At 51.6% G+C, this 283527-nt stretch overlaps 1 protein-coding gene across 1 annotated transcript; it reads right to left on the bottom strand.

Moving 5' to 3' along the window:
* Window positions 1-85720: 85720 nt before the first annotated feature.
* PLXNA2 (plexin A2) lies at window positions 85721-268810 on the bottom strand. Its single transcript, XM_008146016.3, has 31 exons — window positions 267543-268810; window positions 263266-263448; window positions 198679-198813; window positions 162098-162198; window positions 158529-158652; window positions 156610-156763; window positions 155901-155997; window positions 152723-152837; window positions 143267-143467; window positions 141168-141264; window positions 136798-136988; window positions 120948-121099; window positions 114721-114838; window positions 112483-112619; window positions 111187-111354; window positions 110973-111066; window positions 106467-106706; window positions 105557-105700; window positions 105007-105241; window positions 102856-102998; window positions 101968-102236; window positions 99878-99944; window positions 99559-99705; window positions 98805-98964; window positions 98382-98485; window positions 93860-93959; window positions 92743-92933; window positions 91254-91423; window positions 88052-88264; window positions 87223-87373; window positions 85721-86263 (listed from the first exon to the last, which is right to left on the bottom strand). Exons 1-31 carry the CDS (start codon window positions 268728-268730, stop codon window positions 86168-86170), a joined length of 5685 nt encoding a protein of 1894 aa, XP_008144238.2. The 5' UTR covers window positions 268731-268810; the 3' UTR covers window positions 85721-86167.
* Between the last annotated feature and the right edge of the window lie 14717 nt (window positions 268811-283527).

Genomic DNA, 283527 nt, shown 5'->3' with positions numbered 1-283527 from the left:
TTCCCAACTAGCTTTGGGAGCAAAGGGCAGAGAGAACGATCCTACTGAGCGGAACTTCTCGGAGCATGGCAGGCACAGAATCAAGGGGACGTTCCAGAATTTGCACTTTTAATAGGCACGCTCTGTGATTCCTAGGCACACTGACATTTCAGAAGTCCCGGCCCAGAAAGAAGACATGCTAGGTACAAAGTGGAGATCAGACTTCAGTGAGGGAAAATAGCAGTGGGGGATGGAAGGCTGACAGATTCCTTCCTCTAAGAACTAGAGCTGTTCTTCTCTGGCCTTCCAGGCTATGGGTGACACCAGAACGATGACCCTGGGTGATAGCTGGCTACTCTGCCTACTTTCTAGGGTCCCTGCGACTCCTCACTCTCAGCACATACAACCTATCAGCAGCTGAGTCAGGATAGTAAGAAGCCAGGAAAATTCCTTGGCCAGTGGAATGGGGAAACTGAGATAGATGGCTGATTCAAACTGACCTTATCCAGCACCCTCACTCACCTGCCTCCTTCTCCCTTGCACAGCCACTCCCCTAAGTATTAAGCCCTCAGGACAATGAGGTTCTGATCAGCATCAGATAATCTGAGGAACAAAGCCTTGATTCTGTTGACCACCATCAAGAGACAGAGTTTTGGTCAAATTAGAGATAACATCTAGTCCTCAGTTGTGTTTCAGCTCCAGGCCCAGAAAAGCAGCGAAATCAGACAAAATGATGCCATGGCTGACATCAGGACCAGATACAATGACCAATGACCCCCTATCATAGCACCGACCAATTAGTAGAGACCAAAACCCTAAAAGGACATATCTGGAAAGCTGATGAATATTCTATTGAGAACCACCCCCCTCCCCAGACCTCCTAAAATTCCTGCCTTTAGAAAACAGGTTAAAAACTCTTTAGTGGGTACTCTCTCTCTAGAGCATGCCCACACCTTCCTTCCTCAGTTGTGTATCTTTGCTTTCTTTCTTCTCATCTCTAATGGTCCTTCTTTTGACTCTGTAAAGTTGTTTCCTGGGTCCACGCAGCCCAGCTGGCTCACTTCTTCTGCCTCTATGACTCTCTCTAAAAGGCCAAGGCAGCTCTCTGAGCAGCCCACTCGACTCTTCTCTTTTGAGTGTACTTTTGTTTTGCATGCTAAATAAACTTCCTCTAGTGCTAGAATTCCTGGCTCTGAATTCTTTCCTTACTGAACTCAAGAACTGAGAGCCAACATTGCTGGTAACACAACCACCCACGAACTCAGGTTTTGGCCACTGGACATAAGTCCACCCTGGGACTCCAGCCTTATGTTTCCTCATAGGCCATATAGAGTTGAATTAGCAAGTCTCTTCAAAGCTCTAGCCTTTCTTGGCTGATCCTCAAAGTCTCTGCTTTCCTACTTCATTACATAAGCTGTTGCCAGAATAAGATGTTAACTACACTGCACATAGTGGATGGTACAACGGGAATATATAGAGTAAGAGGCTCTTTTGGGCTCCTTGGAGACCTCCAGGTCATGACCACCCTTACCATTGAACATCCCTGCACCCCAACTTCAACATACACACACGTCATATGTATCAATTTCAAATGGACCCCACCCCATGTGAAATATAACTTCTTTGATGTAAAACACATTAAGGGAAAGGATTTTAAATTTTTTTGAGCTTTAAAATATATTTTTTCATTTTGTTCTTATAATTCAGACTTTATTGCATTTATATAAAACTGTTTAAGAGTTGAATTGCAGTTTACAAGTTGGCTAAGTTTACCTTTTGTAAGCATTTAATAAAACTTTTGTTCATTCTGGTTTTTCAAGTTCACGTTTTGGGACCAACACCTTTTTCCCAGGTTGCAAACTTGTTTTGGGTCTTTGAACGCTCTCAGGACTTGGATCCCAGTTTGGCAGGGAGGGGTCTTTGGCGGCAGAGATGTTCAGATGATGGAGGGAGTCAAGGAGATCTTGAAGTTAGAAGTGAGTCCCTCCTTTCCTCTTCCTGCCTTCCAATTTCTCTCCAGTGCCTCCTCTTGCCAGAACCAGCTGACAAAAGAGTCTGGGAAATACGGCATGCAGGTTCGCAGGACCAGTGTCCTGTGGGAAATTAGCTCCATGCAGGGGTAGTCTCCAAGTACACTTTAGGCAGGCTATAGAGGCCACAGACCAAGAAGGCCCAGACAAAAACACTCTGATCAGGTCACAAAGGTTATTGCTTCTTTTTATTTTTTTTTAAATATATTTTTATTGATTTCAGAGAGGAAGGGAGTGGGAAAGAGAGAGAGAAACATCAGTGATGAGAGAGAATCATTGATTGGCTGCTTCCTGCACACCTGGCCCTAGGGGATTAAGCTTACAACCTGGGCACGTGCCCCCACCGGGAAATGAAGTATGACCTCCTGGTTCATAGGTCCCCGCTCAACCACTGAGCCACGCCAGCTGGGCTATTGCGTCTTTGTAAAACACACAGTCAGAACCAAGAGCAAAGAGTTGCAGTAGGTTAACCTACTTGGGAAAGGTGCAAGCAAGGTGAAAGGACCACACTATCTGAATCATGCTATGCTCCGACAGTGTAGTCATGAGGACAGAACTGAGGTTAAATAAGGATCAGTAGATGGAAGATGCTTGGAACCAACATATACTTGCTCTATTGCAGTGGTCACCAACCTGGTGGTCCGAGAACCACTGGTGGTCCCTGAGGTCCGAAAGATGGCAACTGCTGGTTTAAGGAAACCTTTGGAGCAGCCATTGCCAACCTTTCTGTTTGGCGACTGCTGCTCTATTGGGAGGCATGAGGGCAAGCGGCCTGGCCACAGGTCAGCTCATACAGCTCATCAGTGTTCTGGGCAGCCATCCCTTTTGATCAGCATTGCTGGGACAGAGCATACAAAGGCCAGAACGGCGTTACCACAACATAGAAAACTTAGAAATGATCTGGCTGTCAGCCCTGAGGTGGCATGCACTGTTCCTTATGACTTGATTTTCCCATTCTTTTCTACCTGTAAGGAATACTCTTGTTTGCTCCATTCTTTTTATAATACTATATACTAGAGGCCCAATGCACGAAATTCTGCAAGAGTAGGCCTTCCTTTCCCCCAGCTGCTGGCACCAGCTTCCCTCCAGCTACCGGCACCCGGGACCAGGCATCCCTCACAGAGGGAGGCCCCGTCATCTGCCGCAGCCTGCTGGCCAGTGGCCTGGGCCTCCCACAGCAGGGCCATCATGGGGCGATGGCCAACTCCCGACCAATCGCATCACACCCACCTTGGCTGGCCTGGCACCAGTGGGTGTCATAGTGTGGTCCCGGATGGTCGTTCAACTGTTTGGCGTTTGGTCGATTTGCATATTACACTTTTATTATATAAGGATTCCACTTACTCTATTCTGACATGTCTCACAGATTACAAACTTACTGCTTATTTTCAGCACATCTGAATTCTGCCTGTGTCTCACAAACGACTTGCTTACTTACTATTTACAGTTAGTTCACCTGATGAATTTCACCCATCCTGTTTGCTTTTCTTGTCCCCTGTAGCAGAATTAAATATTCTCACACAACAGAGCAGACATACGTTATAATCGGCATTTAGTGAAGAGTGTACAAGTGTGGGGCAGGAACTGAGAGATGCTCGTTACTTATAACTAGACCTGATCCAGTTTCATATCTTTTTCATACAGATATAACCACTTCCCCAGCTCTGTTTACTCAGTAGTCTCTCTTCCCTGCTGACCTGAAATGCTATTTTTGTCATATGCCAACCTTTCGTACCTATGTGTGACCATTTCTGGGCTCTCTATCCATTGCTCACCATGTGTACCCCATTGTCTTTGGCATTGCCTTATTTACTGCAGCTTCAAATAATCCTGATGTGGGTAGGGCACATGAGGACTCTCACTTCCTTCAGGAAAGTGGCTTGGCTATTCTTGGCTCTACTCATCCACATGTTAGAATCTGCTTATCAGGTTCTTCCCAAAAATATCCTTTTAGATTTTGATAAAATTTCCTCTGTAGATTAATTTGGAGATAACTGGCTCTTTCATTCAGTCAACTTAGCACAAGTCTCCACTATTTGGGTCTCATGATTTTCCCTGCAAGTGGTTTTAATTCATTTTTTGTTAGCTTCATTTCTAGGTAATTGATGTCCTCTAATGCTGTTGTAAATAATACCTTCTTTATAATGATTTTTGTTGCTGGTGTATGAAAATGCAGTTTATTGATTTACTTAATCGTATTGAACTATCTTGTTAAATTCTATTATTTTTAAGTATTTATAGATTCTTTGGGGTTTTCTATGAAAATGATCATAGCAACTGCAAATAGTGATAATTTTAGTTTTTCTTTCCAATCCTTCTCCCTCTGAATTTTTTTTTTAAGTTAATGTACTGGCAAGAACATCCACTACAAGGATAAAAGTGTGATGACCCTATATGTCCTTGCCTCATTCCAGATTGTAAAAGTTAATATTCTAATGTTTGTTTACTTAGGACTACATTTGCTTAATTTTTATATGTGCTTTTTATCATCCTAAAGAAATTCACCTCTACTCCTAATTTACTGAAATATTTCTTTCCTTAGTAATAAACATGATTTTAAGGGTCTTTTTATATCTGTTAAAATGACATACAGCTTTTCTCTTTTAATATGGTAGTGTGGTGAATTGCATTTATAGTTTTGCTAACATTAAAGCAAGTTTGCATTAAACCCAACTCTGTCATGATTTATTATCATTTTTATACACTGTAGAATTTAATTTGCTAATATAATCGTCTACCTATGATCATTGCTTTTATATTCATAAAAGAAATGGGTCTGTATTTTTCCCTTCATCATTGTGCCATTGCCTGATTTGGTTATGTAAAAAGTCTTGTAAAATGACTTGGAGAGTATTTCCTTTTTGTTTGTATTCTTAGGAAGAGTTTTTATAAGATTGAGATGATCACTTCCTTAAAGTTCTTTTGTGTGTGTGTGTGTGTGTGTGTGTGTGTGTGTGTGTTTTAATCCTCACCCAATGATATTTTCTGATTGATTTTTAGAGAGAGTGGAAGGGAGACTGAGAGAGAGCAATAGCATTGATTGGTTGCTCCTGCACACACCCTGACCAGGGCCAGGGATAGTACCTGCAACCAAGGTACATTCCCTTGACTGGGATCGAACCCTGGACCCTTCAGTCCAAGGGCTGATGCTCTATCCACTGAGTCAAACCTACTAGGGCTAAGATATTTCAGTTTTAAAAACTTTCCTCTTGAGTAAATTTTGTTATTTTCCTAGGAAGTGATATGGTTATAAAATTGTTGTTGATAAAATTCCTTTGATCTCATTAATCTGTACTTTCTCTAATCTGTCCCCTTTTCCATCCATATCATTACTAGTTTGTGAAAAATTTGTCTTAATTTGTTACAAATATTTAAGTTACAAAAGTTTTCAAGTTACAGATGTACACATATGTATATGTTAAAATATGCATGTATATAACTTCCAGTGGGTTGAGATTATTTTGATGTTGGGGTAACATTCCTCCCTTGCCCTGGGGCAGGTGGGGCTATTTCTTAGAAGGGAGTGAGCTTGGGCTGATTATCAGGGCAGCATCTGAGGGAGTCTGCTGGCATGTTTCATAGGCCCCGTGGGATGTCATTAAAGACAAAAGCGTCATGATGTTCAGAAAGGAGGCAGAACACTCAATGCCTCATTTCCCCTCCCCTCAAGCATTGGCCCAGATCTACCATCCCGGTTTTGCCTCCTAAGGGACAGGCTTCTGAGTAGGAGAGAAAGATGTGGCATTCCAGCTCGTCTTACACATCATCCACAGCCTCTCTGTGCATTGCTACAGCTCTTTAGAACTGGTTGGCATATGAATGAGAAAAAGCGAATCGCAGTATGATGCTGTTTTGTTGTGGGAAGGGGGAAAAGGTGTGATGTGATAATAAAGCATCGAATACGCTCACAATGATCATCTCCGGGTGGTGGAGTTATGGGTAGATTTCCTTTCCTTCTTCACTTCTGTAATCGTCATGTCCTTCCTTCCTTCCTTCCTTCCTTCCTTCCTTCCTTCCTTCCTTCCTTCCTTCCTTCCTTCCTTCCTTTCTTTCTTTCTCTTTCTTTCTTTCTCTTTCTTTCTTTCTTTCTTTCTTTCTTTCTTTCTTTCTTTCTTCTTTCTTTCTTTCTTTTTACAATATCTACGTATTACTTTTACAAACAAAAAAAGTTAAAAATGCTATTTTCATTTTGAAAAGAGGTGTGGAGATGATTAAGTTATTGTAGTTCTTTAGATTTGTCAGGACCTGGGTTGTCTGTGGGAGCAGCGATAGCTGAAGCCACTTGGCTAACAGGTGAAGCAGTCAGCCCTGGGGGCCCCTTGGGTACAGAACCCTTAGGCCTCGGGAAGCAGCTCTGAGAATGGGTCAGCAGTTCATTGCTTGTGAACGTGAGGGTGTCTATACTTCTGGGTTTGTCCCTGCTTGTTTCCCTTGTGTCTGTTCTAGGCTTTCAGTGCGTCTTCCTGATGTGCAGGCCTTTCTCACCACTGCTCATGATGCCACCAGACAGCGTATCTATTGCACCACTGCTCATGATGCCACCAGACAGCGTATCTATTGCACCACTGCTCATGATGCCACCAGACAGCGTTTCTATTGCCATGAGAGCCAGAGTATCAAAGAGGGTCCAGGCTGCCCAGGGGAGGGAGGGAGGAATAATTAATTCCAGAAAATTCCAAGATGAAGGATTTCTTCGGAGAAGCAAAAGTGGATCTACTTGACAAACTGTCCTTCCTCACTTCAAAACTCTCTTTCTGGTGCTACCTGAAGGAAGGTAGGCGTAGGGAAGCAATTTCCCTCACTAGAGGGTCCAGGAATCCACCTCAAGGATCATCTTGTACCTGATCCTGCTTCTAACTCATGGGCCAAGAGGCTGTAAAATCCAGGGACCTATCAGTCTTTGTCTCTGGAAACCCAAGTGCGGAGCTTTGTGACATATATTTTATGGAAGTCAAAGCAAAGAGGGTGGCTATTTTTAACTTGGGGCAGGAAAACGTGTCTGGAAAGGAAACATCTGTCCCAAACTATTGACTCTTGTGCTTGATGGAGAGGTTTTCTCTGTCTTGAAACCATCAAAACTAAAATAAGGAGGCTGGTCCGGGCCTGGATCTGAAAGAAAAAGGCACAGTGTTCCTTGATTTTTTGTTTCTCCCATTTCTTATCTTCTGAGTTGGGCCTGCAGCCTGGGAGAGACCACCTAGGAGGCCCAGGGTGGGGAATGGCTCAAGGACAGCCAATTCCTGTGAAGTGGTTGAGCCCCTCCTAGTTTAGCGTCTTCATCCAAGATGGCACCACCCTTTAGGGTTTAAATTTTGCAGACTCTCCAGTTGCAGGTCACCAGAGGCCTCATGCGGGGACAAAAGGAACCTCCTCCAGATGCTTCCCTGAGCAGTTCTGGCTGCTGGTCTCTGAGCAGTCGCGCCTTCTTCAGAGGCAGAAGAAAGTGTCCTTTCCTCCAAGACATGCCAGCCTCCTGTGTGTGTGGCAGGGAGGAAGGGGGCACATGGGAGCCTGCAATGTTTCTGAGACATCTTTCGGCCTCAGCAGAAGCATTTCCCGTCATTTCTGAGGCACAGAGCAAGGCTCACGTTGCCCATTTGAGGCTCAGGATGGATTAGCTGAAGGAGGAGGCAGGGTTGCAGCAGACGGCGCTCAGGCTGTGCACTGCTCAGATCCAGCAGCAGATCACAGATCACACAGACCTTGGGCTTGTGAATGGCTCTCGCTCCAGTGGCTGGAGGTGGAGAAGAGGAGGAGGAGGAGCAGGATGGAGTGTGTAGTTGCTTGAGGGACTGCTGTCTTTGTCTTGGAAGACTGATCAGCATAGTTCTGTTCTTTCTTACTCCTCTCTCTCGCTCTCTCTCTCTCTTTCTCTCTCTCCCCCTCCCTCCCTCCCTCCCTCTCTCCCTCCCTGTTTTCAGTCAAAGACTGAGCCAGGAGAGAAATGATTTTTTTTTTTTTTTTTGGCCAGATTGAGTGAGAGTTGCCAGGAGAAATGACAAGGGAAGAGAAGAAGAAAAGAGCCCACGCGGACCCACTCCTTCCCCCTCCTGGTGCACTCCCAGCAAAGCAGTGTCGGAGCAGCAGGATTTGGAGGGTGTGAAACAGGGCTGCCAAATTGCATGAGTCTCTAAAAAGATCCATATGTCTGGGCTGCACCAAACTTCTGAGCTCAGGGAGGTGGCCGATAACATCATCTGTTGGATGGGAGCGCAGCTCTGTTCCTTTGGGGAAGATTAGATGTCAGCTTGACTAGATGCTGTCAGACTCTCGATGACCCAGGTTGGGAACTCAGGGTGCGAGTGTGTGGGGTGTGGAGGAAAGGAGAGGAGCAGGGAGCAGAGTAAATAGGAAAGAAGACGTTTCTAAGCTAGAGTCTGTGAGACATTTAGTAGGGAAGGACTTTGGAAGCTTCAGAATACTGAGTTTTCTTTGAAAATTCTTTCCATGCCAGGAGAGTTTTGGGGAGCCACTCACTGTGCAGATAGATGCCAGGCCATTGGCCTACTTCATGGGAAGTCTAGACTCCTTATACCCACACCTCGCCCTCCAGAGCCAAGGAAGAGTCTCCCTCTGCTCACTTCTTTAACCCCCAGACTGTAGCTTCCTCTGGGGTGGAGGGTAGCAGATGGCACACAGCTGTGGGCACATCTGCAGGGATCAGAAGAAGGCACAAAGGCCAGCTGAAATCCCAATGGCCACCCTGGAGGCATGTCTCCAAAGATTTGGGTGTTGCCCTGACACTCTACCCAGATCCCATCTTGGACAGGCTTCATGTTTCCCCTTAGTTTTCCACGCCTCCTCTCCATTCCAGCTTCGACTGGATTAGACGGGGATGATTTTGTGAGAGTGGCCAGGCAGCTGCTTCCCAGATGTGTGTTTTCTCCAGAGATGGTCCTATCCAAACTGAGGGACTTCGGTAGGACTGGCTGGGGCCAGTGGGGACAGGACCTGGGAGACTCTGCGGAGCATGTATTGACCTGGGGGAGCAGCTGAAGACCCCACAGGAGAGCCCGAGGGTTAGAACTGGAGAGGGAGTGGGAGGGTCCCGGAGTGTTCTCAGCTCTTCTCTCCAAAAATCTGTGTCCAAACATCTGACTTGACAACATTTTCCAGATAACCCGATTCATTCAGTGTGTGTGTGCATCTGTGTCTGGGTGTATATGTGTATGAACACACACATGCATGTACTGTGTACATGTATATGTGTGTACATGTGTGTGCATGTGTCTGTGTGTCTTGTGTGTATGTGTGTGTTTGCTTGACAAGTAGAACACCGTCTTCCTTGGGGAAGTCTTGAGTCTAACACTTCTCTATATCTCCATTGCTTCTGCATTTCTCACCTGTGAACATTCTTGTTTCTCTTTTGCATTCTTCATGCAGCAGGCAGAGATGATGATGTGTTCAAAATTAAAACTGGGCCATTTCATTCCCTTGCTGAAAACCCTTCAATCACTTCTCTTTGCTCTAAAGTAAAATCCAAACTCTTCACCATGGCCAATAAGACCTGAAGGCACTGGACTCCAACTTGACTCTCAACTCCCTCTTCTAGACTCACATCCTTACCCAGTCTTTCTGCTAGGCTGGCAGTTTTCGGTTCCGCAGACTTGCCCAAATCTTTGCCAATCTCAACTCTTCACCAAGCTGTCTGTCCCTTTGCATGACTCCCCCTCTTCCCTGTTCACTTTCTGTAAACTAGCATCCTCATCCTGTGGTCTTCCCTGACCCCTGATTGAAAATAAGTCCCCGGCCCAAGCTGGTTTGGCTCAGTGGACAGAGCATCGGCCTGCAGACAGAAGGGTCCCAGGTTCAATTCCAGTCAAGGGCACGTGCCCGGGTTGCGGTCTCGATCCCCAGTAAGGGGTATGCAGGAGGCAGCCAATCAATGATTCTCTCTTGTCATTGATATTTCTGTCTCTCCTTCTCCCTTCCTCTCTAAATTCAATAAAAATATATTAAAAAAAAAAAAAAGTCCCCGTACCAGTCCCCTGTCTCACAGGCCCCCTCTCCCCCTGGTAAAAGCTCACTCGCGGGGCCACTCACATTTCACAGTCATATGTTTACTTGTTTGTTACTTGTCATTCCCATGTGACTGTGAGCAACACCACAGCAGGAGTCATGCGTATTCTGTGCCCCGTGATGACAGACTCTGCATATTTACCGAATGACTGAATGAGCCATGTCTCCATTTCCTTTGGAGTATTCTCCACGCTAATGGTTCCATTTTTTTCACACATCAGTAGAGGCAAGTGGTTTAATGTTAGCGACTTACATAGGGTTATCACATTCCAGTTGAGTCATTTAATAAGAACCAGGTCATTTTTACTCCCTCAAGGGAAGAAGAGCAGAAACTCAAAAGAAAGTCCTTTCCACAAAAGCAAATTGGTGAACTTCTCCTAATTTTTCTCACTTTACTGAGGACTTACGAAAACGTTGTCACAGGGAGCCCATGTGCTCTGAGGCCAGTCTCGGGGCTCCTACAACCTTTATTCCCACGTGGCAGTGGCTAGAGTTCTGCATCTGACCATGAACGTCCAGGTGACCTCGCAAGTCCCTGCCCCTCTCCGGGGCCCAGTCCTGGCATCTGGAGAATGAGTTCTATGAAGGAACTGAGATGGTTGCTAAGGCGCCTCCCAGCCCCAACTGCACCCACAAACTGGACTCTAAGAGGGAGGCTGTGCCCTGGCTGCTGCTGAAGGGCTGGGAGGGGTGGTCTGAGCCCTTGTGTGAGTGGCAGCCGAGGGAGACAGGGGAAGCAGCCGGAGTGGGTGGCCAGTTCCTGTCTCTGACCCTTGGGGCAGCGCCTGTGGCTCCTGCCAGGCTCCCACACCTTGGCTAAGAATAGCTCAGCTCCTTCCTGCTGGCCTGCAGTCCCCCGGAGCCGGAGGAAAGCGAGCTGGACTGTAACCTCAGGCTGGGCTGTCCCTTCCGGCGATTCTCTCCTCCGCGGGGATCAAAGGGCCGCCGGGGACTGCTGTGCTAGTGTCTGATGCTGCCACCTAGGAACAGAGTGGGGTGTATGCTCCCGCCACCGCTGGAGGGTGGTGGGAAGCTGGGGGCCTTGAAACTGCAGACGACCCATTCTCAGTGCCAAGAGTTGGGAGGATGTGTGTTTGGGGGAAGAGAGGGTCATCAGGGGTCTTCCAGGTGAGCTAAGTAACAGCAGAGCGTGTCCAGCTAAGACCCCGAGGGGACAGGAGCTCCTGGTTCGGACAGAATGGACCAAGGTGGCGCCTGGACATGCAGGACACACAGCTCCACAGCCTGAGAAACTACCCACCATGCTGGCCACCAGTCCAGAAAGCGGATTGCTGTGTGAGGGCCTGGTTCCCGAGGTGACTTTAGGACCATTACTAGGCCCCAGTGACCAAGTGAGCATATAATTCAGCATCCCAGCAGGGACATTTGTGACAGCGAATGAGGACATTGTTAATAACTGCACCGGGGCAGCGAGCATAAACAGACTGTCCGGGAAAATCAGGATGTCTGCTTGCTCCAACTGCTTGGACTCCCATATTTCCCTCTCCCTAGATTTCTCCGCAGGAAGAGATGAGATGTAACAGATAAAAAAGGAGCTTTAGACATTGAGAGACCACAGAAATCAGGGGATCAAGCCTCCCGCTTTTCATAAACCGAGGGGAGGGTAATAACCTCCAAGGAGCTGGGCTCCAGAGCTGGGAGAGCAAGGCTGCCCTTGCTCAGGAGGTTCCATTGCTGGCTGGGTGGGGGCTGCCCTGGGTGCGGGCTACCCGGATGGAGAGGTAAACAGCACTGAAGAGCCAAGAGCAGCCTTGTTCGCTGGTTTTCTGCAGCTGAAACCCTGAGCTTGCAGCAAACCTTAGAAAGAATCCCTGCACCTTCTTCTATTCCAACATAAGGTCAGCTCCCAGAGAACTGTCCACTGCCCATCAGAACAGATAGGTCATTGTTGATTCATTAAGGAGCATGTCAGTGAAACAGGAATTTTTGGGGGTGAAAAAGACAGGTTTTAGGAAATTTCAGAAATTAAGGGGAACATGGAGGAAGCGCGGGGTTGCAGAGCAGCAGAAGGTACATTTCCATAAAATGGGGGAGCTGGGAACAACAAAAGGTCTATATTTACAAAATAAAGAGAAGGAAACCCTTCATCCAGGAAGAAAAGAAGAAGAAAGCCCAAAGGGAATAGGAAAACAATAAGGAAGCAGGGGAAACTTCACATGTCCCATGTGAGGTTCGACCTTTGGGCCCAGGAGTTACTGTAGTAACCAGTCTAGGGGAATAGTGACCAATCAGGGGGGATATCAAGGCACCAGGATCTGCAGCCTTTATGAGCCATAGGGAAAAGGAACTCAGTGGGACCCTTTCCCCCTCCCCACGTGGGAGTCCATTCTGTGGGACTCTTCCCCTCTCCCCATGTGGGAGTCTGTACTTGTTCTTCAATAAATCTCCACATTTGCTATACCACTTTCTGTCCATGGATTCATTCTTCGATTCCGGCGGACAAAGGATCCGGGTTCCAGTCCAAAAATTCCATTTCATCAGGAACAGATCCCATGTTATATGACAGCTTCTGTGTTAATTTTGGAGGGGCAAAAACACACAGGGCAATAGTCTCACCTCTTAAGGGACTCTCAGGGTGGCAGGGGAAACAGGGCTAAGAGATGGGCAGAGTGATGCCCAATGCTGCTGCACTAGAGAAACCTGTTCTGGAGCCTTTCTTTTTTTTTAATTATCTTTTTTGTTGAAAGTATTACAGATATTCCCTTCTCCCTCCTCGCCCCCCATTGACTCTCTCCACCCTGCACCAGCCTCAGGCCTTCACCACACTATTGTCTTATGTCCATGGGTTGTGCATATCTACACTAATAAAAGAGAAATATGTAAATTGACCATACCTCTGCGATGCCCCCACCAACCAATCAGGCATGAGTATGCAAATCAACCCAACATAGATGGTGGGTTAATTTGCATATGCAGGTGTGGAGCAGCTGGGTGGGGCGGGACGCCTGCTATGAGGGGGAGGGCAGGGGTTGGAGGGATCTACAGGAGCAGTGCTCCGGCTGGAGCGGAGAAGACTGAAGGCTCTGGCTGGAGCAAAGACGGAAGGTGGCGGCCAGATCGAAGGCCTGAGTCCTGGAGGAAAATCAGTGCCGGCAGCCAGGGGAAGGAAGGCCTATTGCAGGAATCTTCATGCAATGGGCCTCTAGTACACATATAAGTTCTTTGGTTAATCTCCCCCAACCCTTCCTCTGAGATTCATCTGTTCCATGCTTCTATTTCAGAATCACTGAAGACTTGCACAACCTCCCTTTAAGCAGACGACAGTTGTCCATATAGCAAAAGCCTTGCTAATATGATGATGAATTTACTAAGGCATTTTGGAGTCTTCATTAGGAGAGTAGGTTTTTGGAGTCAGTCAGGCCTGGATTCAGATCCTGGTTCTGCTAACACACAAACTGTGTACTCTCCAGCAAGTTTCTTTAGGCAGAGAGTAATAGTGCCGACTGCACATCACAGGATAGCTAAACTTTAATATGTGCACAAATTGTCTGGGGACCTTGTTAAAATGCAGATTCTGATTCAAGAGGTCTGGGCTGGGGCCCAAAGTTCTGCGTTTTTAGCAGGCTCCCAGGTGGTGTCAATGCTGCTGATCTGAGGACCACAGTCTGAGTAGCAAGGGCAGAGAAAGCCCAATGTAAGTGCTGAGCACAAGGCTGACAAATGTAAGTCAAGTGCTCAATAAAGGCACCGTTACTATTCAAAGGAAACGTGAAAATGTTCACTCATCCTCATTTAAATATCTCCCTGCAGATTGCTCATTACCATAACTTAACATTCCATCCCCTGGGGAGCCACTCACCCCCTGTTACATCTCTTGGCAACCCCCAGGGGCCACGGTGATGAGAGAAAGTCACATGACAATGCAAACGTGCAGAAATAGAAGGTTTAGAATCTGTGTCTAAAGAACCCCCAAATTCTCCTGAGGTGAGGGGTGATGGGGACTCTTGTTGAGATGTGACATCTCTCCTGCAGAATAGGGATACTGTGAAGGCGTTGCTCTGTGCTCTGTTTCTCTCTTTACAAGAGAAACAAGGGTGAAGACATCAAACATAATTCAAGTCTAGATGTTTTTTTGTTATCAACACAATTCAAGTCTAGATGGTTTTTGTTATCTTTGGTGGTTTTGGGTATGGCCCCAAATTCATTGACACCCCTATCGTTGGCTCCATGTCCCCTCCCTATAAATCTGAGCTGGCTTGTGACTGCCTTGACCAATCGGATATGATGGCAATGCCTTTGTGTGACCTCTGAGACCGGCTCTGAACATGCCCTGCAACATTTTCCTTTTTCTCTTGGGATGTCTGCTCTTCTGACTTGCTCTTCCCATGGACACAGCTGCCACATGGAGGCCCCATTTAGACTCTGTGGTGGACAGCCTCAGCTGAGCCCAGCTTTCTAGTCATTCCGACCAGGCACCAGGCCTACCAATGAAGGGGCCTCTAGCCATTCCCATCCCCAGCTGAGGCCCCAGACATGGTGGGTGGAGCAGAGATGAGGCCTTCCTGCTGTGCCCTGACCCACAGAGTTCACCAAAATCATAAAATGCTCGTCATTTTAAGCTAATTCGTTCTGGGCTGATTTGTTATTCAGCCATAAAGAACTCAAACATATGCCACATTTTTTAAATTTAGAATAAGAAAGTATAGATGTGGTATTTAAAAATTAAGGTTTAGCTCAAGTCCTTATTTACAGATGTTAAATGTTATTTGCTGTAAAGTTAAGAATCTATTAGATTTTTTAAAAGTAAACATCAACTCTCCAACACATTGCATTTAAATTCTGTGATTAAGTATTATGTCATTAGAAGAGGAGTGAATACTGAAAATATATCAGGTTTTGGAATCAGACAGACCTGAATTTGAATTCTAAACTTGAAACTTACCAGTTGTGTGAAAGGCACGTGGCTTACTTTGCTATATCTTAGTTGTCTAATCTATTAAATGGGATAATAAGATCTACTGATGAGGAGTTGTGGAAGATACCGAATAACAATAATTGTAGCACATAAATAATAGTTATTATCCCCAAAGAGACCTCTGGAGAAAAATGTGCCCTAGGAATTATAAGTGCATATAAAATGGGAACCTAAGCAACTTGCTTGTGGTGGGTTTCTGAACAAGCTGCACCCTCAGTTAACCCTTAAAATGAGTAGAATAACTAGGTTAGATTTTCTCAAATTTCTGAATTTCAAAAATTAAAATAAAAGCAATTTTCTAAAATGTATATGCAAGTTCAAAGAGTCAATAATAGGGAAGACAATCTTAAAGAAAAAGGGAGCTGGAGATCTTATTTTATATATTACCAGAGGCCCGGTGCACAAATTTGTGCACCAGTGGGATCCCTCAGCTTGGCCTGTGGGATTGGGCTGAAACTGGCTCTCTGATATCCCCTGAGAGGTCCTGGATTGGGAGAGGGTGCAGGCCAGGCCGAGGGGTCCTACCAGTGCATGATCAGGGCCTGAGAGGGACACAGGAGGTTGGTCAGCTGGGGAGGGATGCAGGAGGTTGGCCAGCTGGGGAGGGACCATGAGAGAGCTCCAGGGCGTGTCCGGCCCATCTCGCTCAGTCCCGATTGGCTGGACCCCAGCAGCAAGCTCATCTACCAGTCAGTGCATGTCATAGCGAGTGATTGAGTGGCCTTAGCATATCATTAACATATTACGCTTTGATTGGTTGAATGGCCGACTGGACGACTGGACACTTAGCATATTAGGCTTTTATTATATAGGATTTTATATCAAAATAAATTATAAAGAAAGAGTATTTAAGATCCCATGGGTTTTGAAACAAGGAGAGGCAAAGTAATGAATGAAACAGAAGAGAGAGTTCAGAAATGCACCCACACGCATTTGGTTACCCGATAATGTAACAAAAGTGACAACTTGGAGATTATGAAGAATACAGAGGCGAAATTGAGAGGTATGAGGAATACGGGAAAGGAGTATCACAGACCCAAGGGACGGGAAAGCTTCCGGGAGGAGGAGGAGATAGACAGTGTCAAGTACAGCAGATGTCCATTGAACTGAAAAGTGACTTTGAACTTGACTTTCAAGTGATTGTTGCAATTCAAGTGTGAGCTCTTCCAGCCATATGGACATGAACCAGATTGTAGTGGTTTACAGAACAAGTGGAAATGATGGATTAGAGATAGGAAGTACTAGGCTGCTCCTCTGAGAACTCTGGGTGGGAGGGAAGGCAAGAATTCACAGCAGGTATTCCCTATTTATTCATTAAGGATAGCAGAGACTCATGCATGTCTGAAAGCTGAGGACACTGTGAAAGTTGATAGGAAAAAGTACAACACACATGCCAGGAAGATATATTATATTGCAAGTGCAGAGGAAATTCATTGGATTCCAGGGGAGAAAGGAAGATTAAGTGTCAAGAATAACATGAGGTTAAACTGTATTTTATGAATCTTTAAATGTCTCCAGAAACTATTAACATTTCAGTTAAAATACCCCAATTATTAGATCTCCTCAGTTATATCTCAAAGGCCTTTTATCTGCTTAAAATACATTTTTTTTTTCGGGCCTAAATGGGCTATAAAGAGTAATGTAAGGGACGTGTGAGTCTTCTACTCACCTTAAGAAATAGAACACTATTGATATAATTGAAGACCCCTTTGGACCCCATTTCTGATCATAACTCCTCTTCTCCCCACTTCCTCCAAAGGAAATCACCACTCGGAGTTTGGTGTTTATAATTCCTGAGCATTTCTTTGTATTAATGCATTCGTATCGACAGATATTGTTTTACACATTTGTATATTTAATTTAATTTATTTTTTAAAAGATTTTTTCAATTACAATTGACATTTAATATTATTTTATATTAGTTTCAGGAGCATATCATAGTGGTTAGACAATTATATAATTTACAAGGTGATTTCCCCCAATAGTCCTGTACCAATCTGACACCATACATAGTTATTACTATATTTTTTTTCTTTTTTTTAATTTTATTTTATTGTTTAAAGTATTACATATAGTAGTATATATATCTCTTTTTTCCCCCATAGACCTTCAGTATATTTTTTACTATATTCCCTATGCTGTACTTTACATCCCCATGACTATTTTGTAACCACCAATCTGAACTTCTTAATCCCTTCATCTTTTTTTTTTAACACAGCAACACCCCCTGCCCCCTAATCTGGCAACCTTCAGTTTGTATATTTTAAATAAATGGCATTTTACTATATGTATTCTGTAACTTGATTTTATCCCTCAATATTTTTGTGACATTTATTTGTGTTGATACATGTAGCTCTAGTTTATTAAATTTATAGTATTCCATTGCATGGTTATATCCTAATTTATTTATCTTTTCTCCTACTGAATATTTCTAGTATTTTCCAATTACAAAGCCTGCATAATGAACATTCTTACATATTACCTTGTACACATGTGCAATAAATTATTTATGGTAAATATATACCTAGGGGTAAGATTGCTGGATTATTGAGAAATGAACATGCTCCACTTTAGTAAATATTAGCAAATTGTTCTCCAATGTAATTTGTTTTTCTTGTTTTCTTTTTTTTTTTTAATTTTAAAATATTTTTTTTTCCTTGCTCCAATGTTAGTGGGGCTTCAGAAATGGTAGAAGTAAATGATATAGTTTACCTCCACATATACCCAGGAGTAGGGTACATTTTTTCTGATCCTCCTTCACCAAGCAAATTGCTTTGTGTTTCCACTAATAGTGCTCTTCAGAGGTCTGGTTTCAAGTCCCACGTTGACTGGGCCTTTTCCTCTCCCTTTTATGTTCCTTTAAACCAAAACCTCTACTTGAGCAATTTTAAAAATCCCTGTAGACAGCTTGTCGTGAGCACAGGTTTATGACTCTGTTTTCTTGTTCCTTTGGGAATTTCTCCTACTTTCTTGTGAACTCAGCTTTGCATTAAAAAGGATGTCAAGCCCAGCAGGATGGCTCAGTGGTTGAGCGTTGACCTATGAACTAAGAGGTCACGGTTCGATTCCCAGTCAGGGCACATGCCCCGGTTGCAGGCTTGATCCCTGGTGGGGGGTGTGCAGGAAGTGGCTGATCAGTGGTTCTTGCTCATCACTGATGTTTCTGCCTCTCTCTCCCTCTCCCTTCCTCTCTGAAATAAAAATAAAAGTTAAAAAATAATGCTAATTACATTGTTTTACAGAAGGACATTTCAGGGTATGTCATTCACCCTATGATTAAAGCTGGAAGTCTCCTTTAGAGTCTTAGTCTCTCAGGGTTAGTTAGGCAGATAATGTCATATTCATGCATTCATGTAGTCATTCATTCAACAAACATGATCCTGTGCTAGAAGCTGCGTGGAGATGTGTCCCTGTTATGCATGTGCTCAAGAGGCCTAGAGAACTGAACAGAACAGAGCAGTTTTGAGCAGTGTCCTTAACTGAGCTCAAGAGGGTCTACCAACCTGGAGGTTTGAAAGAACCGCAAAGTAACATACATGAGAGGGCAACTAAATAGAGTGATGGTGATCATAAAAGGAGCCTTGCTAATAGGGTGGGACTTGGCTCATTGGAAAGAGATATTTCAATACGACACACAAAGAAACGGGAAGTTGATGCTTTCTCAGCCAGAAGCTATTACGATTCCTGTTTCACCAGAAATTTCTGAGGACTTTGTGCTGACCACTGGGACAGGGAAGGATCAGGATGACAGAGATAGAGAAACTGGCTGAGAACAACCACAACAGTCCAGTGACTTCCACGCAATATATTTTTCTTTTTTGGGGGGAAAGAGGAGTTTATAAAGATGTCAAAGTTTTCAAATGTATTTTTTTTAAATTGTGGTCTAGGATTCCAACTTTATTTCAACATCACAGGACTGCTTTGAAGTTCTGTTATTGAACATTATCTAGAGTCATTTCTCTGCCAAATATCTCTAGGTAACATAAAAATATTTAGTTCTTTGTAGTTTGAAGGGTTTTTCTAGATATGGCAATTCTAAAACAGATTTGTTCCTAACACCATCTAATTCTGCTTTCACTATGTGACTTCAGGTATCCTGTATTGTACACATCCAATATATTTCTAAAAATATTTTTTTATTTTAAAATTTCAAATAGCCTGAGCCCATATTTTGTTATTTTAAGTGAAAAAAATAAAAAAGTATTTCTTAAAATCCCAGCCAATCTCCCCATATAGTACTAAAACACTCTTAGAAACCTCTGTAATAAAAGGTATAAAGAATTTAAAATACCAGTTAATTTAATGAACTCAGTGAGTATAGATAAAAGCTCTGTGCAACCCTGTTATTCAACATCCAATACAAATTATATTGTCCTCTCTAACTCCTTATGCTTTAAAAAATATATATATATTTTATTGATTTTTTACAGAGAGGAAGGGAGAGGGATAGAGAGTTAGAAACATTGATGAGAGAGAAACATCGATCAGCTGCCTCCTGCACACCTCCTACTGGGGATGTGCCCGCAACCAAGGTACATGCCCTTGACCGGAATCGAACCTGGGACCCTTCAGTCCATAGGCCGACGCTCTATCCACTGAGCCAAACCGGTTAGGGCTCCTTATGCTTTTTATTCATTCTCCTCTCACAAAATGCTTTCCCCTCTTGACTCGCTTTTAAGTGACTGAGTTTTTCCAGGCCTCCTTGGTTCATGTAGTTTTTTTTCATAGACTTTTCCGCTTTCTTAGAAGGCATTTTCTCTGAACAATGTGGGGAAGATGACAGCGATAACGCACAAGTTTCAACAACGCAAGCAAGAGAGGAGCCATCTTGCAGGGGAAACAGCTAAGACAGACAGCGGGGGCCCCCCCACGTGTGCTTGCCCAGACTTGTGTTCAAGTGATGAGTTTCCACTGGCCCTGGCATGCAAATACTTTATACCAGGGTTTCAATTAGGGTGATGCATGTGGGGCAAACATGGTTTCAAGTCATTCCAGGGAATGTTTGGAGAGTGAGGTACAGGTAGTAAATTCAATGTCTGTAATGCGTCCTGTACCCACTGTCTTTTCTAAAACAAACAAAAACAAAAAACTAGGAAAGATTTTTATAATTAACAAAATAAATACAAATAAAATGCTAAAAATAAAACCAATTATCCTGTCTTCTGATTAGACAACAAAGTTTTGAGTGGGAATGACCTGATTTTACAACTCAATCCCACAAACGATGCCGGCTGCCTACATGGTGGCACGCACTGTGCTGGGCAAAGAGCTGCTTATGACACAGATAAGTTGGTACACTTGTTCCAGAAAGTCTTTGTTTTCTCCCAGTTTCCATGTCAGGATTCCATGTATTCCATGTAGGAAAATGGTTCTTTCCCCATAGCCCCGCCTCCTTAAACAAACCAAATCTTTCCCCAGCCAGGGCCAGCCCATGTAGAAAGCAATCTGATCATTTATACTGATATTCCTCTAAACTGTGATTATGAAAAAAAGAGCACCAATGATTAGGTCATGACTAATCATTCATCGTTGTGTGTGATTTATGTGTATTTTAGAGAAAAACAGCAAGATATGAAAAGTACACAGGGTGGATTACATATCCTTCTCCCGTTAAACTTCAACTTTCAGCCCGAATTACTTCTTCACTTAACCCTTCTTTTCTTTTCTTTTTTTTTTAAATATATATTTTATTGATTTCTTACAGAGAGGAAGGGAGAGGGACAGAGAGCCAGAAACATTGATGAGAGAGAAACATCGACCAGCTGCCTCCTGCACACCCCCTACCAGGGGATGTGCCCGCAACCAATGTACATGCCCCCGACCGGAATCGAACCTGGGACCTTTCAGTCTGCAGGCCGACACTCTATCCACTGAGCCAAACCGGTTTCGGCTTAACCCTTCTTTTCTTATTTTGCAAAAGCTACCTTTACTCTCTTAGATGAAGTTTCCAGGCCCTTCCCAGTCCCTTTCTCTGCCTCAGGGCTTCTGATAGTTCAGAGGTCACGAGCCTGTGACTGTTTACTTATGCTTACTAGAAAAAAGGTAATTATTCTATTTCATTCCTTGGTTCTCTGAATAGACTCTGACGTATTTCAACTGGCCAGCACACTTCCAGAGGAAGTCTGGCTTTACGCTTCCAGAAGTGACCTTCCCGTTCTTTTCTTCTTGTGCTCAGAAGAGGAAAGAGCAAGAAGACAATGGCAAGCCCTGACAAGCACTTGTGTACCCAACAGTCTCAGGGCACCTGTCACTCACCCAGGCTGACTTCCTCCCCTCCCCACCCCTCAGAGCACCCAAGGGCAGTATTTATTGGGGAGGCAGCTTGGACAGACTTCCCCAGGCCAGCACTATCTGATAGAAATATAGTGTAAGTCACATATGTTATGTGAAACCTTCTTTACGGAACTGTTGGACATTGAAATTGGGTCTCAAAAGAACTGTTGGCCCAGAAAGAAACTCACTACACACTGATTCATTTGCCTGTCACCATAACCATTATTGCTTGTCTCATTTTTGGTTCTTATAAGTGTATTTTTAATAGCACATGATCTCACTCATCTAGGGGAAATAATGAACAATGTGGACTGATGAACAAGAACAGACCCAGAAACAAGGAGGCATGGATCAGACTGTCGGGCCTCAGAGGGAGGGTAGGGAAGGGTGGGGGTAAAGGGAGAGATCAACCAAAGGACTTGTGTGCAAGCATATGAGCCTAACCAGCAGTTAAGGACAACAGGGGGGTGGGGGCATGTGTGGGGAGGGGTGTGGGATGGGAATGGGGGGACGAAGACAAATATGTGATACCTTAATCAATAAAGAAATTTAAAAAAAAACACAAAAAAAACCCTTCTTGTAGCCACATTAAAAAAGTAAAAATCAACAGGTAATTTTAATACTATCCTATATAATAAAAGGCTAATATGCAAATTGACCCTCACACCCTCGCACAAGATGGTCAAAGATGGCTGCCACAAGATGGCCTGCAGGGGAGGGCAGTTGGGGGCAACAAGGCCAGTAGGGGAGGGCAGTTGCAGGCGACCAGGTGGCAGGGGAGGGCAGTTGGGGGCGACTGGGCCTGCAGGGGATTGGAGAGGGTGCAGGCTGGGCTGAGGGATGCCCCCCCCCCCCCCCACCCCCCGCCCTCAGTGCATGAAGCACTGGGCTTCTAGTCTATATATATAAAAAGCCAGTGACCAGAACGTCATAATGACTGGAACGACCAGTTGCTATGACACCCACTGTGGCCAGTGAACCAGCTGATCAGGGGGTGGGGCCAGCCAGCCAACCGCCCCCTCCCATGGCACTTCCCTTGATTGGCTCCCACAACCCCAATTGGCCCACAGCCCCTCCCCCCAGCCAGCTCCATCCCCCATCAGCCCCCCAACTCCTATCAGGGTCAGGGCTGGCCAGCCAACCACCCATGGCCCCTTCCCCAGGCTGCTGGCCCCCGATAGGCCCCCACCACCCCATTTGGGGGTGGGGCCGGCCGGCCCATCACCCACAGCTCCTCCCCATGTCCGGCCCTGCCCCCAATCAGGGGTGGGGCCTGCTGGCCAATCGCCCGCAGCCCCTCCCCCCAGCCGGCCCAGCCCTGATTGGGCTCCAATTGGGGCAGTTCGGGTGGCCAACCTCCCACTGTCTCCTCCTCCTGATAGGCCTGGCCCCAATCCACCAATTGGGGTCGGGCCGGCTGTACCCCACCCCTGCACAAATTTGTGCACTGGGCCTCTAGTACTTTATAAGACACAATACACTCACAATATTATCTTTCAACATATAATCAATATAAAAATATTAATGAGCTACTTTAGATTCTTTTCTTCTTACTAAGTGTATTCTACATTTACAACACGTCAAATTTAGATTCTCGGTTTTAAGGGGAGTTGTTCAATTGTATGATTTTTATAGTTTCCCATTGGAACAGTATATGTACATACCTAAAGTGTTCCTTAAAAGTTCTCATCACTGAAAAATCATTCTCCTTTCATGTTTGCATCCACATTGATAAAACTGGTTCATATTTTGAAATAATTTCTTTGACTTTAAAGCAAAGATACCAGTTTCACCTCGATGTCTGTCTAGGTAAATTTATTAAGTCTTATGTTAGCTCAGTATTATGAGCATCAAACTCAAAGTGGTATTTCCCGGTTGAAAAGCAACTCTATCAGCATTGAGTTCTTCACATTTTTCTTGTCGTTTTGCAGCCAGTTTACATGATGCGGTCAATTACAATTAAAATCTTCTACAAATTGACTCATGTAAGAAACGTGTGAAAATCGTTATTACTGATTAAATTATGAGAAGTTTCCATTTCAATGTAACCATCTTGCCTCTGTAGCTACGTCACAGATACGTTTTTCCTTTCCTTGGACCTTCAAATTTAGCTTATTGATATGCAGGGTGATAGTGATGTAAAAAGGAAATCACACTGTGATTTTTTTCCTTTGATTACTGGATATTTGGCAAATATTCCTTTATTTTCAAGAAAATCTTGAAAACAGTATAGTTAACAGGATAGTAAATCTTTGTAAAACTCTTCCATGATTCAACTAAAGAGCTTTGGTGAAGAAGTCATGAAGCCATTATATTCAACTGCCTTCGATTTCTTTCAATACTTGTAATGATTCATTACATTTGCATGTATACACTGCGTGATTTCAACAACTGAATCCAGGACAAATTTCATGGAGTCTGCCTCAGGAAACTGAGCATAAATATTTGTAAGATGTATCACACAGTGAAACAAAGACGTAAAGGAAACATTAGTTTCTTTTTAAAAATTCCAATAAATCTGGATTTTTGAACTAGCATAGCTATGCTGTTAGAAATTCATTTTTAAAAATATCTAGCCAAAAATTTTCTTTGACAGATGTAAAATATTGAAAAATATCTATGCCATGAGTTTGGTGTTTTAGGGCATGAATGGATAATATTTCTTTGTAATTTAAAATGTCCTTGGAGACAAAACATACCCAAAGGACTAATTGGGCAGTGTCTTTTCTATCTTGTGACTCATTTAAAGCTAAAAAATAAAAATAAAAAAAAAACACCAAAAAACCTTGCAATTTTTTACAGTTTGAATCAATTAACATTTGGTATTGTTTAAAAGGTCTTGTGTTCTATAAGCAATTGTTTGGTGGCTTAATTGAATTTCTCTTTTTGTGAAGTATCTGTCTTTAGTATTTTCCTTATAATTTTACAACAACATTTTTGTAACTGAAATAATGCTCTACTTCAGCAAATTGCAATTGCCATTTATTGTGAAATTTATGACATATTCTTTCCAATGTCGCTTTTTCTCTCTTTTATTTATTTACTTATTTTTGGTATTTCCATCATAATACTAGTTTTTGCACCTGCCTGCAATACTGCCTCAGTAGACTGTGAAATTCATTTTGAATTTTAAAATTTGTTCATCCTTACTTTTTAAACTAGACAGATAATTTGTGTTACAGCTAAAATATATTTATTTAATTGTTAATTATGATTTATATAAGTATCACTGTGACTTGTGCTGTCTGCTTAAAATATTCAAATAAACACATGTTGCATTGTGTATAGGAAAAAGAAAAGAAAAAAGGGGGAACATCTCTAATACTCTCAACAATAAAGATTTAAAAAGAAACACAAACCAGCAAACCAAAAAAAAACCTATGCAAACTGAACCACTATGTGGGCATGAACTAGATCAGTGAGGTGTTCACACGTATCAGGTACAATGCATGCACTGGACATGCGCACCATAATATAATATCTTTTGTAAGAAACAGTGAAAATGAAATGTAGTCCTAGCTAAATGATCAGGTTGTTGGAAGGATTTTTTACATTGCTTCATTTTTAATATAAATTATTACAATTAAGTAAAATAAAAAATATAGTACCTCAGTAGCACTAGCCACATTTCCAGTGCTCAGTGGCCACATGTGGCTAGTGGCTCTCACACTGGACAGTGCAGCCTCCGATTGTGTAGTAACTAGACCGTGTAGACCAGGGGTCCTCAAACTTTTTAAACAGGGGGGCAGTTCACTGTCCCTCAGACCGTTGGAGGGCCGGACTATAGTTTAAAAAAAAACTATGAACAAATTCCTATGCACACTGCACATATCTTATTTTGAAGTAAAAAAACAAAACGGCAAAAACACCCACATGTGGCCCGTGGGCCGTAGTTTGAGGACGCCTGGTGTAGACTCCTAGCTAACTCCAAAAGCCCTCTGTAAGGGATTTTTATTCCATTTCCCTACATGAATGTTTTAAAAAGCACATTATCAGATATTTTAAAAATATGCTCATGCTATAATTCATTGTGACTCATCTAAATAAGGATAGAATAAAATAACAATATAAATTAAGAATAAAAAAAGTTCAACTTTCAGAAATCTAGATTTCACAAATTCTACATTTTCTTTATTACATATTATTGTAAATAGATATTGCATGCAAACCATTTAACACACGATGTCTGGAGTATAATAAGCCACACAATTGTTTGTTTCCCCCTCTGTCATTTAATTGCTGATAATTATGAGCTAAAAGAGTTTGGTGCTATAGTCCATTTGCTGCTGCTGCTGCTGGGAGGGGGGGGGGGGGGGGGGGGGACACAGCCAAGGGTGATGGTTGAGATCTGAGGCTGGACTTCTAAGGCAGCAGTTGTGCCCACTGCCATCCCTCCCCCCAACCCCTGACCCCTGACCCCATCCCTGACTGCCATGGGATGGAGCTTGCTCACCACATGAGGTCATTATCTCAAGCTAGCGTCTTCTTGCTAGCCCCAACCTCCCCACTAACCACAAGTACAGGGAAAGCTGGTGAGGACCTTACGAAAGGGCGAGATTGGAGGAAACAAATGACTATGCCTTCATTTAGCAATTGTTTTGAATGTGATCTACATTTTTCAGGTGCGGAAATGGAAGCTCAGAGAACTCAAAAGTCATATATAAGCGTGGCCTGCAGAGGCCCTGCTCTGACTAGAGTGAAAACTGATCCCAAAGACGTCAGAACCCGAGTCCGTACTGCTGGGGGAAAGAAGCCTTCAGCTTGACAAGTGATTGGGCTGGGCGTTGCCACCAGCCTGCACCTTGTCAAAGCAAACGTCTGTATGATTCGGTACTTTCTTCTGAAGAAGCTGTCTGTTGGGCGCCGCATATAAGCAACAGCGGGAAAAAGCAACTTAAACAGCAGCGTGATTCATGTTGACCAGCTGGAGAAGTCTGTATAAAAGTGCCCTTTTAAATGTTGATGAATGCTTCCTCAGGTCTATGATTTAATTGTGGTGTCATTAATATTAATTAATGTTCCTTCTGGCAATAGCTAAGCTGCAAATTCAATTGCTTCTTAAGACCTCTCCTAGGCAAAGACAATAAAACAATGCCGCTGGTTCCAAGGAGTAAGGCTAGCCTTCCTGTTGCATGGGCAGAGGGACATGCCCCTAATTTTCCTCGTATTATAAAGATTTCAAAAGGAGCAGTACTAGCTCACGGCCCATGGGACACCCTTTACAGCTGGTACTGTCTCTGCCATGAGAATCCAGGTGCTCCTCTGCGGCTGTCTTCCTGGGGCACTCCAGGAACAGAGGCGGGCCGAAGTGTGAGTTATGCACGAAGTGACTTCGAGTTGCCTGGGTGTCCTTAATGACGTCACAAGGCGGAGGAAAACTTGTTCTTTAACAGAGCTTTGTTCTTACGCAAAGCACTTTTAACCAGTAATACTAGAAATAGAAAAGTGGGTGTAAATGGGAAGCCAGCTCAGTGGACTGAGGGGCTGTAGAGATTTGCGGGATGAGTAAGAGATGACAGGGATGTTACATCTTCATGGCTCAGAAGTAGGAAAGTGAAGAATGAGATATGTTTTCATGGTAGAGGATCAGGGACCGTGTGTAGAAATCTATTTGAAGATGGATGGTTGGGGCCAGTGAACATTTAAAAAATGAATGGTTGCCCTAACCGGTTTGGCTCAATGGATAGAGCGTTGGCCTGCGAACTGAAGGGTCCCAGGTTCGATTCCGGTCAAGGGCATGTACCTTGGTTGTGGGCACATGCCCAATAGGGGGTGTGCAGGAGGCAGCTGATTGTTGTTTCTCTCTCATCAGTGTTTCTAACTCTCTATCCCTCTCCCTTCCTCTCTGTAAAAAAATCAATAAAATATATTTTTAAAAAAATTAATGGTCATCTTACCTCCCTTGTTTGGGACCTGTGCTATCACTTACTGAACCCCATTCATATTGGCACAATGCCAAGAGTTTGTTCCACAACAGGCTGATAAAGGTCTGAAAGAGGCGAAAGATTTATAGGAGCTGGTGTTGCCATCTTACGACCTGATGTGATTTATAAAACCAATGCCAGGCCATCTATTCTTCCAGCCACTCAAGTTCGTTCATCTAGTCAACTAGCATGTGTTTCTATGGGTCAGGCACGGCAGGCACTATGCAGGTCCTGGGAATGGAATGGTTCATAGCCCAAGGAGCTTTAGTCTTATTGGAGAGATGATAAGAAAACAGGCAGCAACATCAGAATGAGTATGCAATGGTAGGAGTGGAATTGCTGGGTTGTATGATGATTCTGTGTTCGGCTTTTTGAGGACCTGCCCAACTATTTTCCACAATGACCGCACCATTTTACACCCCACCAACAATGTACAAGGGTAGAACCAAAAGACTTTCAAGGCAGAAGGGACCCCGGAGTGCACTTAGCGCCCTTACGTTACAGCTGGGAGACCTCAGTAGTTTAAAAGCTCATTACCATTTTTTATCATTGCCTATATGCCAGCCATTGTATATACATTATTCCACTTGGTCCTCTCCTAAACCCTATAACGAGTTTATCATCTCAGTTTACAGGTCAAGAAACTGATGCGCAGAGAGGCTAATTAACATGCTGAGCATCTCCCAAAAGGTAAGTGTTAGAGCTGAGCTTTGAACCCAAGCCTGTTTCTAGTCTCTGGATTTACTTGTGTGTGTGTGTGTGTGTGTGTGTGTGTGTGTGTTAATATTACCTGGGTACAGTTTTTAAAATGCGGCTTCATTGTCAATGAACAATGAAACAGGCAGGAAACAAAACACGTTGTTGCTATTGTTGGGTAAATATAGCAACGTGCTGGGTTTTTTCTCTCCTGAATCTTCTCCAATGTATTTGTCTGTATAGCGACTGTAATCGGATCCTTAATAAACATTCTGCTCATGTGGATGCTGTTAGCAGTTGGAGAACTCGTCTGATTTTTCACGTCTGTCTTTCTGTCCTTCTTGGCTGCGCTTATCACCCATCTCTTGTGGGGCTTTCTTTGTTATTGATCGCATTTCCATATGCAGTGCCTGCAGCCTTTCTTTCCAAGCCCCTCTTTCCTGTCTAAGACCGTAGGTTCACACACCATTGTTAAACACAGGCGGGCTCTGTCTGTAGCCAATGATAACATTTCCTCCAAGAAATTTCCTTCTGCTTCTCTGCTTTAGAGGTGTTTGATTTCATTCATTGGTTCTGTTTAATATCCTCATTACACAATGTGGCTTCCTCTTTTTCTTTAGCCCTCTAAGCAATTTAGTTGGCCATTTTGGGGGGTCATGTTACCTTTTTTTTTTTTTTTCCACATAGGATTTCAAATGCTGTTTTTGGTGATACGGAGAATTCTTCTAGCATGTTCCCCAATCTGCTCTGTTGACAAGCAGAATGAAAGCACACTACAGAGAAGAAATAACTCTTGCTACTATTCCCCAATGCCTTATTCAAGGGGCTCTCTTTATTAATTTTCTCCTCTCTAGTCGCTTCCTAGATTTTCAGAGAGTTCCACTGCCTCTGGTTCAGCTGGCTGCCCCAGGCATCCTGCTGGTTGTTCTGCCTTCATAAAAATAGTAATTCACATTTGTGTACAGCTTTATGGTTTATAAAGCTCAGCGGAACACGTTGTGTGACTTGGGCCTGACTTAAATGCAGTAAGTAAGCAAGCACAGTAATCCCTAATTTACAGATGAGAAACTAGGATGTCAGGAGGTTAAGAAAATTTCCCAAAGCCACACTAATTAAATGGCAGAAGCAGAATGCAGGCATTATATTTTTCTTATATTTTATCGGCACTCAAGTACAGTCCAATTCTTTCTGGCTTCTAGTAATCAGATTGTGAATTTTCAAAGTAATTACCAAGAAGCTAATGGAAAACAAAGAGAAGCCTGGCCAGTGTGGTTCAGTGGTTTAGTGTTGATCTATGAACCAGGAGGTCACGGTTTGATTCCTAGTAAGGGCACATGACCGGGTTGTGGGCTCAATCGGCATTTAGGGAGGATTCTGTTTCTAAGCACATTCTTGTTGTTGTCAGAATTCAGTTCCTTGTGGGTGTAGGACTGAGATCTCTGTTTCTTTGCTGGTCATCAGTCTAGGCTGCTCTTGGCCCATCTAGACCACCCACATTTCTTGACAGGTGGCCCCCTTCATCTTTAATCCAGCAATGGTGCCTCAAATCCCTCTACTTCAGAGCATTGACTTCCTCTTCTGCCACCAGCTACAGGAAACTCTCTGCTTTCAAAGGGCTTGATTGGTTAGGTCTGGCTCATCTGGATAATCTTCCTATCTTAAGGCCAATTGTGCCATTTACCATAACCTAATGACAGGACTAAAATCTATCCTCTTCACAGTTCTAAGGATTTTGCAGAACCTGTAGACCAGGAGGATAAAAAACTTAGAATCCTGCCTTCTGGAGAAAATACTGTTTTTCAGGCATACAGGACCGGTTTCTCCCCACCACCTAAATAACACCAGAGTCCGTGGTGAGGCCTGTGAGGGATCCCTAAAACCTCTCCAGCACTGATCATTGATTTCCTCTCTGAGTGTGGCCTCAGGCAGCCATACTAGACTTCTGAGTGCTCTCAGATGTCTGATAGACCTTGCCTGAGTTTAGTCCCAAGAATTCCTAAATATCTTCACCACGCCACTAAAGGTCCTTTGGCTCCCAAATCCTCAACATCCCATTCTCATTCCTGACCCATCTCTAAGTGCCGGGACGGCTTGCCTCAGCTTCACTCACTGACTGATAACAGTGGCCTCTGCCCTGTGGTGAACCTGACCTTCCTCCCTGAAGGGCTAGCTGGTATCAGGCCTGGTCCTTCCACTCCCCATTTAACATCCAATGATGAATTACACCTGGGCTCAGCTCTGGACACTGCTTTTGCCTCCTCTCCGCTACCTGGTCAGATAAACATTAATGAATGTCTCCTTCCCAACATCCCACCTCCCACTTGGCACCTTCCAGTCATTTCTCATTTCTGATCTGATGACCACACTGAATTGCAAGCTCATTTGTTGAGCTGGTGACAGACCTCCCAGGACCCAATCAATACCACAGTCTGGAGCTTCAGACTAGGATTCTCTCAAAGTAATTTGATTCCCTTTTTGTCCCAAGAAAGGGGTATTTTAGAAGTACAGCTTTAAAGTGTTATAATATTACAACATTTTCCCAGGTGCCTCACTCTGTATAAGATAATGGCATTCCTACAAGAGAAGGATTTTACCAATGAAGACACATGTTACCAGTGGAGACAGGGAGGCTCAGAAAGTTCAAACAATTGGCCTAAAGGCGCGGAACTACTAAGCGACAGAAACACCTCGGATTGAGCGTCTTCCACCCCTGTGATTGCGGGTTCCTAAGGAAAGGATAAAACACACGCTGCCCTCCCAGAGCGCCGTGAGCCCTGGGAGCATGGCGGCTCCTGGCTGCTTGCATCCCATCTGCCTCCTCAGGCTTTGATTGAGGAAACATTCCGCAGCGTCGGTGCTGTCACTTCTGCTCCCAGTTCCATCTGCTGCAGCTCTCAGATCCCAACACCATGCGATGCCGCGAACGGTTTCACAACCACCAGAACAACAAGCAACTCCTAGCACAGTCGCCGCAAAGTGCCAGATGGATAAATCATGTGCAGAGCGTGCGGTGCGGACAGCAGCGGGGGGTCTGCCTCCTGCATGGGTGGCTGCGCGGGAGGGCGGGGGGCGGGCGGCGGGTAGTTCTGAGCAGCAGAGATGGTGTGTTTGGGGCAGGTCTAGGCGGCAGGCAAACCCTGTGGCCAGGCACCCCTGACTCCGGGCAGACAGGGGACGTGGTGAGAGTGGATTCCTTTGCTCTGACCCTGGCTGGCTCAGCACTGCCATTTCAGCGTTGCTCACCAAGGCCGTGCTGGCAAGGCAGGCCCGGAACCTGCCAAGAGCATTGTCTCGCAAGGGAACTTTCTCAGCTCAGATCCTGTGCCTCGGGCTGAGCGGGGCTGGCCATGCTCTGTACTCACGCTCTGTATCCACCCTCCATACTGCTCTGTACTCACTGCTCTGTATCCACCCTCTGTACCGCACCCCCAGGACCTCGGCTGATTAGACAGGAACGGGACTCTGGTTCAAGGACAGACAAGCTATAGGCTGACCAGCCTCCATGAGGTGGCCTGGCAGGAGGCGGTTCTTCCCTCTCAGATGTGGTCAATCAGGTTCTCACTCTTTTTAAAAATATACATATATTTTTATTGATTTCAGAGAAGAAGGGAGAGGGAGAGAGAGATAAAAACATCAATGATGAGAGAGAATCATTGATCCACTACCTCCTGCATGCCCCACTGGGCACTGCGGGTATGCGCCCTGACCGGGAATTGAACAGTGATCTCCTGGTTCATAGGTTGACACTCAACCACTGAGCCACGCGGGCTGGGCCAGATTCTTACTCTTGAAAATATGAACTGGAAATTATTGAGAAGGCCAGCCAGGTGACAGAAAGAGAAACAGTGGACACAAAAAAGGGGGCAAACAGCAAGAGTGACAGAGCCCATTCGTGGTGGAACTGGGAACTCCTGAGACAGAGTGGCCGTCAAATGAATCCAACGCTCAGAGTTTGCTCAGAGTTGCCGGGGGTCCCGAAGGTCCTCCTGATGACTCCCTCTGATTGGACTGTTTCTGCTGGGGTGTTTCAGAGAGATTCTAGTTGCAGTCATTATATTAGGAGAGTTTGGGATGCAATAGAAAACCCAACTTAAAGTGGTTGAAATAAGAAAAACAACCCATTTCATTTAATAAAACACCCGAGGCAGCTCCCCCCCCCCAGGTTGATGAATTTAATGGCTCAGTAACCCCATGGGTTTCCTGACTTCCTCCCCTGTCACCCTCGATATGCCGCTTGTCCTTTTAGCCCCGTTTCTTTCATTGTCCAGACAACTGGTGCAATTCCAGGAAACTACATCAGAGACAAAGAAGGGAAAATTCTTTTCCTGTGTCCCTTTTAAAGAGGGAGGCACAGTCTCCATCAACTCCCCAGATCTCATTGGTCAGAATCACACCTGATGCCCATTCCTAAATCAATCACTGGGGCCCACCCCCATGCACAGCCTGGCTCTATACTTGACCCCAGTCCGTGACAGCTTCCTGTTGGCCAGGGAGAAGCTCACAGTGGTACCTGTTCCCCGTATTACCCCAGACCTGACAGCTAAGTTCTATTTCATGAGATGACCTGGTTGCATTTGTTTCTTTAACTCCAAGAGGCAGCTACCATCCAGATCGTCCTTAGCAGGTGAAGGGACTGGCCCGTAGCAGGTACACGCGGAGGGAGTGTTTGAGAGTCAAGTGGGTAAGGAAACGCAGTATTCCATGGGGCCCTAAAAGCCTCCTTTACTTTCCAGTATTTCATGGGGTCCCACACCCACAGGCACCCACACTTAACAGAGGCTGAGAATGGCCCTATCACACTGCTGCTAACCACTGGGCTCTCGCCTTCTTGGGCCGCTTAAGGAGGGTGGCCGTCCGCCTTTTGGACGCAGGCCCGCCTCTGGCCCCCAGAGAGGCTGTTCTGTTGCGGTAGCTCTCAGAACGTCAGTGTGCTGCCCAGAACCAGCGGGAGGGCTCCTAGAGCAAAGCTGGCCGGGCTCCACTCCCAGAGGGGCTGACTCAGAAGGTCTGGGGCGAGTGGATCATGTGCGTTTCCCAGGTGATGTTCCTCCGTCCCCGACAAGACTGAGACTCACTGATCTGGGGCAACTGGAAGGGAAGCACTGGAGGCCATAGTTTCTCCTGCAATAAGGAGGACTTGCTTCCTGGTTGCTATTACTACCTCTCTAGGTAGCAGTGGCTGGATGGCCAAACTTGAAGAAAAAGAGAGGAAGGTTGGAGGGTGGAATCCGGCCTCCTGTGGAGAGAGAGAGAAAGCAGAAGGGACTTATTCCCGGGGAGGGGGCAGGGTTTAGCGAGGCAGAGGGGCGCAGAGCCTCAGGCCTTTGCTGCCCCTGTGCTCTCTCACCTGTAAAATGAGCAGGTACCAGCCCGTCCCCGGCCACGGGTTGCTGCGGGGATAGGAGGAGAGATGGGGTGAGAGCCTGTGAAATGCACAGCCTTGGGATTGGCAGTCTAACTGATCACTGTGAGGGCACTAAGTCCGGGCTGTGCAAAGGCCCCTTTGGGGGTTCTGCACAGGGAGTGTCCGGGTTCCCTGTGCTTGCTATCTTCTCCAAGCAGGCGCCCACTCTCCGGAAGCTCCGCTCCTCCATCCTGCGCCCCGCGTGTGGGTCGTTTTGGAGGACAGCGTTTTGTTCCACCGTCCACTCTGGATCGCGGAACCCGAGGTGTAAGTCGGAGAGGAAGCCCGTGATCCCCGCCCTCAAGCCCGCTCCGCGGTGGCCAGGCCCCCAGACCCTTTGCAGGCCGCTTGGCACAATGGCCCCGGGGGAGCCCCCTCGCCCCTCCGGCGCGTCTTCCCGGGACCCTGGGGGCCCCCCGCCGACTCGTCCCAACATGATTCAGCACCCCGCGTCAGCCTTGGCCCCGGCCCCTGGCACCGGCCTCCGGGTTTGGCTGCCTCGGCCCCGTCTGAACCCTGCGGGCCGCGGGCCAGAGCCGCGCGCCAGGCCCCGCTCCGAAGCCTCTGGGTCCGCACCGGCTCCTCGGCCCGGCCCTCGCGCCCGTCTTCAGCGCTGGCGAAGCGCGGGCTTTGCTGAAGGCTTTGCAGACGCGTGTGCGCCCGGGCCCCCCGCGCCCCGAGCTGCCCCCGCTGGAACTGCCTGCGCCCCACGTGGGTGCGCACAGGGAGCTCCCCGGCCACACGGTGCCTGGCGCCGCCAGGGGTGCGCCCTGACCGCCGCTGAGTGCCGCTCCGCGCCGGGCGGGTGCGAGCAGGGGCTGCAGGGAGGAGCCGCTCAGAGCCGCCGGGAAGTCCCCGTGCAGAGGTTTTGGGTCGGGGCGCGCCCCTCAGGGCTCCAGCCGGGCGGGTTCCAGATGCGGCTGCCAGCGGGTTCTGGGCGGGGGCCTCTGGATGAGACACGGAGGCCTTGGGTCGGGGATGGGGTCTTGGTCCCACCGGTGACCAGCTGTCCAGCCCTGGGAAGTCCACTCCAGCTGTGAGTGTGGATGTCCCATGCCGCTTACAGATACTGTTCTCATCTTCCCAGCGATTCGCTGGGTGCGTGTGATCCACACTCTGCAGATGAAGGGAGGTCTCGTCCCCGCAGCGGGACCTGCTAAGGGGACACCGCGTGGAAGGGGGGCCCTCTGACTTGAAACTGTCTCTGACTCCAAGACTGTGCTGCCTCGGTGAGAGTGTAAGTGGACAGACAGGATTTAAAAAATGTAAAACCCTGACAGATGCCGTTCTCTTCTGACCAGCCCTCAGGTCAGTCCAGGTGAGAGCATGGCCATCCTTCCCCCCTATCTCCATGGCAACGCTGTGTTCGGACAGTTGAGGTTCCAGAGGAAGGGGCTCAGGATTGGGCCCTTCTGGCCTCCCTCCCCCAGAACCAGCAGGGACTTTCATTCTTCCGGTGCATAGGGATCAATGGCCTTGAGAAGCAGAATGGGTTTCCCTGTTGTGGAGTTTTCCCTCTCCCACCAGTTGGGCTAAAGGATTTTCTCTCGTGCCCAGAGCGGGAGAAGCCGCCTGGGAGGGCCACGCAGTAACTCTGGACCACCGGAGCGGGTCTCAGGACCCTTGGGAGGCTGGCAGTGTCTCGAGGTCCTCATCTGTGGTCTGACACTCACTCCGCAGGTAAAATCGGTGGAATACGAGAGAGAGAAGAGAGAGGCTTGGGTGTCAGAGAACTTGGGGTGCTAGTCTTTGTGAAATGAAATATGTTCATACTGCGACTACTACTTGTCTTGCCTGACCCCACAAGCGTTGTGCCAAGGCTCAGAATGGATAATGGCTACACGGGGCTTGGGGAAGTATGGCATGCCCTAGAAATGCAAGGTGGTGCTATGCATACAGACCACTGGGAGGAACAGGGATATACAGATGAATGCCAGCGTGGGACCCGTCAGGGGAAATAAAATGACTATACAAATAGTTAAAGTACAAGACACAGTGCATGCAGGTGCTCCACAAATATATCCCCTCCGGTGCCAATTATACTCTTTGGAATATAACGAAGAACCTGGATAAAGCTATCTCTCTGGGCAGCCTCTAACATTCCTACGCCTACTGCAGGCGCTCCTTCTCTTCATAATAGCTCTAGCCTAATTGTCTCCCCTCTCCAGTGTATCCCCTTCTTTCCATTAACGTGCATCTGCAGCAGGAATTTTCCCCCCTGGGGTGGCAGCGGTGTATTCGTTTCCTAGTACTGCTGTAACAAATGACCACAAACGTGTGTGTGTGTGTGTGTTATGTGCTGTTGAGTCAGTTCCGACTCCTGGAGACCTCATGAATGAGTGACCTCCCCAATGTCCTGTCAGCAGGCCTGCACAGCTCCTGTGGACTCCTGCCTATGGCTTCTTTTGTGGAGTCGATCATCTCATAGCTGGTCTTCTGCTTTTCCTACGGCCTTCTGTTGTTCTCAGCATTCCTGTCTTTTTCAAAGAAGGCAGACATTCTCATGACGTGCCTGAAATAGGACACATCGGTTTTGTCATCTTTGCCTCCGGTGATGTTTCAGGCTTAATTTGCTCCAGGACCCACTTGTTGGTCTTTCCAGTGGTCCAGGGAATCCGGAGAGCACTCCTTCAGCACTGTTTTTCAAATGAATCAATCCCCTCGCCCCATCAGTCTTCTTCACAGTTCAACTTTTACATCTGTACATAGTAATTTTTGGAATACCACAAACTTAGTGTTTTAATATAACACCAATTTATTATCTTACAATTCTGGAGGCCAGGAGTCCAAAATGTGTCTCTTTGGCCTAATATCAAGGAATCAGCAGAATTGTATTCCTCCTGGAGGCTCCAGGGGTGAATGTGTCCTTCTACCTTTAAGAGGACATCTGCATTCCTTGGCTTGTGGCCCCTTCCATTTTCAAAGCTATCAGAGTTCTGCTGATTATTTCTCATACTGCATCATTCCAATCTGCTTCCATGGACACATCTCCTTCTCCGATTCTGACCCTTGTGCCTTCCACTTATAGGGATCTTTCTGGTTACATTGGGCCCACATGGATAATCCAGGATAATTTCTTCATTTTAGCCCTTTGCACTCGCTTGCTTTTTTCTCGATTCCTTTATTCTAATGCTAACCATGTCGAGTCACACTCGACATCCGAGTGCAAAAAGTTAGAATTCTTAACTGATCACATCTGTAAAGTTCCTCTTGCCAGGTAAGGTGACATATATATAGGTTCCAGGACATAGGAACCTAAACAGATCTGGAGGGTGGGCGGGGGGGGGGGGGGTCACTTAAGGAAAATAAAATCTAGAGCCTCAATCAAAAATAAATTTTTAAGGAGAAATATATAAGTCCAACTCTCCCTCTCCTTCAGTTAAGAAGTAACATTGCAACTTTTTCTAGAAATGTAACAAATTCTGCAAAGACCCTCTGAGTTTCTTACTATATCCATTCAACACCAAACTCCCTCCTCTCAGGGAAAAGGAAGCAACGGGTAACAACAGAATCACATAAAAGGAAGGGAGAAGGCTCAGTATGTTGGCAGGTTGCAATATGTGCTTCAGTGGGAACTCGCCTGTAGCCCTTTGAAATGATTAGCTGCTAACCATTGTTCACAGTTCTTCAGCTGCGCTGCTCTACAATCCTTTGGCGCTATAGACTTCAAAACATTCTTAAAGCATTAGTAGGACCTTGGCTCCTTTTCCACAAGAAATAACCTAAATAAAAAGAAAAACGGTGCTGCTCTGATATGAAGTGGGCATATGGAGCCCCTCGAGCTCTTCTGTTAAATTCTAGGGACATAATTTGAAACCTGTTTTTGTGAGGTTCTTTCTCTGAGTAAAAATAATAAGAATAACGTTAGAAATTAGCATTCAGAGTACAGAAATAGGGAGGATGCCATGTTGTAAGTTATCCTCCTGCTGCAGAAACAAGGATCATAATATTCTCCAAGAACTAGCTTTCCTTCTGAGACTTGATCTCCCCACCTCTGCCCAAATAGCTTAGGCTCGTCTCTGCCACAAATCTGCTTATTGTAATTATAAAAGGGGTAGTGGGCAATATGGTGAAAAGTACCAGAAATCGGAGCCTAGATGGATTAGCTCTGACTCATTCGTTCGTTCATTCATGCATCATTCATCATATATTTATGGAGTCCTCATGTGGGCCCAGGACCGGTTTAGATGCTGAGGACATAATATTAACCAGGACCCCGAATGCCCTTTCACAGTCTGGGGGAAGCGAGGGCCAGGCAGTGAACGAGCAGGGAGGTTCTGCCCGGACTACCTGGAACTCCGGGTTGGGTAGGGCCCTATGTCAGGGGCACGGGGAGGAGGGCCTGGCAAGCCTTCCAGAGGAAACGGTGTGTGAGCCAAGACCTAAAAGACTGCAGGAGTTACTGGCAGAGGTTGAGACTGGAGCTGGCTGGGATCATGGAGCCAAACGTGCAAAAGCCAAGAGATGGAGAAGAGCCAGCGCGGAGAGGTGGGCGCGCTGGACGGTCCGCAGGGGCAGGGGGTGCTGGCGGGCCGCTGGGCGCATCACGGATCTGACTTTCTCTCCGGGGCTGGGAAGGAAGCCCTGCGGGGTCCTGGGTAGACGTGACACGGCATGACGTGCTCCCGGCCGGCAAACTGTGACCTTGGACAACGTGCTTTCCTTGTTTTCTCCTGAGCGCCTGGCTGACCCCCCAAGTCGTTTCCTGCTGCGACCTTGACACCGCGTGGGCAGTGAGCGCCCGTGGCCCGGCCATGAGTGGGGCTCTGCAAACGGGACCTGCCAGGGCTGCCCAGGCCCCAGCCTCAGGTCCGTGCGATTTCTGAAAATAAGAGGTCGGGGCGACCCTGATCAAAGAGGCGCCACAAGGACGGGGGTGGCCCAGGATTCAAGGAGAGGGGCGCGCGGCCTCCCAGCGGCCCGGGAATCCTTCCCCAAACCCCGGCCAAACCGCAGCTCCTGCTTCTTATCGCGTCTTTGGGGCCTCAGAGGAAGGCCGCCTGGCCCGGGCGGCTGAAATCCGCCCATTGTTCCCTCCGGGGACGCTGCACCGCCGCTCGGAGGAGGCCCACAGCAGCCCCCGCCGCCCCGGCCACCGGAAGCGCGGGCCGGGCTCGGGGCCAGGGGGCCGCCTGGCGTCTGCGCAGGCGCAGGCCGAGCCGGCGGGGGGAAGCCGGGCGCGGCCGGGGATCTGCGTCCCGCTGCTGCCCTCTGGTGGAAGTTGGGCGCCATGGCACGGCTGCTTCCACCCAGCAGCCGGCGGGTACAGGGCGGGAGGGGACTGGCAACCCCAAGCCGGGAGCCCAGCCAAGCGCTGTGTTTTTCCAGGTCCGCGCAGGCCAGGGAAACCCTGCGTGTTTGCTCGATGGGAATGGATTCCTGGAAAACTAGACGGAAGGTACCCTGGACATCGGCATGTACTGTATTGTTTAGGAGTCAACAGACCGTTCAAGTAAATGTCAGGTGATAGCGGTGCCGGGAACCCCCGCCCCCTCCTCCTGGCCTTGGCTGTTCCCTGACCTTGAGCGAGGAAGGCACTGCAGGCCAAACAACTTAGCTGCTCGGGGTAGGGGAGGAGGCGGCGGGGGAGTCAAGACTTTGAAGTAAGAGCTGGCCTGCCCAGCCCACAAATCCCACCCCCAGGGTCTCTAAACGGGGCATCACCCCCCCTTGTGCCCACCCCACAGAGGCAGAATGCCTGCGGACTAGTATCCCTTCCAGAGAGGAGAGCTCTCTGCAAGGCAGGGATGAGGGTGGAAGGGTCGAGGGGGACCCACCCAGTCATAACCGTATCCGAAGGGCAACCCCAACAAGGAAAGATTTAGAGAAAAGAAGAGTGGACCCCACAGTGGAATTCAAAGTATGTGCCCTAGGCGGATTACGGAACCACACCAGGAACTGGTCTCTACGTTCCTCCTCACCAGCTGGGTGTGCCGAGTCCTCCCCAAGTCCTGGCTCTGAGGAGCTTTGGTCTCCTTGGGTTGGGTCCCACCCGGTTCTTATCTCAAGAAGTCAGTTTGGAATGTTTCCTCGCCTCTAATAGGCAGATGAGTCATGAAAGTCGTCATCTGCCTCTTCCCTGCGTAATTCCGCCCTGTTTCTAGGACTGCTGCTGGGGAATGGCTTCCATTATTATTATTATTATTATTATTATTATTATTATTATTATTGATTTCAGAGAGGAAGGGAGAGGGAGAGAGAGACAGAAACACCAGTGATGTTTCATGCTACCCCAGCTCCCACTCCAGCCCACGGATGGGCATCATCTGGTGCCACCAGAGTTGCTTTTCGAGCCTGTGCCTGGGTTTTTGGTGGGAAGAGAGCAACTTCAGGGATGCAGGGATGAACTGGTAAAGGTCTCCCCACTTTTGCAGCAGTCATACCTTCCATTCGGGGGCTATTTCCTTTCTCTGGCCTCTGACCCCTCTCCCTGGCTGCAGATCCTGGGCGTATAACCCCAGCACACGTGCACTGCACAGTTTATGGAAGCGCTTCATGGTGGAGGTTACCATAAGGCTTTCCTGTGGAGGAAGACGTCAGAACATGGGTCCCCACGGTTCACAGTGTGGACTTCGTTTGGTGACACTGATGTTCCATGTTCTTCAAGAAAGGTGCAGACTGGGTGACCTCGTTGGAGAACTGGCACAAAGCCCTCGCCACACAGAGGGCAATCTGAGACCCAGAGAGGGGAAGTGACGGGCCCAGGTAACTCAGCAAGCTGGTGGCCACGCTGGAATTGGATCCCAGATCTCCTGACGCCCAATTCATTCATTTGTTGCACACATCTGTTGAGGACCTACTAATGGTGAGGTGCAATGCTAGGTGCTGGGGACACAGCTGTGAATAAAATGAAGTGTCTGCCGGGAGCTTATATCATCTGGTGTTTTGGGGGAGATTGTGGGTAAGCAAATGAGCACAGGTATCCCACCATACCATGGAGCCAGATGTGCTATGAAGCTCTGGGCGCCGGTTCCTCTGTCCTTGGAGGGAAAGGTGTGAGGGGTTGGGAGGAGATGCTAACTCTCATTAAATAAATATCCCTGATGCCTCGGTGTGTGTTGGGTGCTAGAGGGGATACACACATACAAGAGCAGGTCCCGCCTTCCAAAGCTTGCCACTCAACCTGCTGGACAAGACCTGCTTCTTGGCATGATCTTTGCATGTTTACGTCTGTAATTTCTGTGCTCATTGTTTTCTTCCTCAAGGAGGCTTTAGAAATTCCGATTGGTGAGAGTCTGCTTGTGTCTCCTGCCCCTGGGAAGTGACTCTTTTTCTTGGGGTTCCATCAGGGACTATGTTCTAAAGCCTGGACTGAGCCCCTGCTTTGTGGGCCCTGGGCTGTGAGGTCCAAGCTAGACTCTGACCGAAAGGCCTCCTCCCCACCTGGGTCTGTTGGACCTGCTTGAAGAAGGGAGAGCAGAAGGGGGGCAACCTGGGCTCAGAGCTTTCATCACCTTCCTCCCCGATTCCTTGTGTTGATGGAGGAACTTGTCATTCATTGAGGAATAGTTTACCTACCATCATATGCACGCATCTGAAGTGTACAGTTTGATGAGATGTGACAAGTATATCTAGACGCAAACCATGACTCTACAAAACGACAATTTCTATCACACAGAAATCTCCCTATGCTCCTTTAGAGTCAACCCCCGCCCCCATCCCTACTCCAGGCGACCCTTGGTCCAATTTCTAGCACCATAGATTAATTTCGCCTGTTGTCTACCTTCATATGCATGGAAATATGTAACATGTACTTCTTTTAAACATATCTTGCTCCATTTACTCAGCATATGTCTTTGAGATTGATGCATGCAGTTGTACATGCCAATAGTTCACTCTTCTCTTTATCGTTGAGTAGCATTCATTGTATGCATGCACTACAGTTTGTTCATCCAGTCACCTGTTGATAGACATTTAAGTTGTTTACAGTTTGGGGCTATTACAAATAAAGCTGCTGTGAACATTTGTATATCAGTCTTGAGCATCGACCTATGAATATGAACCAAGAGGTCATGGTTTGATTCCCGGTCAGGGCACATGTCCGGATTGCAGCTTGATCCCCAGTGGGGGCCATGCAGGAGGCAGTGGATCGATGATTCTCTCTCATCTTTGATGTTTCTATCTCTTTCTCGTCCTTTCCTCTCTGAAATATATCTATAATAATAAAAGCGTAATATGCTAATTAGAACAGATGTCCTTCCGGACAAAGCCGTGGCTGCGAGGGCTGAGCCCCTGCATGAATTTCGTGCATCAGGCCTCTGGTGTATATATATACTTTATTTATTATTTTTTTCTTTTTAAATATATTTTATTGATTTTTACAGAGAAGAAGGGAGAGGGATAGAGAGTCAGAAACATCGATCAGCTGCCTTCTGCACACCCACTGGGGATGTGCCCGCAACCAAGGTTCATGCCCTTGACCGGAATCGAACGTGGGACCCTTCAGTCCGCAGGCTGAAGCTCTATCCACTGAGCCAAACCGGTTAGGGCTGGTATATATATACTTTAAAAAAGAATGTAGTCAGAGCTCTGGGGAGTGTGCGATTCAGCGGTCACCCACGCTACAGACGTTGTCTTAGTGGGAAACCACGGAAGAGTTACTCCACTCCCTGAGCCTCATTATCTTGGTAACCAACTGAGGTAGCAGAGAGCTGTCCTTCGAAAACAAAGGCCCAGAGATGGCCAGATAGAGCGGGCGAGAAGGACTGCAGTCGCACCCCTCCTTCCTCCCTGCGTGGGGCCCCAGGAACACAAGGACAGCATCCGTAGGTGGGCCTTGAGGACACACACAGTGTGGCCTTCCTTCCCCCACGCACTCCCACCCCAGCACAAGCTGCAAATAAGGTTGCAGCGGCCAGGGGAAGCAGCGTTCGGAAACGTGAGTGATAAACGTGCCTGGAGTAATTGAATAGCGTTCTGCTGAAAAACGAGCTCTCAGAGCTCATCATCAAGACGATGCTTCACCAGGGGGGCGCTACCTGCCTCCCTGTGCGAACCCCACAGCTTTAACCCTCGGAGGCTCTGCTAGGGGGATGCAGGCTTTGGCTTTCCACAAGGACTCTCCTTGGAAGCGTCCGATGCTGGAGTGAGCTGCCAGGTGGTAGGTAGCGAGCTCCTTGTCCCCGGCAGTGTTCAGCAGGGATGGAGGGGAGGGCGCATCCCGTGATTACTCAAGGGGCCTGTCAGCTCTCAGATTCTGATTCTAACATTCTGATTCTTCAGACTCAGCCATCAGGTATCTCTCGAGAGCGTTCTGTATCCTCAGCTCTGGGCTCAGTGCTTTGGGACAAAAACACACATACATGACAAAAAGGCAGCAAACTGCAGTTTAGATGGCACTTCGTATGCACCGAACAGTATTCTACGTGCTTTCAGGGATGTGTTGACGGGATCTGCCCGGCTGGTGTGGCTCAGGGGTTGAGTGTCAACCTATGAACCAGGAGGTCATGGCTCGATTCCCAGCCAGGGCACATGCCCAGGTTGCCCACTCGATCCTCAGTGTGGGGTGTGCAGGAGGCAGCCGATCAATGATTCTCTCTCATCATTGATGTTTCTCTCTCTCCCTCCCTCTCTGAAATCAATAAAAATATACTTTAAAAAATTATGGGAAGTAACTCGATTCTGGCAACAACCATAGGAGGCAAGTACTCTGCTGTCCACATTTACAGGGGAAGAGGCTGAGGCACAGAGAGTCCCAGTAACTTCCTCATGTTCACATGGCTCATAAGGAGAGGAAGGATTCAGACCCAGGTGACGGGAGAAAGAATACAACAGAATATACTCATGTGATTGGGAATTGGTAACACTGTCTCCAATCACATGAATTCTCCATCTGGAAGGCGGAGTCGAAGGTTTGCAAATGGGGGATGATGGACGAGACCCGGAGTTGAACACCTCTCCATCCTTTTTGTCACTCCTTCGCCTCTAAGGCCCAGCCTTGCTGCAGCCGCCCTTGGAGGGGGCTGAGGGTGGATGCTGTCCCCTGGAACAACTGCACTCCCCTCCCCCCACAAACCCACCTCCCCTGCTGCTTTTTGCCTCTTTCTCTGGTTATCGTAATTATTTGGGAATTTACAGAATAATCTGTCACCAAGTCCTCCTGAACAAATCGAATGTCAGGTTTATAAAACAACCTAATAAAGCAGATGGCATTACCCACTGGTAAATCTCTTCCCCGCTTCCTGCCCCCCCTACCCCCGCAACTCCGAGTCTCTGAAAGCTGACAGATTATCCATTTATAGGCAGATTAATCCTGAACAGTATAAACATGGGGAGAAAATTACACTTTCTTGTCTCCATAATTGATAAGAAGGAGGCATTAATCTAGAAAGCCGGAGGAAAGGCCCATCTGTCTGCCCGGGCAGACGTGGGGGTGTCTGAGAAGGAAGGAGACCCGTCCATCTTCCTGTCTGTCTGTCTGTCTGCGTTCTTATCAGAAACGTCTTTCCCAGGAGCTTCCCTTCGTCTCCCTGGCCCTGGGCGCTGGGCACCTGCAACCCGAGACAGCCCCTTCCCTGTCCATGAGGCAGGCGGGGTCAAGGTCCAACATTTCAGCATCCGAGGCCAGCGGCCCAGGCTCTGCCTTCTCTCCAGGGGCTCCCACGATTGAGATGTGATCCCGTGAGTTCCCCGCAGGTGCCCACTGACTTGCCCTGGAGGGGACCCCGAGAGAAATTTGTACAATCAGGTGTTGCTTCCGGGTCCTCCCGACTCGCCACTATTGCTTTAAAACTTTTTGCAAATGTGCACACTCCCCCTCCCTTCCTCCTCTGGAGGCACCTTCCTGAGGAGGCAGCTGGAGGCATTAATTGTCTCCTTGAGGCCTGTCAGAACCGTCAGGAGATGTCACGCTGGCCCAGTCCTCTCAGGAGGAGGCATGGCGGTGGAGGGGGGCTTTCTGAGGAGACTCTGCTTTGGAACAACCATCCCCCTCCCAACTCAGACACAATGGACAACGAACACCCTCCCCTCCTCCCCCCACACACTGCCACCCTCCCCCCATTCCATTTGAGGAATTTAGGGCTGGGCCCCTTCTGTCACTGAGCCTGCAATGGCTGGAGGTGGGGATGAGGGAGCGTGTGGGGGAATAGATTTATCAGAGTGGAGACAGGGTCCAGAGGAAATCCTGGCAGATCCCAGTTTGACCAGAAGGAACCTGTTGGCCAGCTGGACCACGAATGAGAGAAGGAGGAGATAAAAATGGGGATGGGGAGGGAGAGAGGCAGAGAAGACAACCAGAAAACACCAAGGGACCCGGAGAAAGGGAAGATGGAGATGGGATGAAGGAGAAATAGAGAAGTCCAGGGCAAGGGCTAGTCATTCCTGCCTTCAGGATCGTGGACATCCCTTAGGGCTTGGGAATCTCCGTTCCCACGCTGCCTCCCCCGAGGTTGCTGGCCACCAGACAAGTGGGCACGTTCCCAGTGACACCCCCTGACTCTGTGTGGAGATGCATGGGGTCCCCCGAGTCTGAATGAACACTTCACCGCCTCGCCCAGACGGTAGACTGGCTTTGACCAGGCTTCTCCAAAGAGTGGACTGTGGGAGCGAGTGCCGGTTGTGGTCGCCCAGGGCCACCTTTCTATGCAGGGGATTGGCGGACACAGAAGTGCTTCCAAAAAAAGTGTTCCAGTCTTCGCTTTGGACTCCAAGCTCTGCACCAATGGCACCTCTGCTCCTGGCTGGAATTTGAGGATGGCTGAAGCCAGGGTTTCCCAGACTGAGTCCCTGGGGCACTGATGGTGCTTGAGCTGCTCTTTGGGTCCCATGATGAAATACATTTGGAAGATGCTGGGTTAACCAAGTTCAACAATGTCGTTTCCTCTGTTTTACTTTGGAGATTTTTTGCTTTCCTCCTCTTCTCTACTCTGGCTGATAGTTTGTGCTCCTCTTTCTTTGTTTTCTTCTAGCCCTCTATATTTTAACGTATTACGGTGGGTTTGACACAATCCCAGTGAAATTGTACATGCTAACTCATTTGGGTTTCATGATTTCCCTTTTAAAAGATATCATTCAGTTCTGTTTTTTTTTAAATTGACAATTATAATTTTAAAGGAGAAAGAAATAGTGACTCTAACCCTATGGTCCTGAAAGCTTGGAGGTAATGCCATTCCATTTTCATTTACCAATTTTAATAATTGCAACATGAATTGTAAAGTAATGATATGTAAATGATCTAGAGAAGCCATCAGAGCAATTAATTTTAGCCCCTTAACTGTAGTAATTAATGCTGAATATCTAAGGGTTGAAGGGTTAGTTTTAATAAAGATAAGTTTGGGTGATAAAATAAATTTTTGTTCTTATTCTGTTTCTAACAGTCTCAAACTTCTCCAACCAATTAACTTGTTACTGTCTAAAGAGGCACCTTTTGTGCCTTTTTGATAAGGAAAACTGAGTTTCTTTGTATCTTCATAAAGTGACAAACCAGATTCAGTTCCCCACGTGCTGTTAAGAGGAGGGATTTTTTAAAAATATATTTGCAAAGCCCTGTGCTAGACATCCTCAGAGGATTCAGAGAAAGGCATAAATACTGTTTCTGCCCTTAAAAAGATAATACAGAGTGAGATTTTCTTTTTAAGCCACTCTGCCAATCTCTGCCTTTGAATTGAAGGGTTTAAACCATTAGCATTTAATGTAATTATTGATATTGTTGAACTTAGTTGTGTCCTTTTACTATTTGTTTTCTATCCCCCCCCCCCCCCCCCTTTTTTTTTTTGCACCTCTATTCCCCCGTTCCAGCCTTCTTTGGGATTATTTAAATTTAGTTTTTTAATTATCATTTAAATAATATTTATTTAAACAATTATTAACCTTTGAAAGCACCTAGAGAAAAAACTACATAATATAGGAGAAGAGAAGTTTTAATAACTGGAGATTTTTCATCCTCGCAGGCCATCAACAGGCAGAGCAGGGAGCCAAAGGCGTGGCCTCAGGCTCATTGATGTAGCAAGCACCCTCCACATAACCGCTCTGATTCTGTCCCATGTTGGCTGCCCGAGTGCTGGGCTTTTCTTAGACTGAGGTTCCCTAACAGGGAGGGGGTACTGCCGCCTTTCCATCTAGATGTTTCCCTCGACCAGAACTTAGAGAATTTCGTATAAACTTCTGTTGCAACTTCTTTCCCTTTGCATCATAAGAATTTATGTTTCTGTCTCCCCGGATGAAGCTGAGCTCCCCGAGGGCAGGCACGGTCTGATAGTTTTCCCTGCACTGCTCAGTGTCTGGCTCGGTTGTAGGGTGGCAGAAGATAAATACTGGATAAATGTGTGTGGAATCAAATGGAATAATACAAGTGAAAAGGAGCTAAGTGCTTTAAGAGAGGTGTTTGGGGGAGAAAGACAGTATTTATGGTTGGGGATGTGGAGAGTTTTCTTAAGAAGCCACCATCTGAGGGTTTTGAGTGATGGGAAGGGAAGAACACGCAGGTCCAGAGGCAACATCAGGACGAAGGCATAAAAGATGGGAAAGTGCAGGGTGTTTGTTTCTTCTCTGGAGCTTCTTTGCAAGCCCCTTGTGCTTTGGACATAAGGGGTGTTGAGACTAAACTGCATTGAGTGGGATATGGAAGCAACCCAAGTGCCCATAAATACATGAGCGAATAAAAAAACGTGGTAATATATATAATGAATATTACTTGGCCATAAAAAAAGAATGAAATCTTACCATTTGCCACAGCATGGATGGACCTAGAGGGTATTATGCTCAGTGAAATAAGCCAGTCAGAGAAAGACAAATACCATATGATTTCACTTACATGTGGAATCTAATGAACAAAACAAATGAACAAGCAAATGGAAACAGACAGAGAGAGGACTGGAGTTGCCAGAAAGGAGGAGGGTTGAGGGACCGAAACAGGGGAAGGGATTAAGAAGTACACATTGGGCCTGGCCAGAGTGGCTCAATGGTTGCGGGTTGACCTATGAACCAGGAGGTCACAGCTCGATTCCCTCTCAGGGCACATGCCCGGGTTGCGAGCTCGATCCCCAGTGTGGGGTGTGCAGGAGGCAGCTGATTAATGATTCTCTCTCATCATTGATATTTCTATCTCTCTCTCTCCCTGTCCGTTCCTCTCTGAAATCAATAAAAATATATTTTAACAAAAAGAAGTACATACTGGTAATTACAAAATAAGTCATGGGGATGTGAAGTATAGCGTAGGGAATATAGTCAATAATACTGCAGTAACTACCGGATGTATGGTGCTATTGGGTGCTGGAAATATGAGGGAGATGGTACTATGTAAAAGTATATGATTATCTGACCACTATGCTGTACATCTGAAACTAATACAAAATAATATTGAAAGTAAACTGTAATTTAAAAATTAAAACTAAACTTCTAAAATAACCCCTGTCTCCTCCTGCTTCTTGGGAAAAAGGGTCAGGATCTGGGGATGCCCAGTGGTCATAGAAGACTTTATTTATTATTATTATTATTATTCTCACCCAACATCTTCATTGATTTTGAGAGAGAGAGAGAGAGATCAATGTGAGAGAGAAACATCGATCGGCTGCCTCCCGCAGGAGGCCTGACCGGGGATGGAACCCACCACCTTTTTGATGTGTGAAAAGACATTCCAAGCAACTGAGCCACCTGGCATCTGGCCAGGTCGGTCACAGAAGACTTTAGATCTGAAAGGAAAAGATCTTTCTTTGTTCCCAACACGCCCACAGTGTTCCACACACTGCATCAATCAGTCGAGGTCCTTGTAGAAATAAATGCACGCCCAGACAACGGGACTGAGGGGAATGGGAGGGAGGAGCTGATCACAGAGGTGTTAAACGGTGTTCTGGTGTCTTGGGGCCAACAAAGTCCCATCCCGAGGTCTGAAGGACAAGGGATGACATGCCTTGTGTGTGGGGCTAACAGGAGCACTGGCAACTCTGGGTGTGTACACGCATGTGTCCATGTGTGTGTACATGCAGGAGGGAGACAAGCCCTCCATCCTCTTTCTCCTCCTACCCTCTGGAATCTCTCACCAGTGCCTCCCATTGGCCAAACCCAACTGGAAGCCTCCAGGGGCACAGAGCAGGGAGCGGGAAGGTGGAGAGTGGGCCTTCAGATGCAGAATCTCCACCAAACCCCCGTTGTCCCATTTATCCTCACAATAACCTGATGAGGATGGCTTTGACTATGAACATCTGTGTGTTACTTTTTTAAATGTTTTTATTGATTTCAGAGAGGAAGGGATAGGGAGAGAGAGCTAGAAACATCAATGATAAGAGAGAATCATTGATAGGCTGCCTTCTGCACACCCCACACTGGGGACTGAGCCCACAACCTGGGCATGTGCCCTGACCGGGACTCGAACCGTGTCATCCTGGTTCATAGGTCGACTGACGCTCAACCACTGAGCCACGTTGGCCGAGCTTTGTGTGTTACTGTGGAAGGAAATAAGGCCTGAGAGATTGATTTTTCCGGGATTAAAAGCTAACCCAAGAAAGACTTGGGTCTTTATTGTTTGTAGGAGCGATTGTCGTGTGTGTGTGTGTGTGTGTGAGCTGGGGTAGGTGGTGAGGACAGGAAACACATAGGAAGCTGGAACCCTCACAAGCCACTCTGAAATGGGATCCTGGAAGGGGCCAGGGGAGTCTGGGGCTGGCATTATGGGTTAGGAACTGGACCCGGGGGCTTGGATGCAGGAGGAACACTGGGGTCCCAGGCCCAAGAAGAGGAGACACTGGTGACAGGGAACAGCGAGCTATAGAAGGATTCAAAAAGGTTTCTGTTCAAGAGTCCTTTACATTCACAAAAATTTTGAGGACTCCAGCCCTGGCCGGTGTGGCTCAGTTGGTTGGGTGTTGTCCTGTATACCAAAAGGTTGCCAGTTTCTGGTTCCTGGTCAGGGCATGTGCCTGGTTTGTAGGGGGTGTGCAGGAGGACATTGATGTTTCTCTCTCTTCCACTCCCTCTCTCTAAAAATCAATCAACTATTCTTAAAAAATTTTTTTGAGGACTCTGAAGAGCATTGTTTATGTGGGTTGTATTTCTAATACAATATTTTCTGTATTAGAAATTAAAATGAGAATTTAAAAATATTTATTTTCAATTTACTTAAAAATAACAGCAATAGAGGTACTTCATGTTAATATAAATAACATATTTTTATAAAAAATGTTTTCCAAAACAAAAAGACTTCTGAGAAAAGTGGCATTCTTTTACATTTTTGCAAATCTCTTTAAGCCTGACTGGATCCCATCTGTTTCTGCAAACAATCTGTTGGGATATGTTGTTTTGGTTGAAATATGTGAAGAAAATTCGGCCTCATTCGAATATGTAGGTGGAAAAGGTGGGGATTTTTAATACTTTCTTCAGATAACTATGGATATTCATCTTTGATACTACATGAAAACTCAATAAATGGTAGTTTCTTTTTCTTTTCTGTTTTTTTCTAAAGATTTTTAATTGATTTTTAGAGGGAGGAAGAGAGAGGGAGAGAGTGAGAAAGAGAGAAACATCAATGTGAGAGCAAAACATTGATCAGCTGCCTCCTGCACACCCGCTACTATGGGGTGGAGCCAGAAATCCAGGCATGTGTCCTGACTGGGAATCAAACCCGTAACCTTTTAGTGCATGGGAGGACACCCAACCAACTGAGTCACTCCAGCCAGGGCTAAACAGTAGTTTCTTAAAGGTTATTTGCAATATGAAATTTAAAATCAATAAGCCTCTATTTCATACTCTATTGCATATGCGTATGAAAATACATGGGTGATTCTTCTACTTCTGATGGCTCTTTCATCCATGCATGATCTTGTCGAATCATGCATTGTACATGAAAAAACATGATTTCACTGAGTTATGTAGATCTTCCAAATGCTGACACATTTCATTACATAAGATTAAACTATCCCAGCTTTGTTACTGACCTCATCAGGAAAGATTTTAAGTACTGGGGAGCTATCAAGTTCATGGTGGTGAGTACAAATTTTCCATAATTCTAATTTCCAAAAAGAAAGTCAACTTTTATATTTGGCCACAACTCTGATCATTGTTTTCCTTAAAGTGACAGGCTCGCTTTGTTCATTTTTGAGAAAATTTGTACCCAAAACGTAAGTCTGAATGATCATAGCTGGTTAGTTGTTCTTTAAAATAATAGTGGTGTCCCCTGAAGGAGTAACTAGTTGAGCTCACAGCTCAGACTCACACGTGCTTCTACTTGAGAGGAGGATCGTGGTTCCACAGGCAGCAGAAATGCGTTGTGTGTGCTTCTCGGTCTCACAGAATATTAAAGAGACATGTGCTCAGGGTTGAGCTTTAATAAAGTCGATTATTTCTACTGCGTCATAAAGGATATTCAGAAGCAAGAGCGGTTTTAAAAACAACAACTGTGAGTGTGTGGTGAGGAAAAATAAAAATAGTTCAATCTGGTGCCATTACTTTGGTTCCTGTGGTGTCAGCAGTTTGTCCACCATGGTGAGAGCACATCTGTACAAATGACAACACAGTGAAAAAGACAAAAAGTGCCATAAGAGGATTACAAACATATTTTGACCTTGTGGACCCCAGAGAGTGTCTCGGGGAGCCTAGGGGTCTGTGGACACCCCTTGAGTAGTGCTGAGCTGGAGAATCAGGAATAGATGGTCATGAGGACTGGCCAGCGTGGCTCCATCTGCCCGAGGAACTGCCCAGCCCCTGTCCTACTCTCTTCAGAGGCTCTGGGCCTTTGCTGCCCACACAGACCATCTAGGGGACATGAAATGGTCTCTGCTCAATATTAACTTTTGAATGAATGAATGAATGGAAGGAATAAATAAATGAAGAAATGAGAGACATTTTTCAGATGACAATATCAAGGCTTATTAAATAACTAGAGTCCCGGTGCACGAATTTGTGCATGGGCGTGGTCCCTCGGCCTGGCCAGCGATGGGGGTTGGGGGGTGGGGTGGGGGCAGCTGGCAGGAGGTTGGCTGTGGGAGCGCACTGACCACCAGGGGGCAGCCTGTGATCTCATGGCCTCACCACCATGAGATGGCAGCCGTGTGTGTGTGTGTGTGTGTGTGTGTGTGTGTGTGTGTGTGTGTGTCACTCAAGCTTGTGCCTTCTCTATTCCCCCACCTGCCTTGGTCCAAACTCATTTTTCACTGGAGTCTGATATGCACTATCCATCTCACCTGCGTGCATTTTCAAACAGCCGACATTGACATTGACATTGATTGTAAAATCCCTGGGGAAGAGAATGAAGGCACATGTTCTCCCAGGTCCCTGTACCCTAGAATTGGCCTGACTTTGAGTTAGGAGACCCAGGTCCCTAAACAGGGCCTATCAGTATTAGTTCATCTTTAAACAAGTAACTCCACCCCATGGACTTCGTTTCCTAAATCAATATATTGGGGATGATAATGTACTTATGTATCACTCAGCGAAGCCACAGGAAGGCAGAGGACTATGCCTTGGGCCGGGGTGGCGGCAATGAACTTGGAGGGAAACGAGTGGAACCTAGATGTGTTCCAGGGGCAGAACCAACGAGGCTCTCCAGCATAAAGGACGGTGGTTCTCCTTTGCACCGAGGCCAGGAAGAAACGCCCCTTCCACCACTCACCTCCCTTCCCACACTCTGTCCCCTGTTTCAAGGTTGTGTGTCCCTGGATGCTGCCACTCACCTGCTGTTCCAGCAGCAAGGCCTTGAAGTCACCTTTGCCATCTTAATCGTTTTAAGTGCACAGTTCAGTAGCATTGGTACATTTGCATGGTTATGCAACCATCACCCCATCCTTCTCCAGAACTTTCCACTCATCTGAAACTCTGTCCTGATTACACACTAACTCCCCAATCCCCCCAGTCCTGGCAACCATTCCATTTTTTGTCTATGAATTTGCTCTAAGTCACTCATAGAAGAATCATATAGTATTTGTTCTTTTGTGACTGGTTTATGTCACTGAGTATAACATCCTCAAGGTTCATCTATATTGTAGCATGTGTCAGAATTTCTTTCCTTGTTAAGGCTAAATAATATATATATATATATATATATATATATATATATATATATATATTCCATTATGTTTATCCTTTCATCTGCACACTTGGGTTGTTACTACCTTTCAACTATTACAAATAGGCAACCTGAGTTTTGCATAAGACAGAAGAGTTTAAATCTCAGCTTTGTGAACTTTCTAACTTGGATCAGACGTTCAACTTCCAGGAGTCTCAGACGTCTTACATGAACAATGCAATGGTTTTGGGTGCCTTTTAGGGTTTGTACAGGCAATGAAGGAGAGCGGGGACGTGCAGCGGTTGGTGGTGAGCAGACCTGACAACTGGTGAGTGTGTAGCGCATGCTAGGAAGCTACTTGAATCCCACAGTGTCACTCCCCAGTGCTGCTCTGTAGTCATTGTCTTTGTTAGTCTGCAATAGCTCTATCCCCATATCTCATGCTAGAATCTCACGGGGCATGAACTTGAACATAATAAACAGTCACTGACTCTTCGTTGACTGTTTGACTTGGGGATGGGTGTGTGTGTGACTACATAAAAGCATGAGTGTGAGTGTGTATGTGGGCATATGTGTGTGTGCGAGCACATAGGCTCACTCCGGAGCACCGGAGCGGGTGAGGGTGTGTGTTTGTGGTAGGCAGGGTTGGCAAAGAAATATTGCCCCTGCTGACAGCATATACATCGTGGGCCTGGGGGGCAGTGCGGGGGAATGCTCTGTGCCCACGTATTCTGCACTTGCTTGCCCCCCCCCCTCCCGGCTCTCCACGCTTCTCTCTCGGGAGGGCGGGAGTGTGTGGCGCATAAGTGAGCTGGGAGCTGGGGAGCAGAGTGGCAGGGCGCCCACGGAGCACTTGCAATGGCAGATTCTTTGTTCTGTGGAACGATTCCCCTACCCCCGCCCCCCACACACCCTACAGAGTTGTTTTCTGTGCCAGCCTGGCCTCCCAGTCCCGCAGCCCAGCAGAAGGGCTGTCCCCGCGTGGCTTCTGCAGGCTCTGGCCTGGTGACAACGCAGTCGCCTTCCTGGCACCTCCCCCTCCCCTGGCCACTTTGCCTTGGCAGGTGTGAAATATTAATTGCCTCACTGGGGACTGGGCTCTTTCTGTCTGTCGTGTCTGACCAGAATACCATTCTCTCCTGCAAATATAATTACGTAGGGGGGGCGAGGGGGGGAAGGATGGATGGGAGAGAAGAGGGGGCTGCCTGGCGGGGAGGGGGAGTGTGTGTGGGAGGGGTGTGGAGTGGGGGCTGTGGCTTTTTTTCTTAATCGCCTCTCGCCTGTCTGTTAATTAGGAGCTGAGCTTTGCTACATGCGGAGATATTTTGGTTAATTAGGAAAGAGAAAAGGACAAATTTGTCACGTCTTTTGTTTTCGTTCCACCACGTCTCACGGTGACAGCGGTGGAAGGCTGATGGACTGCTCCGGAGGCAGCACCAGCTGCTCACACCTCCTCCCCGTCCTTGAGAGGCGGGGAGGGGTTCACAGGACCAGGGGGCCCGCGGGGGTGACAGGGCAGATGTGGGTATGGAGTCCGCCTGGGCTGGGCCCATGGAGGTCTCATGCAGACATTCACATCCTTAAACGTGAATGTGAAGCGGATGGCAGGGAGGAGCCCAAACCCCACTAGAAGGAAGGGGACGGGGAGACACTCCTGCGCTGTCCAGTCTGGGTTGTTGGCCTGCGGCTGATACCCAGGGGATGGAGGCTGAAGTTGCTGTGAGCCATCAGAGTGGACAGGTGGTGTGGGGGCCTCCTAAGGTCTTGAGGAGGGAGGGGGGCATGTTCATCTGGAGAAGGGGTGGTGAGCATATGCAGTGTAATACTCCACGAGCTCGTCATCGAATAGACCGCCCAGGGGCTGTGGAAGGTCGCCCGAGTTCTAACTCTGCTCACCTGGCTCAGGTCGCTCTCGGGTCTCGGCTGTACTTCATTCCCTTAGACCCAGAGAGGAGCCCCACCCCCCTGAGCTTCTACCACAGGATGATGAATTACGTGTCAATTCGGCTGGGCTACGGTGCCCAGTTGTTTGCTCAAACACCAGCCTCGATGTTGCTACAAACCTATTTTTAGGTGTGAGTAATATTTACAAGCAGAGACTCGGAGGGAGGCAGACTGCCCTCCCTAGTGTGAGGGAGCCTCAGGCAATCGCTGGAGGTCTTCCGAGCAAAGACCGAGGCTTCCTGAGCAAGCAGAGCTTCTGCCTCCAGGCTGCACCCCAGATCTTCCCTGAGCCTCTCGCCTTCCAGCGGCCCCACAGATTTCAGACCCAAGACTCTGTCAACTTTGCCCGGCCAGCGTGGCTCAGTGGTTGAGCGTTGACCTATGAACCAGGAGGATATGGCTCGATTCCCAGTCAGGGCACATGCTTGGGTTGCTGGCTCGATCCCCAGTGTGGGGCATACAGGAGGCAGCCGATCAGTGATTCTCTCTCATCACTGATGTTTCTATGGCTCCCTTCGTCTCCGAAATCAATAACAATATATTTTTTTAAAAAAAGAAAAAGACTGGGTCAACTTTTACGTTATTTTCCTGCTGGCCCACCTACAAATTTCAGATTCGACAGTTCCCCCAACTACATGAGCCAGCTCCTTAAAATAAATCTATCTATAGGTAGTATATAGATATGAATAGGTATCCGTCATTGGCTCTGTTTCTCTGGTGACTAATTCATACCATTTCAACCCTTACCTGCAACCTGGTTGTCTCCAGCCTTAGTCTGTGAGGGCAGAAGCAAAACTGGGTCCCGTAACGCCCCCTGGCTCCAGCAGAGGGTCTGACTGTAATAGGCCTTAATATGTATTTATTGCCCATTGAATGAGTTATTTGGGAAACAAGAAAGACCTACATCCCTGAAACCAATCAACTCACCATCCAAGGCAGCACAGGCCGTTCCTGCCTTACAAATGGATTGAGTTCCAAAAATTCATTTGAGTCAGTTGTCTAAAGCCTTTTCCCATAACAACAAGGATATCAGTGCTGGCAAGCGTCCCGGGCTGGCTGCCAAAAACCTATTTAACCCACAGTATAGATTAAGTACTGTGCATTTGCCATGAAAAATGGTAGAAAACAATACTCTTGCAAGGCTAGTAATTAAGAGAGAAATGTGATAGTATTGAGTAAAATGGGTAATTTTTTATTTTGAATATTCGAGTTTGAGGAACATGCATGAGCAGGTAGAGAGGACTCATGGAAAATCTGAATGGAATTTCTAAATCTTTTCAAGGGTTTTAGAAGTCAATGAGACCACGTCTTTATTTGATCTCATTTTTCTGCAAAGCTCAAGGTTGTCCCTCCCCCTCATTATAAGGCATTGTTAAAATTGTTTTATAATGAGGCCAGTTATTGGTCTAAATTAAGGTCATTATTTTGTTCACAAATGTAACAAAATGGGAGAAAAGGAATCCTCCGGTGCTTGGGCGAGAGTTAGAGAAAACAGCACAGAACTGATAACGGGGTATGGCTGTGTGGGCATGAGAGGGCCAGAGATGAAGTCCACGGCCAGGAGGCATGATGCACTGGAAGGGAGGCAGGCTGGAGCAGGTACCCAGACTCCCAGGGGCATGTAGGGGAAGTGGAGAGCTGCCTCCCATCAGTTCCCCCACCAATCACCAGGAGGCGCTGTTGTCCCGTCCTGGGGTGGGCAGCCTTTGAGGAGTTGTTGGGATAAAGGGGAGGGAGGGAGTGTGAAGGGCATTTCCAGGTTGGGAGTTACTCCTGCAAAGCCACTCTGAGGTTATAAAGATCCAAACAATGTGTTGCAGACTACAAATACCCTAGGAGCCAAAGGAAGGAGTGTGGACAGTGAGTGAACCACAGATAAGGCGAGCCTGGGACCCGCCTTTGAAGGCCGGCAGGAAGGCAGGGGACGGGCTTCATGACCAAAAGGGCCAGTGTGAGCAAAGTGCCTGCGGCCAGAGGAGCTTGGTGAGTTCAGGGAAAGGAGATAATTCCGAGGTATTGACACTGTGCAGTAAAGCAACATAAATGGGATGCTTGGATTGGGGAGTGTTTCTCAGGGTTGGGGTTGCGGGGAGCAAGACAATGAGTTCTTTTTAAAAGGAGTAAATAAAAGCGTTCTATTTGGAAATGATTTAAGATTTACAGGAAAGTGGCAGAGAGAGTCCAGGGTTTCAGGTACCCTTCACCCAGCTTCCCCTCATGTTAACACCCTACATAATCACGGTACATGGACTGATACGAAGACATTAACATCAGTACGATGCTAGTAAGTAAACTGTAGACTTGACTCTCGTTTCACCAGTTGTCCAATTGATGTGCATTTTTTCTGTTCTGGGATCCCACTCAGGATAGACGTGACACTTCGTCGGCCTTCATCCCCTCTAACCGGAGGCGGTTTCTCAGCCTTCCCTAGTTTTTCATGATCTCGACAGTTCTGAGTATTTTTGTCAGGCATTTGTAGGTTGTCCCTCAGTTGGGCTTGGTTGATATGTTCTCATGATTTGAGTGAGGTTTGGGGTTTTTAGGACACAGAGGTGAGGTACCCTGCTCACTGAATTATCTCAGGAATCACATGATCTCAACGTGACTCATTCCTGGGGAAGCAAACATTTCAAGGCCCTCTCTAAGGGCCGATTCAGCCAACTTTCCCCGAATAATCCAGCACTCCTGCCTACAGGCCCCTTACTGTCCAGACGAACTAGGGGAGGTGACCTGCTCTGGAGAAGTGGCTTGCTCATCAGGATTCCTCATTGAAAAGTCACTGTTTTGCCTGACCAGTGTGGCTCAGTGGTTGAGTGTCAACCTGTGAACCAGAGGTCACGGTTCCATTGGTTTGATTCCTGGTCAGGGCACATACCCAATTCCGGGCTTGATCCCCAGTGTGGAGCGTGCAGGAGGCAGCCAACCAGTGATTCTCTCTCATCATTGATGTTTCTGTCTCTTTCTCCCTCTCCCTTCCTCTCTGAAATCAATATATATATTTAAAAAAAGAAAAGTCACGACTTTTCCCTTTTCATACTCTGTTAGAGGCCAGTCACTAAGTCCCGCCCACACTCAAGGGGATGGAAATTAAGCTCCACCTTCTGGAGGAAAGAGTAGCAAACATTTAAGGAGATACGTTAAAACCACCAAGAAATAACACACATTTGGGTGGAAATGCTTTGAAGCTACACAAAAATCCCAGTTTGATGCGTTCATTGTTGGGTTAGTTGACTTTGCTATAACCTGGGGACAGAGGACACAGGCAGGAGATTGAGACACAGGGTGATGGCTCTGGGGTCCTCAGCACTAGAGAGTGGTAACAGCCGGAGAAGTTCATTCTTTGCCTGTGGTCAGTCACCCAGGGACTTGTACCAGGGCTGGGACTGACTGAGTGTTGAGAACCTGGCCAGGGCCTCTGCGGACGTGGTCGTGGTGGTGAGAGAAGTGGAGGAGGAGGAGGAACTGGAGGAGAAGCACAATTAGCATGGGTTCCCAGCTAGCAATTCGTGGCCATCTTTTCTAGTGGGGAGCTCAGGCAGTCAGGGCTGTAAGGATTCTGTCTTGTCCCCCGGCTTCCCTGCTTGGCCCTGGGATGGGCCCGAATGGGAAAGATGCTTCTTTGAAAGCCTTACTTCTGAGCTGTGGAAGGAGCCTGCTCCCCGAGCACTCGGGAGCTGCTGGCAGCCTCTTGTTCAGGGCTGCAACCTGACAGCGCAGATGCTGGTCCACTGATTGTGGTCTGTTCCTGGTCACCCTCCCCCCATCCCCAGATTTGGGGGATCGTGAACAGGGTGGTGGTGGGGGGACTCACTTGAGCTCTGCTGGTGTGCAAGTAGCAGCAATGCACCATTGCAGGAGCTCGTGTCCCAGTGTCCGGGCCCTGGAGGTTCTGCCCCTCCTAGTTTTTTCTTCCACGTCTCAGCTTTAAAGACAGGTGCCCGGAATCGGGAGTTGTTTGTGCAGAGCTGGGGTTTGGATCAGCTGCTGGGTGTCCCAAGGGCTAGTTAGGACTTCCTTTCTCCTTTACTCAGCCACCTCTGTCACTGTCCAGCCTCTGAGGCCGACTCAAAGGGCGTTATCCCAAAATATCTCCTAGGATTAACTAAGCCTGGCTCCTGATGTCTTGGTTTGAATCGCTTGTTGCTTTAGATGCCAGTTCTCACCTCGTGCACGTGTGTGTGTGTGTGTGTGTACGTGAGTGCACGCTCTCATACATTAAATGGACTGTGAATTGTCTCTCAGCATCTTCAGCCTTTCTTTGATTTATTTGATTCCATCTCACCTCCTCCAAAAAGCCTTCCTGGATTAGCGTTACATCAACCCAATTTTAGTGCAGCCAAGTTAGCATCAGTTCTATGCTGTCTGTATTACTGAGCAGTTTCAAATGTGAACATTCTGTCACCTCCTCTAGATAGAGACCCTTGAGGGTCTCTCTTACCTCCCTAAGTCTGTATATTGCCATGCGGACTAAAGCATAAACACTGAAGGTCTTGATCTTCTATGGTCCCCAGTGACTTGTGACTCTGGAATGGATGAAGATTGGATCAACCTTCCAGGAATCTGGGGTTCTCCTGTTTATTCTCCTACCATGTCTGCGGGTGCGGGAGTGGGGGTAGGGGGAAAGTGCCTCTTATTCTAAGCCCATGGCCAGGCCTCTGTTCTGTAGCTTCCCCATTTCCCCAAAGAAATGAGCAGGCAGCAGAATGAGACTTACGCCAAGAGATTCAAAGAATCTCTACCCTGAGGTCCCCCTGCCCCCTGGAGAAAGGGCCTGGTGCCTACGGTAGTGATTGATGCCATGGACAGAAGGGGGAAAGCCCACTGGTTCTACCCAGGCCTTGTTTTTTTCCCCTCCTTACCGCATTATTTGCATTCGGCGAGGAGGTGACACATTCTAGAACATAACCTCCCTTTTCCATTCCAGGAATCTAATTGTTACTTCTGTGTTTGTGAAAGATAAAGGATTAGCAAGAATGCTTTGCATTAAGGCATCATTTGTAAATGCTTTATAATTATTTATGAAATTATCCTGCATTTTATAGCATGGCGATAATAACTTAAATTGATGTATTAAACATGCGCAACCATTATTTCAACAATATTAAATGCACCTCTGAAGAAGAATCATTTCATAAATATGAAGGAAGCATTCAGAAGTGGCACCTTAATTTAAGACATTACAGGCTTCGTGACACCCGCAGCCACGACCCTTTCTCTCGAAGACAGATGCAGTTTCGTATCTGGCTGCAGCGCTGTTCCTCTTTCTTGAAGTGAAAATGAATTCTTAATTTAAAATATGTATTATCGAGGTAATTTTGGCAATGTGATGAAGCAATGGGAGAGGAGATAAGAAGCGGAATTTCCAGGGACCGGAACAAATTGGACAAACCTTATCTAGATTCCTGGTCTCCACCTTCCCATGCCCGGGATCCTGAGACTCAGCTGATTTGGGGGTATCCTGCAGGGCTGGAGGAGGGGTTCAGAACTTACGGAGGGTGGAGACGGTTATGCTTTTACCCTCTAAAGCCCTGGCTTGGGGGCTGCTTTGAGCAAAGGAAACGCCAAAATAAGAAGATCCATTTTGCACAGGTCTCTGCAATACAGGGGGAGAATCCAGGAGAAATGTGAAAGTTGGGAAACAAGGATGGGGAGGAAGAGGAGAAAGGAAAAACATAAATCCCAGTCTGTTGTTTGTGAGAAGCTGGTTAGTTTAGTTTCTTTTTTAGACAAGTTATTGGATCCAAGGCCAATCAGCCTTGTCTCCCTGGCAGTTCAGCTTCAGTCTTCTGCTGGTGGTGCCCTCTGCTGGTCACTGTCAGAATTTCAACATCACTCCTTCAAGAGTGTTAATGTCCACCAAGGAATGAAGTGCTTTCCCGGGTCTAGCCCCTGTGCTAAGTGTTTTATAAACGTGATCTTGTTCAATTCTCACAAAAGTTATTGGATGAGAAAACTGAGCCTCAGAGAGTTTGAAGTGCAGGTCTAACCTCTTAACTGTTGGACTATACTGAGTCAGCAGGCCAGAGAGCTGACCTTGGCTAGCCCTGTTATCTCGCCCCAGGCCCACGGATGAATGCAAACCTAGGCTGAAGTTCAAGGCCATAATCCAGTCTTAGTAATCCTATTTGGAAGTGCATCTTAGTGTCCACCTTAAATTCAGCAATATCTCAAGCGCATGTCCTTTGGGGTAGAATGGGTCTTTGAAATTAATATTCTTTATTCTAAGCTCTGGTACTGGCCCCTGTGTGTGCGAATACTGGAAGTCATGCTGATTCCTCTTGTACTCTCTCGCCTCATACCCAATCCCTACCAGGGAAATCTGTCAGCTGTACCTTCAGAATACCCAGAATCTGGCTTCTTTGTGCCATCTCCACCATGACCATCTTGGTCTGAGGAGCTGTCCTTGTGTATTTGAGGTATTGCTCTAGCCTCCTCCTGGCCTTCCTACTTCTTCACTCTCCTTCTGTCCCTGAGCTGTCTATTCTAAACACCGTGGTCAGAGAGAGTCTATTAGAACATAAATCGAGCCCTAGCCAGTTTGGCTCAGTGGATAGAGCGTCGGCCTGTGGACTGAAGGGTCCCAGGTTCAATTCCGGCCAAGAGCACATGCCTGGGTTGCAGGCTCGATCCCCAGTAGGGGGTGTGCATGAGGCAGCTGATCAATGATTCTCTCTCATCATTGATGTTTCTCTCTCTCTCTCTCCCTCTCCCTTCCTCTCTGAAATCAATAAAAATAATTTTTTAAAAAGAACATAAATCGAATTGTGTCTCTTCTTCCGTCCCATTCTGGGAAAAAGCCAAGTGGTCTTACACTGATCTATAGGACACTATAAAATTGGGCCTCTCTGCCTACATCTGTCACTTCTCTCTCATTTTCTCACTATGTGCTCACTCTGCTCCACCTGCTTGGACTTCTTTGAATAGGCAAGTCACGCTCTGCCTCTGAGCCTTTGCACTGGCTGATCCCTCTGTCTGGAACGCCCTTCCTCCAGATATCCTCAGAACGTACTCCCTCACCTCCTTGAAACTCCTAGAATGCCACCTTCTTAGTGAGGCCTACCCTGACCACCTATTTAAAATTACAACCCCCCTGCCCCTCATTGTCAATCTTCCTTCCCTGCTTTATTTTTCAACAAAGCATGTACCACTTCTTGGTATGTCATCCAACATACGTCTTTAATACGTTTATTGTTTGTCTCCCCTACTAGAATGTATGCCCGCCGAGGGCAAGTTTGCATCTGCTTTGTACACTGCCCTAACCCTAACCCTAACCCTAACCCTAACCCTAACCCTAACCCTAACCCTAACCCGGGGCATTCGAGGTACTTAGCTAATACTTGTTAAATACATAGTGCTGGTCCCTTGTCCCCAGTTGGTGACAGGTAGGGTGACGAATTGTCCTGGTTTGCTCAGAACCGACCTGGCTTTAGCACTGGAAGTCCAGCACTTGGGAAATCCCTGAGCTCCTGGCCAGTGGGGACTGCTGGTCATCTGAGTGACAGTCTTGAAGAGCATCAGGAAGGCACAGCGTCCTCAGGGGCGAGCTGAGCATCTGGAGGAGGTGCCCCTCTCCCTCCACGTCGTTAGGGGAATGGCTTCATCTCGGGTTAAGCCTTCTGAGTTATTGAAATTGCAGCTTATTATGAAGAAGAAAGTGAGTTTCTATTTCCTTGTAAGTGGCACAGGAGCAGACAAATGACCATGTAATGATGGTCCAGTGGAGCGATTATTTGCCCGAGATGGAGCGGCATAAAGCATCCCTTTGACTAACTCTGCCTCTGCCTTCCTACCCACACAGGGAGGCCAAGTTCAGTGGCCAGTAAATCTTCCTCGGGCCTCCCTGCCCTGGGACTGCCATCTCCATAGCAGCTCACTGGCTGGCCTGGTCCTCCCCTGCCCGGCTGACCCCTGGGTCTCCTGGCTGTGCTTTAGGGTGATCAATCCCGGGCAGAGCCCAGGGCAGGGGTGAAAGGAGACAGGCAGAGAGAGAGGGCAGCTCGAAGGCTCAGGGTGTGACCTTGAATCAAGGCCTATGATGGGCTGTGGCGAGCAATGGAGCAAGGAGCAGGGATCAGAACGAGGTGCAAAGGCGGTGTCTTCAGGGTTGCTTGGGCATGAAGGCCAAGGGGAAGGGTCAGACAGAAAGTGAGGAAGGGCTGGGAAGAGCAGGAAGCCCTCGATAGGGTCCGTAGCAGCTGAGGGGGATACCTGGAGACTGTTCTCTCTTTGAAAAAATCTCAGTATTTACTCAGGATGTTTGGTCCCCGAGTCTGCCTTCCATAGTCTCCTTGGGTTCCCATAACAAAGCACCACAGACTGGGTGGTGGCTTAGGCAGCTGACATTTAGTTCTCATAGTTCTAGAGGCTGGGAGTCCAAGGTCAAGGTGCTGGCTGATCTGGTTTCTGGGGAGAGCTCTCTTCTTGACTTTAGGATAGTCTTCTTGCTGTGCCCTCACAAGGGAGGGAAGGATGGAGAGAGAGAGAAAACTAAGAAGAACAAGAAGAAGAAGAAGAAAGGGGGTGGGAAGAAAGAGGGGTGAGAAGAAAGAGGGGAGAAACTCACTTTCTCCTTCATGCACACAGGCCCAAGCTCTGATGTCTCTTTCTCTTCTTTTTTTTAAATCTATTTTTATTGATTTCAGAGAGGAAGGAAGAGGGAGAGAGAGATAGAAATATCAATGATGAGAGAGAAACATTGATCAGCTAGCTACCTCCTGCATGCCCCTACTGGGGATTGAGCTCGCAACCCGGGCATGTGCCCTGACCAGGAATCTAATCCAGACTTCCTGGTTCATAGGTCGGCGCTCAACCACTGAGCCTCATTGGCCAGGCTCTTTCCCTTATTATAAGGGCACCAGCCCCATCAGAATGGGGCCCCACCCTTATGGCCTCATTTAACCTTTGTCATCTCCCCATAGACACTACCTTCAAATGCAGTCACAATGTGGGTTAGAGCTTCAACATAGGAATCGGGGGGCCCACAAACACCCAGTCCATTCCATTGCCTAATAGGACAGGTGCTTCCTCTTGGCCCCTGGCATGGCCCCCAGAGACGCAGCCTGAGAAAGGCTCACTTTCAGCCTGGGGATCATGCCTGTCCCCAGGTATTTAAATCGATGGTTCTCAAGGGGTGGTTCCCCGCGCCAGCAGCGTCAGCATCATGGAAACCAGTCAGAAGATGCACATTCTCGCCAAGCCAGTGTGGCTCAGTGGTTGAGTGTCGACCTATGAACCAGGAGGTCACGGTTTGATTCCCAGTCAGGGCACATGGCTGGGTTGCGGGCTCGATCCCCAGTGCAGGGCGTGCAAGTAGCAGCCATGCAATGATTCTCTCTCATCATTGATGTTTCTCTCTCTCTCTCTCTCCCCTCCTTTCCTCTCTGAAAGCAATAAAAATATAGTTTAAAGAAATGCACAGCCTCAGGCCCCACCCTAGACCTCCAGAACTAGGGGCTGCAGCTGTGGGTTTTTCACAGCCTCTCCAGGCATTTCTGATGCAGGGTGGAGTTGGAGAACAGTGACTGTGCATACAAGAGTGTCTCCCGTGAGAACTGTGGTTTTGAGATTCTCAAGCTTTAGTGTCAGGATCACCTGTGCGTGGAAAAACACAGTCTGGCCCCACGTGCAGAGTCTGGGGCCCGGGGTCCGGGGACGAGGCTGGAGAACCGCATTTCCCTCTAGTTCCCAGGTGCTTGCTGTGGGCTCCTCTGGGCCCTTTCTCAGGAAGCTGCTCTTCCGGCCGCGGGAGGACCTTCCCTGTGGCCCCAGTTCCAAGTGTTCTGTCTCCTTCACCCCGGACGTGGCTGAGCCCGACTCCCCCAGGTTACACTGCCTTGGGCTGTTGCTCAGCCCCCACTGGCAGCTGGTGCCTGCCGCTCCCAGGCCCGATCCCTGTCCGAGCACCTGCTGCCTCTCATTTCAGGCTCAAACTGGAGGTGGGGAAGAGGCCCAGTAGGCGAGGGTCACAGCTGGTCAGTCCCTGGCCAGGCCTCTGCCAGGGCGCCCGGCAGCTGCTCTCAGCCTGGTCCCTGCCTCTGGAGAGGCCTCTCTTCCCTGCGCCTTGCTCTCCCCCAGCTGCACGTCGGCTGTATGAGTGGATCCTTGTTTTCGTTTCTGCTCGGACCCTGGATGGTGTAGCCAGGGCTCTGCCACTAAGACCAGACTTTATTGCCCCCTTTCTCCCGCTTCCCTGGTTTTCTGACTGTGGCCTGCTCCAGGGGATGCCTACCCCCCCCCCCCCCCCCGAGCCGGGCACCTGGGAGTTCCATCCTCAGTGCATCCCGAGGGCCAGGCCACCCCTGCTGCCCTGCCTTCCACACCCTGTGTCTGCAGCAGCCCCAGTCCCAGTGCGCAAGGGGCTGGCCCACCCGGTGGCAGGCCTGGCCCCAAGTCCTCCCTCCAGGAGCCCACCAGCTGCAGCCTTCCCTGCAGGCTGGGCCAGGCAGCGGGATAGACAGGTCCCAGGTTGCTCCTGGGGCAAGGCTGGCACTTGGAGAGGGAGTGGTGCTCAACTGCATGTTGCCGTGGCCAGGGAGGGGTGGGCTGAGCTGTTGGCTGGGCGCCCGAGCCCTTAGGATTAGGGACAGGTGGTGGGGTTTTATTGCATTGTTATCAATTATAGGGGTCCTTCAGCAGTTGCTGGCTGGGAATAAGAGGAACGAGGAAGCCTGTGGTTTTTGTCCTAATTTGTTTGGTTTGGGGCTGGACCCCAAGCTCGGAAACCACAGTAATTAGCGCAGCTGCAGAATTGGGCACACGCAGCACACGCTGTCGCTGCTCCAAGGGCCTGGGCCAGCACCACTTCCCCTGGCTCTGACATGGGCCTTTGTCAGCTGGGGGGTGGGGGCAAGATTGTAGCAGCGGATGTGGAGGGACGGGGCTCTGAGCTCCCAGCCTTTCCTCCCACCTGTTTTGGTCTGTGGAGCGCTCCCCCATTTTCTGAGTCTGGGTGGGAGCTGGGAAGGGAGGGCGGCCGGGGATGAGGAGGGCAGAGAAGGGGTGGCACAGCCTCTGAGTGGCTTGGAGGCTCATTGGAGAGGCTGGGTGTGGGGCTCGCTGAGAAGGGCATTGCAGGCACGGGGCAATGGAGCTGTGCTAGGCCCGATCTGCTGCTGGCCAAGCCAACGAGAAATTCACAAAGGAACTGAGTGGGAAAAGGGGAGGCAAGAGTCAGAAAAGTGGGGGGCACTGGGCCTACTGAGAGGGGCTCTGTGTCAGCCACAGGCAGGATGGGGCTGGGGGCATATTGCCATGGGGAGCACAGCACTTTGATCGGAAGCACATTCCAGGCCTGTCACTGGTGCCACAGGCTGTGGGATCCGTGACGTACATGGTGGCCATCCCACAGCCTCCCCGGGGGCTCCGGGGCCACCCTGGCTCTCCCCTGTCCCTCTCAGGTCCTGCCTGAGATGCCCCTTCTCAGTGCCCCAGTGTGAATGCTGGGTGACCTCTGTGTGCTCAGGAGTGTCCAGAATCTGATGCTTGCTGACTTTAGTTCTTTGCCTTTAATCGCAGGAGGAATAATCGCAGGAAGGGTTTAGGGCAGACATCAGGAAGATACTCGTACTCATAAAAATAGGCGAGGAGCAGAAGGTCATGCCTGAGGGTTGTCTGGACAGTCTAGACCAGGCGTCCTCAAACTACGGCCCGCGGGCCACATGCGGGTGTTTTTGCCGTTTTGTTTTTTTACTTCAAAATAAGATATGTGCAGTGTGCATAGGAATTTGTTCATAGTTTTTTTTTAAACTATAGTCCGGCCCTCCAACGGTCTGAGGGACAGTGAACTGGCCCCATTTAAAAAGTTTGAGGACCCCTGGTCTAGACAGACGAAGGGGTCCGTCTGTCCCGCTGATAGCTGATCTCTCTGGGGGCTGGGGAGGAGCCCACGGACCAGAGACACGGAGGGTTCTGTGCGCAGACTTAAGGCCAGATGCACACCTGGGGACTAGGACGCACCGACTACCATTTTCTTCCGTGGCTGCGTGGTCTCCTTGTAGTGTGGCCAGAGGGTCAGCCCTCCTAGTGCCACAGGGAGCAGAGCCACTGAGAGACAAGGAGGTGGGAGCCGACACTGGCCTCAGCCTGCTTTAGGCAAATGACCCCGGCCTCTCCCATGTAGAGTTCCATGGGACACACTTCCTTCCTTCTCCTGAGCAAGCCCAGAGGATGTGCCATGGTAAATGGCAGCCCTTGGCTTCTTCTCCTTCCCTGGCCATTCCCGAAGGGTCTGGATGGACAGAGGAAGAGGCAGGGAAAGGAGAAAACACCCAGATCCTAAGAGATGGCCAATGCGGGGAGAGACCGGGAGAGAAGTGGCTTTAAGGGTCGAACACTAGGCCTTTGGGCTGTGGCTACATTTTGGGGTGAGGAAGATTTGGAGGGGCATTTCCCTCGGGCCGGGTCTCCTGTGGATGAGCTGAAAGCCAGAAGGACTGTGCCAGCCGGGGGACCTCAACATCGTTGTCCCCCACACTTCCATCTTAACGACCTGACACCCCCTGGGAGCCTCACTGCACTGGCTCCACTTCCGTTCCCCATCTGTAGGGAACGCTGATGGAACAGCGATGATGCCTATTTTGTTCGTTGTGGTAACCTCCAGGCCTAGAACTTAGTAGGAACTCAATGAGGTTGGATCAATGAATTTCCCCATGAGGGAGATATTGCTGCTGGGCCCGGAGCTGGGCATGGCGGCTTCCCACCATTTCTACTGGGGGCTCTTCCATCTGGTTTCTTTCTCTTCTCAGACCCCCTCCCTTCTTCATATTCTACTGCCTTCATGTTTCTTTTTTTCATTTTCTCGATTTCTTCTCCATAGGCCTACCCTGATCCCCGGATGTTCTTAAACACACAGGTTATGCATTTATAGCATGCATTCTCAATGGGACCTCTCCAAAGGCCCATCCCACTAAGAAAACATACAGACGCAGTCCCAGTCCCACGGGGCACTCTCCTTAGACCTTTCCAGGGTTCCTCTTAAGACAGTGGTCGGCAAACTCATTAGTCAACAGAGCCAAATATCAACAGTACAACGATTGAAATTTCTTTTGAGAGCCAAATTTTTTAAACTTAAACTTCATCTAACGCCACTTCTTCAAAATAGACTCGCCCAGGCCATGGTCTTTTGTGGAAGAGCCACACTCAAGGGGCCAAAGAGCCGCATGTGGCTTGCGAGCCACAGTTTGCCGACGACGGCTCTAAGACATTCTGAAAGGCCTGGGTCAGACTTTGCTCAGGCAGGCGGAGCAGGCCCAGCTTGCGACTTGATTGTGTCACTCTGACCACACCTCATACTCTATGTTCTCTTAACCTGACGATGTTGGACATTCTTTCAAAGGAATAGAAGCCTTTCACACTCCTCCCTGAGATATAAACTTTATTTTCCTGATGTGGCTGACTAAGTATTGGAGCTCGGCTCCCAGAAAATGTATCAACCAAAGTAGCATTCTGAGAAAGTACTGACAATGAGAGTTTCTATAAGAGACTGATTTGTAGCACAGAAAATAATTGTAGAGGGATTTTTGAGACGGAGGCATCAGTGGGATGGGGGTGGGGTGGGGGTGGGGGGGGAATGTAGGTTGCCATCAGTGATTTGGTCACAAAGTCAACTTCTAGAGAGTATCCAAAAATTAGTATATAGTTACCCTGGCTATCTATACCTTCTATCTCAACTTCTCTAGCCATGGCAAATAATCAAGGTGGGTAATATAAGAGCCAGAAATTCTGTAATAAAAATATTCTTCCATCAAAAAAGTTTACCTCACATACTGGTGTTGCGCCTGTAATGGCCCTTTAAGTGAACCTGGCTTGCCCACACTTGAAGTCCCACCTTTGGAACTAATAAAGCAAGCCCAGTGTGGTAGGTACCCTTTTAGATGGCCCCAGGGGTTCCAGTCTCTTGATGTTCACCTACCTGTATAACCCCTTCCCCTTCCATGAGGGATGGGCTTATTGATTTGCTTCCAATGAAAAAAATATGACAAAAGTGATGGCACGTGACCTCCAAGATTAGGTTATAAAAAGACTATGGTTTCCATCTCGGGAGCTTGCTCTCCCTCGCAATTTCTCCCTTTTTGTTGTTGTTGTTTCTCTCTTTTCAACCACAGCTACCAGGTTGTGAGAACATTTAGGCAGCCTATGGAGAGGCCCATGAGGTGAGAAATTGAGGTCTGCCAGCAACCACGGGAGTGAGCTTAGAAATGGACCCTCCATCCTGCCCCATCCCCGAGTTAAGCCTTTGAGAGGTGGCCACCTCTGGTCTTCAGCTTGACTTCAACCTCAGGAGAGACTTTGAACCAGAGGTATGCAGGGAAGACACGCTCAGATTCCTGATCTACAGAAACTGAAAGATAGTAAAAGTTTGTTGTTATCGGCCACTCAATTTCAAGGTGATGTGTTACACAGATAACTAATATACCCAGTTATTACTCGTTCTTGATCTCCGGGATTCTTTCAGACTCCCTGTGTTTGCCACTGTCCCTACTAACCCTTCTTTAGCTCCCTGACTCTCCCCCCGCTATTCCATCATATCCTTAGCTCCTTCGCTAGCTCCTTGGTTTGATGGTCATGTCTTGGATCTTAACATGTGGCTCTGACCTTGGTATCTCTCCAGACACAAATGTTAGGGTCTGCCTTCTGACTTCGCACGTCGTAATCTTATGGTAGAAGCAACTTCCTGAACCCAGGAGCAGAATCAGTAAAACAGCTGACTTACCCCAGCAGGAAAGCGCAACCAGAAGCTCTGGGAAGATTTTCAATGAAAGTTGAAACCACCTCCTTATCATGAGAAAATCCCTCGCATTGTAGCCCTTCACCCCATTCTTAGTGTTCCTATCAATCTGGACTTTCCTGCATTTGTTAGCTGATGGATGGCAACTGGTTGACTCACGACTTTGTAAAAACAAGATGTTGTTTTTGGATGTTTTTCTTTCCTCCTTCTCCCTCCCACCCTGCCTCATTTAAAAGCTTTCATTCTTTAAGTCTAGTCAGTATTTCATTCGTTATTATTATTATTTTTGGAATTTAGACATTGAAATGATCGGGTCTGGGTTCCGTTACATGGCCTGGTGACTTAGGGTAAATAATCTCTGAGACTGTGAGAATATATGGCTACTTTTTCTCAGTCATCCAGGTCTCATGATAGTTTGGGCCTCGGAGTAAAATCAGGGGCAAACCTAAGGGTGGTCATAGAACTGGAATTCGATTCTTGTTCACTGGATTTCCAGCAGATACTCTCACGTTCAATTCAAAGTTCCTGGGTGGGTTGGGGGCATCTAGACTAGGTTAGAAATAGGACACGATATTCCTCATCTCTGTCACCAGGGCATGATATACCAATAGATGGAAATGCTTGGTAAGAAGCCATGACTGTTTGCCTAGATGCATGGTAAATGTTTGCTGAAATGATGACCAAAGATTAAGGCCCAATGAGGACCTGTGTGGCCACGCCACCTGCTCTTCTTGCATGATTTCATCTGTGATCATACTGCAACCATCATCAGTGACCTGATAATTCCCAAAGCATTAGCTCCAGGCCGTTATCTCTCTTGAGTTTCAGACCCATGTCTCTAGCAGCTCACTAGATGACTGCCCTTGAGTGTCCCTCAAGACACCAAAGCTCCTCATGTTCAACATTGAACTTGCTTTCACCCAAAGCTGCTCCCATCCTGTCTTTCCCATCTTCTGGAATCCCTGCACTTTGCTCAAGGCAGACAACTGCGGTCAAATGTGGCTCCTTCTCCCTCACACTGTTCTTGTGGTCAGTCACTGAGTTCGGTTCATTCTATCTCTCGAGTGAGACCACATCTCTCCATCTCCACGGTCACCCCCATGTCTCCTCCCTGGCTCTTTGCTTCCTGGGTGGCCTGTGGCCAGTCCCTCTCCACATTCCTAGCAGAGATGAGCACAAAATACAGTTTGATTTATATCATTTCCTGTTTAAAACCATTCGGACTTCTTATTGCCCTTGGGTTACCTGCCCAAGCTGTGAGCACAGGTGGTAAGGCCCTACCTGATCTGATCTGGCCCCGCTTCCTTCTGCGGCCTTATCACTTTTTCATAGCACACCTCGAAGGCTAGGTTTCCGGCACGGGAAACACCTCTCATGCCTTTGCACATGGGCTTTCCTTGGGGAATAGCCTGGGAATCCCCTCCCCTGTGGCTCTCCACATGGCCTGGGTTTCTCCTCTTTGTCCTTCCAAACTCAGCTAGGCTCCATCTCCTCTGAGGAATCTTTCCTGCCCTCCAAGTCCCGGTGGCTATTTCCCGGGGTACTCCTGCAGCAGCCAGGGTTTGCTCTGCCATTGTAAATACCTGCTTGCCCCTTCGAGAGCAGGGACAGCGCCTGGTCCCCAGGAGCAGATGAGCAAGGAAGTCACTGGGCAACAGAGGAATGTGCCAAAGCTACGGCAGGAAGTTTCCACCTTCTAGGTACCAGGACATAGTAAAATCCTGCACCTGCCCCACCGATCCAGCAAGGAACATTGGCTGGTACTATAACGCGATGAGTGCTAGACCCAGGGTCCTGAGGTTGCAGGTCTGAATCCCAACTCTGCCTCTTATTAGGAGAAGTTACTGAACTTCTGCTGGCTCAGCTGCGCAGCAGGGACCATAGCACATACCAGCAGACAGGGCAGCCGCTGCTAAGGTGCCCATCTCAGGAAATCGCTGGCTGGGAGGGAGCCGTCCCCTCTGCGCCCACAGGAGCCTGTGCCCAGGACGATGAACTTGGGCTGTCAGGAGCAAGGTTGACAGAGCACACTCGATAAGGGCCAGGTTGTCGGATATGATAATAATAGTCTCATTTATTAATATAAAGGCCCTCTAATGGAGGCGGCACTTTTAATTAGCCCACACAGCCACGATATTAATTTTCATCCAGAGTTATTTAAGTCCGAGAGCCTTCCTCCCTTCTTCGGCTCGCACTTAGCTGGAGGGCGATGGGGAACGTTTGTAATTGGATTCTGTGCAGGACTTAATTATAAGGAGACAATAAAGCCCCTGAAATGCGGCAGGTCCTACCCCGCTGGCTCTTATTTTCCAGAGACACACTCAGGCTGATGAGGGCACAGATTTATCTAAATTGTAATTTTTAAACTTCCCAAAGCTCGCCTTCCCGCCCCCCAGGCCGAGAGGCTGCGGGGAGGACCGATTTGTGGGGAGGAAGCAGAGATGGGCTGCTCACTCCGTTGCTGTAATCAAGTCTTTCGCTCCATGGGCCACTGAGCGGCTTCCCCGGGCCCCTCGGGATCTCAGAAGTGTATTTCCTTCCCTCGGCCAAATGGCTTATTAATAGAATTGGCTTATTTATATCTCACCCAGAAAATCCCAAAGTGAGACGGCAACAGGGAGATATCGAGCCAATTAGTTGTTGGGCTCGTTGTCGTGGGGGGAAATCTAGTTATTAATTTACTGCCCTTCACCAGCGGCAGAATCGATTCGGAGGAAGCGAGAAGGAAAAGAAGAGGAAGAAGGAGAAAAAGCCCACGAGTTTCCGGCCACCTGGGAAAACTCAAAGAGACGAGGCTAAACCATTTATACCTTCCTCAAAGCTGTCCCACCGTGGGGAGCAAGGATTCGAAGGCCTTGTTCACGGTCAGCCAAGTGTTTCGAGCGTCTACGGACCATCTACTGTGGGCCTGACTCTTTGTGTACATTACTGCATTTGGTTCATACAACCTCTGTCAAATGGGCTTATTTCACCCAGCTCCCAGCAGAAACGTTACTCATTCATTCACTCATTCATTCATCCATTCATTCAATTTGTTGAATCCCCCTCGGAGAGACAATAGTGGACTAGAAAGAGACTACCCGCCTGGAGCAAACTTTCTGGCTCAGATGGAGACACTTGCCCAAGGTCATCAGCCAGCATTCATACTCGGCAAGACTAAGATACGAACACTGGGAGGTTCTGCCAAGGCCAACGTCTGGCGAATCGCTCTGCCTTCTCCATGTATTTGGCTGCAGAAACATTCAAACCATCTCTTTCAAAAACATCAAAGAGAGTACAAAGAAATAGCAAAATGTAGGGTGTCGGGTTCTGTGGGTGGCATAGCCCCCTACAAAGCATATCATGTGAGGGCCCATCTAGCTCCCCAACTGGGCCACCTCAGAGGAGGATGAGAGATCCCCAAGCAGCACGGTTTAGTTTAGGACCTGGAAGAGGAGGGTCTGCTGAGATGCGCTCAGGGGAGAGTCCTCTTGCTACACAAGCGTGATTGTGGAAGATGAGGGCCTCAGGGTTACAAGCTTAAAAAGAAAGTTACTTTCTTAAAAAGAAAAAAAAAACGCAATCATCATTACACTTGTAAGAAATTCGGGGTGAGGGAAGGTGGGAAACAGAATAAGTAGGAAGTAAAATAAAATTCACCCACGATCCCACTGCCCTGCTCAGATCACACTGTAACATATTGTGAACCATTTTCTCAAACATTAAAAATTCTTTCTGAGCATAATTTTAAATGATAATGTAACACTCCATCTTGTGGATACTATACTATAATTTATTTAACTTTCCAAAATGTGGGGGATACCCAACCCCATAGTGGAGATTTAATTGGTTTCTACTTACTACAGATAAGCGATACAAACATGTATGTTTGTCCTTATTTGTACTTGCTTAAAATTGAAGTGGAATTATTGCAACAGAAAGAATGAATATTTTAAAGACTCTTGAGATTTATTGCCATATTGCACTCTGGAAATATGGTACAGATTGCTGTGGTGTGAGCAGCGTGCGAGTGGGCTCATCAGTACACCGTACCTTCATCAATATTCTGCATTGACTTCGACAAGTATTTGCTAATTCGTTAGGGCAACAAATGTATTTCATTATTGTGTTTGTTTCACATATATTGATTGCTAGTGAGGCTCAACATTTCTTTGTATGTTTAAACCATTATTTGTATTTCTTCTGCTATTCTGTTATTGTTCCTTACACAATTTTCTTTTGGGTTTAGTGGGTTTTATGTATAAAGACTATTTTATATTTCAAGAACATTAATTTTTGATGTTTTTGTTGCAGACATTTTTCTCGGGTTGATTTTGCTGTTTATTCTTATTCCCTTTGATGTTTTTTATAGAGATGGTTTGAATTTTTATGCAGCCAAATATATGTATTTTTTTCTTTGTGATTTCCCCAATTGCTTTTATGCTTAGAAATTTTATCTCCACACTGAGATAGAAATAATAATCTATATTTTAGTCTAAGTATTTTATGATTTCATTTTTTACATTTAACTCTTTAATTCATCCGAGGTGTATTTTTGTTCTATGTTGAGGGATAAGCATTTAAATAGGCAATCATTTACCCCAGCATCATGTATTAGAGAATGTTTTGTTTCCTCACAGGCTCGGATGCCACCTTTATCACATGCTAACGTTTTTACAAATACAGTAGACTATTTGAGTTGTTATTCTGTTCAGTTGGTTCTATTATAATCACACTGTTATAATTACTGTATCTTTATAGATTCAGGCATTTTTGTATATGAAATGTAGCATTTTATTATCTGGTAGAACAAATCTTCTACAATTACTCGGTTTTAAAAAAAATGGCTACTTCTGCTCATTTTCCAGATGAATTTTAGAATCATGCTGTCTAGCTTCAGGGAAAAAAAAAATCTCATTTGGGACTTTGAAAGGGATTGGATTCAACATATATCTTAATTCATGAACCATTTGCATCTTTATCCTGTGCAGTCTTACCATTCAGGAAAATGCCACATTCTGCCTTTTCCTCCCTTTCCTTTGATTTTTTTCAGGTTTAACTCTAGTCTAAATGAAATCTTAGCGAATACTGTGAGACGAGGATCAAAATGGATTCCTTTTCAAATAGCCGATTTCCCCAGATCACCGTTTTTGCCTAACTCACGCCTTCCCCGGCGATTGAGGAAGTTTCTGTTACCATTTATTAAGTCCTTATGTATGTATTAGGGTCTGTTTCCAGGCTGTCTAATCCCACTGAGCTGCCTTTTCTTGTGCTAATGCCACGCTATTTTGGTTATTGTCTGGTCTTCCCCTTGGAAACGACACCCCCTCCAGATGGCTCTTGGAGTCCCTGCCCGCTTTTCCCAAACCAGGATTCATGTCCTGAATACAGAGCCAGCCCTTGACCAGAGCCTCTGGTAGGAAGCTTTCCAGTGGCCCAAGGGACAGACCAGTTTGATGCCAGTTTTGTTTGTTTTGTGTTTGTTTTTTAATATGAGAGGGGAAGGAAGAGGGACAGAGAGAAACCTCGATGACAGAGAGACATCCATCAGCTGCCTTCTGCACGTCCCCTTCTGGGGATCCAGCCTGCAACCCAGGCATGTGCCCTGACCATGGGCCCTGACTGGAATTGAACCGGTGACCTCCTGGTGCATGGAATGACACTCAACCAACTGAACCACACCAGCTGGGCAGGTTTTGGGTTTTAGTTGCACAAACACCAAGGCTGGTGGTGGAGACTGAAGACTGATCCCTACCTGTACCCCCCCTCCCCACCTTTCTTAGTTCAGATCCTGGCCCTAGGGCCTCCAATCTCCAGACTCCCCCAGGGAAGAAGGAGGGAGAACGAGTGGCCTGAACATTCCAGAGATGTGGTGCGAGGTAATAATGCCGCTGTACTGGAAACCTCCCCATTTCTCAAGGGCCTGCTCTGTGCCAGGCCTGTGCGAAGGCCATGGCATATATTAGTCTAATTTTCACCAAAGCCCTGAGCGCACACTACATTTTACACATTAGAAGACTGGCTCGGAGGGGGTGAGAAATACCTAATATCACCCAAATTCTATGATTCTCGCTACTGTGCGGTGGCTGACCCAGAGGCCCCTCTGCCAGGGACTCTTCTGACTGGGGAATTGATCATCCGGAGAAATGTTTGAGGTTCCTTGAGCTTTGAGGGGCCTCTAACTCCAGCTCTCCTGGCTAGCAGAATCTGGTGATATGAGGTCCAGGTGTTTGAAGCTGGTCACCTGAGGCAAGGCTCAGTGCTCACCTCCCCCCACCCCCTTCCAGGCTAGTGGGCGCACCTGAGCATCCTTGCCATGCTCAGCCCTGGGGAGGCTCTGGTTAGTCCGCTAGGTCAGTGGTCGGCAAACTCATTAGTCAACAGAGCCAAATATCAACAGTACAACGACTGAAATTTCTTTTGAGACCCCAATTTTTTAAACTTAAACTTCTTCTAACGCCACTTCTTCAAAATAGACTCGCCCAGGCCGTGGGTTTTTGTGGAAGAGCCACACTCAAGGGGGCCAAAGAGCCGCATGTGGCTCTCGAGCCGCAGTTTGCCGACCACGGCTCTAGGTGAAAAAACAAGTACCTCCGGAGTCCGTGACGTTTGTTGCATTTGCCGAGCTAAGAAACGCCCCAACAGGTAGAGAAACAGATGCTGGGTGGCAAGATCTGAAACGCTCCTGAAAATGACCGTTTGCAGCTTCTTTTAGGCAGTTGAAACGAAGGAGGGAATTTAAGGGAGATTACCTGCAGGTGGGACAAAGCAAGGTGGGGATAAGATTACGGGATGGCTAACAAGATTATGTGCTCTCTTAAGGGAGCCCAACCTTAGGGGCACTTGAGGTGACAGCCAGGAACTGGGGCGTGGAGCCACACGCCGATGGGAGGAGCCAGGGAAGATGAGAGTGGGAAGGCCTGAAGGAGTCTCGGAGATGAAACAACTAAAAATGGTTTTGCGCGTTTGTTTTACCAGCTTCTGGTGTGTGCTTCTCAGCTGGGACTCTTGTTGGTGGACTAGGACTATACAGGCATTCGTGAGTTCAGGGAAAAAGCAGAGGAGGAGGTCATTCCAGTTTTTCCCATTCCAGTTTATTCCTCTCTGACCTGGGCCCCTCCCTCCCCCACCCCCATTGCTGGCCTCCAGGGCACTTCATGCCTGGTTGATATCTGCCCCTTTTCTCCTTTGGTTACCTAGCAAAGGCTGGGATTCTATCAGGAAACTAAGAGTTTCCTCATGGTTGCCAGGGCCTGGGGTGAGCGGAGAATGGAGAATTGTTGTTAATGGGTAGAGTTTCAGTTTTGCAAGATGAAAAGAGTGATGAGGGTGGGTGGTGGTCATGGTTGCACAATAATATGAGTATAGTTAATGCCACTGACCTGTACACGGAAAATAGCTAAGAGGGGAAATTTTATGTTGTGTGTATTTTAGCAGAATAAAAGCATCACAGTGAACCGATCTGCGGATGACACGCCTGCGTTCAGCTTCAGTGTTTGAAAGCAGGTTGATGGGTCTTTTCTTCACTGTGATGGTTCAGTTTTTGTGGCAGCTTAGCTATGGTGCCCAGCTGTTTGGTCAAACATTAGTCTAGATGTTGCTGCAAAGCTAGCTTTTAGCTCTACATTGACATTCAGTAGACTTTGAACAAACAGGTTTCCTGCTGTAGTATGGGTGAGCCTCACCTAACAGTGAAAGGCCTGAAGATCAAACAGGGTTGCCAAAGAAGACATTCTGCGTCTGCATTCATGCTTGCCACAGTCACTGGCCTGCCAGTTTGCCCTGCAGATTGCAGACTTCCAGGTCCAGTTATGTGAGCCGATTCCATAAAGTCCCTAAAGTTTCTGTCTCTGTCTTTATCTACCACTACACTACATACACACACACACACACACGTGCCCTGTGCCTCCAGCCCACTTATCTGTGCCACGCCAGCACAGCCATGGGTGAATCTGAGGGTGGGGGTGGGGTGGGAAGGGTGGTAGGGTGGTGGTGAAGGATTTAGAAAAGACAGACAAGAGAATAAAGCTGGGTCTCGGTGGGACGCTGCCCTTTGACTAGAGAGACAGCGCCATGGCCTGCAAGCCGAGTCTTTATTTTATAGCCAGATTCCACGAGGCAAAGTAAGGGCGTGGTCAAGATGTTTACAATGTTCTCGTGGGTTTCGAATCTACTCAATTACATGCACCTGATCAAGCTTTGTTTACTTGCTGCACCTCCCGCAGCCCATATCACTCAGCCACCTGGGAGCCGCTCTCCACACTTATCCTTCTCTGTTTCACCTGCTCTGGGCCCGTGGGCCTGCCCTGCCTCATGACTGTCCGGGTAAAGGGGTATTTTACCTGCAAGGTCCCAAATAATTTTTGGATCCTGGTCCTGGTCAGGCTTTCCAGAAAGCCATCTACTGATGTGTGGCGAACTGGACTCTGTCTGTGGCTTGAGCACATGGAGATCTGGTTTGACCCACTTCTCTCTGCTACTTTCTATTTACCTGTAGCATTTTAAAAAAATGCTTTATTTTTATTGATTTCAGAGAGGAAGAGAGGAGAGAGAGAAACATTAATGATGAGAGAGATTCATTAATCAGCTGCCTCCTGCACCCCTCCTTCACTACCCCCACCCCACACATACACACAGGGGAGGGAGCCTGCAATCCAGGCATGTGCCCTCCCTGGGAATCTAACCATGACCTCCTGGTTCACAGGTTGACGCTCAACCACTAAGTCATGCCGGCTGGGCTACCTGTAGCATTCTTGACTGGCTGGTTCATAGCTGATTCTGTCTTTGGGTAAACCCTTCATTCATCTCCTGCTTTCTTTGCTCGGCATCCAGGCCTAGTCCTCTAAGTGCTTACCTCTCAGCACCAACTTGCACTTCTGAAACCTATGGGCATTGATTCAGCTTCATCCACAGCCAGATAGACCCCCATCTCCTCCTGCCTGTACGTCCTGCGGTAGTTTTTTAAAAAGAAGGATTTATGGTTAATTCTATCTCTCATTTACCTTTTGTAATATCTATGGACCCCAAGATGTATTTTACCCTATTTAACTCCTACAAAAACCCTATTTAATACATAGCATCCCCATTTTATAGATTTGAAAATTGATACATAGAGAGATGATGTCACTTGCCCCAGACCACTCAGCTTTGGGATGGAATTCAATGGTGGGCAATTGAATCCCAGGCCTGTGCTCTGAGGGGTACATGAACCCCAGCAATTATCAAGGGGTCAGGAGCGAGGAAGCAAGAAAAATGAGGCAGAGACATAAAGCAAAGCGGGGAATCAGATGGCTAGTATACTACTGTTATTAGTGTTTATATATTATATATATTATTAGTTAATATGTCTTATTACTTAATAACATATTATTACCACATAGCAGAAAGTCCTGCACATGTGCTACCGGTGAGCCCCAAATTTGGCTCCCAGCTTCTGTGTTTCAGCTCCCTTGCTGAGCAGAGAGGTTTGACAGCTCATGGTGTTACTATGATCAAACACACCTCACCAGCAACACCCACCTCCCCGAATTCTCTCCAGTGCCTTATCCTGCACGTTTTCCCTCAAATCGAGGAGCTCAGCACTCCCAGACTCCTGTTGCTGCAGATTGGAAACCTTACTTTGCACTTTGTAGGAAAAATGAAGAAAAGGGATAAATCTTTCTCTCTTTGAGTAATGATTCAGTATTGACATTAGATTGTAAATTCTGAGAAAGCGGCAACATTGAGACTTGTATATCTAATGGTGCCCAGTCTAGTGTGATGCTAACTTCAAGCAATGAATCAATAGCAATTGTGTGGAACAAATATGAATATTAATGAACGCTGAAGACGGCTCCCCTGGCACCTGCTCGTTGCAAGAGGGAGGATCCATTTCTGGAGAAGACTGCCGAGGATTCAGTGGTTCTAGAGGTTGTGCAGTAGGAGGAGCATGCGACCTGAACTCTGGAGTCAGACCTCAGTGGCTCTACCACTGAACAGCTGTGTGACCTTAAGGAAGTCCCTTAACCTCTCTGAGCCTCAGGCTAGAAAAATGGAACACTCCTATCATGTGAGATTAAGAGGCCTAAAAGAGGATGTTCCCATGCTTGGAGTATGATAACATTCATTCGTTCATTCCTAACATTCATTCATTCATTCATTCATAGCACTGTTACTGGGCGTGTGCTGTGTGCCTGGCACTCGCTGTGCTCTGCCCTGTAAACAGGACAGGCCGGCACCTGGTAGATTCCTCTCCCCGCCTCTTCCTTCCTGAGGACGGCAGTTCCTGCAGCGGCTATTTAATAATAGAGGCTCTCCAAGTCCAAGTTGCTAAGGGGAGATGGGGCCCGGCAGGGAACTCTGGGGTGCAAGGACCCTGTGTAAAGTAAAGGCCCCCTCCATCCGGTCTGTGTCCCAGCCGACCCCAGGGCCCATCAGACACAGTCAGAGGCCCTTCTCCTCTAACCACACTCTTGGCAGGAGCTCGCCAGGGCCACCGGGTCTCTGCTGAGAAACCATCACACCTTTTCACTGCGCCTCCAGTGCTTCGGGTCTGTTTTAAAAGAGAAGCAGAGGATGGTTTAATGTCAGTCACATTAGTCAAATGGCCCATGGCCCCTGTGCTCACAAACCAACCCTCCCTGCGACAGGAAACAATGCACTAATTACACACAGGCCACAGCAAGGTGGTGCCTGCTCTTCCTGGCTCTTCAGGCTGTTGTGTTTGCATTTTCCTCACCCTCAGGGCCAGCATTTGCATCTCTCCTGTCTCTCAGGAAACTGAATTTTCTCTTTGAATCTACGGTAATTCTACAACTCCAGCATGCACTGTATCTATGGACAGGCACTTGTTTCCATGCTTTTTGTCTTTGAGCCCCAGGCCCCATTCCTGCAGCGTCACAGTCCAACTAAGACTGGCCACCAGGCCAGCAGGGTCTGCGTCTCCCTGCCGGCTGGCTGGCGGCTCCGTGCAGGCGGCTGCTACCTCCGCCGTCAGATCAGAGGCTTTCTGAGGGTAAGGGCTGCTGCTCCTCCTTCAGGAGTTTTCATTCCCGGCGCCAGGTACCCAGCGGTGGGGCCAGACACCAGTTCTGACCTCGTTATCACGAAGGGAGTGACCGGCAGTTCTGGCCGCTCAGCTGAGATGTCAGAAGGGCAGGTTGTCCCGTTATCTTCATCCACGCCCTTCACCGGCCGAGGGTGGAAGTGTCACTCACACACTTTGGGAAATGAGCAAGAAATACAGAAAAACGGACGTCCTCAGGTCAGCCTAACTGCTTATCTTTTAAAAACATATATATTTTTATTGACATCAGAGAGGAAGGAAAAGGGAGAGAGATAGAAACATCAGTGATGAGAGAGAATCATTGATGGAGCCCAAAACCTGGGCATGTGCCCTCACTGGGAATCGGACCGTGACCTCCTGGTTCATAGGTTGACACTCAACCACTGAGCCATGCAGCCAGGGCCTAACTGCTTATCTTTCCTCTCTCCCTGTGCTGGATCTAAAGGCACCTATGGCCTGGCACCTTCTCCCCGACCCCTTTCATCTCTCAACTGAAAATAAAAGAAAAACAACAAAAATACCCCTCCTGTGGCATGGCTCAGACACTCCCTTTCCAGAGTCCTTATGATTTTCACCACACTGCAAGGCTAATGAGGGCGATCAGGTCTTTCTCACTTTTTTCCCCCCCAAAAATATGTTTTTATTGTTTTCAGAGAAGAAGGGAGAGGGGGGAGAGAGATAGAAACATCAATGATGAGAGAGAATCATCGATTGGCTGCCTCCTGCACTCGCCCTACTGGGGATCGAACCTGCAACCCCAGCATGTGCCTATGACCGGGATCAAACCCGGGACCCTTCAGTCCACAGGCCGACGCTCCATCTGCTGAGCCAAACCAGCTAGGGCATCTTTCTCATTTTTAATTTTATCCCAGGGCGCTTGCCACAATGCCAGGCCATGGTAGATGCTTACTAAGTGTTAAGTACTAATGAGTGAATATCATTTTCAGGAAGGGCTAGGGGTGGATCGCCTCATTCTTCGGAGGCCTTATTCACCCCTGGGAAACTGCCACAACCCACAGCGTCTGGCACTGTGCCTTTTGGGAAGAAAAGCTATATTCTGGGGCCTTGGGGCTAGAGGGCAGTGTTCACCTATTGGTACAAGCAGAGCAGCGTGTGTGTGTGTGTGTGTGTGTGTGTGTGTGTGTGTGAGAGATGACTGGACATTAATGAGCTCTGGCTCCAGAGAGAATTCTAGAAGTCCCTCAAAACAACTTAGCTCATCTTTCCGTGATATCCTGCTTCTTAAATATGCCGGGAAATGTTCGTCTGCGTCTATGCTGCTGAACAATCAAGTGGATTTGAAGAGTTAAGGTATTTTTTAATCCAGTAAATTTTATTTATATATAACAACAGTACAAATCGTGTCCTTGGCTTGCAAAATAGGAGTGTTTCATATTTACAATAGGTACACAATAATATATTAGAATAACAAAAAACCCTATTTTATTGGAACATTTTAAATACTTCATTTTCTTCCAGTTTTGTTTTTTTAATTCCGCAACACCTGTAAAAACAAGAAAACCAGACAACTATCGCTGCATTTTCTTAAAAATATAGATATCACACAGATTCCAGTGTGTCAGGAAGAGTGGGTTTGGGGAGGAGAAGTGGTGGGCAGAGGCGGGTGGGCTCAGGCCCCTAGAGTCGTGGTACAAGGAGCTGGTGCCTTCCTCCCAGACACACCTGAGGACATCTGCTCTGGATGGAGGGCACTATTTTCATTTTGCTCTCCACCTGCAATGCCAGGAAGGAGGGTAACCTGTCAGGGCCCTTGACTGAAGCCCGGAGGGCACCCATCTTCCTTGATGCTGGGACAGGGGGCGGGGCGAGCTGCAGAAAGGGTGGGACCGGCCTGAAGGTGGAGCTTCTTTCAGGTGAGGGCGACTGCGGAAGCCAAAGAGTCTCAGGTTGCCTTGCTGGGCTGCTGGCCTGTGTGACCAGCAGTGGGCTGATCTCTCCCAGGTCTTTCCTGAGTCCAAGACGTTTCCTAGGTGGCATCGCTGAGCCCAGTAGCTAAACCTTCACTCACGGGGAAACCAGGAGAAAGGAAGAGAGGAGGGAGGTTGGAGCTAGGGAGAGGATGCTGCCAGCGTCTCGGAGCTTGTTCCTGAGGCTCCCCAAGGCCCTGAACTCCATCCCGAGTCTTGTTGTGGGATCCACTCCGACACGGACCCTGTGTCTGTGCGGCTGCTCGCGTTTTCTCACCATTGGAGCCCCTCTGCCCCCATTTGCAGGTCTTTCCTGTCTGCAGCCAGGCCTCCCCCAGAGCAGCTGGCTCCGTATTTACCGGCTGCAGGTTCATGGGGGCAGGTGCGGCAGTAGGAAGCACCTGGAGATTTAGCGGACGAGGCTTTCAGGCATTCATTCTCTAGGTGTTCTGCCCGGGCCATGTTCAGTCGGTCACACCCATCCTTACTTCTGCATGCGCAGCGGGGCCAGGGGCCTCCATGGCTATCTTTTGTCCTTATTTGGTGGAAATGAAGGAAGTTCAGGGGCTCCAGGAGCAGGGAACTGTCGCCACAAGAGGCAGTGGTAATGGAAACCAGGGAGGCTCTATTGCCCAAGTGATGTCCCCAGAATAAGGTAAGGCAGCCGGGGAGGTGGGCTTTCTTCTTTCCGCAGGCCTCCTTGCTTAGAAAACTCCTGCCCCCTGCAGGTGAGAAAGGAGAACTGCGCCTGCTAAGTTGGTGGCAAGAACCAGTAGCCTGAAGAATGTAAACTTGCTAGAAGGTCCTTCTTGGTCTTGTTGGTTGTTGCCAGTTTCTCAGCACAGAGAGCGGTGCCTAGAAAATCGTTACAGGTCTGAAGGTTCCCTGAATGAATGAACGAATGAACGAATGAATGGAAAAAAGAAACAACAGGTCCCTCCCTGGAGTAAGGTTGACAGCTGATCCATGAGTTCAGTGACTGAGCTCTGCACAGAGGGGTGCTCTTAGCCAGTGGTGGATGGGAAATGGTCCTGAGGGATGTGCTGTGGGAGGGGGAGGGGTGATGGCACGGCAGCACGTGACACCAGGCTGAGGGTAGGAAGCAGCAGGCCTGCTGGAGTGACCTGCTCCACCAAGATGGACATCTTGTCCATCTCCGTGTCGCCAAACACATTTCTGGGGTCCTGTTCCTCCTTTTCCAGAGGAATGTCTCTTGTGCAGATCAATAAAACACAAGCTGCATTGCCTTTCAAGAGACACCTCCTTCCTCGCCTCCCTCCAAGGTGGATGGCTTCATGTGGGGGAGAGGCTGTGACTTTAATACTTAGTCTGCACTCAAGGTCAACATGTCTTCGAACTGGATAATAGTGAGGAGGGAGGCCAACGGACTGCCCCTCCTCCCTGTTCCACAGGGTGGACTCCACTGGTTCTTGGCGATCCAAGGTCAAGAGCTGGTGGAGGAGGAATAGGTGAGAAGCCAGAGAGGGGGCAAGGCTCTACCACCACTTACCCTCCTAGCCTGGCTTGAGTCCAACCGACGTTTCCTTTTCCTTAAGTCCTTTCTCAGGGCTGCCCCTCCGCCACTTCCCTTGCCAACCCAACTTCCCCAACTCTCCCGTGGAATCCCGAGAAATGGGGCCACGTCTCTTGCCAGCGTTGGCTCTTCTGTCTGTTCGGTTCCTTTCTTCAGTGTACCCCCCATCTCCCATCATTCTCTGCACTCTCCAAGAACCTTCAGGAAGCATCCCCGGGGGCAGCGAGTGGCCACCAGAAGTAGCTGCTGGGAGATGCCCAGGTGGAGGCACGGAGGAAGGTAAGGGATGGTTAAGATGCAATGGAGATGTCTAACTTGCTTTGCTTCTTGGTGGAGCCACGTGCTGGGTGCCAGTTAAGAGCAGTGGTGTGATTGGAAAACCTGCATTCAGCACTCAGAAGTAACAGGAGGCGAGCTGGCTTTGTGTGTGTGTAGGGGTAGCACAGAGTTCCTTCTCACATTCCTCTCGCCCATATCGCCTCTCTTTTCATCTCCATAAATCACGGGCTCTGAGCTGATAAGCTTTGGGTGCTGTGAAGAGTAAACACTTTGGCTGAGTGCGGAAGGCCGGTCATTAGTATTTCTTTCAGGCCGTTAATAGAGCCCAGAGAAACTTTAACAGAAGAGGATTATCAGAAGAAAGTGGCCTTGGCATGGCTGGTCGTGAATTATAATGAAAACAAGCAAGTTTCCTGAGTATGTCGCTGAATGCTTTTCTCTTCCCATTTGTCAGCTGCATTCAGGCAAGAAACTGGAGCTGAGAGCAGGCGATGTCGGCTGTGTGGTTAGCTCAGCAACCCAAAGCCACACGCCAGGGATGGGAGCCAGCCCTAGAGCCTCCCTCCCCCAGCCCTTCCCTGGGAATCCAATGTGGTCAGCAGAGCCTCTGGAAATTGGAATTGTTTGGAGGTAAATCAGGGCACAGAGAAGCTGGGGCCCAGAGTTAATTACAGAGGAAATGACTCTGGTCTGGTCTCTCTGGGGATGGCTGGTCCAGTTTCCCAGCATTGCAGCCCCTTGAAAAGTAGGTGGGAAGGGGAGGTCGGTCCGCTCCTGCCTCCCCCACTTCCCATCCCTTTGCCTCTCTCTTGTCCTCCTTCCCCCACACTTCGGTGCTGCTTGTAGAGAAGCCGGAGCCATCTGCTTGGATCCTTGCCAATGCGGGAGGCCTGGAAACTCGGGTGGCTGTCCTGGTCACCAAGGTCTTGTCCCCAACAGAGTGCCTTCCTCTGGGTGACTCCCACTGGCTCCCGAGAGTCCTCTGGACCAGGGCGTGGCGCTGTGGTCTCTCTGTTTGCAAACTGCACTCAGGAGAGTTGGTCATCGTGGTTTTAGGTGCCAGCAGGAGAGAGCAGGGAAGGAGCCCAGCGAGAAACCGCCCACGTGTCCCTCCAACTCATAAGGACAAGAGAGGCAGAAGTCATGGGACCCACCATTTCTTCTCCCCAGGAAGTGCGCAGTCAGGAGCGTCCACATGTGAGCGAAGGGTTGTCTCCCCTCTCCAGGCACAAGAGAATGAAAGAAACTAAGCAGAACAGGAAAGACCACGGCTTCTGTAACCGATGCTCTGCAGGTACTGCTTGCTGTAAACATGGTTTGATGTTTGATTTTTGTTTTCCCTTTAACTGTAAAAACCTCTAGCGGATTGGAATGGAATCCAAAGCCAAACACCCATGCCCCCACAAGGAACCTCCTGGAGGCCTGGCCCAGCGCCTCCAGGCCCTTTCCCCAGGGTGCCTGGCTCTGGACAGTGACTGATGTTAAGGCGGAGCTGCTCATGTCCTCAGGGAGGCCCGTCGTCTGGTCTGAGAGAGGCCCACCTCTCCCCCACTTCCGGTAGGAACTTTGGGGAAACCAAAGGGAAAGGTACCAAAGATCAGCTCCTCATTTGTGGAGGTTTGGGATTAAATAAAACACACACACGCGTGCGTGCACACACACACACACACACACACACATAAAACAAACAAACGAACAAACAAAACAGTAGCAAAAAGCATTGGTACTCTAGAGACACATCTCTGGAGAGATGAGAATATACAGGTGTGTGGTCTGTAAAGCTCAATTTCCCATCCGCCAGGCTGAGCCGCTCCACGGCTTTGCAATTGGCGCAAAGTTCTGCAGTTTCCATGCTCTCTGGCTGCCGGGGTAATTCCAGGTTTTACTGGCCTCTAGTTTTGCAAAGTGTTTGGTGCAGACTTGTGCTCATTCTTCTCCTCCTCATTTTTGAAAAGAAACAACAATTTCCCCTCCGATTTCTCTCAGCCTCTCTGTAGGTTTGTTTGTTTTTTTTTTTTTTTGTGGCATTTGGAGACAGGGGTTAGATAAGGAAGGAGGGCCGGGGACAAGAGAAGGCAGGCGGGGATCGAACCCAGAATTCAACAAAAGTTGGACGGGATTAACAGGGAAGCTTTTTGTTTTGTTTTATTTCTGGTTTTCCTTTTTTCTTAAAAAAAATTAAATAAAGTTCTCATTATTTCCCCGATATACATCAAATGAGTTTTCATGCAAAGCAGCAGTCCCAGAGGCAGAACCGTGTCCAGCTGGCGCCTCTCGGCTTGGAGAGCCGCCTCCTCCGCGGCCCTGCTCCTCTCCTGTGCGGCCTGGGGTGGAGGACGCCCATGGTCTCTCCCTGTAGGATCCGCCTGCGAGGAGACTTGGCTGGCGTGAGAGAGGGGCCCTCCCCTCTCCCCGGGATGGGGTCTCGAGGGATCAGCAAGCTCGGGGGTCCGATCCCCTTCACTCGTCCTTCCTTCCGAGATGCCCAGTGTCACAGCTTTCACGGGTCCCTCTTCCCAGGAACGGGAGGCTCCGTCTCTCAGCTCTCGATGGACATGGCATTTATGAGCTGTTCCACCTTGTAGGCCAGCCGCTGGCGCCGGGCCTGCTCGTCCTGCTCTAGCGCCCCAATGAGCTGAGGAACAAAGCAAAGGTGGGGAGACTTCAGGACTCAGGAGAGGAGACGCCATTTCCGAATCTTCCATCCTTCTATCTGCCTTTCCGTTCTCCCCTAATGAGCATAACCTTAAGTAACGCCTATGCTTAGCTGACTATGTCTGTATCTATGTGTTTATATATGTATGCACGTGTATATAATTAATGTTATGTGTGCATGTATGTATATAGTGACCCTGGAACAGCCCAGGGATGAGGGGTGCTGACCTCCCAGACAGTAGAAGATTCTCGTATAATTACAGTCAACCCTCTGCATGGGTGACTCCCAAAAGTATAGCTGATCTCCAAACAACATGGGAGTTCAACGTGGGGGGAGTTAGTTGAATCGTGGTCAAGTGAAAAGAACCCACGTGCAAGGGGATTGTACAATTCAAACCGTGTTGTTCAAGGGTCACCTGCAAAGCTAAGGTGTTTAAAACAACACCTGGCATTTAGAAAGTGCTATGCAAGCGTTCGTTATTGTTATTACCATCATCATTATCATTACTGACACCACTTTCAGGCACAATGCTAATGTGTGGCTGGTGAATTCCCTGAGGCTGCCCCGTTGAACTGCCACGCATGTGAAGGTCCTCCTGCGTCTCTGACAGGTAACCGACAGGCTGTGCCCACGTGCGCACTGATTCGGTGTTTAAGGAAGAATGAAATGAATCGCCCAACACGTCCCACTGCAGAACAACATTAACTAAAAGTGCTATTGATTGCGTGACGACGAGCGAAAGCCGAGGCGATGTGTGAGGAAGAGCTGGATGAGCCAGGGGCGGTTGGGGATGATGTCGGAGCGCAGGGGTTTTTGCCTCCATGAATGTGTTTTCTAAATGACCTTCGGACGCTGCCATTTACGGACGAGCACGGACATTGCGTCTAACCGCCTAGCCTGCTGCGTGTTGGCGTCTGTGGCCCGGGGCCCGGTCTTACCTCTTCGCTGTACTTGCTGACGTAGGAGTAGATCTCATTGAGGGCACTCAGCATGTGGAACTCCACCGCGTGCAGGCGGGACTGCTCGGCGAGGTAGGCGTTCATGTCCTGGTCGCTGATGGCGGGCAGCTTGGCGATGTCTGCATAGTATCTGCCGTGCAGAGGACAGGCTCCTTGAGGGGGGGCTCACCCTGACCCGGAGCCCCTTGTGAGCCCGAGGAGTCCCCCCATTCACTAGCGCCTTCTTCTTTCTCTTCTGATGTGGCTTCCTCTGGCCTCTTGCCTCAATCTGAGGTGGAGGCGCCCAGACAGGCGGGGGGGGGGGGGGGGGGGGGGGGGGCCCTAAGGCCAGGTTCCATCTAGCTGTGAGCTCCTGGCTGCAGTGCCCCCCAGCGGTGAAAAGCCCAGACTCTGAGCAGAATCCTTATATTCAAATCTCAGCTCTGCTACCTGCTAGCTGTTTGACCTTGGGCAAGTGACGCACCCTCTCTGTGCCTCAGTTTCCTTATCAGTAAAATGAGGAGGGTGATACTACCCACTTCACGACTCTGTCGGATATTTTAGTGGAACAGTACAGACAAAATCTTGATCACAGTGCTGGGTGCTTAGCATGTGCTCAATAATTGGCAATTAGGGTGATAATGACCTTGACCTGATTTCCAAGGCCACAAAGCTTCCCTTCCTCCCCGCAGCAGGCAGTGCAGACAAGGGAAAGGACGGAGCAGGTATAAAGGCACCAAACACAGTTGTGAGTGCTGGGCCAGTGAAAGCCACAGGGTGGGGACAGGAGCAGGCAGCGGGCAGGGGCCTGTCCTCAGGTGCCACTGACCTCTCCACCCAGCTCTTGTAGCTGGGGATGTCCTTGGCGTACAGCAGCTTGTTGGACGGGGAGTCCTTGCCCAGCCGGTGCTCTGACGTGGAGCAAGAGTCCATGAAGGTCTGGGCCACCACGGAGAGGCAGGCGTCCGTGATGCTGCCTTTGTGGATGTCAAACACGAACTGGGGGTTCTTGATCACGTTCACCCAGAAGCGCAGAGGGAGGCTGGGGGAAGAGGCGGAGCAGACCCTGAGGGCTGCACCTCGGCCGCACCCCTGATGGCTGGCCACGACTATTCCCACCCGCCCCCCAAATTCAAGTTCTCTCTCCCAAGGGCAAGGAATGGAATGACAGAAAACTGGTCCAGCCGGGCCTGCAAATTTAGCTCAAGCTGCTCCCGATCCTGAGAGAAAAGGAGAGACGCCACGGCACCCTGGTGGGGCTGACCCTGCTCTCTAAGAGCTGGGGGTGGGCGAGGGGCGTTCTGTTCCCTCCTGGCAGCCGTTTCCAAGGGCCTCTGTGCCCCAGGGCAGCCCAAGTACAGAGAACTGCACAATTTTCTCAGGGCTTCACACAAAGCCACCAGGCTCCCCGAGTCCCTCCACAGTGCCCGTGGCCATTGTCCGGAAGGCGGCCGCCGGCAGCCCCGGGCTCGGCCTCGGGAGGGCACAAAGGGCGCCACCTGTGCTCCCCGCCCAGCCCAGGCCGCTTCCCAGGGCAGCCCGGCTGCTTGGGCTGAGGAATGGGCTCCCCTGGGGCAGGTCTTTCAGGACTCGCCCCAGGGCCTCCCCCAGGGCTTTCGTGTGTCTGGGCAGGGGCCGAGGGAGCAGAGGAGGCCATTGTTGGCGCTGGGAATGACCCACTGTAGCTCCGTTTTTTCCCACCCCAAGAGGAACCGATCAGTCCTTAGGAGAGGTCCTTCAGCAAAGTGGGAATTCATAATGGGAGCAGAATGCATTTGCTCCGCTCCTCAGGCCAGGAGGAGGGTAAGCCCGTTTAGTCCCCTTCAAACCCAGAACAGCTGCTGTTTTTTCCTGCCTTTCCCAACTCTGCCTCCTCCTCCAGCTGCCTCCGGGCCTTAACTCTTTTGGCTCCTCTGTGGAGTGAGCTCTGTCCTCTGGCTTGTCCCTCGGGCTTGAGGTGCGGGTCCGGCAACCCAGCCTACCTCTCCTCTCCTGTTTCTCATCTTCTCTAGACTTCATCTAGACTCAGATGGACCCCAAACTTTCCCGAACATCTTAGTCCTGTCAAGTCTTGGGAAAGATCTGCTTTGCCCACTCCAAGCCCTTCCTTTAGGTTTTCTGCTTATCTTCCAAAATAAATGGTCATTAGCCTGGAGGGTGTGGCTCAGTGGTTGAGCATCGACCCATGAACGAGGAGGTCACGGTTCGATTCCGGGTCAGGGCACATGCCCGGGTTGCGGGCTCCATCCCCAGTGTGGGGTGTGCAGGAGGCAGCCGAGCAATGATTCTCTCTCATCATTGATGTCTCTCTCTCTCTCTCTCTCTCTCTCTCCCCGTCCTTTCCTCTCTCTGAAATCAATAAAAATCTATTTAAAATAAATAAATGGTCATTAGGATGATGATGACCTGGCTTCCCATAACCTGGGAGGAGCTGCCCCCACCGAGAGGTGACACATCTCCCCCCGCCCCCCCACTTCTACCAGCAGCCTTGGGGAGCTCCTGACCGTCTTTCTTTGGACATTGGCTATTTGAGTCTGGGTAAGGGGACTCTCCCCACCACCACAGCAGGGGAGGGGATTTCTATGACTCGGGCCTGGCCAGCAACAGGAGGCACAGAGATGGGAGAATCCAGACTTTTCTTTTGATTTCCCTGAATTTGCCTACTCCCAGCAACGCAAAGGAGACATCCATGGCCCTGCCGCTGGGGACACAGGCAGAGGGCCTGCCCCGGTGAAGTGCACCCATGAGCACGCGAGTCTCTCCACTTCACTCGCCTGCGATCGAAGCGGCAGGCTCCGAGGGGCTCGGCAGCCAGGACACACCAGAGAAGGAAGGAATATTCGAGATCGGGGTTGGGTCTTTCCAAAGTGTTTTGCTGGTTGCTAGGACCGTGGATTCCCAAATAGCAGCCTGGGCCCATCTGTGTCGGCTCTGTTTTCTGAAGAGATCGCTGACTCCAGACAGCTGTGCGGGCTGCGTGCCCAACCCCAATGGCTGGACCTCCTCTCTCCACTCTCTGTGCTCTTTCCCGAAGGAAGGGTTTTGACTCCGGCTCCTGGCCAGGCCCGATCGGACCTGAAAGCCAGCCCTTCGCTTGGCTTTTGGTCCAGGTTCAAACCCAGGGGAGAGAGGTCTCATGCCAGCGGCCTGTGGGAGCTGCCTCCCCACGCTGGGTCTGGCTGCAGAGGTTACTTTCAGGGAAGAGAGGCAAGCCTGCAGGACATCTGCCCGCTGCTTCCTGACAGCCACGGGGTAAAACCGTGGCCTTCGGGGATCAGGTGTGCAGGGACCTCCTCCTGATCCGTGGGCTCAACTGATGCAGTGCCCTACAGCAGGTGTGAGCTCTCTCCGGAGCGTGGGCCACCTTCCTCGGGGCTCTCGGCTTAACTCCGGGCTCCCAGGTCTCAGGAAGTGCCTTAGACTCTGTCCTACTCAGGGTGCCCGGCGCTGCCTGGGCTCTGCGGCTCAGCTGCTAGTTCTCAAATGAGGCGCTTTGTGTAGGTTCCCCCAGCTCCCTTTCCCTGAGAACAGAGACCTCAGAGTCAGGGAGGAGGTGCTTCCTGGGGAAAGGTCTCCACCTGACAGGGCCGAGCTCAAGTGTGCGTCCTGGCCCTAGCTGGTTTGGCTCAGTGGCTAGAGCATCAGCCTGCAGACTGAAGGGTCCCAGGTTCGATTCCAGTCAAGGGCACATGCCCGGGTTTCAGGCTCGATCCCCAGTAGGGGGCGTGCAGAAGGCAACCGATTAATGGTTCTCTCTCATCATTGGTATTTCTCTCTCTCTCTCCCTCTCCCTTCCTCTCTGAAATCAATAAAAATATTTTTTTAAAGTGTGTGTCTTGGCCCCAGGCCCTAAGCCAGGCAGGCCCCCCTCGGCGGCAGCTGGGGACCCTGGTGGCCCTGCAGAGCATATGTGTGCTACTTGCCCAAGGCGCCTGGGCTTACCAGCCACAGCGAACTGGTTCCTCCATCTCCCCGGACCCCGCTGGTCCCAGCCCCTCCCACACACAGCTGGCAGCCTCCCCAGGGGTTACCAGTTGCTTTTCCAGGTGTGCCGCACATCTGTGTCGTGGATGCTGTGTCTGTCCGCCTGCTCATCCAGGAAGTCAAACATATACTTGATGGCCAGCGGGAGAGCGCTGCCCCGGTGCACAGTGCTGAACAGGGTCTCGAACAGGTCGTCCACGAACTTCTGCAGGGTGCCCTGGGGGAGGGGCAGGGGGAGAAGATGAGGTGAAGGGGAGGGGAGAGAAGGGGGACAGCAGGCAGCAGGCGGGCAGACCAGATGGTGCCTTGGACCAATCCCGCCTTGGAAATTTGTCTGCGACTCCAGCCCGAGCAGACGGTGGCGGGGTGGGGGGGGCGGGGAGGTGACTATTGGGATGTCGGGGGGAGAGGGGGGCAGGAGGGACGAAATGGGCTGCAGATTCCTGGGAAGATCTGCTCCAATGTGCAGCCACATGCCACATTGATGCAGTGCCCATGCCAGGAGGGAAGACAGCGAGAGCTCCGCGTCCAGGCTTCCCATGGGGAAGGGGGGTGCAGGCTGACAGGAGAGGGTGTTTGAAGAACCAGCTGGCAGACTGGGAGCCTCCTGGCAGGGGCACGGCAGGGCCGCAGAGGGCCTGATAGGTGTGAAAAGGCTTATGATGTTAGGGGCCTGGGGTAAGTGGTGTCTGGAGTGGGGGCTGGAGTGAAGGGTCCAGATCTAACCCTCAGGCAGAGCCCTGACCCACAGGGCCTTGGAGGGCCTCCGTGGAGGGACAAGAATGGGCCTGGGGCCCACAGTTGGCAGGTTCCAGGAATACCTCTGCAGGCCAGGACAGTGTCTAACCCTGGTGCCTCTCTGTTGGTCTTTTAGGCAAAGCAGAATGAAAGACATGTGGCTGGCTGGTGTTTTTTTGTGCCATTTCTGGAAGCAGGTCTGAGAGCTGGAGCCTGGATGCCACTGTGCTGGAACTGCAGTGGCATTTTCGTGGGGCCAGTGGGGAGAGTATTTGAAACCTAGCCCTGCCTGGCCTACGTAGCCGTGTGGTGGCCACACGTACAGGCATATTAGTTCTCTGCGAGGGAAGCGGGGAGCAGCTTCACGTCACAGTTTCCAGCAATGCAGCCTCCCCCCACTCTGCCCATCTGGGACAGATGGGATTGGGGAGCGGGGAGGAGCTTTCTCTGTGATTATTGGCAGGACCAGGCCTTCCTTCATGCTTCCCCTCCCATTGTGGCCAGCAAGTGGGCAGAAACGGCAGCGATGGTGAAAGCCGGCATATCTGTCCAGTCAGCACCAATAAGAAAACCACAGTCTGTTCCTAAGGGGTTCGGGCAGATGTGGGAGAGTGATGGCGGGCCTAGGAGTGGGCCAGGAGCAGCAATCGGGCTATGAGTTTTTGCCAAAGGGAAGAAAACAGGGGTGGCGGGTCCCCTGGAAAGGCTGTCCGGAGGCCTGGGCCTGCTCGTCCTCCGGGTCCCCTTGAGGGACGGACTCCATGATGTCCTCCCTGGGCCGAGCAGAGCAGGAGTTACCTTGGTGGCCAGCAGCCGGGTCAGGTAGATCTCCGACACCATCTTGCTGCCCCGGTCACCCTCCTTCTGGTCTCCGTGGTCGTGGTTCTTCACCAGATGCCACACCTTGACCCCGCTCTCCAGGTCTGGGGTGATCATGGGGGCCCGGGACCGCAGACTGTCGGGGCTGCCTGTGTACCTGAAGGAGGAGTCTGAGGAGAAGGGGGCGGTGGAGGCCTGTGAGCAGCTGATGGCACCATCCTTGCCTGAAGAATCCTTCTAGCATCCCTGCCCGCCTGCCACGCCCACTCGGAAGACACCAGTTTCCATTGGAAGCGGACCCTGGGCTCCTCCTATGGGGGGAGTGGTTAGGGATTCTTGGTTGGCCTGAGGACAGCCTGAGAGCTTTGTGTGAAAAGAGGATTTAGAGATTCTGGGAGCTGGAGGGACCCTTGGGGACTTCGGAGTCCCCCGCCCCTGATGCTTCCAGCCAAGATGATCAATAGGTAAAATGTCAAACAAATATTTCCACGAGGGCCTTGAGGAAAGCCTGATACTCGGGAGCTGGGAGCTGTGATCCTCCCTCTTTGAAGTTCATGGGGCCCTTCTTGGGGCCTAGAATAGGGAATGGCCAAGGCCTTTTGGAGCTGCTGGCCTCCGTCCTGAGGTGTCCTTCAGCTGGAGAGCCCAAAGCCTCAGGGCACAGGTGGATCCAGAGAAGCACCGGAACCTCATCCCTGGAGGGCACGGGGTGGGGGTGGGGGGCGGCTAATGCTCCTCAGTGTGGACAGGCTAGGACTGCAAACCGATTGCCCAAACTGGGATGCTTTTGAGAGCAAACGGGGGCACTATTCATACTCTAGCCAGGACAACAGACGTAGACTGGGATATATGAACCTCCCCCATCCAGGTGCCCCTTCAACTCGTTCACCAGGCCTGGGCTATGGAAGGAGGGGCACAGGGTGCCACCTGCTCCCGCAGCTCTGAGGAGGTGGGCTGCTCTGGGAACCACTGGACTAGGGAGGGAGGGAAGCAAATGAGCAAAGGCCTCTGACTGGAGGCCAGCAGCAGCCGGGCCTCCCGCTGTCAGAAGGGACAGTGAGTGGTCCCTGGAAGGTCCCAGGAGACTGGTCCTCACCATATCTGCTGATGGACGTCCGGGAGATGCTGGCAGAGGCGGGGATGTTGTAGGAGGAGGTCTGTTTGGGGACGAGAGCCACCACCGATCTGTCTGACACCTAGAAAGGGTATGAAAGGTACAGTGCGGGTGACTGTTGGTGTCTTGCGAGACTGAGTAGTCAAGCGTTTCTACACGGTTATGGAGAAGATGTGGAGCAGAGTGCAAGCAGTTCAGGAATACCAGAAGAAGCAGTTCCTGCCATTTTCAACATGGCAGCGCTCCCATGTGGCTACTGAGCCCTGGGAGTTCGGTTAGCCCCGTGGTCGGCAAACTGCGGCTCGCGAACCACTTGCGGCTCTTTGGCCCCTTGAGTGTGGCTCTTCCACAAAATACTACGGCCTGGGCGAGTCTATTTTGAAGAAGTGGCGTTAGAAGAACTTTAAGTTTAAAAAATTTGGCTCTCAAAAGAAATTTCAATCGTTGTACTGTTGATATTTGGCTCTGTTGACTAAGTTTGCTGACCACTGGGCTAGTCCAAACCGAGATGCACTGTAGGTGCCTGAACTGAAATGTGCTACAAAGAAATGTTCAGGCCCTGGCTGGTGTGGCTAAGTGGTTAGTGTTGACCCATACACAGAAGGGTTGCAGGTTCGCTCCCTGCTCCGGGTCAGGGCACATGCATGAGGCAATTAGTCGATGTGTCTCTCTCACATCGATGTTTCTCTCTCCCCCTGCCTCCCTTCCACTCTCTCTCAGAAGCAATGGAAAAAAATATCCTCAGGTGAGAATTATAAATAAATAAATAGGTGTTCAGTATACACTGGGTTTCAATGACTTAGCATGAATAAAAAAAAATACAAACTATCTCACTGATAATTTTTATATTTATTGCATGCTGAAATGATAATTATTTCAGATCAGTTGGGTGAAATAAATATATTGTTGACATTAATTCCATGGGTGTATTTTTAGTAAAAATTTAAATGTGGCTTGCATCGTATTTCCATTGGGCAGTGCTGGGTTAGAACTGGCCCCCTTCAACCTTATGAGTTACGGACAATGATTCCCATTTTTCAGATGAGGGAATCGAAGCATCGAGGGGATAAGCAACATCTTACAAGGTCACACCCTGAGAGACACCGTCTGCAGCCAGGCCTGCCGGCCCCAGAGCACCGGTTCTCCTCATTACCCCCTCATTGGGAGTTTATTTCCAGTCACACTGGTCTGAAGTCCATTTTCCTTTCTGGCTCGGATTTCTTTCTGGCCCGGGTCCTACAAGGCCTGGGCCACCTTGAAGAGTTCCTCACACAGAATGGCTGCTCTTGGCGACTCAGAGAAAAAGACGGTGTCTTGTCCAGTTCTCTGTGAGGGTGCCCAGCGCAGCACCCAGCCTGGAGGGCAAGGGTGATAAATGAGGAGCCATATTGAAGACATTTGGGGCCATTGTGATTTAAGATCACCCTCCATCCAATAAAAACGGAGAATCCCCAGAATTGTGATGATCCAATTAAACCCCTAACGCAGAGGGAATAAAATAGCTATAATAATGTTATGGGCCATAAAACATTCCTATTAAACCATTTTTTATTTTAACAATTTTTATGAACTTTATAAGTTTGATTTATAGCTGCACCAGTCGTAAAACCATCTTTCTGGGTCTTAAATTGTCAGTCCTTCTCTCCCACCAAAAAAGAATTAGATGTTGGGAAGTCGAACTATAAATGAACATTAGCGCTAACGAGATTCCCTGATAGCTGGTTTTAGTGGTGGTGTTTAATTTTACCCTCCCCATAAATCTGCAGGAGCCCAGGAAGATGTTAACATCTCTCTGTTAATTAAGATTATGCAGATTTTCTACCCTAGGAGCTCCAAGGACCTTTGACTCCGGGGAGGGTAACTAGAGGGCAATCTTTGACCTGATGGCCTAAAGCTGCAGGGTCCTGCCAGGGCATGGGCCTGAGAGGTGCCAAGCTCCCTGATGTCCAGCCGGGCAGCCCTCAGGACCTCCAGCAGTTTGCAGCATCAGCACCAGGTCTGGAACCAGGGGGAACTCTCCACTCTGTCTTTCAGGAACTCTCCTTGCCCGATGGCCTAGAAATGATGCTTCCAAAGCCTGGGGGCAGGGGTTACACCCCCAAAAAGGACAGATTACCTATTGCTCACCACTTGTTGTCAGCTAAAGGAAGATTCACAAGATGCCCGAATGAGCACAGTCCGACTCAATTCCAGGTCTCGTCACCAAATCTCCCGTCCTCAGTCTTTCTCTTGACCAACAGGCAGTGCAAGTCCATGGTCAGGATGCCTGGCTAGGTCTGACCGTGGCTCTGCCACTTCCTGGCTACATTATTCCAGGAAAGCCACTACACCGCTCCGTGCCTCAGTTGTCTCTTTTGTCCAAGGGGATAATCATCTTGTCTAAGGTTTGCTGTGCAGATTAAAGGAGCTGGGCCAGGAAAGGCTGCGGGCCGGGCCTTGGTGCCCAGCGAGCACTCGGTGAGAGCCGGCATTAATGCTGTTATTATGAGCAGCAGCAGATGCATCACCGGCCCCCGAAGGGAGGGATAATTCCCGTGGTCCTCTGTCACTCAGGGCTAGCAGGTGGGAAGTGCTGCGCACTCCTTAAAGCTCGGTAAATATTTGAGGAATGAATGAATACATGAATGATAAACGGCATCAGGGAATTGGAAGTGCGTTGTGTGATGAGCAAATGTAAGAATAGAATATTCCATTCTTCTGATCGAGAGCCATCGGACGGACAGCCCAGGCGCAGCGTTAGGGCATCACAGGCAGAGAAGAGAGGCCCCGCGCCTGCCCTGGAGACACTAATAATTTCGGGGGCGCGATGCTATTCTGTTTGGCACTTCCTTCTCCAGCTCAAATTGGTTCATTACAACTGCTGTGCAGAATACATGAAGCACCGTGAGGCAGGGGTGGGTGGGATCAGCACGAATGTTTGTGGCTCCGTGGATGTGAGTCTGCATCCTGGGCACCTCACCTGTTGTTTCTAATCCTTCCAACCGCCTTCGCAAGTCGGGTTGTTATTTCCATCATATAGATGAGAAGCCCGAGTTTCGGAGAGATTAAAGTCACACCACCGGTGAGTGGGGAAGCAGGGATTTCAATAAATATAGGTTGCAAAGCCCTTTCTCCTCCCACCGCAGCACACTCCTCCTATCTGGGGCGGGGATGCAGGCCCGTAAGGGGGGTGCAGCCTGGAGAGGAGCGGCGCGGGGTTTCCCCAGTGCCCCTGAGGCACCCAGTCAGCTCCTGTGACTGTGAAGGTCCCCAATCTCCTGGTCATTGGCAACTCGGTGCGTCAGAGCCGAGCCTGCCAGCCCCCTGCACCCTCCCGTGAGAGGCTGGGGCATAGGAGGATGTTATTAGTCAGGCAGTCCCAGCGGGCCTTGCAGCCTCAGGCACTTCCTCTGGTTCGTTTAATTTCCCTTGGTGTCTCTCATTTTCAGCTTCTATTTTATAATTTTTCCTGAATCCCAACCCGCCTATCTGTGCTTACTCTTTCAGAGGCCCGAGCCTGGAGTGGTTACCATGGGAGGGAAAGGAGGAGGGGACACCTCCTGGATCTTTTGTTCTTTTGCTGGGATTTTTTTTTTTAAAGTTATATTTTCTTTCTTTAAAATGGTTTGTCGTTGTTGTTGTTGTTAATCCTCACCCAAGGATATTTTTCCATTGATTTTTTTTAGAGAGAGTGGAAGGGAGGAGAAGAGACAGAGAGAGAAACATCGATGTGAGAGACACATCAGTTGGTTGCCTCTCGCACTCGCCCTGACCAAGGCCAGGGATCGAGCCTGCAACCGAGGTACATGCCCTTGACTAGAATCGAACCCAGGACCCTTCAGTCCACAAGCTAACGCTCTATCCACTGAACCAAACCAGGGAGGGCTGGGATTTTGGGATTTTTTTTTTTTTTTAAATTGCTCTTTCAACAGGCTGTTGAGTTCTGCCAGTGTGCTAAACACTGTATTTAACCTATTCCACAGGACTTGGGGGCAGCGATCACCGTTAACCCTGTTTTACAGATAAGGAGGACGAGAGCTTCAATAATTTCCCCAAGGACGTCAGCGAGCAAGTGGCAGAATGTAAGACCTGAAGACAAGTCTATCCAATTTCCTGCTCTGCTGCGCGTGAGGAGCGTAAGCTGCCTCTGCCGCTGCCCACGATGAAAGCGCAGGCCCCGACAGTGGTTCCCTTCCAGGTGGACTTTGCCACATGCAACTTCCCTGCAGGTGCAGGGCCTCCAGGATAGCAATGCCTGGCCTTCCCCCAGGCCAGTCAGTCAGTTTCTCAGGTGGGCCTGGTGCTCATGCGTTTGCTAAGATCCCCCAGTAATTCTAAGGGGCAGCCGTGGCTGAGGATCACTGCTCTAGGAACCGGGAGAAGGGGAAAAGGAAAGATCAGAAAACCCCTTTTAGGCGTGTCAGGGCCTAGGAGCCAACCTTGGAGGGGAGGGGACATTTGGGACAAAGGACCTGAAGCGAAGCCCCCTCCCGCACCGAGACACCCCCCTCCCCCGCCCCCTCACCTGGTAATGCATCAGTGTGTTGAGCCGCTTCCAGTCGCCCTCGATCTTGGTGGTAATGTCCTCGTCTTGCAGCACGACCCTGGCGATGCGGCCTTGACGCCACTCTGGGTGGAGGGGCGGTGCAGGTGACGGTGAGGGGGTGGGGGCTGCCAGCCAGGATCACCCAGTCCTACCTTCTCTAGGGGCCTGCAACCCCAGCTCCCTCGAGCTGGTGCCATGGTAGCACCTAAGGCGTCTAGGCCTCCATGGGGCCCAGAACGCTGGGCAGAAGTGTGGGCCTCACCAAAGGCGGCCCCATCCGAGCAGTAGTTCAGGTTGCCCCTCACTGGGCAGGACCCAGTCACGCCATAGCCCAAATGCCCTCCTTGGAAGCGCCCCCCCGCCACCCTCCCCTTGCCCCCCACTCCAAGCCAGGCCTCCTACCCAAGTCCATGTCCACGGCCCTCGGCCGCTGAGAGTAGGGCACGTTCTTGTAGATGGCGTCGAGGATCTTCTCCTTGACCTGCGTGATGGTGTCACAGTTTAACACCTTCACTGGGATCTCCGGACTGTTCTCGTTGTCGGGGTTGACGCAGTTCAGGATCTGCAAGTGGCCAGAGATGGGGAGCAGGGGGGAGTTGAGGGAGGAGTCGAGGGATCTCTTTCCAAGGCCCCCTCCCTTCCTGGGGACGTGGGGTGCCTCTCTGTGCTTCACTTTCGTCCACCTCCCTGCCATCTGCCCACAACAACGTGAGCCGCTCTGCCCGCCTCCTCTTTCTCAGAGAACCGGGACTCGACTTTCTAGCTCCCGGATGGCTGGGGGTTGCTGTGACCCTGGACCCAGGCGTCCTGGCTTCTGAGATGGCTCCTTCCCAAAACCTCTCTGTTAGGAATCCACAGACTCACGCTTTTTCCCATAATGCCAATTTCCTTATACCTAAGGGCAGGTGATATTTTTTCTCCACCCTATATTATCTAGGGTAAACTGAGGCACCGAGAGCACTTGGGGCCCACTAACTGAGATGGCGAGAAGGCACCCAGGTGGTCTGCCTGCCCTTGGTGCACTTGGACTTGCTCCCAGGCCGGTCAGTCTCCTGGCCTCTTTATTGACCCCCTCAGACTGGCTGTGTGGTCAGAGGGTGAAGTAGAGATCCGGGCAGGAGGTGGGCGCTGCTCCCCGAGCTCCGGGCCTCCTCACCAGGGTCTTGTACTCGATCTGCTGGCGGATGAGCTTGTCCTCGCTCAGGGAGTAGCGGGCCTCGCCCGTGATGGCGTCAATGGGGCCCTTCTCCATCTGCTGCTTGATGGCGCAGTACAGCATGAAGAGCGGCTCCGCTGCGCACTCCTGCGGGCACAGGCGGGGCGGGCGTGTGGCAGCACCAGCCTCCTCCCTCCTCTCCCGACCACCAGGTGGGGCCCTGCTCCTGAGCGGTCCCCATGCAGGCCCGGGGGCAGGCCCAGAGGAGCGGGCCCCCCATCTTGCTCTCATCTGCGGCTCCTGTCTCACTCCCGCTCACCTTCAGGAACTTGTGCAGGAGGAAGGCAAACCAGTTGGTCAGCATCTTCTCAGCCACTGACTCTGTCCTGGGGAGGGAGAAGGGACAGGGACAGACCTTTAGGAGGGGTCTCAGGGCAGCGCCTGGTTTGCTGGGGGGCACGGAAGGACACAGGGCTGAGAGCCGGGACACCTGGGTCCCAGCAAACTCAGCCAATAACCACAGTGGGACCCCTCTTCTTTCTGGGCCTCAGTTCCCCGTGATGAGGGAGTGGTGCTGCCGTCTGCAGATAAAGGTGCCCAGTTCCCCAGCCCCCAGGGCTATAAAGAACCAGTTCTCCCTCCTCCCTCCTGGCCTCAGGTCATGAAGTTTCCCTGTCCCTCTGGGATGGCTTGCATGCCTGAAAACTGTACTCTGGTTCGCATGTCTAGAAGGTACCTGGTACCTGCCCTCCAACACTCAGAGTCAGACTGCCTGGGTTCAAATCCTGGCTCTGCCATGTACTGGCCGTGCGCCCTCGGGCCCGTGAGCTCACCTCTCTGAGTTCGGTTTCCCCATCTCTAAATCATCCTCATCATCTATCCCACAGGATCGCTGTCAGGGTTGAATGAGTTCAAGATGTAAAGTGCTAAGAATACCACCATCTTGCCAGGTGGGGTCACTGGGGTCAGGTGGGGTCTGGATCCCAGCCCCTCCGGTAGAGAGCAGTGTGTGTGTTTCACTGACAGGGGATCTGCTTCTGCAAGCAGCACCCGTCCCCACCCCCATCCTGGGCTGCAGGTCTGGGGGCTTGGGAAGGAACAAAGCAGCTGTGACAGGTCCTCAGCGATGGGGACGTGGAGGGGCATTTTAACTCCTTGCACGTGGTGCAAATTATACCCTCTGGTTGCAGTAAATCCCAGGCATTATGCCAGGCTGCTCAGCGATCGGGGCCTGGGAGCGAGTGCCGATGCGGGAGAAATTGCAGCTCTCTCCCTGGCCCCTCCCAGCACCCTCTCCTGCATTGTGCCTGAGATTAGCTCTAATTTAAAGACAACGGTTCTTAATGAGAGTTGCTAATGCTCAGATTGGCAGGATAGAGGCCCAGTCGTCATATAACAAAGCCGTTCTTTCTCCCTTCTCACCCCACGTGGGGCCCGGAAGCCTGCGCCCTTGCTCGGAGGAGGCTGAAGGGAAGGCAGCAACATAGGCCTGGTGCATTCCAAAGCTGTGCTCTGCTTCCCAGAGCTCAGAGGGTGAGCTCTAGGGATGGGCCCCAAGGTCTCCAACCCACTCCTCTGCCAGGAGAATTGGCAACCGGGGAGGGGGCATGTGGTGGATGCTGGTGATGCAGATCCCAGACGCTGGGCCCGGGAGGCACAGGCCACACCAAAGCTCTAGCCAGCTGCGGTGCAGTAGGGCCTTCTGCTGGATGGAAATGTTTTCCTTCTGCTCTGTCCAAGAGTGGCCGGTACGTGGTGACACTGGTGGAATGCGGCTAGCGCAGTGGTCTGCAAACTCATTAGTCAACAGAGCCAAATATCAACAGTACAACGATTGAAATTTTTTTGAGAGCCAAATTTTTTAAAGTTAAACTTCTTCTAACGCTACGTCGTCAAAATAGACTTGCCCAGGCCGTGGTAATTTGTGGAAGAGCCACACTCAAGGGGCCAAAGAGCCGCATGTGGCTCGTGAGCCGCAGTTTGCCGACCACAGGGTTAGCGTAACGGAAGGGCTGAATCATCCATTTTGTTTCATGGTAATGGATCGTCACATGTGGCTACCATGTTGGACAGCACAGGTCTAGACACACCGGGAGGGACAGAGATGGTGAAACAGGTGCTCTGAGTGTCATCTTATCCCGAGGAAACTAAACGGCAGAGGCCATGCCACTGGCCCACGTGTACACAGCCAGTAGGTGGTGGAGCTGGAGTTCAAGCCCAGATCCGAGCCAAGGCCTGTGCTTCTCCATCAGGTTTAGCAGCTGCAGACACCGCACAGTGCCTGGGAGATGGATTCTGTTCTGTGGGATGTGCGGACACAGGTCTACGGGACCTGCTCTCACGGGACCTGCTCTCACGGGCGGTGTCCCTGGTCATACCCGCTGCCCTCCCGGCCCGGCCTCAGCTCACCTCCGGAGCAGCAGCTTGGGGTGGTTCTTGTTCTCCAGGTTCTTATCGATGAGGTCGGAGAGCAGCTGCTTGAGCACGTCGGTGGCGTACTCCAGGCGGCCCTGCAGGCCGGTCATGATGAGCGAGGCCACGTTGCCGCGGTCGCGCATGGAGAAGCTGCGCTGCAGCTCCAGGGTGCGGATGAAGGTCAGCAGGAAGACCTTGTTGTTGATGAGCTGGGCGAAGAGCTTCAGGGCCTTCTCCACATGCTGCTGCCCGTTGCCCTGCACCTGGGTGGGCGGGGCGGGGACACCCTCAGAGGACAGCTCCTGGCCGCCTGGCCCGGCTCCCCCTGAGGGTCTTCACCCCACCCATGAGGATGCAGGCATGGCCAGTCTCTGAAGCCCACAGTCTGCTCGGACCTTCTCCTGGGTTGGGGGGGGTTGGGCTCCAGACAGGGCCCTGGGTGCAGATGCCATCCATCTGATTCTCCCAAGGATATGACAGGAGACACCCCGCAAAACCCGCTCCATTTACTGGTCTCCCCTTCATCTCTCTCCTAATTTATCATCTTCAGTAAGACAAACCAACAAATGAGCAAACAAACCTCACAAACCCTACGTCTTTCCCTAAGCCACCTTAAATCCATTGGAAAATGAGGCAGAATTGTAGTTAATTAATTCAGTTATTCATTTAAAAATGACAAACAACGAGCCTTGCCCTGAATCACCCCAGAGCCTGGATGCCCCCCTGGCTGTGATCTCCCTGATTGGAAATGTGCCTGTTGGGGTGATGCCAGCTGTTTCCGCTCCTCACTTTTCTCCGAGCTGCCGGCCCCCATCGGCCTGTCCTAGGACACCCAGGTGCTGCATCCCTACTGTGTGGCTGGGCCAGGGAGGCGGGTGTTACCTCCAGCTCCCGCAGGACAGGATGGTCCTCGATGCCAGGGAACAGGACGCGCATGGCATAGGTCCGATAGTCCAGGTAGGGGATTCCTGAGCGGTCCAGGTCGCTGGTCAGCTCAATGATGTCTGTCTGGAGTTCAGCAAAAGCTACGGAAGGGCAGCAAAAGACAGGGAGGCTCAGGACGGGAACCCCAGCAGAAAGGGGAAAGTGGGAGAAGAAGTTTGTGAAGAAGGAGGGGAGCTGGGGGTACAGACAGGGAGGGTTATAGGGGTACATCTCCAGAGGGGGTAGATTCTCTCCAGGCTGCCTGCCTTTCATAGGTGGTGGGAATATGGGTGATTTCTATGTTATTTCCTTTTCTGTGCTTATCTGTAATTGTGAATTTTCTTTGTACGTATGACAAGAAAACGGAAGAACGCCATGACCTGTCATGCAGGTGCTACAGGTGCTGAAAGCAGGTAAGTGGCCAAGCAATGACCAAAACAGGAAGCTTTGATCCCCTTTTCAAGCAAGAGAATAAATCAAGATGCAAAAGCACGGGGGACAGTTAAAATCAAAACCCCCATGAGATAGTGTGGCTATTACAAAAAAAAAAAAATGGCAAATAACAAATGTTGGCAAGGATGTGGAAATATTGGAACCATCACATATTGCTGGTGGGAATGCAAATAGGTGCTGTCACTTTCGCAAACAATTAGGCAGTTCCTTAAAAAATTAAACATAGAATTACCATGCGACCCAGCAATTCTGCTCCTAGGTATCTACCCAAAAGAACTGAAAGCAGGAATTGGAACAGATACTCGTACACTCATGTTCACAGCAGCATGATTCACAATATCGGGGTGGAAATAACCCAAAATGTGGAAGACGAATGGAGAAGCAAAATGTGGTCTATAGAGTCAGTGGAATATCATTCAGCCTTAAAGAGGAATGATAGTTTGACACATGCTACAACATGGACGGATCGTGAAGACATTAGGCTAAGTGAAATAAGCCAGGGACAAAAGGACAAGTACCATATGATTCCACTTATGTGAGGTCCCTAGAGTTGTCGATCTCAGGGGACAGAAAGCAGAATGGCAGCTGCCAAGGGCTGAGCAGAGGGGGTTATTGCTTAGTGAATACAGTGTTTCAGCTGGGATTGAGAGAGTTCTGGAGATGGATGGTGGTGATGGCTGCACAACGTGAATGTACTTAATGCCACGGAATGGGAGGCGGGGAGAGCCCTGGGGTGTAGAGACAGTGAGGGTTAAAATGGTCAAGTTTATGCTATGTGTATTTTCATACACACACACTCATATACATGAGAAACGGAGAACCAAACCAAACCCTCCCTGGGGGCACCCTGGCCATTAGGGCCTCAGCCGACAGGGGAGCACCCCCTTGGTGGCAGGCCTGTCTCCTGGTGCCCTCCTCTCCCCTCCTCCCCAGCCCTGGCACCGGGAGGGGCCCTTGACCACCTTTGCTCAGCCCGGCTCTCCCCTCTCATCCAGCAGAGGGCTTGTTTCTGATCCTGACGTTTGCAGCAGCAGAAGAAATGTTTTGATTCCTAATGGAAATGTTTACCCAGCGAGCTCACTGGGTCCTCAGCCCCCGGGGACGCCAGGTACATTCACCGCCTCGCGGCTGTGGTTGCGTGGGAGACCGGAGACGGGAAAACACACACTCTCCACTCCCACACACGTCCATGGCCAAGGACACCAGCAAGCGCGGCTTCAGAGCGCTCAGCCGGCTGCTCGGAGGAAAAACAAACCCTGGAGTGGGAGGCAGGTGAGATGCTCCTGGCATTCCTGCTGCTGCCCCTTCTACATGCCCAGGGCCTTCTGCAAAAGGGGCCAGGCGCTCCCACATGGGGGCTCTGGAGGCTGAGATTCTGATGGAGGGAGACCGAGGCCCGGAGAGGGAGATGAAGGCAGCCAGACTGAGGCCCGAGTCAGGGCACAGGGGACAGAACGATGCGACCAGGCCTGGGCCTCACTGTGGGCACTAACAGGACGTCTCTGGTCCCGAGGGCACAGGAAGCAGAGGTCAAAGTGGAGCACAATGGCTGGGGTGGGGAGGATGGAAGTGAAGATGAGCGCTGTGGGTAAGAGGGAGGTAGGAAGTTCGCTAAAGACAGAGGGGTCCAGGCTGCGCCGAAGTGCCTCCACACACCTTCCTTACACTCCAGGGCCACACGGGACTCCAGGTTGTCCATCTGCATCTGGAGCCTCTTCAGCGTGAGGTCGTTTTCTCGAGACTTCCGCTTGTAGGCGATGAGGACGATGATGACGATGATGAGGAGGAGGCTGCCGCCCGCCGCGATGCTGACGATGGCTGGCAGGGTCAGCAAGCTGTCTGAGACGACACTCACCGAGCCCGGAGAGAACACCATCCCGCCCACGTGAACCTGCGCATTGCACACACACACAGACGCTGTAGGGCCCTGGCATGCCGCCGGGTCCTCGTCGTTTCAGAAAGGACACGGGAGGCCACAACCGCATAGTGCAGTCCGTATTCAAAACAACATCCTGCTGATTGATTATCTAGCCCCCCACCCCGCCCCCAGTTCTTGTGTTCTCAACTGCTACCCATTTCCCGTTTGAATGCAGGATGTGGAGAGGGATACGGACTAGGAGGAAGAGAGAGCCTTTGTTATGACCGATCGATCACATATGCACGGTGAAGAGGGGAGGACATAATATGAAGAAGAGGGAGCACTCACCATGACCTTGTGCTGCCCCGTGAGGTTGGGGGGCTCGCAGAGGAGCTGTGTCTCGGACACGGTGACGGCGCACGGGGTCTCTCCAATCAGCACCGTGTAATTGAGTTTGGCGCCTCCAGAGGCAGGAGGGCAGAGGTTTTTGCCCTGTAGATAACAGTCAGCGTCATAGGGATAACTGACACAGGCGCTCAGAAGTTAATTGCCTTTTTTCAAAAAAAAAAGGTGAAGGGGCTAGATGAAGGAGGGAAGGGCGGCAGTGCAAAGACCAGTGGGTGACTCCATGGTAAGTTTTGGGAGAGGACTTCAAACAGCCGCAATTTAGAGACAAAGAGAGAAAGCGGACGGAGGAGAGGAAGGAGGAGGAAGAGAGTAGGAGAGAGAGGAAAGGGAGACAGAACACTACACAAGTGAAAAATTGGGGGAGGACACCTCGGGTATCAGTGGAAGTGGGGGACTAACAAAACACTTGTCCCAGGGACGTGACCTCCTGAAATATGTGCGCAGGTTACAGTGGCCACAACAGCGGCCAAGAAAGGCAATGGTTACTTTCAACTCACGGCAGCCCCTTCGGGCCCCAAAGCTCACGAGAAGGAGCCACAATATCTAAAGTGTTTCTCGGGAATCCCAGGTGCAAGATACAGGGTGGGGCAAAGGTGGGCTGACAGGTGTTGGTATGGAAAAGAATAGAATAATAATCAATAACACAGGAATAAATTCTGTGCTCCGCATACTCACCACTGTAAAGCTACATTGCCCCACCCTGTGTATCGCCCGCTAGGCCAATACCTACAAACAAGCTCCCTTTACAGGGAGAGGCCAGCTTTGTGAGTCCGTCCCATGTAGAAAAGAGAACATAAAAGGCAAGGAGAGAGGATGCTCTCTACCCTCCCCGCCCTCCCCACGTTCCTACCTTCAGAATGATGGGGGATCCCGGCTTCTGGTTCAAGACTCCAGTGGGGCTGAGTAGTTCGAAGGTTGGGTTGGGGTAGTAGATGAACTTGGTGTCATTGTAAACGAGCAAGGACTGGACATTGTTAAAGACAAAGCCAAACTCGTCTGGCCGTTCCACAGTGTCCAGGCCGGGCCGGTAGTCCGTGGTCAGGGAGGGTGCCAGGCAGGTGAGGGTGGTGTTGTTCACAACTTTACACACCTGCGAGGCCCAGAGAGCAGCATTCAAATGCCTAGCGAGCGACCGGGGGGCTGCGGGGCCCCTCCCACCCGCTGCTTGCTTTGGCCATTACTATTAGGCTACTGCTTGTCTTCATTAGATAGTGAACCCCTGGAGAAAAAGGGCTGTGAAACTAATTTTGGGGGGTTGCATTTTAACCTTATTCATTTATTCATTCATTCATTCATTCACCAACATCGCTTGAGCACCTCCTTTGTGGCAGGTGCTGGCTAGGAGTTGGGGCTACCCGGTGAAAAGTCACAGTCTACGGGGGGAGACGAACGATTCAAGCATGATATAGTCCTGGCAGAGGACTGGGAACACAGGAGGGGCACGAATGGATATGAGGAAGGTCCTGGCGGGGTGGTAGCAGGTACAGGCAACTGTCAGTGTGTGGCCATGAGCATGTGTGTGAGTGACAATGGCTCACGGAAGCTCCCCCTGGGAAGAAATGAATGAAATTTAATCTGAAGAATGAGTGGGACTTACCTAGACAAGGAGAAGGAGGGAGAGGGGAACAAATTGTAGCAAAAGCCCAGGATGAGAACATAGAAGTTTAAGGAAAATGTGGGATGCAGTGCTGGATGTGAGCGTGAGTATGGAGGGGCACTGGGGGGAGCAGGACATAGTGTGAGATAAGCACTTTGCCAGCACATAGTAGGTGTTCAGTTAATGTTTATTGACTATATTGATTCATGAAAAGGAGTATTCAGCTCTTTAAATGTTCTACGTAGAATCTCTTTCTTTTCCAACCGAGTCCTCTAACTTCGAGGGAATGTAACCTTGGTATTGATACCGAGTTCGCAATGTCCTTTCTTTATTGGTGGACTCTGGTCTCCCCAATAAGATCCTAGCTGGGCTGACCCCTGTGTCATGCTCTCCTCTGGGTTAGAACTGGGGCTGCCCGAGGCCACAGCTGGAATGAAGAAACCGCTACAGGACCCACGTGGGGCTTGGGAAGGAACCTGGACTCCTAGCTCCCAGCTCAGTTTTGGTTTTGGGAGCCACGGTGTCCCAGCAACAGCCAAGGGCATCCGTGAGAACTCGGCCTGCTCAAGTACACACTGTCCTGGCAGGTCCGCACATGTGTGTCTGGCCAACGTACACTTACACGGACTTCATGCTCAGAAAACAAGGCCGTGTGTGAAATTGCAAAAAGGCTGCCACTGGCACAGAGATGAGGTCAGAGCTCCAAGGCCAAGCCTTAACCCTCTGCTCCCAGAGGCCATTTGCGTTTCAATCAACAGCTCACCCGAGCGAGCGGGCGGGCTTCCTGCCATCTTGGAGGTCAGTCCCCATTCCCACCCTTTTCAGCTCACACTTCAGCAGCCCTTACAAGCCCAAAGTCCCTTTCACGTTCCAGCTGGGGACACTCTGGCGGGAGGAAAATGGGGGTGCAGTCAAAGGGCAGAGTTGAGCCAGGGAGACTGAAACCTCAGGCTTTGCGGGCAGACACGCAGCCAGAAGCCTCTCTTCCCTCCCCAACCCCACCCCACCCCACCTTCTTCCCTGCTCTTTCCAGTTCCCCAGACTGGGCTCCTCCAGGAACAAGCAGATCACTCCCAAACAAGCGGCCTCTGTTTGCTTCCTGCCCCGTGCTGCATCGGCATTTTGTTTGCCAAACATTCCTTGGGGTTTTGCGGCCTTGGCTTTGGCCCTTCTCACTCCTCACTGGGGGCTGCTTCATGGCCCAAAGGCAAGGAGAGGCCCCAGTCGGCTGAGGCTGCCAGGGGGCCCAGGCTGGGCTGAGGGGCCAAGCGCTTCTCTCCCACCAACCTGAGAAGAAGGCCCAGGGCAGAGTTCCCGGGCTTCCCACTGTGGAGCAGGCCCTCCCGCTCCACCTGCCGCCTGAGGGCCCTAGCCCAGGCTTCTCTTCAGCGGCTTCCCCGGGCCTGGGCGTCTGCCTTGGAGGCCGACCTTGTCAGGCACACCCTCCCTCTCCCAAATTCCCTCTGTGCCACGTGAGCCGGGCCTTTTACTGTCTGTGTCTGATGCTTTCACATCTGGGGCCTCGCTGGGCGCCAGACAGCTAGGGCCCCTCTGCCCCACAGCCCATTGAAATGATCCAAACTGGCCCTAAACCTGCCTGCCTTGCCTTGCTAGTTCCTTCCTGTGGAAACCAAAGTAAAGGCTCTCGCCCCAGTTTTCTTTTCTCCTTCTGCTTCCTAACCTGCTCTGCGGCTTCCTCTCCCCACCCCCCACACCCCATGGCATGCCCCCCTTTTCTTGGGATCTGTATTTTGTTGTTGTTTGTTAATCCTCACCTGCGGATATTTTTCCATTGATTTTCAGAGAGAGTGGAAGGGGAGGGGAGAGACAGAGAGAGAGAGAAACATTGATGTGAGGGAGACACATCGATTGGTTGCCTCCTGCACGCACCAAGACCAAGGCTGGGGATTGATTGAGCCTGCAACCGAGGTACATGTCCTTGACTGAATCGAACCCGGGACCCTTCAGTCCACGGGCTGACTCTCTATCCACTGAACCAAACCGGCCAGGGCGGGATCTGTGAGTATTAATAAACTATCCAATGGCAATCATCTCCTGATCTGTTGGCCTTGTCATACCTGAATAATAAAATCTAAAATTTAAAAATGCACCTAATTTGGGGGGAGTTTTATTTTTCCTGAGTGTGAACTCGCCATTCCATTCCCATTCCTACCCCTCACGCTCCTCCCTTCCACGTAGGCCCCGGAGTTGGACAGATGGAGGTGGTCTGTGAGCTCCTGGGGGCAGTGGTCTCAGTCTGGAAGTGGAGTTGGGGCACAGAGTCTTTACCCAGGGGCCACACTCTACACCTGCGATAAGGAAACATGCGCTCCTCTAGCCCCAAAAGCTGGGGTCCTGGTGTGTAAAAGGTTGCAAAAGGTGTCCCCACGCCTGGCATGATGGAATGCCAAGTACAGGAGCATCTCTTGTGATCTAGTTATAAAGGAGTTCAGTGGTTGAGCATCGACCTATGAACCAGAAGGTCAGGGTTCGATTCCTTGTCAGGGCACATGCCCCGATTGCCGGCTTCATCCCCAGTGGGGGGTGTGCAGGAGGTAGCTGATCAATGATTCTCTCTCATCATTGATGTTTCTATTGCTCTCTCCCTCTCCTTTCCTGTCTGAAATCAATAAAAATATATATTTTTTAAAAAAGAGTCCAGATATTTGGGATCTAGCTTGGTCCTGCCACCAGTCATCTGCATGGTTGGGGGCAAGTCATTATTCCTTTCTGGCCTCAGTTTCCTCAGCTGTACAATGAGGGGGTGGCCCCAGATGTCCCCCGAGAGCCTCCAGATCTAGCCTTCTAGCATCCTGTCATTTAGTGCATTTCTGTCTCCTAAGGGAGCCCCGAGCACTCCGGGAATGTGTCAGAGATGAAGGTAGACATAGAGCCATCCTCCCCATCTGCATCTCAGCCTCGTCAATCCCCCGAAGGTCGAAGCAGTAATGATAGCAATTCATTTGAAAAATCATGGCCATAATTCATAGTGCCGGCATCTCCTGGACTATAATTATAAATACAATAACGTTTCAGAAAATATTGGCCAGGAAGAGCCACTCGAACAAACTAAAATATTTATAACATATCAGACATGCTGCCCTTATGATAGAAAACTTCTTTAAAATCACAGAAATCCATAATGAAAGAAATTGAATTACGTGGCTCTGCTCAGAGGAGTAAAGTAAAATGTTCAACCTGATCATCTTAGCGACTGGGATGGGATTATTCGTATGCAGTGCCTAACATATGTCAAGTGCCAACCTCGTGAGGGCCAATGGCTGCAGGTGACCAATCTGCACGTGAGTCTTATCACCATATGAAGTGATGGGGGGGGGGGTGGAGGATCAGAGAGGTTACATGACTTGACCATGGTTGTTCAGCTAACCAATGGCAGGGCCCTGCTTCCGATCCAGAAGAACCTGAATCTGGAGTCAGAATTTCTTCCCCCTCTCACAACACTGCTGCTTATCAGGCCTCAGAGTGAGCATGTCATATAGCAGGAGCCCTTTTGTGCTGCATCTTAAGCTCAGAAGGCACTAGGTCGATACACTCATTATATCACCTTCTGACAAGAAATGACTATGCCGTAATTATAACAATCATTGTCAGGCTCAGGCGTTTGGGGACATGATCCCAGGCTCAGTCTTGAGCCACCTAAGTTCAGACGCTCCAGTGCCCAGCACAGAGCTCATCACATTACGAAACACTGATACACGTCCTGTTTGCTAAGGGCCAGGCGGACCAGTGGTTACTCACATTGACAGATTCTTTGCCGTTAAACTTGACTCGGATCCTTGGCTCCTGAATGACATCCAGGTTGGAGCCTGTGATGGTCAGGGGTGTGTGGCCACTGGGGACAAGCAGAGGCCAGGTTAGGTAAAAGTCCAAATTGCCACCACCTCACCCCTGGATCCATACGTGGGCTGAGGGGCTGATGCCACGTGGTGCATTCCTCCACGCCGGGCCTCACCTGGCGATGCTCCACTCCGGCTCGATGCTCTGCACCTGGGGGTCCCCTATGTACTCAAACTTCAGGCTGTTATTCACACGGGCTCGGTCAACACTCACGAAGACAGGAACACAGCTCTGTCCGTTGGACGATGGGGGTGAGACACACACGATCTCATTCATTGACCGCCTGATGGGGAGACAGCAGGAGGGTTGTGAAGAAAGGCAGGGGCAATAGGGGTGCCCTCTGCGGGAAAAGGGGCTTGCCTCAGTCCGAGGGTGTGGCCAGGACATGTCCTTGGTCGAATGTACTGTATACTACGGAACACCCCTCCCTTGTCAGTATCCTCTTTCCCTGAGATCCAACTCTGGTTCAATTAGGAGGGAGCAGCTGGAGAAGGGGATTAGAGAATGTGAGGCAGGGGCTGGGTTTCACGGGCTGCACTTTCTTTTCTGGATTTTTCTAGAAAATGACTATTTAACTGATGCTTAGAATCTAGTCAGTCAGTTCATAAATATTCATTGAGCCCAGCCGGCATGGCTCAGTGGTTGAGTGTCGACCTATAAACCAGGAGGTCACGGTTCGATTCCTGGTCAGGGCACATGCCCGGGTTGCAGGCTCGATCCCCAGTGTGGGGCGTGCAGGAGGCAGCCGATCAATGATTCTCATCTCATCATTGATGTTGCTATCTCTCTCTCCCTTCCTTCCTCTCTGAAATAAATACAAATATTTAAAAATAAATAAATATTCATTGAGCACCTACTATGCAATAAAGTGAACTCGCAGTTCTTGCCCTTAGGCAGTTTATGGTCCAAGGAGGAGATTATCCAATACTGGGCAAGCTGGGTTATCATGCATGGATTCTTTAAGAATTCTCTCAGGATTCTCTACATCCCCATTCAATGTATTTGACAAATAGTAGGTGTTCAATTTTTTAGGCCTAAGAGATGCCCAGAGGGTGAGTCTGGCTTGCTGAGGGCTGAGGCCATGCAGTGTCCATGTTTCTCAAGTGACCATAGTGGGGACCTAATGAATGTGTGGCCTGATGGCGACTGGACAGCTCCTGGGGGCCTTTCTCATCAGCAGCTCAGGGCTCTCACGTCTCATTCTTTTTAGAAGTATCCAGCCCTGTGATACAGGAGGTGTGAACGGACTAGTGCTATGTGACCAGAATGGTGTTTGGGTCAAGGGTGCAGCACACAGCATGGAGGTAGGCAGGCCTATGTGTGAACATGCACAGGAACATGTGTACACACGTGTGAACATGCACAGGTCACACAAGGACAGTCTCCCAGTGCTCCTTGGAGCCCATCTCACCCATAGAACTCGCAGGTCTGGTTGCCCAGGTACACAGCCACGCTGCTCCCAGCTCCAAGATGACGGCCCGTGATGGTCACCATGGTGCCCCCGGACTCTGGGCCACGGATGGGGTTGAGCGACTGCACGGAAGGGTTCTTTGGGAGGAAGCAGAGACATGATCACAGCTCAGGTTTTGTGCAAAGGGACGGACACAGGCTAGACTTAAGGACAGAAGGAGGGACCATGTCCATGCTTAGAGTGGAGGTACTATCCTTGCCCTTTTGAGTCCCACACACTCTCTCCACCCACCCTGGAGCTGAGACCCTTTCTAAGAGGCTCCGGGCATGTCCAGGGAAGACAGAAAGGTCACACTTTGGAATTAATTACCTCCCCAGGGAGTCTCATGCCCATAACATTGACGGGAAGGCAGAGGTGACACTGACTAATCTATCAATTAGTTTACAAATTGAGAGCAATTTGAAAATGCTTCTCTATCTCGAACCTGTACTGATTTTTTTGGCACAAAATCGATAGGGCTGAATAAAGCATCCCTGCCTGGATCGGGCCACTCTGAGGCTAAAGTCCTTCATTAAGGGCCACGTCCGTCCGTCCACACCTCCCTAAGCATGTGAAGGACACGGCAGTGCCCCTGGTGCAGAGGGCTGTACGGGAATGCTAGACATGGCTTCCCCGTCCTGCACCAGGAGGATGGATGGCCCATCGTTGGCTGGGCTTTTTAGTAAGCTCATTAAGTTGTAAAATTAAGCCTGAAGCTTAGAAGACATGTCATCAGGCAGCCGACCTGAATCAGAAAGGATTTGCTTCTGCCTCTGCAGAGGGCAGCGGGGCAGAGTGGAAAGTGCATTTAACTGAGCAACTACACAGACATGGACTAGTCCCCATTAGCCACTCACTAGCAATGAGCCCTGCAGCAAGGCTCTGGATGACCCTGCGCTTTCATTTGCTCCTCTGTGGAGAGGAGGGTGGGCTAAAGCCTCCCTACTCTGGCATTCTGCTCCTCCCTGCTCTGGCATTCCGCAGTTCTCTCTGCATCCCGTGTTTCTGCGTTTGCCTCTCACAGAAGACCCTGTCTGTCTGCGTCGAGGATGGGGTAGGCTGGAGGCAGAGAGGCCGAGGTTCTCTCCAGCCCGAGAGACAAGAGTACAAGAAAAAGGTGCAGACGCCAGGACAGGAAGGCAGAGGCGGGAGAACCGACAACACGCAGTAAAAATGCTGCAGAGAACAGCATCTTGTGGTTTAGGGATTTTTCAAAACTCTCAGCAAGGCTAGTTTGACCCCACCTGCTGGTGCTGATACTTCTTAATGAAGCCAGGCAGGTAAGTGTCAGAAAAGGGACTTGAGGGCCCCGGAGGCAAATTATTGATTCAGTAGGCACCTCAAAGGAGGCCTCTGTGGTTTTCCGACCTGTTGCCTGAGCACGGAGAGATGGTTTCAGGTGTGAATGTGTGCTTACTTGCGTGTAACCACACCAACACACAGAGCAGCTCGCTTGTACACCCCACGCCCGTGATCCCGCACAAAGACACGGCCCTGCAGGATCTCAAGGGCCCCAACTAAATTCCTACTTACAATATCCTTGGCAGAAAACAAAGCTGGCGGTGAATCTAGACCAGTGGTCCGCAAACTGCGGCTCGCGAGCCACATGCGGCTCGAGAGCCGCGGTTTGCCGCTCTGTTGACTAATGAGTTTGCCGACCACTGACCTAGACTCTCGATTCCAATAATTACAGGCTGTTGTTGTTCCTTGTGATTAAGCCCCTATCCCAGTGGTCGGCAAACTCATTAGTCAACAGAGCGGCAAACCGCGGCTTTCGAGCCGCATGTGGCTCCCGAGCCGCAGTTTGCCGACCACTGAATTCTAGACCTTTTTAATTGGGTCCTCCAGGCGCTCCGGCCTCATTAGGCTGAATTAGGCGTGAAGGTACTACATCGGCAGGGGAAAGGGCCACCCCTCCCTAGCCTGGGAGGTGCTTTCTAAGATGTGAATTCTAAGCAAGGCCTGCTTTGGCCACGTTTAGAACTCTGACCTTTGGCTCTGGGGGACTCCTGTCTTCACAGACTCCTTAGTCACACACCCATCCCACCCGGAAAGACAGGCTTGCAAAGCGAGGCCCCAAGTTCCCTTTTCTGGTCTCTTGGCGGTGGTGCCTGCCTTGGGAGGAGGTGTGTGGAGAGGTCCGGAAGGAAGTGGGCCCTTGCTGGGAGGCTGCAGCCCTGCACGAAACCCCATACTCACCACAAAGGTGTACTGCTGATGGGACTTGGTCATGAACTCTGGTTTGCACTCGCCAATGCACAGGCGCACGGGCCCGGACGTGGTCCCCACGAGGGCGTGGCCCATCTCACAGACGATCCTGAGAAGAAAGCGTACCTTCCCGTGAGAAGCCGGGCAGGAGCTGGCATCCCTGCCCCTGCCGCTCACTGTCACAGTGAAGGACTCCTCACAGCCTCCCAACAGCGCCCAACAAACCAAGACGCAGCTCGCTCACCCGTCGGAGCTGTGTGACCTTGAGGAAACGGCTTTCCCTCTCTGGGCTTTAGTCTCTCATCTGTGCACTGAGAGGCCGGATGAAATCACCTCTAAAGCCCCGTGTGTCTCCAAAATGCCCAATTCTCTGAACAAGCGTGTGGTACCCAGTGCCTAGGGCAGTGCCTGCCACTGGGTGGCTGCCCGCTATTTGTGAAATAAACCGAATGCCCAACAGAGAGGTTCTGCCCAATGGAGTGTTCTTTCCCATGTGACGAGCCAACACTGCCACTCTCCCTAAAAGAGGGAGGGAGGGCCTATTTGCCAAACTGATTCAATTGTGGTCTGCTTCCTGCAGTGAGTTTTCAAAAGAGGAGAGATAATCCGGGGAGATAGTGAGAGCCCAGAACAGGAGCCGGAGCACAGCGGGAGGAGTGGAGTCCGGTGGCGGCGGGCGAAGGGCTGGGAGGCAGATGAGTTCATTAGGACAGCGGCGGGCACTGGACTCCCACTTAATCAAGGGCTGAGCGCACGAAGCCGCTGGGGGAGGCAGGGACCCAGCCCTGGGGTGGGAAGACAGGTCTCCCGTTAACAGGAGAGAGAGCTGGAGAGGAGAGGGATGCAGCGTCCTCTCTCATGAAGTGCAGATCGATACCCCCCGGTGATGACTTCCCTGGCGCCTGAGATAAGTCACAACGAGCACAACCGGAGACGGGTTGCCTCGGCCACAGATTAGAAATGGTGGGTGGCTGGAGGGATTGAAGAAAGCGGTTTTTTTGGGGGGGAACTCTTGCCTGGAATGGTAGACGTGGGGTGCATGGGAAAGGGCCCCACCAGGCTGAGCAAAAAGCAACCTGGGGACAGAGACAATGATTTTCCTTTCCTCCCAACCTCACGTTAAGAGTTCAGAGCAGCTGGGCACCCCTGGTAGGTTTGCTTAGTGGGGAGCCTGCAAAAGACACCCCCTCCCCCGCCCCGCACTAATCCCCAGCATTATCCTGGCACGGTGGGGGAGATCCGAGTTTAACCCAGCGATGCTTATCTCAACCGCTTCTCTAGGAAGGAAGGTAACTAAACAGAGATTTCATTCCGATGCAATAAAACCTGCATTAAACAAATACACCGCATGCTCGCACACACGGCGGGCGCTGATCTCCATTTCCTTCATCACAGTTAATCCCAAATAAGCACTTCATTCCTGGCGAATATTTACTTAACATGCAATAACTGTCTGGCTACGTTTAGCATATTAGATTCAACAAGCAAGAACTGAATCACAGGGAAGGCTACTCTCCCGTCCCTTTCGCTAAGAATGAATACGTTAATTATGAACCCAGAGTAAAGATGCTAGTGATGATCAGTTAGTATTTTCCACGTAGCTGTCTCCTCAAACCCCGTGAGCAGAGCATCGGAGAAGCCTGATTTATGGCACGGTGTGTGGTGACCTCAGTGCTGCTACCTGCGTGGAGTGAACACGCTCAACCTGCCTCCTGGGCCCTAGCGCCTGCTGCTGTGTGGGGCCGGGCCCCCCTGCAGACCACACACTGGGCTCTCAGGAGCTCCAGAGGCACAGAAGAGAAGGGGGCAGGTATGGCAGGTATGTCTCCTTCCCTCTATTCTAATCAGGGCTTTCTTGTCCCTCACGCCCCCCCGCCCCCCCCCTGGACAATCTATGCCTAAGTGATTCTCCAGAAGAAAAGGAGGAAGGAACCGTGGCAGGCTTGAAATCATGGCGAGAGAAAACATGAGAATATGTGAAGGTCATGGGCATATCTGTTCCTCCTTGGGCCACCCCAGGGCCTGTCTAGGAGAAGACAAAGCCTAGACCGGCTTCAGCTGTGCCTGGAGGGCGTTTAACAATGGGCCAGGACCTCTGGGCACTCTGCCTTTTCTAGAACATTTTTTTATTTTTGCTCAGGGTTCATGTCCCAAAAGATACGCCTTACGTGTCAAAGACCTGGGAGAAAGGGGATGAATGGAGAGGGGCACTGTCCAGGTGTCCAAGGCTGAATGGCTGCAGTCGGATCTGAGTGCCCCGCCTAGAAAGGGGTGATGCGGGGGGGGGGGGGGGTCAGGGGCTGGGAAGGGAGAGCCCGGAGCTGGACCGTTGCAGCTGACCCTCTCCCACCAGTGGAATGAGGTTCCTCTGCAGCGAGTGAGGGGAAGAGAGGCGGTGGGCTGCGGAAAAGGGTCTGGGTTGGTAGGTCTAAGAACCAGGTGAGAGTCCTAAGGAATCAGGCAGCGTCACAGAAGAACTCAATGCCCTGGAACTCCCATCCTTTTCCTTCCTGGGACCCAGGGCTCGCCTCTGGAGCTTCTCTGCTGCAGGTAGCTGTTCCCTGAGCTCAGGGACAGGGGCAGTTCAAGGAGAATGGAAGAGCAGCTGTAGGGAGTGGGAAGGGTCATCATGAGGAATGTGGGTCAGGCCAAAGCAGATTCTGTGTCTTAATAGTAACAGGAGCTCCCCTGGACTGAGCTGTGACCGTGGCAGGCCCCGGGGAGGACAGGATCCCGTGTCCTCAGGCTCTCCTCCCGGGAGAATCTGATGAGCTCCTTTTATAGACAATATCTCAGGCTCCGAGATGCCGGTGACTCACTGTAGCCACAGCTCTGGTAAGCCGCAGCGCCCTATTCAAATCCACGTCAGCCGCTCCAAAGCTCACACCTTTGGCCACTCCAGTCCACTGCCTCTAGGATTAATGGAAGGACCTGTGTGTCTGTTGGGAAGGGGACAGGGTAGGCATGGCAGCAATGCTGGGGTGGAGTTGAGGTTGCTGTGGGAGGAGGAGTGGGGGAGGGAAGACCTGGCTGGGTTCCTAAGGCCCCGAGAGCTAACCACCTGGCTGTTGATGGCCACAGAGAGCGGTGTGCACCACTTCCTCCTTCGGGCCTTACCAGTGGGCCAAGTTCCTGTGGTTTGATTTCTGGAGGCCACCGGCCTTCCCTGCCTCCTCCCAGGGTCCCTGGTGGCTCTAGACTCCCTATGCACCATTAGGAGACAACAGATGGCCGTGTTTTCTCCTGATAAAGTGAAGAGCTGGACTAAATCACTGTCCAATAGTTACTTAGCTCCAGCGTTCGAAGGCTTGACTCCTCCTGGTTGGCAGGGATCTCTGGAGACACATTAGTGCCACCAATGAGCTTTCTAATAGTGGGAGGAACGGGCCCCGTGGGGCATACACTTCACTCCTTCTGCCATCCGAAGGACCACAGACGTGACTGTAGGTATCATCTAGTTCTACATGCCCATTTTCCAGATGAGACATTTGAGGAGCAGAGAGCAAAGCCACTTGTCCAAAGTCTCCTAGCTCATCAACAGCTGAACTCCTGGCCCCCTGCCAGTGCCCTCATGCCCACCCCTGACCACCTCCCTTAAATTGGCATAGGCGATGCTTTTCAGCCCAGCACTGTGCACCTAGGGTGGGGTGGGAGCACACACATCTAACATCCATCCAGCTGTGGCTGAGTTCACAGGTGCAGCAGATAGGAGGGAGGTGGTCTGAGGCTCGGAGCTGAGTGCCTATCACACAGAGGAGCCCCTGTCCCAGGACCGGCTCAGTTGCGGCCTCCACCTGCGTCCCACTGCCCAGAATACGTCCTGTGGTGGATCCTCCGGCCCTCGCAGTCCTGTGGGGTGCCGATCGCAGGACTAAGCGGGGCCCTTTAACCAACATTAACCTAATTGCTGAGTGATAGATGGCAGACACCAGCATATGGTGAGCCATTACCGTGCCCGCTAATCCTGCCCGCACCCAGGACTCTGCACCGTGCACGGCCAGCCAAATCGATCTCTCGCAGACATCTGTAACGATTGTGCCTGCTGCTCCCTGCCCGGGATGGAGGCTTTAATGATGTTAACAAACTCTGAAACCTCGAGAGCAGTAATGAGCCTGGCACGGCTGGAAAGCAGGGCTGCATCCCGCCGAGGCGCCGGGCGTGCCTGCCCCTGCGGCCTGCCCTGTGCCCAGAGGCAGTGGTGGCGGTTTTCTAGGGCGACCACCAGCCTTGGCAGGGAGCCCTGGTCCATTCACCTCCCCAGGCTCCTTCCAGTTCCTACCAGGACTTTCTTCCCCGTGGCCCTGAGCGAATGCAGAGCATTTGATTTCATAGAGAAAACTTTCTTACATTCGTAGGGCACATTCTAGTCCCCGTGTTCTCATCTTACTGAATTTTCCTCAAAACTCGTGCAGCAGGCATCATGGTTTCCATGAGGCCGGTGAAGGTCAGGAGACTGGACAGAGTGCTAAGGTCTCGGGGCTGGGCAGGGGAGCAGCCAGGACTCAGAACACCCTTGCATCCCAAACCCCATGGCACGTCCATGCCCAGCTGTCCAGGCTCTTCTCACCTCAAAGCCGTACCCCTCACTCACCCAAGCCCTCTCCTTTGGCATCCTGTGGCATCTCCCCAAGTTGGAGACTTAGCTCATGTCTAGAGGCACAAGGCAGGGCCTGGACGCCCCGGGGATGTGGGTCAGTGAGACTGAGGGGCTAGCCCAGCCTGGCAGGGCACTGGCCCCTGTAAAGCCCTTGACTGTGAGGATCTCTCAGGCAGGCCTGGCTCCTGCCCACAGCTGTCCCCTCCTCTCCTGGCTCAGACGTGCTACTAAGTCACGTCTCTTCCCCCTCCCTCCTCTTCCTGCGGACCCTGCCAGCCTTTCCCGACATGCTCTCCTCCCAGGGCTAAGGTTGCCAGGGAAGGCTCCCACAGGAAGGAGCTGCAGGTTGAAGGATCAGGCTCCTTCTCCCCTGCTGGCAGGCGTCCCACCCAGCCTCAGAGTCTGGGAATTCACCCTCTCGCCCTGACCCAGCTCTGGGCCACACTGGGATCATGGCACCCGAACCTGGAAGCCACATTGTGACGCATCATGAGATTTCCAGGCCACTCTCACCCCGGAGTCCACCCCATCGCTCGTAAGGAAGGGAAGACTCCAGGTCCCGCTCTGCCTTGGCCACTGTGCTCTGAGCGAATGGGACGGATTTTCACTCCTCTCTTGCTTTGGAAAGTGACGATAACGATATGTACCTTGCAGAGTCCGGACCAATGAAAAATGAGATAATAGATGAGACTGTGCAAGTGCTGACAGAACAAGGTGATGTCATTTTTATGGTTGCTGATGCCACTTTTATGGTTGCTACTACAGGCTGGTTCTGGGGGGTGGGGGTCAGAGGGAGGACCTGCGGTTGCAGGGGGTAAAGCTTAGGGAGAGAAGCCCCACCCCCCAGCCGTGCTCTGGGTCAAGCTCTGAGAACCCCTGGCAGAGCTGTGCTCTCTGTGGAACGAGGGCGGCTTGACCAGACTTGATGTGACCAATGATGCAGAGTGATCTGGCTGCTCCCCGCCCTTTCTCCTTTGAAGGGGAGGTACCCCTCCTTGTACCCACCCGCCCCAGCTTCATGCCCGCCTCCTGCCCACCAACTCCACAGTGGCCGCCACTGCCAAATGAACACCCCAAATTGGAACATATGTCACTCCTGGAGCCCCGATCGCCTGTCTGCTGCGACATGCCTATTTTCTAATTTCCAGCTGACATTTCCCTTAGTGAAATAAATGAATTTACTCCGGCGGAGGCCCTGCTCGGATTAAGCTGCTGTCAGAGCCCCGTGAGCCAAACAAATTGTTGCCCACAGCCCACCTTGCGGAATGCATTCCAATGGGGTCTGGCGGGGAGGGGCCAGGGAAGAGGCGGAGCCTGGGCTGGCTGGGAACTGACTCAGTGATGCCAGTGGGCAGGGGGAAACTGAAGGAGGGGCAGCATTGCACAGGGATCCCTGGTGCCAGAGGAGCCAGGGGACAGGGAAGAGAATGGACTATGACCTTCTGAGACTGGAGGTGGGAAAGGACAGGGCCCTGGGTAGACTTCTGGGGGCAGGGTCCACGGGAGAAGGGAGATGGGAAATGACTCTTGGAAAAGCCCCAGAGAAAGGGGGGTGGAGGGGAGTCTCTGCCCACCCAGAAGCTTCCCTGGGAAGGGGCAGGCCAGAGCAGACCGGACTCACTGCTCAGCGATGATGTATTCCCCGGGCAGGGGTGTGCAGGGCACCCCAGCCACCTGCACGTGATGGGCGATCTCGGAGAAGTCCAGACCCAGGTTCACGCCGTGGATGGTCACTCGAGTCCCTCCTTCGGGTGGTCCAGACACTGTCAAAATCTGCGGGAGGGAAACGGGATTAGCGAGCCTGCGGTCCACAGGAGTAGAGACGGCAGCGTCCTTTGCCTTCCCGGGGGAGGCTCGGGGACTTCGATGATCATCCGAAACCTGGGTGAACAGATAGTGTTTTCTCTATTTTGTAGCTTGTCTAGGATCCTGGCACCATATTTTTTTATACTCCTTCCTCGGGTCTTTAGGTCATTAACTCATTCATTCATCCAATTGTTAAAAAGAAACGAGAAAGTACTAGACTCGAGGAATAAAACCATTGTTTGAACCATGTCTCGAATTCACCAGTTGCCTGATTGTGCGAGTCATCTCTACCAGCCTCACCCCGGGAGCTCCCGAGTACCAAACAGAGGGTGTTTGGGGGAGTTCTCTACGCCAAAGAGGCCTTGCAATTGTGAGGTGCGGCTATTGCCACTCCTGTGTGCTCGACTCCGTGGGAATACAGTGATGAACGCACAGGAAATAGGCCCTCGAGGAACGTATGGGCGAGAGGAGACATGAAGGAGGCCACATACAATGCGGATGCCGGGCACTCAGTGGATTCGAGGCAAAGCTGGGGGATCCCAGAGGAGCCTGAAGTAAGGTGGCTGCAGAGGGATGACCAAAGATGGGAAGGGTGTTTTACATTGTTCTGGAAAACAAGTCCTGTGATGCATGCTACAGCCACCCTGCCCCCATAATAATAATAACTTTGGGATTTCCCCAATTTTGCTGGCTTCCTGTTAGTAAGGATCATTTATGGATTCATTTCTTAATCCAGTCACCCAATGACGACTGTCTCATTTTGCTCTGGCCCAACAGGGAAGGGAACGGCAGAATCAGGCTCTCCCCAGGCGTAAACTTCTGTCTGGGGAGAGATCAGGCAGCTCTGAGAGATCCCACGGATGCCAGGGATACGGTCACACTGTGGTCCACAGTCATCGGAAGCTGAAGGACATCAGACCAGAACCCAGTCCTAAGCAGGAACACGCACTTTCAGAACTGGAAGGGGACTCGGGTGTCTTAGTCTAAGATGCTCGTACAACCTATATGCACAGTTGTAAGAAAGTCCAGGGCTCTTTTCACAGCCACAGGGAAGGCAAGGTGGGGAGAGAGGGAGGGGGTTGGTCAAGGCCAAGAGTCCACCAGACTCTCCCGGATGAGGCCGCTGGGCAGAGAGCTGCAGCCTTGGTCCCTTCTGTCCTTAGGCCCCTCTAGGGAGTTGGCCCTTATGTGCTGGTGGGGTGTCCAGTGGGCAGATGAGTCTGTGCACCCCAGGGCACAGATGACAGGTGAGGGCAGGTGAAAATGCTGTTGAAGGCTCTGGAAACTCTTCCACCTCCTGCCTTCCCGAAGGGGCCCTGCTCTCTTCCTATGATATGGGCACCGGGAGTTCTGCCACCAATTCAAACATGAGTCCCCAGGTGATCGTGGACTGAGATGTTGGGGATGGGACCACCACCATCCCTCCTCCCTCACTGCCTGGGCTCTCAGTAATTGGGCTGCACAGCCAGGACCTGAGCTCACTCTGACCTCCTGACGTCCTTTTCTCCCCCGCCATTGCCTGCAGGCCTTATATGGTGCAGACTCCTTCCTTCCTTGTCAGCCCAGGCCCTGAACTCATCTTATCCGGGGACTCATTTCACCTAAGTCACCTTGTCTATGGCTCTGACTCCCTTTCATGGGAATAAAATATCCCACCTTATGAATAAAACCAACACAAGATTCATGAAATGAATCAATGGAGGGAGACTGGAGGGGCACAAAGGCCTCTCTGTGTGCTGGCGCGAGTGTGGGGGGAAGGCGGGGCAATTTGGAGAGAAAGGCGCCGGCATGAGGAACCGTGGCCCACAGCTTTTCTGTCCCCGGGATGCTAAAAATAAGCAATACTCGATCTTGACTCTCCCACTCCCCCTGGCAGTTTCTCAGGTCCCCGGGCCTCCTGGACTCTGCAAGATGGGCCCTTGTCCATGAGGAATGGGGAAGGGGCTGCTTCCATGCCCCTGCAGGAGCTCTGTAGGAAAGAATTTGCTCTCCACAAGCTTGAGCACCTGGCTGGCTCTCCTTTGATCCACTTGGAATGAGCTCAGCAGGCCCCTCGCCCCCTCCCCCAGCCACCTGGATGGCAGGAACCCACCTACTAACAGCAACTGACAAGCCTGCAGTGATTGGTTCACTCTCCTCCCCCCACTTTTATTTTTAAAAATGCTTTCTTTTGCTCCCTGCAGTTAATTACAACCTTTCAGAAAAACTGTGAAATGAAATCTTTCTGGGGAGACTAAAAATATTTTCGTCTTACAGGTAGCATGTAGGGATTGTATTGTGAGTAGGCAGGGGTGTTGGCAGGTTCCCTGGGGCAGCTTCCTCCTGCTGGCAAGTCATTTAGTATCCCTTCCCATGCTTCAGGGTCAGGGTCAGGGTCAGGGTCAGGGTCAGGGTCAGGGACATGGTCATGGGCACTGAGCTGCTCAGAAGAGTAAGCCAGCTTATACTGTGCAGGAAATGAAGACTTTTAAATAAAATTATTAGCAAGTGTTATGATCTTCGCATGAAGACACATGTTGAAGAGGTAGATAGTTTGGGGTGTCGAGACACCAGCCTGATCCCTTCTATCCCAGCTACCAGCTGTGGGAATGCAAACCCAGAGAGCCAGAGTCCTTCTGAGTCATTGGAAAGCACCCGGGAAACGCTGGATCCATGTGGGTCTTCTTCCCCACAAGGCACATGCTATGCTTGCGGCCAGCACCTGGGGTAGGTGGCGGAGGAGTATGGGGGCCAAGGCATTCAGCATCCATCACGCCCTGGGGCTCACATCGTCCTTGATTAAAACGAAACGGATGTGTAAAAATCTGGATTTCCCAAACATAGATGAGGTGGTGAGCATTTGATTTGCAAGAGAATTCCCAATGCCTCCATTACTGATGACTTTCAAATCTATATTGTTGGCTCAGACCTGCCTCTCGAGCTCCATATCCATATATCCAATTGCTACTAGACACCTCCACTTCCACTGTGTGTCCCTCAGGCACCTCACATTTCACCAGGTCGAAAAATGAACTCTTAATTTTTCTCCTTCCACCTCTAACCTCATTATCCTCCCAGATTCTCTTTCAAGGTTAACGGAATCAATGTGCACCCAGCTGGGAATCTTGTATTTTCAACTGTTTCCCTTCTCTCGCCTACCATGAGTAATAAATATGGTCGGCAGGCGCTACCAGTCCTTACTCCCAGGTGTCTTTTGAATCTGTGCTCTGCTCCATGGTCCGGGCCAGGTGATACCCAGGGCTCTACCACCTCTCACCCACACTAACAGCCAGAACCTCAGGCTCCTCCCTTAGATCTGACGTCCTCAGATTGACCTTCATGAACACATACTTGACCAGGTTACTAGCTGTTTGCTCTAAACACCTGTCAAGGCCCTGGTCCTTCAGGTTCTAACCTTGGTGACTTCTTCATCCACATCTGCCATCCTGTACTGTGTCTTCTGTGTCCCCCCAGGTTCCAGCGATTCTTGTACACACATGATCTTTAAACTTTCTGGATCTTTGTACAAGTCATTGCTCTCCTTTTGCTTACAAATGTGAGTCAGGTGGAGATCTGGGCTCAGCATACAAAGCAACAGGAAGGTACCCTGCAGTTCACATCCCCGGCCGCCTGATGGCTTCCAGGTGAGAAGGCCCTTGATGTCTGTGCCGTGGCGGGGTGGTAAAAACCCAGGCATCCTGCTTTCCTATTTCTCCTCAGGACCAGGTGTTGGGGAGATGCTACAGAGGGAGGCTTGATGGGAAAGGATCTATTCTCCAGAGAGGGCGTGAGCCAGATCCCTTCAGGACACCCCCTCAGACCAGGCAGCTGCAGGGTCCCAAGCCCACCCTGGAGACTGATCCTAAGGCTCTTGTCTTAAAAGCAGCGTTAGAGCCCGGCCCATGTGGCTCAGTTGGTTGAGCACTGACCTATGAACCAGGAGGTCACAGTTCGATTCCTGGTCAAGGCACATGCCTGAGTTGCAGGCTTGATGCCCAGTAGGGGACATGCAGGAGGCAGCGAAGTGATGGTTATCATCATTGATGTTTCTGTCTCTCTCTTCCCCTTCCTTCCTCTCTGAAATCAACTATATATAACTTTTTAAAGCAGCAGTAGATTGCAAAGCACCCAGTGTAGCACTCACAAAGCTTGGGTCTCCAAGGAGCAAAGTCTAGTCCATCCAACCCGGTCTATAAAGAGGTAAGTTGCTGGAGTCCCAGCCACTGCTTATAGAACTCCAAGGAAGGCCTTGCCTTCTGCCTTGCAGATCAGGAAGGTGTTGGGCTACAGCAGAAGGGAGAGCTTATCTCCCACAGGGGTGAAGGTGCGAGGGCGGGTGGAGTTATAAAGATTCCCCCACTGACAGGGGAGAAGATATGGCCGGGATGGAGACAGACCATCCGATGCTCAGGCAGTGTCTGCAGCAGGAAGAGAGTGGCCTCTGGCGTCAGATAGACTTGAGTTTGAATTCCAGCTCTGACACGTATGGCCTATGTGACCTTCCATCTGTGTCCTTATCAGAAAACAGACAATGATGCTTGCCTCACAGGGATGCTGGAAAGTCCCTAATGCAGTGGTGGATTGGAGAGCAGGCCTTGAAAACCGGCAATTCCCTCCCTTGTGTTCCCCCGTACCTGTGCCTTCCTAGATCACAAAACCACGGGATGGCGGTGTTGGTCGGGAGCTTTAGAGGGTGCGGCTCCTTCTACTGATCTGGAAGGAGGACACACGGACCAGGCGCACATAACCTAGATGCTGGGGTGACCCCAGTGGGAAGAGGTGTCCTGGGTTGACTGGAGAGAGCCTGGGAGGTGGCCTGCAGCCTGGGCTTGGGCAGGGAGTGGCTGGGGTGCTGGGGGCAGGGCCTGGTTTTGGTGGGTTCCGGGTCCTGCACAGAAGCACAGTCTGAGCCACACATCACCTTTCCTCCCGGAATAAATTTGGGAGGACACTGGTCCTGTCTAAAATGGTCCACATCCCTTCCTCCCTCCCTTCTCCCCACTTCTTTTCCCCCTTGCCTAGGAGCTGTTCTGGGGTAGGCACGGACCTTCACAACAAACGCAATGAATTCTTTCAAGTAATTCAGTAATTCTGAATGAGACACCCACACAAACAAATGGTTTGGCAGTTTGGGCTGAGTGTGTGTGTGTGTGTGTGTGTGTGTGTGTGTGTGTGTAGTGGCTGAGGGTGTGGAGAGAGGGAGAAGGAAGCTGAAAACCTGTGAAATCAGCTGGCAAGATCTTTAGATATTGACTCATTTCAGCCCCGTGCTCTGTAACCTATTACAATGTGGACCAGAGAGCTATTTAGATTCTCTGTGGTCCTCGAAGTCAGAGCCAGAGGTCAGGCACCAGGGAGAGAGGATCCCAGAGCAGCTGCTGTTGCTGAGTGGGGTGCAGGGGGCACTGGGGGTCTCCCCTAGGTTCTGTGCTGGCTCCTGCTGGGAGCCCCTCCCCACCCACCTCCCTGAGCGCTGGGTCCCCACAGCTAGACAGCGAAAGCCCATGTGCATGTGACATGCGCAGGCAGCGTGTCCACTGCGAGTCAGGGGCTTCTCCGACTCCCTGGGGCAGGACTGGCAGCACCTTCTCCTACACGCCCACTGCCCTCTGGGAAGGTCCCGGGGCAGCAGAGCCCACAGGGGCTGGAACTGCTTTTTCCTCATCGAGTCGATAACTGTCTTGGGACAGGGGCCCTCTCACTTGAGCCTGGCAACCTAATACTCAGCGCACTGCCTTGATAGACACCCCCAGCTCTTGTTACTGGGAAGGGCTGGTCTTGACCGGATTCTGGAACAAACTGTGCCCTTTCGTGACGGCGGGGAGCATGGGGGTGCCCAGTGTGGCTGGGAGTGACGCTGTTTCTCCACGTGGAATCATCAGGACGCCCTTGCTGCATCCCCCCCCCCCCCCCCCCGGCTTTCATGTAAGCCAGTTTCCGCTGTGATTCCGCATCGAACGGACGACTTAGCAGCTGCCTCCTCATCAAACATCTTTCAGACACCGAGGACGGCCAATCTGTCACCCCTGGCCTTCGCTGCTGCGATTCTCTTAGCTTTCTGTCGGGAGATCTTGTTTTCTAAGCCCTTTGATCATTGCAGATGCTGTTCTTTGGACCTCGGGTTTCCATGCCTCCTTGGAGAGGGTAGTGACCCCAGGTAGGCCTGCCCCACGTGCAGCAGGACGGCCCGCGCCCAGGACTTCCTTCCCTTGTCGCACAGACATTCACCAGGCCGGCCCTGCGCAAATCCTAGGGGCAGGTAGCCCCTTGGTATCCTTCCCCTTTCTTCCTTTTCCCGCTGGGCTTCCGTCTCCCCTTTTAAGGAAACTCTCACCCTGCTAGTCTCTCCTCCCTAAAGAAACCTTTATTGGCATCTTAATGGTACATTAGGCTGTTATTACCTTGCCTTAAGAGGACTGGCTTTTTAACTGGTTGTAGACTATAATGTGTTTGTCTATTTGCAGGATTCGGAAAGAAAATGTGGGAACACATTAGGGCGGAGGGCTGAGTTCAACAGCCCTAAACCCGTCTGAGAAGCAGTCACTGACCAGGACTGGGTCGAAAGGGGTTAGTTTGTCTGAGTCCTGGCCAAGCACTTCTTTCTCTGCCTCATCTTCAGCCAGAGGATGTGGGGTGAGGCTGGCGTGTGCTGATGGCAGGGGGCTAACTCGGACAGTCCTGTGTCCTGCTGGGTCCTCTCACGCTCAAAGCCTCCCAACGCCTCTGGTTTGGAGAGCCACTTCCCCACCTCCCCAGACCCCACTGCCCGCAGCCCAGCCCAGCTGAGCCGTGCCCAGCACCGCGGCCGAATCTGCCTTCCTGCCAGACTGTGTCATGCGTGTTTCCAATGTGGGTGCCGTGACCTGGAAACCAGTCCCTGTGGTGCTGCGCTCACCCTGAGTCTCGCAGCCACGCATGGAGCAGTTTGGAGGGAACTGTGCCACAAAGCCGCCCTAGGGCCAGCGCAGATGCAGCTGGTTAATTACAGCTGGAGAGCTCCCAGGGGCTGCACCAGGGAGTGGTGAGGGAGGTGCCACGGCCCGGGGCTCCGCAGCCTGGGGAGTGTGGGGTGGGCCATTCCTGGGGCTTGGGAGCCTTGCAGGGGTGGAGTGGAGGCCTCTTATAGGGTCCGGGCTTAAGGGGTCAGAGGAGAACCCCTTCTTGGTGGGCGCCTCACAAAGCCCGGCTCCCATCCTGGGACCCATCTTCCTCTGGTTGTATCTCTTGTCTGATAGACACAGTGAGAAAAGACAGAATCCGGCATCCGCTCCAGGTCATTAAAGGTTCTGCTAATGATGACGACCGGCTTTGCACTTATTAAGTACTTATCATGAGCCAGGAATTGTGCCAAGGGCTTTAAATATTTTATCCCACGATGCGCTCAAAACAAGCTCGGAGGGAGGGACTATGATGATGGCCATTGTATAGATGGGGAATGGTGTTCCAGAGAGGTTAAGTAACTTGCTCAAGGTTGCACAGGGAGTGGCAGAGCCCAGCTAGGCCTATCTAACCTGTGCTTTCAGCCTCCGCACAGCAGCGCCTGAGCTGGCCATCCTCCCACCCTGGGGCAGACCCTGGGGCAACTCAAGCTGATCTGCCCATGGGTTCCCGCTGCTCAGGCCCCGTCCCCTCTCCCTCAGCTAAGGCCATGCTTGCTGCTTTCCAAGCTCTGAGTTTGGTTTTGCTGGTCACCGAGATCTCTCCAAACTTCTCAGCTTCCCTCCTCCCTCCTCTCTGCCCCAGGCCCTGTGAATGTCCCCCCTCCCGGCCCTGGTACCTCTCCCTGGGAGTGGGCGCTGGCTTTCTCCCCATCCCTGCAGCGGGCTGATGCCAGAGGCCAGCACCTTCTCTGTATTTTCCGATGGTCTTAGGCTCTACAGCAGTGGTTCTCAACCTGTGGGTCACGATCCACAGGTTGAGAACCGCTAGCAGGGTCGCCTAAGACCATCGGAAAACACAGATATTTACATTACGATTCATTAACAGTAGCAAAATTACAGTTATAAAGTAGCAACGAAAATAATTTTATGGTTGGGGGTCACCACAACATGAGGAACTGTATTAAAGGGTTGAGGCATTAGAAAGGTTGAGAACCACGGGTCTACGGGTCAAATGCAGGGCTCTAGCATCAAGTAGCTGAGGGTTAAGTCCCAGTCCTAAAACTTACTAGCAGTGACTTCAAGAGAGTTACCACACCTCACAGAGCCTTGCTTTCCTCACCTGTCAGATGGGGCTGGCAATTATAATAGCTCTACCTCCTAAAAGTTACTGTGAGGTCTACATGAGTTAACATACCTAAGGTGCTAAGCCCCATGCTTGGTGCCAGGTTAAGCATTCAGTGACTCGTAGTTAATTATTTTTCTCATTACTATTTTATGAGTAAGAAATCTGGGCAGAAGCTGGGCTAGTTGAAGTCCTGAGGGAAAATGGCTCTGTTTTTTTTAAAATTGATTTTAGAGAGAGGAAGGGAAAAAAAGAGAGAGGAAGAGAGGGAAACATCGATCGAGAAACATGGATTGGCTGCCTGACCCGGTATTGAACCCACATCCTGGGTATGTGCTCTGACTGGGAATTGAAGCCGCCACCTTTTGGTGTACGGAATGATGCGCCAACCGACTGAGCCACACCAGCCAGGGCAAGTGGCTCTGGGTCCTATACCTGAGCCTCTGGTATTGTTCTTGGTGGGGACTCAGGTCACATTGTAGATCAAAGCTCAAGCAGCCCACAATCAAGACAAGTCCGTGAGGACACGTCTCGGGTGTGTAGACAGCTCATCTCCTGACTTCTCACTCCTTTCCTGCTGCTTCGAGTTCCCTAACCACAGAGAGCAGTGATGCCAGCGCTGTGTCTGCAAATGCTGATCCCACCCTGGATCCCAAAGACACTTGGATGCTCATCCAAGATAGCACATTGTCACATTCTTTTCCAACTTGGGATGTGTGTGTGTGTGTGTGTGTGCATGTGCGTGTGTGCGCGTGTGGGTGTGCACGCTACGCTCTTCACGGTGGGCGAGAGCCCAGCTGATGGCTCTGCAGGAATCTATAGCCCTGGCGGTGCCAGCTCTGCTACCCGACATGAATCCTGGCTGCCTCTGTCTTAGCTGATAGGACATTCAAAACCTAATTGTTATCTCAGCAGAGTAACTCCATTATTCATCTTGACACCATCCCCCGTTAGCGGTGTGTTGCCGGGATGTTATATTAATGAGGCCTGCAAATAAATGAACGGGGATCAGAGTGCTGACTTGTTTCTCAGCAAAGCGGGCGACTTCTCTTTTATGTGTCGGGCACTTTGCGGCGAGTCACTCTGGGCCTGGGCAGGTGGCGTTTGGCCTTGGCTGCAGAGATGTGAGGCAGCCTTACAGATAAATACTTGTAAAGGCGCAGCTCCCCGAACGGTTTCACAAATGCATTTGCATCTGAGGGAATCCAGGGGGGAAATCTACTTAAAATTATTTGGGCAGGCGGGAAGCAGGAGGAAGCCAGAGCGATGGATCCTGTCAAACAGCAACATGATTCAGGCTTGGTCTTGGAGGGCGGTGTACACGGTTTTCTGCAACGGGTTTTCTTTCCTAGTTACGTGTACCTAAGGTAACGTTAAAGAGGATGTATATCCCCTGAGCAGGGACTAGTGAGGTGTAGGGGGAGTTAGTGAAGTTGAAAACTGTATAAAGCAAAAGCTACAAGGTGATCAATAGAGATACAACTGCAGAACCAGGACCTGAGCGGCCTGGCATGCGTGTACCCTCACTAGGCAATGCGGCAGGTGACTTCAGAAACACACAGGGACATTTTTGGGGATCCAAATGGTGGCAGGTTCCTGGTCACGCCCTGAGGGTCCAGCACTGGGGATGCACCCCTTGCAGTTCCGGCCTGCATTGCCGTTACTTCCCCCTGACCTCGTTCTCACCTACAGGTGTGGACCAGCGGGGCCCCATCCTCTGGGCTCTCCCATCGGGCTGAGATGCTTGGGAAGGCTGAGCCACCAGCCTAGGGAACTTCCAACTTTCACCTTAACCATCATGGAATTAGTAAAGACAACCAGAAACCAACCGAATCAAGTCTGGTGGCTTTAAGAAACCCGAAATGAAAGTTACATCTGCCCTAGGCAAGAAGTGACATCCTTAAGCTCAAGGGCACCCCAAAACGCTCTTCCTGTTTCTCCCCAACTCACAGGCATATGTGTGGACCTAGTTATGTAAAGGGTTTTTTTGTTGTTGTTGTTGTTTTTAAGGCTCAATACAAAGCATAGCCACTGTTCTCAGCTTGTCTGGCATCTCTTGGGTTCTTCCAGAGGATTCTGACCCTGGGCCCAGGTATTTCTGATATACATGGAGTGGGGTGAGGTGTATAGCAAAGGAGAACCCCTCCATCCCTCTGACCAAGAGCGGTCACATGGCATGGTGGGAGAGTCTGCATTCTGGAGTCAGCGGCCTGGCCTTGAGTTTGCTCTGCCACTAACCAATGCGTGACTTCCCTAAGCACTGCTTCCCTAACTCTTAAATGAAGACACTTATAGCCGTCTCGCAGAATTCTTAGGAGTCGTAGGTACGCAAAGTGCACAGGTCCTGGCACACAGCAGAGTCTCCTTAAGGAAAAGCTGTTATTACTAAGACGCCCAGAACTAGGATGCGGCTCATCTCTTCATGTCCCTGGCCTGAAGTTTGTGTCCTCTTAGGTGTGGGGTGCTAGGACCCTGCTGCAATCCTCTTTCCAAACAGGAGACAACAGCAAAGGGTGTAGATTAGAAGTGAATGTCTCAGGTCCTTTGGAGGATGCCGACTGGCTGCAGGGCAAGCAGTTTCCAGCCTCTTCCTGGTGGCCAAGTGCAGAGATAGGCTGGAGTTCTACAGAGAGAGACTGCATCGTCCCGCCTCCTCACCCAGGACTAACCTATCCAGCGAGAACTTCAGGCCTCGCCCAATGCATGGCATACAGTAGTCACTCACTAAATGAATACTGAATGAGTGAATTCATTTCCTTAGAGCTGGGCATCTCCTCCTTTTTTCTCAGAATGCTCTTATGAGTTGAACTCTGTCCCCTCCAAATCCATATGTTGAAGCTCTAGCTCCCATTACCATAGACCGGGACCTTATTTGGAGACAGGATTTTACAGAGGTAACCAAGTTCAAATGAGATCCTTAGTGTTGGCCCTAATCCAACACGACTGGGGTCTTATTGTGTAAAAGCTGGAGATAGACATGAACCCAGGGAGAACAGCATGTGGACATGAAGCTGGAGATTGGGGTGATGCTTCTATAAGCCAAGGAAAGCTAACGATTGCCACAACCCCCCGAAGCTGGGGGAGAGGCATGGACCAGATTGTCCTCCCAGCCCTCAGAAGAAACCAACCCTGCCAACACCTTGATCTTGGACTTCTAACCTCCGGAACTATAAGAAAACACATTTCTATTGTTTAAGCGGCCCAGTTGGTGGAGTCTTGTAACTGCTGTCCTAACAACGAATACATACACTTTGAGTGGAGACCTCTGTCACATGAGCCCCAAAGCCCCCTGACCCTTCCCAAATTTCTCCTCCCGAAGAACATATTCTGTATCCTTCCCCTTTGTGCTGGATGCTGCCCACTCACAGCCTGTTGGAAAATGTTTTTTTTCTGAGCCTTCCTGTCTAGTGGGTGGCGCATCACATCCCCCTCTCGGAGGTCCCAGCAGGACCCGAAGCACACGCTGGGAAGAACAGAAACTCGATGGGCCAGGCATCTCCCGGGCTTACCAACCCTCTGCACGTCGCCTGTTCCTGGGGTTGAACAGGTGACACGTGCAGAGACATCCAGGATGACAGCTGGAGTGGGAGCAGCCGGGGATGCCTCCCACGGGGGACAGCGTCATTATCACAACACGGGCTGGCTGGGAAGGAGCAGACGGCGAGTCCTGAGGGGGTCCTAACCTGAAGTTTATGCAAACCGGGAAATCCGATAGGCTGTAAGACTTGTCTTACATGAAGCTGCCATAAGAGATGGGTCTCTAGGGGTGGGCTTGGTTGTCATGGAGACAGCGGGGGTAAGGAGGGGTTAAGGAAGAACACAGCTGTTCACCTAACTAAACTCGGGCCCACTCCTTTTCCTAAAGTAGAACTCGTTCATTCGGGGGCATCTCATTGATTTGCCTGCCCCTGGAAAGGACGGCACCCGTTCCAGCTCCAGTTTGCTTCTAGCATTGGAAGTTCCGCCGCCCCCAGCTGCCTTCACAGCTGTCCTAGCATCCTCCTCTTCCCACCCCTCAAGGAGGCTCTTCATAGGAAATGGGCTTGCACTGAGGGGATACCCATAAGGGCCAGAGACAAGGAGGAGAAAAAGGGCATGGCTTTCATAGAATTCCAGGAACAAGGGGAGAAAAAGAGCATGGATCTCATAGAATTCTAATTATTACGAAAAAGACCTATGAGAATGTTAAGGAATTGGCCAAGAAAGCTGGGGTACAGAAAATAAGTTAATTCTTCTTAAAAGTTACTTTAAACAAATTATACATTTTGAGAAAAAAAAAAAAGCCATAGAAATGAGGTCATGTTCTTATTCTTAGCACATGCTATGGAGGGGCATATGAGGTTGGTTTCCCCATTCCTAAGATGTTAACTTTGATCCCGTGGCTGAGGTGGTGTATGCCAGGTGTTTTTGCTGTAAAGTTACTATTTCTTATTGTAACTAATAAGTATCTTGGGGGAGATAGCTTGAGACTATGTAAATATCCTATTTCTCATCATACTTTCATCCACTAATTTTAACATTCATTGGCCATTCTTGCCTCAAACAATTATCACTGTGAATTTTGCCAAACGATGATTTTCTATTTCCATAATTCCCTCTACATTTATGAGCTGAAATTCTAGTATAAAGAAGAGCTTTCTCTCGCCTCCATGAGTTGTTTATTTATATCACTGAGAACCCCATACATTCTCATTTTATTCTATTGCTTATAGCCCATTAGGATCATTATTTATTTTCTTGCTAAAATTGCCGCAGATTTGCCCACTGGGGCCAAATCAAGTTGGCTCCTGTGCCCTTTTGACATGTCATCTACAATTTTTTCCTGTTCGTGCTCACTGCCAGAAACATATAACCCGAATTTAATCATGAAGAAGCATCAGGCAAATCCAAATGGAGGAACAACTACAAGATAATGGGCCTACATTCTTGGACAGTATCAAGGTCATGAAACACAAAGAAAGATCAGAGCATGAAGGGGACATGGCAATGAATGCCACATATGACCCTGGGTTGGATCCTGGACCAGAAAAAAGGAGGTCAGAGGGACAACAGGCAAAATGTGAACGAGGCAGGTATAGGAGATGCCATTCTTGTATCAATGTTAATTTCCCGATTTTGATAATTACATTGTGGTTATGTAAGACGTTAATTTTAGAGAATCTGGGTGAAGGGTACATGACAGTTCTCTGTTCTATTTTTGTGCCTTTTGTTAAGTCTGCAACTATTTCAAAAATTAAAAGTTAAAAAAATTGAAAACGACTTTCACAGGGAGAGGAGGATAGGTTGGAAGTAGGAGATGCAGAGTGAAAGAAAATATTCCTGATGATAGTGGGTCAAACGTTCCAAGCTTGGGTCCTCCTTCCCCCCATGTCCTGTCCAGAATGATCTGCCCACAGTGGCTTGGGACACAGCATGGATTTGTCTCTCCAACAAGATGCACTTTCCTTTCTCCACTGCCTCTGCTCGAAAAACCCCAACAGGAGACCCCACTGCTCAGGGCCTCTGGCTCCTGCTGCTATGTTCTCTGGGAAAATCAATTACAGCCTAATTACCTCAGGGGGTTAATTAGCATCGTGTAGCTGGGTGTCCTCTGTGAGCAGAGCAGCCTGTCAGTCCCCGGTCAGTGAGCAGGGGCGGTGGAGGCAGAGGTTTCCCGGGGAGAGGCCTGCCTTGGGGCTGGGAGGGGGGGCCCTGCCAGTCAGGGAGTAGACACATGGGGCTGGAGCAGCAGCCAGGGTTGGCAGAGGTGGGAGGTGATGGTGGAGTCCCGGGCTCATTTTAAGAGCCCCGATGACACAGGCACCGAGACCTAGAGGCCACAACTGCATCAACAAGAAGAATTACAGAACAGAGCACGTTCTAGGCCAACAGCTGCTGGAAATCATGACTATCAGGGTGAAGGCGTGGAGCCCTGAGCAGGTTGGGGGGGGAGGGGGCAGCTGTCTGAGGGCAGAGGCTAGACAGCCCTGCAAGCATTCTTTCCCGCGAGATAAATAAATGCACAGGGGACCGTCAGTGGGCCCCGTCACTGGCCACATCTGAAAGTGCAATGGGATTGGAGAAGCCCAGTCTTTGAGAGGCAGTGTCTACAGTCTCAGAGCACCTTCCTATTGGTTGCCCGAGGGCCTGGGTGCAGAAACCACCCGCCCCCAGCACTGCGCTTCCCCTGGGATATGCTGCCCTGTGGATGGACGGCCTCTATCTGGTCCATAGCAGCTAGGCAGGTCAGATATAAAGGAAGCGGAAGTACCACTGCTTGTTTTATGTTACTTGAGCAAAAAGAGTAAAGGCTTTAAAAATGGTTTTATAATCACATACATCCAAGCTAAAATTGGGGGCTCTGACGCTTAACGGCTGTGTGAACTTGGGCAGCTCACTCCCTTCCTCGGAGCCACGTTGTCTTCCGCTGTCAAATGGAGCTGAGAATGTATACTTCCCACGGCGGGTGTGAGGACTGCATGAGACCGCGCCAACCAAGGCCACTACATGGATATGTGCTCCCTCTCCAAAGGACGCAGCTGTAGGTTAACAATAGTCGTTTGATCGCGAGGGTTTTCTTTGCTCTGCTCTGCATCTTGGATATGATCATAAGGATGCTTCAGAGGTTTCCCAGGACCAGACAATACAGGGGAGAGCAGAGGTGCTCTCTTTGGCCGGGCGTGAAAGCGAGGCAGGAAAAGGGACAGAGCTTCTGCTCAGAAAAGCGGTAGAAGAAGAGGAGCCCGACCCTGCCTTCTCCAAACGCAGACCGCGGTGGTGCCTGCCCAGGCCTCTATGCCTCGTAACCAGAGGAACGTGCAATTAGTTTCACAGCCACAAGCGACAGTCAGCGAATTGGGAGCGTGAGGAGTGATGAGTATGTTAACGCCGGCAAAGTTCAATTCAGCTATGCCTCTCCCAGGCCGTCCAAACCCCAGCAGCTGCATTTCCATGTACATCACCTATTCATCGTCCTTTGCAATTTGCTATTCAGGAAACATCATGCTTTTTTTTCAGGATAATTAATTACCTGTTTCTTTCCATTAAAATGCACACACAACATGGGACAGAGTAAACCCTGGGAAATGGCATGGTGGCTGAGGTAGCGCCTGCCTTGACTTCCTCCGTGTTCAACTGTGCAACTCGGAGCTAATCTCAGCTGCTGAAATCACATTTCTGCTGAGAAAAGCGAAACCTGCTTTCTGAAACGTTCACCTACCACGCAGCCAATTTCCCATCCAGTGCCGCCCCCACTTCCCGGCCAGCAGGCCTGGCTCTGCCTCCCTTGTTGGGTGCACGCACATTCTTGCACAGGCGCGAGGGCACACTTCCATACACTTGTCACTGACACCTGGACGTGGGCCATCGAGACACCCCCGAGAGGCCAAGAACTCTTCCACAAAGGCTCGGCTGGCGCTCCTCTCCCACTGCCCTGGGGTCAGCTCCTGGCCATCCCATTCTGCTCTGGAACTCGGGGGACTCACCTCGGTGATCTGCGGGTTGGAGCACTTAACGTTGTAGCTGGACCAGTCGAGCCAGGGACTGGAGGGGCTGGCACAGTGCTGGTGGAGGGTGCACCTGCGCTCGCCGCTGCACCAGCCGCACTCAAACTTCCGGTCGGCCTTGAGGCACAGGCCGCAGCTCTCCCGCTGGGCCGCGCACTTGTAGAGGTGGACTGCAAAGACAGGAGGGCGGTCTCAGAGGGGGTGGACGGGACCTCCCACAATTTACCCTCTTCTTACAGGTGTGACAGAAACGTCCCCAGCCACAGATAACATCAATAATCATCATGATCATGGCAAGAACAATTGATGAATAATTAACAATAAGTGGAACATCTTAGTAATCACTTAAAGGCAATACAGAGCCCTAGCTGGTTTGGCTCAGTGGATCGAGCGTCGACCTATGAACCAGAAGGTCACGGTTTCATTCCAGTCAATTGCGGGCTCGATCCACAGTAGTGGCAGGCAGGAGGCAGCCAATCAATGATTCTCTCGCATCATTGATGTTTCTATCTCTCTCTCCCTTCCTTTCTGAAATCAATAAAAATATATTTTAAAAAATAAAGGCAATACAGAAAATAATATTATTTAAAAGTTCTGGCTCCAGATTGAATCAGATGAGGGTGAGGATGAGGATGAGGGCTTTAATGGAAGCTTCACCCCTCCTTAGCCACGTGACAAAGACTTTGACCTCCTGGGACCTGGTTTACTTAATCCATAACATGGGGATAATCATCGTTTTCTGTGAGGTTTGAGTGAGATGTAATATATTCAGTGCTAAGCACTGGGCCTGTAACATACCTGATGTTCTGTACCTGCTTGTTGTCTTTTCTTTGAACACAAACTACCTTCTTATGCCGCTACCTCTCTGACTCACATGTGGCCTCAGCCTGAGATGGGAGGACTAACTTCCCCATTTCACATAAAAATGCAGCTCAGAGCTCAGCCGGCATGGCTCAGTGGTTGAGCGTCGACCTATAAACCAGGAGGTCACGGTTCGATTCCTGGTTGGGGCACATGCCCAGGTTGCGGGCTTGATCCCCAGTGCGGGGCATGCAGGAGGCAGCTGATCAGTGATTCGCTCTCATCATTGATGTTTCTATCTCTCTTTCCCTCTTCCTTCCTCTCTGAAATCAATAAAATTATATTTTTTAAAAATGAAGCTCAGAGACTTGTTCACTCTTGGAGCTCACTTAGGTGAGTGCCCCAAGCTGGGATCCTGAAATTCCAACTGGCTGTGCTGCTGGACTCTAAGTCCTGAGCAGGGAGGCAGCACTGATGAGGAACAGGGTTACCACCGTCCCGTTCAAGCCTCTGTGGATGGAGAGGCTGTCCCCAGAGAGGACAAAGTGGCCACTTAGCAGGTCACTTTGAAGTCTGCAAATCCATTGCTGCTGCTCCTGTCATTCCCTGACTTAAAGCCCTTGACCGGCCAGTGAGCAGAACTGTGTCTTGTGAGCCTGGGGTTTAGCTGTTGCCTGCTGGTGTTTTGAACTCAGAGTTCCAAGTAGAATCTATAGAAGCAGAATACTCAGAAAGTGGTTTTCAACTCAAGTCAAGCAGACATAGCTTTCAGGAGTCCTGGCGTGTCTCTGCGGGAGGCCGTGTACATGCCCCAGAGAAGGAGTAGTTTTTTATTCTTCCACAGGTTCTCATCCTGTTCCTCTGCTCTGTCAAGCGTACCCAGTCCCAGCTGTAGGGACTAGATTTAAACATCCACCTGCCCATGGCTTCCTATGGTAGGAATCCTAGGAAACGGGCATCTTACACTGAGCAAGCACACACTGAGCATTTGTCCCTGGGCACAAATGGTCCATGTCTAGCATCTCATGGGATGCTCAGGATGACCTTGAGATAAGAGCATCCTTTCCCTCTTGCACAGATGGGGAACCTGGGGCGGAGAGAGGAACGGTATTGAGCCCTTGTCCACGTTGCTGTGAGTGAGAGAGACAGGACGTGAACTCCGGCTTGTTAGAATCTAGAACGCGAGTCCTCAAACACTATGGCCTCTTCCACCCAATGCGGTGCGTAGCCTCCAGGATCACTGGGGCTCTGGGTGGGAGACGGAGGTGAAGATGGCATCGCCCGTGCACTCAAGAGCTGCTTAAAAGTTGTCCCGCACCGCAAGGGAGGGTTCTGATGCGACAGCTTGGATGTGGCGGTTTTTCTTTAAGCTCCAGGTGCACAGGCAACCTCTGGGAACTGAGCCTGGAAGCTCAGCAGGGGAAATGTCTATCTCTTAGCACCGAGAAAGTGTGGCCTGGGTACGAGGAGAAAGAGAAAAACACAAAACCCCTCCCTGGCTCAGTTTCTCGCTCCCGTGTAAGCAGCATGGGCTTTCAGGCAGCGTCCGGGACAGGGAGCTGCAGCCCATGGATCTGAAGCCTTTGCAGGGCCTGCTGTGGCCTAGGTCTCCCTCCCGGTGTCCCCGGGGTGACCCTCAGGCGCAGGGAGAGGCCTGTGGCAACCCCAGCTGTTTGAAGTGTGGTGAGGCATGTGGCTCACAGTGTGTGTGTGGGGGGTCGGGTTCGGGGGGGAGGAGGCGTCACACCCCACAGTGGCCTCAGTCACTGGGAAGACAGAGATGTGGTTCAGCGTGAGCTCTGAAATCAGACTCTCTTGCTTCAAACCCTGGCTCTTACTATCTGACTCTTGGTCCATTTCTCTTCTTGATTTTTTTCCAGCTTTATTGAGGTAAACTGACAAATAAGGTCGTATTATATTGAAATCAGGATGCTTTGCTATACGCATACACAAGGAAAGGATTCCTTTCATTTAGTTCATTAACACACCCATCCTTCACCATATACATAGTGAGAACATGTAAGTTCTACTCTGCGTGCAAATTTCAATTGTACTACACGGTGTTCTTAACTAAAGTCACCATGTTTTACATTAGATCCTCAGACCTTATTCATCTTCTAGCTGAATGTTTGTACCTTTTTATACACCTCTCCCTGGTTCCCCCACCCCCAGCCCTGGCAACCACTCTTCTACTTCCTGTTTCTATGAGTTTGCCTTTTATTTATTTATTTTTTAAGATTCTACATATAAAGATATCATACAGTATTCGTCTTAAAAATGCAAAACACGTTGTGAATTGGCACATTTGTGCAGGGGCCCTGCTATATATATAGTCTAGACCAGTGATGGCGAACCTATGACACGCATGTCAGCACTGACATGCGTAGCCATTTCTGATGACACGCGGCCGCTAAGGCGGCTGCATGCCGAGGATGAAACATTTGCTGCTCCTGAGGATGAAACATTTGCGAAATAATGTTTTTTCCCTCAAAGTGACACACTACCCGAGTTATGCTCAGTTTTTTGGCGAAGTTTGACACACCAAGCTCAAAAGGTTGCCCATCACTGGTCTAGACACATCACTTCAGTCTTAGTATAGGTGCTGTCGAAGTGAGCACTCTGGTCCATTTCTTAACCTCACTGGGTCTCGGGTTTTTAATCTATAAAATGAGCATAATACTGGTGCATACCTATCGGGGTTGTTGCAATGATTAAAAAAATAATCGCATCCTGCATGGCATGTCTCCATGGTTGAGCGTCGACCTATGAACCAGGAGGCCATGGTTCAATTCCAGGTCAGGGCATATGCCCGGATTGCGGGCTCGATTGATCCCCAGGGTGGGGTGTGCAGGAGTCAGCCGATCAATGATTCTCTCTCATCTTTGATGTTTCTCTCTCCCTCTCCCTCTCCCTTCCTCTGTGAAATCAATAAAAATATATTTATATTTGGAGGTACCTTTGCCATTCTTGAGAGCATGATGAAATGTTGGTATTGACTGAACTGCGGGTACACCTGCCTGGCACATCGGAGGAGCAGCACACGATGAATGAGGGTGAGCCTCCGGGAGAGCCCCCTGCATCAGCCCAGCTCCTTCCTGAACTTCCTGCGCCCGCTGTGCACTTGAGTCCCCATGCTGGCCTCTCCCACCCACCCCGGGACCAGGGGAGCAGCCTTGAAAACCTTCTTTGTGCAAGGACGGGACCAGAACCTGATTGGAAACAAGATCCCCATTTCCAGGGGAACTGGTGGGACATTCCGCCCGCTGCTCTCCGAGGTCAGGTTCCACAGACACTTCAAAGTCTCTGGGAGCCGAAGGAAACCGCGATGAGCCGGCAGCCAAGGCGGATGCTCTGGTTGTAATAAAACAGGGATCCCAACAGGACTCCTTTGATGGCTCCAAATGTTGCTTTCGGACCCTCGGAAGAGTTCCGCTGACAGAGGCAGTGTGTTATTCATGGCACAGCGGCCGCAGGCTCTGATCCCGCCAGCCCCGGTCTTTCCCGGGGTCACGGACAGATCACAACTCTACCCAGAAGCAGCCGCTTACCTTTCAGGTCCTGAGGGTTGTCGATGATGAAATTGCCATTCCACACCACGGCAAAGTCCACGGCCAGGTTGCTGATGTCCATCCCGTCGTACTGGTACTGCGGGAGAGGGCAGAGGCACATGCTGGTGAGGCTATCATAGGGGGCAGGGATGCTGGGCGTCCCAGGGGACCGGGGCTACAGCAGGAAAGCGAGGGACTCCGGTTCCCTGGGCTGAGAAAGCAGCAGCGGGCCAATCAGAGGAACCCCATGTGCCGCTCAAATATCTCTGAGGCCCACCACCCTGGCTCCTAGGCCAGTGGTTGGCAAACTCATTAGTCAACAGAGCCAAATATCAACAGCACAACGATTGAAATTTCTTTGGAGAGCCCAATTTTTTAAACTTAAACTTCTTCTAACGCCACTTCTTCAAAATAGACTCGCCCAGGCCGAAAACAGACTTCTGCGCATGGGCCATGAAGTTTCAATCGCACTGTACGTGCGCGCCCACACGTGGTATTTTGTGGAAGAGCCACACTCAAGGGACCAAAGAGCCGCATGTGGCTTGTGAGCCGTGGTTTGCCGACCACTGTCCTAGTCACTAAGGCCAACAGGATCCAGCTCAAACCCCTTAGCTCGGCATTCAGTGCCTTCCAGGTCCAAACCGACTCCTCCAACCTTCTCTTCCTCTGCTCTCCTCCAGAAATCTCTGAACCCACTTGACTGCAAGCCAATTTGCCCACGTTCCCCCCCTCCCCCCGTGCCTCTGATCCCTCCTCACAAGGAATGCCCCCCTCTCCCTATGACATGGTCCTTCACCCACCCTTATCTTCCTGGTCTAGCTCAGACTCGCCTTCCCCAGGTGTCTGCTCTGACACCCTGCCAGCCCTCCCCAGGCTCTCTGTCCCCAGGGGTTGCCAGCTTCTGTCTTTAACCCGGGACTGTTTCCCGTGCAAGTCTACTCTCTCCAGAGGTGCATGTGCTGCCTGTAAACCCCAGAGCCTCGAGCAGAGCATGTGTGTAACACACGGTTGGCTGGGCCCTGCATGGTCCTTTCTTTCTGCACGTGAGCTTGACCTTGGTCAACACTCTGCTAGGGAAGGGCCCAGAGCCTCATGGGCAGATACCTGATCAGCTCTGCCACGAACGGCCTCAAGCTGTGGCCAGGAGTCGACTCTCTATGGTGCTGACCCCACAGAGGACGTGTAACCCCGCCACACACGTCAGAAATAGCCTCTCTCGGTGGCCCAGGCCCTGTGTCTCCGTGAAGGGGACCTCTGGGAACCCCCTCCGCAGGGACCGCCCCAGCCCCAGCCACTTAGCTCTCAGGGCATGTCCCCATCAGCCCTTTTGCCCGGAGCCCCTCCTGCCACCTTCTCCCTTTGTTGTTCCATTTCTTTCTTGTCCCAACTTCCCTTTGTGCTTGGCGGCCTTCCACCGATTACAAATTCCATCAAGCGCCTGTGACCCGGCAATCTGACAGCTCCCTGATAAGAGGCCCAGATCCTCTTTATCTCTCCCGGGCGAATTAGCTTCCCTCAACACCTTTGTCATGTCACCCCCATCTCCCGCTGACCTCCCACCTGCGGAGACAGGGAGTTGGCAGATAGGAGATCTTCTCCGGGCTGCTATTATAATTAAACACCTCGGGCTTTCTGTCTGGCGTTCGGAATTGGTTGAACCCTGGCTGCTCTTGAAACTCACGACCTCCACTTCCTTCCTTCCCGCCTCCCCCCATCCCATCCTGCTTCCTGCTGGTCTCTCCTGCGCAGCGCCCTCCTGTTGGTTTATCCACTCCCTGAATGGGGACGGGGTTTGCAGGGTCCGACTGGCCTTGGCTGAAGTGTCGCCAAAGTCCGAAAGGCACTCATCCAACTCAGAAAGGGCACAGAGCTCTCGGCTCTGCCGTTAGGGTGCGCACAGCACTCCCGCTCCTCTGACACCATCGCCTGATCGGCGCTCGCTGAGGGGCCTGGCGTGCAAGCCTGCCCCTCTGTCCTCTGCCTCTGGGATCCGCCTGTGGACCTGGGAGGTTCTGGAAGCTGGGGCAGGCCAGGCTGAGGCCTTGGCAGGGGTGAGAGAAGCCCTGCTCCTGGCAGGGCCCAGGCCCGAGTCCTCTTACCGAACTGTTCTGGCACTGGACGCTGGAGCTGTTGAAGCGCAGGGCGGGGACCCGGTGGACGGCCCCCTGGATGTTGAGGACACACTCATAGCCTCGCTGGCCGGACTGAGGCTGGGGCAGGTTTCGAGCCTTAAGGGTGATGGGCTTTACTTCCCCGACGGGTATCAAGATCTCCTCCGTGGGCACCAGCTGGGGACAGTCCTGGGGGAGCAAGCAGAGAGGTTCCGTCTGTCCGGCTCACACCTTCCTGCTCACCTGAGCCAGGGCAGAGGACAGGGCCCGAGGCCAGGCCAGACCCTCTGGCATCCAGGTGGGCTGCCCAGGAGAAAGACATGCCTCCCTCAAGGGGCATGTGGCATCAGCAGGGAAAAGGAAATCGATCTCTTAGCTCCCGGCCTTGATACTGTTATTCCCAGCCCACAAGTTGTCCTGGATCTGGTATGCGTGTTACCCTTCAGGAATTAATTTCCAGGCACTGGTGTGGCAGCCTGTGGATTTTATCTCCCGAGACACGGGATGAAAGAGGCTCCCTGCGTCCCTGCCTCCAACCTGGAACCCCCACCTCTCGGTTCCACTCATCTCCCCAGCCCCTCGCACTGTCCCTGCCTGAGGCGGTCTGTTATCAGCAGCCTCAGCTCCCAGCTCCCACTGCGGCCTTTCCAGGAGGCTGGTCAGCCTCCCAGCAATGCTCTAAACACTGGCTCTGGCCTTTTATCTCATTTCATTACCAGGCCCTGCATGGATGCCACGTTGCTTTGAAAACAAAACTGAAACACACACACACACACACACACACACACACACACACACACACAGGTCTTGATGGGGAGAGGCTCTGAGAAGGACCCTGAGAAAGGAAGTGATTGCTTTTCCTCAGTTCTGTTCCTAGATGTTGCTTCTCCAGCTCCCCGCAGCCCCGATCCCCTGCCCACTTTCTCCCTCTCCAAGGAAGACAGAGTCCAGTAGCCTCGCTCAGTGAGGACCTGGCTGTCACCTCCACCTGCAACCATTTCCTGTTTCCAGGGATCAACTAGGAAAATTCTGGAAGATGGTGCCTCTCTCCCTATCCCCTTCCCGTCTGCTGTAGTTCGCAGAGGGTGCGCTGGGGAGTCTGCGGGGTTGATGCCCTTACCCTGCAGAGGGAGCTACTGGCATTGAGTGCCTGGGGGCACGGTCACAAGCAATACATTGTCCTGATGCTGGAGGCGAGCCTTAAGGCCCAACACTGCTCAACAGGCAACGTTCAGCAAAGGACAGCCTTAGAGGGAAACCGGGAGAGCTGGGCGTAGGCAGGTTCTTCCTTTCTCTGGGCCTCCGATGCAGGCCCTTCACAACCTGGCCCCTGCCTACCTCCTTCGCTGCGGTTCTTGTGGCATCAGGGTCCAGCCATGTGAGCTTAAGATTAGTTCTGAGGGGCCAGCCTTACTCATCATCCACCTCTGGTCCTTTGAAGGTACTTTTCTCTCTATGGGAAACACTCACTCCTCCCCCCCACCCCCAATCTTCCTCCTGGCCCACCTTTAGCTAATTGCCTCTAACTAGTCTGCAAACTCAGCATCTCCCTCTTTTTTAAAAAAAAATATTTTTTATTGTTTTCAGAGAGGAAGGGTGAGGGAGAGATAAAAACATCAATGATGAGAGAGATTCATTGATTGGCTACCTCCTGCACACCTCCTGCTGGGAATCAAGCCTTCAACCTGGGCATGTGCCCTACCAGGAATTGAACTGTGACCTCCTCCGGGTTCATAGGTCAACTGAGCCACACTGACTGGGCAGCATCTCGTTTTTTGGGAAGCTGTCCCCGAGCCTCTCCCTGCACTGGCCTCCCGGCTGGGTTACGGATATCCTCCCCTGATCGCCTCTAGCCCTCAGAATTGGTTTCTGGCTGGCCTGCCCTTCTCACTGGTCTGTGAGCCTTGAGGATCAGGCCCTGTGTCCCCAGTCTTTATCCCAGTTCCGGACAGGTAGTGGATACCTGGTCACTGCTTCTGGGAGGGTAAAGGAAAAATGAGAAAACAAAGCAGCAGACAAAAAGATCTCTAGCTTTCCTTCTAGATCCTATTTCTAGATTCTTCTTAAAAATATATATATATATTTTATTGATTTTTACAGAGAGGAAGGGAGAGGGATAGAGAGTTAGAAACATCGATGAAAGAGAAACATCGATTAGCTGCCTCCCGCACCCCCCTCTCCCCCCACCACTGGGGATGTGCCCGCAACCAAGGCACATGCCCTTGACTGGAATCGAACCTGGGACCCTTCAGTCGGCAGGCCGACGCTCTATCCACTGAGCCAAACCGGTCAGGACTATTTCTAGATTTTTTACAGAGGAGTGGACAGCCCTGCCTCCTGGACATCAAGACACTGGAGAAGGAGTTCGATTGCCAAAGCTGGGTTGGAAGTGGCCATTGTTTCTGGAATCACACAAATTACCAAATTGGCACGCCCATGTCTATGAAGACATCTGAGGATTTACGAAAAGCTGGACCCAGGGGAAAGTTCCCATGGAAACCTATCTCGGAGGCCTGCACGAAGCTCCGGGTGCTGACCCCGGCCTGCGGGCCAGCTGCATGCGAGGACCCAAGCAGGCGAGGTTTCCATGAGAGCCGGGATCACGGGGCGACTCCAGAAAGAGGGGTCCCTGTTCAGAAGCCAGTCCCTCAAGCTGCCAACTCATAAACTTGCTCTTTGCCGAGTTTTCACCTTTATTCCCTGCGGGTACTCTTGACAGAGCCTTTCATATATTTATAGCCCAGAAAAAAATAAACACCACTTTAGGGAAACCCAGGCATCCTATGGAAAAGGAGGTACCGCTTCCTGTGAGTGGCTAAAAAAATCCCCATGGAGTCTAATAAATTGGAATGTTAATTTAGACTAGAAATGAGGCTGAGGTACAATGTATGTGTGTGTGTGTGTGTGTGTGTGTGAGTGTGAGAGAGAGAGAGAGAGAGAAGAGAGAGAGAGAGAGAGAGAGAGAGAGAGAGAGAATAAATCTTCAGACCTGGAACTAGTTGACACATTGTAAATGATGGCCATTGTTTTTCATCTCTAATGAGCCCGGAGAACAAATTCAGATTTCAGTAGCAGAGCATTAAAGATGTGCTTTTGGAAGTATAATGTCTTGGGTTAGTAAACAGGATTGTAGAATGCTTTTAACTTTGACAAAAAGATATACTTATATAGGTATCTGTTTTATTATATGTAATATTAAAATGCACACACATGTACACATCCCCACTCTTTGTCTGGGCTAAATCTGATTCAGTTTGGAGGTTAAAGAATCAAAAGAAGAGTCTTTATGAAGGCTCTTAGGAGTTTCTTTTTTTTTCCCTAAGAAATTCTAACATTTTACAAAAATTCCTTATGGTCTGCTGTTTCAGACCTTTTGGCACTATATTTAAAGACTATTTTTTAAAAATATATTTTTATTGATTTCAGAGAGGAAGGAAGAGGGAGAGAGAGATAGAAACATCAATGATGAGAGAGAATCATTGATTGGCTGCCTCCTGCATGCCCCCCACTGGGGATCGAGCCTGCAACCTGAGCATATGCCCTGACCAGGAATCAAACCGGTGACCTATTGGTTCCTGGGTTGATGCTCAACCGCTGAGCTACACCCGGCTGGGCTAAAGACAATTTTACCGGGGGCTTCCCAAGTGCCTAAACAGGCTCCAAGATTGCCCCAGGAGACAAGGATGTCTTATGCTTTTGCTTGTGTATTTGGCTGTTTCTCTCAGGCCATAGAGAGTAGGATTCGTCCTGCTAGTCTCTCAGGCAAAAGAAAAAAGTGGTTGGTGGCCAGGTACATGCCTTCTTGGGAAACAGGGGAAGACAGAGACCTCCGGGGCCGTGAGATGCTCTGGAGCAGTGGTCGGCAAACCGAGGCTCGCGAGCCACATGCGGCTCTTTGGCCCCTTGAGTGTTCTAACGCCACTTCTTCAAAATAGACTCGCCCAGGCCGAAAACCGACTTCTGCGCATGGGCCACGAAGTTTCAATCACACTACGTGCGCGCCTGCACGTGGCATTTTGTGGAAGAGCCACGCTCAAGGGGCCAAAGAGCCGCATGTGGCTTGCGAGCCGCGGTTTTCCCACCACTGCTCTGGAGGATGCAGCACCGAGGGGGCAGCGAGTCGTGGGTGGAAATCAGTGACCAGGGCTGAAGGCAGGCGCAGCAGAGCGGGTGGCCCAGAAAATTGCCAAATTGTCAGAAATGCAATACCCCTAGAGCCTGAGGAAGGTGATGGCTTTCATCAGCTACAATGAGGCCTCCCCAACCTGTTTGCTTCTGTGAGCGTGCACACACACACACACACACACACACACACACACACACACACACACAGTTCCTGTCCTAATAACAAGAGACAAAAGACCATGCTATGCTTGTCACTAACATCGATAAGATACCCGTTGCTACTACTGGCCTCCCAGCGTGGACCGGCCTCTCGAGCTCATCTTATTCTTCTGTTTCTAGGCAGCAGCATCACCTCCTTAGCAGCCACCCGAGTTGCCATCAGGATGAACAGATGCATTTGGGAATATCCCAGGGGCACGGGGAGGCTGGGAGGAGGCAACACGACCACAGGGAGGGCAGGACCCTGGCACAGGAGCCCTATGACCTTAGGGTGGCATCGCCCTCCCGTTTAGCTGTGCATCGCCAGCGTTCAGTGCTGGGGACCCTCCGCCCTCCGAAACGACTTCTCCCACGTGAAAATGGCATTATCTTCACCCACCGGACTTCAAAGAGAGAGAGCAGCCAGCATCCTGGGCCGCTAATCGGATTTATTTGGTTCTATCTTTCCCCTGGGGCAGGGCATAAAGAAGATATTTATGTATCTACATCTAACTAGGCCTGGCTTAGCCATGGAGGGAGATGAGCTTTTAAAGCTGAAAGCCATACATACTCCCGTGCACTCCGCTCGCTAACACCACGTCGCAGCTGGATCCAGCCCGAGGAGGCGGAGATTTGGGGGCTCCCATCACAGATCCGCTGTGCTCTGAGGTGGGGGGGCGGAGGGGGGAGGTTTAGTTCACGACCTTATGGGAGTTCAAGAGATGGTTCAACTGCAATTCCGTTTCCTCATCTAGAAAATGGGGCCGAGAATGACTGACGACACCAGCTTGCATGAAAGGGTATAAAAGTATGTCGTAAATGATGATACATGGGATGAACAAGGTTAATATTATTACTGCATATTTCTCGCATGTGTATACCTAAACCTCAGCTTATTTTTCCATAATAGAGTCCATTTCATAGAGTAAATGAGATACACAGGTATTTATAGAGGCCTGGTGCACGAAATTCGTGCACTCAGGGGGTCCCTCAGCCCAGCCTGTACCCTCTTGCAGTCCGGAAGCCCTTGGGGAATGTCTGACTGATGGCTTAGGTCTGCTCCTAAGCAATTAGTTGGACATCCTTAGTGCTGCCAAGGAGGCAGGAGAAGCTCTCATCACTGCCACTGCGCTCACCAGCCATGAGCCCAGCTTTTGGCTGAGCAGTGCTCCTCCTGTGGGAGCGTGCTGACCCCCAGGGGGCAGCTTCTGCATTGAGAGTCTGCCCCCTGGTGGTCAGTGTGCATCATAGTGACTGATGTTTGGTGGATTTGCATATTAGCCTTTTATTATATAGGATTGCTTATAGAGTAAGCACTCAGTAAATGTTTACTGCTGTGTTTTCATTTTTTGCACCTGCATTCACTCCAGAATAGCGGTTCCTTGTTGTCAAGTCTACGCGTGGAGTTGGGCCACCAGTCCTCTGGAAGGAAGTGGGCAGACCTACCGCACGGGCCGGCGGCCTCTGTCTCTGGGTGTGGCACTACTGACCCAGCTTCCAGGGGCAGTTTCTCCATCCATGGAGAAGGGTCCCTCTACCGCCTGAACCCTTAGGACCGGCAGCAACAGGCCAGACCGCGGTCAGGTCCTCCAGTGTGGCTGTGGCCATGCAGACAGAGACGCTAACTGGCCCTGATTTTCTGGAGAAAGCAGACCGTACTCAGCTTTTTTTGGATGCTTGAGTGCTCTGTAGCCTTGGGCAAAAATCCTGAATTTGTAGCATCTTGGTTACTATGTATGTCAAATATGAATTATGTGAAACTGCAGGTCTGTTGCGAGAATCAATTGAGATGCCATATGTCAGTGGTTCTCAATCTTCGGGCTAACCTGGGATGAGGCCCAAGAATTTGAATTTCTAACAAGTTCCCAGGTGCTGTGGCTGCTGCTCTGTACCCCCCATCGCACCCCCCCCCACACACACACGCTGAGAGCTCCTGTCACATGTGAGAGAACTACAAATGTGTAACGCATTCGTGTTGCTATGCAAATCAACGCAGCTAATCAGTTATATGTTGTTTCTAGGAAGTACACACCTAACATTTTGATTCAGAGTTAGGGGGTGCCTTACTGCAAGTATAAAAGAGATATTCTAGGAACCCCAAAGAGGCACCTACGGGGTTTCCAATCCCCAGAAGAACCTGAGGCTGTCAGAGAGGACTCTTAGTAGAGTCGGGGAACCTCTCCCAAGCTGGACACGTGCATCTTTGCACATTCTCAGGAATGGGGTTCCCATAAGCAGAGCTCGGGATAGAGAGCGGGGCGGGGGAGGGGGGGCGGGGAGGGGAGCTATGTGCTGGGATGGGCTGCACAGTGGCGAGGCCTGGCAACCCGCTGGGAGCCTGCACCTTATTTCCCTTCCGGAGAAAAATCAGGGGCTAATGGAGTCTGGGCTTCCCTCACCGGCCTCGGGAGAGCCCACCCCGGGACCGCGGCCTGTGCATATGAGCAGGATGAGAGGGGTCCACCCCATTCCCGCTCGGGGAGGTGGGAGGTGCGGGGAGACAAAGGCACCTCTCCTACTCCAGGGACCAGACGTTAAGGAGGAAAAGCCAAACTACAAGGCAATGGGAAGCCTCTGGGTTCCCCCCAGGCCTCTTTCCGTGTTGATTCAATCCTGAGATGCAAGGGGTGGGGGTGCGGGGGCAAAAGCTCCTCTCAGGCCCAGCTCTCTGGACTGCCTGGACCTCATGCCTCAATCTCAGCCCCGGGGCTGAGAGGAAGCTGTGTTCCAGTGGCTTCTAAAAGGCGAGAGGGAGGCCCGCATGCTTCCAATTAGCCTTCTGGGGCCCAGCCACCCCCCCTCCCAGGCCCCCCCCCTCCCACCGCCTCCACACCAGGCAGTTTATTTGTCTTGCTCTGTGACACTCCTGCCCTCGCTCCAGCTGCTGGCGGTTGCAGGCTTGGCTTTGGGTTTCTCCTGCCCGAGGGGGAGCCCCTAGGAGCAAATGCAGCAGCTGTTCCTTCTTGTCCAGAGTGTCTGTCTCTCTCTCTCTCTCTCTCTCTCTCTTCTCTCTCTCTTCTCTCTCCTGTGGTCCGCCTCCATTTATTTATGTATTTTCTTAAGGAACTTAGCAGTTTAGAAGTGGCCAATGTGAAGGCCAGCCTCTGAGACTATCTGGATCCTTTGCTGCCTGAGCAGGTCTGCCCGTGGCTTCTGCACTTCCTGGCCCACCTCCCTCCCTTCCCATTCTTCCATTCACTCCCAAGCTGGGTGACCAGCCCACTCCATTCCCTCCGTGCACTCTCAGGCCTCTCGGACCAGTGAGAAGACAGGCCTGAGAGCAGTTTCAGTTCCTGCAGAACCCCGGGGCTGGGATGGATTCCCAGGGTCCACAAAGACCCGTGCACTGCTTACTGGTGGGCTACGTCAAAGCCCAGCAACTGGCTGGAAGAGAAACCTTTCCTCAAAGGTTTTCAAGTGACTGCTATGTATCCCATCCCACCATGAGGCACCTGGGGGTGGGTCTGCCTTAAATCCCCTTGGGCACTGTCTATGTTTCTCTATACGACAGGCAAATTCCATTTCTTCTGGCTGAATATAGCACATATTGCTTCAGAAACTTAAGAGTTCAAGGCCAAGAGTATGTGTTTGGGAAACCTTTCAAAGGCCTGCTTTCTTTTTTTTTTTTATTATAATTTAAAAAGTGTTTTTAGCTTTATTGAAGTGTAATTGACAAATAAAATTATCAAAATATATCAAGGCCTGCTTTCTTATGTTTATCCATGGAAGCAACCAGCACATCTATCAAGATTAGGAGACACGTGAGACTCTATTTCTTGATATCTTAGACACATAGATCCAAGGAACCCTTTCTATCAATGGCATTTGGGTAGAGTGGTCCTTAGTCCATCCATTCTTTCAGGCATGCATTCCACAAACATTCACTGAAGAAGGCACTGAAGACTTAAAGGTAAGATGTAACCTTTGCCTTCAAGCATCTTGTGGTTTAGTCCAAGAGGGAGACATGTATAGAGAGGCTATAGCAATAAGTGCAAATGCTACTCGTCACCTATTTATGTTTGTGAATTTCTAAAAGGTAGAATAAGAGGGATGGTTAGCCCTAGACAGTTTGGCTCAGTGGATAGAGTGTTGGATCACGGACTAAAGGGCCCCAGGTTTGATCCCAGTCAAGGGCATATACCTCAGTTGCAGACTTGATCCCTGGCCTTGGTCGGGGCCTATGTAGGAGGCAACTAATCGATGTGTCTCTCTCACATTGATCTCTCTCTCTCTCTCTCTCTCTGTCTTTCCCCCTCCCTTCCACTCTCTCTAGAAGTCAATGGAAAAATATCCTCGCTTGAGGATTACAAGAAAAAAAAAAGAGAGATTGTATATATGCACATATGTGAATGCATAAAGTCTCTACAGTTGTTCAAATGCTTTTGCACTGGGAAGGGGAAGGGTAATTGACCAAGCAGGCTTCATTGTCCTAAGGCATAGCGTGAACATGTAAGAAAGTTCACATCAGTGAATAATCATTGGATGGAATATTCATAGAAAGATAAGCAATTGTTTTTTTCACTGTTTTGATAACAAAGGTGGGTCAGGCCTTAGGGATGAAACATGGACTACATAATAAAATGGGACTTTTAGCAAGGCCTGGTTCTTTCCACTCGCTGAATTTCTCTCTCTCTATAGGCCACCCACCCAGTCATACATCAGAGTCAAAGAATCACTGAATTTCACACTTGGAAGAGAAGCTGGCATGAAAGAATGGTTGAGAGTGAATGTTCTATTTAACTAGACTATGTCTGCAGCCAAGCAAAGGGCTTAGACTCAAAGAATAAATGCCATTCACTGCACTTTTCTAGACCCTGGAGTCTGTTTGGTGGGATATGTTTCCTCTAAGCTTTCAGCCTCAACCTTCCATTCCCCTCAAGCTTTTGAATTCATGGAGTCTTAGGAGTCTACTAGATACAGCGCACTTTCTCTGCCTCTGGGGTGTTTCCTGCCACGTTCTGAACTTTACAATAACAGGGCTTTCTAACATGTAGAATCTCTGGAAGAAGACCAAGATGGGCCGGAGCCAGGAGATGGCCAAGCTGCTGGATTGACCATCTGAAAGGGAGGGCCACTCCGATTCACTGGGAACAATGCCAGGCCAAGGTGATCCCCTCTTACCTCCGAAATATTGATCCGGCCCTCCTGGAAGGAGCAGGTGGTGGGGTCGTGAGTGCAGAGGTTGCGGTACTTGCACCAATGGCAGCGGAAGGCGCTGTTGACACAAGACAGGCACCTGCAAGGACGAACACAGTCAGAGGCAAAGAGAAGGAAGCAGAGAGGGAGGATAAGGGTGCGAGGTAGCCTATGTATCCTGATGTTAGTCTGTTATCCTAGTCTTATTCTCAGGAGAGTATATTGATGGGGCAGCCCTCAACACTGATCATTGTGGATTCTCATTCTAAGCTATTCACAGGATGAGAGAATTGAAAAATAAATAAATAAATGAGTCCAGAGTAGAAATATTGTAACTTATGAAGCACAGGTGTGCTAGAGCTGGCCTGTATCAGTTCATGAGAACTGGTTATTTATAGCCTCAGGAATTTTGCAAGTGGGTTGATAGCTTGAAATCGGCCACAGGGAGTATTTACACCATAGGAATTGGCAAACACTAATATGAAGTTTTCCAGGCAAATTCCACTTTTCTGGCTGAATATAACATATTGCTTCAGAAACTAAGAGTTCAAGGCCAAGAGAGTGTGTTTGGGAAACACTTCACAGGCCTACTTATAAGACAGAAAGGCTGAAAGAGCACTGGGGTCGAAACTGGGCAGCTCCGATTCCAGTCTTGCCTCTGCCTCTGCCACTGGGGTCACCCCGAGTCAGTCACTCCACCTTCTGAATAGGAATGTCTTCATCTGTCTGTAATCAAACTTTCCTGGCTCCTCCACAGGGATGTTTAGCATCAAACCAGAGAAGGTATAGGAAATGGTTTTGAAAAATACAATGCTAAATGTATTATTTTCAAGCCCTTAAATGACCTGCTATTTCAAACTCTCAAATCATATTAATGATTGGTTCACATCACTTGTGCTCCTGAGCTTTAGGAGTTAAACAGTATTAAATGGAAACTTTGTCTGGCTCTCCAAGTAGTCAGGCATAGGTGGCAATAGGCTCATGCATTTTTGCCAGGGTGAGCACTTCCCTCCCTGCTGTTCTACCTGCAGGATGTGCATATGATTTTGGCTCTGTGTGTATGACCAGACCATTATAATGGGAATGGGTTCTGTGACTGGGGTTGGTCTTCTTGCCCCTCCACAGCTTCCCTAGCCTAGCCTTTCATGACTGGACAACCTGCAAGGGACACTGCCGGGTCTGCAGTCTGGCGCCACCTGGTGGGGGCTCTCGTTACATTTGGGTGGATGGGGCTCCATCCCTGGGGGCCATTGGCTGTGTGCTGGGTGCATTAGCCAACTGCATTCATCTCCCCCATTTGTTTCCCCTCCCGATATGCCCAAAGTGACTTCATTTATGAGCTTAGGCCAGATTGACTGATTCTTGCTAACACCTTGCGATTCAGCAAGTAAATAATGACAATGGTCCAAGGATGACGAGATGGGGTTCTAGGCCTGGCTCTTCCACGGACTAATTTTGTGCCTTTCGTTGAAGCCCTTGTCCTCTGCAGGCCTCAGTTTACCACACTAATAGGAGAGACTGAACTTGGTTCGGTGACTTTTTACTATGAATGCCAGGAGAGATAGTTTTTGGTAATAAAAGGAGAGCTGCTTTTGTTGTCTTTCCTAAGACCTGCTGCTTGGGGACAGCACCTTTGTTGCCACAGCAATGCATGGTTGAAAGTGGTGACATCACACTGGGCTGCCATGGAGATGAGAATGCGCTCACAAACAGTGGGTTCCATCACCACTGTGTTGGAGTCTGAGAAGAAGGTTGGGAGGTTCTTTTCCCAAGATGCTTGCATTTCCCAGAACAGGGATATCTGGGATTAGAATGCAGTGGTTAGTGGGCAATGTTGTCTGTTTTGACTTCAGCCCTGTTGCCCTGCCCTGGCTCCTCCTCTTCCCATCCCCCCTGGACCATTTTTAATACTTGTCCTTTCTCGGCACATCTGTTGATTTGTCCCAAATGGGGCTCAGCCATGTCTCCTTCCTTAACTACTGTGGAGGCCCGAGAACTCTAGCAGATGATTCTAATCATCAAAATCAAGAGCAGGGAAGGGGAGAAATGAGGACTGGCTCATTGGTCTGTTTTAAGGGCTAAAGATTCCTCCCAGGTTTAGCTGCAAACAGACCCTCTCCCCATGTGGCTGCTGAGCCCATCATGCCCACCCTATAGACGTGATGCCTTGGACTTCTGCCTATTATGTAGACCCCAGGCTGTCCTTGTCCCAAACAATGGGAAGGATGGGCCCATAGAATATTCCCAATTACTGTTTCCTCTGGTATGGAGTTGTTGTTTGATCTCGCTCCTTGCTGAATGCCCAAGGTCACTGGTCCGGTGACCATTGTTCCCACTTTGTATGAAAGAAGTCTCAGTTTCTTTCCCAGAGAGGATCAGCAGAAACTGAATGTGGATCCATTTCTCCACTGCTCCTAGCTCTTCCAGCTTCCTGAGCAGCTGTAGGATCTCATAGCTTGTGGGCACCCATTGGTAGACTTTCTGCTGCCGTAGAAGCTGGTGAAGTCAGTTGGGCTATATTTAAGCCCCTCTGGAGGCTGGGGTTTAGTCTGGGTTCCCACCTCCTTTTTAAAAAGTTGAAGGCTGGGTTTGGACCACAGTGGAGTTAAAGCCTCCTCTCCCTCTCCCAGCCCAGGTCCTTATCCTGGGTGCTGGGCAAGGCTATTGCCCCATCCCGGTCCCTCCTCTGGGGGTAACTGCATGCAGAGCTGAGTCTTATCTCTGAGTCCCTCTTCATTTGGTCGTGGATGACATGTCTAAACTCTACCCACTGTCAATCTCTACGTTCAAATGCTCCCCTAATTGGTCAGAAATGAAGACTTTTTCTTATGGTTCTGGACCATGATCTTTGTCTTTACTTCAAACTTTCTTTTTACTCTCTTAGCTTGAGAGCTGGAGGTAGGGTTGTTGGGGGCGGGGGGCGGGCGGGCAGGCAAGGGAGTCTGAATGAGACCCCAGGCTCTGGTCTGTGATTGCCATTCAGATGAATGGAACTGAATAAACTGAATGGAACTGGAGAGTAACCTTGATGGAGAGCTTCCCCTGTTCCAGACAATGTACTGGGCCCCGTAGGAAGACTGGGAGGTGAATATGATATGATGCGAGCTCAGAGAAACCCCACACCCACATCCAGACCCAGGGCAAGGCTCTGACAAGGACTTACAGTTGGTGGGCGCTGCAGTTGTAGAACTTGAACTCGGTGCTGACAAATATCTTCCCTGTCTCCTTGGATCTCAGCTGCAGTTCTAGCCCAAACCAGTCTGGAAAAATAAAGAAAAAAGGATGGAGGTGGCAACCTGCGGGCCCGGTGGAGATCCTGAGGGTAAATCATTCGGCTATCTCAGGGTGTGAAGGGCACAGGTGGTAGATGGCACCTCCCTAAGTCATCTCTTCCGAGTCCCTTTCATCCTGCTGAGACCCAGGCGGCCCCACCCCCTGGCTTAGGGAGGAAGTCATCAGTCACATCCCACAGAGCCCCAGGCTTTGGTCTGGCAAGTTCAGCTACTGAAACACTTTTAGAAGGATTAAGCCAGAACCCCTCAAGCCTCCAGTTCTGTGGAGAGAAGCCCGCTGGAAACCACTGGCTGAAGCCACAGCCATTCTGAGAAGGGAAGGGAAGTCTAGAAAAACGCTTTGCACACCAATGCAGCCTTAACCCAAACGGGAGCGAGGGATTTCCTTGTACCTCAGTTTCTCTTTGAGGCGTGTCAGTTGGCTCCCAAACTCATTATATAGCCCATTTGGGCACAAGGAGACTTGGTCAGGCAACTTCTGTGTTAGTACTGGTCACCCCGGTTCCCGGCGTTCTCTACTCCTGGTCTCCCTCGGAGGGCCGGCCCTAGCATGTGACTCTCGTGGCAGACACTTCTTACCTTGATCCAATGGGATGACAGGAACATCCTTGGGCCCAGGTGAGATGCAGATGACTTGGGTCCCAGACACCTGTCCCTCCACCTCTGTCAGGTTTCCAAAGGCACATTTGATGCCCGCAGACAGGTCTGGAGCATCACTCACAACCAGGCTGAGCTGTGGGAGGAGCAAAGAGCTGCAAAGAGGCTCAGGAGCAAAGAGCTGATGCCTTTGGAAGAGCCCCAGGGACTTGGAGACCTGGCCCTAGTCCTGGCCCTGCCATTGCCGCTGCCTCTCTAATCTCTCCTGACTTCATCTCTAAGAAAGGATGCTGATGTAGGTGATTTGGCTTTGACACTGAACAATTACAGCAGGGCTGCCAGGGTCAATGGTCTTTATTAATGTTATTATGAATTACTGGGGTGGGGTGCCCTAGGGGGAAAGGTACCCAAATCCATCTCAGACACAGCTAATTTTGACATGAAACCATGCAAGCTTGAAAGTAAGTCATGAGCTGAGCCCTTCACAAGCTGTAGCCTTGGCTCCTGGGAGAGTAAGAGTCACCAACCTGGAGGTTCCTGGGAGCTCACCAGGGTGGTGAGAGACAGCCAGCTCCTCACTCTGGCTGTCCTTAGGGGTTCAGGGGCTGCTTATCAATGGGGTGAACATGTTCGAGTTTCTGTTTATTTGTCCCTCTTGGGCTCTCAGCCTGCTGATAGCTCTCCTGGAGGGGCAGTCCCTTCCCAGGGTGCGTAGAGGATGAGAGAAAGCAGGGAATGGGCACCAGTGGCGTGGATGACGTCAGCTGTTACCTAGAACAGCTTCCAGTGACCTAGGCCAGAGGTGTCCAGCCTTTTAAAGTGTGAACACCCTCCTTGGAATGGCAAAAACATCCCCGACTGCCAGAAGAATCTGTTGCTTGAGAAACCATTTAATGGCAAGATGCTGCGCTGAATTCAGTGCACTTGGAAGTGAGCTTGTACTCAGTTACCACAATATCACCTCTAAGTGGTATTTAAAACAATATGTGAGAAATGACACTGGCTCCCTCCGGCAGTGGGGGGTGCCCATAAGCGGTCACAGTGACATCAGCCCTGTGGCCTCCGCGTTGGGAGCCGTGACATCGATGGGTCTCCCTGGGTCTTCCTACGGGCACCTGGTGGATTTAGCAGCAGTGGGCTTCGCAGACACAGTGGGTGTCCCCTCGCTTCCCATACATTTGCTTGCTGCTGAATCTCTGCCCCAGTTTCGTTTCCATGGGGCCCAGAGACTTAGGTACAAACTCCACTATTTGTTCCCTCAGCTCCCTGGGAGCCAAACCCTCCCCGTGGGGATGAATGAACGGGAATCTTGGAAGGTTCATTAACTAATTAACATTCGTGAATGCTCATAAAACTTCAGAATGAAATAATTGTGTGGGGCCTGAGGACATGAAATATTTGGGGTTGCACTTTGACAGGTGGCTAAGGGCTATTGTCTTCTCTTTAATATTCTCTTTAAGCACACACACACTGTGTATTAAGTCTCTCTCTCTCTCTCTCTCTCTCTCTCTCTCTCTCTCACACACACACACACACACACACACACACACACAAATGCAACTCTCAGGTTTCTGTGAGAGGCTGTATGAGTGGAGGATTACAAATACAGCATCTACCAAAGAACGCGTTATCTGCTATCGGATTGCAGGATGTTGTAGATGCTGGTTGCTAAATGCAAAATCGAGGTTTACAAAACAGATCAATGGATAATGAATTTGCAAGGCGTATGCAGGATGACGGTGCCCTTTACAATAGCAGTTGCCGCGGGTTTTCTATAAATATAGTTTCCGTGGAGCATGTAAAGCACGATCCATTGACAGCTTCTTGTGTGAGTGTTAAAGGAACCCGCCCACACGTGTGTGTGCTCCGTGTCCCCCTGTCCTCCTGGGTGAGTGACTTACCAGCCGGCTGTGCTCAGACACTGAGATGCTGCTGGGATGCACCTCGAGGCTCATGCACTGGCTGATGCTGGCAGCAAATCGATTAGGTTCCCAGGCCCGCTGGCACTTGTCCCTGCGGGAGCACCTGCCACAGACACAGATTCGCAAGAGGTCAGGCCTGTGAGACCCGGCTGTTGGGCTCCATTGTCCCCTAGGCGTAAGGAAGAGGGATTTGCTGCTCTGAGGCTGTGGCCGGTCCCCTCATTACAACTTTCTCCCATCCCAGAGGCTTGGGTGCCTCCCAGATGGTCTCTATTGCAGTGAAAGACAGGCTAGGGGGAAGTGGGATTAACTCCCAGAATGAGAGATTCCGTTTAGACACAAAGCATAGCGCTAGTTAGCATCTTTATAGGTTTCTCCATGAGCAAGGGAGGGAAGGTGGGGACCATGAGCACACAGGAGGCTACGAATATAAACTCTGGAGCCAGGCGACCTGGGTTCTAACCCAGATCGGTTGCATGCTGGCTGTGGCCCTTTGGGGAAATTATTTAATCTCTCCGTGCCTCAGTTTCCCCAACTGTAAAATGTTGACCTTATCTCATAGGGTTGTGGCAAAGATTACATGAGTTATTGCTTAGAAAATGGCCTCCTGGCCCTTGTGATAATAATAATAATATCAATGATGACTATTACTATTCTTCTCCAGGGATATTTGAAAGTCTGCACAGGGTCTCAGCTGTGTGGGACAGCATACATGTGATCGCGTGGCTGGGTTAATGGCTTTGTGAAGGCAGGGACCGTGTTTTAGTCACTGAGATATTCTACCTGTCACGCGGCACATTTTAAATAGATGTTTGTGGTGTGAAATAATGCCTGGAGACAGGGAGACAGACGAGGAGTCGCAGCCAGGGCTGCCTCTGTCAGAAAACGGTGTGGCTGTTTCCAGACAACTTTATCTCTGGCTCCCGGCGCCTCGGCCCACGGTGGCAGGTGGGCACCGTGGCATCTCCACACAGGGGCGTGTGGTTGCCACTTATGTCACACGGGAACATGCTGGTGCTTCCCCAAACCCATAGCCAGGGGACAGTACCACATTCCCCACTGCAGGGGGGGTGGGGGAGCAGTGATTCCCACGGAACTCCCCCGCCCTTCCCCCTCTTCCTTTCCAGGCACATAATGGATCTAAATATGAATGCTGTCACAGAAAAGAATTATGGAGGTTTAAGTGAATCCTTAAGATAGCTCTAAAGTGAGCTCTTGACTGGAGCCTTTATCTCATTGACTGGCTGAAATGGCTCTTTTTTATCATACTATTTATGGCAACAGCCCTAACAGAGATAAATAGCCCTGGAGACAATAACACACTCGCAAGAGCAAGGCACATGGAAGAGACTGGAAGGTTGCAAATCCCCCGGGACCCAGAGCTTCTTGAGCAATCTCCCTCAGCCCTCTGCCTCCACTGAAGCCCAGCGTGTGGGCCCGGGAGCTGAGCTGGGCCCTTCTCCTCCTTCCCTCCCCAAGGCAGGCTGGTGGTGGCCGGTGGAGAGGCTGGTGAAGAAGAGAGAAGAAAGCTCTGGGTAGAAACAGGAAAAAGCTTGCTCCCCGCCTACTCTTGGCAGGCAGAGTGGCTGGAAGGAGAGGCGTGCCCTGGTAGGTAGCAGGGCGTCTCTGAGGGCAGGTAAGCAGTTCGGAGGGCAGAGGAGGTCTGAGATTGTGATGCTGTGGCTCAGTCATTCTAGAAGCCACATCTGGCCTAGAGGATGGCAGGGGTGGGCCAGGGCCACCAGGAGGCTCAGGCATTGCCGACAGGTTTGTAGGCACAACTACAAGTTGAGGAATGTGGATGTCCTCGCTGCTGAACGGATGGCAATCCTCTGTCTATCACTTTGGTGTGTTCTACCTGGGAGAAGTGATGCTGGCAGAGGAGCGGGTGGCCAAGGCAGGGGCAGCAGGGAGTGAGGGGTACAGTTGGACGTGCCCATGCCCAGTGAGAGGGCAGGTACCCAGGACACAGTGCGTGGTTGTCGGGTTCTTTGGAGGGAGAACTCCTCTGGAGGAGAGAGCCCACTGGCCGGCAGGTCAGCCTCACAGGAGGGAACCCAGTTTTAGGCACCGTTGCCATTCCCAGGCCACAACAGGGGTGTCACTGGCATCTTCATCCCTTGCCTGCCTTTAATGGTGACTCCATGTCGGGGTTCCAGTGCAAGCATTTTTTTTTTTTTTGCAAAACTTTTTTTGCAAACCCAAGCGGGGAACCCAGTATTTGTGGGCTCAAATCCAGTCCACATTTTGCATCTGCGAGGCGCCTGCTTCCCTCTCTCCCTCCGAAGCCCTCCCAACACCTGCTGCAGAGGCTGGGAGCCAAGAGCTATTGTGCGGCCCCTGAACTCTGGCCCCCGCCTCCGCCTCCACCCCAAACCCAAACCCAGCGCATTTCATAGAGATGCTTTGCTGGCTGGCACCGAGCCACGGAGTTTCCAACTCTGCTGGGGAACAGAATTCCTAGTCAGCGCCTGCCTTTCAGGGTTTCACCCTTTTCTCTCCCTCTGCGGCTCTTCAAATTCAGAAATTTAAGTGTAACTTTGCATTTCTATGGAGCTGGCATTCAATGGCGGGTGTGTGTGTGTGTGTGTGTGTGTGTGTAACTAAATTGGGATATGTGGCCAGTAGGAGTGGGAGGCAGATTTCTTGGAATCCTGAAATAATGAGAACAGAAGGGTGCCCCCAAGAGTTCAGGGCCCACAGGAATTATTTTGATTTGTGCAGCCTATTCTGGGCTTCCTCATTCCCAGATTGTTTATTAGTTCGTTTAATCCTCACAATTCACCTGTGAGGTAGGCACTGTCCCTATTGAGGGACGGGGGCCCAGAGGAGTCCACTGACCTGAGGGTTTGTGTCGACTCTCTGCCCAACACGACCCGACACGGCGATCGAATAGCTGGAGTCACACAGCAGCTACGTGGAGTCCAAACTCCCGACTCTACTGCCTGGCTATCCCTACACTGACAGCAGGAGACACCTGCTCAGGCTGCCCCCAGAAGGTTCTCGGGGAACCTAGAGATTCTACGGCTTCCCACTTGAGATTTTCCAAAACCATTACCCTTTCGATACTGACGAGGTATAGACTGAGAGCAGCTGGGAGGGCAGACTTTACAAGTGCAATGAAAGAGCCTGGTCAGCATGGCTCAGGGGTTGATCGTTGACCTATGAACCAGGAGGTCACAGTTTGATTCCCCACCAGGCCACATGCCTGGGTGGCAGGCTCGATCCCCAGTAGGGGGCGTGCAGGAGGCAGCCGATCAATGATTCTCTCTCATCATTGATGTTTCTATCTCTCTCTCCCTCTACCTTCCCCTCTGAAATCAAGAATAAATATCTTTTTTTTTTTTAAAGTGCAATGAAAGACAGAGAGATAAAGACGCTGCGTGGGACGAGGCCCCCAGTGACCTGTCTTCCTCTTGCTGCTCCCGGCACAGCAGAGGAGAAGCTCTCTCTCCCTGCAAACCGCTGTCACATCCCTCATCGACACCCCCAGGAAAGTACCTGGTCTGTGCATTCCTGGCCCTTTTCCAGAACAGTCCCAAACTTACATGTTGTGCAGGGCACACCAGCCACAGTGAGGGTCCCCCGAGCTCAGGCACTCCCCACAAGTCGTGTACTGCTCACAGGATTCCACGGGGACCCTGGTGATCTGGTGGAGAGAGGAGAGATCATGGTTAGGTCAGGTAGTGCCGCCTCGCCGATGTGCGTTCAGACTCGTCTACAATCTCGCCACACTTGCAACATCCCCACCCCTAAAGGGTAGACACTAAGGGGGGCGGTATTTTGGTGGCCTCCATGTTCTCATCTGTTTGCCTGGCACAGGTAGGCACAGCTAAGCAGACTGCGTTTCTCAGGTGGCAGGTCAAGGCTTTCTGCCCTCCCAGCAATGAAGCAAAACCCCCAGTGTCCTTCTGCCTGCACTACAGTCCTCGCGAGAGCTGGGCTTGCCCCTGCCGAGTGCCGAAAACGGTTAACTCTGTTAAAAGGCTATTGCGTGCCTCCAACTCGTCTCTGAAGAGCTTTCAGCTGGGCTTGGGCTGAGACATCCTGCCTGCGCAGAACACATTTGAAAAGGGAGAGAAGCAGAAACTTTTCCTATCAAATAATATTCATCATGTGGCACAGTCTCTTTACAGCCGACCAAACATACCACCTGGATCCAATTATCCCATTCTCTGATGTCTGAATTCCGTTTCTTCAGTAAATGTCCCATCATCTGAAAAGTCTGGCTAAATGGGAACATCCAGAGAGATGAGCTGCCTTTCTGGGGAAAGTGGGGGTTTTCAGATCAAGCTTCCCACGCCCTCCCCTCACCCCCACAAGACTGCAGCTCCTGCCAACTCCTCCTGGTGTCCCGGTTGTGCCCTGCAGGGCTTGAGCTGGGCCATTACACACCCCTACGTGCCCAGGTGTGCAACATTGAGGGGCAGGAGATTGAAGTTTTCCATTTGATATGTCCTAGGTCAGGGGTCCTCAAACTTTTTAAACAGGGGGCCAGTTCACTGTCCCTCAGACCGTTGGAGGGCCGGACTATAGTTTAAAAAAAAAACTATGAACAAATTCCTATGCACACTGCCCATATCTTATTTTGAAGTAAGAAAACAAAACGGCAAAAACACCTGCATGTGGCCCGCGGGCCGTAGTTTGAGGACGCCTGTCTAGGTATCTGTTGCTGGCTGGGGCAGGAGGCCGCTGGGCCGCAGAAACATCTGATGGCTGGGAATAGCTCCTCATTTGTTAGGGCGTAGGGGTCCCCCACCTACTGGATGTGTGAGCTCAGGTGAAAATGCAACCCGTGGTCCAGCAGCACAGTGTTCCGCCTCTGGCAGAGGCAAAGGATCTGATGGAGATGCCTTACAGCATCCTCCCGAGAGGCTGGGAGGGAGCCTGACGCTGCTCAGGCAGCAGATGTGCGTTAGATGTCACTGTATGGAGGCTCACATGCTTCGCTCGAGAGAAACAACAGCACACTGGACACAGATCCTGCCCCCGCAGGGCCCACAGTCCAGTGGAAGCTGGAAATTACACACCAAGTTGCTCTCCACTGTGCCTGGGATGGGTGTGTGACCTGGTAGCTTAAAAGAGGGGTACCCAGTACAACCTGCCGGGAGGAAGGATGTAAAGGTGAGTGGGGAAGCAATGGGCCTAGAAGGGCATTCCAAGCCGAGAGACCATCACCCACACAAGTAATCAGGCTCAGTATGCACACGTGTAGGGTGCGCCCTGGATGGGCGGGGCGGAGATGCGGCTGGTGGGAGGTAAGCAAGAGCCCAAACACCAAAGGCGCCAGCCTCACAGCCTTCTTTCTCTCTGTTGTCCCGCCCCTCATGCTTACAACAGAACACTTAAGATTCTCTGTTTCAAGGCCTTTCTGTTAGTGAGCGACATGATCCGCTTTAAACATCCCTAACCTTCCATTAATCACAAAAATAGAAAATGCAAGAAGGAGAAATGTAAAATCCTGCGGTCGGATTTTAAACAATTCATACTTTAAGTGGAGGCTGGGGGATAGCTGGTTTGAAACAGCTCATGCGGAATAGACCTGGGGGTTTGTGTCGACTCTATGCCCAACACGACCTGACACGGCGATGGAATAGCTGGAGGGGCTAATCTGCTCATGGGCGGCAGGAACAGACACAGTGTCAAGATTGAGAGAGGCTGTCCCACACCGGGGCGGGGGGGCGGTTCCCCGCTCAGGTCTTTGCAACCCGCCTCACGAGGGGTGTTGCTCAACCAAGGATCCTTCCCAGAGGGAGGTCACAATGGGGTGGACCCGGATGTGGCATCGCAAGTACAGCCGATGGACTTGGCCTGTTTATTTGGCTCAAAAAAGACGAATCTCGGGTTGGCCACGGAGGCTGTTTTTCAGTGTTTGAAGGGCAGCAGTGTGGCTGCAATAAGACTCAGGTGAAAAGTCTTAGGAAAGCTCAACAGAAGAAAGGCAAGGCTGTGCAATGAGGCACCGGACCTCGCTTCCGGAGGAGCGCCCCCAGTGGGATGTGTAAGCAGTGAAAGTGACCTGTGTCGGGGCTGGGAAGGGATTCCTGCCCTCCGAGGAGGGCTGACCTCGTCCTTCCACTTCTGCCACTCGGGATTCTGTTTCCCACCGTTTGCCTAACTCCTCCCTGACACTGTTGATGCTTTTTGTCCTGTATAACGTGTACAGTTAAAAGCTAACATCCAGCCACCGGCCACGGCTATCACATTGCTTAAAGAGTAACCCTTGACCACGGACTCCAGGCCTGCGATTCCTACCAGAAGCACCTTTCTGACAGGTGCTTGCCATACACTGTCCTAGTGTGCCTCTGCGGGCCTGGGACTCGGCCCTTCGGGATTTCTGTGACCCCGGCTGCCAGCTCGGCTTCCGCCTGGCCCCCTCCCCCCCACCCTCCGAGGCCTGAGAGCAGCAGCCCAGTGCCCGGCCTTCCTTTCTTGGGTTTCGGGCTCCGTGTGAGTGATGTCTGCATCTGGCTGGAAATTAAAACAACTGTCTGCATTGCATTCGGCCCGTCTGTCAAAACACAGCCCGGCTCTCAGCAGCTGGGCAAGGGGGCCCTGAATGGGAGCAGTGTCTCCGGCAACAAAGCCCACTTTCACGCCAAGTGCCACGGAGATAGTGAGAACCCTGTTCTTCTCCAAACATGAAACCAATAGCACAACTATTTTTCCTGTTTCCTGGGCCCTCCTGGTGGGAATTTTTTTTTTTTTTTTTTTTAATGCACGGAGTTGAAGAGCAAAGTGAAACAGGAAACTTATTGGGGTGAGGGGCGGTTCTAAAACTTGAATGACTCTCTCCTCAAAGATCTAAAGGCCATATACAAACCAGAGGAAAGAAATGTCCCAGGGACCCGGAGGAGACCCTCAGAGTCAGATGTTAGTTACCATGGGCTCCCTGTCTTGGCTATATTCGCGGGCTGTGACAGTCATTCATCAGTCAGCAGCCAATATTCATTGATCATGTCCTACCTACAGGCCCGCACCAAGCACTTCAGGGGCATAAAAACAGCAGCAGCATTACAACCCAGCCATCATCTTCGAGTTGCAAAGTGACGTGTGTCCTAACAGAGGCGCGGAAAGAAGGCCGAGGGAATTCAGAGCAAAGAGAAAATACATCTGCATCGACAGTGCCCAGTGGGACAACCGCTCGCCCGTGTGGCTGAGCATCCGGAAGGCGGCCAGTCCTGACTGAGATGTGCCGGAGACTCACAGGACACACTGGCCTTTGAAGATGTAGTACGGAAAAAAAGAATATGAAATACCACATTAATAATTTTTATCGACATGTTGAAAAGAAAAATTTAGTAAATACTGGGCTAAGTAAAATTAATTTTAATTTCAGCTGCTGCGTCTCACTTTTTAAAATATGCCTGCCAGCCCTAGCCGGTTTGGCTCAGTGGCTAGAGTGTTGGCCTGCGGACTGAAGGGTCCCGGGTTCGATTCGGTCAAGGGCACATGCCCGGGTTGTAGGCTTGATCCCCGGTGTGAGGCGTGCAGGAGGCAGCTAATCAATGATTCCCTTTTATCATGGATGTTTCTATCCCTCTCCCTTCTCCCTTCCTCTCTGAAATTAATAAAAAAAATTTTTTTTAAAGAGGTGGCCTTGTGGCTCTTAAGGAACAATGGCTCTCATCGCATGGGTCTCAGACCAGCACCTTGGCATTAACTTGTGAGCTTATGAGACAGAAAAGCCAGAAACTTTGGGATGGCCCTACAATGTTCTCAGAGCCTTCCAGCTGATGCCTAGGAACGCTAAAGTTTGAGAACCACTGATAGAGACCACCTCACATCTTGGGGAGAGCTTGTTGAATGTTAGGGCCCTGGGGCCAGGAAGAAACGAAATGAAACTCTGCTGTGGGGCTCTGTAAGGAACTAGACTGATTTGGGGGGAAGTGAGTGAGGGTACTCTGAGGATTGCTTTATGTCCAGGAAGGAAGAAATGGTTTTAATAACTCTGAGTCTATGGAGGTCCTAAAGGACCAAGTTCAAGCCTCCGGGAGACAGGTGGGCACTTGCTCTAGGACCTGGCGGTGTGGGGTGGGATGGGGTGGGGAGGGTTAGGGTGGGGTGGGATGCGGTGGGTGGCAGTTGTCTCTGGAAGCTCTAGGAGGGAAGAGTTTCAGGTGGCCTCTGTCCGGGCTGACTCAGAGCTTAATGGGACACTCTAGGAGGCTTTAATGAGTGTTTGTTTATGATGATTGCGTTTTAATTATGCCTGCGTCTCCCCACCCTTTTCACGGAGTGCTGGGATCTGAGGGTGGCTGGGTCCCACGTAGCCCTTAATGAGTGTGGTGATGAGAAGCCCAGGGTCGGAGGGCACCCTTCTCCTGCCCCTCCGCCGCCTTCTCCCCGGGACCACGGGCTGCGGCAGACTTGATTCCACCCTCACACTCCGCATTCTTCTCTGCTTGATCTTCCGTCTTGTAATTATGCCTCTAATGAATGTAACTGTCCTATTAAGTCATTTACTTAAGAAATACTCTTAATTAAAGGTGACTCATACTGTGTTCTTGGCTCCTCTGGCCCCAGGCCCCCCATCTCTGGTACCTTCCTTAGCCGGATTCGGGGGAGCTGGACGTCTATGTGGGAAGGGCTGGCTCAGCAGGGCTTGCAGAGTTTGGGGAAGTTCCTCCTGATTCTCTCCTTTCAGCAAACCTGGGTCGCCTAGGGGGTGTCGGGCCCAGCACAGTGAGGGACATGATACAGGATAGTTACTGGCTGTGGGGACCAGTCACTGAGGGGACTGCTGGAGCCAGCCTCATTCCTAGAGGCACCGAAGAGCTGGCAGACCTGCAGGGTGGGGACCACCCAGGGGGAGGGCAGAAGTGCTTCTGGGCCTTGTAGTCACTACCTTCCTGGGCAGAGGCCCTGAGCACTCACTGCCTTTAGGTGCAAACCCATTGCTCTTCAGAGAGGCGTTCCCACGGCAGAGGGAGGCACAGGGGCCCTTCCGGGAATGTCCTGGGGGCAGCGAATCCGTGCTCCATCTCTGCCCCTGAGCGGACACCTGCAAGGAGCCGCTTGGTTCTGAGGACCTGGAGGGCTCTGCCGCAGAAACACTGGGGCTGAAAGCGGAACAGCATGTAGGACCCTGACCATGGATGGTGCCTGGGTCCCACATGGTCCTTAGACGTTTACTGAGCATCTGGGCTGAGTCAAGCTCTCTGCTAGGCACTGGGCTGCATTTTGGGCCCTCCTGGAGCCCGTGGTGCGACTGAGGATGAACCTAAGGAAACAGGGCCTCTCAATGCGGTGGGACAGATGCCACCACAGAAGTGCAATCAAGTGACAGTTGTGGATGCAAGGACAGAGTGGAGGTTTGCCCCAGGGGGTTTTGGTACAAACACTTGGTATTCAAGAGGCCAGCGGGATTCCTTTGTAATCCTGCAAGGGAGCCAAGAGGGAGGAGTGAGGGAGAGCTCTTTCCCCACCACCCCCGCACCCTGGAGGGGCCCCTGGGCACTGAACATTTAATCCTTCCCTCCGCTTCCCTGGAATCTGCTCCCCCTGCCAGATAGTACACCTGTCCCCACACGTGTCCCCTGCTTCCTGACTCCAGGAAAGAAACAGAGGCCTTCTCAGTGCTGAGACCAGGTGGCAGGGGTGTGAGGTGACACACACAGCCTGGTTGGAGCATGCAGTTGGCCTGATCCACAGCCCCCCGGTCCCCAGGGCTGGGGGCACAGCGCACAGCAGCTGAAACACAACTGGCCGGACTCCTTCCCCTTCCTTTGTACCTTCCCTGTGGTCCCTGCCTGCCAGCCCAAGCTCTCTCCCTTGGAGTTTGTAGGTCTCGGACCCACTTTCTCCTTTTCACCCAATCCAACCTGTTTTCAAGAAAAGATCTGAAGCTCATTTACATACTGGGCTGAGGTCCCGGGGCTGGTGTGTGGACCAAGGTCGAGCACACAACACCAACACCTGGCGCGGGTTTTAGCATCGCCAGGCGCTCTCACACGCCTGGCTCCCAGGTCTGCACAGCTCCCTAGGAAGGAAGAGAGGCTAGGTCTCCTCCTGCTCCATTTGAACCAGCAGGAGGCAGGCCCATAGGGCTGGCTCAACCCCAGGCATGGTCTTGCTGTGAGCAGAGGACAGTCCTCCATCGCCCCTGATGGTGACATACTAGGAGGCATCTTTTGGAGGGTGAGGAGGGAGAGACGGTTCAGGGGTCAGTTCCAGGAATCGGAGGCTGAGGGAACAGGAAGCGGGGAGCAGCCTGAGGGCAGGGCAGGCTTTCTCTCATGCTTCTGATTCCGCCGCTCTCAGCGCTGCTTGGCACCGGGCAGCTGTTAGTTGAGGGACTGGATGGGTGGGTGGATTTCTCTTCACGGGCTCCCCCAGATCTCCTCAACAGGTGCCAGGAGCATTGGGAGGCCCAGAGCTTGGGGCTCTGTCCTTCCCTTTGCACCAGATGGGGCCGGGGGCAGAGTCCTCACCGGGAGACGGACACGAGCAGATGGGCAATCAGGGAGGCCTAGCCCAGCCCCCTGCTCTGGCCAGTTTCTCTCAAGCACCAAAGCTAAAGGGGACACTCCGGGGGTGGGCCAGGCTCCCCGGGCTCCTGACAGGCCTCCAGTGATATCCCCTTTGGCTCAGCAAGTCCCACGGAAAAATACCCATCCTCTCTCGTGTCCTTAAAGGGAAAGGAGCCCATTGTCTATGGCTGCCTGAAGCAGCATCTCAATCTCAGACTCCCATGCAGAGTGGGTGTGGAGGGGCTGCTGAGGCAGCAAGGGGATCCCCTCCTCCTGGGACTTGGGGAAGGGAGAGATGGGGACTGAGGTCTCCGTCTGATGGCTGGCAGGTTCCTTGCTCAGTGCTGGGCGGTTGATGGAACTTGTTGAACAGAATGGAGCAGCAGGGATATTAATAATAATAAATAACAATAATCCTAGCTAATAAAGAGGGAATATGCTAATTGACCATCACACCCTCACAAAGATAGTGACACCCATAGCCAATAAGGAGGGAATATGCTAATTGACTGCCATGCCCTCAAAGATGGCGGTGCCCACAGCCACAAGATGGCGGCACCCAGTCCCCTCAGCCCCACCAGGGCGGCAGGCGTGTGGCACAGCTGGGCCTGACCCCAGGTGGGTCCGGCTGCACCGTGCACCTCCCTCTGGAGTCCCCCAGTCCCCTCAGCTGTTCAGGGCTGCCCGAGGCTCAGGTAACCAAGGCTGGCCAAGGCTTGCACTGCCAGAAGTGGCAGCAGCAGAGGTGTGATAGGGGTGTCGCCTTCCCCTGATCACCAGGTCACCTCCCGCCCCTGAGGGCTCCCGGACTGTGAGAAGGGGGCAGGCCAGGCTGAGGGACCCCTCTCTAGTGCATGAATTTTCATGCACTGGGCCTCTAGTAACTAATAATAATAATAGCTATTTTTCCAGCGCTTACTGCATGCCAGGCCCTTTGCCTATTTTATCTCATTTGATCCCTATACCAACCTTGCAGGGGAAGCAATATTAGGCCCACTTATTAGAAAACTGAGTCTCAGGTTAAGTAACCTGCCCAAGGTCACCTGCCTCATGGGCCTCAGAAACAGACTTAGTTCAGGTTTGTCCGACTCCCAGGCTCAGGAGTGATGTGGAGACAGAGGCATCACTAGAGGGCAGGCCCCTCTCCTGGGGCTGCCCCGAGGGCTGGCTCTCGGGTCACCTTGCTTCCTCCTGGACATGGGGTGTCATAGACATGGGATGCAGGCATGAGCTGAGGCTGTTGACAGCGCAATCCCATCCCCCACCACGGCATGCCCCTTAGCTTTTTTACTCTTCTCTGTCCACTAACCACATTCAGCGGGTGGATCCTGAGCCGAACCACAGAGGGATGGAACCAGAGGGGAAGAGGGAGGGAGGTCGAGGAGGGGGGAAGAGCCCTGCTGGGTGGTTTTCAGCCGCCAGGACCAGCACACTAAGGGAAGTGGCTCTCAGCAGGTTGCATGTTTCCCGTCCAGAGCCCCCCAGGAATGCCGGGGCGACTCAGCGAGGGCAGTGAAGGTGGCAGGGGTGTTCTGTCCCCGTCTTGCCAGTTGTTAGCTGTGTGGCCTGGGCGAGCCAGTTAACCTCCTCAAGCCTCCATTTCCTCATCTTTCAAGTGGAAACAGCAATGCCAGTCTCACCCATCTCACCTGCTCATCAGGGAGGACCTCTGAGCTCACATTTTCAGCCTCGGTCTCATCTACGGACCAGCTTCCCAGGAATTCATGTGAAGAACTCACTATTGTGTGTTCCCAGTGTTAGATCCAGTTCTTTAAAAATCAATAGTCATCTGTGAGATCCCTGTAAGTCCTCATAAACACAGCCCAGCCCTCTGCTGTCCGCTGAGCTGTGACAATCACATCACCAAGGTCATCAAGAAAAAGGAGACACGAACCCCCAGAAAGCCAGCGAGAGGTTCTGGAGACTGTGACTGCAGCTAAAGCAACATGCAACCTTCTGGTCAGAAGATGACCCCGGGTGCCTCCTGGGAACTCCTGACTCTCTGGAGACCTGAGGGAGGACTGGAGTTCAGAGAGAAAATCTATTTTTAATGACCTGGGGAGAAGAGTGGAGTGGCTGAGTAATGCAGTGTAATTAAAGCTATCTATCACTCAGAGAAGTGGAATCCGAAGTTGTTGAACTTTTCAATGACATTTTTCTCCCTCCTCATTCATAAAACCCAGCAGAGGGTCCTGCAGGAGTTCAAAGGGGAGAAGACGATGGGGAAAGACATGTCTGGACCCAAAGAGTGGAATTTTATCTTTTTGTTAAGTGCTAGGGGAGCGGCTGCTCTTGAATCTTTTTTTAAAAAATTATTTTTATTTTTTTTTAGGTAAAGGCCAAATTTTATTCTGGTTGAGAAGGTGGACTTTGAAAGAGTCAGTGCTTCTTTTCAAATCCAGCTCCTATCTGTACAACATTAAATTCCCAGACCTCCTTGAGCCTCAGTTTCCTTCTTTGTGAAGTGGTGGCCATAATGACATCAACTTCACAAGGTCGTTTGGAGGCTTAAGTGACATCTGTGCACCAAGGGCCTTGCCCACAGTTGGTGCTCCATAGTGGTCGCTGTCCTGCTCAGTCTCTATAGGCTGCCCCCACTGAAGGTGGCAGTGTGCGCACAAGGAAGCTGGGACGGCTCCTGCCCAGGATCTCCACCCACGGGTTGGGTGACCTTGAGCCAGCCACCGAGGCTCTTTGGGCTGAGACTGCCGATGTATCTTGTGGGGAGAGTTATATCTGCCCTTGGCGTGGAGAGCAGCGCAGCCCCTCAAACTATTGTCCTTATTGATGACATGATCCCTTCTAAAGGCCTGAAGTGCACGGACACTCGGGATCCCTGGCTGCAAGACGCCCACCTAAGCTTTGTCTCCTAAGGAAGAAGGGGAATTTGGATAAGGACAACATATAAAGAGGCGAGGAAACCAAACGGGCAAAAGAGATATGCCCAATACCATACTGCAGTTTCTCAGACAGGACTCCTGGGCCAGAAGTGCTAGGGAGTTAGGAGTAGGGCCCTTTCTAGTCCTGGGTTTTGGAAGGATCTACGAAGAAGCAGAGATGCTAATACTATGTTGTCTCCATGGCAACAGTGGATTTATTCAGTTAGGAAAAGCAGGTGGGGTGGGAAATGAGAGATGAGAAGGATTTGGGAAATAGGGCTTAAGGAATAACTAAAATAGATCTCTCATCTGGAAACCAGACGCCCGGGATTAGCCAGGTCTCACAAAGCTCCCTTTAGGGTTGACATCGATTCATCTGCCGCGGGAGGGAAAAGTGGTGATGGCAACAGGACGGAGTAACAAGTCAGGGACGCCCCTATCCCCACCCACCCCCATTCATTCATCTCACACTTCTGTTCAGTCAGGCGGTTCTGGTGAGGACCCTGGATGCAGAGACCACGTCTACCCTTACCACACACAGCTTGATTTTTATCTAAGAGCTGGGCATCTGGCTAATAGTCCTGGCCTTTGGGCCCCACCCCGTCAACTAACTTCTGGTTCCTCTGCCTTCCAGTCAACCAGGAGAGCAAGATGAGAGGGTTTGGAGCTCCAGCTGGTCTCACATTCTCTGTGAAGCATCTATGGTGCATGAGCTTAGCAAGGTGGGGTTTGGGTGTGAACTCATCAGGGCCCAAGAGGAGGCTGGTCAGAGATCGGGGGTAAGCACACCTTTGCTGCGGTCTGGGTAGCAGGCAGGGGCTAATGTTAGTATTGTGTGAGACAAGGACTCAGGAAATCCTTCTTCAAGAGGGAAAGTGGGGCCTTAGGACTCAGTGACTCTGAAGGAGATCATAACCCTCCCTTTGGCAGAGATCCTGGCATTGCCTGGTGTCCGCCTCCTGGTGCCCAACTTCTCCTCTGGTTCTGATGTTGGCACTCATGATTATTGATACAATCTCAGGGGTTCTTTGTGTGTTACTTTTCTATCCTAAATGCCCTCCCTGAAATCTGCCTGTGAGGTTCTGAAGGAACCTCGAGTTGAAGTTCCCAGGTCACCTGGATCTAGGGAGAGCAATCCTACCAAATGATGTATAAGATGGAATCGGATTTTGTCAAGCCCAACTCCTCAGGTCCTTCTTTAGTACACCCGTCAGCAGCTGTGTGCATAAGAAAAAACACAGCTGGCTTAGCCCTACCCATGGTCGCTGGATCTGAAGTGGTCCCTCCACCTTTCTGCCTCAGCTGTCTGTCCTGTAAGTCGAAGTAGACAAGAAACGACTGGAATCTCATGCTGTAATCCAGAATTCTGGTTTCCAGTGGACCCCATGGAGCACATTTCTTCAACCATCTCGCAACTTCCCTTTCTAACCATCTAAGGCGTGGCCATCTTGTCCTCCCTGCCATATTGGATCTGAAAATAGTCTGTCTTCTTTTCTTAGTATACCAAGTGGCTAGCACCTTTGGGAAGGACAGAGCCTTTTCTTGTCACTCACAGCTTCCTGGGACAAATTAGTAGATAAGTGGATGAGTGTGTGTGTGTGTGTGTGTGTGTGTGTGTGTGTGTGTGTGTGAGAGAGAGAGAGAGAGAGAGAGAGAGAGAGAGAGAGATGGAGGATAAGAGTACATGTTAAATGTCTAAGGCAAAAAAAGCCTCCTGCAGGCATATTTAAATTTCCTTCCTGAATAGAGCAAGTGTATTCATTCATGCCATTCATTCATTCATTCATTCATGCAACCCTGGCAAGGTGGAGACGTGGAAGGCAGAACCATGCTTTACTGAATCCTGAGACACTGTGCTGCTTTCGGGAACCTGTATAGACAAGGCCATCCCCCTGAGGCAGCAATGACTATAGGGACACAGTGCTCTGTACTTGGGAACTAGTCGATATGGGTTGATTGACCTGGCCTTATGGATCCACACTCAGGTAGACTTAATTTATAACCGAGTAGACCTGCATATAGTTAAAATACACTCAGTACTTATAATTTGTTCCTTTGTTTCTTTGTCATTCATGTACTCATTCATTAGTTCATTTAGGAATGCAGCCTTCATTCATCGATTCTGCAGAGCCGGTGTCAAGTCTTGCACTGTGGTGGCACAAATACGAGTCAGCCCTGTTCTCACAGTCCCTCCAAAAAGCATACCCTCTGGCCGGAAAGCTAGAAAGTGAAAGATGTCCCAGGAGGTTCTGAGCTGGGAGCGATCACTTCTGGCTGAAGGAACCAGGGAGGCGCCGTCATTGGTGGCAGCCTTGAAAGTGTGGTGATACTTTCATAGACAGGAAGGGAGGAAGGACATTCTATGAGGGGAGAAGGGCATCAGCAAAGAACAGCCATGAGACATGCAGGGAGAATCCCAGTCACGGACATGTATTAGGGCAAGGCTGCTGACAAGGAAAATGATCTGAGGGAAGACTGGGGAGGCCAGGGTCATGGGCACAGAACAGAAAGAAGGGAAAGGAGAAGTTTTGCATTTCTTTTACGATGTGTCCCATGTCTGTCCCTGTCATTGTATTCCTTCAGCCTCCCTCTGCCTGCGCAGCTGCAGGCCGCATCCTCGCCAGATGTGCTCTGCACTTCTTCATTATCCTTCACAAAGGCGTAATGGGTGAGGGCAGGGGTCCTAGAGCCAGACTTCCGGGGGCCATATCCCAGCCCCCTGCTCATTAGCTGTGTGGCCGTGGGCCCATTACTCAGCTCTCAGCCTCAGTGGTTGACTTGTGACAGGGTCATCATATGGCACATACTTATAGAAGACCTACTCTTTGCAGATGCGGAAGAAGCAGAGGCACAGAGAGTCTTAGTGAATCCACTTAAAGTCGCATAGCCAGTAAGTTGTCGAGTTGGGATTCGAACCCAGGCAGGCTGCCTACAGAAACCACGCTCTGAACTCCTACACCAAATTGCCTCTTAGCAAACCTTAGCCCAGGGTCTGTTGTGTGTAGCTGTTCCTTGTTGTTAACAAATATGTATTAAGCACCTGCTATATATTCTGCACAGGTAGGAAGTTCAAAAGAGGACCAGACATGGCTCTGATCCTGAAGTACTTAGAATGTTGCCAGGAAGATGGACAAACCTCCACACTGTAATGAAATATTAGCACTATGACTGAGATGTGGGACAGCTGGCTAGCTCTAAGAGCAAAGAAGAAGGGCAAATCAGGGAAGGCTTCCAAGAGGCAGTGTGTTGTAATGACAGCTTCAGCTAAAACAATAACAATAACACACACACACACACACACACACACACACACACACACACACAAATCAAAACAACAAGAAAAACTGCCTCCTGAATGAAGTTTAGAGTCCAAACGCAGCAGCCTCACGTTTCAGCCTTTCCACCTCTGCTCCCCATTTCCACCCAGGCTGCCATTTCCGCGCTAGGCTCCGTCTGTCAGCGTCAGCCCCCACCCCAGGCCGGCCTCCTCTCAGACTCTGCACAGTCCTGCCTCCTTAACTCGCTCTCACATTCCTGCTCCTCAGAAGGTCTCCCCTCCCTCCCTGCTCATGGGCACATCCCGGGCCCTCCCCTCTCCACGGCCTTTCCTGACCAGCCGCTGGGACACCCTCTGGATTTAGAATCAGATCCGGCCCAGGTGGCAGGACTCGAGTGAACTTTTAAACTCTCCTTAGCTCTCCCTCTTTTCAGGTGGCTCCTAGGACTCGGCTCTGTATTTCTGCAGATGAGCTATCCCTGTGTGTTCCAACCTCAGTTTCTTACACAAAATAGGTCTATAAACACCCGCGGAGAAGCTAATCACACTTGCCCAGTGATCCAGGTTTTATTTTAAGCTCCTTAAGTAAATGTACTGAGCTACAGGAAGGCTGTCTAGGTGTGGCTGAGGCCCCTGGCATTCTGCTGGGATCCATTAGGTGACGTGGAGGCTTTTATTTTTTAATGGACTTACTGTTTATACCCCAGCAGAGGCGCACGGTGTCAGGGAAAGGACACGACTGTTAAGTCAGAAGAACTTGGCTCGGCCTCGCCCTGTACTCATCTGCGCTGGGCAAGCCACTTCAGCTCTCCCAGCCTCAGTTTCCACATTTGTAAATACTATTGGATGCCCAAGTTCAAGCATCCTCCCAGGCACCGAGATACAACGAATGCTGCGTGCAGAAGCGCGTGGGCAGCCTGGCCCTCGACTCTCAGAGTTGATTCTCAAGACCCAGGCTCACCCTTCTTCTGCTCTTCATCCTGGGTCCCCTGACCCAGCTCACGGAAATAAAACGGTCCAGGAATACAAAGAAAGGATTTTGTGAGATACTTGGAGAAAGGCCCTAAGATGCTGTCCCCTAGCCACCCTTCAGTAGGGCCAGAAAAGCTTGATGGACACACACTGGACTGGAGGGGACAGAGTGGACAGGAGAATCCAGAGAGCAGGACGTCCAGAGGGCAGGTGGGTGAGCTCCCAGGAGGCAGAGTGACGGCAGGACGTGGGGAAGTCACTGAGCTCCCCACCCCTGTGACAGTGGCAGGCGAGGACCCGGAAGTGCTTCAGGAGGGAGAGCTGGCCCGTCCAAGCGGCCCCTGGAGGTGGGGCTGGGGCCCTGCTCCCTGCTGGAAACATCTATGTGGAGGGACAATCAGGGCTGAGGGGCGGGGGGTGGGACAGCAGGAGGCACCGCCCACCTGATGGGAGCTGCCCCCCTCCTCCCCACCCCCCCCACCCCCGAGGTTGTTCAAGGGCCAGGAGGGACCCAGCCCCGAAAACCAGCGTCATCCGCCAGCTCTGAGAGCGGGAACCTCCCTGTGACAATCCCAGTTCAAGCGAGGCAGGGGACAGCAAGGACAGATCCAGTCGGGGAAGAGAAGGGTGAAAAGGAGGGAGAACAGGCCTCCAGCCTGCATGGCTGCAAGTGGGGAGGGCTGGGGGGAGGGCTGAGCTTCAGTCAAGTCCAGAGTTCCACTTTGGGGCTGGAGCGAGACTTGATGATTCTGAACTGAGATGGGCCTGCATCTGAGACTTGTCCAGCGGTGACTGGCTGAGCTACGCAGGCGGCCCGGGACCTGGGGAAAGGGGGCCGTCGGGGACCACATAAAGCAGCGTTTTGATTCTATCTCCCAGAACGCTGATTGGGCCTGAGAACGCCATGGGGTGCCATGCCTGTTCCAGTCATCAGGGTCACAGGCAGTGAGGGCAGGACACTGCACGGTTCAAGATCAGGCTTACTGGACAAATCCGGGGGGATTATGGGTGTCACCTCTGAGGACAGGATTGATAACTTACTGATAACATGATTTTTAAAAATATCAAACTCGGGTCGTCAACTCTCAGATGGCTCAGTGGACCATTCTCCCTGAAATGCTGGGGCCCCTCTCGGGAGCAAAGAGGGTGAGGTCTCTTTTCAACCCAAGTAGCTCATGGGTCAAAAGAAGTTGAGAACTGCCACACTGGGGACCTGATGACCCATGGCCTCTGTCTTCCAAGACAAAAAAGCACAGTCATGGGCGATGCCACCGGAAGCTGGTCTAATGAGGGCAGGGTGCTGGAAGGAACTGGCTCCTGGACAGGAGCCTGGTGGTGCCCCTGCCTGCCCAGCCCAGCCTGAGCGCTCGGGGCGGTGGGGGGGTGGGTTTAGGGCTTTGCAGCCTCCCCCTGCCTGGAGGCTGGTGGCAGGGACTTCACCTTCCTCCCTGCTTTCTATCTGTGGCCTCCTTAATGATGGCCTCCAATGTACCCGATGTCACTGTGCCTCTGAAGATAGAAAGGGGTGGAGGGGTACGTGGGGAGTTGGAAGAGGGACAAAGATTTTTTCCTTTTTTTTAACCAGGTGCTTAGGAAATTAATTAGGACAAATAATCACCGCGTTGTCGGAGTCTCTATTATATTTGGTGCACGCCGGGTCTGGTGGGAAAAAAAAAGGGGGGGAATTTTAAATAATTTTGGAGTTATAACTGATGTAATTAGATGCTCAGTGAACACTTAGCATCGAGCTGTGCTTATTAAAATTACTGTTTTAATCAGAACATTGCCGGCGAATCATTAATAATACAATGGCTCGATTCCCTGGAACTCTAATTAGACCTGGACTTTTAACCACCTGAGCGTAATCTGGATACGCACCGCGGGTGATGCATTATCATCTCAGGGCCCGTGGGGCTGGAGCATGTATACTGCTATTTGGTGACTGCCTGAATGGCTCATTGTGGAGTGTGAGAGCTGCCGAGGGGGCGCAGGGCAGGGCACGGATGCTGACATGCTGACCGGGATCGAAGTGGAGGGAGTCAGCCCGAGGCCCGGCTGGGGGGTCCTCAGGAACAAAAGGCAGAGAGAGTTCTCCCGCTGCTGCAGGCTAGACCTGCCTCATGCATTGTTCTGCAGGGGAACGACCAAGCCACCATGTCACAGGGCCAGCCAAAGGCCCTTTCCCAGGATGCCCCGCCTTCACACGCACCTGCCTCTCATCACACCACACAGCTGTCCAGGGGGGTAAAGTGTTAGCCCCTGCCCAGCCACTGCACATCAGAAACCCAATCCATCAGTCACTATGTGATGACTAAAGGTTAGTCTGGTGAAGGGCTGGGACCATGTAATTTCCCTGTCCGGCTCTTTGTGTCACCCTACAGAGAGACTCTGGGAAGGGCTGACTTTTCCCAGAACTTTCTTTTTCTAAATATATTTTTATTGATCTCAGAGAGGAAGGGAGAGGGAGAGAGATAGAAACAAAAATGATGAGAGAGAACCATTGATCGGCTGCCTCCTGCATGCCCCCAACTGGGGATTGAGCTCACAACCCGGGCATGTGTCCTTGACAGGAATCAAACCCAGGACCCTTCAGTCCACAGGCCGACGCTCTATCCACTGAGCCAAACCGGCTAGGGCTCCAGAACTTTTGAATCCTTAGGGACATTTTGCAGGTAACCAGGTCCAGAGCTGGAGGGAGGCCGAGTGGGTGTGTGTTCTCTGAGCTGCCTGCTTGAGCTGGTGTTTGGGGAGGGCAGGGCTCTGAGCACAGATCCGTGTTTCTCTGCCCCTCAGCTGGTGGCTCAGTCTCAGCAACGCTGGTCTGGCCCCCGCTGAGGGGCAGGGCAGAGTCCTCGGACAGTGTCACAGGGGCGGCTGAAGCCAAGGAGCCGGAAACACGCTCTCTGTCTCCTTAGCGTCAGCCAGCTCGTCAGAGGAACATGACAAAGATGTGAAAAAAGATTTGGAACACTTAAAGGCAGACACTGGGAAGTGAAAATGAAGCTGGAGCCAGACGAGGGCAGGTGGAGCTACGTGCTGATCACAGGGCGATGGGCTTCCTCAGAGGGCGAAGGATCCTTAGGGACAGTCACAGGAGGGCCGTGGGTGATGGCACCCTTTGTCTCTCATTAAGCATCCTTCTGGCTGCTACCGGGGGCCTTCACACAACAAGCTTGAACCCTCTGGGGCTCCCTTTCTGGGCCACCTCTCCCCAGTACTTTTGTGCCATTTGCAAAGGGCGCCCCTCTAGGTAAGGGTTGGTAAGATGAGTGAGGACTTGGTTTCAGCCCCACTTGCCCTGAGCCAGACTCCTCTGTGCAGCACCCAGCCTGAGCCATCGCACGTGGCGGCCCTGATGCCCAAAGTCGGCGGGAAATAGAGTTGGAATGTGTGGTGTGGGTCTACCAGCGTTCTAGCTGACCCTCAGACAGAAGATCTTAAGGGCTAAAGACTGTCCCCTTTGGGGACAGAGAAGGTGAGAGTCAAGGGTGGATGGGGTGCAGGGAAGACTCTAAGAGGAGGAGGGAGCTGAGGAGGGGAAGGGGGAAATGTCCGGGCAGGAAAATGGCCAAAGCAGGGAGAATGGGCTTTGGGGTGTCTCTGGGAACAACAAAGGACACAATAAAGATTCCTTGTCTTCCTTGTCAGCAGCCATTGTAACTAAGAATCTAAAAAGTAAAGGGACTCCAGGCCTCCCTCAAGGAAGACTGGCCCAATGGAAAACATTTTCTAGAAACAGATTACTCCGGGATGGAGGCGAGTTCCATCACTGGGAACGCTAAGCAGAGGCTCCATGTCCGTATGTGAGGGATGAAGTCATCTTAGGGGAGAGAGCCTGGCAGGTGCAGGTGGGAAACAGTCCCTTTGCTTTGGAAACAAATGATTAGGCCTCAACTCAAGAATCCTTGTGCCTCTGAGCAATGACTCGATGAATGACAGCCCCCTGACACACACGCTCACCATCACTCCGCAGACGCCTGCTCTTGTACAAACACACTCATGAACACAAACACACATTCCTACCATACACTCACATGTCACACCAACACACTGACACCACACACACTTCACACATGCCTCTCACGCTCACACCGACATCCCACACACATATTCATGTCACACACACTCATGACACACAGACGTTCCTGCCCCAACCCGTCGCCCCACTCCCAGCCGAGCCTGGACGCCATCGGAGCTGTCTCTCTGTGGCTGGTACGGAAGAAGGATTAGGGCTGCCCAAGATTAAGCAGAGGAGTGAAAAATGACAAACAGACTTCTAAACAGGATTAGAGTCTTAATGAAAGCCATAATGAATGGAAGAGCCACACAGATATCACCCATAAATGGCCATAAATATCAGGCCAACCGATGAGATGTTAGATACTGCAGTTTTGAACCCCATCAAATGACTTCTATTATAATTCATCAATAAATAACCAAGCTCAGCCTCATATTTAAGGCCTTATCGTGCTTTGAAGAATAGTCTCTGAGGCCAGGCAGGCTGGGATTGGATTCTGGTTGTGCCCCAATCAACCTGGGCATGTCACGCTGCTTGTTTGAGTCTCAGTTTCTTCGTCTATAAAATGTGGATAATTATCCCCTAAATAGTGATGCTGTGGAGAGTAAATTAAGTCCTGCACTGCTCTAATAACAATTTGTAATGCTAATAATTTGCTAGCATAGTTACGATTAATTTTCACTCTTTTGTTCCCTCTCCTTTCAGCTTCCTGAGGTCAAGGAAGGCCCACTGACTGGTGGGACCGTTAGGGAGAGGAGGGAAAAGGAAAAGGGAGGTAGAGGAACTAGGCAAGAGCAGGAGACTGAGGCAAGAGAAGCGCAGAAGAAGGGAAAGGCAGAGACAATGAGGGTGGCAGACCTCTTGGCTGCCACACACTGGCACCATCTGTGGCGGGTGCCCACGCCTTCCTGGGTGGTGGTTCCTGGGGGAAGGGGGGGTTATGGAGTAGCCACACCATTATGGCCCAGCCTTCCTAAGATTTCTAAAATAATAGCTTTATGGAGATATAATTCACATATCATAAAATTCCCCCACTCAAAGTGTACGATTCAATGGTTTTCAGTATATTCACAAATGGCGTGATCATTACCACAATCGATTTTAGAACACTTTTATCACCCCACAAAGAAACCTCATATCCATTAGCAGTCTCCCCCCCGCCCCCCCCCCCCCACACACACACCCCTCCACCTGCTCCAGCCCTAGACAACCACCCATCACGTATGGACTTGCCTCTTCTGGACATTTCATGCAAATGGGATCATACAACATGTGGTCTTTTGTGGCTTGCTTCTTCCACTTAGTATTATGCTTCCTATGTTCATCATGTTGTAGCATGTATATTAGTAACTTCCCATGTTTCTTAATTCCAAGCCAAGACAGTGAAGGCCCCAGAGCTTATTATACCCACACACCAGCAAGTGTCATAAATACTGGAAACCATCCAAGTGTTCACCCTAAGAAGTCTCACTGAACCGGGCTAGTCACTGAGCGATCGGCTCCGGGGCCAGGCCGTGGAGCCTTCCTGTTTACCACGGGGAAACCGAAGCGCAGCGAAAGGATGTGTTTTTCGAGTGTGTGCTCTCTGCACCCTCCATATGCCTCTCCTGAAGAAAGAAAACAAAACAGGCTCCCAGCGTAAGCGTCTCTCATCTGCGGATTTATGATTTAGATTTAATGTTAAAAGACAAAGGGGAATCTCTTGGTATTCTGTCCATATGTCTCTCTCTCACCTCTGAAAAGTGGCAATTCCCAGCTCTGTTTTTACAGTGGAAACGAATGACTCTCCTCTAATGGGTATCTGTCGTTGTTTATGTTTAAAGTAATTTTAAACGTTGCAAGACTGTAGCATTAGGAAGCAGGAAAGAACACCCCTGGGCCAAAGGCGGTCCCCGAAGTAGGAGGGGCTTATCATCAGGACTGAAAAGGACTACTAAGCTATTCATTGGACTCAGGAAATGTCAATCATCTTTGCTTTCTAACTGATGTGGGCTGTGTCCCTTAGGGCAGCAATCCCAAGAGTTTCAGGAGTAACAGGGTACATGTTCCAGCCAGTGGGCCCCAGAGACAGAAAATACTTAAAGATTAAATCGTGTGTGCAACTTCCCTCTCTGAATTGATAACTATCGTCATTACCCCATGGCCACTAGATGTTAGTCTAGGGCCACGGGTAAAGAAATTGAACTTCCATGCAAAATAGAACCAGACATACCACTAACACGTATGCTTTAGGCAAACCCGACTAAAGAGGGTTACGTGCGGTCTTCCTCTCCTATAAATTCCAATATGGATTTAGCTTGAATTACAAGGAGAGGAACTGGTCCGCAGTCAGGCCAACACAGTGCGACAAGCTGCCATGTCCTTTGATGCCAGGCGTGGTGGCAGCGGTAGCAGCCGTAGCTAGAGACCCAGGGAAGAACTCAGATAATGAGGAGTGACCGTGAAGGTCAGGGGTCACTGCTGGTCACTTCCTGTCTGAACTATTCAGTGACCAGCATCTCCGGTGATCTCGGTGAATACCGTGAGAGTCGCAGAGTCAAGTTTATCTCTAGAACTAAATTTATTTGAAAATGGAGCAATAACTATACCAAATGGCATGTTGGAGAGGGCCCTCTTTCGTGAAATAAAACGATCCAGTGCTGCCACTCTTTAAAAGGTCAAGCATTGTTTATTAACAATGCCCAACGAATCTCATTAAACCCGGACACATGAGGACAGTACAAACTGGTATCACACACGTGCAGTAGCCTGCATCCCAGGGAGGACTGCGCTGGGACCAACCAGAGCAGCAGTGGCTGCCAGAGCCCCCACGCTCCCCAGAGGGCTGCTCCCCAGAGGGCTGCTCCCCAGTGCTCAGTGTCTCCCTCCTTCTGCCCAGCAGAGAGGAGACACTGGTCACAGCCACCCAGCCCTAGAGTTCCTTCCTGAATTGCAATTTGCTCCTTAGTGCATCGTTGGCAAATAAACAGGGGACCTCAGGTGAGGGAGATAGGGTTCTGGGAAAAGTGAGGGGACTCGAATTTTCTCCATTAATCTGGCATGCTCCAATTTGCACTACGAGCATACATTTGCATGCTGAATTCTAGAGATTCTAGAGGCGGGAAGGCTAAGAATGTTAGGTAAAATAAAATTAATTCTTGTAATCCTCTGTGATCATATCCAAACCCAATATTCTCAGCTTGGCACACAGAATAGGTGTGCCTGCCTGCTTTCCTATTAAAATTATTTTCTCAAACGCTGCATTCTGGCCGTACACTCAGCGCTGGGAGGGTCCGGGGAACCTCTAGCCTGCACCTGGTCCCCAGGAGCTTTGAGCCTAATGGGGGAGACACCAAATAGATAGTCACCAGATAGGTTCAAGAGGCTCAGAGAGTAGGATTCATTCGGATTGGGGAGCACGTGGATGGTTTTGAGTTCTGTGGGGGGCCGAAGAAGCGAGGACACATGAAAGTGGCAGCAAGCTGATACCCTTGTCTTTCCACAAGTTCAAAATATCTGTATGGCTCCTCGGCCTGCGGTCTGTTCCCTGTCCTCGGGAGGCTGTTAATGAGAGACAGCTCCCTGAGAGGGGATGGCTAATGGCTGGGACCGGCAGGCCTCAGAGACATGGGCAAAGCCCATGATCACGGGTAACTGCTGGGTGAGCCTGGGACCGTGAGTGCGGCCAGCCCACCGCAGAGAGCAGGATGCCAGCCTCGCCCGAACCTGCTGGGCCTGGGGAAGCGACCTTGACACCAAGCAGTGGCTTGGCGCTTCCTGGCCCTCCGTGAGCTGGGGCTTTTCCCGTGGTTCTGGAGGTGGAATCGGTCATGAACTGTGGGCTTCCTTTCCCTGGAGAAAGCAGACTCCCTGGGTATCAGTCTCCGGGGGCTAGTGAGCTAACCACTGCCCATCCCTGCCAGGATGCCTCCAGGACAACTCCAGATCTTGCTAGGAAGCAGCTGTTTCGAATGTTTGCGGTGCGCCCAGCCCTGGGCTCCGTACTCTACATGCGTCCCCTTGTTTAACCCCTGCAACAAGTAGTCTACCCCATTATCGACACTTTTTCTAAGAGGAAACTGAGGGCTCCATGAGATTCGATAAACTGATGAAGGTCAACGTAGTGAGAGGCGAAGCCAGGATTCCAGATGTGCTTAACACAGATCCTGCCCTTCCCCCATGCCACAGGTCTCCCAACAGCTGGCAGGGACAGGAAGCGGGTGTGTTCAGAGGCTGCCCGGTCTACCTGGGAGCCAGAGTTCTGCTTTCGCTCTACCTGCTACTTCCCTGCCCACCCCCCCGCCCCAGCATCCCCTACCCCACACCCCCTCCAGAACACTCCTGGAAGGGAACTCAGAGAAGAGAGGCAGGCACACCGTGTCCTGGGCCCGGGGACAGGTGACCTTTCCCATTCAGCACCTTTATAAATCTTCCCTAATGAAGTTAAGGGGAAAAAAGAATTAATGAATAAATGAAGGTTAAATCACTCCCTGCAGAAAATTGATGCTGACAGTGCGGGCCAAGAAGAGAGCTTGGAAAATGGGGGGGGGAGAGGGAGGTGAACTTGCACAGGAGGCTTTCAAAATTCCTCCCCCCAAATTCGAGGGGGCTGTAAGGCCGGCCAGCTCTGAGGTGGCAAAGGAGGCTTTGGGAAGTCCAAGGCAGATGGCCTGAAGGCGATGGAGGAAGCAGCCACGTTCTATCTTGGATCAGTTTTTCCAGAAGCAGATTTGAGTGTGGCGCGCACGCATACACACACACACACACACACACACACACACACACACACACAGGGTTTGCACACTTAACCCCTGCAGCCAATCAAGACACCCGTAGGTTGGGTCAGCCTGGCTCATTCCTGGCCTCCTGGGGCCTCTGTGGTATATTTTCTTGTCAGCACCATGTGTCAACCATCTCTACCTCTTTGTCTACCCCAATGGCCCCCTCCACAACCCCGGGGGCTGCACACCTCAGCCCAGCTGGCTCAGAGGGCCTATACGGGACTGCGTGGCTGGGCCCAGGGAGACAGAAAAGAGAAGAGTGGCAGGCCAACCGGCTAGGAGTTGATGCGAGAGAGGTAGAGCTCTAGGAGAAATGGATGAAAAAGAGGAGAGACACCAGGTAAAGCTCCAAGAACAAACAGGGATGAGGGGCTGGGGAAACACACGCTCTTCCGGGAAATGCTGCAACTCCCTGAGGGACGGTGGGCAGGCCACTTGCTGGTCTAAATCTCAGTGCGTGCTCCAGCGAATCAGGATGGAAGGGGAGGTCTGCAGAGGAGGATCAGCTGCAGAAATCCTCCTGGTGGGAGCCCCGAGCAGGAAAGATCAATACTTCTGCTCCCTCCTCCTCTCTGTGGCCACGTGTTTTTAGGAAAATGATCATGAAGACACGGGGGCTCGAGGGAGCGGCCTAGCTGGCCCATCCTGCAGTGGGATGTGGCCTGGGAGGCAGGGAGCCAGCCCTGCACTGCTGAGGGAGTGGGGGTGTGGGAGGTGGGCTGGAGGGGGAGGCAGGGAGACCCCGAGCCAAGAGCTGACTAGATCAACCAGTAAATAAAAGGTCACAGTGATTTTTCAGGTGCCCAGGGAGCAGCAGGCAGAGAGCTCTGCTGACAGCAGGAGCTGACAATTGGCAAATGAGCCTCTGCAGTTATCTGTTTCCCTTCCTTATTCTTGTCTCAGAAGACAGAGGCTAGAAATAGATGCAACTGGCAGGTGACTTAAAGATGAAAAATGAGCAACATGGTAGTGTGGGGGCTCCGTGGCAGCGGGACGAGATGCTCACGAGTGAACCAGAGGGAAGGGCCAGGGCTCAGCCGAAGCTGGTTCTGGGGTTTGGCTCTTTCTCTGTCCCGTGGATTAGTTACTGGGTCTTCTCTGCAATCCTAGAAGGCAGGTATGATTGTTATCCCCACTTTACAGAAGTGAAAACCGAGGCTTACAGAGGATACGCCAGGTCCTGCCAAAGAGGGGCAGAGCCAAGATTTGAATACAGGCCGAACTGCTTCCAAAGATGGGCTCTCTGCACTACCCTCCAATGCCTCCGTTTCATAGTTCTCTCTTCTTCCTCTGACTATCTTCCTAATCTTCAACAAGTGTTCACTGAGCAACTAGTAAGGGCCAAACGTTGTACTATTTCTGAGGGAGCCAGAAGCAGCCCCGACAGGCAAGGTGTCTGCCACCAATAAATGCTGTTGAAATGATTGAATGAATGAATGAATGAATGACCAAATGAATGGATGAGTGAGATGGTACACTATCTCTCCTTTCCTCTTCCCATGAACCTGAGATGGGCAGAGGTTTCCACAGTCAGAGAAGTGGCTGCCCGGAGGGGAAGTGGATTGGCCTGATCACAAAGGGCCGTGGCGGTGGGCTCTGCCCATCCCTGGCATCTTTTGTCTTGACTATCAGAGCTGCTCAGATACGTGGCCTGTCCGGGGGGCCCTGCTGGTGGGCTTGCTGCCCGAGAAGGAGCAGCACTGGGAACTGTATGCATGTTCGTCCCCCACCCCCCAAAGTTCTCTGCCGCAGCAGCAGGAGCTGGGGGGCTAAAGCACTGGCTCTTTGAGCTGAGGCTCCTTTCGTCTTGGTGAGGGTAGGTGGGTTGAGTCTACCTGAAGGCTGCTCGCCTGGGTGCTATGAATATTCCGTGAGGGTTGATGCCTTCAGCTCCAACAATAACTGAATGTGGGGAATAGGCCCTGAATATGCTGAACTCTTTTATGCCTCCATGCTTCCCTTCACTGGGGAAATACTCCTTTGCTTTTTATTCCACTTGGTGAAATTAAATTATTTCACAATTCAACTAAAGCGCCTCCTCCGGGAAGTCCTCCTTGACTCAGGCTCTGTTGGGTGGCACCTTCTCATGCATTCCCAGCGGTCTGCGTACCGTATTGTAATTCGTCTGTTTCCCTGGGGAATGTGATTTTGTGAGGAGAAACTCTGTGCACCCAATAGGTCCTCACAGGTTCTTTCATGAATTACTTGGTGGCTTAGTGGTTAACTAGACATTGTTCCAGGCCCTGTCCATTTTTCTCTCTCCAGTCTCCCTTCTGCCCGACTCTCCTCTCTGCCCATCTCCCCCTTCTCATTAAACATTACTTGAGGGACAGAGGCTGAACCCAGACTGTGTGCTAAGCCACCGACTGCTGAGGACACCGTAGCTTCTCCCTCCATCTGGTGCAAATTTCAACCCCCAACCTGTTTGCAGAGGTGGGGAGTGGGAATAACTGGGAGGGAGACTGAGGAAGGCGACTCCGTGCTGAGTGGCAAAGGCTCGGGGAGTTTAACTGTGCAGCATGCAAACGGTGAAATGGAGACCGTAGTTGGGACGCTGGGTCCCTGAGCGGGCGGGTTACAGAAGGATCGTGGGGCCAGCTGGAAAGTATAGCCATGCGGGGCCCTGAAGACAGCAAGCCCTGAGGAGACGGTGACAGCCCTGCTCTCCCCCAGGACCCTGCCCTGTGGCAGGAAACAGCCCTGCTAGTGTAGACACCCCCAATCACACAGGAGCGCTCATCCCATCTCACTTATCCCCACACACCCCTGCTCTTACAAGCACATGCGCACGGGGCACAGGTCACCTCCAAGGGCTGTGCACAGCCACTGTTTGAAACACACTCAGGCTAGAAAGGAAGTCCCAAGTGTCCTGGCTGCAGGGACACTCAAAAACATTTTGTGGATGGGGAAACTGAGGCTGCAGCAGGCCCTAAGTCAGGTGCACTGGCGGAACTCTGATGATTAACCTAATCGACCACTCCCCTGTCCCTCTCCCATCACCCTCTGCCATCTCTCCACCTCCTCCACCAACTCCCTGGCGGCTCCAAGCGGGATTTTAAGTGTCATCCCTAGGACCAGCCTCAGAGAGAAACCTCGTCTAACAGGCAGTGCATGTGAGATGCTGGCCAGCACTCTCAGGAGTGAGGAAGGCCCCCCTCCCCCCCGGATGCCGGGAAACCAGCACAGCCTGGCTGAGGAGCTCACAGGCTCTAGAGAAAGTGATGATGGTCAGTTTCCCCTCACAGGCCTGGGCCATCTGTGTGAGAAGCCAGCTGGTTTCTCCTTTCCCCTCGCCCCTTGGGCACCCAGGACCCCCGCCCACTTAGAAAGGAGCCTCATCAACTTGCCTAATGCCCGGCCTCCAAGGGCCCCCTCTCTGGGGGAGACCACGTGGTACTCGGAACTTCCCAGCACGCTTCTTTCTGCAGGTGTGCTGGCTTCCCTTTGTCCCCTCCCCCTGCCCGATGCCTCGTGCGTCCTCTCTTGGCACCTCTGAAGCTGTGTCCTCACATCGCAGTGATTGCCCCAGTCGTCAGCGGATGGAAATAACTTTTCGTGACGGCTCCTCTGATGCTGCCATCTTTTGTGTAGATCAAAACAACACAACGGATCAGACTCTCGGTGTCTGATTGAAGCCTAATTGGAAATCCAAAGTGGCACTAACTGCTCTGGTCTAAATAAAACACATTCAATTACCGAAACGCGACCCAGGGAGCACGAAGGGAGCTCTGGAGCCAAGGAACAGGCTGCAGAGTCCTGGGGTGTCACCATGGGGCCCTGGTCCTTGGCTGCATAAGTAAGACTCCAGAGGGCAAGCACAGGGCTTTCTAGAGTCTAAGAGCTCTGGGTTGGGCCAGCCTCCGAGCCCATACCAGTTTGCCTGGGCCGAACCGGGGCGTGGGTGCAATGCTTCTCATGGGTATCTCCTCTCCTTGCAACGGGGTCCCTTCGCCAGACAGGCCGAGCTGTGGATGGGGGTAGAGAGTGTGCTGAGGAGCCACAGGTCCCTGCATGGGGCTCCTTGGTGGTGGGGGAGGGCAGGTGGGCAGGAGCTTTGCCACCACAGGTTGTATGAATGGCCTGCTCAGGGCACCTCACCTTGCTGAGCCTTCCTCGTGTGTCAGATGAGGGTGACAGTACCTGTGTTTCAAGGTTGTTGTAAGGAGCTGAGATAATGCTTCTGAGGCGCCTGGCCTGCTGCATAGGATCAACAGCGGCAGTAACTTCACGCACCACTCTCGCTCCCTCCGCTCTGAGCACCAGAGACAGCTCTGTGACTGTCCATGTAAGGCCCGGGCAATGCTCACCATCCTCTATTGAATTTTAAAACAAGACAGTGCACTGCGCCAGTCTCCGTGGGGGTGTCCAATGGGGAGGTGTGAGTCTGCGCTGGTCTCCTGGAGCCTCGAGTGCCACCTCTGAGGCCTTTCTCTTAAATTTGGAGCCCGGTGCACTCACGCGGCCGCCAGGGGGCGTCATCTTAGGAAGCTAAAGGTGAGTTTGGCTGGGACGTGTGGGGTGGAGTCCTAGCCCTGCTTTTTTTTTTTTTTTTTTTTTTTTTTTGCCAGTGCGGTGGCCCTGGGCAAATCAGGCAGATTGAATGTCAGTGTTCTTATCTGTAAAAAAGGCCAGGAGATACCACTTATCTCCCGGGATTGTTACATTCACTGAGGTCAAGTCTGTAAACTAAAATAAGAAAAAACCTGACCTACAGGTTCCTTAGCTGATCTCAACACATCCTCAGGTCGAGCTGAAAGGCATGACAGGGTGGTTAGGTTCCTTTTTTAGGTGTGGCTGTAGGCACAGCATGGTCTGCAGGGCTTGGCCGGGTGATTATGCATGGGGCACAGCCACGCACAAAAATATAATTACCACCACGAACGTTTATTAAGCAGGCAATATGTGCCAGGTACTTTTCAAAGTGCTTTTTATGTATTCATTCAATTAACTTAATCCTCAAGCAGATCTCATAATTAAGCCCATTTTGCTAATGAGGAAACCAGAGCACCGAGAGGTCAAGCAACTTGCCCAAGGTCACCCATCAATGAGTAGCAGAGTCAGGACTTGAACCTAGGCAGGCGGGCAGAGTCCAGAGCCCATGCTCTTCATAGGGTCAGAAAACCACCCCTCATCAGCCACTACCTGCCTCTTCACAATCTAGGTAGGTAGACCTGCCCTTCTTAAGAGTCACTTCCCTCTTAGGCCTCCTGTCTTCAACTATAAAGGGCTACTTTTCAAGAGAAAATCTCTGAGGTGCTACCATTCTGGTTTGCTGTGTCAGAGAGAAGGTGAGTCCTCTGTTACTCCAAAGAGGGACAAGGAGAGGCCTGTCGCTGGCTGGTATGAGTTACTTTAGTTATTGAGTGAATGATGTTCCTTTGCTCTAGCAGTGCTGACTTTATGTTGTAGACTAGAGGCCCAGTGCATGAAATTGTGCACTGGGTGGGGAGGGGGAGGGTTCCCTCAGCCTGACCTGTGCCCTCTCGCAGTCTAGGAGCCCTCGGGGGATGCCATGAGCCAGGCTTCTGGCTGAGTGACCCTCCCTCTGTGGGAGTGCACTGACCACCATGGGGCAGCTCCTGCATTGAGCATCTGCCCCCTGGTGGTCAGTGCACATCATAGCAAGTGGTCATTCTGCCATTCAGTCGATTTGCATATTAGCCTTTTATTATATAGGATGCTTTTATTCATTGAATTTTTTTTTTAAGAGAAAGGAAAGGTATAGAGAAATAGAAACAATGATGAGAGAGAAACATCATGGATCAGCTGCCTCCTGCACGCCCCCTACTGGGGATCGAGCCTCCAACCTGGGCATGTGCCCTGACCTGGAATCAAACCGGCAGCCTCTTGGATCATAGGTCAACGCTCAACCACTGAGCCACACTAGCTGGGCTATATTGTAATTCATTTATATACCAATCTTCCCTCCTGAATGTGACCTCTCCGAGAGCAGGGATTCTATTTTATTTATCTCTACACAGAAGCACACTTACCAGGGTGGTTTTGCATTGAAAGGGAACAGAAAGAAATCAAGAAGGTACCTATCTTCAGGGCAGCCCTGTTTATAAGATCTTGGCTGGAATATTACTTAGAAAGACTGCCCTACCTACATCTGTATATGCAAATGACTTGTCAGGTGGACAGCTCTATGCATTATACATGGTAGACACTTAAAGGTCTATTGAATGAATAAGTCTGTATGCAAATGTATGCAAATTTTCCTATTTTAATTTGACCCTTGGGAACACCTTCAGGGACTCTAGGGCCCAGGTTGTTTTAATTTTCTTAATTGAAAGTCTTTTAGCACAACCAGTTTTCTCTCTGAGTGAAGCTGTTGTCAAGTTGGGAAAAGAATGCTGGGCTGGACCAGGTTAATTAGGATTAATTCTGGCTCTTCTGTAATTCAGAGGATGGCCTAGGCCAGTGGTCGGCAAACTCATTAGTCAACAGAGCCAAATATCAACAATACAACGATTGAAATTTCTTTTGAGAGCCCAATTTTTTAAAGTTAAACTTCTTCTAATGCCACTTCTTCAAAAATAGACTCGCCCAGGCCGTGGTATTTTGTGGAAGAGCCACACTCAAGGGGCCAAAGAGCCGCATGTGGCTCGTGAGCTGTGGTTTGCCAACCACTGGCCTAGGCAAGTGCCTGTCTTCTCTGGGCATCAGTTTCCTTATCTTTAAAATAAATGGAGGAAAAAAAATAATAAAATAAAATAAGTGTGGGGGGTCCTTCCGGTATTGACGACTTCCCCTCTCTGGGTCATGGTCACCTCCTCCTGGGCGGTGGGGTGTGAGCATTCAGCAGTACCTGCCTAGAAAGAGAAATCAAATCCCTTGCCAAGGATTAGAGCCTCCAGCCCCCCCTGCCCATTTAGAGAAATGAGTTTTTTGGCGCCAGTTCTTTCAGCTGGGCATTGTGTTCAATCATTTCTTTCCAAACCAAAGGATTTTAAAATAAGAAGCTGGAGTTTTCTCTCTTCAATACAACAAGCCAAGCATCTGATTCATAGGGTGGGTTTGCCTTCCCCTCTCCCTGGTGTGAAAATCTTTTTCAAAAATGCTCCCATGAGAATATTAATCGCCAAGGACTCAGCTCCATGCCGGCTTCTCTGAAACAGGGGGAGAGACGGAGAGAAGATGGAAACACAGGCTGGAGGTGGTCACTGCTCCCGGGGCCCCCTCCCCAGGCGGGGGGAGCCCACCCTTTCTCTGGGAAAGGCACTGGGATGTGGACGGGCTCCTGGCCCACGCTGGGGGCCCGTCCTTAACCAGAAACACATGTGCATCAAAGGCTTGGATCGAAAGTGACACATTTGAAAACAAAAGTGCAGCAGAAATTCGCTTATCCTCACTTTCCTAATCCGCAAACTCTGTAATGCTCCCCCAAAGTCCCAGGGGCTCCACTGCAGCCCCTGCCTCCTCACATCCCCTCCTCCCCGCCGCTCAGCCAGGCCTCCCAGCCCAGGCAGCAGGCAGGGCTCCTGTTACCAGACTTCAGGGCCTTGTAAAAATACACCTTGGCACGCTCGGCCTGTGCCCTGGGATGCCTTATCGCCTGGACTAAACAAATGTGCACAATCAAAATAATCGTCCGAGATGTCAAAATAAATGGTCGGGGGACATCTGGAAGCACGGCTCCGTGTTTTTTTCCCCTCTCCCTTCCCGGAGTCTTTACGTGCCTTTCGGGTCTGGCAGTTCCGTGGCGTTGGCCACAGGTAGGAGGCTTGTGTCACAATAGGCGCTTGGAAAATGCTTCTTATTTTGGGCCCTAGGTCGGGGTGTGTAGTTGTCAGGCCCTCCCCCAAACCAAAGAAATCCAAATTAGTTCTCAGGTGAAGCCAGCTAGAGACTGCAGGCATGACATGGGGGGGGACTGGTGTGTCCTTCCCCGCCCTACACAGGATCTTCACCCAAGGGCAGGGGGGAGGGGAGTTCTGTGCTGTACTTGAGACCTACAGAAAAGCAGGGGGGAAGGCTTCCCATCTTTGCAAATAAGTTTTGTTTCTAATAGCACCGAGTCAAAGTTCCTCGTGCCCCTACTCTCTTAAAGGACTCAAAGCGTTGTGGTTAAACAGTTAAGTCTTCCGTAACCCGTGCGGGTAAGTTTCCTCCCATCCATTGCCCCGCGTGCCCAAGGCGGACCACCAACGAGGACCACCTTCTGAGTGGGCGGGTGCCACACTGCCACGGGTGCTCTCACGCTCTGCAGCTCCGTGACCCCGGGAGACAGGAAACCACGGGTTTCTCTTCCCCGAGCCTCTTTGCTCAAAGTGTGCTCACGGGCCACAGGCATCAGAGTCAGCTGGGTGACTGCGGTAGCGAGGTGAGGCAGCGGGGAGAGAACCGTGGGATTTCTAAGGCTGGGCCATAAAGAAGGCAAGGAAGTGTCTCTTCACTCTCACAGACCTGAGCTGCTGTCAGCTGTCAGCTGCTCCGGAAGGCTGACCATCCTGAGGCCACCATGCTGCGAGGAAGTCCAAGACACATGGCCAGCCTTGTCCAAGGCACGCTGGCCACCAGTCCCAGCAGATCCCAGCCTCTGAGAGAAGGAGCTTCCAGAGGATTCTAGTCCCTAGTCATTCTAGCCCCCCCACGCCATCAAGCTGTAGAGAAGGAAAAAACTCTTTTGGGTGCATGTTGTCTGAATTCCTGGCTTACACAGTTGGTGTTTACCAACGGGTTGTTTTGCCCCTAAATTTTGAAGCGTGCCAACCACACAACTCCCAGGGCGTGCAGAGCTGGGGCCTGAGTGTCCACGGCCTGGCGCACGGCAGGCCATCTTTGGCGATGAGCTTGAGACTTAGTTTACTTCCTGAGGAGTCCAGAATGAAAAGCCCACGGGCAGCCCCTTTCTGGCCAAGGACCCACACAGGCAGCCAGACCGGGCCCTGGCAGAGGGGGATGACCAGGGCGCAGGACCCTTCCCTTCTCGCCACAGATGCTGCAACACCGGCCGCCTGGGCCTCACACACGGGCCCAGGGCTGCCTCTGCCTGTATCAAGGGGAGCAGGACTGTTTAGTCTGCTGGGCACATTCCTGAATTTTTAAAATAAATAGGAGATTATGAGCAACTCAGCCTGATGCTGTCATTCGGCCAGGCAAGGGGCTTTGGAGGTGTCCCTAGGGGAGGGGCCTGCAGGCATGGCGGGTTGGAGATGTTTGATGAGACTGGGAACTGCTTCTAGCCCTCTCAGGGGATCCAGAGAACTTCTACTACTAATAATAACAGCAATGATAATCATCACTCCCACTGTTTGAAAGCACCGATGATGTGTCAGGCACAGGGCTAGATCATTTATGTATATTCTCTCAATCCTCACAATAATTGCCATTCATAGGCCCATTATACAGATGAAGAAACTGAGATTTAGTGAAGTCAAATAACTTTCTCAAAGCCACACGCCTAGTAAGGGGCCATAGGTTGAGTGAAGAGCAGTCTGACACGCATGCTCCAGCTCTTAACTGCTGGGCTGTGTTGCCTCTCCAAGCCTTGAAATAGACAGCAGCATCCCATGCCCTCCCCTCCCAGCCCCCCCATCGCCAGCCTTTCTGCTGTTCCCCAGGCCCTTCCCAGCCTGCATACAGCCATTCTCCACTGCGACTCCCTTTTTCCATTTCACCCTTCGCTGGATCATTTTATGCCTCTATTCCCTCTGCTAATTCAAACTAATTAAAGTATAAAATAGAATAATTGCTTCCATCCCCGTACTCTTTTTCTATCCACCCAGAGTAGACTTAGGTTCCCTTTCTAGGAGTGGCCAGCCTGAGAAGTTGGGTGGAAACTGGGGCTATCGAGTTTCTTTTCATCTTGTCGCTTGGTTTTTCTCTTGGCTCGCAGCCTGATTTCCCCTGGACTTGCCGTCTGACTTCCATTAGACACTGAAGATATGGGAGTGACTTGTATTCCCTCCCACAACATCTGTCTACTCGCTGTTGAGGAAGCTGGGTGGACTTTCTAGGGAAGAGCCAGGCACCTTATCAGTGGAGAGCCTGGGCAGATAACAGGATTGGGGAATGGGTTCCCAAAGATTCCCCTGGGTCTGGCTGGCTTCAGACATATTAACAGTATATTAACTCAGCTTGTTAGGCAGTGGCACTAATGACCCAACACTTCTGATTAGTCCTATTCCATTTTTTAATTACATTTAATCAACACACACACACACACACACACGGAATGAATGAGCTATATTGAATTTTTTAGCGCTGTGGGAAGATGAAAACCTCTATAGGTGGACCTTGAGACTTGAGACTTCATTCTACTCTCACATGGTGTCATGAATACAATAGGGTGCCATGTTTGGGGCTGGGGAGGGGAACAGAGAGAGCAGAGCTGGGGACAAGATGAAGATAGGGATGAGAGTAGGCTGCCCGGAGATTTATCACAAAGTGAAGTGATGGGAAGGCCCATTCCCATGATGTCTTGTAAGGTTTCAGGTCTTCCAGAGAACTCCAAAGCCTTAAGTCACTGCCTCAAAATAGAGACACACACTTATCCACGACCACCAGCATTGCTCCCTCCCTGCAGCGCTCCCCCTTCGGGGAGGAAGTCCGTATGGATACACATGGCCTCGCGAGCTTTGAAGCCCGCCTACTGTGCTTTGGTGTTCTCTTCTGGAGAGAAGAGTCCCCGTGCCAAGACCTTAGACAAGCCTCTTTAAGATCTGAGAGAGACTGGCGATTAGGACTGACTCTCTCCATCTTTATAGGTGAGGAAACGGAGTCTCTGCAAAGTTAAGTGGCCAGGCCACCCGGCTTGTTAGAAGTGGGACCAGGACTAGAACATAGGCCGCCTGATCAGCCTGGGGCCTCCTGGGTGTGCCACCTGCCACTTCACTTCCTTCTAATCACACTCACTGTCACCACCCTCCTGAGTCATGGGGTCAGAAAGCCTGAGAGCTGGAAGGGGCCACATAAAATCTTCCCGTCAGCTATTTGTGTGGCGCTTGAGGCACTGGGAACCAGATTCCCATCTGTGGTCTCCACTGAGCCTCATGTTGACCCAAGACACATTGAGGAGAATTGACTTACAAAAGGCCGCCCAGCTAGAAAATGTTGAGATAGGATCCAAATTGGAGCTTTGGACTTCAGAGACAACCCTATTATCTGATGCCACTCCTTTATTTTATAAGGGAGGTAACTGGCGCTGTGCGAGGGCCATACTTCCGGTTATAGTGAACGCTGGGCCAGAACCCAAGTCATCTAATTGCATTTTCATTGGTTGTTCTGTTGACATACATTAAAGAGTTTCCTTTAGGAGGTCCGAGCTGTCTGTCTGTGAACACTCTGTGCTCATAGCTGCTCAGACTCAGACAGACGGGCCTCCTGAGCTGTTCTTGGCCCTCATCCCTGGCCCCAGCCCCTGGTGAAATCACCTGGCTACCTATTTCTACATGATTTACAGCTCCCCAGGCGACAGGCCTCAGAGCTCCACCACAAATCCCCCTGAGACTCTGCCTGCTGCTCATAGTCCACCTGGTATATGTCACCTCCTAGAGACAGCCCCATGGCATTCAACCCAAACGCTTCCTATATCTGCTCAGCGTGACTGGCTACTACTGAGCCCCTCTGTCTGGTGCAGCTGAGGCAGAAGGAGAGGACGTTTAGAAATAAGTGACATCGACACTTGGTTTAGCCAGAACTGATGCTCTCAAAGGCGACACAAGATATGGCCTCAAGAGGCCCTTATATTCTCTAAAGGCCACTCATCAGCCTCCATCCCTGGCCTAGGCGTCTTTGGCCACACTTCAAATGGAATTTCAGAAAGCATCCCATTTGAGAAACAGATATGCACCTGAAAAACGGATGCCTTGACTAAGGTCTCATTGGTCACTTCTATTTGCTGTTTCTGTTTTTCCACTTCAGTGGGCTCAGAGAACCCAAGGAAGTGCTTTTACCCAGGGTTACCCACCTGGTCCTCAGCCACACATAATAATGCCTTTTGAAAATATCACGTATAATGTGGGTCTATTTGATTCCCTTGGACCACCCTTTTACCCACTCATCCAGATTGCCATCTATCCATTCCTCCCTCTATCTATACGTTTTCTTGTAGAAAGTGTCTGGAATGGTGTTCACCAAATGTTAACAAGGTGTTACATTTTGGGTAGTGGGTTTGGGGACTGGTTGTTATCTTGTTTTCTAATTGTATTGTTGAAATTTGTATAGTGAGCATCTACCATTTTTTAAAAGAAATAACCCTTTGTTTATAAGAAAAAAAAATAGGAAGAGAAGGCAGAGTATTTATAGATTGAAACCTGATGTTATAGATTTCTGGGTATGTGTCTCTCCCTCGTTAGACTGTAAGCAACTTCAGGGTAGCGATTGAGTCCCATTCCTTTTGATATTTTCCCAGTACATTGTTCCCAATAAACATATTTCAAGTAATGGGTTTTTAGGGCTCACCAACTGTTTTACTGGAATGATAGGTCAGTGTTTACTTCCAAGACTGTCTTTCCCACTGAAGGTCAGGCAGAGCCTCCTCCAGCTCCACCAGGTTTCCATCTGGACCTGTTTATGCCTCAACTGCAGGGGCCACATGAAAGGAGGTAAGAGGACAGGTGGGTTCAAGAGGATCTGGATGTAATTTGCATGTCATTAGCATATGATTTGTGCCATCTATTCTCCAGAAGTAATTTTCAAGTTAGAGCTGCATCACTGCTCCACCGCATGCTGTCATGTGCCCATTCGCCTCTTCGTTCTTCCCTCTACTCATCCATCATCCCCAGAGTCAGAATTCTTACATTCAGAGAGAAAGGAGGGAAAGAGAACTCTGGGTGACACTGATCAAGGACACCTGGAATCTTGGCAGAGTATTTTGAGAGTGACACATGAGCTAGAAGGCACCTTGTGAAAGTTGGCTGGACCTCTAGCCCAGCATCCTTGTCTCGCCTAAGTCATTGTCCTCAGCACCAAGACAGAGTCGCAGACCTTTTTCTCCATCTTTGTTTGGCCTTTGTCTTGCTTTGTTCAGGTCAACGTCAAGACCACCCATTCTGCTGAACAACTGCTGACCCACTTACTGAGAATGGATAAAACCAGCCTTTCCTAAGGACTTTGCTTTCTGCATCTCCATTGGTTTGGAGAGTCCCCCATCTTCCCTGTTTCTCTTGCCCATCACTATGGCTCTCCTTCCATTTGCCTTCTCTCTGTTCACACACATTCAGAGCAAATACAATCCAGGGAAATAATGCTCCAGCCCAGAGGGTGGGGAACCTGGTCAGCGGTTACCCAGCAAAGGGTAGAATTCTATTTCTCAGGCAGAGCTTCAGCTTCTCAGGGCTGGCCAGCTTCTACCCTGCCTCATCTAAGGCGCAGGCCAAGATTTTTATCTCCTGGGGGGAGGCCCTCTCTTGGGCCTGTCTCTCCCAGGATTGGGCCCAGCCCGGAGGCCCGGATTATTTACACCTCTCTGGCTCCCTCAAGCAGCAGACTCTGTGGGCCCGGGAGCAGTAAATCTACCTCCTAATCACACCAAGCTGCTCCGCGCAGTCTGGCCCGGTCCTGCGGGGCTGTTCATCACGCGCTGAGACAGGGGCTGTGGCCTAGAGAGAAGCCTGCGGGAAGTGGCTGGCCCCCGATGCTTCTCTCTGGCTCCCTCCAGGAGCCTCCCTGGACTCTGCCTCTCCCAGGCCCCTGAGCAGCAAGCCCAGAGGTCTCCCTTGTTCCATGCAACAGCTACTGCATAAAGGTCACAGGTTATCAGCTCCTCTGGGCTTCAGAAAGGAGGGGTAGGCGCCGGCACTTACCTGTCTCTCAGACATGACGTACAGGTAGCGCTGATCGATGGAGAAGGCCATGTCCCGGAGGATGGGGCTCCCGTCTTTGAGCACAGAGACCATCTCATACTGAACCCCGCCATGGGGGGGACCATCAGCTCGAATCTGCACAAGAAACAAGGGCATCCTCAGCATCTGCACTCAGCAGTCTCCTGTGGGTGGGCCTCAGCCTCGGCAGTCTTACAGAAGATAATCGCCCCACCCCACCACCAATGGCTGCCCTGACCCAGGCGAGGCTGCAGGGAACACAGAGGTGCCCCTTAGCTCAAACAGACCAGTTGCACTAAGACGAATCCTTTCCCACGTGGTCTGAGTGTGCAGAGTCTGGGATTTCGAATGGTGGCTTTGTGTGTGTATCATAAGCCCTTAAGTATGGTTTTGAATACTCCAATGTGGTCATTCTGATGTGTGTCTACAGACATTTATAGCGCAGTATGATGAGTGTGTGTGCAAGTGAGTGTGTGCTTGTGTACACTCATTTGTGTTTGGGGTGAGAGAGTCAACAAGTCAAAAAGGTCTCGGACGTCATCTCATCCAGAGCTTCTCAGTCCTGGCTGCGCATTAAAATCATCTGGAGAGTTTTAGAAAATATGGATGTCAGGGCTGGGTCCATTCATCGGAATGTCTGTGGGTGGGGCCTGGGCATCCTTTTTGGATTTCAAAGCTTCCCAGGTGAATCGAATGAGCAGCCAGAGTCTAGAAGCCCTGATGTAGCCCCGTGGTTCTCCAACCCTGAGAATCACCAGGGGAGGGAGTTGGTAAAATGCCTTGCTGGGCCCATGGCGCAGAGTTTCTGATTCGGCGGGAATAAGGCCTGAGAATTTTCATTTCTAATGAATTCCCAGGTGATGGGATGCTGCTGATCCAGGGGTTTGAGGAGCACTAATCTAGTCTAAGCAGCGTATGTAGAGAATACTGAGACTCAGTGGGGAGATGTCCCTAGGTCATCCAAAAGTTAGTGGCCAGGGTCCTTGGTTCCAAGTGCCCCCACCCTAAGTTTCTTGTTCCCAGCATAGCAGTTGACTGTTGACCAACATTCCGTACCGGTGGCTCATTTCTTTGTCCTCTACTCCTGGAAACCCCTCTAGCTCAAGCCCCATCTCCTCCATGAAGTCTGCCTCAATCTCTTCCCCACACCAATTGCACTTCACTCAGATGCCTTTTTTCCTACCAGACATTGTGTCCCAGAATTACAATCAATTGACCTGTTCATCGTGTATGTACTAGCTAATGTGTATTGGTGACCTATTTAAATTGTTCTCTAATTGCTTCACATGTGCAGACGTCCATCAACGTTTCTGTTTCTCTCATAACCCTCTAACCCTGAGGACTAGAATGGGGCTGGGGACATAGCTGTTAGTGGATAAAAGGGAATGCTTGAAAAATACTTGTTGAAAGGACATGAACTACAAACCAACTGATAAAGTATTATGGACTCTTCAGTGCTAAGTCAAAATGAAGTCAAAAGACATTTTCTTTGGAAGATTTTAAGATTAAGCCTTCCTGTCCCAATTCCCTTTCTAACCACCTCCTCCCCTCTGCCCATTTTTCCCACCCCATAGAGAGCTCCTTAGGGGAGGACACGGCTTATTCACCCCAAGGGCTGAGCCTGGTGCCTGATGTTACAGGTAACATGTCAGGATGGACAAGTGGAGGCATCCTCGGTTCCTATGGGCCGAGTAGGGAGGGTTAAGCGCATTACTTATTGCAGAGTTGGGGAAGTAGGACCAGTGCTTCCATTCATATTCCTCTACCCTCCTGACAATGGCCTACTTGAAGGGCCTGAGCCAGGGCATGGTCTGTACCTGCTGCAATGGGATTGGACTGGAGTGGGCGGGAGGTAGACCATCACCCCACTGTGAATGGGGAACCGTGTGGCCCTGGATTTCCTAGTGGCAGAAACAGCAGATTCCTGCCTGAGGCCTTGTGCCCAGCCCCAGGGTGAGAACAGTAGAGCAGGGCCTGGAATCGGGGATATTGTTTCTTCTCATCGCTTTGAGGGTTGAGATGAAGATGAGGAGGTAGCCTCAATGGAACCAAAGACATTCTGCTCTCAGCCATTCCTACCCAGGTACCTCCCTTTGTGGGCGAGACTCTCCTGTTTCCCCTAAGCTTCTCCTTTGCCTCTTTTCTGCCTGGTTAGTAGCTTCCTGCTGTTCAAAGCTGTTGCCTTGGCAACTGTCACTAAGCCCCTCCTTTTAGGGGAGGGACCAGGCATCCCTGAATTCACAGGGTGGAGGAAGACTCTGGGGTCGGTGATGATGCTATGGGGCTGAGGCTACTGCCCTGCACCCTGAGCAAATCTGACTATGGACTCAAGTAGAGTGAAGGGCCAGGGTCTTTATGTGGGAAAACACCCCACCATTAAATTGGTTCCCCTTAGCATTCAAAGCAGCACTCTCTCTCAGATGGACAGATACCAAATTTCCATGAGACACTTGCAGAAGTGGTAGCTTTTAGTCATAAAAGTTCTTGTGCTATTGCCAGAGGAAGAGGGAAGAGGTGGCTGTCATGACTCCCGGTTGGCTTGACCTCAGCCTTCTATCTCCATATCATGGGAAGTCCAGGCTCCATTCTTCCTCTCAAGAGGAAGTGTCCAGTGACTCTCGCCACCCTCCCTGTGACAGCTGCTCCTCTCCTGTGAGATTCCAAGGCTCTGGCTCAGGCCCAGGGGCTGCAGAACGTGCCCCTCTTCCGGCCTGGCCCAGGATCTCTCTGCCTAGGAGGCCAGTTACCCCTCTGCCAAGCAGAGCAGCCTCCCTCCCCACAAGCATGGGCACCTGCCTGGGCCCCCAGCAAGGCCGGGACACAAAGTCAGAAGGAGGAACACCGCATGCCTGGCCCTCCCTCTCTGGTCCCTGGGACTCAATGGTACCCACGGCGAAGCTGAAGCTGGGATTGTGCCAAAGACAACTTTTCACCACATCCTCTGCTGCATCCCAGTTAGGACCACTCCCAGCCATTCACCTCTTACTGAATCAGAGACCTAAGCAGATTTGTTGTGTTTTGTTTTTTATTTCCATCTGCAACCCCAATCTTTTAATAAACCAGTTAAAGCCAGAATCAAATCTGCATAACGCTCAAATGGCAGAGCTAAAACTAACCAGAACAGAAAATGTTCTTGGAGCTGAACCTGAACTAAGCTATCCTATTTCACTCAGTCTAAATTCCCCGAGAGAAGAGTCGCACTGCCCAGGAAGCCCAGCGCCTCCTCTGACTCTCATTCCACGCTGTCTGCCTCCAGCTTGTGCCTCTCCCAGAAACCTTTAGGAGGGCAGAGAAGATGGACAGTGGGCCAGGCAGCCAGGGGCGGGGGGGTCAAAGAAACGGAGGTGGGGCTAGGGACTGGCAGGCAGAAGGCAGGGGAGGCCAACTGGCCCGCAGAGGTCTTTCCCTGCCCTAATTCTCTTTGCTCCTTCTGGCAACTCACCGAAGTGGGCAGAGCATGGGTCTGCGGTTCAGGGTTCCTGGGTTTCTGGTCTGGCTCTGTTCTTGCCTGGGCTTGATTTCTGCTTACGGGTATACTTTTAGGTCCGTTACCTTGTCTCTCTGAGCCTCAGTTTCCCCCTCTGAGTAACAGGAAGAAGCAATCTGCTTGGGCCCTGTCAGTGGAGAACCACAGATTGTACGATACTGCTGAGATACAAGGGCTCTGGAGCACATCTCATCCAAACACTTCCATTCAAGGGACACAACTAGTATCGGTGGAACGGGGCTCCATCTGGCTCCCAGCCGGTGTGATCCAGAGGAAGCACATGGCTGAAGGGGGCTAGGGGCTAGGCAGGAGGGTCCTCCTAGGGAGGAGGAGGGTTCAAGGTCAGCCAGAGGGAGCAAAGGGAATTAGGGCGGGGAAAGACCTCTGTGGCCCAGTTGGCCTCCCCTGCCTTTTGCCTGCCAACCCCTGGCCCCACCTCATCTTCTTTGACCCCCCTGGCCTCCTGGCCCACTTTCCACCTTCTCTGCCCAGATTGTTCTGTCTGGGATAGGAAGGGTTGAGTTTCAAAGTTGTCCCCCATCCCTGCCAGACCTGGGGTGGTAGTGAGGGGCTGTCAGAGAGTCCCAAACAAAAGTGGGGTTTTAAAATCCACCTGGTTGAGTCTATCGTGTGGTGGCCCACAAAGTGACAGTTCCATTCAGCTTTGAAGCTTGTGCCCCCAGGGCCAAGTTTCAATGGCCACGAAGACAACATTGAACGGAATGAGGCCAAGACCACACGGCGAAGGGTGGTAGAAGGGGATTCATTCACACACAAACCTGTGTCTCTCCTAAGAAAGGATAACAATGGGCGACTGTAGCTGTTCATTGCGGCTAAAAGTCCGAATTCTCTCCTTGCCCAGTCTTCCTCCTTCAGACCCCAAGGCCAAGGTGGGACAGACACCTCTTTCCTGGGAGGCAACGATAAACTCAAAATCTACTTTGGTTGGTGGCTAAAAGTCCATTTCTCAGGGATGGCGTTGGCGCTGTGATTTCCAGGGGAGATTTACTGTCCTTTCCCCAGAAGGGAGGGGCCCCTTGGAAATGAGAATGAAATAGTAATCCTATTAGTAGCTTCCCTGTAAATCACAGCTAGGTCTGTGCAGAAATTAATGGCAGCCTCTGTACTTGAACATCCAATTCAAATCAGCATATCCAATTAACTAGCTTACCTACAGCCCCCCCCCCCCCCCCCCCCCCCGGAACTCTTCCTCTTGAACATCAATTTCTTCTCTAGTTAGTCCTAAATTATGGTGCCTTTGCTTGGAATGTGATGCTGTAATGTCACTTTACTAGTAGTAGTCATCGTCCTAGTCATTTTTTTCAAGATCAGCTCACGAGCAGAAGAACTGGGAATTCTCTTCTTGGGCCTCCCAAGTAGGAAGCAGATTTGTGTGAGAGGCAATCCCCTCACAGTGGGAGGCACGGGTTCCTGTCTGGAGGGCTGGAGTGGAATCCCAACTTTCTCAGTAATTGGCTCTGTGACTTCAGGCAACTCGCTTCACTTGTTTGTGACACGGTTCCCATCGCTGCCAAAGGAGAGTGGTAGCGCCTGTCCTGACTAGCTCAAAAAAGACGTCGTGAGAATGAAATGAGTTATTAGCTATGAATTTCAGTATCACCCCATAGGCATTTAGTACCTGCCTACGGTGAGCCAGGCCTGTGCCAGCCGCTGGGGACACTGTGAGAAAGGATCTTCTTAGGAAGCCCAAGGAATAAAGAAATGGACAATTCTACCCTCTTCACAAACACATGGGGGGCCTGGGGAGGCCAGCCTGGGGGGCAGGACAGCACCTCACCTAGAGCCGTGAGGGGAGGCTTCCTGAAGGAGGTGACACCTCAACTGAAAAGCAGAGGCGGAAATGTGAGTTCTTTGCAAAATTTAAAGCGGGATGTACTATAGATATGAAACAGTCGTTGTCATGTTTGAGCCCAGGCTTCTTGGAAACTTGGGGTTGCAGACCTGACATGCAGTTACTGAGGGCTCAACAATTTCAGCCCTTGTCATTTTTTTGTCCTAAAATTCACTTTGGAAGAGGCCTTTAGTGACTTGATTGTATCGCTGCCTCAGGACTCTGGGTTGCATGGCATATAAATGTATGTGTGCATATACATGTGTGCATGTGCATGTGTGTGTGTGTGTGCGCGCGCGCATGTACATTTAGACCTTTAAAGAGGGCAAGGTGGAAAAAGCCTGGTGCTGCCCAGACTGAACTCAGTAGTGAGTTAATGAGCGAGTGTGTCTGCAGCTGCGCATTTAGTGCTGCGAGAAGGGATTCATGCTGAAGTTTATTTCTGTACAGCTTCATGACCCGGATTATTTATAGATGGAAGTCTTTAGTAAGTTCAGCCTCTGAGATTCTTCTCCCCTCTATCCTGCACACACACACACACACGCACACACACACACACACGCACACACAAGCAGCAGCAACTTCCAGGGCTCCTCGGGTTCGCCCTCCACCCTCTGGAGCTGTGCAAACATTAACTAACCATGCAGAGTCATAGCCAAGCAGGCGAGGCTCCCGGAGGACAGCTGGGCACCTGGCCCTAAATGCTTGGCTAATTGGAGAGGGACCCGGGAGCCTGAAAACTTGGCCAGTGGGCTGCACTGACCCAGGAGAGGAGGGGAAGAAGGAAGACAAGGCCCAGGATCTGCCTGCCCGTGAAAAGGAAGGAGGTCACTAAGATGTGCTAAACTTGGAGAATTCTGGCCACCCCTCCCTTACACACACACACACACACACACACACACACACACACACACGCTTCCAACACTGGTCCCTAGAGCGTTGGAGAGTTGTCGGTTACTCACTGGGGCTCTGACATTGGAGAATGACATTTCCATGTACAATTACTTCTATTTCTGTGCATGTTAGCAATCTGCCCTAAACACTAAACTGCAGGTGATGGGTTAGCAGAGGGGCGCATGGGGCTACAGGCTCCTGGTCTTCAGAGGGCCACGCCATGGAGGGATTTCTCCTGAAACAGGGCGCGGAGGGGTCTAAGAGGAAGCACTTTCTGGACTCCTGCACCTTGGGACGGGCTGAGGTTTAAGAGCCTGGCTTGTGACCGGGGATAGTGGATGGTGTGAATATTTTATTGAGCACCTACTATGGGTAAAGTAAGTGTTCAGGAGTTGGGTTGGAGGTTGGCTGCAGTGGGGAGGGTTGTTTTCTACTTTTCCCTAAATCGTGGCTTCTCTGCTCCTCCTCAGCCAGGGGTGGAGGGCCCAGCAATCCCGGATCCCTGCTGCCCACAGGCCTGAGAAGAGCGGCCTCTGCTCCCCACCTTCCTGAGGTTGGCGGCTCACTGCGCTCCACCAGGGCGCCAACGCTCCTATCCCAGGGCCTCTCCCTTTAGACTCAGGGGAAAAGGACAGCAAGACCCTGAGGCAAAAGAATCCAACTCTGGGGTCTCCCTCTGTCAAGAGGGGCTTTGAGCTTCAAGGCGGGAAGGGACAGGAGCCTGTGCAGGTGAGTGGCATGGGTGGGGCAGTTTCTGAGCTCAGGGCTTGGTCTCAGACCAGCCCCACCCTTCAGTGTTGCTCCAACTCAAGACTCTGGGCAGGTCAGGAGGCTCCGGGAACAGGATGAAGCCGCCAGGGGCAGAGGAAGCACTTGATTGTTCTGGGAAACAAATAAGATAAACACAGCCAGGGACAGCTAAGGCATTAAGCAGCCTCAGATGGAATCACATCACGCAGTGGCAAAGCAATAATTCACAGGGAGCGTGCACAGAGCTGGGGGGAGCGTAGAGGGATGGGAGGAGGAATTAATAAAGAATAATGAGCAACTTCTGCCGAACAGAATCTCCGTTGACCCAAAGCTCTAATACGTGGGGCTCGAGGCAAGCGCTCACAGGTTCCCGCCTGGGGACGCCCTGGCTGCTTCAGGATTGAATGAAGGATTTAGAACCGTCCTTTAGGGCCCATGTGGGGGCGGGAGGGGGGGTGCAGCCTTCCTCACCCAGCTCAGGGACAGGGTGTGGTGAGAATTAGGCACACTGACACTCAGGTTAACTACCTTGAACGGCCCATCACACTGCTAGGGAGGAGCAGGTAAGGGAACCCAGCCCTCCCTGGGACTGGATCTACACAGGCTTTCTTTTTCTTTTTCTTTTTTTTTAAATATATTTTTATTGATTTCAGAGAGGAAGGGAGAGGGAGGAAGAGAGAGAGAAACATCAATGATGAGAGAGAATCATTGATCGGCTGCTTCCTGCACGCCCCACACTGGATACTGAGCCTGCAGCCGGGGCATGTGTCCCAGCAGGGAATCGAACTGTGACCTCCAGGTTCATAGGTGGACGCTCAACCACTGAGCCACACAGGCTGGGCGACACAGGCTTTCGAATGGCTCCTCTCCCTTGATTAATTTAGCTTCAAGGGCTTATTGAACCTCTATTGAACATGGCCATCAGTGTGCAAAAGGTGGGAGATATTAGCAGGAATCATCTTGAACCCTCTGTGGCACAGGCTTCCCATGTCACAGAATAGGAAATGTTCAGTGTCCAGATCACACAGCTGGTCAGGCGTGCAGGGAAGCGCAGAGCGGGTCTGCCTGATTCCCAAGCCTGGATTCTTGTCTTTCATCCAGCCTCACTCTGAAGCCTCGGTTTTTCCAACCGGTAAGGCCAACCAGAGGATGCACCAGAGGGTGACTCAAAATTACATCCCAGGACTGCTGAGTGCCCCTGGAGATAAATCCTGGGACACAAAATAGATCATATAGCTGTCTCCCCCAGGGTGACAAAGAAAGGCACTATAGTCTGGAAAAAGAGCAAAGAATGGGTGTCTGAGAGGTCTATTACCCTCTTTAATTAACTCGTTCTTCTCCATGGCCTAACAATGTCCTGCATTTTATAATCCAGAACAGTCATCTAGTGCTTTTACTGACATTGAGGATGGCACTGCGGGCTGCAAGGAGGAGAAGGGAGGTCAAGATTCGTGTGCACAGCAATCCGACCCTGGGCTGTGCCCGAATGCAGGGGACTCCCTGAGAGTTTCAAAGGAAAAATCATTTAAAGAACGAGTGTGGCATGTGTATACCACGGTGCAGAAAATGCGTGGTAACTGGGGGGAAAAAAAAAAAAAAAGCGGAGACCACATCCCTGTCTCGGTATTTCTCTCCCATTGCTCGCGGGCTAGGTCTGAGTCTTTATTGCCTCTTATCTGTGCTACTGCAATAACCTGAGAAATCTGCCTGCCTCCAGCATATTCCTGCTCTAATCTGTCCTCCCAAACACTGCCAGATTAATCTTCTTAAAACACTTATTTGATCCTGCCTTTTCTGTATGCAAAACCCTTCAATTTCAGGTGTTTGTAATTTTCTTTCTCTTGCTTATCTCGGGCTCCTAATTTTTAAAAAAATAATGAACATACACTAAGTTAGGAATATGGAAAAGGGTAAATAGTTGCAGGCATCCACGCACGCACACACAGAACACCTTGACTTGCCCCCACTGGTAATTCAGAAAAGTCATTTAGGGGTTCGCGAACACGGCCTTCTCACCATTTCCAATGATGTCTCCGGGTTTTTGGTCTTGATGCCTTGGCTTGACAATTTATTCTACCTCCCAGATCCTGACTATCCTTCAAGGCCCAATCCAAATGCCGCCTCCTCCATGAAGCCTGTCCTGATCCCTCCTTTGAATTCTCATAGCACCTAGCGGTGTCTCTTGGCCCGGTCACTGGTAAACACATGCAGTTATCTTTCCTGAGATGGTAAGTTCCCAGAAAACAGGCACTGTGTTTTCTACAGCTTCCTGTGCCCCCCTGCATTGGGTACTACTGTGCATACAGCAGGCCCTCAAGGCCACATGCTGATGGAATGCATGAATCCTGCTCTGGGACCTGGGAAGGGGTGGCACATTAGCCACGGCTCACGTATATGTAGCCCCTATGACTGTTAGACATCATCCTAAGGGTTCTACTATTCCCATGTTACGTATGAGGAAACTGAGGCACAAAGGGGTGAGATACTTCCTCAAGGTCACACAGCTGGGAGGTGGAAGAAAACAGAACCTTATGCCTGCCGGGCCTTCACTTTTCTAGGCCCCTCTTTCCCCACCTCTAGAAAAGAATGGGTGGAGAAAGAAGGAATCTTGCTCCGCCATTGCCCTGCCCCCCAACCAAATCTTCTGGAACTGGCACCGAAACACACTACACACATTTGCTTCTGCTGAAACGGTCTTTTTGCCTCCCCATTGGACCTATAAGGGCTCTTAGGAGGAAAGCACTAGACACTCAAGGTGCTGTTATGTAAAGAACGCCGGGGCCACTGAGCTGGAGCTGTGCTGGCTCAAAGGCAGACGGAAAGCAGGGGTTAAGGTCACGATGATGGGATGGATGGGTCAGAGCTGGGGTCTGAGACTCAGAGTCGCAGGAAGGGGAATGAGGCCAGAAAGGGGTGAGGCCAGAAAGCCTCCCTCCTGAAATCCAGAGCAGCCCACACAGGGTGGCTCAGGGTACCCATGTACTCTGCGGGTCTTTCTGGCAGAGCCCAAGGGCAGAGCAGACAGCTGTGGGGGGAGGGGGGGTGTCTAGCTCCTTTCCAAGATTCTGTTTGAATAGCTGTCCCCTTCACACCTCTCCCAGTCTCCCCTCCCAGCAGAGGGACTTTAATAATGACAACAGACCCCTAATGAATTCATTGCTATTCTTCTGGGGCCAGGTCATTCTAATCAAAGTGGGGTGGTGAGCAAGGGTTGTCTGGTCTGCTGGATTCTGCCATGGACTCCAGCTCTGCTCCCTGGCATCACGGTTCGGGACCCCTCCTGGTCACCTTGTTCTCTATGGCTGGACACCTGCTTCTCCTTGACGCCCACCCCTCCTGGCACTGACGCCCCACAGCTGCCGGGCACAGTGCCTGCACGCAGACCTTGCTGGTGACTGGGTACAGCAGGTGCCAGGATCTCCTTGGAGAGGGAGAAGGAGGGAAGCCGAGGCCTTGTGAGGGGCAAACTGACTGCCTTTTCTCTGAGACTATCCAATGGGCTGAACGGTCAGCCGCCTCCTACATTCTCCAGACCCCCGAGGGCTCCCACTATCCAGATCGCTGTGCTCCTGGACCTGGCGCAGCCGCACACCACTGCGCCCGAAGGGTGGCGGCATTTCTACGCCCCCTGCAATTCTCTGCATGAGGATGTGAGCAGATGGCAGGGACCATGGCCGCAGGGCCCACTCCTAGCGATGCTATGGAACACAAAACCTTAGAGAAATCCTCCCTAAAGCTGGGTCACACCTGGTGATGATGGGAATTAAAGAACACACAGGTCTGTCTCCGCGGCTACTTTCTAGATTTTCCGTTTGCTTCCTAGGTCTTCTAGGCCCCACACTTCCATCTTCCCTTCCTATAGGCGCTGACTGTCCAGTCAGGGCTGATGTCTTACTAGTAACTGGCTGGGGCGGAGGCCACCCGGGGACACTGCCAGGGGTTCCTTCTCACGTCCCTCACCTGCAGAACTGATGGGAACAGCACTGCCTGCTAGACAAGGCTGCGGCAGGAGCACATTAGATGAGGAATGTGAAAGCGGTTGGGATGCTGGAAAGGCGGCGTGGAGGCAAAGACTTTTTGATTGATTCACTTTCAATCCCGAGATTTGGGTGGGACGCAACTGAGGAGGAGAATTGGGCAGAGAGGAAATTCTTCAGGGGCCCATTGGGGCAACTGGTCACTCCTGCTTTCTGTCCATTCCAGGGGAATAGCTGGGGAAGGAGGAGGGGGGAGGAGGAAGGGGAAAAGAGGATGGAGAGCATAAAGAGGGGAGGGGTGGGAGGGAGAGGGTAACGGGGAGGGTAGGAGGAAGGAGTAGAGGTGGGAGGAGGAGGAGTGGGAGAAGGAAGAGGAGGAGGAGAAAAGGCAGAGGAGGGGAAGGAGAGAGAGAGGAGGAAGGGGAGGAAGGAGGAGAGGGGCAGGGGGAGAAGGGAGAGGAGGGGGGAGGAGGATGAGGGGGAAGAGGGGAGGAGGGGGAGAAGGAAGAGGAGCTCAGCCCTTTGCACTGGGGGAGTGTGCAGCCTGCTTTTGATGCCAGCCTCTCTGAGCGGCTGAAGGGGTGGTTCGGCCAGGGTCTGCCTCGGACCTGTGCTGGGACACAGAAGGCTGAGGCCACCGGGGCCAAAAGGACGGCAGTGTCTGACTCAGACCCTTTTTACTTTGTGAAAAAGAGAAAGTGAGGGGGAGGCTCCAGTCATTACCCACGGAGAGAAGGCTGCTCAGGGCGAACCTACCCACTTCTAATCTGCTCCTTAAAAAGAGCTGCAAGGAGCGACAGTGTAGCTTTTGTGCAAAGTACTAAAGCATCCCCCTCTCCTGCCCCTCCCACACCCCACTCCTCTCTGGTTTTTTTTTTCTTCCAGAAAAAGCGCTTCTCCTCTCCAGGGACTGGAATCATTAACTGAACAGCACTCTGCCTCTCATAGCTTTTGACAATTTGGCAGTGGGCTGGAAAGTACCAGAGACACTGCAAAGAAGCCGAGGGAGGGAGGCTGGGCAAAGGGGATGGTGTGTGCCTGGCCCCCGGCCCGACACCTGGATGCTCTGGCTCTCCCTCCCCTTCCTGCCCAGCTCCGTGGTCAAGGGAGTTCAGGGTCGCCAGCTGCCAGGGAGGGGTGGTGGGGTGGGCAGGGAACACCACAGGGCTGCCTGTCCTCACCCCCTCTTGCTGTTGCCTGGAGGCTGCCTGGGGTGGCCGACATCCAACCTGGACACGGGTGCCCCAAGGAGAGGCAGGAGTGAACACCGGTCACCCCACACCTGACGCCTGAACCTCCCGTGGCAAGCGGCGGAGGCACACCCGGGGGTTGAGGTGTGGGCAGACGATGGGGCTGGGCGAGGAAAGATGGACCTAAACAATGACCTTCGGCAGCAAAACCCAACTCCTGGACATTTCCGAAGAGGAAATAAAACAGGTGAGAGAGGAAGCAGGCACAGGCATTTCCCAGTCAGGCTCTGATGGAGGCAGAGCAAAGAGCGCATTCTGGGGCCTCAGGAGACGCAGCCTAGGTTGGGACATGCAGACGTGGCTTCAGACAGTCGCAAGCATTAGGAGCTGATGGTTTGGAGGGACTCCTCCAAAGGGGCTTGGGGTCCCCAGCCACCTGGGGAGGACCAGAGAACTCCGCCCCTTTGCCTCACTCAGGATTCCGCTCCTCAACACTAGGAATCTAGCCTTATTTGGCAACCCTGGAATGTGTAAGTGACCACTTATTAAGCTTCTGTCACGTGTTGGACAGGGCACCAGGTGCCTCACACAGAATATCTAAGTGAATCCCCCAAACCCATTTCCACTGATGAGGAAACTGGGGCGCAGAGAGGTTAAATAACACGCCTTAGGTCACAGAGCCAGTAAGAGGCAGGCAGACATTGGAACCTGAGTTGGTTTCATTGCGTGAGCTTTCATTAAGCCACAGGCCTCCCAAAAATGCATCCCCCCCTTGCCATCTTACTATCATCTTAATGGTCTTATTCAGCTGTCTGAGCCCCTATCGAAGTGGCAACAAAAATGATAAATTCCCAGATGTAGAGGCTGGATCTATAGAGTTCATTTTATTCAACTTTTGGCAGCGTGCCAAGCATAAGGGGGTGCTTTTAAAAAAGTTGCAAGCTCTCCTTGAATCACGTCGGAGCTCCGGCAAGCCACAAACTTGGATCGCGAAAGCTAAATCATCAAGCCTCACTTTCCTTAATGGCCTTATCTCCTCGCTTCTTATTGTTGGTTACTCCAGGAGAGTAATTTATTGAATGTTGATTATTTCATGGATGTCACAGCCTTGGCATCTTATCGTGAGTTATTGTAAGAAATCGCCACATAAAAGATGCTTCTGATTTTGATGTCCGACTTTTGTCCTGGTTTCTGTACAAGGTTTCACATGATAAATCACGTATAGAATGGAACATCTGGGAACTGTCTCTCTCTCCTGAAAAATAGGTCTACTTCTATCAGAGAGTACGGATTTCTATCTGGTTCATCCCATTTCCCTTTTTGATTTGGCTGCCAGGAGACTCAGGCCAAATCTGATGCTGGGTGATGGTTCCTATATGAGCTTTATTGTTGACATAATTACTTCCACTCCACTGTGTGGCTTGGATTTTTCTGGTTCCATGCTCATTTTCATTATATATGTGTGCCAAATCTTTTCTTCTAAGTTACCTAATGCCTTATCTGAAAAGTGGGTAGAAATATATACAACTAAGTACTAGTTCATGCACTAATATACTGTTTTCATGGATGCATTTTCACTGTTGTATGTTGCCTTGACATAGTCTCAGGCCTTTGCACTGTGTGCTTGTATTTTTTATCTCTGGGTAGGAGTTAGCCAGTGAGTGTATCTGTGGAACTGGACTACTCCCAAGAGGGTTAAGTATCTATATATACAAAAAGCCTGTGGCCGTAACGCCGTAACGGCCAACGACCGGACGCGGAACCAGGGGAACCAGGTGGGTGACGGCGGTGGCCAGAGTGAAGCAGTCTGGGTCACCAGGAGGTGCATGGAGCACCTCTCGGTCCCTCTCCCCGGCCTGTGAGCCACTCATGGTGGCGGAGCGGGGCTCACGGCTCATGCAGCGCAGCCCACAGGGTTTGATCGCAGCAAGGCTGGCGGATGGCAGGCAGGCGGGGCGGCAGGCAGGTGGGCACGGCGAGGTGGGAGCGGCGAGGCGCGCATGGGTAGGCGGGGCTGCACGATTTCACACACTGGGCTTCCAGTACACACACACACACACACACACACACACACATATATATATATATATATATATATTGCATTAGAAGAGAGGAAAGAGGTGAGGAGACAGATTACACATAAAACCTAGAGCCAGTGGTCAGTTAGCCTTCGGTTGGGCTAATAAAAATAAAACTCCTTAGATCAGCTATGGGTCTGGCCCATAACAATGCTCCCTACCTATTTGTGAAATGGAAGAATGAATGAATAAATTAATGAACAAATGCTTCTCTGAGCCAAGAGATTCTTCTCACAGAAGAGAAGGCAAGAACAGTTTGGCAGAGGGGCTCACCTTCAGGTCACAGAGGAGACTTGAAATCAAGGGTGGGGTGCAAGCTCCCACCCTACCCTTGTCCCCTGGCCAGGCCGAAAGCACAGGCCACCTGCACGGTGTGTGGTGAAGCTGGGTGAGTGAGCTGGTTACTAGAAGAAGGAGAGAGGGAAGAGAGGAAGGAGCAGGCAGGGTAAGGCCTGCTTCTCCTGCCTGCCTGCTGTCCTCCCTTGAAAGGGAAAGTGACAGCAATGCTGGCCATCGGAAATGTGAGGAGAGAAAGGGAGGTCTCGGAACATGTGTCTGTCTGTCTGTTTTCACTAGCAGTCTCCTTTTAGCTCCCACCTGCTGCTCTCTTCCTTCCTCCCTTCCCTGTCATTCTCTTGTCAATTCCAGTTTCTCTGGGTGTCCATTACATCCCTGTCTTTCTCTGTTTTGCCTCTCTGCCTCTCTCTCTAACGCAGGCACACACCTGTCTCCCCGCTCCCTGTGAAAGAAGCTCTGGGAGCCCCCTTCCACCCTCATCCCAGAGCCCAGAAACAGTCAGGAGCAGAAGACCCCAGCCCAGAGCGAGGGGCATTCCCGCCTGCCCACTGACCTGTGTCCAGACCTGGACTTCCTTCTAATCCCAGTGGCCTTGCTGACATGAGTTGGGCTAATTTTTTTCCTGTAATTAAAAGGGACCCCACCCCCACCCCATTCCCTCCCTAATCCCAGATAATGAGCTCGCTGATTGCCAGCGCAGGGCAGGAAACCTCGTGTTTGGAGAGGATTTGGGGGGAGACAGATTAGGCAAACACTATGCCGGAAGCTGCACCGGGAACACAGGCCGTTCCCAAAGTTTGTTGTTAAAAGAGATCTGTGGTGGGCAAAGGGGCCTGGTTCCCTGCAGGTGGTCTGCGCTGCCTCTGACCCCTGACCCCGCCAGGGTCTCCAGCAAACAGGTGACATGTCTCCGCGGGCTCCCAGGATCCTCCCTGCGGTGGGTGCTCTTCAGCGCACCAGTCCCAGGGGCTTCCCATCTTGCTCACAGAGGGCAGTGTGCGTGTCTGCATGTGAGAGGGAGGGAGGGAGGGCCCCGTTGGTGGCCACCCACATGCTGGCTGGGTGGCGGTCAGAGGCTACTAAAATGCGGTGACAACAAGACCACCAGGACGCCTACTGACCCCAGGGAGGGGGAGATGCCAGGAAAGTGGGGAAATAAAACCCTCTCCTCCAGGCTTTGGGGAGCACTCCCTGTCATGGCCCAGGACAGGGACCCTGGGGGTCAGGTCCTCCCTGCGGAGGCTGCCGCTTGTTGCTGTAACTGGCACCGCACTGCCATATGGGAACGGCATTCCATTTTTCGTTTCTATCATTTAAATGTTTTTTTTCCACAAGCCTCGTGATCATCATGGGGGGGAGGGAGGGTAGGTAGCCTATTAAAGAGGAAGGAAACTGGGTCCCAGAGAAAGGTCACAGAGCAAACCCCTCAGCAGAGCAGAGGCCAAGCCCAAGGCTCCAGGCAGCTGGCTGTCCCTGCTCTTTGCACTGTCCATGCCTTCCGACCCCGAGACCCCTGTGTTGTGAGAACTTGAGCACTTAGGATACTGGCGTGATGGGCGATTGGGGGCACCAGGTATCCAAGGAGATTAAGGGCTCTGCCAGCCAAGGAGGGCTGGTCGACTCCTCCGTGAGGGTTCTGAGGGACTCCTCCGTAAGGGCAGTCTGGCCCGGCCCGCTGGCTCAGGGGCTGAGTGTTGAACTATAAGCCTGGAGGTCATGGTTCAATTCCTGGTCAGGGCCGGCTCCATCTCCAGCGTGGGGCATGCAAGAGGCAGTTGATAGATTCTCTCCCGTCATTAACGTTTCTATTTCTCTCTCCCTCTCCCTTCCTCTCTGAACCAATAAAAAAACACATTTTTTAAAAAGGCCATCTGAACCTCTTTCTGACAGGGAAGGGATTATGTTCCCAGGCCCCTGGGGGAGGACTCGGGGTCTCCTTCCCCTTTCTCCTGCTCTACTGGAAGCCACAGACGAGCTCACTCTGGTGCTAAGGGGAAGGGGCAGGCACTGCAGCCAGGAGCGGGTGCCTGGGCGACCTGTGCTTTCAGAGCTCGGAGCGGGCCGTGGGGGCCTGTGGCTGGCACCTGGGGGTTTCCCGGCCTGCTGGTGGAGGCGGGCGCCTGGCCCTGTGTCCGCACTATAGCTCCTCCGAGGAGAGGAGCTCAGGGTGAGGGAGAGGGAGGCAGGCTGTGGATGGGTTCCAGATGGGCTATCAGGTTTGCCCACAGTCGACTCTGAGGCTCCTCTGGTCTGGGCAGCTCCCTCGGCTCTGACTCAGCGGCAGGGCCGAAGCCCACTATGGAATGCCAGCGATACCCAACCCGCTCTGCCCGGCCTCCCCCTCGCCCCGTGAGACAGTGCATGTCCTCCCTGCCCCTCCTCTCCTGCATCAGCACCTCCCCCTCCCCAGGGTGGAAAGGGTTAGAGTTGCAAATTGGCTGATGGCTGGGCTCCCAGCTCCAGATCTCTTCCTGTCCCCTGGGAAGAAGTAGTTGTATACGGTTCCGGGTTCAAGTTCTGGATATTTGAGAACAAGGTGCCTGCAGGGGAAGCCTGAGGGTAGGAGGCAGAAACCCCACGTGTCTCTCTGATGGCCAGGTGTGTGCAGCTGGCCCTGGCCCAGGCCAGGGCGGGAAGACGGCGGGGGGGGGGGGGGGGGGGGGACCAGAAACTAGGCGGAAGGAGGCAGCCAGCCATCTGATGTCACCCCAGCACTGCACCACCGCCTGGCTGCCAGACTAACAGCAGCATCTCATTCTGTCCACCCTGCAGGCTGCAGGGAAAGGAGGTTTTTTTAGCCCCATCCTGCAGATGAATACACTGAGGCTCTGCGGGGGGGGGGGGGGAGGGGAGGTAGAGCAAACATTTGCTGTTGGTCTCCTGAATCTGGCCACAAACATTTTCCTCAAAGACCTACCATATGCCAAGGAGAGTGCTTTTGCTTTGCGGCTATAGGAACAAATACACACAGATCATGCCATAGGAGCCAGTTTCCCTTACGGCACATAATTAATAGATGAATTATCCTCATAGAGGGCCTGCGGGGTCTCAGCCTAGAACAGACGTTCACACGTTCTCGCCCATTCGCTGCTTGTTTCGACAAGAAGGTCGAGTTCCCTTCTGCCTTGTAGAGAGAAGAGGGAAGCATTTCAAATGGAACAAATGGGATTCCATCAGGATTTCCTGTCTGGTGAAGCGTGCCTCGGTTTCCCTTTTGGTGACCTGATTCTAAAGGTTCCATACCTCTCCATGCCAGCCTCCTCCCTCAGGGCTGGCCGGCCTCTTCTAGCCACCCAGGGTCATTGGTTAATGAGTGGCAGGCCGGAGGTGCTGCTGCCCTGTCAAGGGTTGATTAGTTGGGCTGAAATTTGCATTTTGCTTCAAAAAACCAGTTTGGGATGAGAAAGCAGCAGGGCACCAGCTTCCAGAGAGAATGCCCTGGAGGCCAGGCATCTGAATTAACCACAGAGCCTTCCTTCCTTCCCTCCTCAAGCCCTCCTCCCTCTCCCCTGCACAGAGGCCTATAACTGAAGAAGGGCTCTCTGAGCAGGCCTGCAGATGGAAAAACCTTTTTTTTTTTTTTTTTTTTTTTGCTTCAAAGAAGACATGAAGCTCCCTCCAGCCTCCCTGGAGTGGGAGAGGGAACAGGCTGTCTCAAATGCCATTAAAGCATCTCTCAAATTAAAACAGTCCTGGAATGTGCGACTTCCTGGATTTAGGATACAGGAATGCTGGTCTCCACTACCTGGGGGTACAGACAAGGTCAAAGGCAGTGGCCCAGGCGGGTCCCCAGTTCTGTCCTGTGATGCACCAGTGTCCTTGGGCAAGACATTTGGCTTCTCTGAACCCCAGTCTCACTCTTCTTAGTAAAAAAAATAAAATCTGCATCTTTCTCCTCGCTCCCTCATTTCGGAGAAGTGGCCCTGTTGCTCTCAGAGGTAATGGGCTTGGTCCTCACGAGCCAGCTTTGGAGCCTCCCTCCCCTCCCCTCCTCTTCCTCTTCCCCAGTCATGGTGCTATTTTAAGTGGAGGCTTCCAGCCAAAATCTGTACTTCATTAATTACACGTCAACTGCTCTGTGTAATGTTTAATGCATTTTCTTTCTTTTTTAAAAATATACTTTTATTGATTCGGAGAGGAAGGGAGAAGGAGAGAGATAGAAACATCCATGATGAGAGAGAATCATGGATTGGCTGCCTCTTGCATGCCCCCTACTGGGGGATCGAGCCTGCAACCAGGCATATGCCCTTGACCGGAATTGAACCCGGAACCCTTCAGTCCGCAGGCTGCTTTATCCACTGAGCCAAACCAGCTAGGACATGCATTTTCCAGATTCTATCAAGTCCACAGTGAAGGGAGGAGTCTGAGTGGGTTCTGGGTGCCTGGCAGGGTGGCCTGGGAGAAGGTGGGGATCAATCTGACGGGCAGCTTCCTATTTAAAGAACACACAGCACCGGCCCGGAGGGTCGGGGAAACCTGCCTCAGGAAGGGCAAAGGGCTCAGGACAGCTGAGAGCATTGGCAGGGAGGGCGGAAGGCTGAAGGGCGATTTGGAAGTGTGGCTCAGGGACAGGCCAAGGGAAGGCTGGGGGTGACAGTGACCATCCGTTCTTCTCCAAAGAGGACGGAAATAGCATGCGGGCAGGAGCAGGAAAGCTGGGAGTTCGACCCAGGTATTCCATTCCTGGCTGCTAGGCTCGGAGTGCTGAGGGGCTGTGATTTGAACAAGACCTTCCTTCAGCTCATCTGGACCGCAGGTTACTGCTCTGTAAACAATTAAAGAGGCTGAGCTATCTCCTAAAAGCTGTGGGAGCCATTAAAAGGGTTAAAAAAATATGGACGCCAACTAGGGAGCCAGCACAAGTTCAGGAGCAGGATGTAAGTCCTAGCTGGGGCGGGGGCGGGGGGGGGGGGGAGGGCAGGTGAGGGCACCTGGAGAAGAGGAAGGACTAATAATGCGGGCAATGCAGGAGAGGGAGGCGTGAAGGAGTGCAGGGGGCACACCTGTGCCTGGAATGGCTGGTGAGGAATGTGCACGGTGGCCCCTAGGGGTGGGGGGAGGTGGGGGAGAGTCCGAAATTGTGCAGAGAGGCTGGTGAAGTCTTTTTATTCAGCTTATCACTTGCTCAGGAAGCCCCACCCCCAACAGTTCTGGTCCCCTGGTTACAAATCATCACCTGCCTGTGGGACCTGCACACCTCTTTAACAGGGTCACCACGGTGACCAGCAGTGACTCCTGGTGTCTCTTCCCCATCAGCCCTGCGCCCGGGGCTGGGCACAGCACTGGGCATGTCAATGCTCACGAAATATCTGCTCAGGGAACTGAGCGCTGCCTTGGGCTGGGTGCCCTTCGCCCATCCTTGGGCATCACGGTCTGGACTTTTCACCCCCATTTCCCCAGGGCCCGCACCTCCCCTAGGAGTGCAGGGCAGGAGATGTAGTCATGGGTTCGCCTGCCACTCTCCCCACGCTGGTGGGTTCTGGCGCTTCGGCGCCTGTTGCCCGGTGGCAACAATGAACAGTTCCGCATGGAAACTGGTCTTGGCAGGAGTGGGCTGGGGTGTGCGTGAGCGATCAGAGAGCATCCCGCTAGCAGTGGTCGGCAAACTCATTAGTCAACAGAGCCAAATACCAACAGTACAACGATTGAAATTTCTTTTGAGAGCCCAATTTTTAAAACTTAAACTTCTTCTAACGCCACTTCTTCAAAATAGACTCGCCCAGGCCGTGGTATTTTGTGGAAGAGCCACACTCAAGGGGCCAAAGAGCCGCATGTGGCTCGCGAGCTGCAGTTTCCCGACCACTGCGCTAGGGGACACCTTCAGCCCTGCAAGCGCCCATGCAAGAGATCTCTGACCCCCTTCCCTGGCCAGCCTCCCAGGGGATCCTCCTCTGCCCCTTCTGTGCCCCCAAACTCTTCTGCTTTGTCCCTACCAACATCTACCTGAAGAGGGGTTGGAGGGAGGAGCCCACAATTCAGTTCCTGCTCCCCAGAGCGCTTCTCAGAAAAGTTCCCGTTCTCAGCCCCCCACCCCAAAGGGAAGAGAGTGCAGGTGGTCTGCCTCCCCCCTCCTTCCAGGTGACCACCAGTTACTCAGTGGTGGTGTCTTCCTTTGGGGACCAGTTCTAGGCACTTTCTAAGAGCTACTTTCCTGCCAAATCCCTGTGGGGTTTTGAGGGAAATGGGAAGACAGAGCATGGGATCCTCACTCTCAGATGTGGGATAATGGGGGTCCTCAAGGAGCAGGGGCAGGGACCACCCCTGAGAACTCCTAAGAAGGGAAGGCCAACTCCTTCCCGGCTGCACCCGGAGCATCCTTCCCCGACCCTCGAGCCAGCCTGCCTCCCCCTCCCTGTCCCTCCAGGCCGCCGCGGCCCCCAGGAGGGACCTCCTTAGGACTACTTAGCAGGCGCTGCGGATGCTAGCGGCACTAATGGATTTTGTTATCTCGCAGGGACCCTTGTCTGCAGATCGGCAAAGCGGAAGGAGGCGGCAGGTTAAAAATACTCTGTTAGCGAAGAGGCTTAGGTGGGGGCCGTGCTGTGGGAACTGCAGTGAGGGGAGGCCTCCGGGACAAGAAGTCACGAGTGGGGCCCAAGGTGCTGGACCTTCGGCTGGCCAAACCTCTCCTTTGCCTCCAGGTAGAACTTGCTACAATTTTGAGTTTGAATTTGCAAAGGAGCATGGGGATGGAGGGGCTCCTTTAGCCTCTTTCGTAAGGTCTGGACAGCTAGCCACGTAGTGGGTGAAGTTCCTGACGCTCTCGGCTTGGGTGTGGGTGCCAAGCTCTGATTCATTTTATAGCGCATTCTCTTCCCCGGGATAAGGAACCAAGTCCTGGGTGGGAGGGATTAACAATACCCCACATTATAGGTTATTTTTATTGCTTCGGAAGTGTTGCCACGTACGTCATGGCAGACTCACAGCATTCCTGAGGTGAGAATCATTACCCCGGCTTTATATATAGGGAAACAATGCTCTGAGAGTTTATGAGACTTGTCCAAGGTCACGTAGCTCGGAAGTAGGAGCGTGTGGACCTGAATGAGGGTTTTCATGTTTCCTGTCCGGGATTCACCGTGCATTTTCTATTTTGCTTTCCTCCATCCCCCTGTTGGGGAAAAGCCCATGGGGATCTCCCCAGCAGCTCAGGGCAAACCCTCAGTTCATTTCATTGGTCTTAAGTGCCACAGGCCCCGCTGCCTCTAACAGGTCCAGGGCTGGCCTAGCCCTAGGCTGGCCTCAAAGCCCTCTCCCTCCCTCCCTGGAGACTGAAGGGACGTTTGCAGGTGTGGCTTCCCCCTCCTCAGCTCCGGGGTTCCTGGATTGAGGGGAGCCACAGGACTGAGGGGAGCCCCAGGATTGAGAGGAGCCCTAGGATTGAGGAGTCCCAGGATTAAGAGGAGCCCTAGGACTGAGGGGAGCCCCGGAGTTGAGGGGAGCCCCAGAATTGAGAGAAGTCGCAGGATTGAGGGGAGCCCCAGGATTGAGAGGAGCCCAGGATTGAGGGGAGCCCCGGGCTTCCAGGTGAGACTCCACTCTCTGCCGGGGCCAGGGATCTAGGTCTGATTTTTTGACCAAAGAGAACAAATGCTCTACAATTTCCACTGGCAAACTGATTCCTGCTCACTCTGCTCGTCCCTCCTGCTCAGAAAGCCCCTGCATGGGTTACCTTCCTGCTATCGCTGTTTATTCTACGCAGGTAAATTGAGGGTCACTTCCCACAAGAGGGCAGGACCCATCGCCAGTGGTCCCAGGAGAGAGCACCCTGAAAAGGGGCCCATCCACGCCACCCCAGGAAAGGGCGCATTACATTCCTCACGTTTACACATGGCGTGGAAAGAAATCAACCCCAACTGGCAAGGTCTGGGGAGAGAATGAAAAGATCTCAATTGGTTAGGAACTCGCACACGAACACCAGCAGTTGCTCTCCCGAGTTCCACTCCCAGGCCCACCCTCCCTCGGCCGGGCGTCTGGCTGAGGCCAGGGTCCTAAGAGCTGATAGTAAGCTGGTTGGAAGTAAAGCAGCCAGCAGGGCCAGCACTGCCCAAACCCTCAGCAGGCTCTGGCCGCCGAGCTGGGAGCAGGGACTCCGGGGACAAACACAGGAATGATCCCTGACCTGTGGAGACTTCAAATGTCCCAAGTGCCTGCTGTGCAAAGCGCGGTGCCCGGCACAGAGAGCGGGCTGTGACCTGGGCCTTGCCCTCGCCGCCTGGACCAGGAGGGAGCCATACGGGCTCAATGACAATGCACATGGGGGGGTTGGAAAATGTTCTGGAGGTTCCAAAGAATGAGACATAAAGTCTATAGGACAGGCGGTGAGAAAAGGAAAATCCACGCCTGTGCAAGCAGCCCAGTGGTGCAATCTGCAAAGAGCACGGAGTGAGGGCCTCGTGCACTGCCAGTGATTAACCAGAGTCAGGAAGGGCCTGGCGTGGAGGCGGGTGGGGGCACACGCTGGCAGGAACTAGAAGGTGCTTCTCCCTGTTCCTCTCCCGAGTGGCTGGACCCCTAACCCCAGCTTCGGCCCCTGGCACTCCCTCCTCTCACCTCAAACCCCTCCGTTCCCAGCCCGGTGGGTTTCTGTGCAGTTCAGCTCCCGAGCCTGCACCTGACGCTTAGCATGGGCGAGGGCGTTCCCAAAATAGAGAGCAGAGCTCGGGGCTATGACAGAATGTCACTCAGAGTCTCTGGGTCCCTGGGGATTGGCACCAACTAGACAAAGGAAACCCACACGTAATTTCCAAGCTTCATTGACTCATGTCCGCCAGAGCTTTCGCCCCTGTGCTCACTAAACCGTTGACCGGAGCTCCGAATGGGGGCTTCCTGGGACTACTGAGGACTTCACAGAGTTTGTGGAAGAAAAGGGCTGGGAGGAAGAGAGCAACAGGAAGGGAGAGGAGGACACCAGGAGAATACCGGGTGCCCTCTCTCCCACACCCCGACACCAAAGGGAGCCGCTAATGCATTAATTAACTAGTAGTTTGGAATGTACTCCATTGCACCTCGTTGTCTGCAGCTGCCATTCCCTGGAGGAGCCATAATAGACTCGGCGCACACTATATAATTAAATATCAACACTTGTGTCCCCTGCCCAGTGCTGGGACGCGTATTTACTTGTGTTAATTAGAACTGGAATGGCCCTACTGATGGAGGTAGGAGGGGCCAAGGCACAGGCCATCTGAAGTTGAGGTGCTTGCAGCCCCCACCCCCCATCCCCCTTGGCTCTCGCTTCTCTGCCACCTGCTCCCCACATCCTGCCCGGAGAAGGACATCTCAGAACCCCTGGGGGAAGCTTCTCCCCAGACCACAGGCCAGAGCGCCCCCGGCTCCCCGCTTCCCTAATGAGAGTCAGACGCAGCAGCCCGCACGTGCTGCATAATGACTATGTTTTTGCTTAATACAAATTGCGGTTATTTAGCAGCCCAAGTACCAATTCCCCACTGAGATCCCGTCGTTGGAACCCCACACACATACACAGACTCGGCAGACACGAGCACAGCACCTGCCTGCTGCCCCTGCCCCCACAACCCATCACTGAATTACTCGGTGGCCTTGGGGACCACCCAGTGTTATTAATACGGAGACGGGCGACAAAGGGAACTTTCTCTATAGATGCAGATGAGGGCAGGGCTTTAGAGTCACAAGGCCTGGGTTCAGAGTCTGCTGGTGCTACTCACCCTCTGTGAAACCCTGGAGCTTTGGTTTTCTTACTGGAAAGTGGGCACAGTGACACCTATGCCACAGGCAAGGATGACAAGGTGTAATTTATGAGAAATATTAGTGCATCCCTCCCTCCCTTTCCCCTCTTTATGCACAGCCGTGCCTGGAGGGGGCGTGGAGGCATCTGTCCAGCCGAGGGGAAGGGACTGTAGGGATGAAACAATACCTCACACACAGGTTTCAGTCTAGAGCGTACTCCTTGGAGTTTAAAACAGATCGCTAGCAACAGGCTTGTGTGTCTATTTTGTTCACAGATATATATTCCCCCTAGAATAGTGACCACCATATATATAGTCAGCGCTCAGGAAATACTGAATAAAGAAATAAATGAGACTTGGCCAGGTGGCTCAGTTGGTTGGAGCCTTGTTCCATGCACCACAATGTTGTGGGTTCAATTCCTGGTCAGGGCATGTACCTGGGTAGCAGGTTTGATCCCCGGTTGGATGCATACGGGAGGCAACTGATCGATGTTTCTCTTTCTCTCTCTCTCTCTCTCCCTTTCTCTCCCTTTCTCTCTCTCTCTCTCTCTCTCTCTCTCTCTCTCTCTCTCTCTCTCTCTCATCAATGACATATCCTCAGATGAGGGTAAAATAAATAAGCAAATAGATAGATAGATAAGTAAATAAAATAAATGGCTTTCTCTTATTTACTCCTCCTAACAACCCCACGTGGTAGAGTATATTACCAGCATTGTGCAGAAGAATAAGTAGGCCCAGAGAAGTTGGGTGCCTTGCCTAAGCCTGGGATAAAAATGTGTCTGACTCAAGTGTTCTTTCTGATGCCTTCAGCAGGCCCAAAATGCTTGGGGAGTTGTTAATTTTTTTTTTTTTTAATGTGAGACCTTATTTTATTTATTTATTTTTTTCATTGATTTCAGAGAGGAAGGGAGAGAGATAGAGATGGAAACATCAATGATGGGAGAGAATCACTGATTGGCTGCCTCCTGCATGCCCCCCTACTGGAGAAAAAAAAAAAAAATCCTGCATGTGCCCTTGGCTGGAATTGAACCTGAGACCTTTTAGTCCGTAGGCCGACGCTCTATCCACTGAGCCAAACCAGCTAGGGCGGGGAGTTATTAATTTTATGAAAAAGGGGAAATAGACACAAAAAGAAGATAAAGTATGTATGGTTTTTAAGGATATAGATACTGCTTCTGAGCGGCTAATGGACCCCAACACAGTTCTTAATTGGCACCCGTGACCAGTAAGTCCCAGTTTCAACCAGGACCGGAGGCCAAGGAAAACGAACTTCTCAGCAGGCACCAGAGGCAGGGCCTCTGCAAAGCTGAAGCTGGACCCTTCCAGGGTCATGGACTCTAGACTCCACCTTAATCCATGCTGATTTCAAAAACTACCCTGCCCCTTCAGTGGTTTCCGATGAGGCTGAGCTGATCACTGGCCCTTCTTGCACTTTTAGAGTGTACTCCCTAGGGCGGGTCCTGCTGTCCTCACGCAGGCCTGAGGATGCTCCAGACCGAGTTATTGGGAGCGGGAGCGGAACAGCTGGGCTAGGGTAAAGGCTGCCCCGCCCTCTGTACTGTGCTCCCCATTACGCTGCTGAGAGGCTGGAGGAAAGAAGAGGCTGACCTTTGGGAGTCACTGGCAGACGGGTGACAGGCCACACACTCCAGACCCAGACAGGACACATACTAAAAGACTGATAAACAAGTGCAGATTAATGGGGTGATGACAAGACGCAGGGAGAGTTCAGATGGGTTACAAGTGATCGGCAGAGTCTTGGACCACCGGCCTTGTGTGCGGGTGGAACTTGAACTCACATGACTATTGCTCTGTCTCCCACAGTGGACTGGACGCTGCACAGCCCAGCCTCAGGGCAGGTTGGTGCTGCATCTAAAAGTAAATTTTGGATGTCTGGGAATGAGCCAGAGCCCCTATCCTAGAAAATATAATCCTAGAGTGGCCCCAGCCTTGCGGGCAAGCGGGCGAGGGGCTTAGAGCTCCAAGGAGTCAGAGAGACACGGACTTGGACTTGGCGGTTACCCTGGGGTGTGCAGGGGCAGACGGTGGAGAAGCCCAGGGAAGGGAAGGCAGAAGAGGGGCAGGGCTCAGGGATGGGGGAGGAGGAAGAACGGGAAGAGCATGTGCAAACGGTAAGAAGGGGACTGCAGTCAGCAGATGCCAAGGAAACTGGATTCTGGCCCTGGTTTGGGAACAGTCACGTGTGGCTTTGAACAAGTCACTTCCCTTTTGTGATCTGAAGTTGCTTCATCCCCCCGAAATGAACGGGTCAGGCTAGATGAACTCTAAAATCTTTACTTTTTAAAAAATTCTAAAATTCCAGACTTATTACTCCCTCCCAAAATGTCTGGACTCTTTTGGTCGCGGCCAACCACAGAAACCAGGATCTCTAAGGACTTTTCCGGCAAGCTGCGAAGCACCCCTGTGCATCCCTCATTAGATATTCACCACCTCTTCTCACTCCCGAGCCCCCCTCCATTTCCCCATATGCAGATGGCTTTGTTTTCCAAACCTGATAGATGCTGACAGGTATATTGTCTCAGCATCACCAGACTGCCAGAGGCAGCTTAAGTCAAATAATTTTCCCTCCCCTAATAACTTGGAGGATTTTTTTTTTCTCTTAAAAGGCAAAAAAATAGAGGTCTTCTTTTTTAATGCCTTTTTTTTTTTTAACCTTAAAGAGACAGAGTGTCATTTATCTCCTTCTTTAGCCCAAAGTCAAATGAAAGGAATGTTAAACAAAGACCAGCCTGCCTTGGAGCAGTCATTTGTGACTGGAGGCTGGGAGAACAGGGATGGGCCTCGGGGACCCTCTCCAGAGACTGGTGATTGACAGGCTGAGGGGAAGTGGGGTGGGTGAGATCTGAACCGCTGCCAGAAGGAGAGGCACAGCCACCCACAGAGGCAGGGGAGCAGGAGGCCCTGTGAGGTTGGATGCCGGCCAGAGGCAGGGTCAGGGGCTGGCTAGTAGGCAAGAGCGATCTGTGGGGGTGCTCATAAAGGGGCCAGTTCAGCCAAGCACGCTAGGAACAAACCTGGGGCGGTCAAAGTCAGATAGGCTTCATGATAGAACGCCACGGCCCCCAAATTATTTGGCCTTCGGAATAGGCCCAGTGCTGACACTTTGCCTTCTCATCTGCCCATTGCCTCATAGCCTGTATTGTTTTTAATGAACAATTCACCATGATTGGGTGATCTGCCAACCCACGAGTTCCTTCAGGTCCTCTTGAGTGGTAACTATCCTGGCAGTGTAAAGATAAATAAAATATACCCCTTGCTCTCAAGAACCCCGGGAGCCAATGAAAAGCACAAGATAGGGAAAGAAGAAGGACAGGGAGCCATGCCAGTGAGCAAATGCCTGATATAGATGACAGTCGTGCCAGGAATCTGGGGTCAGTGGGGGTGGAAGGGGAAGGCATCCTGATGGGGTGTCCTTCCCAGTGATGCTGTAATGGGTGGTACCATCTCCCGAAGGGCTCTAACCTGACTGCAAGTGGGAACAGGGGGACACAAATGAAAGGTAAGTAGGAAAGTTTGCTTAGCACTTGACAGAGTTGGAAAGAGGCAAATTGTCCATGTGAAAGAAGAGTATTGGTGGAAGTGGGGTGGGGGTAGGGGGCGCCATGCATTGGCATTGTCACTGCTTGAGGACTAGTAAGACTTGTGTGCTGGGAATGGGGAGAACGCTTTTAGTCAGACTCAATGGTACTTACAATCATAGCTAACTTTTTAAAATATATTTTTATTGATTTCAGAGAGGAAGGGAGAGGGAGAGAGAAAGAGAAACATCAACGATGAGAGAGAATCATTGATTGGCTGCCTCCTGCACACCCCCGACTGGGAATCAAGCCCACGACCCGGGCATGTGCCCTAACCCGAATCGAACCATGACCTCCTGGTTCATTGGGTGATGCTCAACCACTGAACTATGCTGGCCAAGCCATAGCTAACTTTTATTAAATGCTTACTAGGGCCAAATACCACTCTTAATATTTTATATACATCATCTTATTTAATCTTCAAAATACAATTGAGCTAGTTCCCCATTTCAGAGGTGAGAAAATGGAGGCAGAGAGTTTAAGAAACTTGCCTAAATTACCCAATCTACTCTCTGAACATCGGGGGTTTTTTTTTTTTGCTATTAAGTGACAGTAATAATAGTGCCTACCTAATAGAGTTTTATGTTGTGAGGATTCAGTAATGAATGGAAGGCACTAAGCACAGTGCCTGGCACATAGTAGGTGCTCAATAAATAGTAGCATTGGCATTATGAGCAGTGTCTCTGAAGGAGAGATGCAGACGTATGTGAAAGCCACTGTTTGGGGCCTGAGTTCACTCATGGAGTAATGTTTTTTGGCTAGGGGAAGAAGAATTGGAAAGGTAGGTGGGATCATATCATAAGAGGTCTGGGATGCCTGGATTTTGCCTTGTGAAAAGGTATGTTCTATTCTTTCTTCTATTTCGAGCTCACTATTTTGCCACTGCCGTAAAAACAACTCCTAAGAACCTGCAACTTACTGCTGCCCTTCTTCTTCCATTCCTGGTGCCGCTGCCTCCTGGCCATGCCCACAGCACTGCCCGCATCTGCAGGTGACAGGGGGCTCACAGGGTCTGAGCTCAGCCTGGGTGGGTGGGGCAGAACATGTGCCCTCACACTTATCTCACCGCTGCGGAGCTGAGCTTCTGTGCTCTCGGGTGCAAGTGTTCCAAGGAAGCTGTCTTCTCCTGCTAAGAAGCTGGAGGGCACAGGCAGCTGGCCTTACCGTGTCCTCAGAGAGAATGGAGTCCACTGCCTATGTGCACAGAGAGGAGGGCTGGGCGGGCTCTGGCCTTACCCGGAGTCCCCTTAGAAGCCCGCGGGAAGCTGCCTTTTGCATTCAGGAGACACTTTCTAGAGCCACGGAGCAGAAAGGGGTAACCGAGTTGCCCTGGGACTGGCTGGCCAATCAGGAGACGGGTCCCTGCAGCACCTCCTAAAGAATGTGGCCAATCAGCCCGATGCCAAGGGAAAGAGCCCTGGCCGAGGAAGAAGACTAACAGCTGGTGACCCTGAGCAAGGCCCTGCCGTCTCTGGGCTGCAGTTGCCTCACCAGCACATCTGAAGGCAGTGCTTGGGAGCGGAGCCCAGAGCCCTTCTCCTCGGGGTTCACTCCTAGCTGCATCAGGAAGGAGCTGCATGGCCCGGGGCGAGGTACTTAATCTCCAGGAGCCCAATATCTGCATTTGAAAAACAAGATGGTGCAGGATCATGAACTGGTACATGTACAGCCCTGAGAATATGACCTGAAACATTCGATTACTGTGTGGTGTGACCCCGGGCACTGTAGGGTTCTGTGAAGTCTGTGGTTCCAGTTCCCTGCACCATTTAGATCAGACTTAGCGAGCATTAGCTGAGCGCTCACTACATGTGAATATGTTATCATCTTTAATCCTTGAACAAGTCCTGTGAGTCCTGTGTTATTATGCTCATTAAGAAACGGGAAAATCAAAGCTCCGATCATCTGAGTCACGTACTCAAGGTCGCACAGCTAGCACATGGCAAATCCAGGGTGCGCACACGGCCCCGCCCAGTCCTCTTTCCACGCCAATCTGTCTGCAGTGGGACAAGAGTTGCTCCTTCGGTACCAGGCTGTCCTGTCTGACCAAGATCTGGGGCCAGGGCTCCGGTTCCAGGCAGATCCAGTTCTGGGCCTATGTGTGTATGCTAAGCCCGTCTCAAGGGTGGGCAGGGGATTTGCCAGTGGAAATGCTACCGGCTGAACCAGCATAAGCCAGCCATATCGGGGCTGAGGCTGAGGGGAACGAAAATTAATCCTCTCATTACAGGCCTGACCTGCAGAGGGATGGGCAGCACTGAGCCAGGACGACAAACTCCCAGCAACATCTGCTGCTGCAGTCTGCTCGACTTTCATTTCCTCCGTCCCGCCGGGGGATGCTGCCTGCGCACGGGATGCCAAGACGTGACATGTGTGCACACACACATACATATATGCACACGCGCACATGCATACACACATGTGTGCGTGCACACACACACACACACGCACACACAGGGGCACACACGCAGGCACATACTCACACCAGAGACAGAAGGAGGGGCCCAAGGATGCAGAGCCTTGCACAGAAAAGAAGTTAGTGGAATATGTGGGTTTTCTCCCTTATGCCAAGGGGCCTCTGAGGAGGGTCTGGGGTCAGAGGCTGGACTCTCAAGAGTGATGATGAGAAGGGTCTCTGCAAACGTGTCCAGGGCCTGCCTGGTCATGGAGAGGCCCTGCCCACCTCCTGGCCTCAGCTCCTGTCAGCCAGATGGGTTTCTGAATGTAGGCACGAGGGGCGTGGGGACCTGATAAGGCTGTGTGTGGGGCTGGGGGCGGGGAGCGAAGGGATAACTCTCCGGAGAGCCTGTGTTCTTGTTTTATTTTTGCAGGGCACCTGGGGGAGGCAGGGAGGAACACAGACGGTAGAGTCATAAGGAGACTCAGCGGGTGGGGGTGGGAGGAGGTGAGGGCTGCAGAGGGAGGGATAAAGGCGTTGTCAACGTCTCCGGATGGTCATCAGCCAGATGTGCAGACCATATGGAGCCGGGCTGGAGGCGGGGTGCGGGGTGAGGAGAGAAGGACAAAATGCAGGGAAATGGCTGGGAAGGGCACCAGCGGCAGGTGATGAAGGCAGCGCACCTAAATTGGCTGGCCCGGATGCCATCAGAGAGGGAAGTGGGAGGCGTTCCCATGCCTCCTGCGAGGCTGGTGACTATGGGAAGACAACAGGGCTGCCAGGCGCCCCTGCTGAGCCTGTGCCCAATTCACAGGGAAGTTCTCATTACATCTCCATCTCCCGCTCCACACTAGCCCTGACGCCTCCTCTCCCCCTTTAGACCTCAAGTTCACTGCTGCCAAGTGATGGCATTCCCAATTCTGCAGTGGTGGACACAGGAGAAATCCCCTCAAGAAAATGAGCTGGTGTGTCCTGGTCTCCCTCAGTGTCTCCTGCTGCTCTGACCCCTGCACGGTCCTAGGACTCCCTGGCAAAGGCCCAGCCAATTGCTCTTTGGGGGAGCAGGGTCAGCTGTGAGCCAGCTGTGGTTGGAACTCTGTGCACTGGCAACTCTGTGGGGACTCCCAGACCCCTTAGAGCCCAGAGCTCAACTGCACACCCACCGGCCATCAGCAGTGAGCAGATGGCTAGTCCTGCAGAAATCGTTGGGAGAAGGTGTACAACGAAGGGGTAGAACTCCTGGGGACCCTATACCTGGAGACAACTCAGAAATTAGACTGAGGGAGGGTGGGAAAGAAGGCTAAGGGGTGAGTATGGGGGAAGATGGGGATGTGCTAGGTCAAGAAGAAAGTGTGGAGCCCCGGCTGGTTTGGCTCAGTGGATAGAACATCGGCCTGCAGACTGAAGCGTCCCGGGTTCCATTCTGGTCAAGGGCACATGCCTGGGTTGTGGGCTCGATCCCAGTGGGGAGTGTGCAGGAGGCAGCTGATCAATGATTCTTTCTCATCATTGATGTTTCATCTCTCTCCCTCTCCCTTCCTCTCTGAAATCAATAAAAAATATATATATTTTTTAAAAGTGTGGATCTCCCATCCAGGTCCACTCATCTCAGCTCAGCATTTGACAGACAGTGCCATGTGGACTAAGCGTGGACACAGCCTGCCACTGGGCAGGGGGGCCATTTCTTCTGGGGGAGGTGCCTCCATGGGTCCCCGCTGGGGCTGTCATGCCTGCCACCCTGGAGTCCTCTGAACGGGAGGCACAGGGCTCTAGCATCCAAGTAAGAAAGGATCCAGGTTACTGGCTTGAAGGCAACGAGACGGAAAATGACCTCTGAGAAGTCCTGTTAGGGTGGACAAGGTCTCTAAATGTGCTTGTTATCTCTTAAAATTCTAGGCATCCCGGTGAGGTCTGTGTCCTCCTGCTTGGTTCTGTTCTAGGCTGGGAGGTCTGGGGCCAGCTGGCTTCATGCCGGTAGGAACTGCTCCCCTGGGGAATGGGCTGGAAATCTGAAAAGGTTATCCACAGTCCCCGTGGGGGGTGGGAGCTACACCCTGAGGCCCTGGAGGGGGCGGGGAGTGGGAGACCGTCTGGAGAAAGGGTTTAAGAAAGGCAGACTTCCCAAGAGAATGCCGGAAAAAACCCGGCAGTCCGAGATGGAAGACCCTACAGTTCGCAAGGTAGTTAAGAGGTACCTGGGGACTCATTGGGATAGTTACAGGGCTGGACATGGGTCAGATTCCCATTGAGTGGTATCTTGGGCTTTTGCTTGAAGTGAGTTGATGGATGGCTCAATTCTGCTCCTGACTGAAGCAACCAGCCTTACGTACCCTCCTCTCCCTCCTATCTGCCTGGTGCTTTACAGTTTACAAAATGCTTTCCAAGTCGGGTTTAATTTCAGGTCACACAAACTCTGTTGAATAAATGGGCGAGGGCTTCCTGCCCCTTCACAGGTGAGGAAACAGAGGTGGAAGCATGTTGATGACGAGAGCCCGGTTCCACAGACCGGGCAAAGCCTCTTAAATGCAGGGGAGGTGAGCCCTGCAGAGGAGTCCTAATGGCCTGTAATTAACTGTGGGGCCCGTCCATTTCCACGGGTGTGGGCAGGAGGGAGGGCTGTGACCCCTATAGTTCTTTAATTCTGCATGTACCCAAGCGCACCCTTTCCTGCCAGAGTAGGGGCCTCAGTCAACCCAAGCATGGGCTTTGGGCTACATATCAGCAGGACTCGGGGTCATGGAGAATGAGACCCAAAGACCATGAGTGACAAGGTCAGAATGAGGTTGCTACAGGTTGGAAACGCCTTGAGAAGAATGGAAAAGATCAACTAGAGAGAGTCCCAACGTGGGAACCAGACAGTCAAGGGATGCTGTCCAGATAGACAGAAAATGCCAGGGAGAGAGGGCTTTTATTCAGGGGGGATGTGCGTCACCGAGGAAGCTGGGGAGGTTAACGCTTGGTGTAGCCCATGCTAGGTCAAAGGCTAAAACCTGGAGTTACCTCTCGCAGTTACACATTATGTCCCTGACTTGCTCACAGTCCTTAAACAGCTCCCGCTTGGTTGCCAAAGTCCAAACCATGAGCAAAACCATTCAAGACGGCCCACCACCTGGGCCCCGCCTGCCCGCAGGGCTGGCCCTCTCCGCCTGCCCCCTGCCTCCTCGAGCCCCGGGCCACTCACGGTCCCTGTGCTTGCCCACAGGGTCTCTGCACAGACTCTTCCGACTGCTGCTGGGAAGTGGCCTTTAGCCTTTGCTTTTATTTAGAAGTCAAGCTCCAAGGCCCACTCTCCTCTGATACCTTCTCCCACTTTCCCAGGCTGAGTGAGGATTCATTCTCTCCGCCTTAGGCCCTCGGCACTTGGTCCATATTTCTATCTTTATATTATCCTATCACATCCCCTTTGTTAATACAAGGCAAAATGTGATGTACTCCATCTGTGTATTTCTCTTACCTACCCCATGCCGAGTCCAGCACGGTACCTACGTTACCACAGACACCCAGCGCGTTGAAGGCTGGTTAGGAGTACAGATTCTAGAACCATACTGCCTGGTTTGAATCCCTGCTCTGCCTCTGATGACCCTTATCTTCCCTGTGCCTCAGTTGCCTCATTTGTAAAATGGGGGTAATCGTCACAGAGACCTCATAGGATCATTATGAGGGTTAAATGAGTTCATCTATGCAAAACTCTGGGACAGTGCCACTGAGCAAGCGCTCCGTGTTTACTCGAATAATTATTCCCTTTTGAAAGCAGGAAGAAACAACATGGAAGTAGCGAGCTGGTCACATTTTCCCTCAGGGACCTGAGAACCCAGAACGAGTGTAACCTGGTGTAGGGATGGAAATCAAGTTGGGGTGAAGTGCAACGTGGAATTACAGCCAGCGAAAGCCTATTCGATGGGCGGTGGAACCAGCACCGTGGTTCTCAGTGTGGTCCCTGGACCAGCAGCATCAGCCCAGCCTGGGAACTTGTCAGCAATGCAAATGCTCAGTCCTCACCCCAGCCCAGGGGTCCTGAACCAGAAACCCAGGGGCTGGGGCCCAGCATGGGGGGGTTGGGGGGGGGAGGTTATCAGCTCTCAGGTGAATCGGGTGCACACTCAAGTTTGAGAACCACTGGGCTGGACTTTGTCAGTGTCTTATTATAGTGTGTGCTCCGAGATTTCAAGCCCGCTGTTGCAACACAAGTTTGGGGCCTTCCCCCGAGGCCTGGGACACGTGTCGGGGAGAAAACGCTGCTGCTGGTAGGAGACCACGTGCCATGAGGCCAGCGCAGTCTCTGCCTGCGACAGGAGCTCACCACGTGTCAGTCAGTTCCTACGCTCTTTCCTCCTTTTCCTACGGAGACCTGGGACCAGGGGGGTGAAGGGGAGGAAGCCAGGCTTCCTGGCACGGCTCTTGGAGGAGAATCCTGAGCTCTCTGTAGCAGGGGGGGGGGGGGGGGGAGGGGCGAGCTACAGCACGGAACGGTGGGAGCCTTGCTGTGAGAATCAGCGCACCCAGGGTGCACCGTGGGTGCCTGTTCTCCCATGGGTGTGTGCACAGGGTGGACAGGGCCACTGTCACTCCGCGAGCCTGTAGCTCAGCTAGAGGAACAGGTGGAGACGCATGAGGGAGGAGAGGCTGGCTGGGGCCCAGCATTCCCCACAAAGGTTTACACATGAGTCAGGCTGGCCCAGCCTCCCCCTGGGGAAGGCCTGAAATGCCAAGTGAAGGGATAAATCTTCGGGGGGTGCTGCCTGCCTCTGCCTCCTCTCCAAGCGGGGGTGTGTATGTGAGAGCTAGCAGCACTCTTACCTCACACGGCACCTGGGCGCCTGGCCCCCTGGCTGGGAACCTACTTTTGAGGGTATTGAATGAGGCACAGTATAAACACCTGTATCCATGAGGCTGTGAGGAGGAGGGGAGTTCGAGGGCCTCTCCCCTTAAATAAACCCAGTTTAGGATGATTTAGGGCAGGGGTTTGCAAAGTGTGGCCCCCAGACCCAGAGCATCAGCCTTATCTGAGAACTGGCAAAATCAGCATCTGGGACATGCTCATTCTCAGGCCCCGCCCCATACCCATTAAACCCGATATGGGGGCCCAGCGATCTGCATGCGAACACCTTTCAGGGGCTTCTGATGAAGGCCCGGGTTTGAGACCCACTTGTTCAGGGCACGGATCAAAGTCCTTTTCTCGTTTGGAAGAAGGCCATGTGCTACCCCACAGGCAACGGGCCTCCCTCTGCTGGCATCCAGTGCTCCCACACAGTCGGTGTCCCGCCCCCCCTACCCCCAGGATGAAGGCATTTTGGGCCTGGGCCTGGGCCAGGGGAGTCTCTGGGGACAGGATGGGAGGAGAGGCCCTGTGGGTGGTAGAGGGGAGGAGAGAGGCGGGGAGGCTGCCACAACTCATTTTCTCTGCACACGAAAGCCCAGAGGAGGCCCCAGCCTCCTCGCCATTGAAACTGGCAAATTGCCGGATGCTGATGGTGATATTACCAATAATGACGATAATAGCATCAATAACGTGAGGTCAGACGGGCATTTTCCCGTCTTCGGTCAAGGGGTAAGGTTGCAGCTTTCGTGCATTTGCTTCTGATTTGGAGGAAACCCTGGATCCCAGCCAGCTCCATTTCCATGCCAGGGGGTGCAGCTGGGCTCCTAGCCCCTTACCCCCCAACCCCCTTTCTGCTGGAGCCTCCCTCCAGTCAGTCCCCTCCCCCCGCCCCCCCGGCACAGGGGTCTGCCCGTGTCTGGGCAGGTGAGGGGCTAGGGAAACAGCCAAGAGGCCGGCAGTACCCACCTTCCACCCGCACTGAACCATCCGTGCGCATTCAGTCTGCAGACTTAGATCCAGCCCCGAGGAAGGCATCCGAGAGGTTCACCCTGGACGCTGCCTGCGTGCAGGAGCTGAGGGGCCTGGGCTCTGCTGGCCCCCAGGTCGCTCAGAGAAGCCACACAGAGAAACTGGAGGGGAAACCATGCATGTGAGGGTAGGGGGCCTCAGCAAATTCCTACATAGTGAGAGCTACAGTCCCTCGTCTCCTCCCGCCCCTTGCCTGAAGATACAAGACGGAGCAGCGATCCAGAATTTCAAGGAGAGAAAAGGGCATCTGGTAGCGTTCTCCTTCCACAACAGCCCCCACCACCCACCCAACCCTCGTCTCTTATTTTTCCAAGATTTCCCGGGATGAAATAGTTCCCTAAATGCTGTAGCGTTTCTGAAAGGATCAAAGGCAGCAACCAAATACCCCAAGTCCTCTGCCGCTTCCCTCTCGCTGCCTGCCACCCTGCCCCCACGCCCCAGCTTCAAACACAGGAGGAAATTAGCACAAGGCCCCCTGTCATCACAGCAGTGACTTGTGAACATGTGCTTGGGGTGTTTCTCCTCCACGACCAGAGGTTTGGGGCAGCTCACTGGGGGCTTGTATTTTTTTTTTTTTTTAAAGAACTGTGTGTATGTTAAAGTCATTAAGGCTTGAAAAGGGGGTGGCGGGTAGGGGAGTAAAGGCCATTATATGGGGAGAGAAGAAAAATGACCTGTCTTCAGGCTGTCAACAGAGGAAACGCCTCTGCCTGGGGCAGAGGGAGAGGGCCTGGCTGGGGCCTGCGCAGGCACCTCTGCGCCTGGATGCTGGGGCGGGAGGAGGAGGCAGAGAAAAGGTTTGGGCTGTGGCCGTGGCCGTGGCTGTGGCTGTGGCTGTGGCGGCCTGGGACTGGGCTGTCCCCTTGTGCTACAGAACAAGAAAGAGCGAGCTAGCACTGACGCAGCACTCCTATGGACCCGGCACGCGGGGGGGCGCTGCTACCATCCCCAGCCCACAGCAGAGACACCGAGGGTCCCAGTGCCATAGCTAGCAAGTGGCGGACAAAGCATGGAAACAGGCCACGCGACATCATGGCCGAGTCTTTGGGGACTTAGCTCCAGTTGAGACCAGCTCACTGCCTCATTCCTGCCTCATTCCTGCCTCATCCCAAAGCAGCCAAGGGGAGCGGGGACAGAGGAGTCCGAGGCTGGGGCTGGGGATGAGAGTGGTGGCATCAGGGCAAAGGAGAGCTATGGCCCTGGGCAGCTCAAGCGTTTGGGGTCTCCCTCCTGCCCAGGCGTGAGAAAGGGTGATGGGCTCCCCTGGAGCCCGGAACTCCCAGCAGGGAACCCCAGCCTCCAGGCCCCGAGCCTGTGGCTTCTCCCTTCCTTTAGGCCTGAATTTGCCTGCCCAGGGGACAGAATTGCACACATGTTCTCCGCAGCAACGTGGCGATGTGGAGGGGTACCCATCCTGGCTGGCGCTCTGCGGACCCTTCACATCCACGTGGTCCTCACCCAGGCCAGCCAGACTGAGCCAAGCCTTGTTCATCCTCCTGAGCAGCCCCTCAAGGAGGGGGGCTGCCATCCAATTCTTTCCCCCACGTACCCTAACCCTGAGGGGTGCGCCCCCCTCCCCAGAGCACAGGCTCCAAATCACCGGCCCAGTGGCAGCTGTTGCTCTCTGCGTGAGGGGGGTTCAGGAAGGATGAAAGTCCCATCCCACTGGCTGCTCCACAGGCCTCCTTTGCCAAAACATACTGTGAAAGGACCCCTGACCCTCACCTCATCCTTTCTCCGCTCTGCCTCCCCGTCAGCCCTGATTGCCTCCCTCCCCCCAGAGGGGGGCTAGACAGCTCAGTAATTTAGGGATCACTAGCAAGAAAGGTGCAGAGGTCAGAAGTCAGCGAGGGGCTGGGAGGGGAATTTCACCCCTGCTCCCTGGCCCGAGTCTTCCCACCATCTGTATTCCAGGCCCTTGAGGGCCTGGGCTCAGGGGTGGGAAGGGGTAGTGAACGGATATAGAGAAGGGGAATGCACTGTTTTCACTCATGCCCTGAAAAATAACTTTCGAGACCCAAATGTACCCTCCAACGTTCTTAATTGGAAATCTTGCCAGGAAAGGGAACGCTAGATTTCCCTGGGAACTCAGCCGCTGTAGGAAGTCCCTTCTGCGATCTCAGTTCAACTCCTCCCAGTGCTAGCTGTTACACAAACAAAAGCTAATCCACACACAGATCTGTCTTCGCTCTCCCACCCTGTCTAGCTCAGCTCTCAGCTTGGCTCCAAGGCGCAGAACAGGTCAGGTGGGGAGTGGCTCAGACTCGGGCAGGGCGGTGAGCACCCCTAACTCCGAACCACCAAAAACCTCAAGAGGATTAGACTGCCATTCCGTAGCTACCAGCAGTTCCTGCTCGGCCCGCAGGAGTGGAGTGTTTTGGAAATTACACTCGTGGAATGTTAGTTCTCCAAGGGAGATGTTAGTTACCACAAGGCAATCTCCTCATTTTGCAGATGGGGAAACTGAGGCGCAACTGCCTTCCTTCTGCTGGCTGGTAGGCGTCCTCTGCAGTTACGAGGAAGGAAGGGACCTTAAAGAGCTGCCTTACAACTGAGAAGGGGACCAGGGGGTTTGTGGCCAGTGCTCCTGGGTTCTCACCACGCTGGGAGGGCAGCTCAGCCTCCCTGGGAAGAATCCGGCTGCTGCGCGACCTGGTGAACTGCAATTCACAGCTGGTCACCTCCCTGGCTGCGCAGCCAGCCGAGGCCAAGGGGCCGGGATCAGAAGAAGGAACCCTTTCCTCCCTGTGGGCTGTCTCCTCACGTGGAATCCAGCCGGGGCTGGTGACCTCCTGGCCCAGAGAGGGCTTTCCTCTCTTCCTCCTGGGTACCCGGATGGACGGAAGGTTGAGGTCAGGGGGAAGGGTGGGATTTTTCAGCCTGGGGAAGGGAGTGAAAGCTCTTCCGGGGCTCCCTCCCCTTCCAGGGGTGAGGTCAGAAGAATAAAGGTCACAGATGGACCTGCCATGGTCAGGAAGAGGCACATGTGGTCTTGTTTGCATGGGAGGGAGCAGGGGGGAGGGGGGACACTGGGCTTTGACAACTCAGACAGGAGAGAAGCATCGATGGCTGAGAAACCAGACGAGGTTCATCCTGAATCCTGCGGGAGGGCAGTGAGCGCCTATGAAGTCACCTTCGCGAATGTCAGTAACATTTCATCTCACCCTCACTCTGCCTCCCTGACTCTCTTTTCCTCTTTCCCCCTTCACCTCGCTCGGCAGGGGATGGGGGCCGAGGGAGCCGGGAAAGGTCCGCAGGCCTCTCTGACTCTGGTGACCGTCAGCGGCCAAGAGCTGCTGCTGACAGGAAAGCAATGACGGGGCAGAGACGGAGGGCGAGCCGATGTCTGCAGCTGCAGCCGCTCTGCACGGTGCCCCCACCCGCTGCCTGGGGGTCCAGGCTGGGGCTGGGGGCGGCCAGGTGCAGAGGGGGCCAGGCTGGGGCTGCGGGGAGGGCTGGGCCCCATCACGCTTGCTCCATCCCCCAGCTCCTTTGTCCAGGGAACGGATCACAGAAAGACGGCTGGCTGGTGCTGGAGGTGGGAATTCGGCTCGCTCGGGGGCAGTTGGATGGTAAACTTCACTGGGGCATCTTACAAAACGTCCCCTTTCAACCGGGACTGAGAGATGGAGGACCCTCCTTTAGGTTTCCAAGTTGCTTCTACTTCATATTCTAGAACTGCATCATCCACTACGGTGGCCACACGCAGCCATTTCCATTTAAATGAAGTACATTAAGTAAAATGAGAAATTCAGTCCCTCAGGTGCACTAACGCATTTCATCTCTCAGTAGGGAGCAGTGGCCACTGTGTTGGACAACCCAGATATAAACAGTTTCTAGCATCACAGGAGGTTGTTCTGGACACCGCTGTTCTAGAAAGTTCCTACTTGAGTCTAACGCTCGCTCTCGATTTCTTCAGATGGTCACAGGCTGGCCTGCTCCTCTGGGATGAGGGAACGGCGGGCCCTAAGGATGGGCGTGGGTGGGGTGGGACGGGGCGGAGGGAAGCGAGATGTAAGAATGTCACAACAATTATGTTCATGTTGGCAGCCCGTGTGCTTTCTTTAGACCTGGAGCCTCTTTGCTGGCGCGGGCGGAGGGGTGGCTGCCGCAGAGGAGGAATTCAGGCGGCTAAGCCAAGCGGGTTTTGCAATAATATCCTGCCTCCCGCCCCCACCCCGGCTTCAGCGTCAGAAACCCAGGAAGGTAGACCAGGGCAATCCCAGATAAGGTGGGCGGAGCGGCACTGGATGACTTACTCACCACACCCCCTGGCCTCCACCGGGCCGGCGGAGGCAAGAATGGGGACCGGGACATGGGCTGAGGATGAAGTAAGCGGTTATGCTCAATTTTGAAAATTGTTGACAGGATAGAGCTGGAATGAGAGATGCAGAGCCAGATACTGAGCACGCCCGGCCAAGCCTCCCGCCCAACTCACTCACCCACATGGCTGCTTTACCCATGGTGGGAGGTCCCGGCACAGAGAGAAGTCAGGAAGAGCACAGGCACACACGAACACACACACACACACACACACACACACATCCTACACACACACACACATGCACACACACATATATATATATATATATATATATACCCCACACTCCCACACAAACCCGCACACCACGCACCTATGTATGCACATGCCACACATGCACATATAAACACCACAGACATACCACATGCATGTACGCACACATCAGACACATACACACTCTGCACAAACACATACATACATATATATCACACCCCTCCACTCCACCCCACATGCACGTAAACACACATACACACATATGCACACACCACACCATGGAGTTGCAGGGACCTCCCACTCTCAGTGGCTTCAGCTCTTCCTCCAGGCTCCACGGGGCCCACAGAGGGTCCCGCGAAGCAGGCAGCCTCTAGGGCCTCTAAACCCAGGGTCTGGGCCCCTCTAAGGCCAGCAGCCCACCTTTTCCCACACGTGGAAAGCGAATGCGTTTGGAGTCATTCCTTCCTGTCCTGGGGCCAGGAAGCCCTCAGGCCTCCGACACCCCTCAGCACCCTGCACTTTCCCTGACGGACTTGCCCCCAACTCGGCTCCAGATTAGGTTACTCAGGATCACAGCAAGGTCTGCTGCCAGCATGTCCTCTAGGCCTCAGGGGCCTGCCTGAACGGTCCAAAGGAAACTGGGCTGAGGGGCATGGCCTCCATCAGGGAGCTTCTCTCCATCGGCTCCAGGAGGAGGGGTCCCGGGGGATGAAGGCCAAGGATCGTGGTGCCGTCCACGATGCCATTTCCTTCTCCCAGGGGCCCGGAAGAGCTGCAGGGAGACCCCGGTGCTCTCCTCTCCTTCCGAGGCCCCTCCTCCTCCCTGCAGAGCTAACCGGCACGGCTGGCATAAATATATCCGTATATCTCTCTATAAATACACATATCCTTAACTATATATAACTTTTCTTCTGAAGACTTGGCAAGAACTCCCTGGAAGCCTTTTCCATGACACAATAGAAAACCATCAGAGTCATCAGTTTGATGGTTCCCACACATAGAGCTCAGGGGTGAGCTCTGCAGAGCCCCTGGACCCCTCTCACAGCCCCCACCCCCCAGTCACAAAACACAACTTGCTTGCTTTCCTGAAGGTGCCCCTTGAGTCCTCTCTGGCCTCTGAAAGCAAAATAAAGTCCATTGCTTTGGACCCACCTCACTTAAAACATACATAGGCATTGCATCGGAGCTCCAGCTGGCAGCAGGAGGACACCAGCCGGCCAGCGGCACCCCCTGGCGCTTAGGAGCAGCGTGGGTAAGGGTGGCGTGCTGCTGCTTCGGAGTGGGTTACAACTCCGTGGGCAGGATGGGGTCCCGCTGAGTAGGCATCTGCCAGGGCTTGGCAACCACTTGGGCAACAAGCAAAGATGGGCTGGGCTCCTGCTGATGGCTCCTTGGATAAACAGGAGAAACCCCCGGGGACCAGCGAGAGCTGGAAGAGCCGCCTACGTAATGACTTTCTGAGGGAGTTATCACCAGGCACGGGTTCTAAGAAGCCCGTCTCCATCACCTGCATCAGCAGTTCTTGGAAGGCGGCCCAGGAAGAGAGGACGGAAAGACTGGTTCTGCCACCTTTCTACTTCCCCCTCCACTCTTCAAGGCTGGGTGGGTGTAGCCCTGGCCGGTTGTGCCTCAGTTGGCTGAGCATCACCCTCATGCACCAAAAGGTCGAATTTTCAATTCCCGGTCAGAGCTCCTGCCCGGGTTGCAGGCTCAATCCCCAGGAAGGGGCATGCAGGAGGCAGCCAATTGATGCTTCTCTCACACATCCATGTTTCCCTCTCTCCTTCCCTGTCCCTTCCTCTCTCTCTAAAGTCAATAAAAATATGTGTTTTAAAAAAGGGTGGGGTGGAGAGAGCCCCGTGACTCCTCTCTGAGGTATTATGATCCCTGCCACAGGCTGGCACCATGTTGAATCCCCGAACAGGCTTTCTTTTCTTGATTTTTCAAAGTGGGGGTTGGAAGAGGGGATTCATAAGCAGAGCGTGGGGAATGCAAAGGGATAGGAGATCAACAGAGAAAGGCAGAAAATGTAATTTGGAAAAAGAAAAAGAAAAAAAAAAGCCCAACCCTACAACTCCACCTCCCGGAGCCTGTCTTGTTTGGTCTTCTTTCTTTTTAAAGTCGGTTGTTATCTTTATAACGGAGACACCCGTGCCAGCAGGTGCTGCTGGCAGCTGGGTAATGACAGTGTCAAGAGTGTCTTCAGGAAGGTAGGCTGGGAGGCCGAGGCCCGATGGAGAGAATGGGGGGAGGGGGGAGGAGTTGGCCCACATCTGCAGAGAGTAGCTAAGGAATGGCGCTCTGGGACTTGCACTGTTATTTTGAACAAAATTCTTCCTGTAGGAAGTAAGGGGGAGGGAGGAGAGCCACAGTCCAGTGTTTTGCGGCCCCTAAGCACGTGGAGCTGGAATTAAGAGCCGCTCGCTGTGTCTTTGGGCAAACATCTTAGCTCTCTTCTCAGCATCTCCCACTTCCTTCTTTTCTGCTAGGATCAAATAGAAAGACCTGCCGCCCCTTAAAGAGAGACCCCAGCAGACCCAGGGGTGATCAGCCCTGCAACGCTTCCACATCTGGAAAAGGTAATGGCTCCCAGACTGGCGGGGGGCTGGGAGGGTGTCACAGACCAGCAGGGGGAAAGGTGGTTTTTGTTACCTCGCTGACCTCAGCTCTCCACTGTGCGAAGGAGGCTGTGGGAGGCTGGATTCGGAAGGGAGTGGGCGGAAGGGACCGGGCCTTCACCACGAATGCAGCCCTCAGGAACACTCAGAAGCTGACATTCTCTCCTGCTCGGTGCTTACTTACAGCTCACTTCCCTACAACTGACCTCCTGAAGGCAAACCCGCCAACCTCGCAAGCAAGTCAAAGTCTTCCTTGGAGAAACCAGGGCTGCGAGAAGATGTCCATGTTCTTGGGGGCACCGTGCCCTCCCCATACTGTCACTCCCCTACCTGTTGGGACAATCACCAAGATCTTATGGAAGTTCCTGGCATTTTTTTCCTCCAACTGAAGGGCATCGCCAGGCCTGAGTCTTGGGTTACAACCTGCCGATGTTGGGTTCTATCGCTCAGGTCCTGCTCGTCCTATGCTTTTTAATTTTTTTTTTAATGGGGAGGGGGTTGTACTTTAACCTGTCATCACACAGGTAACATCTGTAATTGATGGGGGGGGGGGCGGTATAGGCGGCGGGCAGCAGCAGTTAAAGCATGCAGCTGTAATTGCCCTGGTCACAGGACATATGGTCAGGGGACAATGGTGATTAGCATAGAAATGTCTTCTGCGGGTCTCAGGCCGCTAATAAGATGGGAAGGGGACAGAGGCCCTTCATTTGCTTTCCAAATGCCTTCACAGGTATTTTCTCACCAAATGTGCCCCTTCGTCCTGGGAGGTAGGAACCAGAATGACCGATGCCTCCAGTTTTAGAGATAAGGGAACAGGCTGGAGCGCCGGCTGGAGCGCAGGCCTGGAGGATTCTGGGCTTCTCTCCCCCAGCTGCAGAGCCAGGCCTCTGGGAGATGGTGCACAGGGGACGTGAGAAGGGGGCAAGCACACCCCTTGGCAGATACCTGGGGAAAGGGCCCTCCATTCTCCTTTACATCTTCCACGGCCCATAAGCTAGCGTTTGCACACCACAGGGGCGCCAAGAATAGTTTGAATGGCTACCCGAGGCAGGAAAAGAGGAAGGACACAACCAGGGTACCAAGGCAGCATGGGGGTTGTGAACCTTCAGCCGCAGAACTAGGGTTTGTGTCTAGGCTCCAGGGCTCACTGGCTGAGTAATCCGTTGGGGTTTCTGTTGACCTCATCCTCAGAATGGGAGAAGGCACACCCAGCTCCAGAGCTGCTATCTGGACTAAATGAGACGAGGAATGCAAACACTGCAAACGGGCGATGTGTCAAGTCGGGTCTTGCTGACCCTGAGGTTCAGGAGGTCGCCAAAGATGAGAGAACACAGAGAGAGAAGGAAGCTCCTCTTCCGAGGGCTCTCAGAGCAACGCCCCTGCCCTCCTGCCCCAGGCGGGTGAGTAGTGTGCCCAGGAGGGCACGGCGAGCTACGTTAGGGCGGCAAGGCGTCTAGGGCATGTGTTCTGTCTCTGTGCGTTCTACACGTTCCTCTATTGTGAGACGAATGAGAAGGGAAAACGGAGAGGACAATCGTGAGGCACCTTGAGGATCCCTCCCAGCCTCAGAGTCTTAAACGATTTCAGATTATGTCTTCAGAAAGGGTCAACTGGCACCACTGCTTCGCTCTGCTTCGCTCTTCCGTGCCACTCTCTGGCTCTCTGCTGGGCTGAGGGGTAGATATGGATGACTATGGCTTAAATGGTCATGTCAGGGGAGGTGGTAGTGGCTGTCGTCAAGTCACCCAACTCACCACATATTCAGGGGCCTGGGCTGACCTATCCACAGGGTCCCCAGAGGAGGCCCAGAGCAGGCAGAGAAGCCAGGCTTAGCAGGCCCCCCAGAAGGGTGGACTGACTACGTCTCCCATCTGCTGGAGCCCCTGGAAAACGCCAACCTGGGGCGGAGGCGAAAGGATGCCCAGGCTGGCTAGCACAGTGGTCGGCAAACTGCGGCTCGCGAGCCACATGCGGCTCTTTGGCCCCTTGAGGGTGGCTCTTCCACAAAATACCACGGCCTGGGCGAGTCTATTTTGAAGAAGTGGCGTTAGAAGAAGTTGAAGTTTAAAAAATTTGGCTCTCAAAGGAAATTTCAATCGTTGTACTGTTGATACTTGGCTCTGTTGACTAATGAGTTTGCCGACCACTGGGCTAGCATGTCTTAAGTACCCACTCTCGGCCAAGCAACCACGCTAAAAGATGAACACATCTGACCTCATTTAATTTTCAAAGCACCCTGCCAGGTGGGGAACCTTCATTCTCATTTCACAGTTGAAGGACCCAGAGCTCAATAAGGCCAACCACTTTTCCCAGCACCATCTTCCTAGTAGGTGGCAAAGGCAGGGCTTGAACCAACATGGTCTGATTCCAAGGTCCATTTTCTTCCCATTACACATGCCACTCCGGAGCAAACAGCCCACGGTCGGGAGCTACAAATAAAACACCGCACCTCCTACGGGAGGCACTAAATCAGCACAAGGAGAGGCTGGCAGGGAGCAGATCTTTATCAAGACACTTGAGGAGCCAGAGAAATATCTCCGCCTCCTCCCAGCCGGAGGGTTGGCTGTGTCTGTAAGATGAGAAACATTTTGGGGGTGGGGGGGGGGTAGGGAAAGGGGAGTGCAATCTCAAGCTAAAATCCCCACCCACACCAAAATAAACTTGCAGGCAAACTGGGGCCTCAAGGACTTGGTTCCCTTGCCTGTGTGTGTCTGTGAGTAGGTGAGCCTGTGTGGGGAAGAAGGAAAGAAGAAAGCAGAAAAGGGAAAGTAATATCATTTCTCAGACCCAGTGGCATTTACCAAGTAGAGTCTCCTCCCAAATTTATGTTCCTCCCTCACGCACTTATTTCATGTTTTCTCCTTCCTGACCTTGTGCAGAGAGAAGCACAGACTCCGGGGCCAGCAGAACTAGGTTTGTTCTCCGAATCCACACCTACTGGGCCGCCCAATAGACACGTAGTACATGAATGAATGGGAAAACAACTGAACCTCCCTGAGCCTCCGTGTTCTCATCTGGAACAATAAATAGTCATGGCACCTGCGCTACAGGGCTGTTTCGAGGATTAAATAACATTTATTGAGCATCAACTCTGTGCCTACCACAGAGTTGATGCTCAATCAATGTTTCTCGCTTTGGTGCTTTGGTCAGTTTCTGCTCTTCCGCACTGTTGGCATTTGGGCAGGGTCATTTTTTGGTGTTGGGGATGTTCTAATATTGTAGGATGTTGGGTAGCATCCCCAGTCTCTATCCACCGGATGCCACTCTGTGCACCTCCTCCCTCCAAACAGAACATTCAAAAATGTCTCCAGACTTTGCCAAATGTCCACAGAATTGCCCTCACTGAGAAATACTGGCTTCATGTAATTAATGGTGAGGTCAGCAGCAAGCAATATATTTGAAAGCACAGAGTAGGCCCTGGTAGTAACATGTATTTTTTTGAAGGAGGGAGTGAATGTGTGAAAGCATACAGTAAGTACTAACAGGTGGAGTTCTGCATTGTCAAGTCTTGGTGTCAAGAGCAGTACAGTCTATTGGACTCTAGGCAGTTGATGGAATCAGCAGGGACTGGGAAGGGCATCACCTGGTGGGCCCCCGACTCCCTCGCCCCCTCCTCTCTGCTGCCAGCTGTTTTTTGGCACAGACCTGGCATCTGCTGGGAGTTGCAGACAGAGCACTGACAGGTGAGTGCGGCTGAGAGCTAAGGAGGCTGAAGGAATTTTCCCTCTGGGAAAGGGCAGTCCCGCGGGATTTGCCTGCAGCAATGAGGGCCTGAATTTCAGTGTAAGAGATGTGATTGCTCTAATCACAAGCACTCCCCCAAAGAACCTCCTTCATGCCCAGGGCCAGTCAGAGACACTGGGTGGAACCCCCGAAGTCCCGCTCCACCTGGAGGCACAGCACACACCTGCAAGCCACTTCGACTCACATCAAGAAGGTACCTTACAGCGGGGCAGAGAGGTGGCTCCTGTCCCAGGATTTTTTCCACCTCCATCCACTTCCCCCCATTCTTTTCTTTTTTTTTAAAAAACAATTACTGAATGTCTGCTCTATTAGTTGGTAAAATGGGCACAGAGATGAGATGCGCAGCCCCTATCCTAAAATTACTGCGTGCACTGAGGGACAGAGAAAGGAAAAGGGAAATTATAATAATCATAGCTCACATTTACCGAGCTCTTAGTCTATTTTGGAAACTGATCTATGTGCTTTACATGCATCAACTCATTTGCTTTGTCCCTCACAACAAGCCTGTGAGGCGGAAACCATTATTTCCAATTTTCAGATGAAGAAACAGGGGCGGAAAGGTGAAGCGATTCTTACTCCATCACCCAGATTTTAAGGGGCAGCATCGGGAGTGGAGCCCAGGGCACTTGGGCTCCTGGGCCTGGACTCTTCTGCGCCACTTTGCTCTTCTGCTCTGATAATCATGTGATGGGCGCTATGAAGAACATCTGGGGGGCTTCCTGGAGGAGGTGTTCCACAGAGTCTTGAAGATGAGAAGTGCTGGGCAAGGGGAAGGGAGAAGTGTTTCTAGTCTGAGAGAACAACACATGCAAAGTCCGAGGTGAGGAGCATGGAGACCCATCAAGGTTCCATGGGACAATTCTGACCCTCCCATGTGAGCCCCCTCTCCTGGCCTCTTGACTGATAGGACTACTACTGCTTGCCTCTCTTAAAAATAAATAAATAAATAAATAAAATAAAAATATATATACACACACACACACACACACACACACACACACACACAGTTAAAGCATGCAGCTGTAATTGCCCTGGTCACAGGACATATGGTCACATATGTTAACACATATATATTTTAAAGGGTTTGAATGAAAGAGGATGACAAGCTGGGCCTGTGTGGCTCTCCTGTGGTGTGTCTCTCTGGACACTCACGTGGGGCCACCTAGTTGGCCTCCTTTGCCAGCCGTGCTGTCTGATTTAAAGGCTGGGAGGGACCCATGCTCGGTCTCCCACAGGTGTGTCTTCAACACCACTCCCCCACGTGCCGGATCTGCTCTCCCCGCTCGGCCCTCTGGCTCACCTCTTGGCCCTGATCTGGGTTATTTCAGCATCGCCTTGTTCTGCTGACACCAGGCCTGGGGGTGGGAGTGTGTGTATGTGTGTGTGGCAGGTGGTGATTATGATGTATGCGTGCCTGTTACAAGGGGTACACACCACATGAGAGTCAGACAGGCTCAGCATTTCATCATCTTTCGTTCAAACCCTTGATTTCAGAGAGGAAAGGAGAGGGAGAGAGAGAAGCATCAATGATGAGAGAATCATTGATGGGCTGCCTCCTGCTTGCTCTCCCCCTGACCCCCCCGCCCCGGGGAATGAGCCTCCAACCGGGCATGTGCCCTGACCGAGAACTGAACAGTGATCTCCTGGTTCATTGGTTAATGCTCAACAACAAAATAATTCTACTTATTATCCTACTTATATATGGAAGGGTGGAATTGGGGAATTAGAGTGGTCACCCTAGAACTCAAAGGCACACTGCCTAAAAACTTGTCTAAAAACCATTAGACAAAGGGTCTTAACATTTTAGGGTTGTAGACAGCTTTGAGAATGTGATGACAGCAATGCTATCTCCACACAGAAATTATAGATCTACAAATGTTTGCACAGCATTTTTCTCTAGATCATGGACCCCCTGGGTCCTGGAATCAGGTTAAAAATCCTGTGCACTTAGCTTCGGCCATATCTTCCTGCTGGGTCTCCCTGCCCCGCTGACGGCAAGGGAGCGATGTAAGCTGTCGGTGGCTGCAGACAGTCAATGACGAAACCCAGACCGTCCCGGCATTGCTTCGTCTGCCCCGAGTGAGCAGAGGCCTAGGGTTTGGAAAGCCCGACCTTCTTGGGTTCAAATTTCTATGATGAAAGCATTGGTGTGAACACTGTTCCCACACGGCCAGCCCTAGAGGACCTGGGGGGTCAGAGATGATTTGTGCCTCAGTTTCCTCACTAGCCTAATGCTAGTGAGCTCACATACCTGGGCGAGGGTTAGAAGAGACAAAGGAGGGCATCCAGGTTCCAATTTAGTGTCATTCCTGGGGAGTCATGGGTAAATCATTTGATCCCTCCAGGCCAGTTTCCTCGTCCAGAAGATCACAGCCCGTGGTTGTTAGGATTACTAGATGAGCTCAAAATGGGCGAGATATACATGAAAGCGCTTCATGTACCTCAAACCACTGAACAAGCTTGCGGGTGGCATTATTATCTTGGCGTTCAGAGACCGACTAGGAGATACACCAAGAGAATTGCCTTCCAGACTGGCAACCAGGGAGATGACTTTTACTTAACAAGGTCAAGTTGTGGCCCAAGATATAAAATAATTTGTTCAGGGTCATCCATCGATTAATCCTGGGGGGTGTCGGGGGGGACCTCATCACGTAGGGTACTAGGCTCTAGAAAAATCCCAGCAGCATCCAGTGGCCCTGAGCCATCTGTACCGCTGTCTAAGGCTCCCTCCCATCCCTCAGACAAGGAGAGAGACTCTGGGAACTTGCTCCTTGGTCCTTTGTGCTCAGGTTGGGGCGCTTATCTGCTATGATATGCAAATCAGCTTCCAGACTCGCAGTGATGGGAGGACGAGAAGGTTCTTCTTTGGGTCTGCCTGCTGTTCAAGAGCTGATCTGGGGGCAAAGATCCAGTGGAAATGACCAATCTCCACCAGAGTCACCGAAGTGCTCTGTGCAGCCGACATACGTGTTTTATGCAGCGTTCCGCCGGCTGCCGGAGCCTGCCTGTATGTTTATGAGATTAAAGCCCAGTGCTCAATAAATAATTTAGCAGCTCGCTGCAAAAAAACATACACGCAGCATAATAGCTACTATCGCCAGCAGTCTGATGTGTACAGACATTGTAGATGCACATCACTTTCATCTGTGTGTTTCCATTAGATGTGGGGTCCAAAACCAATAAGGAGGAGAAAGGAACATCACCCCATCCTCTGTGTGCATCCTGCCACTAAGATGAGGCCGATGAAACAGGAAACTCGTCAATGCACTAATTATTCAGGGCCTCGCTGGCTGTCCTGCACCTCCCACCCCCTTCTATCTTTGCTCTAGTCTCCGCTTTCGGTTGCTGTTTGTACGTGCAGGAAGAATCTGAAATCTCCACTAGACACAATTATCCATTCAGAATTTGGTTTTCTTCTCCCAGGGGTGCCCTCTGGGAGCAAAGCTGGGTCCAGGTGCTGTCACGAGTGACTTGCTCGTGGGTATAGTGTAAAAGCAGAAATAAAAAAAATATATATATCATTGCCACCGCCACCAGAGCCCTGGCTGAAGTTTTAATAAACCAGAAGAAGTGGTGACGGATTGGTAAGGCTTGGCCCTGGGCACGACGAAGGGGGAAAGTGTTGGAAAGGGGAGGAGGGAGAGGTTGGAGTGCTGTCACAGGGAGGGAGGGTACGAGAAGGCAGAGACACTTCCGGGAAGTTCCTCCAAGATCTAGAAGCATCAATGGGAGGTGAGTGGCACGTGGCGATCTATGCAGCACCATGAGCTCCCAGGAGAAGAGAATGTCAAAGGGAACCGTCCTCTCCCCACTGGGAAGTCCCCTGGTTCTGATTACTGTTAAGGGACAGGTGGCTTCCGTGGGGGAGCCGGGCACCAGAGAGAGAGAGGATTTCCCTCTAGCTTCCGGGGAAATCTGGAAGGGTGGCATCCACTTCTGCACTAGCCCTTGAGTCTCCTATAGGTGGCATCTACTCCATATCCACCGGCCACTGGGCTTGTGGGGACACCACCAAGCTTACCCCAGGCCCCCCCCCCCCCACCCCTCCTTTGCACCTCCTTGGCCTTGGATGCATTTATTGCCAGTGACTGTGGTTTATCTCCCGTTGTTTATGGCCTGGGACAGGCCGCCTACAAATAGCTCCCCAAAGAGCGGAGAAACGCAGGCATCTGCCATTCTGTGCGGCTCTTCCCAGAAATGAAAAGGACAGTCATAAAAGGTTGCATTGGGGGAGGGGTGGTGGGTGGGTAACGCATCATAAAAAGCGTAATGGACTAATGCAAATGCACAGACTGGCTGCAGCCCAGGGGTGTCTGCTGAGCTCAGACATAAATATTGGGGAGGCACCAAGGAGACAGATTTTTTATTTCTTTGATTTGATGGTGGGGGGAGGTTGGGCATATTTTCCCCTCTATTTCTCCACGGTCATTCCTCTGGGGATACCACCTATCTGTCCGAGACGGAAGCTACTCCATGTTTTACGGCTTCCAGAGCAGTTAGACTCTTGGAAAGACTGGAGGTGCAGGAGGGTTTGTGGGTGCAACACAGTACCTCACAGGGTGAGTCAATTTTGGAGTTTTGTTTGGATCATCCAAGATTTTGCAAATAACAAAAGAACAGAAGCGGGTGAGGATAATTATGTTAAATGTGTGCTTCGATGCACGAATGAGTAACTACGTACTTGCCCAACATCAGGCTAATTTCCAACATTAAGAGGCCTGAATTATGTTCTCTACTTAGTGGGAATTAAAACAGCAGCTTTACCAACAATAACTCAACAATAATCTCCATCTTGCTCAACTCCAGGTATGGAGAGCAAAACAGTTGTTTGGTAATTAATGAAACATTCAAGTTGAGGACTCATCCACACACATTTTTTTTCTTCTAGCATTTTATGTGGCGAAGCATCTACAGTCTCTGGTTGATGTTGGCCGTCGGCCAATTGCCATGTGTCCACACATTTGCCTTGAAGTGTGCACTTCGGTAGAATGGGTGGCTGTACAGGGTATGTGTGGGGCAGAAGGCAGAGTGAATACACGTCCTGTATAATAAGGGCCTCCATTCTGGGGGATGTGAGGACGCTCTCGCCCCTGTCTCCATATGCCCGAAGCCCTCAGTGGTAGAGCTCTGGGCCCTGAGCTCAAGGGTGAATTCAGTTCACCTAAGATCATGGGCTACTTGAGACTAAGCAGAAACGAGGGTACCTACAGTCGGACAAGAAGCCCCTTGTTCCATCTTTCAGTTGGTGGGGAGAAAAAGCCTGAAGACATTGGAAATTCATGCTCCCGTTCACTCCGTGTTTTGGAAGAATTAATTTTCCTTGTGCTGTCCTGATGATGGGAGGGAAGTAAAGTGGCATTCCTCTGAATGCCATGGGTACCAAGAGCTAGGCTGTTGCCCTTTCTATCTGGGTATATGTGAAAGGAGAAAGAGAAGGGGATGGGGAGTGTTATAAGGTATAGAAGACCGATGATGAGCAATTCAGATAGTTCTTCAACCTTATTCTAAGTCTTATAAAGTAGCTATTATTATCCCTATTTAAAAAATTACAATTATCAACTCCAAGCTTCCAAGTAAAGGGAGTAACTTAGCCAGGGTCTCATCCTTAACAAACACTAGTAGTAAAGTTAGGACTTGAACTCATACCATTGTCTTCTCACAATGACTTAAACATATGAAAGGGGGAAAAAAAATCGATAAATGATGATTTGGAGGAAAAATTATTTCCAGTCTGAAGGTCAAAGACTAATGCATCCCTTATGCCAACTGGTGTGTATTATTATTCCAAGTGATGAAGTGGTGGGAGGGGGTGGCCACCACATGTGCTGTTGGGAAAGAGTTAGAGAACCTTGTGTGCACGGTGGGTGACACATGATTCCTCAAATTGGGGGTGAACGGGGGACCGAGAGTCTCCAACGCTGAACTGGGGGCCTGATAATAAAAGACTGGGCTCCCCAGTCAACAAATGCTGCCCATTTGCCTGGAGAAGCATCTCGCCCTGAGAGAGAGCGCGTCCTTCCCACCAGGTGTACCGCAGGCTCTTTTACGCGCGAGGCCGACCTGTGCTCTGTGGCCCCCGGAGCCCTCTGGGTGGGGGGTCCTTGGAATCAGTTGTGAGCAGGGGTCTTGCCGAATCATCTGCCCAGGATGGAGGCCCCAATGGGCTCAGCCCCGTTCAACCAGCCTTAGGGCGTAAAGAGATGTTCCTCTCTCCCGAGTTGGCTCATTGCCACCTTAAATTCTGAGAAAGCAACTGCCAGAGCGTCTAGTCTCTTAGGTGCAGCTGGCTAGCGTCAGGTTAGACCAGTGGTCGGCAAACTCATTAGTCAACAGAGCCAAATATCAACAGGACAACGATTGAAATTTCTTTTGAGAGCCAAATTTTTAAACTTAAACTTCTTCTAACGCCACTTCTTCAAAATAGACTCGCCCAGGCCGTGGTGTTTTGTGGAAGAGCCACACTCAAGGGGCCAAAGAGCCGCATGTGGCTCGCGAGCCGCAGTTTGCCGACCACGGGGTTAGACTCAAGAGAGCCCTTCCTGGCTGTGAGCTGCCCGAGGCTTGACCATGAGCGGCCAACACTGGCTCTGGCCTGTCCATTCCTAAAGACTTTAAAGAGCGTGAGAGACACCTAATTGCTGCCCACAGCACTGGGCAGGCGAGAGCCTTCCCTCCAGCCTCACCTTTGCTCGCTGGTATTTTAGCGAAGGCCCGATACCAAGAGAGAATGTATAATTTTCACATCATTCCTGGCAAACCCCAGGTGCGCCCCATTAGCAGCGTTCCAAGGATGCCATTTTCTATCAAGAAAAAGACGTGCCGCATCCTAGTGCTTAGCTCAGGGCCCTATTAATAGCAATCCTAATTATATGGCTGAAAATTTAATTCATAGCAATGATTAGTGTCAGAATCAAAGGCATCAGGCATCAATATTGATGGAATTGCATAAGCCCATAAACAGAGAACAAGCATTCCGGCCCTGCTCCCCCCACCCCCCCACGCGGCTTGCTGTTAACTATTGCATTAATGTCTCTTCCAATCTTGCCAGACGAAAATGACTCCATTTCTCAGTGTCCCCCTCCTTTGCCCCGCCAGCTCTGAATGGGTATGACTGGCACACAAAAGATCCCAGACAGCGTCTTTGAAGAAGAGCCCTAGGGCTCCGAGGGATGCTCGGGTGATGGGGCAGGCCCCACGCTTTACACAGCAGCTTTTGGCCTTGTCAGCAGTACCCCTTTGTCTCCCTTTCAGAAAGCTCTGGGCAAACAATGATGCCTGGAGAAAGGGGAGTCAGCTGGGACTGTGTGTGGCACAAAAGGCTGCCACCCCATCCATTGTGGCCTGGGCTGAGATGGGTGGGGAGGTGGGGGGAGGAGGCCCGAGGGGAGTGACACAAGGCAGCGTGTGCCAGGTGACAGCTGCCATGTCCTGGGTATCCAGGGCATCTTTGCTGGAAAGAGCACCGAGGGTTAGCCCGTTTACTCTTCTCTCGGCATCTCCTGGTAGCTCTCTGCAGGGCACACGGTGGGTTATGGATGGACAAACAGAATCTTCAAGAAGGCCAACAGAGTGCTAAACACTGGTGGTTAACAAAGCACAGGTCTGGGTCAGAAAGATCTGGATTCAAATCCGAGCTCTTCACTCGGTAGCAATGTGACTCTGGCAAGTTACCTAACTTTGAGCTCAGTTTGCTCATCTGGAAAATGGACATAATAGTAATCCTTCTCTTATAAGCCCAATGTGAGGTGTAACTGAACAAAACCCAAGCTACTTACCCCAGGGCTTAGCACAGAGGAAGTGCTTAATTTGTGATAGACCCCTCATGTCCCCTCAAAAGTGGCATGCCTAGAGAGAGAACTACCATGTAAGGCTTGAGATCCCCAAATCGGCGTTAGGATTTGCCAGGACTTCTTAGCCCCAAGGCAAGGATTTTGTGGTTCAAAAGGCCTTCTTGCTGGCCAGGCTCTAATAAGATTCCTGAGACGTGTGGGGTGAGGGCTCAGGGAGGCTGGTCACCCCTGAGCAAGGCTGCCTGGCCATGCCTGGGATAGGACGCTAAGTGAGACTCTTGCCCTGGATAGGGTGATCTCCAGACCAATTTTAGGTCCCGCTTAGGGAATGCTTGCATGCTAGGGAGAGGCAGAGGTTAGTCTGATGCAGGCGTCCTCAAACTACGGCCTGTGGGCCACATGCGGGTGTTTTTGCCGTTTTGTTTTTTTACTTCAAAATAAGATATGTGCAGTGTGCATAGGAATTTGTTCATAGTTTTTTTTAAACTATAGTCAGGCCCTCCAACGATCTGAGGGACAGTGAAATGGCCCCCTGTTTAAAAAGTTTGAGGACCCCTGGTCTGATGATTCCTACATAGGAGCATTCTTCCCTTTGATGGCGAGGGAAGGGTCCAAAACATGGCAATCTGAAGACCCGGATTTTAGTCCTGCCCCTGCTGCTAAGCATCTCGTGATTTTGTGCAGATTGCTTAGCCTTTCTAGGCCTCAGCCGTCTTACCCATAAAATAGAAGACACATCTCAACTGCCCGAAGTCTGTAGGCTGGACCAGTTCTCTGAGGTCCTTTCTAGCTATAAAACAGAGGAGGATTCTGATAGAGATAGAGTCCCCTTCCTCTGCAGTTGGGGGAGGGGGGTTCCTGAACCCTCTTCAGGGTCCCAGCTCCATGGCCTCTCCCCCTTCCTTGACTGTGTGCTCTCACCCACCGTGACAGTAAAGCGTGAGAATTCCAGATTTGTTACTACACCCTGTGGCTGCCACTGCCCCTTTTGAGTTAGGTGGGGACATCCAACTGGTGGCAGTAGCCGCTGAAACAGAAAACCAGAATGTGCTATCGAAGCGATGGCTGATTGGGACGAGGCCAGAGGCACCAGCTTCTACGTTCGGCCGCACCTTGCAGCCCAGAACCCTTTCTGGAAGCTGAGACCAGGAGAGGGACAGAATCCCAAGAAGAGACTCTGAGGGCCAGACCTTAGTTGACCCTCCCCACCTGCACCTCGGCACCTGCTTCTCTGGGCAGGAGACCACGTGATAACAAGAAGAAAAGAGAAGTTCAAGTACTAGTAGCTGCAAGCTACAAAGTTAGCTTTGCCACCTTTGGACTCTACAAGCGTGTGCTGGGCCCAACTCCACCTGAAATATATTTGTAGCTCTGGTTCCCGTTCCCACATCTTCCCCTTATTTACCCGGTGACCCCGAGTAAGGCCAGAATCCGAGTTTCGGTGTGAGTATGCGCAACGGAGCAGAGAAATATCCCAACCCTTCCTGTCCATTCAAAATGTTGTGGGATTAATGACGTGATAGAAACCAAGGGAATCTGGCTGGGCCCTTGGAAGAAAAGCGCGACAATGGTGTGGGAGGGGCAGTAGCAATCCGAGTGAGAGTCATACTCATGGTGAGAGTGCTAATAGCAGCAACGGCTGCTCGTTATGAAACGCCTACCATGCACCAGCCTCTGTAGTAGCCTGGCACCTGCCATGTCTGACGTGCACAGCCATCTCACAAGGCAGCCCAGCTGAGGAAACTGTCGTCCCCCAAGTTCACGCAGTTATCTGGGACAGGGGTAGCTGTGCGGCACTAGGATATTATGGTTGCCTTGGGAGTGTGCAAAGGGCACGGCATGGCCCTGTTTTAGTCAGCCTGTAAAGCTGCACTAGCAAACTGCCGCTTCCCCAGCCCCGCCCTGGGGAGGGGCCAGCACGTATTGTGTGGCGACAGGGGGCTCGGAAAGCTCTCACTGGTGACTCAGGCAGCTGGTGCCAACGTCCAGCAGGAGTAGATTAGTTCGGCTCAGCTGGGCTAGTCTCCGCAGTATTTTTTCCCATGACTCAGGGCTGGGGGCAGGGGGCAGCGTTCTCTTCCTCCATCTGACCTTGCAAGCATGTCACTGAAAAGGCAGCTGATATGACAGCTCCACTTCCCCAGGGAGCCAGAGGAGAGTGGGCTTTGGGGGAAGGCGGGGGGGTAGACTCAAAGATGTTAGTGATAATCATGAAAAGCACTTTTGTGCTTGCTTTCATTTAGTTCTTACAATAACCATGCAAAGTGTTCATTACTACCCACTCCACAGAAGGAAAATACATAGGCTCCCAAGTTAAGGAGCAACAGCAGTGATATTTAAGTTCATATCCGCTCCAGCTCGGCACCGCTCTTCACAGGAATTAGTTCATTCTGCTCTATTTTTCCCATTAGCTCTAATTATTTTCTAAACATACTGTTGGTTTATGCTTTTTTTGGTCTGTCTCCCCACATTAAGATATAATCTTCATTAGGAAAGGCAGTTTTCACTGTTTTGTTCACTACTTATACCCAACAAATGGCACATAGTAGGTGTTCAATAAATTTGCATTCCATAATGAATTATTTCATTTAGTCTTCATTACAATCTCATGAGGCAGGTATTATAACTGTCCTCCTTTTACACCCGAGGGCACTGAATCTGAGAGGTCCTGCAGCTAGTAGGTCTGAGTTAGGAAGGCATCCCCTGAGCTCACATACTTCTTTGTTATGGAAATTGATTCCTACTGGGAGGCAGAGGACTGGGCTCCTGGTATTCCAGGTCCCTTCCAGCCCTGCTCCACAGGCAGGTGAGTCTCACTGGCCGGAAAGGATGTGCATCTATGTGGTTGGTGTTTCCCTAAGCTGAGTGCCTCTAACATTAGTACCTTGGCCTCTTGGAAATTCCGCACAGCCTATGTGGGTCACCTGGATTCCGTGAGCTCCCCCCTCCCTCCCCCTGTCCTGCCATGCAGCTCTGAGCTCCAAGGGGCAAACTCTTGGATATGAAGCAGCCTGCTGAGCACACAGCCTGATGCCTCCTACAGGCATTGTCCGAGATTGAGGCACAGGAAGAGCTGCACAAAAAGGTGCAAAACATAAATGAGTCTTCAGTTTCCCCCTTTCAGCCTGGCTCTGGGAGATCAGGGCCTCCTCCCCCTGGGGTCAGCTGGGGCTCTGCACAGACACCCACACCCCTTCTCTCCACCTGTCATGTGGTGGGGGGCGGCCAGGAGTGTCGGGGGGCGGGGGGACTCTGTAAATATGCCTCCTTCCCTGTGCCAACCAAATGCTGCCTTTCCCAGCTTTCAGAAGACCAGTTCTCCGGACTCAAGAGGGCTATAAAACAACAAAACAAACAGCGAGTTTGGCGGCAGGAGTCTGGGCAGGGAGCCAGACTCATTCCTAGGGCTGCGGTGGTGAGTTTCGAGCCACCACCGGCCTCTGCCACGCAGGCTCTGGGGAAGGAGAGAGGGTGTCTGCCCCTGACCCCTGCTCCCCCAGCCCCAGTACTGCGGAGATGCCCGGGGAGTTAGGGCATCAGATCAGTAGTGCCAGGTCCCAGGGGAGCCAGGAGGTCTCCTGGAAATGGAGCCGCAGCCCTGGCTGTTTACAGGATCCAGGGTTCACACTGAGAGACGAGTGAATCATTTCCACTCCGAGGAATGAGTGGCTATTGTTTGGTGGGGTTGGCACAGAGGGAAAGGCATGTTTCTCAGCATTTCATCCAACTTGGCCTGGTGTCTGCCAAGCCAACTCCACCCCAGGAGGGAGCCAAGTCAAAGGTTAGGAACTTCTCTGGGTGTTTTGGGAGGAAGTATGATTGCCAATGTCAATATTGCCCATGGAGGAGCCATATAACCTTGCGCACGATGTTTAGTATCTCTGTGGCTCGGTTTTGCACATCTGTAAAATGGGGACGAGCACCGCACTTCATAGAAGTATTTGTGGAAGACGGAAAGGACCATGAAAAGGTAGCTTGTAAGTAATAAACGTTATCGAATAACTCCAGGGCCTGGGGCAGTCAGTTAATACTTAGGTGCTCTCAATGGATTCTTTCCAGCGCCTAAAATGCTACTACAAGAAGCTCACACTGTTCCAGGCTTTGCTTAGCAAATTGTTGGTGAGATCACAAAGAGAAGAATAGGATTGGGACGTCAGGGCTTCCTTCGAGCTGAGGACTGGAGACCTTGGGTTGGTATGGCCCTTAGGGAAAGGCAGAAAGAATGTTCCTCAAGAATTTCACAGGCATCTCTGCAGCTGGCTGTTAGCTCATGGGAAATAAGGTGGCGCCAAAAGAGGCCACACCCCTCCCCCCAACTGGAAAAGGGCTGTCTCTGTGGATTCTGGGAATGCCCAGGGGGCTGATGGGGTAGAGGGGAGCGGTGGTCACCTGATTCTTTGCACCTGCCTCCCTGCCTGGGTGAGATAGATGCCACCCGCCCCCCTATATTATTCTAGGGGTCTCAAGCAACGGTATAAATGCCCTCCCCTTTTCCCACCCCAGGCAACATTTCTGAGAGCACCTCCCCACCCTCATCCAAGTGTTGTTAACCAGCAAACAAACTCTTTTCCTGTTACCCACAGCAGTTCTCTCGCTCCCCTAATTCCTCATCCCACCACCCCCCAACCCTCCCGCCTCCGCCTCCTCCTCCCCGTCCAGCGTATCCAACACATAATACATCCTTTCTTTGCAAACCAGCCATGTCCACAGGGTCATGGTATCTCTTGGTATCTAATCTGTGTACATAGGAGTCTGGCAAGGAGAAAGCCCCCCCCCCCCCAAATTTGACATAAATTTAATGAGCACCTAATGTGTGAGAGATGTTGGATCTGACAGTGGGGGTGGGTGATATAAATATGAAAGGAGGGTCCCTGCCCTCAAGGATCTGTGAATCTCAAGAGAGGTGTGGACACATGTGTAGCTGCTCCTGTGTCAGATGCTGTCACAGCAAAACTACGTGCCATGAGGGATCTGAGGAAGGCGCAGCTCAGATGTTCCAAGGGACAGGGTGGAGGTCCCGTCACCGGCCCTGGAGCAGCAGGCAAGTTTCCAGTGCAGTTTCCAGTGGGGACAGAAAGCGAGGAGCCAACCCACTTCCTGCTGCTGAGTGAGGCCCGGGGGCCGGAGGAGGCCTGGACCGAGCCAGCCTTTCTAGCAGCTTCGGATGAAGAGAAGGAACCAGAGGGACTTTGCCTGACGAGGAAGAAGGGAGGGAATCCTTCCCCCCAGGTCCTGGTGGCTGCTGCCTTCTCAGCTGGCCCCTCCTTCCTCTGCCCCAGGGCCTGTGCTTGCACCTGGCTCCTCCCTTCAACCGGGAAGTGGAATTAAATGAGGTTGTGGTTACCACCATACATGAGCTGTTCCCACTGCTCTTTCTCCATCTGCTTCGGTGCTAGCACCCAGCACCTGTCCTCTGGCCTCCCACAGCCTGCTCTTAGCCAGGAGTGATGCCATCGCAGTGAACCGGCCCAGAACAGCCTGCTGTCACTCCCCTGGCTCCTGCCCGGGGCCTCCTGCCCTCGTCACCTTGGCAAAGCCGATCCCTGTCGGTGCCAAGCACCTACTCCTGGACCCTGAGGGGCTTTCCATCGCACTCTGAGGCAAGCTTGAACACAGGAACACAGCCGTGACTTCAAAGCCCGCCCCCAGGGGTCCTTGGCCTCGCTCTCTGCTCCTGTCTCTGCCACGGCCTGCCCGCCCTGTCACCCACTCCCACCGGTGGAGCAGAGAAACACCAGGACAGGATTACCAAGGTCATGTGGTTAGTGCAGGGGCCCCTCCACAGCTTCCCTGGTCTGTGACCATCCAGTCTCCGCTAGAATATTTCCGATGACTGGGAGCTCACTCCCTCTTGAGTCAACTCTTTCCATTATGGGACAGTTTGGCCACAAGAAACCTCTTCCTTTTTTTAAGTGGAAAGCTAATCTACTGTCACTCCCACTCTGGGGCCACAGCAAATAGGTCTAATTCGTCCTCCACAGCTTAATGACTGAGCATGCAGTTTGTGAAACTCAGTGATCAAGGTTCAAATCCTGGGTCTGCCATTCACTGGCTATGGGGCATTGGCCACATTTCTTGACCTGTCTTGGCCTCCATTTCCTCATCTATAAAACGGAGATAATAATAGCACCCACTTCATGGAGTTACATACGGACTGAGTGAGTTAGTAGATATAAGCTCTTAGAATAGCACATGACACATGATACGTGCTCAGTAAATTACAGTATCTGAACAAAACGGTCTCCTCCTTTTCTCTTCCTAGCTTCTTAATATCCTTTTAACAGTATTCATACGGCATGACTTCCGCCTCCCCCCAGCTCTTGTTTATCTCACACTTTAGTGGGCTTCAGGCATCCTTACAATGTTATCTCCAACGTAGAGGCCCCACTTCTCAGGACCCGGAAATTGTCCTTCTGTCAGTGTGGCGAAGACTAATTAACTTTGCTCGTTTGTATCACACAGTTGGCTGTCAACCTGTGGTCAGTGAAAATCCCAAGATCCTTCTCATTTGCTTCTTTTAGGGACTGGATCCTCTCGGCACTCTACCTCTGCCTTCCACTCCACCAAGTCCTCCAAGCTCCCCTGTGCACTCTATAGCACCCAAGGTCTAGAGTGCCTTTCTCTCATGCCCCTAACTCCTCCGTGGACCTGTCTCAGTCTTTAAGCAAAGCCTGGAGATGGTCCTTCCTGATAAAGCCTCCCAGGTTGACCGCTCTATTGCAGTGGTGTTTCTGGAATTGTTCCATCCCAGTGTGAAGCTTCACCTGCTTTCTTATCACCTGCAAGCACTGACCCTTGGCCTGGGCAAGCATTACTCATCTCCCATCTTGGCTTTGAGGACTTGTCCTTTTTCCTCCTGGTCCTTCTGCATGTTTGTGGCTCAGAGGAAGTGGCCTCATGGTCATGCACTTGTCATGAGTCTCTGCTTCCCCTAAACTTCCCCCTTCAGGGACATCCTATTCCTGCGGGCTGCCATGGATGAGTGCTGGGCAGTCTGGCAGACGCCTGCTCAGGCTGGGAAAGAGTGCATAGTTCTGACAGCCTGCTTCCCTCCCCTCCCTACACTCTTAGCTAGTTTTTTTTCTTTATTTTCCTTCCTGTGTTGAAAGAGCTATGGGGCCTGGACCATGGTAAGGTTTCCTGGGGACATTCCATAAATTCATCACGGGCCATTTCTCTGGAGAGGGATGGGTGGGTAAGTGGGAACCCAGCGGGAGCCGGGGTGTGAGTACCAGGTGCCTCAAAGGAGTGTGGGTGGAAAGGAAGGGCGCGTTGCACAGAGGAGAAAGAGGGGTATTATGAGCTCATAGAAAGAGTCAAAGAAAGGCAAAGCGAAGAGTGAGAAGGAGCAGCCAACTTGCAGGTTGGAACAAGCTGAGGGCAGGCATACTCCCAGCCTTGTCCTTGAACCTGCTGACTTGCCTCCATAACGACTTGTCCACCAGGGTTTGGAGAACTTTGCTCGCTTGAGTGTGTGGCTTGGAAAGATGCCCCAAGCAGCCCCTGCTGTGTGCTGTGCAAGACACACAGAAACATGGGAAGGTCAACACAGGGTCCCTTAGAGTCTGGCTAGGTCGTTCTTTCATTCAGTCCTCATCTGTCCATTCAGCAAACACTAATTCCTTAACTCAGATCTAAGACCCCAAAGAGTGGAGGCACTAGCCCCTGGCTGACTCCTGCAGCAAGTCTGCGCCCAAAGATTGTTCCCAGCATCCATCCCTGGGCTCTGTGGCTGCTTCTTTAAGTAAAAAATGGTGTCAACCTGGGTGTCAAGGCAAGAAGCAACTTGTCCTAGTCTCTAGGCGTGGACAAGTCACTTTTCTTCTCTGGGCCTCAGTTTCCCTGCCGAATCCTGAGAGTGTTGGGCCAGATGATCTCTAAGTTTCCTTAGAGGACGGTTCTATTTTTCAAAAACACTTTTGAGGGCTATCCCATGTGTGACCACACATGGGGGGAAATTAGGGAGAAAGAAGGAAATAAACATGAATAAAGCATGGCCCCTGCTTTTAATAAAACTTTCAAGAGGATAAAGGAGATGGAGCTACATGAGTGATCCAGAACCCTGTGGCTACTGCTGGCCCTAGAAAGTCCTTGTGCAGTTTAGAAAAAGGTATCTCTTTGGGCAGAGAGACTAGTAAGAGCAGCCCCTGTGGGAGAATGTTTATACCCTCAGGAACATGGTTGACAGGGAGAGCTGAGGCTGGACTTCAGCTCCCATAGGCCCCTTGGCCCAAAGCCCCCTTGCAAGGAGCAGTCTACCCAACCGTACAGGAAGCTGCTGAGCAGGGAAGCAGCCAGCTACGGGGTCCAAGCTGAACCTTGTCTGGTGGAATACGTCACTTTTATGTTTTTGTTGATTTTTTTGAGAGAGAGGAGGGGAGGGGTAGAGAGAGATAGAAACATCATCATCAATCAGCTGCCTCCTGCACGCCCCCTACTGGGGATGGAGCCTGCAACCCAGGCATGTGCCCTGACCAGGATTGGAACCATGACCTCCTGGTTTATGGGTCGACACTGAGCCACACCGGCGGGCGGAATATATCACTGTTAAATCTTAACGGGATCTCATAAGGCAGTTCCTTTCCTCCCTCGTTTTGGGAAAGCAGGGACCACACTCAGCATCCCTTCCATGTGTCTAAAAGCCAAGCCAGGATCCACAGCCCCTGGCAGAGGAGGGGGCATGGCACAGGGAAAGGCAGGAACCTCTGCCCAGAGCGAGAAAGGGTCAAAGGGCGTTGGTCTCATGAGAACCAGAAGAGGTCTGCAGGGTTCCGCACCTCCACATACACCCAGGCCCGTTGTTCTCACCTCCTCTGGCAGCAGATCAGAACAAGCAGATCACGGAATTTCTTCCTCAGGCTCCCGCCCTGCCACCCTCCTTCCCAAGTCACATCTCTCCCAGGCTCTAAATGGATTAGGAGGGAAGAGCTACAGGGGTGCTGTCAACATCAAGGGGGAGACGTGGGGATGTCCCGCAAGTGCTGTGATCCACAGGTGGGGGGAGGGCTGGAGAAAGGTGGCAAGAAGGTAAGTTTAGGAAAAGGGTTAGCTGGGACCGGAAAGAATGTGGCCGCCGTAATCCCACATAATGAGCCAGACCTTGCTCGGTCTCCGCACCCAAGCACCAGGCAAGCAGCTACAAGCTTGCTGCACACAAGGCCGCCCACACTGTGAGCCCAGACAGCCCTGGCCCTCCCGCTGGCAGAGGTGCCCAGGGCAGGCAGAGGTTAAGATGTCTACTTCCTCCTGGAAGCTCAGGGCGTGGGGGTGGAGGAGTGGAGAAGACTCTGTAAATTTCGGGGAGAGGAGAGACAGAAGGATGGCATCTTACCCAGGCACCATGTGCCCTCGGAGGGCAGCCCCACCACTTGCCCTGTTCTTAGAATGGAGACCCATCATCTGCTTCAACCAGATGCTCTGAACTCAACAAAGACTTCTGACCAGTACAATCAACTCTCCAGGCCCGTGGGGAGGAATCCGTGATGTTGGCGATTTATAATACAGAGAATCAAATTATCAAATCAGTTCTGCTTGACTTGGAGATAGAGAGTGAAGTGTTTTTCTACCTTAGGCAAACGCACCTTCCTAATTCCTTGAAGTGTGGGCAATACGAAATGTGCCTGCATTTCCTACCCACCCATTGACTAATGGCTGGGGAAACAGCTAGAAGATAAGCCACAAAAATAACTCCGCTATCCGACGCCGTCTGCCAAGAAAATCAGAGTTGCCTGTTGTTCAAGTCTCCACCGACAGCTACCTTCCAGGAGGGGCTCCCAGCTGAGGCGCTGAAGGGCCTCGGGCTCCCTGTCTCTTACCTTTTTCAGCTTGCCACTCTTGGTCCCCACGAACACCACGCTGTAGCCGTTGTAAACGTACGAGGCCACTGATGTCATGCGGTCCCGGCTGGTGGTGTACAGAGTCAGGCCCTCCACCGGCGTGGACCCTCCAAGCGGCTGGTTGATGTCTAATCCACAGAAGTTGTCGTCGATGGGGACGGGCTGGAGGGAAGGGGAGGAAATTGGGGTGAACAACAGCAGAGTCACGGCCATGAGTCTATAGGTCACCCTCAACCCCCAGCCCTAGGACCAGGCTTCAGCAAGGTGTGACACAGGAGCAGGGCCCTTACACACGCTGCAAACAACATCTCAACAGCTGACCCATGTGTCCCACAGGGGCATCCGGTGACACCAGCCGCCTTCCTCACTCACCTGCAGTCACCCATTCCCTTTCTATCAAGAGATCCAGGGTAATTTGTAAGGCTGATGGCTTAAACTCACTTCCTGGTCATTTTAATGTCTCGGTGGACATGCCATTTTGGTGATCTTTCTATTTAGACAGTAGTGGTTCGGTCTAGAGGCAACATCCCAGGATTTCTACCAGCCTGGGGAAGGTTTCTTGTTTGTTTGGGATGCAATGCCTCCCTTTGGGCAAAAAGAATGTTAAGCCAACTATTCACCGCTTTCTATACTGGGGATGGATTAAAAAGGGTCATTTTAATGTTGACCATAAAATTTTAATTTGAAAAACGTACTTCATCTATATAAACCTCAGTTTCTTCATTTGTCAAACTACCTGCCCACCTTTCTGAGAGAATTACAGAAGAGCGAATGAAGTAATGCATGCAGGAGAGTTTGAAGTTACGCAGTGAGTTCCACTGTCCAGTACTGGTCTTTAGCCCTGTCCAGGTGACAGCATCCCTAGCACCGGACTTGTGAAGGGAGTGGTGGTGTTGCCTCTGTGTATCTAGAGCACTTTCATTTATTTTTATATTTTCCTTATTGACAGAGACTAGGTAGGGCACTTTGGAAAGACGATCACCTTAAAACCACAAAAAACTAGTTGGGCAGAAAGGAGGAAGCCCTGAGTTCTAGCCTCTGCTCTACCGCTAAGTACCTCCACGTATCAACTTGGACCAGTGGCATCCTCTTTGGTTGCTGTTAAAGGTGGATGTTAAATTGATTATTTCTAAGATTGCACATTCAGTTAAATAAAAAGACTGTATGCTTCCTGAGGACAGGGGCTGTCAAAGGGCCTGTGTTCCCTACCCAGTGATGGGCCCTCCGAAACGCCCCAGTGGACTGCACAACTGGAATCGCGTGAGCAAAGGCTGCAGACTCTGGGCCAGCTAAGAGCCCGGAGTCCTGTGACAGCTGTTTCTTCTGGGTCTGGAAAGGCATCCCAGAGGAGGAAGGAAATGACTGTTGTCGCGTAGAAAGCGTCAGGGAAAAACCTGCAACCTGTTCCCTTCAACCTCCTCCTCTCACCCTTCCCAGGAAATAGCTGGCTGATGCATCACTGGTCAGCGGCCTCCTGTCCTTAAAATAACTGGGTTATAAGCTAGGCCATGTGCTTGCTAAACCAGGGTCTTCCTTCCGTTCCCTCCCGAGAAACACAGGAACGGAGACTTGTGTTTTGGAGAGAGCTGTGCTCCTGCTGCTGGTAGGAATGGTGGTGCTGCCCCCGTGTGTGTGTGTGTGTGTGTGTGTGTGTGTGTGTGTGTGTGTGTGTGTGTGTATTCTTTAGGAAAAAGAACTAACTTTTAGGGTAAATATAACCTTGAACTCTGTGAACTCTGGTAAGATGGAGCCACCTCCACACCCCATGCCCTGCCCCAGCAGAAGGGATGAGCTTCTGAGGAAGGGAGGGGATGGAGCAGGGGTATGCCGGAGCCAGCCCCTGAGGGTTGACGGCACATCTCTGCGTTCAGTGATATCACACCGGCTGAGTGAAATCGGTTATGGTGGGAGCATTCGCATCATGGACATTAGCAAATGCTTGTAGCCAAGTCTCCCACCACCACCGCCGTCACAGCCTCCATAGAGCTAGTTGTTGAATATTTACCAGCACACCACGGGAGCCCACGTGGAAAGTTCTTGTGCCTAGGAATGGAGCCAGAGGAGCAGCTACTACCTTTTACATCTTCCACTTGTCTTTCTCATCCCCACCCTGCAGGCAGCGGGGGCCCTGGAAAACTCGTAAGATCTAGATCGTAGTCCTGTCTCTAAGACCAACTAGCTACATGACCTTGATGTCTCACATACCTTCTCTGAGCCTCAGTTTTCTCATCTGTGAAGTGAAAGGGGTAGACCAGGTAATCATCAACTTTCCTTTCAACTCTGAAAGTCCCTGTCAAGGTTTCGGTTTATTTCCCACCGTCTCCTGGGGCGGAAGGAGCTGCAGAGTCTGCACCCAGGCATAGTCCAAGCCAGCTTCTGAGAGATGATGACAGAAGCAAAAGTCTGCTGGTGATTGTGGGTTTCTCTACATCCCTCCTGACTCTAGAATCTCCGGACCATGAGGAAAACGGTTTATTCTGAGTCTAAACCCCTGGGAATGGCTGACATTTCTCTGTCTGTCCTCTAAACTGTCAGATCCTCCTAAACACCTGATGTGCCTTCACTTTTTTGCTCAAATGGTGAAATCTTGGAGTGTGGCTTTCTTTAAAGCAGCGTGGCTAGACAGAAATAACGTGGACTTGTGGTAGGCAGTTAGACATGAGCAGAGCAAGGATGACAGCCAGATACAGAAGGTCACCAGGGCAAAAAGCCCCAGGTGCCTAGCAAAGGGCAAAACTGGGAAAACCAAGACCTGGCCCCCGGGGTAACCTTTGTCCCCTAGCATATCCCTGGTCATGTGGTTTAGAGCCCCCCTGACCATTCATATTGCCGGTCATGCATTTTTGATGCTCCCCTGGCATATTTCTAGACTATTGGGTTAGACCCCTTTAGAGGGGGAAGGGAGGAGGGGGCCGGAGAATAGCCCTTAAGCATTAAGCCCCAAGACAAGGAGGCTCTGACCCGCATCAAATATATCTAGGCCTCAGTTGTGTTTCACCTCCAGGCCCAGAAAAGCAGCAAAATCAGACAAGCCATGTCATGGCTGACCTCAGGACCAGCTGCACTGACTAATGGCCCCCGGCTCTGACCCTGACCAATCAGTAGAGACCATGACCCTGAAAGGGTACACCTGAAAAGCTGGTGAATATCCTATTGGGACCCTCTGGCAGGACAGTGCTCGCAACTGCTTATCTTGTCTCTGCTGCCCTCTGGCCTGGACCCTGAGCTCCCTTTCTCCTCCTCTCTTCCCTTCACCTGATTATGTTTCCCCAGTTTGCAATCTACCAGGCAAGCTTAATTCCCTTCCCTCTCCTCCGGCTTCCACATCCACCTGCCTACCCGACACTCCAACTTGGCTTCCCAGTGGCCTACAGGCCCCGCACAGACACCATCTGATCCTGTTATCTCTCACCGCCCGTCTCACCTTCTCCCAGTCTTTCTCCCGCATGCGCTGATCCAGCTGCAGTGGCCTCCCTGCCAGTCCCCACACAGGCCAAGCATGCCCCGCGTGCTTTGCCCTTGCTGTTCCCTCTCGGGAATGTTTCCCCCAGATCCCCACATGGCTCACTTCCTTACCCTCCTCAGTCTTTGCTCAAAGGCCCCATTTCTCAATGAATCAACCCTTTCAGGGACCGCCTCTTCCCTTTCTCTGCTCTAGTTTTCTCTACAGCAACCATCACCATTTGACAGGCTACATATGTCATGTATTTATTTGTCTTGCCTCACTAATGAAAGCTCCATGAGGGTAGGGGGCTTTGCTGTGCAGGTCACCACTGAAGCCGGCAGTGCCTGGCTCTTGATATATATATATATATTAGTTGACCCTTGAGCACATGCTTTTTTTTTTTCAATAAATACTATAAATGTATTTTCTCTTCCTTAGTTCCTAGTATTTCTTTTCTCTAGCTTACTTTATTTTAGGAATACAGTATCTAGTAATACAAAATGTAAGTATTGATCTACTGTTTATGTTATGGGCAAGGCTTCCAATCAACACTAGGCTACTAATTACGTTTTTGGGGAGTCAAACGTTATAAGTGGACTTCTGTCCGCACAGTGGGTCGGTGCCCCAACCCCATTGTTCAACCGTATTTGGAATGACTCCATGGATCAACAAACGTGGGTCTGGTGTAGGTCAGACTCGGTGTGATTGGGCACCACCTGATAACGTGAACCTGGGTGTGCCACAGAGCGCAGGCTGGGCAGTCGGAGCCGGAGCCCCACATCAGGGGCAGAGCAGGTGCGCGCCTCCTTACCGCCTTGGTGCACTGGACCTCCTTCCCCAGCAGCCAGTTGAGCTCCAGGTGGCCCTCGCCCTGGTAGCAGGACTGCAGGCGCTCCTTGATCTGCAGGTTGACGGCGGGGATGGGGAAGGCACAGAGGGCGGAGTCATCGGGCGGGTGGTGGTACTGCTTCTGCCCTTTGGAGAAGATGGCGAAGAGCACGTCGTCCTGGCTGCTGATGTTGAAGGCCTGGGCCAGGGAGTCCCCGGGCTTGGCGAGGTAGGCCGCCTGCAGGAGGCGGTATTCCACCCCGGCCCGCGTGCAGCCGAAAGGCAGGGACACGTAGGAGTGGAACTTGGGGTCATTCTTGCAGAGCCTCACGATGCGCGAGGTGTAGAACAGGTCTCCGGCCGAGTTGATGGCCACCCCCTCGGGGGTCTCGGGCTGCACCGTGAGGAAGTAGACGAAGCCCCCGCTGGCGAAGCCGTAGATGTAGAAGATGTCGAAGTGGGAGACCAGGGCCAAGGTGTCGGAGGGGATCTTGATGAGGGAGGACACGAAGTCACTGTGCAGCTCGTAGTCCAGCATGGCGGAGGACTCGGGGTCGCGAGGCAGCTTCCTGCTGGACAGGGTGGGGAAGTAATCCTGCTTGCCGTCCACGGCCGTGCCGACGAAGAGCTTGCCGTCCTGCCCGTCGGAGCGCACGATCACCCCGTACATCGTCCCCGTCTTGTTGACGCTGGACAGGTAGTGCTCCTTCTTGTGGAACGGCTCCGCCAGGAGGAAGAGGTCGTCCAGCCGCAGCAGCTTGCAGACGCCCTGGTAGAGGCTCCCACAGGCCAGCAGGCGGTTCTCGGGGTAGTCGATGACGAGTAGCTTGTTGACGTTGTTGGTGAGGGCGAGCGCCTCGCTGCAGGGCTGCACGGTGAGGGGCGGGTAACAAGACTTGTTGTCCTCCCGCGGCCCGGTCATGTGAGCCACCTGGATGGTCAGGTTGCCCGTCAGCTTGTACACCCGGTTGATGGCCCCGACGTACACTGCCCCCGTCCCCCGGTGGACAGTCAAGTGGTTGAAGGTCCAGTCCCGGTTCTCAGAGTGGAAGGTGTTGAACTGGGGCATGCCAGCTGCCGGGGGGGCCAGCAGCACCCAGACCACTGAGAGCAAGACCACAGACCGGCTGTCGACGTCCGCCCCCCGGGGCCAGGGCCGCCTCTGTTCCATGCTGAGCGGGGCAAGGACCAGGAGGCAGATCCTCTGAGCGCTCAGCCACGCCACCGTCCTGGGTTGGCCCTCACATGGTTCTGGAAAACACAAGGCAGGCAGGGAGGGAGGTCAGACGGGAAATCGGTCCTGAGAGGAGTGAACCGGATTGCCTGACCCGGAGTCCCAGGCCCGGCTAGCTCTGAGTCTCTGCCTTGCGTATTTCAGTGTTTCTATTTTTAACAGACTTTCTCCCTCTTGGGGTGGTTCAGGGAATCCTATTATCTATTTTGGTCTCCAGCCTTTACGCTGTAAATTCCTTTCTTTTACTTTACAAAACATCTCTATTTCTGTCCTGAGACACCGTTTTTTCTCTCTCAGAGAGGTTAAAAGGCAGTTCAAGTTCACTGGGCTAGTGGGTCCCGGGTGGGGACTGAAGCTAGACTTCCCTCCCAGGCATCACGTCTTCCCTCCCAGGCATCACGTCAGGTGGAAATCTCCCGGTTTTCAATGCTTGAGAGGCAGGCCCTCTCCTGGGCTCCTCTGGCCAACTACTCCCAGAGTGGGACATCGCAAATAGAATTCCTCTTGGTCTCAGACGTCCAGCCCCTCACGCACCTGCACCTCCTTACTTCCTCAAGCTCTGTCCTCCACAGGGAAGGACTTCTGAATGACAGTGCCCCCCCTGCCCCTCAGCCTGGACCTCTCCAGAAAGAAGAACCCCTGCTGTTACCTGTTACAACCTGTTAGACATGTGAGTGCCCTTCAGGAGCCTGAACAGCCCCGGGGAGATGGGTAGACACCCCCCACCCATTCTTCTTTGAGACAGGCGGGTGCCGGTCACTATCACTCAGTGAGGGGGCGGCCGGGCCCTGGGGACATTGCTTCAACTTCTGCTTCTGTGCAGGCGGGCCTCCTCGCTGCGGGGACTGGCCCTCTGAGCCCAGCTTCAGAGGCCTGGATGGGTTTGGAACATGTGAGAGGGGCAAACGGGAGCAAGTTGAGGGTCAGTCTCATTGTAGCTACTGCTGAGGCCTCGTGACTATTTAAGGATCCAGGAAGTCACCCCGGGCCTCAGCCTAGCCCTCTGAGCCTGTCCCCTGCCCTGACTCCTGCACTCCCGCCCCTCCCTCTAGACCCTAAGGCTTTTCCAAGGAAGCCGCCCAGAGGAGCAGAGTGGGGCTCCCGGGGCTTCTGGAGAGGCCTGGGCCAGGGGAGCAGAGGAGCCGGTCCCTCACTCAGAGCGCTGCTCACGACCAGCGCGGAGAGGGACAGCAGCAGGAGGAGGCCGCGAGCCGCGCCGTCTGGCAGGGACCTCTTTCCTCCCGCGGGACGAATGGCCCGGCACCCTTCTCAGACAAGGGCAGCCAACGCTAGGCAGCCAGGCGACAGAAGTGAACACACCCCGGCCCAGGATGGAGACGTGGCTCCCAGGCAGCTTAGCAGGGTCCTGCCTCCTTCCACCCTCCGGGCTGGCTGGACTGGCTTAGAATCAGAACAGGCGCCACCTCAGGAATTTACTCCGTATCTTTAGAAACTCTCCTTCCGCCCCTTGCACCCTGGGCCCGGGGCCTGACAGCCACCGCGGTGCCAGAGGGGCCACCTGACCGCGCTCCTCCAACCAGCTCCGCGGGTGACTCATGAGGCCCGCGCTCCCCTGGAAAGAGGAAGGCCACGGCGGCGTGAGGCCCGGGCTGACCTCGGGGACTCCAGCGTGGCCCTTCCGGCCCCACGCCCGCACCCACCAGGAAGACCTCCGACAGACGGAGCTTTTGGTTTAAAAACCGGAGGCTATTTTTAGCGATGTCCTGGGGCTGGTAGCAGGACGTGAATTCCTCAAGAGGAGCTGCGAAAGGAAATAACAGAATCCTCACGTCCCCCACTGGACAGGGCGCTACGGGAGGCCGGAGGCCGTGCTGGGCATGCCCCTGTCCCAGCGGGGGGAGGGCAGTGTGGCCCACCAGGAGCCACGAGGAGGAAAATAATTGTCACCACATGGTGCTAGGGTTTTGCCTTTTAGAAAGTGTGCTCTCAGACACTCCGCCACTGAGTTTGTGGACAGCACACTCCTGCCTCTTCCACGACATACATGCACATTATGTTTAGCCTGACATACATGCACATTATTTAGCCTGACATACATGCACATTATGTTTAGCCTGGCATACATGCACATTATTTAGCCCGACATATATGCACATTGTGTTTAGCCTAACATACATGCACATTATTTAGCCCGACATATATGCACATTATGTTTAGCTTAACATGCATGCACATTATTTAGCCTGACGTACATGCACACTATATTCAGCCCGTGGCTACAGGAAGAAGGTCCTGGTAGCAGAGATAACGTCAAAGGACAAAGTGTGAGGTTAAGATCAACCGTCTCACCTCCCTACCCAACATCCCAAGACATGGTTTGAATCGTGAGTGGCTTTGTTGGCAGGCAGAGTTTGGGAACACATTTGGGAAAGTGGGCAAGCCAAGTCTCATCTCCCTTTCTGGGGGAATGGGGATCACTGCAGTACCCACCTCTCTGGCTGTCATGAGAGTAGATGAGATAATGCAGGGGAACCTCTTAGCCTGCTGGCTGGCACACAGTGATGCTCAGCCTCTGCTAGTTGTTACTATTTTCACCGAAGCCTCCCCAGGAGACCGCACTTCAGGAATCCTGCCAGAGCCCCTGGCTTCCTTCTTTTGCACATATTCTTTCTTTCCATGGGAATGAACATGGTAGGTTGACCTTTGATCCCCAGCTTTCCCTGACCCAGTGAAGGGGTTCAATCTGGGAAGCATGTGTCAAAGGAAAGAGAACAGATCTGAGGTGACCTTCTCTATCATACTACTGCACAAGTCCCAACGTAGTCTCTCGGCCGCCTGCAGGGGCGTTGGCAGAGGTGCAGGATCCTGAGGGTTGAAATGGGAAAACTGGTCTGGTGGCTGGAAGGCATGCAGTCATGGGGGAGGAGGAAGAGGAGCTCAGGAGCTTTTGATTTAAATCCTGCCTCTGTTAGCCATGCATCATATGGCTTTAGACTGGCCTGGCATCTCCCTGAGCCCATTTCTTGATTTTAAAACAAAGGGAGCTTGAATGAGCCAATTTGTAAGATTTCTTCTTTCAGATGAAATAATACCTTGAGGCTTGCTTCCTTCAGCTTCTAGTCTGTGACTGAGATAGCTGCAGCGGTCCTTCCCTCCGACCCCATAAAGCTGGGTAGGTCAGGAATTCTCAACAGACCACCGCAGCTGGGCTGTTTCCCCCCGACTCCTCCATCAGCATCCACTTTGAGACAGACCACTCTTGGTGACCAGCCAAGCGAAATCATCGCATGGGGCTCAAGGTTCACCGTGTGGGAGCAGCAGGCGCTGGCAGAGTGGAGTCAGGAGGCGGCATGGTCTCCTGCGGGGCAGGGGTGGCAGGGAAGGCGCCCGCTCTACCTCAGGAGTGTGGCTTTCACACAGACAACCGACTCCCACAGCAATTTGAGGGCCTCTGTCTTTCCATGCCAAGGCGGATGGAACCAGGTCGCTGTTCCCAAGCAGGGCCCAGCTGGCAAGGATCAAGTCTCCTCTCCGCAATCAGAGAAAGGGGGACAAGCCCCCTCCTTGGTACCTCTGACGAGAAGCAGTGCCGTGCAAGGGTTAAATGCGTGAACGCTGAGCTGAGATTTTGGATAGCCGTGCAAGCTTGGTCAAGGTCCTTAGCCGTTCTGCGATGCCATCTCACTATCTGCATAAAACGGGATTAGTACTAGCATCTGCCTCGTGGGGTTATTATGGTGAACTCCGTTCATACAGATAAAGCACTTGGAACAATGCCTGGCCCATCGTAAGTGGTCACCACTCATTAGTCTTTATTAGTAGTAATTTATTTGTCAATATGTCCAGCTCTTCACCTCCATCCATTCTATGCTCTGTCTTAGAATAAACTGTCCATCCTCGATTTGGTGGAAGCCAGTGAGCACATGCCCATGACTTTGCATAGCCTATTGTTTTCTCCTAACTCCGGTCTCCTGCTAATGTCAGCCTCAGGAGTTTCCACTCAACGATGCCTCCTTTTTCCCGTCACTTCTCCTCTCTCTGTCTAGTTCGTGAAGTCACTTTGTCACATGCATTCTCAAGAGCCAAAGCCTGCCTCTCCCTCACCCCAAGTCTCACACCAGGACACGCGGCGCTGGGACGCTTGCCTTACCAGCGAGCCTCCCGGGACATCTTACTCCGAGCCCTCCCGATGCCAAGCAGAGGCCACGGCTGCCTCTGTGGGAAGCAGTGTCACTAAATATTTTATTTGGGGGGCCCGATGACACCATCTCCCCGATCAGGATTCAGGAGGCAGGTGTGGGTGACAGCCAGGGGAGGCATCGAATACCGTCCCCACCAGCTGCTGCGGGCGTCAGTGGCTAAGCAGCAAGGAAGTGGCCATCAGGCATTTCCAGTTCAGCTCAGCTCAGGGTTCTCTCCACCTGCCGACCCACTCCGTGGCCTTTCTCAGGAGATCCGGGCACACATGCTTTCACTTGTCCCTTCCTTATTGCCAAAGGCACCGCCAGGAAGAGGAGTTAGAGTCGGGCTGTGATTTTGTCAAATTGAGTCAAAGTTCACGAGCTCAGATCTCACACCCTTGGACCCATCTGTAGCCCTGCCACCTCCATTCTATCATGGCTGTCACCCCCCAAGCGTCCCAGCGCCACCTCCATTCTATCATGGCATCACCCCCACTGTCCTGGCTAGGATCCTTTTCCTAACGACAGTAACAAGTGCCTATTATCATCACTGCCCTACCCAGCGGCTCACACAGCCAGCATCCCGAGGAGCCAGATGGTCAAGAGAAAGGCTGTGAGCCAGGGCAGGGTGAGCACCCACCCTCCTTCCTCTCCCAGGGCAGAGGGAGGTCCATCCTCTCCCCCATGTCCTTTCCAATCAAGTAGCACCTTTAAAGCAGCCACTCAGGGCCAATGCTGAAGGACATTATGATTACTCCCAATCCACGACTTATTTTTAGATGAAGAAACTAAAACCTTCGGAAAGAAAAATACTGTCCCACGTCAGTCAGGGACACAGGCTGCCATCAGAACTCTGCAAAAAGTCTAGCGCTGCCTCCGTCATGGGGCGAAAGGGTCCCGAGAGTCAGTTATGTTCTGCCTCGAGGCTGCCCTGTTTGGGGGAAAGAAGGTGCCATGAATGACGATGGCCCCGTGATGGGAGCTCTCAGAGGGAGCTTCTCCCTCTGTGCTGGGAGAAGGACTTTCTGGGAAGGGAACCTACGCTGTGACTTGGGGGCTGTGGGGGCCTGTGCCACATCCCTCCGGGTTACAGACAGCCTGATAGACAGGCCAGATGGACTCTAAGCACAGGAAGCCTCTTCTCCCCGGAGGTAGAGCTGCAGCAGAAGGGACTCAAGGTAGATATTCAGGGGACATCCTATCTGGAGAGGATCCCGGGGGCAGAGTGCCAAGGAGATGGTGGAATTTTCTGACAGTGAAGGGTCCCGACAGCTGTCTAGGAATAAGTTACCCGGAGGCAGGGAATTGGTCCCCGGGACTTCAGAAGTCTTCTTCTGCTTTAAGAGGTCTATGAGGATAAAATGTCTAAATGTGCGATCGGGGGGGACCCCCCGGCTTGTCCCCTGTGGGTGGAATGACCCCAAAGGGCCCGACATAATGTCATCTGCGTGGTCGTACATGCAAACATTCCGAGCGTCGCTGTGTAACACCGACCTCAGAGGTAGTCCAGGCACGTTGGTAGCACAAGGTGAGCGAGAGGGCGCACGCAGAGGCCCCGGGGAATGCCGCCAGCTGAAAGGCCTCAATTAGAGTGAAAGGCGTTATCTGGTATTTAAATAATTATTAGATTGAAGGAATAATCATGGGTTTGAGCTGATTTTTTCCCCACTGTCACCCTGATGGCGCCTATAATATTATTATTCAAATGCCCATGATTCTCACCGAGGAGAGACCATGAGAGAGAGGAGAGAGTGGGGGGGAGAGGGGTGGTGAGTGGGGAGGGGGAGAGAGAGACTCATTTAATCTCCATGTGACGGGGCTGCAGGAGGTACGATTAGTCTTTTTCTTATTTCAGCTGTCACTCATGCACAGACACCAAGATTGTTATTAGCGTATTTTATGCACACGATTTAAAGGAAAAGGGGGGTGGGGGTGGGGAGAGGGAGAATTTCCTACAGAAAATAATGGGACCAAAGGAACAATTTAGATGTCACTGCTATACCAGCTGCGTTTGCTTCATTAATCGAATGTCATTCCCCCCACCCCCCCACCCCCAGACTCTGTGCTGTTATGTGAAGCTAAGTGGCTCTACCTCGCCCCGGAGTGAGCGAGAAGGAAGGCGAGGGAGACCCGGGGAGAACGGGCCTCGGCCTACATGCCCTCCTGGCATCCTTCCCAGAGCAGGGGAACCCGACGACACTGTGGCACCCCAGTGTGTGTCAACACAACTTCCGGCGACCGTGTCTATCCAGCTGCCTTCTCTCACCACGAGAAGAGAAATCCCCTGCTTGTCTTTATACGCGATCCCTTTTATGGGTGGATAAACCAGATCCGATCTCCAATAACCAAGGAGTCAGAGAGAGAAGGAGATTCTGGGTGGGCCCTGACCGTCCGGCTCAGCCGTGAGGCTGTGGGACTGTGGCTGCGTGTGGTTCTCTGCTCAGGCACCAGGCCCTGGACCCACGGGAGCCCATGGCCACGCTGGACTTCACCTCTTAGCTGGCAGGATGGGCAGACGTGGGGTGATGTGCAGGGGCTGGGCGCTGGCAAGAAAGGCGGAACGGCAGGTGTGATGGGTTGAACTGTGTCCCCCCCGCCCCCGCCCCCCCATTCATATGTGGAAGTCAGTACCTCAGAACGGGACTGCATTTGGAAATCGAGTTAAAATGAGGTCATCAGGGTGGGCCGTAATGCAAAAGGCTGTTGGTCCTTATAAAAAAGGGAATGTGGACAGACACGGAGACAGACCGCCCCAGAGGGAAGGGATGTGAGGAGACACGCGGGGGAGATGACATCTACAGACCAAGGCCGGAGGCCGGGCCGATCCTTCCTTCCCAGACCTCAGGAGGCGCCACCCTGCTGAGACCCCGACTCCTTGCCTGCAAAACCGGGAGACAATACACGCCTGTGATGGAAGCCACCGCCTGTGGAACTTTGTTAAGCGGCCCCAGCAGACGGAGAGCAGGGAGGAGTAACGCGCCCGGGCATCCTGGCTCCCAGGTTGTTCTTTTAGAGAAAAGGGGGGGGGGGTGGTGAGCAGGGTCTAAACGCGCGTGCTCGTGCCCAGCGGTGGCGAGGTGAATAGATGTCTTGCCACCTTTGTGAGGACCAGGATGGCACAACCGGCTGCCTCTTTCCCCAGAGAACCCGCTTGCTTTGCCTCTCCCGGCTTTATCCCCTTGAGTCAGGGCTGGGCTCTCCCTGCAGAGGGTTCTTGCCCTCCCCTGCCCTGCTCTTCAGCTCCTGCCCCAGAGGAGTCAGTGTGTCCCTTCCCAGACCCCAAGAATCTTATGGGATATTGTGTGACTCCCAGGGACCGATGGCCCTCCTATCCCACCCCAGCTCCCGCCTGTGCCTGTCCCCGGCCAGGGCCTTTTCATGCTGGGGAGGGTTTTCTGTTACGTTCCCCCCCCCCCCCGCCCCCCCCCCCCCCCCAGGTCTCCCAGCAGGCTCGGGTGGAGCCCTGGAAACCGCACGGGCTCTCGCAGGGCCTTAGCAAAACATGCAGTGTTTGTCCTCTGCTCTCGCAGCCTGTAAAAGTTTGCAGTTGCCCCCCTGAATTATGAAGGGTTCCAAAGACGCTCACTTGAGGGGTGGCGCAGGGGAGGGGGCACTGGCCGGGCTGGCTTTGCAAAGCCATTACCCTGGGGCCGGGAGCAGGGAGATACACGCCTGACCCTGCAGACCTGCCCCATATGTCACGGGCCTGTCAGAAATCTCCCAGAATTCCCTTTATTATCTAAAGGTCGCCACCCGGGCAGCGCTGAGAGAGCCCAGGGTATAAACTAAACTACAGGAGCAATCAATTTCAAGCAGCTGCCTTCCCCCCATCCTGCTCCTCCCCCTACCATGGCTCTGCTCTCTTCAACCCCCTGGGGTCAGGATGCCCAGCAAGGAGGGCCTGCCCATGGCCACCCCATCCCAGGGAGGGCGGAGGGGGGCGAGGGGGCGGGGGGAGAATTTCTGCTGGTGAGCAGGGCTCTGAGGCTAGGAACAGTGGGCCCTAGGACCGAGCCTGCTCTGGTCATGGTGAGCTCAGAAAGGTCACCCCACTGCTCCCCTGACTCCACGCCAGACCCTGCTTAAACCATCCTGGTAGGAGGGCCGTCTGGTAGGCATTATGGGATTAAAGAACAGGGAAAAGAATGCTCAAGCTCCTTCCAAAATCAGGCTGAATAATAAAAGTGGGGGTATGTGGCTAACGTCAAGTCCAAATTCATATCAGGAGACCTGGTACCCTAATGGCATGAGCAGCAAAATCACAGCAACTCCCATTTGCTTCTAGGAAAAATAATAAATGTTATTACTAACGACCTGCCACATGGCACACTGTGCTAGGTTCTTTGCCTATGCAAGGGGACATGTTGCGTTCATCTTGCAAGAAGGGTATTATTCTCCCATTTCACAGATGGAAAAACAGGATCTCGGGGAGGTGGAGAACCGCGCTGGGATCATTCCGCCGGGACACAGAACTTTCTGGGGCCGCACTATCCCCACGAGTCCACATTGCCTTGAGAGTCAGCATTTCTTTTTCAACCAAACCCTCTTATCTCTGGTCTGGAAAGACTTACTCGAATGTTAAGTAAGACTTGGCAAGTACCTTCTTTTAAAGGTCAAAACTTGAGGCCCCCACTTTGGTAACGGCGCAGGGCTGGGGGGTGGGGGTTGAGTTATGTGCTGCACGGTGGAACCCAGGGCTGTCTCGAGGCGAGAGGGGTGCTAGCCGGCAGGCACCTGTCGGACGCATTCCCGTGACCTTTCCCAGGAGCCTGGAGATGCGCCTCCTGCCTCCTCTCTGTCCACGGCAGAGCGGGGAGTTGGGGGAAGAAATGGCAGGAGAGCAGGCCACAGGGTAGAAAGTGCCCAACTAAATCGTTAAATAAATTACAGTTACTCCACATAATGGCGTATTATGCTGCCATTAACCACTGTAATGTTTTCAGAGAATAATGACACGGCTCCAGTCCACAGCAGTGGGAGGCGGAGGGAGGAAAATAAGGGGGTAGAAACAGTTCAAACAAAACTTGCCAGGCATTCCTCTCAGCTCCCAGGCAGTGGACTGGCCCCCAACTCACTCCCTGTCCCCAGAAGGTCTCCCCGTCTTTCTCCTCTTGCAGAAAATAGAATGGCCTCGGGGAGTCCCTGGAGGAGAGCGCTTCCTGCTTCCCTTACGGACCCTCCCAGCCCCCCTGCTTCCAGGGGCTCCGTGGCAGTCCCTGTGGCCATCTGGGGACCCCCCAGCCTCCATCAGGGAAAGCGGCCATTCATGCCAGGTCAGGGTTCATGGTTCAACACTGTCCACTTCCACAAGTCGGGGGTCCCCGAAGTTCAAAAGAGTGGGCCTCTTGACCAGCAAGTCTGGTGTCGCCTCCCTGAAAATGCACGGAAGACTGCCCCAGGGACGAGGGGCTGGGCGCGACCCTGGAGAGAGCCCTGGGCAGCTGTAGGTACCCTGCCCGGTGTGCCTGGTTCTGCTTCCTTTCTTGTGCCTCGGACTCCTTGTCTACCTTTGGCAGGCACACGGCCAGAGTGTGATGTCCCCCCGTGGAAGCACCTTCCAGTGCCCAGATAGACTCAAAGCTGGACTCCTAAGCACTCAAGGTCATGACCTTCCCAAGCTGGCTCTTCTGTCTTCCTCTGCCTCTCTTCCCATCTCTCCCAGAGACTCCACTCCCAACGCACTGGCTCCTGTGTCGAGTCCCCAGAACACCTGGCACAGTTTCACCTGCGTGGTCCCCTCTCCTGGGAACCCCTGTCTCCACTTTCAGCTTTGCCTATTCAAACCCCATCCATCCCTTAAAGCCTCCTGAAGACTCTAGGCCCCCCATCACCCAGCTCTCCTCCAAAGTCAACCAGAAATGGCTGTTTCTAGCACACACGGCATTCAAGTGTTGGCTCTTGCAGGTTATGGGACTAGGTCCCATCTCCCCATTGAACTGGAGGCCCAGAGAGAGCAGAAACCATATCTCATGCTCTTCAGCGCCCCGTGCTGGGCTAGCCCAGTGCCTCTCAGTCGGTCTGAACCCCGGGGAGCAGAGGAGAAGGGAGACGGGGCTACTCAGTGCCTTTTCTCACTGCTGGCCTGACCGGAGACGCAGTTGGAACTCCCACGCTCAGCTCAGCGGTTTGTCATAACTGCTCTTTGGTGGAAGGGAAGAAGGCAGTGAACCGTTTGGAAAGGATCCTGCCAGTTATTCCTCTTGAAGCCACGGGGTGGAGAGCAGTGTCCCCGGCGAGGTGGGTGAGGTGGGGAGAAGGATGGAGAAGAATGGGAAGTCACCAGTCTGCCTGTGAAAAATGCCCAACCAGACAGGGCTTGGCAAGAGATCCCTGAAGCCACAAATCATACAATATCATAGGTCACATGGAAGTATGTGATATGAAACGGTCAACTGACAGCAGGAAGCGGTCAGGAGCAGAGTGGGGTGCAGAGTGGAGCGGGTGCAGGAAGTTTTCAGAACAGGGCTCACGGACAAGGCCAGGCTCCCCGTGCTGCAGGCAGAGGGCACACAGAGCAGACTCTGGGCTTCGGAGACAGACCCGGGCTCCAGTCTTGCTCTATCACTTTCACTTGATGACCTTGAACCTGTTATTTCACCTTTGGGAGCCTCGGTTTCCTCAGCTACAGAAGGACACCTCGCAGGGCTGTGGTGAGAATCACCGAGAAAATGGATGTGAAAGTGTTTTTGGTAAACCCTGCGGGTCTGAATCAACACCAAGGACTCGAATTTCTGTTTGTGGAGAAACACCGTTCAAGGGCATCGTCTCCTTGGCGATGGCGGCTGCCCCATATGATGGCAGCGAAGGCTGCTGAGGGCTCCGTTTCAGCCGGGCCAGGGGTGCTTCTTGTGCCGGGGATGTGGTCGCCCAGCTCCCAGCTCCCAGGGATGCTGAGAAGGAACTGGGTGCTGCTGGTCCCTAGTAGCCATTCTCCCCAGCCCCTTCGGCCCCACACTGTCCAGGTTACCCCACTTCTGCTGCTCTTGCGATTCATCCAGGGACCCTGGGCAGGAGAGAGGGAGGAGAGGAGGAAAGAGGAAGGCCTTCCCCCAGGAGGAGGAGATGCTGGAGCTCCGCATCCTTTGGGCCCTACCCATCCTGGGTCCGGCCAGCATGTGGGATGAGCTTGCCCTCCCTTATCTTTTCCTGCCTCTCCTCCTCTCCAGTGCTTTTCTGAACCGACAGCCAAGCCTTGGAATCAAAAGCTAACTCCTTTTTTATGAGGGAGCTTTTTTAAGCAGGCTGTGTCCCCGCCCTGTACCGCCCCACCTTCGGTTTCTATTATTTTCCTCTCTGTCTGAAACTCGGAGCTCTTGCAGAAAAGATCCTGAGCCGTCAGCAGCCTCTCTGAAGTGACAGGGGAGCTCACAGTCACACACCCCGCAGCGGGGCAAGTGCCGTGGGGCCGGATAAAAGGGACCCGTGGAGGTGGCTGGGTGGCTGGCATTCCAGACAGAGGGGCAGCGCTCTGTCCTCCTAAGGAGCCGGGCTGTGCCAAGAGGCACGCACACTCGCCCGCGGGCCCCTCAGCACCGGCAGTGGCATGGGCCCTGGGTGAGCGTGCAGAGCCGAAGAGACTTTTGATGTCTGGGACCCCAGCCCTGCTGCCGAGGGAAAGTGAAGGGAGCAATTACCGGAGCCTGACACCGGGGAAGAATGTGCTGGAGGGAATGCAGGGGGAGGCAGGCGGCCGGGGCAGCGGGGCACCTGGGGCAGAGAGATGAAAAGATCTCCCCGAGTGGGAATCTGGCCCCGTGATGAATGGGGTGTGAGAGAGGAGTCTGGGAAGGGGTAAACAGCCAGGAGGGACGCAGGAGGGAGGGAGGGCTGAGGAGAAAGAATGCTGAGGTCAAAGAGCAACGCGAATGCTCCTGGAATGATTGAATCAGGATCCAGCACGTTGCACACCCGGTGGGATGGGTGCTGATGTGCACGCAGACATGGGGCCCTGCCCCCGGCCTCAGCCCCCACCCCTGCCGAGGGGTGAGCAAGTCAGCTCTCCTCCCAGACACGTTCAGTGACCCCTGCAAAACTCCCCCCACCCGCCCCGATGGCTAGTTCTGAGGCCCCCAGGGAGCCCCCTGTAACATACACTAGCATCTGTGCAGTGACCGAGTTTCACTGTTGGCTGCGAATTTCATGTATGTGTCCCCATGAGTGCAGCCCTCACCCAAACCAGGGAGGGACAGAGCGCGTCAGCATCACTTTTCGCAGGTGGGAAGTCTCTGGTGTCTTAGAGGTGAAATATTTTGGCAAAGGTACCAGGTGTGGAGCCAGGACTTGGACGTGGGCTCCCGGAGTTACACATGTCACCCTACTTCTCCGCCGCCTGCAGCTGTAGGTGCCACCACCTGACACCTCCAAGGAGAGATCACTTACTCCGGCCATCGCTCTGTGCTCCAGCTGGGCAAGGCTCTGCCCCGCTCCGGAGAGACGCTTTGGGAGTGGGGGGTGGGGATTAGGAGCTCCGCTCAGAGTTGGGTTCTTGGGGACCCCCCTGTGAAAGAGGAAAAGGCCATCTGGCTCCTGCTCAGACCTGACTGGTGGGAAAGAGGAGTGGGAAGGAGGGCTGGGAAGGGCTGAGGCCTGGAGTGGGCCCCAGGGGGTGCTCAGGAGACAGCAGATGGAAAGAAGCAGGTGTTTGTAGGGAGAGAGGCTGGGGTGCCCCCATCCCCTTCCTGTCCGTGGGCAGAACACTGGCTGCCCACCACCCCTCTAAAGACGGTGGCATTTCCACGACCCATGCGGCCGGCCCGAGCATGCAGGCAGCTCCAACCTGCCATCTCCCCGCCCCCTACCCCCCACCCCCTCACATCCTCCCTGCTACCCTGGCCCTGCCGCTCTTCAATTTCCAACCCCTGGCAGATCACTGATTAATTCAGGGCTGTTTAATAACCCTTCCATTTCGATGAAACAAGCTGTCTTGTTTTCTTTATTTTTAACACCGACTTGCGTTTCTTTGCTAAGCATCTTACTGTCATTTAAATTTCTCTGTCTCCAACCAAGCTGATAATAGACTGGAGCGAGCAGCTGCTTCCCTCCCGCTTATGACAATGATTAGAAGTTAGAGCTGTGCCGAGAGCTGACCAGTCTCGGTTCAGAGGGGTCTGCCCCTGCTTGTAGAGGGAGTGCTCATTCTAACGCGATTAGGAGAAATCTGGCTCCCGGGGAGACCAGGGCTTACCCGGGCCTAGCCTTCCGGGCACCCTGTGCCGCGGAGGGGAGCGGTGGGGGTGAAGGTGTGAGAACCAGCTCTGTTTACGATGGCATTAAGGCCAGCAGCTGCGGGCCTGACACTCAGCTTCACTTCTCAACTTTGTCTTCCTTGAATTTACTGAGCAGCAAACAGGGAGACTCAAGGTTAGAGGACTTGGAGGCGGGTGGCGGTCTTAGCCATCAGCTATTACACCTTTCTGCTCCACACGGGAATCCCTTTTCTTAAAAAAAATTAGATTTCTATTGATTTCAGAGAGGAAGGAAGAGGGAGAGAGAGATAGAAACACCACTGATGAGAGAGAATCATTGATCGGCTGCCTCCGGCACGCCCCCTACTGGGGATGGAGCCCACAACCCGGGCATGTGCCCTGACTGGGAATCGAGCTGAGACCTGCAGGCTCATAGGTCGATGCTCAACCACTGAGCCACGCTGGCCGGGCAGGAATCCCTTCCTAAGACCTGGTCCTCAGCTTCCAGCCTCTGCCTGACTTCTCCAAATGATGGAGCTCATTCCCTCCCCAGACGGCCCTTCTGGGGTTGGAGGGCCCTGGCGCCCTCTCCCCGGTCCTGCAGCACTTAAGCGAACTTGGGCAATAGTATCCGTGTGCACACCCTTCCTTCCTTGGCACACTGCACGGTCCTCAAGAGCCAGCACAGCGACGTGCCTCCCCCCGCAATACCTGGCACACGGTAGACAGCCAACAAACATTTGCCCAACCACATGAAATTCTGTGCAGTCTCCTCGCAAGTCCTGGGCCCTCCCTCCTGCTGGGCAGGCCCCTGGGGAAGCGGCTGGTTTGTCTCTACCTGGACAGGTGGCGTGCCGCCCCTTCCAGTCCTCAGGCCAGAAGCACCTGCGTCCTCAGGAGCCAGGTCCCTTCTCTTCCCCCAGGCCCCAGGGACGGCACAGCTGGAGAAAAGCTTGGCCAAGGAAACTGGGGTGTCGGGTGGAAGCCAATCAGGCGGCCTGGACCAGGCCCTCTGGATCCCAGCTCTCCCCCATTCCCTCTGGGTTGGGACTGGCTGCCTGAGAACGCGCCCAGGTGCCCAGGTGCCCAGGTGCGAGGTGCACAAAACCTGGCTGGCCCAAGGCGCAGGGACGGGGGGGGGGCGGTGGGGGGGGGGGGCTCCCAGCTGGCAGTCTGCAGGCAGCTGCTGGGGTCATTGTCTCACCCTCTCCCAGTGTGAATGCTGAGCCTATAGAGGCCGAAACACAAACAGTGCCCACAGCGCCTCTTGCGAAGGGAGGGGTGGCTCGGCCTGGCCAGAACCATTGGCTGTGCAAACAGCAAGGCCTGCTGTGCCTGGGGGGAAGCTGGTGGGGCTACTGAAGAGAAGGGCCCTTCCTACACCATCCAGCCCAGAGCAGGGAGAGG

The sequence above is a fragment of the Eptesicus fuscus genome, chromosome 22 (genome assembly GCF_027574615.1).
Source record: "Eptesicus fuscus isolate TK198812 chromosome 22, DD_ASM_mEF_20220401, whole genome shotgun sequence".
Taxonomy (NCBI): domain Eukaryota; kingdom Metazoa; phylum Chordata; class Mammalia; order Chiroptera; family Vespertilionidae; genus Eptesicus; species Eptesicus fuscus.
Note: the sequence above shows the minus strand (reverse complement) of the source record. Positions and strands in the feature narration are given on the sequence as shown.

What these genes read in the sequence shown, in the direction of transcription:
- PLXNA2 (XM_008146016.3), bottom strand. Translation starts at nt 268,730, where the DNA reads ATGGAACAGAGGCGGCCCTGGCCCCGGGGGGCGGACGTCGACAGCCGG. An exon ending in AGGTCCAGTGCACCAAGGCG is followed by an intron (nt 263,449 to 267,542) that starts GTAAGGAGGCGC and finishes CCTTCCCTCCAG; the next exon opens with CCCGTCCCCATCGACGACAA. An exon ending in CTGTCCTGCGGGAGCTGGAG is followed by an intron (nt 102,237 to 102,855) that starts GTAACACCCGCC and finishes CCGCCCACCCAG; the next exon opens with GTGCAGGGCAACGGGCAGCA.